At 46.4% G+C, this 238,842-nt stretch overlaps 3 protein-coding genes across 3 annotated transcripts; 1 reads left to right on the forward strand and 2 right to left on the reverse strand.

Annotated features, from left to right (window-relative positions):
• Positions 1-34,251: 34,251 nt before the first annotated feature.
• Positions 34,252-57,284, reverse strand: DCAKD (dephospho-CoA kinase domain containing). The gene is made up of 5 exons (XM_040330125.1): positions 57,181-57,284; positions 54,711-54,824; positions 52,445-52,648; positions 48,255-48,342; positions 34,252-34,759 (listed from the first exon to the last, which is right to left on the reverse strand). Exons 2-5 carry the CDS (start codon positions 54,820-54,822, stop codon positions 34,474-34,476), a joined length of 690 nt encoding a protein of 229 aa, XP_040186059.1. The 5' UTR covers positions 54,823-54,824; positions 57,181-57,284; the 3' UTR covers positions 34,252-34,473.
• Positions 57,285-61,202: 3,918 nt separating this feature from the next.
• On the forward strand, positions 61,203-95,510 carry NMT1 (N-myristoyltransferase 1). The gene is made up of 12 exons (XM_040331619.1): positions 61,203-61,346; positions 71,940-72,030; positions 75,145-75,289; positions 75,844-75,962; positions 83,068-83,159; positions 83,246-83,362; positions 84,763-84,933; positions 85,126-85,234; positions 87,614-87,784; positions 90,376-90,543; positions 92,746-92,883; positions 95,102-95,510. Exons 1-12 carry the CDS (start codon positions 61,231-61,233, stop codon positions 95,120-95,122), a joined length of 1,458 nt encoding a protein of 485 aa, XP_040187553.1. The 5' UTR covers positions 61,203-61,230; the 3' UTR covers positions 95,123-95,510.
• Positions 95,511-110,004: 14,494 nt separating this feature from the next.
• PLCD3 (phospholipase C delta 3) lies at positions 110,005-209,457 on the reverse strand. Its single transcript, XM_040331618.1, has 15 exons — positions 209,042-209,457; positions 172,280-172,438; positions 169,106-169,334; positions 165,716-165,845; positions 157,259-157,484; positions 144,047-144,248; positions 142,159-142,303; positions 133,826-133,978; positions 127,335-127,418; positions 125,443-125,572; positions 123,249-123,365; positions 122,045-122,211; positions 116,709-116,841; positions 114,847-114,996; positions 110,005-111,159 (listed from the first exon to the last, which is right to left on the reverse strand). Exons 1-15 carry the CDS (start codon positions 209,166-209,168, stop codon positions 111,071-111,073), a joined length of 2,241 nt encoding a protein of 746 aa, XP_040187552.1. The 5' UTR covers positions 209,169-209,457; the 3' UTR covers positions 110,005-111,070.
• Between the last annotated feature and the right edge of the window lie 29,385 nt (positions 209,458-238,842).

The following is a 238,842-nucleotide window of genomic DNA, read 5'->3' on the forward strand; positions in this document are numbered from 1 at the left end:
GTAAAAAAAGCACTTGTGGGTTTAACCAATCTTGTTTTTTTTTGTACAATTCTCCTTTAAGGGGGCGTGGCAAGGGGTGTGTCCTATGCCTGCATACTTTTGCTGATAGATGTCCCTCATTCCTATCTCAAAAAGTTGGGAGGTATGGCATTGCTCAAGAGTAACCTCTGGAGGAACCCTAGATGAAAAAGGCTGGTTTTGCGTGTTCAAGCTGAGAAGGAGCCCCTTTGTCACTGGGCAGTAGACATGTGCATTCGTTTTTGTCAGAATGCATTTTCGTCCGAATTTCTGGGATTTTGGACGTTGCCAGCCTCCAACAGGTCGTGCTGCCACTGGCAAGATTTCCAGGTAAGGAACTTTGCAACAGATTCACAACATATTATTTGCTTAAGAACTTTAACCACTTGCTGCCCGCCAATGACAAATTGACGTCGGCAAAGTGGTTGTAGAATCCTGAGTGGACGTCATATGACGTCCTCAGGATTTTGAGCCGCTGCGCCCCCCCGGGGGCGCGCATTGCGGCGATCGTTGTTGCAGGGTGTCAGTCTGACACCCCGCAACACCGATCAAGGTAAAGAGTCTCTCACAGAGACTCTTTACCACGTGATCAGCCGCGTCCAATCACAGCTGATCACGATGTAAACAGGAAAAGCCGGTAATCGGCTTTTCCTCACTCGCGTCTGTCAGGCGCGAATAGAGGAGAACCGATCGGCTGCTCCTGTAACAGGGGGGGTTTGTGCTGATCGATCATCAGCACAGCCCCCCGAGGATGCCCACTGGACCACCAGGGATGCCCACTGGACCACCAGGGATGCCCACTAGACCACCAGGGATGCAAAAAAAAAGTATGCCACCCTAGACCACCAGGGATGAGAAGGACACAAAAAATGGATGCCAATCAGTGCCGCAATGGATGCCAATCAGTGCCCACAATGGACATCACTGATTGGCAGGCATTGTTTGGCACTGATTGGCATCCATTAGTACAACACATACGATAGTGCCCATCTATGCCCATCCGTGCCACCTATCAGTGCCCATCCATGCCGCCTATCAGTGCCCATCCATGCCGCCTATCAGTGCCCATCCGTGCCGCCTATCCGTGCCCATCTGTGCCGCCTAATTATGCCGCCTATCAGTGCCCATCCATGCCGCCTATCAGTGCCCATCCATGCCGCCTATCAGTGCCTATCCATGCCGCCTATCAGTGCCCATCCGTGCCGCCTATCAGTGCCCATCCGTGCCGCCTATCAGTGCCCATCCGTGCCGACTATCAGTGCCCATCCGTGCCGCCTATCCGTGCCGCCTATCCATGTCCATCTGTGCCGCCTATCCGTGCCGCCTATCCATGTCCATCTGTGCCGCCTATCCGTGCCTATCCAAGCCCATCCATGCCATTCCGTGCCACCTATCAGTGCCCATCTGTGCCGCCCATCAGTGCCGCATATTAGTGCCCATCAATGCCACCACATCAGTGCCGCCTTATCAGTGCCAGTCAGTGCAATACCATCAGTGCCCATCAGTGAAGGAGAAAACATACTTATTTACAATGTTTTATAACAGAAACAAAAAAAAAACAATTTTTTTCTAAATTTTCGTCATTTTTTTATTTTTTTTGCAGAAAATAAATATCCCAGAGGTGATCAAATACCACCAAAAGAAAGCTCTATTTGTGGGTACAAAATGACAAAAATGTAGTTTGGGTACAGTGTAGCATGACCGCGCAATTGTCATTCAAAGTGCGACAGCGCTGAAAGCTGAAAATTGGTCTGGGCAGGAAGGTGTATAAGTGCCCTGTATGGAAGGGGTTAATTTCAAAGTCTGCATGGAGTATACCTTGAAGGTTCTCCCTGACCCTGAATGCCCATTCAGGAATAAATATGCCCTACATGTTCACGCACCAATCACACCATTATGTTCAAATCCCAAAAAGTAGAAAACAGCCAAAAGACAATAGAAGAGTTTTGAAGCATCACATATAAAGACATATAAGGCTGTGTGTACAGCGCAGATTACATAGACACCTGCTACAGAAAATGTATTTGTGTGACGGTTCTGGGTACTGAGACAGGAATAGGGATGGCAGACAGAAATAATGAGCTGGAGGAAGAGAGGAGGGAGCGTCAAAGTTGGAAGAAAAGAAAAGACTATAGCAGACGGTGTTTTCATAAGATCACAATATTTCAAAATCATTCCCGGGGACACTTTGCTGCTCTACCTTTATTAGCTGCTCACTAGACTGCCTCAGATGATGATCACACTACATTCCCATCATAGCTTGCTTCCTATCTGGATTATCTGATACTTTGTTTTTTAGATTCTTTTCTTTAACTATACAATGAAAAAATATCTACATGTGTCACGTGAAAAAAAAAAAACATTTCTGATTATTTTCTCCACCGTTTTATAGATTTGTTATAAAATGGGTACATTTTCTCCTTCATTGATGTACGCTGATGAGGCTGCACTAATGGGCAATGATAGGCTGCCATGAAGGGCACCGATGGGCTGCACTGATGGGCAGCGATAAGGCGGCACTGGTGGGCACTGATAGGCGGCACCGATGGGCACGAATAGGCGACACTGATGGGTGGCACTGAAGGGCATTGATAGGTGGCACTGGTGGGCACTGAGAATTGGCACTAATAGGGGTCACTGATAGGTGGCACTGATAGCTGGCAGTGATGGGCACTGATAGGTGGCAGTGATGGGCACTGATAGGTGGCAGTGATGGGCACTGATAGGTGGCAGTGATGGGCACTGATGGATGGCAATGATGGGTACTGATCAGCACTGGTAAGTGAGACTGATAGGCAGCACTGCTAGGTGGCACTGATGAGGCACTGACTGCCACCACTGGTGGGAATTGAAAGGTGGCACTCGTGGGCATTGATAGGTGGCACTTTATTGCACTGGTGGGCACTGGCAGGCGGTACTGGTGGGCACTAATGAGGCTGATGTGCCTCTTCCACTGGGGACCGATGTCCCTTACACAACAACCGGTGATCGACTTTTTTTCGCCTCACACTGACACCAACAGTGGGAAACTATTCCTCACACTATTACCAATAATGGGGCACAATTCCTTGCGCTGATACCAATGATAGGTCAGTATTTCTCCCACTAATGCCAATGATAGGGTACTATTCCTATCATGGAGATGGACACCAACAATGAGGTACTAGTCCTCCCACTGACATCAATGATGGGGTAGTCGTTCTTCAACTTTTACAAATGATGCGTCACTAATCCTCCTACTGTTACTAATGATGGGGCACTATTTCTTCCACTGACACCAACGACGGGGCACTATTCCTCCCACTAATACCAATGATGGGGCACTATTTCTTCCACTGACACCAACAACGGGGCACTATTCCTCCTACTAATACCAATGATGGGGCATTATTTCTTCCACTGACACCAACAACGGGGCACTATTCCTCCTACTAATACCAATGATGGGGCATTATTTCTTCCACTGACACCAACGACGGGGTACTACACTATTCCTCCCACTAATACCAATGAAGGGGCACTATTCCTCCTCCTACAGACCACAGGTGCTCTGTCATTTTTTTTACTCCCACTGACCACCAAGCCTGAGGCATTGTTTACTTCTACTGATGCCAGAGCATTTTCTACTCCCGTTGGCTGCAGTCTGGCCCTCCTAACGTCTGATGAACAGTAAAATGGCCCTTTCTTTGGAAAGTTTGGAGTCCCTTGATCTTGTAGAAGAATTCTAGGTTAGATTAGGCTATAGGTCCAGGAAGGGAGGACTAGTGAGTTTCGGTCTTAAAGTGAACTTATCCTTTCAAAGAAACTAAAAAAAACAACGCGTTTCAGCTTTGCAGCCTTAATCATAACTATAATCTATAGCTGGAAAGCACAATAGCTGTCTTGTGATTGTTAGATGCTGCTTATGTTCTATTCTAGGTTAGATAAGGCTATGGGTTTAGGAAGGGAGGACTAGTGAGTTTTGGTTTAAAAGTGAACTTATCCTTTCGAAGAAACCAAAAAAAAACTACACGTTTCAACTTTGCAGCCTTAATCATAACTATAATCTATAGCCGGAAAGCACGTTAGCTGTCTTGTGATTGTTAGATGCTGCTTATGTTCTATTCTAGGTTAGATTAGGCTATGGGTCCAGGAAGGGAGGACTAGTGAGTTTTGAGTTTAAAGGTGAACTTATCCTTTCAAAGAAACCAAAAAAAAAAAAGTGTTTCAGCTTTGCAGCCTTAATCATAACTATAATCTATAGCCGGAAAGCACGTTAGCTGTCTTGTGATTGTTAGATGCTGCTGATATTCTATTCTAGGTTAGATTAGGCTATGGGACCAGGAAGGGAGGACTAGTGAGTGTTGGTTTAAAAGTGAACTTATCCTTTCAAAGAAACCAAAAAAAAAACAACGTGTTTCACCTTTGCAGCCTTAATCATAACTAAAATCTATAGCCGGAAAGCACGTTAGCTGTCTTGCGATTGTTGGATGCTGCTGAATTTTAATCAATAAAGTTTGGAGAGGATCGTAGTTGGACTCCAGCATTTTTTCTTTTCTTTGAATGGATTTGTGGAGCAGACAGCAGCTCAGCTGTTGAGCCGACGCTCCGCAGGCTGCATTGGAGAGGTACAACTTCATTTTGTATGTTTTTTTCTTCAACCTAAAGACATTAGGCAACTAGCGCTTCAAAAGGTTGTCAGGGATGACAGCCCTTATAGTTTGCTGAGTGATGGTTTTCTTTCTGATTTTATCATAAGTCATTAGATTGCTTGTGGTTGTGCTGCAGCCAACCAAAGCTAGTCAGCCCCCCTCCCGTTCTTCCTGAGCATGCCATGCAGTGTGTAATATTCTATTGTTTTCTGTTCTCTGAGAGGATCGAGCTGTTTAGGTGTACACTCTGGAGGAAATAATAAGAGCATTTCATGTTGGAAGCAATCACTCTCACTTATGGATATTATCCAGTTTGTTAGATCTGGGCATTCTTCCCAAGAAAGAGAAAAGCAGGACAGCGAGGTGTTAAAGTGAACTTGACTGAGGCCTTCAAAGTGCCCAAGGTAACAGTAGTGCTGAAGACGTGCAGAGCCTTGTGGCGACTGTAATGCCGCGTACACACGATCGTTTTTCGGCATGAAAAAAAAAGCGACGTTTTTAAAAACGTAATTTAAAATGATCGGCTTTGTGTTGTTAAAAATGATCGTGTGTGGGCAAAAACGACGTTTTAAACCCGCGCATGCTCAGAAGCAAGTTATGAGACGGGAGCGCTCGTTCTGGTAAAACTAGCATTCATAATGGAGTAAGCACATTCATCACGCTGTAACAGACAAAAAAGCGTGAATCGTCTTTTACTAACAAGGAATCAGATAAAGCAGCCCAAAGGCGAATAGAACTTCCCCTTTAGAGTGCCGTTGTACGTCGCCGCGCTTTGTTCATCATTTTTCAAAAACTGATGGTGTGTGGGCAACATCGTTTTTAATGATGAAGTTGGAAAAACGTCGTTTTTTGGACATGCTGAAAAACGTGTTTTTTTTCTATGCCGAAAAACTATCGTATGTACGCAGCATCAGTCTTTGTTTTAGTCTTCAAATGAATCCCCTTGGTGTTGTGAACCCATTTGGATTCTGGACCTAGGCTATATACATGTATGGGGTTCTGGATTAAAATGAAAAATCTATATGTAGCGCCTGGTTACTTTTCAGAACCGGTGCTAGTGAAATCTAGAGGGGGTCAGAGAGTTAAGTGACTCTGACCATGTTAATTTAAATTTGAAGCTTCTGTCCCAGCTTGGCTGTGCTGTGTGCTCATGCTGTTGTTTCTGGGGTGCAGTTCTACCCCAGGTCGGCAGGTGGCAGCAGTGGAGTCAAGGACTGGATACTTTTTTCCAGCAGCCGATCAGGAGGAGGCTACCTCGCTGTGCATGCCGGGGAGCGGTATTTATGGGGCAGACGCCATCTTCCTGGGTCTTCTCGTGTGGCGCCCACCTTCAGGGTAGCCATTCCACGGCGCCCCGGCAAATGGCCTTCCGGGACGGGGTGCACGTGCTACGCAGAGATCCTGGCTTCGGGACCATGTTGGCCCGGAGCATCTGATCTATCGCTTGGGACTCAGTAATCGACTAGGTACCCCATTTAAAGAGGTCCTGGGCTGTCCGTCCTGTTGGAGGAAGCTGTTCGGTGGAAAGTCTGCCTGAGGAGTGCCAAGAGAGGCTGGTGTTCCAATAGGGGCCTGACCATCCATCGGGGACCAGGGGAACCGGACACTGAGAGGTTGGATGTTGGTCGCCTGTCAGTCGGTAAACTACCTGAAGGAGATCCAGGTGTTGAGTCCAGTCAAGAGGACTCTGGACCACCATTGGGAGGGTCTGTGGCAGAGACTTAACCCCAAGTTCGAGTGTCATTCTGGCTGCCAGGCTTGTGAGAGAGGCCTGTCCAGGTGCGCTATACCAATTCCGGCTGGAGTGGCGAAGTGAAAGTTTGTTGTTGGAAGCAGGACTGTTTTCCTTTTACATACACCTGAATATATGTTCTCCATCTTTGCTATTCCTCTATTCTTCACCAAGTTCAACTGTTTTACCTTGTTGGGTAAATAAAAGCACAAGAAAAAGATTCCATGACCACGGCTCTCATCAACTACTCTAGACGGCGGAGTCACAGAGGTAACATGCCACCCAAAACAAACCAGCAGCTCCTCCGGGGGTAGTGATACACATACAAGTATGTAAGTATGTAAACCAAGAGTATATATACAGAATATTCATATACAGTATGTACTGAATATATTAACCGCTTAACGACCGCCGCATGCATATGTAAGTCCACAGAATGGCACGTACAGGCATATGGGCGTACATGTACGTCCCTGCCTTTCCGCAGGTCGGGGGTCCGATCGGGATCCCCCGCTACATGCGGCGGTCGGAAACCCGCGGGGAGCGATCCGGGACGAGGGCGCGGCTATTGGTTTCTAGCCACCCCCTCGCGATCGCTCCCCGGAGCTGAAGAATGGGGAGAGCCGTATGTAAACACGTGCTTCACTGTGGCGGCTGCATCGATCGTGTCATCCCTTTTATAGGGAAGACACAATTGATGACGTCACACCTACAGCCACACCCCCCTACAGTTGTAAACACACACTAGGTGAAGCATAACTCCTTCAGCGCCCCCTGTGGTTAACTCCCAAACTGCAACTGTAATTTTCACAATAAACAATGCAATTTTAATGCATTTTTTGTTGTGAAAATGACAATGGTCCCAAAAATGTGTCAAAATTGTCCGAAGTGTCCGCCATAATGTCGCAGTCACAAAAAAATCGCTGATCGCCGCCATTAGTAGTAAAAAAAAAATAAAAAAATAAAATGCAATAAAACTATCCCCTATTTTGTAAACGCTATAAATTTTGCGCAAACCAATCGATAAACGCTTATTGCGATTTTTTTTTTACCAAATATAGGTAGAAGAATACGTATCGGCCTAAACTGAGGAAAAAAAAGTTATATATGTTTTTGGGGGATATTTATTATAGCAAAAAGTTAAAAATATTGAATTTTTTTCAAAATTGTCGCTCTATTTTTGTTATAAAAAATAAAAACCGCAGAGGTGATCAAATACCACCAAAAGAAAGCTCTATTTGTGGGAAAAAAAGGACGCCAATTTTGTTTGGGAGCCACGTCGCACGACGGCGCAATTGTCAATTAAAGCAAAGCAGTGCCGAATCGCAAAAACTGGCCTGGGCATTTAGCTGCCTAAAGGTCCGGGGCTTAAGTGGTTAAACAAGGAGAAACTGTTTTCTCACACAAGTTGCGCCATGCCCATGCGCCATTGGTACAAAACACACAATGAGCAGCGGGCACACTACGGGCTACTGAGTGTCCCATCTAATGAGGGAGCGATTTCTGCAGGATCCAATTAATCAGATTGAATGAATGACACAGAATCTGTCCCCAATGGGGCTCCACCCTGTGTCACACACAGATGCTTAGACATAATGATGAACTAATGAAGACATAGCAGACTTTCTATCATCCATTCCCCTATGGCAGGGGTCTCCAAACTTTGGAAACAAAGGGCCAGTTTATGGTCCTTCAGACATTAAGGGGGCTGGACTGTGATCACTGGGCGTAGGTCCTGATGTAAAAAAAAAAAAACAATGCCCTTTCTTTGGTGTCAGTGGAAGCAATTGTGCCCCTTTGTTGATGTCATTGGGAGGAATAGAGCTCCATCATTGGTGACATAGGAAAGAATTGGGCACCATCATTGGTGTCATCGGGCCCCATTGTTGGTGTCAATGATGGAAATTGGGCCCCATCGTTGGTGTCATTGGGAGGGATTATGCCCCACAGTTAGTATCAGTGGATGAAATGGTTCCCCAAGGGCCAGATAAATCCCGCGCCGCAGTTTGGAGACCACTGCTCTATGGGAACTCTCTTCATACACTAAACTCTTCCCTTCTCTTAATACTCAGTAGAGCTGCACGATTCTGGTCAAAATGAGAATCACAATTCTTTTGCTTAGACTAAAGATCACGATTCTCAAAAACGGAATGCCAGAAACCCCCCCCCCCCCCCAATAAATAAATAAACCTGTGATTTATCTGAAAATATGAATATATAAAAAACAGACCAGTGATATGTCTATAATGTTAAAGACCATATAACTGCTATGAAAAAAGCAGAATAAAACTTTGATTCTGCTTTTTTCATAGGAGTTATATGGTCTTTAACATTATAGACTTATCACTGGTCTCTTTTTTATACATCAGAAGCAGTACCGCCAGCAACCATTGGGTGGCGCATGGATACACACTGTTGTACAGAACTGTGAGAAAGATGAATACATCAGAAGTAGTACCGCCGGCAACCACTGGGTGGCGCATTGATACACACTACAGTTGTACAGATCTGCAAGAGAAGCCCAGGCATCCATCCAGCGGCGCAGGCTGCTGACGTCGGTTCCGATATCAGCGCCATTTGCGTTCGTGGAACCGGCCGTGAAACAGAAGAATCGCGGGTCATCCCGCGGGGAGATCGCGGGCGGGGAGAATCGAGATCGCGATTCTCTCCGCGATTAATCGTGCAGCTCTAATACGCAGCAGTCTTATTCCTAAAGAACTTTGGATACCTGTGGACCTATGTAGCAGTTGGATGGTCGTATAGAAGAGATTGGGAGTTTTTTTGAATAATGAAGCGCTGCTTGCTGCTAATGGCAGCCAGTGGCGGTGCGTCCATAGGGACGCAGGAGCGCCGCCCCCTCTGGCTCGCTCACAGACAGTAAAATATACAGATTCATACACTGTATGAATCTGTATATTTTCGCGCGCTGCCGTCCACTATACAGCTGGCCGGAAGTTGAGCGCCAATCAGCTGAATAGCGGCAGCTGACTGGCTGTGTGGAAGTGCCTATCAGGGCCAGCGGTGGTTGCGTTTTGATGGCACGGTGGCTGCGTTTTGATGGCATGGCACAGTGGCTGCGTTTTGATGGCACAGTGGTTGCGTTTTGATGGCACAGTGACTGCATTTGATGGCATGGCACAGTGGTGACAATTGATAGGTACAGTGAGGCTGCAATTGGGGGCACAGTGGCAACAATTGGGGGCACAGTGGCGACAATTGGGGGCTGTGTTTGATGGCATAGTGTTGACAATTGATGGCACAGTAGCTGCGTTTGATGGTATGGCACAGTGGCTGTGTTTTGATGGCATGGCACGGTGGCTGCGTTTTGATGGCATGGCACAGTGGCTGCGTTTTGATGGCATGGTACAGTGGCTGCGTTTTGATGGCATGGTACAGTGGCTGCTTTTGATGGCATGGTACAGTGGCTGCTTTTGATGGCATGGTACAGTGGCTGCGTTTTGATGGCACGGTGGCTGCGTTTTGATGGCACGGTGGCTGCGTTTTGATGGCATGGCACAGTGGTTGCGTTTTGATGGCATGGCACAGTGGCTGCGTTTTGATGGCACGGTGGCTGCGATTTGATGGCATGGCACAGTGGTTGCGTTTTGATGGCACGGTGGCTGCGTTTTGATGGCACGGTGGCTGCGTTTTGATGGCACAGTGGTTGCGTTTTGATGGCACAGTGGTTGCATTTGATGGCATGGCACAGTGGTGACAATTGATGGGTACAGTGAGGCTGCAATTGTTTTTTTTTTTTTTCGTTTGCGCCCCTACCCCAAAAATTTTGAGCACCAGCCGCCACTGATGGCAGCATAGAATATGGTGAGTGCTTTATTAGCACTGAGGACAAAGTTAGGATTCAAGGTGGACGGTTTTCTTTGGACACTGGAAGACATTCCCTTTTTTTTCTCATTGGTATACATTTTCTTCTCATTGGAATACGCTTTATTCTGGGACTTTTGATTCAATATATCGTCACAGTTAATGGGACTTTATTGCGTTATATATGATTTGTATACACATGTTGTTTTTTTGTATAGAGGTGCTGCACATTATTGTTTATGGCCCATGTATGATATGCCAACAATCACATCCGTGTACCTTAGGCTGGTGTCAGAGCTGGAAAGGATTCAGTGGACTGGAAAGTTGCATTCGATCTTGTGTTCCTTTCTAACAATATAGTTGAGAGGAGCCGAAATGACCCAGAGCAGCACTGTGTCATGATGAGCAGTAATGGGAAGATCACACTGCATGCAATGAACAGCCAAAGGTGCATACCAGGTTAGGGAAGGATAGATCAAACAATAAGGCAGGTCACTATGTATATGGCCAGCTTAAAGGGAGCCTGTAAGAATAAAGGGCCAGATTCACAAATGAGATACGACGGCGTTTCTCCTGATACGCCGTCGTAGCTCTGTTTCTATCTGAGCGACTGATTCATAGAATCAGTTACGCATAGATAGCCAGAAGATCCGACATGTGTAATTGTTTTACACTGTCGGATCTTAGGATGCAGTACCGCGGCCGCCGCTGGGGGGAGTTTGCGTCGTAAACCAGCGTCAGGTATGCAAATTAGGAGTTACGGCCGATCCACGACGGTTTTTCGCGTTCGATACGTCGCCGCTAGTATAGTTTCCCGTCGCTAAGTTACACTTTTTTTTTTGTGCCTTAACTTTAGTCATTGCTGTCTAAAGTATGGCCGTCGTTCCCGCGTCGAAATTTAAAAATCAACGTCGTTTGCGTAAGCCGTCCGGGAATACGGAAGTACGCTACGCGCGTCGCCGTTCAAAAAAATGACGTCACGGCGCGCAAAGCACGACGGGAGTTAGGAAACGGAGCATGCGCAGTAGGTCCGGCGCGGGAGCGCGCCTAATTTAAATGGCACACGCCCATTTGAATTGGCCCGCCTTGCGCCGGAGGCCGCGGGCGTAGGTTTTCATCGCAAGTGCTTGGTGAATCAGGCACTTGCGATGAAAAATTGCGGCGGTGTAACTTATCTAGGATAAGTTACGGCGCCACGATTCTACGTGAATCTGGCCCAAAATTACTGAAACGGCTCCTGGTGATCAGTCTTTAAAATGTTTTGGTTGAGAAAACTTTTACATTAAAGCGTAGGTCCACACCCTCCCCCCCTCCGGTGTCACATTTGGCACTTTTCAGGGGGGAGGGGGGTCCCGATACCTGTATAATATTTGCACCCACTTCCGGGAATAGACTCCCGCGGAGAGTCACGCCACCCCCCCCCCCCCCACACACACACACTGTCTTCTGTGAAACACACTGGTCCCAGGAGACAGCGGGGACCAGTGAGGACGGGCCGTGCCGCTCGCGCATGTGCAGTAGGGAACCGGGCAGTGAAGCCGCAACACTTCACTTCCTGATTCCCTCACGAGAATGGCGGCGGGGCAGCCGATAGCTGAGCAATTGCTCGGCTTCGGCTGCCGACATCGCGGGCGTGCTGGACAGGTAAGTGTCCATTTATAAAAAAGTAGCAGCTGCAGTATTTGTAGAACTGCTGGCTTTTAAAAAAATACAATTGGGTGGACCTCCGCTTTAAGCTTGGACCTACCGTATTTATCGGCGTATATCGCGCACTATTTTCCCCGTGGGAAAATCGTGGGTGCGCGATATACGCCGATAACCGCTTCCCGCGCTTAGTTTGAAATCCTGCGCCGACATATACCGAGTGCAGTACACTCGGGTACATTCGGCCAGGCTCGGCTTCGCTTCGCTTTTTAAATATAAATACCCCTGTAATACACAAGCTTAATGTATTCTAGTAAAGTTAGTCTGTAAACTAAGGTCCGTTTTGTTAGGTTGTTACAGCATTTAGACACTTTATAAAATAGAAATTGACTGGGGCCATCTTAAGTGTGGGCATCATGAAGTCAGACTGTATGACTTCCTGGATTTCAGCCTTGCAGATCTCGCACATGCTCAGTGCTGCACAAGCAGTGTAATAGGTTTCAGATCAGGTTTCAGCACCTGTACTGTCCAAGTCACATGATTCTTCGAGACTGGGGAGTGCACAGACTCCTGGAAAGTTACACCCACTACATTCCCAGGAGTCTGTGCGGTGTAGGTTAGGAAGCTTAAGCACCTAGGTGCAGGAAGAGGGAAGATTAACTATTCTGCCTAGCAACAACACTTTGAAGGCATCTAAAAAAAAAAAAAAAACATTTCTTAAAGGACTAATGACATTTTTTTAAAACTACTGATGTAATGTTATATTTATGGGTGGAACTCCACTTTAATAATAAATAAATGATTCCTATATTCCAACAAAATATATATAAGTGAACAAGTCCAAAAGATCCCAAGTGAGGATGTATAAATCCAGGAGCTTCTTCTCAAGGATAGAGGAACATCAAAGAACACACTTCCTTCCACCAAATAAAACACCCAAGTGTTTAGAGATATCGGCCCGGATTCAGAAAGCAGGTACGACGGCGTATCTCCAGATACGCCGTCGTAACTCTGAGTGCGGGCCGTAGCATCTCGGCGTCTGATTCATAGAATCAGATACGCCTCAATGTTGCCTAGATAGGAGCGGCGTAAGTCTCCTACGCCGTCGTATGTTAGGGTGCACTATTTACGCTGACCGCTAAGGGTGCTTCCCTAGACTTCCGCGTTGAATATGCAAATTAGGTAGATACGCCGATTCAGAAACGTACGTCCGCCCGGCGCTTTTATTTACGTCGTTTTCGTAAGGCTTTTTCCGGCGTAAAGTTACCCCTCATTAAACAGAGGTAAGTCATGTTAAGTATGGACGTCGGAAACGACCGAACAGCGTCGTATTTTACATCGTTTACGTAAGTCGTTCGCGAATAGGGCAGTACGTAAGTTACGTTCACGTCGAAAGCATTGACAGTTTGCGCCGTAATTTGGAGCATGCGCACTTGGAAACGTTCACGCCGTTCGTAAAAAAACGTCAAATACGTGGGGTCACAATTAATTTAAATAAAACACGCCCACATCATCCACATTTGAATTAGGCGGGCTTACGCCGGACCACATACGCTACGCCGCCGCAACTTAGGGCGCAAGTTCTTTATGAATACGGAACTTGCGCCCTAAGTTATAGCGGCGTAACGTATCTGAGATACGTTACGCCGGCGGATAGATACACATTTGTATCTGAATCCGGGCCATTGAGTTTCTGCCATATGATTGAAGGATTAGCAATTTGTGTTACCAAGCAATTGAACAGCTGTACCTAATAAAGTGGCCGGTGGGTGTATATACGGCACACAATTTGTTATTTCACATATCAGAGCCTGCGTTGTCTTGGAGAAGGCAGACGCAAGTTTCCCCCGATCGATGGTTGGAAAGTTTCAGAGTACGAGCGAGGGCACTTGATGGCCCCCTCCTCACACACACAGGTCCTGAGGTAATTACCCGGCCAGGGCGATTGAGCATGAATTCTCAGTATCTGAAGGAGAAAAGGCTAAGAAAAAAAAAAACACACAACATGGACAGGCACACACTGACCCACAAACACACTGCGTCCAGTCTACGTCTAACCATAGAGGTTCTACGTGACGATATAAAAAACTAACACAAGGAGTAAAGGGCACGTTGACAGCAACAACAGATATCTCCTCTCTTCATCAAGAATAATAAGAGGATTCTGAGTGGCTGCTTATTGCTCTTTTGCCTTATTAAAGCGTTTTTAAACCCCCGAAAAAATTTTTTTTAATATAACTAAGCTTACCAGTCCTTGGATGTGGTGGCTCCTTTCCTTTTCTGTGTTTCAAGCTTCATTTTGAACTGGTGATCCTACCAATAACACACTTATGCCTCCTCGTACACACTATAAGAAAATTGGGTGAACGATCGTATGATCGTTGTGAAGTACACAACTTTCCGAGCGAAAATTTCCGAAGGGAGAAACTCCCAAATTTTCTCATACGGGAATGATTTTCGTTTTAACCACTTAAGCCCCCCCTTTCTGAGATTTGGTGTTTACAAGTTAAAAACATAGGGCTAGATTCAGCAAGAATTTACGCCGGCGTATCTATTTCTGTATTCAGAAAGCAAGATACGCCGAAATTAGGCTAAGATCCGACTGGCGTAAGTCTCAAAAAAAAATCACCAATCTCACGCTTTCAGCCGCGATTGCGGCTTTGTTTACTTCTGGGTATCTGGGCATGACGTCATAACATTGCGCCCGGGCCTCCGACGGTCATAGAGATGACCGGAAACCATCTGGTCACCGGTCATCTCTATGCTCCTCATTCGGCGGCCGATTCGTTCTCCGGGCCTCCGATGGCACGGGAGAGCCCAGAGAAGCACCGGATGGCAGCGGGAGGGGGGATGTCCCCTCCCGCCACCTATAAGAACGATCACCGCTATGATCATTCTTATGGTGCGCAGAATCGCCGCCTCAAAAGAAGGATATCTGAATGATGCCTATAGCTGCAGGCATCATTCAGATATCCCCCACTGGAGTCCAGGACGTCATATACGGTACGCAAGTGGTTAAGCACTATGGGCGGAAGTGACGTTGTGATATGGAGATGGGTGGGGGCCATCTTTCCCTGACTCGTCTCCATACCCAACCAGGGGCAGGACCGGCTCCGGAAAGGGGGGGCCCTCTCCCGCCACCGATTAAAAGTGATCTTGCGGTGAATCCACCACAGAGACCACTTTTATCTTGAAGCGGACCGCCCGCTGAAGAAGAGGATACCGGAGTTATAGTAGCTAGTGTCAAATTCATTTATGTATAAATATCATGTGCTAAAAACTGTTCCAGATATAATCCAGCAACGAAAGTTCCCAGGAATCGATCCACATGTATAACAACCTCATTGTGCGTGGTAACGTCACAGACATGGACTCCGTCCTACGTGTTTTCGTCAGAGTTGATGTCAACGGGGCATATTTTCATTTTTTCTTAGGTCCACATCCTTTTTTTTTTTTATCTTGATTGATTTTACTTGATGCTCTGGAGGTTAGCCTGCTAGTACAAATCTTAATAAATGAACCTGTTGCTTTGTTTTGGATGGGCAAAGTTCAGGCTAACTTTAAAGTGGTTGTAAACCTCAGACATTGGCCCTTGTCAAAATATCTCAAATCCTTAGTGCCGTTTCACACTACAGCGACATGAAAGTCTGCACAACTTTGCGAGGCAACTTGAGGCAACTTCGAGGCAACTTTGCCAGTGGCCAATCACAGAATAATCAGCTCTGTGGGAGGGAGGGGTTTGCCTGAGAAAACTATTTTCTCTTCCTGTAAAGTTGCTTCAGTTAAGACAGTGATCCGACTTCGGAGGCGACTTCCATTGAAATCAATGGGTACAAATCGCCTTGAAGTAGTACAGGAACCTTTTTTGAAGTCGGATCGACTTCAGTAGTATACATTAGGACGGCTCTCATTCACTTTAATTTCTCATGTCGCGCGACTTGGGGCGACACAAGTCGGATCCCAAGTCGCGGTAGTGTGAACCAGCACTTACGCTTGCTCGTTTTTTCTGCTTTCAACACATCGACATCAGGGACAACTTGTTCACTTGCTGCCTAATATATCCCACTCACTTTCAGATGCCATTGTAACAAGATAACGTCACCTGTTGTCTTAACCACTTGTCATTCCGGCCATTGTAGAATGACGGCCACAAGGTGGCTCTACAATGCCGGGAGGTCGTCTATTGAGGTCCTCGGCTCCTCTCGGCCACTGGAAGGCGCGCGTACCCACCGCTTCACTCAGGTGCCGATGCGCGTGCCTCTCGGCCTCGATGTCCACCAGGTTCCCGCAATCGGCAGTTACAGAGCCAGGGATGTGGATCTCTGTGTGTAAACACAGAGATCCATGTCCTGTCAGGGAGAGGAGATCGATGGTGTGTCCCTTGTACATAGGGACACCGATTGGTCACCTCCCCCAGTCAGTCCCCTCCCCCCACAGTAAGAATCACTCCCAGGGAACATATTAACCCCTTGATCGCCCCCTAGTGTTAACCCCTTCCCTGCCAGTCACATTTATACAGTATTCAGTGCATATTTATAGCACTGTTCACTGTATAAATGTGAATGGTCCCAAAAATTTGTCAAAAGTGTCCGATGTGTCCGCTGTAATATCGCAGCCCTGACAAAAATGGCAGATCGCCGAGATTACTAGTAAAAAAAAAAAAAAAAAATGTCATAATTCTATCCCCTATTTTGTAGGCGCTATAACTTTTGCACAAACCAATCACTATTTTTTTACCAAAAATATGTAGAAGTATACATATCGGTCTAAACTGAGAATTTTTTTTTTTTTTAAATTGGGATATTTATTATAGCAAAAATTAAAAAATATTGTGGTTTTTTTTTTAAATTGTCACTCTTTTTTTGTTTATAGCGCAAAAAATAAAAACCGCAGAGATAATCAAATACCACCAAAAGAAAGCTCTATTTGTGGGAAAAAAAGGATGTAAATTTTGTTGGGGAGCAACGTCACACGACCGCACAATTGTCATTGAAAGCGTGACAGTGCTGAAAGCTGAAATTTTGCCTGGGCAGGAAGGGGGTATACAGTGCCTTGCGAAAGTATTCGCCCCCCTTGAACTTTGCGACCTTTTGCCACATTTCAGGCTTCAAACATAAAGATATAAAACTGTAATTTTTTTGGAAGAATCAACAACAAGTGGGATACAATCATGAAGTGGAATGAAATTTATTGGATGTTTCAAACTTTTTTAACAAATAAAAAACTGAAAAATTGGGCGTGCAAAATTATTCAGCCCCTTTACTTTCAGTGCAGCAAACTCTCTCCAGAAGTTCAGTGAGGATCTCTGAATGATCCAATGTTGACCTAAATGACTAATGATGATAAATAGAATCCACTTGTGTGTAATCAAGTCTCCGTATAAATGCACCTGCACTGTGATAGTCTCAGAGGTCCGTTTAAAGCGCAGAGAGCATCATGAAGAACAAGGAACACACCAGGCAGGTCCGAGATACTGTTGTGGAGAAGTTTAAAGCCGGATTTGGATACAAAAAGATTTCCCAAGCTTTAAACATCCCAAGGAGCAATGTGCAAGCGATAATATTGAAATGGAAGGAGCATCAGACCACTGCAAATCTACGAAGACCTGGCCGTCCCTCTAAACTTTCAGCTCATACAAGGAGAAGACTGATCAGAGATGCAGCCAAGAGGCCCATGATCACTCTGGATGAACTGCAGAGATCTACAGCTGAGGTGGGAGACTCTGTCCATAGGACAACAATCAGTCATATACTACACAAACCTGGCCTTTATGGAAGAGTGGCAAGAAGAAAGCCATTTCTTAAAAATATCCCCAAAAAGTGTTGTTTAAAGTTTGCCACAAGCCACCTGGGAGACACACCAAACATGTGGAAGAAGGTGCTCTAGTCAGATGAAACCAAAATCTGACTTTTTGGCAACAATGCAAAACGTTATGTTTGGCGTAAAAGCAACACAGCTCATCACCCTGAACACACCATCCCCACTGTGAAACATGGTGGTGGCAGCATCATGGTTTGGGCCTCCTTTACTGCAAAAGACCTGAGACTGGGACGAAGATTTGTCTTCCAACAAGACAATGATCCAAAACATAAAGCAAAATCTACAATGGAATGGTTCACAAATAAACATATCCGGGTGTTAGAATGGCCAAGTCAAAGTCCAGACCTCAATCCAATCGAGAATCTGTGGAAAGAACTGAAAACTGCTGTTCACAAACGCTCTCCATCCAACCTCACTGAGCTTGAGCTGTTTTGCAAGGAGGAATGGGCAAATATTTCAGTCTCTCGATGTGCAAAACTGATAGAGACATACCCCAAGCGACTTACAGCTGTAATCGCAGCAAAAGGTGGCGCTACAAAGTATTTACTTAAAGCGGTCCTCCACCCTAAAGTGGAGTCCCGCTGATCGGAACCCTCCCCCCCTCCGGTGTCACATTTGACACCTTTCAGGGGGGAGGGGGGTGCAGACACCTGTCTAAAGACAGGTATTTGCACCCACTTCCGGCCACACGCTACGGGCGAAAGACGGGCATTCCGTCACATCCCGTCTGTCGCCCGTTGTGTGCTGGGAACACTCGGCTCCCAGCACACAGCGTGTGAGCCAATCGGCGGGCGCAGCGCGACTCGCGCATGCGCCGTAGGGAACCGGGCAGTGAAGCCGCAGCGCTTCACTTCCTGGTTCCCTCACCGTGGATGGAGGGGGGAGCAGCAGGGTGACGAGCGATCGGCTCATCCTCTGCTGCGATCACCGCTGGACTCCAGGACAGGTAAGTGTCCTTATATTAAAAGTCAGCAGCTGCAGTATTTGTAGCTGCTAGCTTTTAATATATTGTTTTAGTGGCACATCCGCTTTAAGGGGGCTGAATCATTTTGCACGCCCAATTTTTCAGTTTTTTATTTGTTTAAAAAAATTGAAATATGCAATAAATTTCGTTCCACTTCATGATTGTGTCCCACTTGTTTTATATCTTTATGTTTGAAGCCTGAAATGTGGCAAAAGGTCGCAAAGTTCAAGGGGACCGAATACTTTCGCAAGGCACTGTATGTGCCCAGTAAGCAAGTGGTTAATATTCTAGTTGATCAGTGTAGGAGCTTAGTGTTTTTCCTGCTCATTTGTGCTATACGTAGAAGAAGCAACCAACTGTCAATACCTGCATGTACCTGGATTTTAGATACATGAGGATGTCATAAAATCATAAATCTTTTGCGCTGACAAAATTGTACCCATCCTAATACTATATTAGCGTAACCCCATGTGGTGACCTTCAATACAAACCATACTTCCCACGCAGTCAGTGCATCCCGCACGCACAGAAGGGACTCTCGGTGACACAAATGTAAATGGGGAAAATGCACGCAGAGCCTGAACGGCACACACCAGAGGCTAAACCGACACACACTGAATGGGAGGAAGCACCAAAAGAGAAACAAACGCACAAACACTGATGTAATGTGACATACTCAGTGACACTCAGCCATCCACGGATCTGCCAAAACACACTGATGTGTGCATGTCATAGGGACGTTCCCGGGTGACATCTAGAAAGTGACATTAACATGTACTATAAGCCATCACTGTGTGAAAATGACACAAATCTACAGTAAATATAGCCTGTTAATTTAAAGTTGGCTGTATCTTAAATGAAAGCAGATACACTCTCAGTGGGGACCATTTACACGGGTCCAGTGCGTTAACGTGCAGGATTTCATGCGTTACCGTGCATTGCTTTCCGTTAGTCCATCCGTTTTCATTTGGCTGAAAACAGACTGTAATTAATATTTGAAGGGCAATGCATTATCTTCAATACCAGGCACTTTCACCCCCTTCTTGCCCAGGACAATTTTCAGCTTTCAGCGCTGTCACACTTTAAATGACAATTGCGCGCTTCATTTTAAATACATAACAGCTTAATAGCTTCACAGCTTATGTATTTAAAATAAAGAATTATGTATGTGATATATGATCTTAAATCAACTGTTCATGTAATTATCATATGAATGTGTTTTTTCAATAGAAGGCTTGTACCTCTAATTGGACAGCAGCCCCTGAAGAAGCCCGGCATATGGGCGAAACATGTTGGGAACTACATTGTATAGTGCTGTATCCATAAAACCTTGTTGATTTGTACTTGCCAATTTGTTATGTTTAAAAAAAAAAAAAAATTGTCCTTTAACCACTTCCCTACCCGCCCATAGTCATATGACGTCCACAGATGGGATCTCCCATCTTGGGTGGACGTCATATGACATCCTGGGCTTCCCAGTCATCTAGGGGGTGTGCGGCATTGCTCGGGACCCGGTGAGTGTGCCCGGCGGCCGCGATGTCCGCCGGGCACCCGCGATTGCCCGCAATCACGGCAGGACCGTGGATCTGTGTGTGTAAACACACAGATCCACGTCCTGTCAGAGGTGAGGAGACCGATGTGTGTTCCCATACAGAGGAACACTAATCGGTCTCCTCCCCTTGTGAGTCTCCTCCCCCTACAGTTAGAATCACACACTAGGGAACATATTAACCCCTTCAGCGCCCCCTAGTGTTAACCCCCTTCCCTGCCAGTCACATTTACACAGTGCAGTTTTATAGCACCAATCGCTGTATAAATGTGAATGGTCCCAAAAATGTGTAAAAAGTGTCCGATATGTCTGTCGCAATGTCACGGTCACAATAAAAAATCGCAGATCGCCGCCATTACTAGTAAAAAAAAAATTAATTACCAAAAATAGGTAGAAGAATACGTATCGGCCTAAACTGAGGAAATTTTGGATCCGGGATCGTCATGGCGCGGGTTTCTTTGGCTGGGCGGTGGGGGGTAAGCTCACTTGCTGGTTGCTGCCTGGCTTACCATTGCCCATCAATTTTGAACACCAAACTCACCTACCTGACACACTGACCATTACACTAGCTACCTGACATACATACACCTATCTGACATACATACACTGACATACATACACCTACCTGACATACATACACCTACCTGACCTACACTCACCTACCTACCTGACATACATACACCTACCTGACTTTGCATTTACTTTACTGCCTGTTGCACCTAGTGGCCTTTTTACCTTGCTATCACCCGATCGCTCCTCCGCTGGCTTGATCTCTCCCGATTGATCCGAGAGCCGCCCGCCCGAGCTCCGAGTGGGAAACATCTCAGTAACGCCGCGGTATTGTAATTCCCGCCTTCTGGAGCTTTGGGCGCCTATGATGGACGTCAAACATCCGGCAGGTCCAGGCATTGGATCAGTGGGACGTCCATCATAGGCGATGGGCTCCAGAAGGAGGGACCAGCCTGCTATCGCACTTGGCAGGACTCGGCCACAATCGGCAGGACTCGGCGCGGTGGCACTCAGGATCAGAACGGTCCTGGTGCTCGCTGCTCTGGGCTAACAACGGCTAGATAAATGCCCGGTACTTCGGGCTTTACGGGGACCCATTCGGGGCTCCGGCCCCCTAAGCCTGGGCCTAACGACGCCCCTGCTCGCAGGGAAGCTTGGCTGACTTCCATCATCCAATCATGTGCAAGCAAAAAAATTTTATTTATTTTTCCTTGCATGTGATTGGGCATTCTTTGCAAAGGGAAGCTTTGTCTTCTTTACTAAGTTCTGAGCAACTGCACTTCCAAAGTGCACAGTTTGCCTTTAGTAAATCCACCCCAATAAATCCAATTCATCTGGCTGACTTCTAATGTTTTCCAGCGCGGCTAACACCTAGGTGGTCTTCACATTGAATAAACACGCACGCTCGGCCACAATGACTGTGCCCATTTATGGAAAGATCAGAAGGATATCTCAGTATCTAATGGCCCGGATTCTGAGAGAATTTACGCCGGCATATCCATAGATACGCCGTGTAAATTCAAATCTGCGCCGGCGTATCTTCTTTCTGTATTCAGAAAGCAAGATACGCCGACATTAGCCTAAGATACGACTGGCATAAGTCTTTTACGCGGTCGTATCTTGGGTGCATTCTCACGCTGGCCGCTAGGTGGCGCTCCCGTCGTTTTTGGCATAGAGTATGCAAATTACCTAGTTTACGCCGATTCACAAACGTACGTGCGCCCGGCGGTAGTTTTTTACGTCGTTTGCGTAAGTCGTTTTCGGCGTAACATTGCTCCTACTACTAGGAGGCGCAGCCAATGTTAAGTATGGACGTCGTTCCCGCTTCGAAATTTGAATTTTTTACGTCGTTTGCGTAAGTCGTTCGCGAATAGGGCTGGACGTAATTGAGAGCAATGCACACTGGGATATGTACACGGACGGCGCATGCGCCGTTCGTAAAACACGTCAATCACGTCAGGTCATAACACATTAGCATAAAACACGCCCCCCCTTCCACATTTGAATTACGCAGGCTTACGCCAGCCCCATTTACGCTACGCCGCCGCAACTTACGGAGCAAGTGCTTTGTGAATACTGCACTTTCTCCTGTAAGTTGCGTCGGAGTAGCGTAAATACAATACGCTGCGCTGCCGTAACATAAAGCGCAGCTACCTGAATCTACCCCATTGTTTTTTTTTGTAAAAGCAGATTTTATTTTATGTTTTTGATAAATACCACAAAGAACATGACGTGACTCATATAAAAAGCTTTCTAACCCGACGTGTTTTCTAATAAAGGTGGCTGGCACAACATCCCATCTATAAAAATGACACACGTCGCCAGCCAATAAATGTATTTCTATGCCTGGCATGGCAGTGTGTGTGGGCACCTTCTCCTGTCTGGCATAGCGTGTGACAGGTCTGGCATTGAGTAGGAGAAAACTGATGGAGATTTCTGGAGAGGTTGCACATAGGACTGGCATACAGCAAAGTGAAGAGGAAGATGTTCGTGGGACTCGGCTGGAGAGGCTTTGTGGATTCCCAGAGGAGTGACAAACCATCGCCTGATCATTAAACACTGAGGATAAAAAGGGGGCAAAGGGGACCCATTCCATTTCCACGTCTTGTGCTTGCTAGGGGTGACTTCACCAAAAAAAAAGATGTATACGAGGGAATTCTATTTATCATAAAGTACCCGTGGGCCAGTGCCAAGAGCCGCAGGGTCAGGGGTACCCAGGGGCGGACTGACCATTTGGGCACTCGGGCACTGCCCGAGAGCCCCATGCCACTAAGGGGCCCCATCAGGGTTGCCAGCCTCAGTAAAACCAGGGACAGTATTTAAAAATCTGTGTTTTTTTTTAAAAAATCCCAAGATTATAGCTGCCCTGCCTCTCCAGTACCTTTTTAGTGTGTGTGTGTGTATTCCGTGTGTGTGTATACTGTGTGTGTGTGTGTGTATATCGTGTGTGTATATCGTGTGTGTGTATATCGTGTGTGTATACTGTGTGTGTGTATATCGTGTGTGTATACTGTGTGTGTGTGTATACTGTGTGTGTGTATATCGTGTGTGTATACTGTGTGTGTGTATATCGTGTGTGTATACTGTGTGTGTGTATATCGTGCGTGTATACTGTGTGTGTGTATACTGTGTGTGTGTATATTGTGTGTGTATACTGTGTGTGTGTGTGTGTATACTGTGTGTGTGTGTATACTGTGTGTGTGTATACTGTGTGTGTATACTGTGTGTGTGTGTGTATACTGTGTGTGTGTATATCGTGTGTGTATACTGTGTGTGTATACTGTGTGTGTGTATATCGTGTGTGTATACTGTGTGTGTATACTGTGTATGTATAGTGTGTGTATACTGTGTGTGTGTGTATATTGTGTGTGTATACTGTGTGGCCCCATAATCTCCTGTTTCCGGGGGGCCTCCATAATCTCCTATTGCCCGGGGGCCCCAATTGCAGCACCGATGTCTACGGCAAATGCGCGGTAGACATTGGGCGCAGATGCAGTCAGCGTGCCGCTACTAATGGCATCATGCCATTAGTGGCGGCTCCCACGTGCATGCACAGGAGTGAAGTCACTCTGGGTATCATGGCGGCGTCGGAGGAGGCGAACCAGGGCCGCTGCGGGGGCTTCAATCTCAGCTAAGCAATTCATAATGAGCTAGTATGCTATGCATACTTGCTCATTATGCCTTTGTCTTGTAGGTTGTCGTTTTTTTTTTTTTTTTTACAAGAGGGTTTACTTCCCCTATAGCAGGGGTCTCAATCTGGAGGCCCTCCAGCTGTTGCAGAACTACAATTCCCGTGAGGCATTGCAAGGCAGACAGTTACAAGCATGACTCCCATAAGCAGAGGCATGATGGGACTTGTTAGTCTGCAACAGCTGGAGGGCCGCCAGTTTGAGACCCCTGCTCTATAGGGTTGGTAGCCAATAGGAGGAGGTGTATTCCCCCTATTAGTAGGAGGTATAGTATACCATCATTGGGATCGGTGGAAGATAATGGCCCGGATTCACAGACAGCGGCGCACATTTATGCCACCGTAGCGTATCTCCTGTACGCTACGCCGACGCAGCGCAGAGAGGCAAGCATTGAATTCACAAAGCCAATGCTCCCAAATCTGCGCAGAGGCGTAAGTTGGCGTAAGTGGAAGTGGGCGTGAGCCATGCAAATGAGGCGTGACCCCATGAAAATGATGGGCCGAGCGCCAGGCAGATACGTATAACGAACGGCGGAACAACTGCCTAAGATACGCCGGATCACTGCCTATGGCGTGAACGTAACCTACGCCTAGTCATATTTACGTCCAACGTAAACTACGTAAAATACGCCGGCTTGTGTTCCCTGGTGCAGACCTTTGCATGTCTGCTGCTGAGTTACACCTCCTTTATGGGGCATAACTTTACGCGCACTGCGTCGGGCGCACATACATTCGTGAATCGCCGTATCTCCCTCATTTGCATATTTGAATAGGAAAGCAATGGGACCGCCAAATGCGTCCAGCGTAAATATGCGCCCACTCTACGCCGGCGTAGGCAAGTTACGTCGGTGGAATGAAGCCTGTTTTTAGGCGTATCTTAGGTTGTGGGTCCCGTGCATAGATACGACGGCGCATATTTGCACTTACGCGGCGTATCTGGAGATACGTCGGCGCAAGTGCTTTGTGAATCCGGGCCATAGTGCCCCATTGTTGGTGTCAGTGCCTCATATCAGTGGGAGGAATTGTGCCCCAAGGGCCGGATAAAGACTAGCAAAGGGCCACATCTGGCCCTTGGGCAGCAGTTTGGAGACCCCTGCTTTAAGGGCTCGTTTTCTGGTTGTGCTGTAGTTTTACCACCCCCCAACCTCCCCCTTTAGCCACAGAGGCAGCAGCACGGGGGTGTACACATGCCACGGTCGCAATTCCTTGCGACCGTGGCATGCAGGAATTATACCCTTTTTTCGCTGCCGCATGCAAATTGCGGGTAAAGTGTATTGGGTAAAGCAGCTGGTGAGGATTCAACACCTCCTCCCTGACTGTCAAATGCTCTCTGAAGAGTGATCCGAATAGCGATAGCTGCTAGTGTGAACGAGCCCTAAAAGTAACTGTGATTATAGAACTGGCAGCACAAGGAACTCCGATGGGGAGGGTACCCAGTCTAGGATTACGGGTGGAAGGGGCTTAGTGCCAAGGCTGGGGCTTAGAGGGGAAGAAGGGTTTAATGCTCAGTGCTAATAGTATCAACAGCTCTGTATGAATTATGGAAGTGACATGGTTTGGGTAGAGTGACCCTTTAAATAAACATGTGTGTGCTTGGTGCCAAGCCATCTTGTGTTGGCATACATTGGGGCATTGTGTTCTTCTTTAGTGGTTTGCCCGTGTCCAGCAACGCCTGGGTTACACGCTCAGCACTCCGGTCACGTAACCGGAGAGAGATGTGCGGTGACGGCCATAGGACTGGGTGGTCTCCCTCCTTTCCGCTGATCCGTGTTTGATCAGGAAAAGAACAATCTGATAAAATCCGCCCCCTGCCCCTTCTCCTGGGTCGATAAACACCTCTCATCTTCACTAACAAGCAGAGAAAAGCAAACTGTGTCACACTGCCACCCACTGACCACTTTGGAGACTTTCATTCCCAGCAGCAGCCTCTGCACACAGTATACCTGACTCTTTATTCCCGATCACTAAGATCTCATACAAGTGTTAACATGCTAATGTCATTCAGCATTTTTTACATTTGCAGCTTTCATGCATGCCGAGAAAGGCCAGTCATCACCGGAGTGCATGCCGAGAAAGGCCAGTCATCACCGGAGTGCATGCTGAGCAGTGGCGTCACTAGGGTTGGTGTCACCAGGTGCGGTAAAACATGGGGTCACCCCCTTTCTGTCTAGGCTGCCCAGCACCAAGCAGGCAGCGCACGGGCACGGGGCACACCCAAAAACCAGCCCCTGTAAATGATAGTTTAGGGCAGTATAGTGGCAGGTTAGGGTAGTATAGAGTGGTATAGTGGCAGGTTGGTGTAGTGGGGTGGTATAGGACAGGTTAAGGTGGTATAGGGCATGTTGGGGTGATATAGGGTAGTTTGGGGAGGTATAGGGCAAGTTAGGGTTGCATAGGGCAGGTTGGGGTGGTATAGGGCAAGTTAGGGTGGTACAGGGCAGGTTGGGGTGGTATAGGGCAAGTTAGGGTGGCATAGGGCAAGTTGGGATGGCATGGAAAAGGTTGGGGTGGTACAGGGCAAGTTAGGGTGGCATTGGGCAGGTTTGGGTGGTATAGGGCAAGTTATGGTGGCATAGGGCAGATTGGGGTGGTACAGGGCAAGTTAGGGTGGCACAGGGCAAGTTGGGGTGGCATGGGAAAGTTTGGGGTGGTACAGGGCAGGCTGTGGTGGCACAGGGCAGGCTGGGGTGGTACAGGGCAGGCTGGGGTGGTACAGGGCTGTTTGGGGTGGTATAGGGCTGTTTGGGGTGGTACAGGGCAGGCTGGGGTGGCACAGGGCAGGCTGGGGTGGCACAGAGCAGGCTGGGTGGTACAGGGCAGGCTGGGCATGTCAGCTAAAAAAATAATAAAAAATAAATTTAAAAAAACGGGATGGTGTCACCCCTCTAGCGGGTGTCACCCGGTGCGGACTGCACCCCCGCACCCCCCTAGCAACGCCTCTGATGCTGAGAAAGGAAATGCGGTCATCGCCGGAGAGCGTGCTGAGAAAGGCCATGCAGCCAGAGGGAATGCTGAGAAAGGAAATGCGGTCATCGCCGGAGTGCATGCTGAGAAAGGAAATGCGGTCATCGCCGGAGTGCATGCTGAGAAACGCCATGCAGCCACCGCCGGAGGGAATGCCGAGAAAGGAAATGCGGTCATCGCCAGAGAGCGTGCTGAGAAAGGCCATGTGGACATCATCGGAGGGCATGCTGAGAAACGCCATGCAGCCATCACCAGAGGGCATGCTGAGAAACGCCATGCAGCCATCACCAGAGGGCATGCTGAAAAAACGCCATGCAGCCATCGCCGGAGGGCATGCTGAGAAAGGCCATGCAGTCACCACGGGAGGGAATGCTGAACAATGGCATACAGACATCACTTGAGTGCTTGCTGAGAACCGCCATGCAGCCATCACCAGAGGGCATTATGAGAAAGGCCATGCAGCCATCACCAGAGGGCATTCTGAGAATTGCCATGCAGCCATCGCCAGAGATGGCATTCTGAGAAGAGCCATCAACTCTGCACAGCTTTCTTTTCCCTGGTGATGAAAAGCATCTCCACAACATGATGCTGCCACCACCATGTTTCACAGTGGGGATGGTGTGTTCAGGGTGATGTGCAGTGTTAGTTTTCTGCCACACATAGCATTTTGCTTTTAGATCAAAAAGCTATATTTTGATCTCATCTAACCAGAGCACCTTCTTCCACATGTTTGCTGTGTCCCCCACATGGCTTCTCACAAACTGCAAACAGGACTTCTTATGGTTTTCTTTCAACAATGGCTTTCTTCTTCCATAAAGGGCAGATTTGTGGAGTACACGACTAATAGTTGTCCTGTGGACAGATTCTCCCACCTGAGCTGTGGATCTCTGCAGCTCCTCCAGAGTTACCATGGGCCTCTTGGCTGCTTCTCTGATTAATGCTCTCCCTGTCCGGCCTGTGAGTTTAGGTGGACGGCCATGTCTTGGTAGGTTTGCAGTTGTGCCATTCTCTTTCCATTTTCAGATGATGGATAGAACAGTGCTCCGTGAGAAGTTCAAAGCTTGGGATATTTTTTTATAACCTAACCCTGCTTTAACCACTTGCCGCCCGCCAATGACAGATTGACGTCGGCAAAGTGGTTGTAGAATCCTGACTGGATGTCATACGACGTCCTCAGGATTTTGAGCCGCTGTGCGCCCCCGGGGGCGCGCATCGCGGCGATCGTTGTTGCAGCGTGTCAGTCTGACACCCCGCAACACCGATCAAGGTAAAGAGTCTCTCACGGAGACTCTTTACCACGTGATCAGCCGGGTCCAACCACGGCTGATCACGATGTAAACAGGAAAAGACGGTAATCGGCTTTTCCTCACTCGCGTCTGTCAGACACGAGTAGAGGAGAGCCGATCGGCTGCTCCTGTGACAGGGGGGGTTTGTGCTGATCGATTATCAGCACAGCCCCCCTGAGGATGCCCACTGGACCACCAGGGATGCCCACTAGACCATCAGGCATACAAAAAAAAAAGTATGCCACCCTAGACCACCAGGGATGAGAAGGACACAAAAAATGGATGCCAATCAGTGCCGCAATGGATGCCAATCAGTGCCCACAATGGGCATTACTGATTGGCAGGCATTGTTTGGCACTGATTGGCATCCATTAGTACAACACATACGATAGTGCCCATCTATGCCCATCCGTGCCACCTATCAGTGCCCATCCATGCCGCCTATCCGTGCCCATCCATGCCGCCTATCCGTGCCGCCTATCTGTGCTCATCTGTGCCACCTATCCGTGACGCCTATCCAAGCCCATCCATGCCGCCCATCCGTGCCACATCAGTGCCACCTCATCTGTGCCCATCAGTGCCACCTTATCAGTGCCCGTCAGTGCAGTACCATCAGTGCCCATCAGTGAAGGAGAAAACATACTTATTTACAATGTTTTATAACAGAAACAAAAAAAAAGTTTTTTTTCAAAATTTTCGGTAATTTTTTAATTTTTTTGCAGAAAATAAATATCCCAGAGGTGATCAAATACCACCAAAAGAAAGCTCTATTTGTGGGTACAAAATGATAAAAATTTAGTTTGGGTACAGTGTTGTATGACCGCGCAATTGTCATTCAGCGCTGAAATCTAAAAATTGATCTGGGCGGGAAGGTGTATAAGTGCCCGGTATGGAAGTGGTTAAACTTCCCCACAACTTTATTCCTGACCTGTCTGGTGTGTTCCTTGGCCTTCATGATGCTGTTTGTTCACTAAGGTTCTCTAACAAACCTTTTTTTTTGTGCTAGAAACAAAAAAAGACCGAAAATTTGGAAAACAAAACAATATTTTCTACTTTCCGATATAAAACATATCCAGTAACATTTACAAAAAAAAAAAAATGTCTTCATAAATTTGGGGTAAAATGAATTCGGCTATATGTCGTTGATGAAAAATAAAAATCCCAGTAAGTGTATATTGATTGATTTGCGTGAAAATTATATTTGGGATATATCCTGGAATTTTTTTATTTTTTTTTATACTAGTAATGGCGATGGTTTTCAAAGTAATTTTGCAACAAAATATAGCATGGAGACATAGATGAGTGGTGGGGTTTGCTTTGAATTTAAAAAATGAAGCATTTTCAGTTTGTGGTTCTCACTACAGTGCAGTTCTGTTTTAATTTTCTGTACATTTTTGGAATTATCTAAGATGCCCTCCACAGAACTACCACTATACATACATAACATACAGATTGTCAAAAGTATTGGGACGCCTGCCTTTACACGCACATGAACTTTAACCACTTGGGATCCGCCTGCCGTCAATTGACGGCTACAGCGCGGATCCCAAAAGCCAACACGCCGTCAATTGACGTCCGCCCCTTTGGGCGCTCCAGAGCGCGCAGCGGGGAAAATCTGTGTTGGCCGTGTCCCTTGGACACAGCCAATTACAGATCGCCGCGAACGGCCAATCAGAGTGGCCGTTTGCGATCTGTGCGGCCAATGAGAGATGATCTCATATGTAAACATATGAGATCATCTCTCATTGCCGTTTTACACAGAGACAGCGGTGCTGTCTCTGGAGGGGAGACCGATCTGTGTTTCTTGTACATAGAGACACAGATCGGTCACCCCCCCAGTCACCCCCCCCTCCACCTACAGTTAGAACACTTCATAGGAAACATATTTAACCCCTTCCTCACCCCCTAGTGTTAACCCCTTCAATGCCAGTCACATTTATACTGTAATTAGTGCATATTTATAGCACTGATCGCAGTATAAATGTGAATGGCGCCAAAAATGTGTCCGATGTGTCCGCCATAACGTCGCAGTCCCAATAAAAATCGCAGATCGCCGCCATTTCTAGTAAAAAAAAAATAATAAAAAATAATAATTCTGTCCCCTATTTTGTAAGCGCTATAACTTTTGCGCAAACCAGTCGCTTATTGCGATTTATTTTTTTTCTACCAAAAATATGTAGAAGAATACGTATCGGCCTAAACTGAGAAAAAAAAATGTGTTTTTTTTTTTAAATTTGGATATTTGTTATAGCAAGAAGTAAAAAATATTGTATTTTTTTCAAAATTGTCGCACTTTTTTGTTTATAGCGCAAAAAATAAAAACCGCACAGGCGATCAAATACCACCAAAATAAAGCTCTACTTGTGGGGAAAAAAAGACGTAAATTTTGTTTGGGAGCCACGTCGCACGACCGCGCAATTGTTAGTTAAAGCGACGCAGTGCCGAAAGCTGAAATTTCACCTGGGCAGGAGGGGGGTTTATGTGCCCAGTAAGCAAGTGGTTAATGGCACCCCAAGTCTTACGCCCAGATTCTCGTAGATGGGCGTAAAACTGCGGCGGCGTAACGTATGTCATTTACGTTACGCCGCCGCAAGTTTTACAGGCAAGTGCTTTATTTACAAAGAACTTGCCTGTAAAGTTGCGGCGGCGTATCGTAAATCCCCCGGCGCAAGCCCGCCTAATTCAAATGAGCCGGGTAGGGGGCTTGGATCATTTAAATTAGACGCATTCCCGCGCCGAACATACTGCGCATGTGCCGTCCGAAGAATATCCCAGGGTGCATTGCTCCAAATGACGTCGCAAGGACGTCATTGTTTCGACGAGAACGTAAATGGCGTCTAGCCCTATTCACGGACGACTTGCGCAAACAACGTAAATTTTCAAATTTCGACGCGGGAACGACGGCCATACTTAACATTGACTGCGCCTCATATACCCAGGGGCAACTTTACGCGTCGCAAATCTAATGTAAACGTCGTAACTTCACTGCGTCGACCGCGCATACGTTCGGGAATTCGCATATTTTGCTCATTTGCATACTCGACGGGGAAAACGACGGAGGCGACACCTAGCGGCAAAAAAAGAAATTGCATTTAAGATCAGACAGCGTAAGAGCCTTACGCCTGTCGGATCTAATGCTTATCTATGCGTAACTGATTCTAAGAATCAGTCGCATAGATACGACGGGCGGACTCAGAGATACGACGGCGTATCTCTTCAGAATCCGGGCCTTAGTCTGTAGGGTTCAATATTGGGTTGGCCCATCCTTTGCCGCTATAACAGCTTCAACTCTTCTGGGAAGGCTGACCACAAGGTTTAGGAGTGTCTATGGGAATGTTTTCAAGAAGAGCATTTGTGAGGTCAGGCAGTGATGTTGGACGAGAAGGCCTGGCTCACAGTCTCCGCTCTAATTCATCCTAATGGTGTTCTATCAGGTTGAGGTCAGGACTCTGTGCAGGCCAGTCAAGTTCCTCCACCCCAAACTCGCTCATCCATGTCTTTATAGACCGTGTTTGTGCACTGGTGTGCAGTCATGTTGGAACAAAAATTTAGAATTTTTTAATTTTTCATTTTTGAATTTTTCATTTTCCATTTTCGAATTTTGGAATTTTCCCGAATTTAAGAATTTCAGAAAAAAGCAAAAAATAATTTTTCGATTTTCCAGAATTTCCAAAAAAAAACAAAAAAACGAATGAAACAAAAACGAGCAAAAAATTTTTTTTTAAAATTTACCGAATTTCCAAAAGAATTTAAAAAACAAAAATAACATAAACGAAAAAAACGATTTTTTTGGCAGTGCACATGTCTAGGGCCAGATTCTCAGAAGAAGTACGCCGGAGTATCTACTGATACTCCGGCGTACTTTCAAATTTGAAGCGTTGTTTCTTTAGTTTGAATCCTCAAACCAAGATACGACGGCTTTTGGCTTCGATCCGACAGGCGTACAGCTTCGTACGCCTTCGGATCGTAGGTGTAATACTTCGGCGCCCGCTGGGTGGAGTTTGCGTAGTTTTCCGCGTCGGGTATGCTAATTAGCTTTTTCCGGCGATTCACGAAGGTACGCGCGGGCGTCGCATTCTCTTACGTCGTCGCTAGTCGGCTTTTCCTGGCGTATAGTTAAAGCTGCTATTCTAAGGCGTATACTTGCCATGTTAAAGTATGGCCGTTGTTCCCGCGTCAAATAAAAAAAAAAAATTCCGTGTAAGTCAACCGTGAATAGGAAAGGACGTAACTCACATCGCCGTTCAAAAAATCACGTCGGTGCAACGTAATTACGCGCAAAGCACGGCGGAAAATTTCAAAACGGAGAATGCGCAGTACGTTCGGCGCGGGAACGTGCCTAATTTAAATGATCCACGCCCCATTTGAATTAGGCGGGCTTGCGCCGGAGGGATTTACGCTACGCCGCCGCAACTTTACAGGCAAGTGCTTTGTGAATCAAGCACTTGCCCGTAAAACTTGCGGCGGTGTAACGTAAATGCGATACGTTACGCCGCCGCTTTTGTACCTGAATCTGGCCCCTAGTGTCTACATGTGGACAGAGTTCTTTTCTAGAAGGTAGGTCTGCTTCAAGAACACAGCTTAGAACAAAGCGCAAGTTCATCTAATTATTTTATTGTTTTATTCCTTGAACCAGAGATTAAATATACTCCACTTTCCAAAATTTCTCTTTTAAAATCAAAATTGCACATAATAAAACGCATTAACAATCCTTGCTATATTTTAAAAAAAATCCATAAAAATTACTTGCCGCGCTGTCAGTTTAAAAAAAATAAGCGAATTGATCTGTGGAAGACTAACAAATATCAGCGCTTACCTTGTTTTCTGAATCCTATAAAATGTAAAGCTTTTTTTTTAGCTTTGAAAAGAAGTAATGGAGACTAAAGCTGGCCATACACTGATCGGAGTGGCTGGTTCAGCAGGGATCGGCCAAATTATGATCAGTGTGAGGCCACCCCTGCGCGTTTGAAGGGACATGCTGGAAAACTTCTCTCGGTCAGTGGCTGCAGCCTGTGATTTGTGTATTCTGACAGCAACGGGTCCCGGGTTATCCTGGTGGGTGGATTCCTCCATCTATGTCACTTGTATGGATGGAGGAACCTGGGAGGCTGAACAAAAAGAAAATGGCCAGCTTTAGGGGCTGATGTTTTTTTTAACAGCCATCCAGTAGAGGGAGCTATAAAGCATGAATTGATTCAAGATTAAAGGGGTTGTAAAGGAATTTTTTTTCCCTAAATAGCTTCCTTTACCTCAAAATGTAAAATATCGGCCTAATTTGGATAAAAATCGGCCGATTGAGATTTCTCCAAAACGGGCAAATATCGGCCAATATATCGGCCTGCCGATATACCGGTCGACCTGTAGTAAAAATGGTTAAAAGGGTTGTAAAGGTACATTTTTTTTTTTCTTAAATAGCTTCCTTTACCTTAGTGCAGTCCTCCTTCACTTACCTCATCCTTCCATTTTGCTTTTAAATGTCCTTATTTCTTTTGAGAAATCCTCACTTCCTGTTCTTCTGTCTGTAACTACACACAGTTATGCAAGGCTTTCTTTCTGGTGTGGAGTGTCGTGCTCGCCCCCTCCCTTGGACGCTCCACACCAGGGAGGACGCTCTCTACGTTGCAGATAGAGAAAGGAGCTGTGTGTTAGTGGGCGTCCTGACCAAGGGAGGGGGGCGAGCACGACACTCCACACCAGGGAGAAAGCCTCGCATTACTGTGTGGAGTTACAGACAGAAGAACAGGAAGTGAGGATTTCTCAGAAGAAATAAGGACATTTAACAGCAAAATGGAAGGATGAGGTAAGTGAAGGAGGACTGCACTAAGGTAAAGGAAGCTATTTAAGAAAAAAAAATTGTACCTTTACAACCCTTTTAACCATTTTTACTAGAGGTCGACCGATATATCGGCAGGCCGATATATTGGCCGATATTTGCCCGTTTTGGAAAAATCGGCATCGGCCGATTTTTATCCAAATTAGGCCAATTTTTTACATGGCCGTTAGCGGTGCCACGGATCCGGAGCTAGGCCGAAGCCGCAGCCTTTCCTGATGCTGTGACCGCGGCGGCAATCCGCGGATTTCCGCCGCGGTCACAGCATCAGGAAAGCCCGCGACTTCGGCCTAGCTCCGGAGCCGCGGCCATCTTGGTACACCCAGCGAGGATGTACGCCCACAGAGGAGGAGGGGCCCTCTAAGACTACCTGAGCTGAACACATGAATTTGGTAATCTTTGCCTTTCACCACATTTTAGGTTATCTGTTAAAAGCAGTTAAAATCCTTTTCAAGGCATGTACAAGAAAAAGAAATGGTCACAGTCATTAGGTCATGCTGCCCTTGCCTTGGCTCATTACTGCCATAATCGCCGGGCGAGGTGCCACATTAAAGCCACAAGCCCAGCAGTCATGGCCACTGCGGCAATCCGAGTGGGTAGGTAGCCTAAGGACGACTCCAGTTTAGCGTGGAGCTGTAGAACTTGTCGCCTCGTGCTGTCTCTGTCTCCGGAGTTGTCCATAACGTGGTCAGCAAGTGGAAGTTTGCTGTCAATTGGTAGCTGTGCTGCTAGACGGTTCTGGACCTCTTCCTTTGACAGGCCACTCCTCCGAATCAGCCGCTCCACCTGCGTCTGGGGATCACTGCCAAACACAAAAACAGGAACAATAAAGCTTGTGTGAAAAAACTGTATACTGTTCTCTGTGTCCCTATGGGGTGCCTTGATGCTATAGTCCTGGCTGTACATGGCCAAATCTGAGATTAAGCCTCGGCTATAGCTGGGCCTGCTGTACGGGGACCAGGCCCAATCTGTTTAACGGGGGGGTGGGGAGTCGGTAGACAAGCAGGGTTCCTGAACAGGGAGGTTAATTGGTTAGGCAGGAACTCAATTACTGAAGTAGCTATGTGTCCGCTTTTAGCCACACATGGGCATTGGTTCCTGTAATTGTGCCCCCCACCGAACCGGTCGCCCGCCCTGTCCAGAATCCTCTTAACTCTGCTTCCCGTGTGCCTCTGTCTCCCCAGCATGTCGGCTTTCCTCTCCCTCCCATCGGCTTTCAGCTGCTATAGAGGAAAACTACAGGGGATAGGTTCCAGTCAATGCAACCCCGTGGCACTCTTTGGCCTGGATTCACGTAGCACTTACGCCAACGTATCCCGAGATACACCGCGTAAGTGCACAGATGCGCCGTTGTATCTATGCGCCTGACTTTGAAAGCAAGATACGCCTGAAATTAGGCTTCATCCGACCGACGTAAGTTTCCTACGCCGTCAAATCGTGGGCGCATATTTACGCTGGCCGCAAGGGGTGCTCCCATTGATTTATGCTTCGAATATGCAAATGGGAACCGCAGCAATAGCGCCCGCAATGCGCCTCTGCAGAGGCGCATTGCGGGTGGTATTAACCCTTTATCAGCCGCTAGCGGGGTTGATACCGCACTGCTAGCGCCCGAATCCCGCGGCAATCCCGGCGGTATAGCGCCGCTATTTTTAGCGGCGCTATACCGCCACCGTGCCTCCCGCCCCAATGTGAAAGGGGCCTAAGAATGCACAAACAGGGAACACACTTAACCCTTTGATCATCCCTGATGTTAAAGCGGAGCTCCACCCTAAAGTGGAACTCGCGCTGATCGGAACCCGCCCCCCCCCTCCGGTGTCACATTTGACACCTTTCAGGGGGGAGGGGGGTGCAGATACCTGTCTAAAGACAGGTATTTGCACCAACTTTCGGCCACACGTCTCGGGCAAAAGACGGGTTTTTCCAGACTTCCCGTCTGTCCCCCGTTGTGTGCTGGGAACACTCAGCTCCCAGCACACAGCGTGTGAGCCAATCGGCGGGCGCAGCGCAACTCGCACATGCGCCGTAGGGAACTGGGTAGTGAAGCCGGAGCTCTTCACTTCCTGGTTCCCTCACTGAGGATGGCGGGGGGAGCAGCAGAGAGACGAGCGATCGCTCATCCTCTGCTGCGGACGGCACTGGACTCCAGGACAGGTAAGTGTCCTAATATTAAAAGTCAGCAGCTGCAGTATTTGTAGCTGCTGGCTTTTAATATATTTTTTTAATGGCACATTGGCTTTAACACCCCTTCCCTGCCAGTGTCATTTATACAGTGTCAGTGCATATTTTTAGCACTGAAAATTTTAATAATGTCACTGGTTCCCAAAAAAGTGTCAAAAGTGACAGGTGTCCGATTTGTCCGCCGCAATGTCACAGTCCCACCTGAGCATGTCTTAGGTTGCACCACAGATCAGCCCCATTGAGACTTCTATCCATCACAATATTTGATCCATTAGTGAGAAAAGAAAAACACCCTAATGAGCCAGACTACTTGAAATTCTTCTCTGCTGAAGTGGAATTTGTTAGGAGTATTAATTGGTTCTGATTCTTCAGACTTCTCTGTCCACAGACTCTTAATGAGCTGCTTTATCCTGACAAATCAATGCTCTTACTTCCCCTTTATATCTATTGTGGCCCTTAACTGAAGACGCAGAGCCGGGCTGGAGCACGTAGGCACTAGATCCGAAGTGTAAGCCCATCCGAATGCGACAACTCCGTGTTGGGTAGTCACTGGCACTTTAATCATAAAGTGGACATTCACCCTTTAATGACTCTGAACATGAAGCAGTCATATAACACGTGGGCTCTGGCGGGGCCGTCTTTAATGTTGATTGGACCCTGGGCAAACATTTTCTTGCCCCCCCATGCAATTTTGCTCTCCACCTTCTCTAAAACATACAATAAATATCAGCTAGACTTAAAATGTTTACTGCATCAGATCAGGCAGCAATTGCGATTGGTTGCCAGAGGTTACAGCATATCATTACCACTTACTGACTGGTTGCTAGAGGTTATATCACACATTGTTTACTGATTAGTTGCTAGAGATTACTGTACAGTAATACTGCTCACTGATTGGTTGTTAGAGGTTACAGCATATCACCTCCTCACTGCTGAGCGGCATGATATACACATGAATGCCGCCTTTATTTAGATATCAATGTCACCGGCAGCCACTATTTACATATGAATGACGGTTATTTGCATGTAAACACAGGGTATGCAGGTGAGTTATCTGTACACGACAATAGGGCAGAGCTGGGCAGCATTAGTAGCAGCACTTCACACTGAAATATCAGGACACAGCACAGGACTAAAACCTCAAGAAGGGACAAGGGAATTTAAACTGGTAAAAAAAAAAAAAACGCAATAAGCGTTTATTGATTGGTTTGCGCAAAAGTTAAAGCGTCTACAAATAGGGGGATAGTGTTATGGCATTTTTATTAATATTTTTTTTTTACTAATAATGGCAGCGATCAGCGATTTTTATCGTGACTGTGACATTATGGCGCACACATCGGACACTTTTGACACAATTTTTGCACTGATTACTGTAAAAATTACACTGGCAGTAAAGGTGTTGACCTGTAGGGGGCGCTGAAGGGGTTAAGCGTGTCCGAGGGAGTGATTCTAAGGCCCCGTATACACGACCGAACATGTCTGCTGATACTTGTCCGCGGACCAGTTTCAGCAGACATGTTCGGTCGTGTGTACGGCCGACCGGACAGGTTTCCAGCGGACATTTGTCCAGCCGACCATTTTTCAGCAGACAAATGTTTCTTAGCATGCTAAGAAACATGTCCGCTGGAAGCCTGTCCGTCAGACATGTTCGGTCGTCTGTACAGACTCACCGTACATGTCCGATCGGCCGCCATCCCTCGCATGCGTCAAAGTGATTTGACGCATGCGTGGAAGCATTGAACTTCCAGGGCCGTGGCCACGTCACCGCGTATCGTGTACGTGCGGATTTCTGTCTGATGGTGTGTACAACCATCAGACAGAAATCTCTGGGCGGACATGTCCGCTGAAAACGGTCCGGCGGACCGTTTTCAGCAGACAGTCCGTCCGTGTGTACGAGGCCTAACTGTTAGGGGTGTGGCTACGAGTGACACGTCACTGATCGCTGCTCCCGATGAGAGGGAACAGACGATCAGTGACCTGTCACTAGGAAGAACGGGGAGATGTTGTGTTTACACTGACATCTCCCTGTTCTTCAGCTCCGTGACTCGATGCCGGGACACCGGCGGACATCGAGTCCACGGGTCCCGCGAGCACGGTCACGGAGCTCGCGTCAGGGTCGCGAATGTTCACACGGTGGCAAATTCGCCGACTTGTTCATTCCCTGACTTAGTTGGGGTAAGCGGTACACTTAGAGGTGGGTCAGCCACGCCCCCATGACCTTTGACCTCTGGGAACCCGCCTTCTGACCTTTGACCTCTAGGGGAGGTCCCTGTTCTAGACTTATTCTTCAATGGAAAACCCTAGCCCTAGCCCTACCACAACCCTAACTGTCACAAAAGGAGATTCCTCAGTCCTGTCAATGTCAGGGGAATTCAGCCCCAGCGCGTGCGCATTGGCGCGCGTTTGCGCGCGCATGCGCGCGTTCGTGTGCGCGGCGCGCATGCACGCGTTCGTGTGCGCGGCGCGGGAGTGCGCGCGCCCGCTGACGGCGTTTGGCGCCAAGGAAACGCTATTTAAACTGGTCAGTCCCTCACCATCTTGCTGACCAGTCTACAGCGTTTACCTGAGAACCTGCATCTGCTACCTATTGATTCACCTGTTTACCTGACCCGGCTTTCCTTGACCTTCCTTGTCTGCAACCTGCCTTTGACCCCGGCTTCATCTGACTACGGCTTCTGCTCAATCCCTGGCTTGTCGCTGCCCGCCCGTGTTACCGACCCGGCTTGGACTACCACGATTCTCTGGACTTTCCTTGTACCTGAACCACTTACCGGTGAACCGACCGGCTTACTTACCTGCCCGATCCCTGTACCTGCAAGTGCCATACCCCCGTCTTGTCTGCTGCTTAAGTGCCCTGCCTGAACCAGCATACCTACCTGCTACCGTTCCTGGACCACTACTCAGCTTTACCACCAGGCACTTGTGTCCCTCCGGACCCTAGACCCTCTGTCCATTCTACCAGTAGGTCTTGGGTCGGAGGCTTACGAGAGGCCGCTCCCTGCACATTGGGCTCTATAACCAGGTACGTGACAGTACTGGTCAGCCATGACCGAGCCCACGCAGGGAGCGTCTCCTATGGAGGACTTATGCCGCCATCTGGATGGTCTTACTACGGCTGTAAGGAACCTACAAGAGGGTTATACCCGTCTGGAGGAGCGCGTCCAAACTTTGGCTACAACCGCTCCTGCGGCATCCGGAACTTCAGCCACCCCTTCTGTAGTGATGCTGCCACCGGAACCCCGTGTGCCCACGCCTGAAAGATTTGCTGGTGACCGCAGCAAATACAGAGCCTTCCGCAACGCCTGCGAACTTTTCTTTGCGCTACAACCTAGAACTTTCTCGCTCGAAGCTACAAAAGTGGGCTTCGTCATCTCGCTGTTATCCGGCGAACCCCAAACCTGGGCACATCGCCTGTTGGAACGCAAGGAAGAATGCCTTAACCATCTTGTTGCCTTTTTTCAAGCCATGGACCTTATTTATGAGGATACTCAGTTAGCGGCAACCGCTGAAGCAGCGTTATGTGTACTCCAACAGGGGCGCAGGGCGGTAGAGGACTATGTAGCTGAATTTAGACAGTGGAGTTCCGACACCAACTGGAACGATGCTGCCCTGCGTCACCAGTTCCGTGCGGGCCTCTCGGACTCATTAAAGGACGAACTGGCTCGAGTGGGCATTCCCGCAACGCTTGAAGCCCTCATCCTCCTCTCTGTGCAAATCGACAGACGTTTAAGGGAACGGCGTGCTGAACGTACGTCCGGTCCCGCACGACCCACATGGATGATGCCACGGGTACCAAGCTCTCCGTACCTACCTCCTCCAAATGCTATATCGACCTCTGCCGATGCCCCAGAGCCAATGCAACTAGGCCTACTGCGGCCCTCTCTAACACTGGAAGAGCGCCAGCGGCGCCGACGCAATAATCTCTGTCTGTATTGCGGAGGATCCGGGCACTATGTAAACACCTGCCCTGTCAAGTTCCGTAAGTGTTCAGTTCTGCCTTCTACCCTTTCATCCACTTTATGTAATAATGATACTCACCTGGTAATTTCAATCTCTCTGCAGCTCCCAGGAAGGGACGTCCAAGTACCCGTGATTATTGATTCTGGCGCTTGCAGCGGCTTCATGGATGCTTCCTTTGCCGCCCGACATGGAGTTCCTCTTCGACCTAGACGCTCGGAACTCACCGTTCATTTAGCCGACGGATCGGCCATCAGATCCGGCCCTGTCACACAGGAAACTGCCCCCTTATACACGCTCATTGCTAACAACCATCGGGAAGTTCTTTGTTTTGACATCATTGTGTCACCTATCTTTCCTGTTATCTTGGGAATGCCCTGGTTAAAGACTCATAATCCCCAGATTGACTGGGAGTCCGGGGAGATCAACTTCCCTTCCTCTTACTGCCGCCAACATTGCCTCCAGGAGTCTGCAGTTACCTCATCTCCCTTAATGTGTCTAGACTCTGAAGTTGGAAACCGTCAACTGGTTCCGGAGGCGTATCATGGTTTCCTGGATGTTTTTAGTAAAAAAGGGGCAGAAACCTTACCTCCACACAGGTCCTACGACTGCCCAATTGAACTTTTACCTGGTGCAGAAATCCCGTTCGGTAGGATATTCCCCTTGACAGAACTGGAATTGGGCACGTTAAGATCCTATATCGACGAAAACCTTGAAAAAGGCTTCATACGCCCTTCCACATCCCCCGCGGGAGCCGGCATAATCTTTGTGGAGAAGAAAGACCATTCTCTACGCCCCTGCGTAGACTATCGGGATTTGAACAAGATCACAATTAAAAACAGATATCCCCTTCCTCTTGTCCCCGAATTATTCCAGAGACTAGGAGCAGCCGTCATCTTTACCAAACTCGATCTCCGCGGGGCCTACAACCTTGTCCGTATTAGAGACGGAGACGAGTGGAAGACAGCGTTCCGCACCAGATTCGGGCACTTTGAATATTTAGTTATGCCCTTCGGGTTGTGCAACGCCCCAGCTACCTTCCAGCATTTCGTAAATGATATATTTAGAGACTACCTTGATCTATTCGTCATTATCTATCTGGACGACATCCTGGTCTTCTCTTCCTCCCTGCCAGATCATCGGAAGCATGTCCAAAGAGTTCTAGCTCGGCTCCGTCAACATAGCCTATACGCTAAAGCCGAGAAATGCGAGTTTGAACAAGAAAGTATTCAGTTTCTGGGTCTTATAATTTCAAATCGAAGGTGTCAGGATGGATCCTCAAAAGGTCACTGCTATCACAGAGTGGCCTGCTCCCACTGATAAAAAAGCAGTCCAACGCTTCGTGGGATTTGCGAATTTTTATCGTAAATTCATCAAGGGCTTCTCTTCAATAATCGCTCCTATCACAAGTTTAACCAAACAGGGCATCCGTTTTCAGTGGTCTCCCGAGGCACAAGCTGCTTTTGCCACCTTGAAGGATTTGTTTATTTCAGCCTCTATCCTGAAGCATCCTGATCCGGTCCTACCCTATACCTTGGAAGTAGATGCTTCTGAAGTGGCGGTCGGGGCAGTGCTCTCTCAGAGACAGGGGTCCAAATCTCTCCTACATCCAGTCGCTTTTTTTTCCCGCAAACTTTCAGAAGCCGAGAGGAATTATGATGTTGGGGACAGGGAGCTTTTGGCAATCAAAGCAGCCCTCGAAGAATGGCGCTACCTCCTGGAGGGTGCTGCACACCCTATTCTGATCTTCACGGATCATAAGAACTTAGAGTATTTAAAGGTTGCCAAAAGACTGAAGCCACGCCAGGCCAGGTGGGCATTGTTCTTCACCCGTTTTTCGTTCCATATAACCTACAGACCTGGATCAAAAAACACCAAGCCTGACGCTCTCTCCCGGATGTTCAGTGGTCTCGAAGTCCCTTCATCTTCAGACACCATCCTTACTCCTGGAAATTTTCTCATGTTACAAGGAGACCTTCTCTCTCAAATCAAGCAGGCTTCTTCAGGAAGTTCCTTAGCTCCAGATCCTACTCTACAGTTAAGGGACGACTTACTCTGGAACAAGGACAAGATTTTTGTCCCTCAACAGCTACGAGTAGCAGCTCTTAAGTCCTGCCATGACCATGAGCTAGCTGGTCATTTTGGGATACATAAGACGGCTGAGCTCCTCCAGCGCACCTTCTGGTGGCCCCAACTACTTCAGGACTGTAAAAATTACGTAGAATCCTGTATTACCTGTATTCAGCATAAGGGTATCAGAACCAAAGCTTGGGGTTTACTCAAACCACTGCCTGTTCCAGAGAAACCGTGGAGAAGGATTTCAATGGACTTCATTGTTGAGCTACCCCCTTCGGAAGAATATACCACTATCTTTGTGGTGGTGGATAGGCTCTCAAAGATGGCGCACTTCTTACCAATGCTGGGGACACCTTCTGCGGCTGAAACAGCAAAAATTTTCATAAGAGAGATTGTGAGACTTCATGGCATACCTGCTAATATTGTATCTGACCGCGGGGTGCAATTCACCTCAAGGTTTTGGAAGGCTCTGTGCGGGGCATTGAAGATTGATCTTTCCTTTTCTTCTGCGTACCACCCGCAGACCAATGGCCAAACGGAGCGCACCAATCAGACGCTCGAGCAATATCTGCGATGTTTCTCCAGTTTTTCACAGGACGATTGGGCCTCTCTATTGCCTCTTGCAGAGTTCGCCTACAACAACTCGGTCCATTCGGCCACCAACCAATCTCCATTTTTTGCTAATTATGGCTTCCACCCTCTCTTCCTATCCAACACTATCCCGGAATGCTCAGTACCAGCTGCCCAAGAAACCTTGGATTTTTTCGCCACTAATAACAAATTACTCCAAGAGACAATGGCAAAGGCCCAAGAACATAATAAAGAGGTGTTCGACAGGAGGAGAAGGGGGGAACTTGATCTGGCTCCAGGAGACCAAGTTTGGCTGTCCACTCTGAATCTAAAACTAGCCTGCCCGTCCAAGAAACTTGGTCCCAAGTTTGTGGGGCCTTTCCAGATTCTCAGGAGGATTAACGAAGTGGCCTACGAGTTAAAACTACCTGCTTCTTTCCGGATCCATCCAGTTTTCCATGTGGCACTACTCAAGCCTGCGATCCCGGATCCCTTCACCGACCGGAATGTCGGCCCCCCCGAGCCGGTACTTATCGACGGCGAGGAGGAATTTGAGGTGGAATCCATCCTAGATTGTCGGAAGAGACGTAACCAAGTACAATACCTAGTGAAGTGGAAGGGTTATGGTCCGGAAGAAAATTCCTGGGAACCAGAAGCCAACATTCATGCCCAGAGACTGATCCAAGCTTATAAAAGGGCACACCCAAGAAGATTGGCCCAGTTGGGCATCCGGAGGCTGCCCGTAGAGGGGGGGCAATGTCACGAAAGGAGATTCCTCAGTCCTGTCAATGTCAGGGGAATTCAGCCCCAGCGCGTGCGCATTGGCGCGTGCATGCGCGCGTTCGTGTGCGCGGCGCGCGGCGCGGGAGTGCGCGCGCCCGCTGACGGCGTTTGGCGCCAAGGAAACGCTATTTAAACTGGTCAGTCCCTCACCATCTTGCTGACCAGTCTACAGCGTTTACCTGAGAACCTGCATCTGCTACCTATTGATTCACCTGTTTACCTGACCCGGCTTTCCTTGACCTTCCTTGTCTGCAACCTGCCTTTGACCCCGGCTTCATCTGACTACGGCTTCTGCTCAATCCCTGGCTTGTCGCTGCCCGCCCGTGTTACCGACCCGGCTTGGACTACCACGATTCTCTGGACTTTCCTTGTACCTGAACCACTTACCGGTGAACCGACCGGCTTACTTACCTGCCCGATCCCTGTACCTGCAAGTGCCATACCCCCGTCTTGTCTGCTGCTTAAGTGCCCTGCCTGAACCAGCATACCTACCTGCTACCGTTCCTGGACCACTACTCAGCTTTACCACCAGGCACTTGTGTCCCTCCGGACCCTAGACCCTCTGTCCATTCTACCAGTAGGTCTTGGGTCGGAGGCTTACGAGAGGCCGCTCCCTGCACGTTGGGCTCTATAACCAGGTACGTGACACTAACCTAACCCCCCTACCCCAACCCACGGCTGGGCTCTTAAAGGGGACATACCTGAACGTCCTTTTGCCCAGTCGTGCCGCTCTGCTGACGTATATCGTCCTTTGGGGGTACCTTAAGCGGTTAAAAATGTAGCTTGTCTTGCAAAACGCTCTCAAAACAAGTTACTCTCAAACCAAGGTTTTACTGTATTTAATGATTAGTAGATCTTCTATAAAAGTTGCATTTGCACTTTGTGTTGATAGGCCCTTTAAATCTTAGCTTTAAGCCGCCATCTTTACCCTAGGTAGACAATTCCCTTTATATACCCCTATGCTTATTCTGACAGCATTTTATAAATCAGATACGGTAATTACATGGCCAGAAATTCAATGACAGGGTTGTTTTGATCTCTCGCAAATCCTATACTCTTACTTTATAAATTGTTTTTAAATGAAACGACAGAACGATCGTAGCAATCATCAGTCGAAGTAGAATATTGAAACGTGGAGGTAAACCCAACAGATAAAATCTTGTGTAATGGAAAGCTTGCCATTCCTCAGGGCAGAGAATCAATTAAGGTAATTAATGGATCTCATTGTAACCAGTGATCTGCACCAGACCTTGTTTTCTGTCTGTGATTAATGTCTCCAGCGAGAGGCAAGTACAAACTTCTCCTGCTCTGACTACACTGCCAATTATGTTAGAAAAGCAGCATTGTAGTTAAACATGAGCTCTGATTCATTTCAGCAGTCTAGCTGCAATGGCAAAGATTAGGAAAGCTGAACATCTGAAAAAACCTACTTGGTGAGAAGGAATCCGGATTCTGGGCTTCCTTTCCCTGGTCAATGCTGATCAATGCTCAGGCACTGCTTGTGTGATCCTGGGATCCTTGGGAGGCACAGCAGGCCAGTCAAGCATTCCTACTTGAACACAGTGGCGGCTGGTGCTCCAATTTTTGCGGGGCGCAAACCAAAAAAAAAAAAAAAACATCAAAAACAGCCACTGTGCCATCAAATGCAGTCACTGCACCCATAAAATGCAGCCACTGCGCCCATCAAACGCAGCCACTGCGCCCATCAAACGCAGCCACTGCGCCCATCAAACGCAGCCACTGTGCCATAAAAAAAAAACATCAAATGCAGCCACTGCGCCCATCAAATGCAGCCACTGCGCCCATCAAATGCAGCCACTGCGCCCATCAAACGCAGCCACTGCGCCCATCAAACGCAGCCACTGCGCCCATCAAACGCAGCCACTGTGCCCATCAAATGCAACTGTGCCCATCAAACACAGCCACTGTGCCCATCAAACGCAGCCACTGTGCCCATCAAACGCAGCCACTGCGCCCATCAAACGCAGCCACTGCGCCCATCAAACGCAGCCACTGTGCCATAAAAAAAAAAAAACATCAAATGCAGCCACTGCGCCCATCAAACGCAGCCACTGCGCCCATCAAATGCAGCCACTGTGCCATCAAATGCAGTCACTGCACCCTTCAAATGCAGCCACTGTGTCATCAAACGCAGCCACTGTACCCATCAATTGCTGGCAGTGTGTCCATCAATTGCTGCTACTGTGCCATCCAATGCTGCCACTGTACCCATAAATTGCAGGCAGTGTGTCCATTAATTGCTGCTACTGTGCCATCCAATGCTGCCACTGTACCCATAAATTGCCGCCACTGTGCCATCAATTGCTGCTACTGTGCCCCATCAAACGCAGCCACTGTGCCCATCAAATGCAGCCACTGTGCCCATCAAATGCAGCCACTGTGCCCATCAAATGCAGCCACTGTGCCCATCAAATGCAGCCACTGTGCCCATCAATTGCAGCCACTGTACCCATAAATTGCCGCCACTGTGCCCATCAATTGCTGGCAGTGTGTCCATCAATTGCCGCTACTGTGCCATCCAATGCTGCCACTGTACCCATAAATTGCTGGCAGTGTGCCCATAAATTGCTGCCACTGTGCCATCAATTGCTGCTACTGTGCCCCATCAAATGCAGCCACTGTGCCATCAAACGCAGCCACTGTGCCCATCAAACGCAGCCACTGTGCCCATCAAATGCAGCCACTGCGCCCATCAAACGCAGCCACTGTGCCCATCAAACGCAGCCACTGAGCCCATCAAACGCAGCCACTGAGCCCATCAAACGCAGCCACTGCGCCCATCAAACGCAGCCACTGCGCCCATCAAACGTAGCCACTGCGCCCATCAAACGCAGCCACTGTGCCCATCAAACGCAGCCACTGCGCCCATCAAACGCAGCCACTGCGCCCATCAAATGCAGCCACTGCGCCCATCAAATGCAGCCACTGTACCCATAAATTGCCGCCACTGTGCCCATCAAACGCAGCTACTGTACCCATCAATTGCTGGCAGTGTGTCCATCAATTGCTGCTACTGTGCCATCCAATGCTGCCACTGTACCCATAAATTGCTGGCAGTGTGTCCATCAATTGCTGCTACTGTGCCATCCAATGCTGCCACTGTACCCATAAATTGCCGCCACTGTGCCATCAATTGCTGCTACTGTGCCCCATCAAATGCTGCCAGTGTGCCCATCAAATGCTGCCAGTGTGTATCGCCCGGCACTTACCTGTCTCACAGCGGGTCAGCGGCGGTGTCCTGCACGTCCTCGGTGCCTTATTCCGTCATCTCTATCAGCTGTCCAATCACAGTGCCTGACGTTTCAGCCAAATCAGGTGACAGGCAACAGATCCGAGCACCCGATTGGCTGAGAGGCGGTTCAGTGTTAGCAAAGTGAATTCCTTCACTTTGCGAACACAACACTGAGTGAACAGCGAACGCAACCTCGAGGCAGATGGGCTACAACAGCAGAAGACCACACCGGGTGCCACTAATGTCAGCTAAGAACAGGAAACTGAGGCTACAATTGGCACAGGATCACCAAAATTGGACAACAGAAGGTTGGAAAAACGTTGCCTGGTCTGATGAGTCTCGATTTTGCTGCGACATTCAGATGGTTGGGTCAGAATTTGGTGTAAACATGAAAGTATGGATCCATCCTGCCTTGTATCACCGGTTCAGGCTGGTGGTGGTGTAATGGTGTGGGGGATATTTTCTTGGCACACTTTGGGCCCCTTAGTACCAATTGAGCATTGTTTAACCACTTAAGACCCGGACCTTTATGCAGGTAAAGGACCCGGCCAGTTTTTGCGATTCGGCACTGCGTCGCTTTAACTGAAAATTGCGCGGTTGTGCGACGTGGCTCCCAAACAAAATTGGCGTCCTTTCTTTCCCACAAATAGAGCTTTCTTTTGGTGGTATTTGATCACCTCTGCGGTTTATATTTTTTGCGCTATAAACAAAAATAGAGCGACAATTTTGAAAAAAATATCAATATTTTTTACTTGTTGCTATAATAAATATAGCCCAAAAATATATATAAAAAACATTTTTTTCCTCAGTTTAGGCCGATACGTATTCTTCTACCTATTTTTGGTAAAAAAAAATCGCAATAAGCGTTTATCGATTGGTTTGCGCAAAATTTATAGCGTTTACAAAATAGGAGATAGTTTTATTGCATTTTTATTAATATTTTTTTTTTACTACTAATGGCGGCGATCAGCGATTTTTTTCGTGACTGCGACATTATGGCGGACACATTGGACAATTTTGACACATTTTTGGGACAATTGTCATTATCGCATTATGCTATAAAAATGCATTGTTTACTGTGAAAATTACAATTGCAGTTTGGGAGTTAACCACTAGGGGGCACTGTAGGGGTTATGTGTGACCTCATATGTTTTTCTAACTGTAGGGGGGTGGGGCTGGACGTGTGACGTCATTGATCGTGTTTCCCTATATTAGGGAACACACGATCAATGAAGCTGCTACTGTGAAGAACGGGGAAGGTGTGTTTACAACCTGGTACTAGCAAGGTGTACCTAATAAAGTGTCCGGTGAGTGTATATGCCTAGGTTTTAATTGCCAAACGATTTGTAAATGAATCCAGTGATCATTGCTGTAGTAGAAAGTACCTTTTGTAGCGTTTTTATATTCTAGAACATGAATTCAGCAAAAGTGGACTTTTCCTTTTCTAATCCCGCCCCCACTCCCCGCTGTCATCACTTACCAGTAAACGAGTACAGTGAGCTTCATATAACGCATCAGGGTCCTTGTTTCAAACAACAACGGGATGTCAAGGATCACATATCGATATCCTGCAATGTAGGGGAAAATGATTAATAATCATAAATTGATACCCGAGTTCAGCATTGGGACTTTAAGTATAGGACTGGAGATACAACTAAAGCCTGGTACACACGATCAGATATTCCGCTAACAAAGCGTAGGACTTTTGTCCGAAGGGCGTTGGCCAAAAATGTGTTTTGCGTACAAACAGCACACAATTGTCGGCCAACAAACACAAAACGATGTGGTTTTTCAGCTCTTTAGCGCCACCCTTTGGTCACCTTCTGCTAATGTTGTGTTTGGTGAGCGTTGTTTCCGAGCATGTGTGTTTGTACTTTAGACATGTGTACACACGCTTCAGAAAATTCAACAACAGACCGTTGTTGGCGGAAACTTTTAACCACTTAAGCCCCGGAACCATTTTGTAGCTAAAAGGACCAGGCCCCTTTTTACGATTCGGCACTACGTCGCTTTAACTGAAACACTTTTAGGGTATACATCTCCTTTAATTTGAGTTAGTTAGAGAACACCCCTGATGGTGTCTGGGGTGGACAGAGCCCTAGAAGGTCCTTAACCCACCAGCAGGACCGGTATCTGCTCCTTTGTGCAAGGAGGAACAGGATGAGCACTGCCAGAGCCCTACAAAATGACCTCCAGCAGGCCACTGGTGTGAATGTCTCTGACCAAACAATCAGAAACAGACTTAACGGGGGTGGCCTGAGGACCCGACATCCTCTAGTGTGCTCTGTGCTCACTGCCGGACACTGTGGAGCTCGGTTGGCATTTTCCATTGAACACCAGAATTGGCAGGCCTGGGGTAATGTGTTAGGAATGAAAAGGATGGCACATCATTTGATGGAAAGTGGGCGTGACCCATGCAAATGATGGGCCAAGCACCAGACAGATACGTATTACGAACTGCGCATGCGCCGTGATGCGGACGCATCCCCCTGGGCCTGCTCACAACCACGTCGGAACAACTGCCTAAACTACGCCGGATCACTTCATACGGCATGAACGTAACCTACGCCCAGCCAGACACACGTCCAACGTAAAATACGCCGGCTTGTGTTCCATGGTGAAGACCTTTGCATGTCCGCCACTGGTGCCCCATGCTTTTCACAGATGAGAGCAGGTTCACCCTGAGCATATGTGACAGACGTGAAAGGGTCTGGAGAAACTGCAGAGAACTTAATGCTGCCGGTAAAATCGTTCAGCATGACCGGTTTGGTGGTGGGTCAGTGATGGTCTAGGGAGGCATATCCATGGAGGGACGCACAGACCTCTACAGGCTACACAAGGGCACCCTGACTGCCATTAGGTATCGGGATGAAATCCTTGGACCCATTGTCAGACCCTACGCTGGTGCAGTGGGTCCTGGGTTCCTCCAGGTGCACGACAATGCCCTTCCTCAAGTGGCGAGAGCATGCAGCCAGTTCCTAGAGGATGAAGAAACTGATACCATTGAATGGCCCCCACGCTCACCTGACCTTAATCCAAAAGAACACATCTGGGACATTATGTTTCGGTCCATCTGGTGCCACCAGGTTGCACCTCAGTCTGTTCATGAGCCCAGCAATGCTCCGGTCCAGATCTGGGAGGAAATACCCCAGGACACCATCCGTTGTCTCATTAGGAGCATGCCCTAGGCATGCAGACAAGCACTAGGGGGGCCATACAAACTACTGAGGACCATTTTGAGTTGTTGCAATGAAATTTCAGCAAAATGGACTAGCCTGCTGCATAATTTTTTCACTTTGATTTTCGGGGTGTCTTTGAATTCAGCCCCCTGTAGGTGGATAATTTTCATTTCCATCAAATGATGTGCCATCCTTTCATTCCTAACACATTACCCCGTCCATATCAGTATAGATATCCAGCATGAGATTTTTGCCTGTTGAGATCTGATGTGTTTTCAAAATGTTCCTTTCATTTTTTTGAGCAGTGTACTTACCGTATTTATCGGGGTATTGCGCGCTCCCGTGTATAGTGCGCACCCCTAAAGTTGCCCGAATTCCTGTGGAAAAAATATGTTTTGTACTTACAGTTTTGGTGTCTTGCGCGGCGGCTTCGTCAGGTCCGGCGTCCGTCTGCGGCTTCGGGTGTCCTCTTCGTCGGGTGCGGCGTCCTCGCGTCCTCCCCGCTCGTTTCCCACGCCGAGTTTGAATACTGCGCCGACATATACCGAGCGCAGTACACTCGTGTGTCGTCGGGCAGGCTCGGCAACTCTCGCGCTGACGTCCTGTACGCTCAGGACGTCAGCGCGAGAGGCGCAGAGACTGCCCGAAGATACACGAGTGTACTGCGCTCGGTATATGCCGGCGCAGTATTCAAACTCGTGGCGGGAAAGCGGGTATCGGCGTATACTGCGCACCCACGATTTTGCCCTGATTTTCAGGGCAAAATAGTGCGCGGTATACACCGATAAATACGGTATGTATTGTAGATGGTGAGCAGAAGCTATCAGCAAGCACTGTGTCTGCATAGTCTTTTATGGATGCGGGGTCTCAGCGGTGGTGAGTGTTTGTTAGTCAGCCAGCCTGAATTTAAATTTCAGCTGGTGTTCTAGGGATGATGGCAGTTAACAGGCAATGGTAGTGAATATAGACATGGAGATTTTTTCACCCACACTAGTTCTGAAAAATATCAGATAAAGCCGTCTCTGCTGACTTTCTTTATAGGATGTATAAAAATGCCACCAGAAAAACCAAGGGGCCCCTGGTGGCCCCTTCTCCTTTTATACAGGGCCCATATCAGAACAATGATATCCTCATGGTTCAGACATATCAACATTCATAAAGCTTTCCACGTCTGTAATCTCCCCTATATCCCCCTTTACAGTCACTTTGCAAACCACGCTCTCATAATGGAGGCTCTCTTATCAGCGCAGACTGAAATAACGTTCCTATAGTCGGCCTCGGGATCTGCAGGGAACAGGAGAAATATTCCGCTTTGCTTTGTTCACAAACTGATGCTATCAAATCCAGAAGAGAACGGAAGAACGAATTGTCACCTAATCCCTAAAGGTAGAGTGACATTTGTCACCCTCTGCACCAAAAAAAGCTATTTATACACGTAGTGAAATGTCTTGTGATACAAATAAAGACAAGTTTGACAAAGACACCATCAGGGGTGTTATCTAACTAACTCAAATTAAAGGAGATGTAAACCCTAAAAGCGTGACTTTAACTTGCTAAAACTTTGGCCCGGATTCACAGAGTGTGGGCGCACATTACGACGCCGTACGCCACACCGGCTTAGCGCGGAGAGGCAAGAATTTAATTCAGCAAGCCAGTGTTCCCAACGCTGCGCCAGCGTGGCTTAGGATTTGAAGGCGTAGGCCGGCGAAGGTGGAAGTGGGCGTGACCCATGCAAATGATGGGCCAAGCGCCAGACAGATACGTATTACGAACTGCGCATGCGCCGTGACGTGCACGCATCCCCCTGCGCCTGCTCACAACCACGTCGGAACAACTACCTAAACTACGCCGGATCACTTCGTACAGCGTGAACGTAACCTACGCCCAGCCAGACACATGTCCAACGTAAAATACGCCAGTTTGTGTTCCCCGGTGCAGACCTTTGCATGTCTGCTGCTGGGTTTGCGCCTCCTTTATGGGGAATAACTTTACGCCGGACGTACAACTTACTCGCACCTCGCGTAGCCTACGTCGGGCGCACATAGTTTCGTGAATCGCCGTATTTCCCTCATTTGCATGTTTGAATGGCTAATCAATGGAAGCGGCACCATGCACCCAGCCTAAATGTGCGCCCACCCTACGCCGGCGTAAGAAAGATACGTCAGCGGGGTGTAGCCTGGCTTTAGGCGCATATCTGTTTGTGGGTCTGGCGCACAAATACGACGGCGCACATTTGCACTTACGTTGGCGTAACTTGTTATACGTCGGCGTAAGTGCTTTGTGAATCCGGGCCATTGTGTACTATCAACAAATTTCTTAATAAAATACGTACACATCTAATTTATACAGGTTCTGTGGCTCAGTCACTTACCTGGATCTCATTAGTCATAGTACCTGTGGAATTCTAGAATTTTTACAACCTAAAAAGGATGAGTAGAAAACCCTGGACATGGCCCATGAGTATTAAACAGATCAGAGACATTTGGCTCACCTAGAACAAAGTACCAAAGCGTCTGCCTTAGCATTTCTCTGCGTATGGGAGGGTGGGTGATAGAGTTGAGTAGAGTTCTCTTCTCGGGACTGGAGAAGACAAGGGTTCCCAACTTCTCACGGTCCAACTCTCCATTTTTTAGCAAAATTTCTTCTCCAAAATGGCGCACGATCTGGTTGTAGGCAGGGGTCCCCAGCTGCACCACTGGAAGAGAAATACCAGGCATAAGCCAACAACTTATTCCAAATTATTACAACCAAATGTCTTACTGACCCTCTGAAGCAGGCAATATATAAAGACCACAACACCCCCCCCCCCCCCCCCCCCCCGAAAAAATAACCCCCAATCAACTATAAAACGCCTTCACTAAATGATGCCTATTGCCTATGTATATAGAAACACAATTCCTAACAAGAGGAGAAAAATTTATAATATTGAAAATTAGTATCACCCTCCAGCGTGGTATACACTGACCCACACCCCCTCCCTGCTGGAGTCCACCCTGGGTACACTGTGGTGCTGGCGAAATCCAGGAAGGAAGACATCACTGCTCCTCCCCATTTGACTGGCAAATGAGACTACAAGATGGAGATCACATGCTTCCCCATATCCAGAAGTACCTGATATTTCTCATCAATTACAGCAAAGGAAGGAGGGTTCTGATCAGTGGCGGCTGGTGCTCAAAATTTTTTGGGGGGGCGCAAACGGAAAAAAAAGAAAAGAAAAAAAATTGCAGCCTCACTGTGCCCATCAAACGCAGCCACTGTGCCATCAATTGTCACCACTGTGCCATGCCATCAAACGCAGCAACTGTGCCATGCCATCAAACGCAGCCACTGTGCCATCAATTGTCACCACTGTGCCATGCCATCAAACGCAGCCACTGTGCCATCAATTGTCACCACTGTGCCATGCCATCAAACGCAGACACTGTGCCATCAATTGTCACCACTGTGCCATGCCATCAAATGCAGTCACTGTGCCATGCCATCAAACGCAGTCACTGTGCCATGCCATCAAACGCAGCCACTGTGCCATGCCATCAAACGCAGTCACTGTGCCATGCCATCAAACGCAGCCACTGTGCCCCTCAATAGTCGCCACTGTGCCAATTGTCACCACTGTGCCCTTTAATTGTTGCCACTGTGCCCATTGTCACCACTGTGCCCTTTGTCGCCACTGTGCCCATTGATGCCACTGTGCCCTTTGTCACCACTGTGCCCATTGATGCCACTGTGCCCTTTGTCACCACTGTGCCCATTGATGCCACTGTGCCCTTTGTTGCCTCTGTGCCCTTTGTCGCCGCTGTGCCCTGTAAAATGCACTTACCTTACTCCTTCCACGCCCCTCGATGTCTTCTCCTGCCTTGGTGACGCTTCAGCCAATCAGGTTACCGATAACCAGAATCGGGGGAACCTGATTGGCTGAGATGGCCGTCAGTCTTATCCAAGGAACGCACCCCCCGTACGTTCCGAGCATAAGACATCCGGGAGCCGAGGGCTGTACTCGGAAAGCCTATTAGAGCCGCTGGCTCTGATAGGCACTTCCGCACAGCCAACCAGCTGCCGCTATTCAGGTGGCCGGCGCTCAAGTTCCGGCCATCTCTGAATAGACCAGCGGCAGCTGGCAACAATAACATACATTCATACAATGCATGAATGTATGTTATTAGACTCAGTGGCAGGCGAGAGCCAGAGGGGGCGGCGCTCCAGCGCCCTCTATGGACGAACCGCCACAGGTTCTGATGGAGCACAGGGGAAAGAAGGCGCATGAACAGTATAATTTGCAAAGGGGGTGGGCTACCACTGACACTGTCACTTTGTCCTGAAACAGACATTGAAGACTTAAGCCAGACATGGACGGAGCCATTTTCTTTCCTACAACCATCCCTCAATTTCCCCATCAACACAGTCAGCGCTGATGGGGGAATCCCTCCTATGGAGCCATTATGTTCTCCCAGCGGGGAGGCGGGGGAAGCCATCCCCACTGGGAGAACACAGTGATTACTTGATTGCATGTAAAATTTGACAGGCTGGTTGTACCCAAGCTGATCGATCAATCAACTTGGGTACATTCAGCCTGCCCATACATGGTTTAAATCTGGGACGGTCACTGCTGAACCAGCCAACATTCAAACTATCTATGGCCGGCTTTAGGGCTATATTTTGCCTTCACGACTGCCTGGAAGCTGGGCAGAATAGCTTCCACAGTCTTTCTGTGCACATTTCATTTAGTCTATGTCACAGGGTGACCATTATATACATACCCTGTCTGGCAATGACATCTGCGTCAATCACAGCACAGCCCAACTCTCGAAGAATTGATACAACAGTGCTTTTTCCCGATGCGATCCCCCCTGACAGGCCCACCAGGAACATTGCTGCAAAGAAAAAGCAGAACACAGAATAGAAATTTATTCAGTGGTACATTGCAATGTTCCATAGGTAATCACACAATTCCTCCCCAACCAACTCACCAGGTCCAACACCACACTCATGTCGCACCACTTCCTCAAATTCAATCTTTCTAAAACTGAGCTTGCAATATCTCCTCCGCCCCGATCGCCCTTCATGACTTTACCATTGAGATCAATGGCACAACCATTGGTCCCCTCCACACACACAGGCCCGGATTTCCCACAAGGCCACTGAGGCCAGGCCTTGGGGCGGCAGGGCTCCAAGGGGCGGCAGTGGCATGGAGTCCCCCGACGCCCGGAAGATACAGTTAAGGGCGGTAAGTTATGGGGGAATCCACTCGCTCGTTAACAAGTGATTGCGACAATGTCGCCGAAATCACTTGTAAAATGTGTGCTCCCATCCGTCCTCCCCTCAACCCCCCAACCCACATACCTCTCTCTGCTGGCTCTGTCTTCGGGACTCCGTCCTCCCACCGGCCACAGAGTCTGTCTCCTGTCCCTGCTGCCGATGTACACAGAGAGAGGGGGGAGCTGTGCTCTTCCCATCTCAGCTGTGACAGGAGTTCTAGCTCTAACCGGGCCACACATTCTCCGTTGATTTGGGGGGGGGTTCGGTTGGCGGGGAGGGGGTGCATTGTGGAACCTGCACAGATGTCACAGAAACCCGCACAGATGTCTCTGAAATCGCCCCTGAAATCGGGACTGACATGCGGAATTTGCGGAACATTTTCATTCACGCGGTCAAGTGACGCTTTTTTATGGACCAGTGACACTAATACAGTGATCAGTGCTAAATATATGCACTGTTATTGTTCCAATGACACTGGCTAGGAAGAGGTTAACATCAGGGGCGATCAAAGGGTTAAGTGTGGGGGGGTGCTTGTACTAGAGGAAGGCGTGGATCCATGTCCCGGTGTTCTAACAATATGGGTCCCCTATCAGATAATGCCCGGCCTGGACTGCCCATGCGCAATCGGAGATCACGGAAATCTCAGAGAATGAACACCTGTTCCATTAGCTGTAGTTGGAGCATGCGCAGTTAACACGCCGCTCGCTCCCGATGCTTATCCACGCCGCTCCCTCTATCAGATGGGGGACCCATCAAGATAGAACAGCGCTGCCTGCACTCACTCAATACAGCAAGGGCCGGATGTTTTTTTCTAACGGACGGGTGTATTATGCTTATCCATGCCGCCCGCTAATTGAGCGCGGCCAGCGCTGTTCACTCAATACAGCAAAGGGGCGGATGGTTTTATCAAAGGGGCGGATATGATTATAAGAGGCCGCGCTCACTGAATTCAAGAAATTTATGATGGACAGCCTCAAAGGGGCGGGTGCTTTTCTGAAATGCTTGGCCAACGCTGTTCTATCAGCGAGCGGCATGGCTAAGCATAATACACCCGCCCCTTAGAAAAAAACATCCACCCCTTGCTGTATTGAGTGAGCGCGGGCAGCACTGTTCTATCCTGATGGGTCCCCCATCTGATAGAGCGAGCGGCGTGGATAAGCATCGGGAGCGAGCGGCGTGATAACTGTGCATGCTCCAACTACAGCTGATGGAACAGATGTTCATTCTGTGAGATTTCCGTGATCTCCGATTGCACATGCGCAGTCAAGGCTGGGCACTATCTGACAGGGGACCCATATTGTTAGAACACCGGCTTTACAGAAACACAGGATCACTATCTTCCCTACTGCCAGAACGGTAGTCTGCCTTGTTTACATAAGCAGAACACTGGTCTGCTTGTTTCCTAAACGATCGGTGGGTCCTGGCCAACATCAAGGCCGCCAGACCCGCTGATTGGCTCCCAGTGTCCAATCACAACGGGGGTTGGTCGCCGGCGAGCGCGCCGCAGACCTAGAAGTGTTAGATTTTGTACTAGGTACATGATCCAGCGCAGGAGAGCTGCCTTGCAGCCGTGTGTGTGTATATATATATATATATATATATATATATATATATATATACACACAGTCGACAAGCGGTTAAAAAAAAAAAAAAACACAGTTTTGTCGTTAGATCACCTTTAATAAAATATATAAGCACATAATTTAAAAGAAAAGGGCAAGAGGCCAGGGTGAGCACATATTGCCATTGCTGATCTGCTGACTATCACTCCTATATAGCATAATATCAACTTCCCATAGAAGTAAACATCATCCTATCTCCTGCTGTAACGCTGTACAATATTGGTAACCATGACTACCACAGACTTGGAGGCGTACATCGTTGTTTACGCATTACCAGTATGACAAGCCCTCCCACCCTCACCCCCAGTGGTCTCCTAATTAAATCCACCCCATATCACCGACCACTTACCACCTGCCCTATGCCAGCCCTCTCTTCAGTCACCTCTCCTCAATGAGCGCTCCTATTGGTTGAAAGCGGAAAATCAACCAATAGCGGCTTTCCTTACTGGATATTACTACTGGCAAGACAGAATGGCCTTCCCGGTCTAAATCCCTTACTTCCGCCCACACTGCGTGACCGTCTACCCGTAGGAATTAACAGTTGCTAGGAAACGAGAAGCGCTTTGAATGCTGATAGGCGGGGGGATTTCAGGCAGTTGCCAGTCAGTAGATACTGTGAGAAAAGATCATGGGTGGGGCAGATAGAAGGTCAGGGAGCAAAGTCTGGCTGGCTAGGACAGTGTCATATAATAAGAGAGCTACACAGAGAGAAGAGAGTACAAATAGCTGTGGTGAATAATAGAGAAATATACAGTTTAAATTAACCCCTTCATTACCAGCCACTTTCACCCACTTCCTGCCCAGGACTATTTCAGCTTTCAGCGTTGTCACACTTTGAATGACAATTGCGCGGTCATGCAACGCTGTACCCAAACGAAATGTTTATCATTCTTTCCCCACAAATAGAGCTTTCTTTTGGTGGTATTTGATCACCTCTGCTGTTTTTATTTTTTGCTCAACAAACTAAAGAAAACAAAAACGTTTTTCTTTGTTTCTGTTATAAAATGTTGTTTTCTCTTTCACTGAAGGGCATTCTGTCGATATGTGCCCGCCATCGAAAAGTGCCCCCGCATGCACAGAACGGAAGGGCACTCCAGCTGATTTGCCAATCAGATGGAGTATAATCATTATAGCGCATGCGCACATTCTTTTTTTTCCGATGGGAGATACCGTTTCTCGGGCACAATTTAATGCTATGCAAACAGTGCAGGGACAATCTGACATCTACGGTGCCCCTCCGCTCTTTGCATAGCTTTCATTTGTGCCTGTAAAATGGTATCTCCCGTAGAAAAAACCCTCCTACGATGTGAGCATGCGCTATGGTGACGTCACTGCAACTGATCGGCAAATCAGCTGGAGTGCCCTTCCGTTCTGTGCATGCCGCACTCTTCGATGGAGGGCACAAATCAATACAACACACCTAATGAGGCAGCACTGATATGTAGAATTGATGGGCACTGATAGGCGACAATGAAATGCGGCACTGATAGGTGGCACTGACAGGCAGCACTGATGGGCACTGATAGACAGCATTGATTGGCACTGACGGACACTAATAGCTAGCACTGATGGGCAGTGCTGATGATGAGGTACTGACAGTTTTTTTTGATGGGCACTGTGGTGAGCACTGATTGGCACTGTTGTGGGCACTGACAAGGGTTTCTGATGGGGCACTGACTGGCAGCTGGTGGGCACTTATTGGCATGGTTTGTGGCACATTTGATGGGGCTGTGCTGATAATCAATGTGCTGATTATCAGCACAGACCCCCCCTCTAACAGGGAGGCCGACTCTCTAGTTGGGGAAAGAGGGGTGTGTATGAAAGCAATGGTCTGACTCTCCAGTGGGAGACGAGAAGTATGTGAGAGTGCAGCGGTCCAACTTTCCAGTGGGGGAATAGGAGTATGTGTGAGAGAGCAGCGGTCCGACTATCCCGTGGGGAAAGAGGAGTATGTGTGTGAGTGCAGTGGTCTGACTCTCCAGTGGGGGACAAGGAGTGTGTATGTGTGAAAGCAGCGGTCTGACTCTCCATTGGGGAAGAGGAGTATGTGAGAGAGCAGTGGTCTGACTCTCCAGTGGGGGACAAGAAGTGTGTATGTGTAAAAGCAGCGGTCTGACTCTCCAGTGGGAGACGAGAAGTATGTGAGAGAGCAGCGGTCCGACTTTCCAGTGGGGGACAAGGAGTGTGTATGTGTGAAAGCAGCGGTCTGACTCTCCAGTGGGGGAAAAGGAGTATGTGAGAGAGCAGCGGTCTGACTCTCCAGTGGGGGAAAAGGAGTATGTGAGAGAGCAGCGGAACAACTCTCCAGTGGGGAAGCGGAGTATGTGAGAGAGCAGTGGTCCGACTCTCCAGTGGGGGACAAGGAGTGTGTATGTGTGAAAGCAGTGGTCTGACTCTCCAGTGGGGGACAAGGAGTGTGTATGTGTGAAAGCAGCGGTCTGACTCTCCATTGGGGAAGAGGAGTATGTGAGAGAGCAGTGGTCTGACTCTCCAGTGGGGGACAAGGAGTGTGTATGTGTGAAAGCAGCGGTCTGACTCTCCAGTGGGGGAATAGGAGTATGTGAGAGAGCAGCGGTCCGACTTTCCAGTGGGGGACAAGGAGTGTGTATGTGTGAAAGCAGCGGTCTGACTCTCCAGTGGGGGAAAAGGAGTATGTGAGAGAGCAGCGGAACAACTCTCCAGTGGGGAAGCGGAGTATGTGAGAGAGCAGTGGTCCGACTCTCCAGTGGGGGACAAGGAGTGTGTATGTGTGAAAGCAGCGGTCTGACTCTCCAGTGGGGGAAGAGGAGTATGTGAGAGAGCAGCGGAACAACTCTCCAGTGGGGGAATAGGAGTATGTGAGAGAGCAGTGGTCCGACTCTCCAGTGGGGGACAAGGAGTGTGTATGTGTGAAAGCAGCGGTCTGACTCTCCAGTGGGGGAAGAGGAGTATGTGAGAGAGCAGCGGTCTGACTCTCCAGTGGGGGAAGAGGAGTATGTGAGAGAGCAGCGGTCTGACTCTCCAGTGGGGGAATAGGAGTATGTGAGAGAGCAGCGGTCCGACTCTCCAGTGGGGGAATAGGAGTATGTGAGAGAGCAGCGGTCCGACTCTCCAGTGGGGGAAGCGGAGTATGTGAGAGAGCAGCGGTCCGACTCTCCAGTGGGGGAAGCGGAGTATGTGAGAGAGCAGCGGTCCGACTCTCCAGTGGGCGAATAGGAGTATGTGAGAGAGCAGCGGTCCGACTCTCCAGTGGGGGAAGAGGAGTATGTGAGAGAGCAGCGGAACAACTCTCCAGTGGGGGAAGAGGAGTATGTGAGAGAGCAGCGGTCCGACTCTCCAGTGGGGGAAGAGGAGTATGTGAGAGAGCAGCGGAACAACTCTCCAGTGGGGGAAGAGGAGTATGTGAGAGAACAGCTGTCCGACTCTCCAGTGGGGGAAAGGGAGTATGTGAGAGAGCAGTGGAACAACTCTCCAGTGGGGGAAGAGGAGTATGTGAGAGAGCAGCGGAACAACTCTCCAGTGGGGGAAGAGGAGTATGTGAGAGAGCAGCGGTCTGACTCTCCAGTGGGGGAAAAGGAGTATGTGGGAGAGCAGCGGAACAACTCTCCAGTGGAGGAAGAGGAGTATGTGAGAGAGCAGCGGAACAACTCTCCAGTAGGGGAAGAGGAGTATGTGAGAAAGCAGCGGTCCGACTCTCCAGTGGGGGAATAGGAGTATGTGAGAGAGCAGCGGTCCGACTCTCCAGTGGGGGAAGAGGAGTATGTGAGAAAGCAGCGGTCTGACTCTCCAGTGGGGGAAAAGGAGTATGTGAGAGAGCAGCAGAACAACTCTCCAGTGGGGGAAGCGGAGTATGTGAGAGAGCAGCGGAACAACTCTCCAGTGGGGGAAGAGGAGTATGTGAGAGAGCAGCGGTCTGACTCTCCAGTGGGGGAAGCGGAGTATGTGTGAGAGAGCATCAGTAGCTGTTATTGTTATGTTGGTATTATTTACTGCTCATTTCCAATGGTTAACCTTCTGTTCATCTCCACAGTGTATTCTATTATTATTATTATTTTATTGACATTGTTATTATGGTCTTTATTATTTTTCATCTGTTCCTGTCCCTCACATAAAGACTATATCTATAATGGAAGGACATAATACACAGCTCTGTCTCCTCACATCCTGCTCATACAACAACAGACAGTAAGGGTAATAAAGCCGACCAATCAGAGTGCGCCCCTTGTTTGGGACTCTAACTCCCAGCATGCCCTTGGTGCCCCTCACGCCTGGCCTATACGGGACGCCGGGAATTGTAGTTCCCTCTAGTGGTCTGTAAAACGGTACACAGCGTCCTTCAACTACAACCCCCGGCGTGCTTTGCGGCGGCCAGCCAATAGCCGCCGCTGCACCCTCCTTGTAACCCGGCTTGGGATTAAAGATGGCGGACCAGAGTGAGACAGCAGCGGGCGAGCGGCCGGGGGAGGAGGAGAATGGTCACGGACACGGACACTGCAGCGACTGCGAGAATGAGGAGACGCACGGCTCGAACCGGGGGTAATATGCACCGCCACACCGGGGCCTTTAGGGGGGCGCTCTACTCTGTCATTGTCACATGCCGTGCCCTGCTGCGCCTAATGTCCCGCCTCTCTCGCTGTCTGATTGGCCGGACCGGCGGGAATACCCTGTGCTGATTGGCTGTTGGTGCTGCCTTTCAGGGATCGGTGTTTAAATCAAAATTAAAAAGCTGAATGTTATGATCGGGCTGTAAATGTATTTAAGGATTACGGTGATAGACCGGGCACACATAGGGCGAAGGCAATGCTGGCGGCCTATCACCATCTTAGGGGGATTAGGTGCTTAATACCTGTCCTCATTATGGCTGGCATGTGATTATGTCGCTCGCCTTCTGTCCTCCTGTCATTGTTCTCTGCTGACAACAGTTCTGGATTAGCAGGGACAGTCCCAGGTCTGCAGAGTGCTTGTGTACAGGGTATGTGATCTCCAATTTACAGAAAAATCCCTTTTATGATAGATATATAATATATTTTAACATACGAGTGGGTGGAGCTGGGTCTTTGTCCCTATTAGGGGTGGGCTTGGGTTCAGGCCTGAAATTGGTTATAAGCTGTCATTGTTGGAGATTTCCTGCCCTACAGCTGCATGTAGATGAAGGCGTGGGGGAGATTGTGACATCATTGACCTAATACGATCATGGGACCCTAGAAGGTCGATGGCATGGACCCAGTATGGCCGCAGGGCCCTAGAAGGTCGATGGCATGGACCCAGTATGGCCGCGGGACCCTAGAAGGTCGATGGCATGGACCCAGTATGGCCGCAGGGCCCTAGGAGGTCAATGGCATGGACCCCGTATGGCCACAGGGCCCTAGAATGTCAATGGTATGGACCCAGTATGGCCGCAGGGGTATAGAAGGTCCATGGCATTGCTGCAGGGCCCTAGAAGGTCAATTGCATGGACCCAGTATGGCCGCAGGGCCCTAGAAGGTCAATTGCATGGACCCAGTATGGCCGCAGGGCCCTAGAAGGTCAATTGCATGGACCCAGTATGGCCACAGGGTCCTAGAAGGTCAATGGCATGGACCCAGTATGGCCGCAGGGCCCTAGAAGGTCAATGGCATGGACCCAGTATGGCTGCAGGGCCCTAGAAGGTCCATGGCATTGCTGCAGGGCTCTAGAAGGTCAATGGCAAGGACCCAGTATGTCCGCAGGGCCCTAGAAGGTCAATGGCATGGATTAAATTATCCATGCCATTGTACTTCTAGAGCCCTGCGGCAATGCTATTGGCCTTCTAGGGCCCTGCTGGGTCAATGCCAAGGATGAGCTCAGCCAGGGAGACATTTCCCGATCTCTGCCGCTGAGCATCGGGACAATGTCTCCCTGGCTGTGATCAGCGCAGGGCTCTAGAAGTACAATGGCATGGTCCGCATGGATACAGTAGGGCCTCAGGGCTCTAGAAGGTCAATGGCAATGCCGCAGGGCCCTAGAACAGGGGTGGCCTGCGACCTCCCGATTTGGAATGGTGGGTTGGCAAGCCCAGATCACAGGTTGTCGACCCGCCATATTACAGCATCAGTGTTGTGAATGAAGCTGGTGGTAGAGAAAGAGAAAACGGCAGCAGAGTAGAGCCCCATAAGCTGATGCTTCCTGTACAGCGCCGGCTTTTGCTAAAGGGCGGAGTCTATGGCAAAGTTCAGCTAGACACAGGCGCACTACGCTGCACCCGCGATGTGGGTAAACCACAGCACATCATTTTGAAAGCAGTTTTAGGCCCTTTTTACACGATTGGCCCTACCCAATCAGACCCTCAATTCATCTCTACAGAGCGGCAGATGTAAACAGACTGTTGTACGTTTACGCTCGCCTACCTCCAATCTGACCCTCTAAAAAATTCATCCCCTTCCAGCTGGGTGGATTGGATCGGAGGGCCTATAGAGTAGCCGTGACCTGTCGTCCGCCTGCTCAGCTCATTGTGGCCCGTGACTGGTTACCAAGTTGCTTAAAGCGGGGGTTCACCCTTAGAGGGCACTTTTCCCCCTTAGATTCCTGCTCGTTTTTACTAGGGGAATCGGCTATTTGTTTTAAAATATGTGCAGTACTTACCCGTTTACGAGATGCATCCTCTCCGTCGCTTCCGGGTATGGGCTGCGGGAATGGGCGTTCCTTCTTGATTGACAGTCTTCCGAGAGGCTTCCGACGGTCGCATCCATCGCGTCACGATTTTCCGAAAGAAGCCGAACGTCGGTGCGCAGGCGCAGTATAGAGCCGCACCGACGTTCGGCTTCTTTCGGCTACGAGTGACGCGATGGATGCGACCGTCGGAAGCCTCTCGGAAGGCTGTCAATCAAGAAGGAACGCCCGCTCCCGAAGACCCATACCCGGAAGCGACGGAAGAAGATGCAGCTCGAAAACGGGTAAGTACGGATCATATTTTAATACAAATAACCGATTCCCCTAGACCGAACGAGCAGGAAGCTAAGGGGAGAAAAAAAAAATGTATAAATGGGTGAACTCCCGCTTTAAGTGGCCCTCGCTCGTCAAAAGTTTGGGCACCCCTGCCCTAGAAGGTCAGTGGCATGGACACAGTATGGCCGCAGGGCCCTAGAAGGTCAATGGCATGGACGCAGTATGGCCACAGGGCATTAGGCTGGCATGGACGCAGTATGGCCACAGGGCCTTAGGCTGGCATGGACACAGTATGGCCACAGGGCCTTAGGCTGGCATGGACGCAGTATGGCCACAGGGCCTTAGGCTGGCATGGACGCAGTATGGCCACAGAGCCTTAGGCTGGCATGGACGCAGTATGGCCACAGAGCCTTAGGCTGGCATGGACGCAGTATGGCCACAGAGCCTTAGGCTGGCATGGACGCAGTATGGCCACAGGGCCTTAGGCTGGCATGGACGCAGTATGGCCACAGAGCCTTAGGCTGGCATGGACGCAGTATGGCCACAGGGCCTTAGGCTGGCATGGACGCAGTATGGCCACAGGGCCTTAGGCTGGCATGGACGCAGTATGGCCACAGGGCCTTAGGCTGGCATGGACGCAGTATGGCCACAGGGCCCTAGGTCAATGGCTTGAACCCCCTCCCCACAGCGTCCCCGGTTCTCTCTCACCTACTTGGCCCAGCTCTCTTCCTATGTTGGCGGCCTTGCAGGGAGATCGTTCTCTCTGATTCTGGAGATCTGTCTGCGCTATGAGTGCATGCAGAGATCTGTTCGTTCCAGGAGTCACTGAGAGCAAGAGCTGGAGGTGGTGGAATGGAGTTCTGTCAGGTTGTGGCTGCAAAACTGGGTGCAGGGGGGCACATGACAAGGCCTGGGGGGCCGGATTCAGCCCGTGGGCCTTGTGTTTGACATATGTGCCCTAGAAGGTCAATGGCATTGACCCAGTATGGCCACAGGATCTTAGAATGGAAAGAACCCAGTATGGCCACAAGGCCCCAGAAGTTCAGTGGCATGGACCTAGCTTAAGCATTTTTTTTACTAGGAGGAGTTCACTATATGCTGTGACAGAGTATGGACAGGTGCCAAGTGGTGTATTCTTTGATGTATCTGAAGAGCCAGACTCAACCAGCGCCTGAAAATACTGGCTATTCGGCTGTGATATTAGATTGGGGCATTCAAGTGTTATCCATTTTATTTGGTTTATGGACGCTACATGGCCATGTGGTTCTAAAAGGTCAATAACATGGACCCGATATGGCCATGTGGCTCTAGAAGGTCAATAACATGGACCCGATATGGCCATGTGGCTCTAGAAGGTCAATAACATGGACCCGATATGGCCATGTGGCTCTAGAAGGTCAATAACATGGACCCGATATGGCCATGTGGCTCTAGAAGGTCAATAACATGGACCCGATATGGCCATGTGGCTCTAGAAGGTCAATAACATGGACCCGATATGGCCATGTGGCTCTAGAAGGTCAATAACATGGACCCGATATGGCCATGTGGCTCTAGAAGGTCAATAACATGGACCCAATATGGCCATGTGGCTCTAGAAGGTCAATAACATGGACCCAAAATGGCCATGTGGCTCTAGAAGGTCAATAACATGGACCCAATATAATATGTGCCCATATTAGGTCAATGATGTCATAAGTATCCATACCCCTTTTGTTTACATCAGTGGGAGGGAATCTCCTGCGGCTTACTTCCCAGTTTGGAGGAACTTGGGTTGGGACCAAACCAGAGCTCATCACTAGCTCTCATGTATGACAACAGATGCAGATCATTGATGGGACAATCTAGGACCCGGTGGATCTCCAGGGTAGTAAAGAGGAACTTCACTCGGCTTTCTCTCTACCTCATCCCACATTACCTGCAATGCTGGGTCTTCAAAAAGCAAACTCCATTGCCCATTGGGTCCAGCATTGTCCTGCAGTGATTTGCCATTCAGGGTCGGCCTGTCTCTCGTACCACCATCTTGGTCACCTCAACCAGCTGCCAGGCTCCCTATGACATAATGCAGCGCCACCCCTACTAAAATGATTGCCCCGCCCCTTGACTTCATAGACACTCATGTTAGGCATAGCTTACACTTTAAGCTAGGGGGGGTGAATTTTAAAAACTGGCACTTGAGAAGCCCCCCCCTCCTCAGGCTACAGTGTCATGGCACAGCAAAAATGATTCTTTCCACCGCTCAGTAAAGCTCCAAAACATGATTCATTCAAGTGGGGGTGCGCCACAACTGTGTGCAGCAGTATTAAAAACTTCAAACCCTCAATAGAATGCCTCAGAAAAGTGATCTACTGCAGATCGCCTTTAAGAGTGCAACATCTCTTCCTTTGCATCGGTCAGCAAACACCTGCTGCTGTAATTCTGCGCACCCGGCTCATTATGTATTCATTACAGTAGCAGGTGTTGTAAAGGGAAGCAGGCTGCACAGGTGCTCTGCCAATGTGGAAGTCTCTAGTCCCTTCCCCCCCTTCGGATAGTGAGATTACAGAACTTCCCAATACTTTGTCTTGTGTGGTTATAAAAGGGATTTCCAGCAGTTTACCACTTCCCTCTTGTATGGGCCGGGCCGGGTCAGGGGACACACGGCATACATCTGACTATAGCTCACCCATCAGTCTGTTCTAGTGTCCGCATACATGAGCCGTGCTTTCTGGTATCTGTTTGCATTGCCTTAACCCTTTCATACTGCCAGGGGTATTTTTTTTTATCCTGTAATTCTGCTTGCATAGTTTTTTTTTTTTTTTTTTTTTTTTTTTTTTTTATTGCTTTATTTAAAAAAAAAAAAAAAAAAAAAAATCATAATAGACATTTGTCATAGATACAATGGCGTATGAAACTCACTTAACTACATGGAGTAAGAAAGTATAAAACTATATATATATAATTATTTTTCTTTTATTGAAGTACAAAGGTGTACTTCTGTCCCAACCTCGCCGCGGACCTGTAATTTCCTCTTCCGCCTTGAGCCCTTCTCCGCTGCCTTCTGGGACCTGTGTGTCCCAGAAGATGATGGGGCCATTCAGAAAGCGCCGCACAGTAGGATTTTTTTTTTTTTCCTCATCTCAAAAAACCTAGGGTGGGGAGGAGATAATTGTTTAGGGTGGAGAGGTGGGGTGCAGCCTGTCAGTGCCCACCAGTGCAGCCCATCGGTGCCACCTCATTAGTGCCCACCAGTGCCACTTCATCAGTGCAGCCCATCAGTGCCACCTCATCAATGCACCAGTGCATCCCATCATTGCCCACCAGCGCATATCACCAGTGCGTCGCCTCATTGCCAACCAGTCATCGCCTCATCAGTGCCCACCAGTACAGCCCAATGTCATTCACTCATCAATGCCCACCAGCCTAGCACAAGACTCTATTCGTCCCTGGCCCTGATGTGCCGCTGCCCCGCCTCTGCCTACAATCCCCAGAATGCAGAGCTGGCCGGTAACAGCCAATCGGCGGCCGCCACTGCCGACATCATCCACTGTAAAGAAAACGTCCCCTGACTGCTGCACGCCCTGCCTCTGCCTACAAACCCCAGAATGCAGCGCGGGCTGGCAGTTACCGGCCCGCGCTGCATTCTGGGACTTGTAGGCAGAGGCAGGGCGCGCAGCAGTCAGGGGACGTTTTTTTTTCCCCAGAGTGGAGGATGTCAGCAGCGGCGGCCGCCGATTGGCGGTTACAGGCCCGCTGCCGACTTCCTAAAACTAAAAAAATAAAAAGTCAGCAGATAGCAGCGAGCGGGCTCCTCCTCTGGGTGTAAACAGAGGGGAGGGCCGCCACGCTGGGTGTACCAAGATGGCCGCGGCTCCGGAGATAGGCCGAAGCCGCGGCCTTTCCTGATGCTGTGACCGCTGCGGCAATCCGGCCTAATTTGGATGAAAATCGGCCGATGCCGATTTCTTCAAAACGTCCAAATATCGGCCGATATATCGGTCGACCTCTAGTCATGGGACTTTAAATGAGGTAGTCACTCAAACAATATTCTAATACATAAGGTATGAATAATTCCTGAATCTCAACTGTGGGCACTCGGCTGTGGCTTCACAGCCAGGTGTCCACTGCACATGCACTCCTGAATGGTCTGGCAGTCTTCTGGGACCTGTGATGTATTCCAGATGACTACAGAGAGGGGAACTTCCGCTCAGATGGCCTAGGCCAGTGATGGAGAACGGTGGCACCCCAGATGTTTTGGAACTACATTTCCTATGATGCTCATGCACTCTGCAGTGAAGTTGAGCATCATGGGAAATGTAGTTCCAAAACATCTGGGGTGCCAAGGTTCATCACTGGCCTAGGCAATCCGAGCAGAAGTGGGAGCAGGTACCCGTCAAAACTAGGTAACCCCCTAATATTTTGTGGCAGTTGCAGCAGGGGGCGTTATAAAGCGAAGCACAGCTTGGACACAGCATGGCCTTTAAAGTGGTTGTAAACCCTTTACAGACTACTTTAACCTACAGGTAAGCCTAGATTAAGGCTTACCTGTAGGTTTAAGAGATTTTTTAAAATCACGAGCGCTGATAACGGCGATCGTGCCGTGACTGGCGGCTACTGCTCGCTTGTGCGGGAGTGATTTCATCGCTGCTCCGGCCAATCACAGCGCCGGAGCCGCGATTCCCGGAAGCAACCCCCGGGAAAGATGTCGGCCGCCCGAGCGGTGTATGAGGACTGCTGCGGGGGCTTCGATCCCAGGTGAGTATTACATAATGAGCTAGTATGCTATGCATACTAGCTCATTATGCCTTTGTCTTGCAGGTTTTTTCTTTTTCCTTTACTTCCTCTTTAAAGTGGATGTAAAGTCAGAAGTTTTTTTTATCTTGATGCATTAAGATAAAAAGCCTTCTGTGTGCTGAAGTCCCCCTAATCCTTACCTGAGGTCTCGCTCTGTCCAGCGATGTCCACGAGTGTCTCAGCCATCCAAGATTCTCCCTCCTGATTGGCTGAGACACAGACACAAGCTGCTTGCTGTGGGGGCATTGCACAGGAGGGAGGGGCCAGGAGCACAGAAGAGGGACCTGAGAAGAGGCGGATTTGGGCTGCTCTGTGCAAATCCACTACACAGAGCAGGTAAGTAGAACTTGTTTGTTATTTTTATATAGGAAATTGAGACTTTACAATCACTTTAAAGAGACGCTGTTGCTTGCCATAAGTGAGCTAGGTGGCGGGTCTCTTTAAGAAAAGAAATATATTTATTTTAAATACTATATTGGTTTTCTAAAATCCCCTGCCGAGCCGGATTACAATGAGATTAGGAGAGGGAAGGGCAGCACTCTGAGCTAATCAGACTGGGCCGGATTCAAAGAGATTTGCGCATTATTTACGGAGGAGCAGGGCAACGTTTTTGCCCTGCGCCCCCGCAAATTTGCTCCGCTGCCCTTGATTCATGGAGCAGAAGCTCCGTAAATTGCGCGGGCGCGCCGGCAAAATGCCCGGCGCAAGAGCACGCAATTTAAATGATCCCGTAGGGGGCGGGAATCATTTAAATTAGGCGCGTTCCCGCGCCGATCGTAGAGCGCATGCTCCGTCGGGAAACTTTCCCGACGTGCATTGCGGCAAATGACGTCGCAAGGACGTCATTTGCTTCAAAGTGAACGTGAATGGCGTCCAGCGCCATTCACGATTCACTTACGCAAATTACGTAAAATTCAAATTTCGCGACGCGGGAACGACAGGTATACGTACTAATAGGGGCAGCCTTGCGCGAAAACCGCCGTACGTAAACAACGTAAATTGCGTACGCAGGGCTCGCGTAACGTTGTGAATCGGCGTTGGTATGCAATTTGCATACTATACACTGAGCACAACGGGAACGCCACCTAGCGGCCACCGCAAGAATGCAGCCTAAGATATGCGGGCATAAGAGCCTTATGCCACGCAGATCTTGGGCTGCAGTCGGCGTAACGAGGTTCCTGAATCAGGAGCACTCGTTACGCCGGGGCAAGTAAGCAATTGCGCTGTGTAACCTATGGTTACACAGGCGCAATTGCTTCTTGAATCCGGCCCACTGTGTATTTCTTTGCACGGTGTGAACATGCCCCCAACAGGGTATGGCCTCATCAGTCTAGGTATGCCCCTTTACCCAATTGGCAGCCTGTGGAGGGTCAGCTAATGCTGCTTAACTGCAAAGTGAGGTAACGAGCTTGCCTGTGCTCTTCGGCAAGGGTCTGGATCACAAAACTGGCTGAACAGAATTCCAAATACTGTGTCCTCTTACAGTGGTTGTTGTGTAGACACCTCGCTGGCTCTTCTATAGAAACAATTGGCTCTTGCAGCATGTTCTCCACCCCTGGCTCATCCATATTTTTCCAGAGTAGTTGAACTAACCAGTTTTTCGGTCAGGCCCCTGTGGAGACACGTGGTCATCAGGCAGACAGCAGCTGACTCTGTCCTGTGTGTCTGGCACCATCTCGCTGTGCATATGTCACATGAAATAGGGGTTTAAATAGGGCTCCGTTCCACATGGCCGACTCAGGCACCGTAATAGGATTAACAGGTATGTTTCTCCAAGCGTGTGGAATTCTTGCATCTGCCAGGTTTGCGGATCTGTCATTTTTATTTCTCTTGACGGTGTCAACGCAATGAATTGCAAATCTTTAGTCTCTGACCGATGATCTGTTGTAGTTTATATCTCGGGGGTATGCTGGGAAAGCTACACACTTGCTGCGTAAAGAGGAACTTTGGTTCCTTTTTAGGAAATAAAAAGTCAGCAGCTACAAATACTGTAGCTGCTGACTTTTAACAAAGACACTTATTTGTCCCGTACTGTCTTCATCTGGGCCGGTTCTTCACCAGGCTTCGGGTCGCCAGTGCCGCCATCTTGGATGTGGGAGCTGACTGTGATTTCCTGCTGGCTCCCCACTGCTTATGCCCAGGATTGCGCTATGTTTTCACATTGGTCTTGCAGCCTCCTAGTACAGGTGACTTGTGCCTAGGCGTGAAGTACGGAAGTAAAGGCAAGTAAAATATTGTTACAGTGAGGAGGGGGTGTTTAGATTGAAGTGTAGCCTTAAACCAGGGGTTGACAAATTTGCTTGGAATCTAGGAACCAGCTAAAAAAGTTAGGAGCCAGAAAACGCACCCCGTCCTGACGAGCTTGCGGGCAGAAGCAAACATATACGTGAGCAACGCAATTTTGAAGCGTTGACATGTTGGGTATGAATTTACTCGGCGTAACATTATCTTTCATGATATTAAAAAAAATGGGGATAACTTTACTGTTGTCTTATTTTTTAATTAAAAAAAGTGTCATTTTTTCCCAAAAAAGTGCGCTTGTAAGACCGCTGCGCAAATACGGCGTAACAGAAAGTATTGCAACGATCGCCATTTTATTCTCTAGGGTGTTAGGATAAAAAATGTATATAATGTTTGGGGGTTCTAATTAGAGGCAAGAAGATGGCAGTGAAAAATGACATTAGAATTGCTGTTTAACTTGTAATGCTTAACTTGTAATACCAACGGCTCACCACAGGATGGCACCAGCTCACAAAAAAAAAAAAAATATTTTTTTATTTTTTGCCCACCTTCCAAGCAAAGTCGCCAGGACACTATTTCTAGTCGCCATGGCAACCTGGCGCCCGGGATTTGTCGATCCCTGCCTTAAACCCTGCCCTATAAAACTCCACATTTATAGAGTAACACACAGTCCTCTCTGCTCAGCATCTCTATACATGATAAAGATATTAGGGAACTGTGGTCCAGATACTGACCTAGGTATCTCTTTGAGTGCTTGGTAGTAGAAAGGCCTGTCTTTACTATAACCACTTGCATTCTAATGCCGCATACACACGACCGTATTTCATGGCGAGAAAAATTCAATTTTTTTAATTGGTCGTGTGTAGGCTCCAGAGCATTTTTTCTCGACGAGAAAAATGGCCGTTAAAAATTTAGAACCTGCTCTAGTTTTTTTTTTTCTCGTTGTTTTTCACGTCCTGAAAAACGGACATGTGTACGCTTTAACGTGTGCCGTCGTACTCTCCTTTATAGTGCCGTTGGACGTCACCGCGTTTTGCTCGTGCATTTTTTTCATGATCGTGTGCATGCAAGAGCAATCACGTCGGAAAAAAACGTTGGTCTTTAATTGGGTGATTAGTCTTCACCATCTGTTATACTGATACACGTAATGAATTGGCTTTTAGACACTGACTTTTTTTTTTTTTTTTAGTAATTGGCTTTATTCTTTTTCAGCGGGGTGGACAACACTGGAGTTAAGAAAAAGAAGAAACAGAAACGCAAGAAAGACAAAGGAGGGGACAAGTTGGAAACGACTGAAGCTCCGGTAACCATTACAGATGCTTCTTCTCCAAAGAGGGCCTGTTTGTGTTTATAATATATAGACGGTGTAGAGGAATTTGTACCTTTGTTGGAAGGGAAGACCTGGCCCACAATCGGCATTCCAATTCGGCCTTCAATAGGTTGGGGGTCAGTGTTCTGGGCAGGTCGCTTGAGTTCCTCCACACCTTGTTTTTATGGAGCTGGCTTTGTGCAGGGGGGGGCACAGATCTGCTGGAAAAACAAAGAGCCACATGATTGTCCTTTTGTAGGTTGTTACATTACCAGTACCCTTCATTGGAAACCCCTGAACTCCAGTATCATGAAGGTGTGCCCACTTTTGGTCACATAGTGTACAAGCAACACTATTTAACCACTTAAGGAACGGACCAATATGCTGCTACACGACCCAAGGGGTTTTTACAATTCGGCACTGTGTCGCTTTAACAGACAATTGCGCAGTCATGCGACGTGGCTCCCAAACAAAATTGGCGTCCTTTTTTCCCCACAAATAAAGCTTTCTTTTGGTGGTATTTGATCACCTCTGCGGTTTTTATTTTTTGCGCTATAAACAAAAATAGAGCGACAATTTTGAAAAAAATTCAATATTTTTTTACTTTTTGCTATACTAAATATCCCCCAAAAACATATATAAAAAAAATATTTTTTCTCAGTTTAGGCCGATACGTATTCTTCTACCTATTTTTGGTTAAAAAAATCGCAATAAGTGTTTATCGATTGGTTTGCGCAAAATTTATAGCGTTTACAAAATAGGGGATAGTTTTATTGCATTTTTATTAATAATTTTTTTTTTTTTTACTACTGTCGGCGATCAGCGATTTATTTTTTTTTTTTTTTTTTTTTTTTTTTTTTTTTTCTCGTGACTGCGACATTATGGCGGACACTTCGGACAATTTTGACACATTTTTGGGACCATTGTCATTTTCACAGCAAAAAATGCATTTACATTGCATTGTTTATTGTGAAAATGACAGTTGCAGTTTGGGAATTAACCACAGGGGGCGCTGTAGGATTTAGTGTTCACCTAGTGTGTGTTTACAACTGTAGGGGGGTGTGGCTGTAGGACTGACGTCATCGATCGAGTCTCCCTATAAAAGGGATGACTCGGTCGATGCAGCGCCATAGTGAAGCACGGGGGGCGATCGCGACGGAGCGGCTATAAACGAATAGCCGCGCCGTCGTCCCGGATCGCTCCCCGAGGGAATCCGACCACCGCATGTAGCGGGGGGGGCCCCGATCGGACCCCCTACCCACGTCTAGGCAGGGACGTACAGGTACGCCAATGTGCCTGTACGTGCCATTCTGCCGACGTATATCTACATGCGGCGGTCGGGAAGCGGTTAATGTCCTAACTACGCTGAAGATTTTTATTTTGGCTTACAAATTCCTCCTACAGTTAACGACTTGTCAACCGTATAACTTATACGGCAGCAAGGTGGCACTGCTGCGCTGGATCTAGGGCCGAAACAACTAATCGATTATGAAATTAATCGATTACAATTTTCATAATCGATTAATCGGCCAGTAACATAATGGGGTTAAAAAAACTAAAATTGGCCCTTTATAGTACAAAAAAGAAAATCGCTACTGTAAATATTACTTTCACTGTCCCACAGTAAAAAAAAAATGAACCCCTTACAGTAGCCATTATTTACTCTTTGTACTTTTTTTAACCCCATTATGTTACTAAACATCTCAGGCCTGGGGTCACACCTCTGTGTTTTTTGGTGCTTTTTGCAGAAACACACTACAGTTCATTTACATGTTTCCCCATGGGACACGTTCACATCCATGATTTTTTTTTTTTTAGCTGCTGTGTATTTGGAAAGGGCAAGGACTTTTTAATGCAAAACGGTGCTATTTTTTATTTATTTTTTGGTTCAGTATACTTCAATGGAGAAGCTGCAGAAAACCATGTACAGTAATGTATTTTTGCAGCAATTTGTGTTTTGTAATCTTCCCAACAACAAATTGGCCCCAAAAAAATTGAAAATGCTATTTTTTTTTTTTTTAAGGCTATTATCCGATTAATCGAAATAATAATCGGCCAATTAATCGATTATGAAAATAATCATTAGTTGCAGCCCTAGCTGGATCACTTACCTGGTAAGTGACCTGACCTTTCCAGGTAGGGGGGGCGCCCTCTCGCGCTGTTATTAAACACAGGGAGAGCTGATCCGCAGGTACATCGATCTCCGTGTCCGCTGACACCTGTCGATCGTTCGGCAGATCGCCGTTCTGGCTCTCTACCCATGTAAAAAACGGCGGATCACTGTTCTGACAGGAGGGAAGGTAGGTGTCTCTAGACATAGATCAGTGTCTTCACCTAGTAAAAACCTCCCATACGACACTAAAACACTAGCTAGGAACACAGTTAACCCTTTGATTGCCCCTGATGTTTAATCCCCTTTCCAGACAGTGTCATTAGTACAGTGACATGCATATTTTTAGTACAGGTCCCCAAAAGTGTCAGTGTCTGACTTTTCGCTGCGATATCGCAGTCCCACCAGACGTCTCTGATCTCCGCCATTACTAGTAAAATAAGTAATAATAAAAAAAAACATTCCTCCTTGTTTTTAATGGGTGTTATTTTTCTGCTATACAAATAAATTATATATATATATATATATATATATATATATATATATATATATATATATATATATATATATAAATTTCTCATTGATTTTTATCCACCCTGTTCTGGTGAGTGATGAACCTGTAAAAAAGGGACAAGTGACCCAAAAAGTAACCGTGTGTTCGTTTTTGATATGTTTTCTATTCATTTCAATGGGGAAAGTGCACTTTTGGGGTGTGTTTTGTGTTTTTTTTTTTTTTTTTTTTTTTTCGGCACCAAGCTTTATGCAGGACTTTTAAAAATGCAACTGACTGGTGTGAAGATTTCTGTAGGATTTAATGGCCATGCATTTTTCTTCCACTTTTGGTAAGGCAAAAACGGAAGAAAAACTGATCAGTGTGAAATGGGCTCTTACAATTTTTTTTTTTTGTATATAGCCAAACTTTCTGAAAAGCTAAGTTGTTCATCTTGGGATTATGGAAAAATATAATTGGGACCCGCTGCCTGACCTCTTTCATCTAGGTGAACACTCTACCCGCTGAGAAGATACAAGAGATCCAGAAGGCCATTGAACTGTTTTCTGTGGGCCAAGGGCCAGCTAAGACCATGGAGGAGGCCACCAAGAGAAGCTACCAGTTCTGGGACACGCAGCCTGTTCCTAAGTTAGGTAGGAGCCACATTTCAATATCCTGCAGGTAGCTGCTTGGGGATAGTATGGTCCTTGTGTGTAAAGTGTGTGGGTCTTTTTTTTTTTTTTTAAATCCAATCCAATATGAATCCACTTTTTTTTTTTATCTGCACCAAGAAAGCGACTGCTAAAATCTGATGGCTGTGGATGGTACAGATTTTTCTAACACATACTTTTAATATATGATATAACCAGACAGGTTATGGTGAGCTCGGATGAAAGGAACCAAAAAGTTCTTCATTAAATCAGTGCAAACCGCAGTAGAGCCTTCAAAGCCATCTGCATGTCTCGCTTCCATCACAAATCCCCAAAATAAGGGGCTTCTTCTAGTATAGTGGGGGAAGCCGTGTAAATCAATTTTTTATTGTTCTGGTCCAAATGTGCATGCAGATCTGTGCGTTTACAGCCTAGTATTATACAGCGATTTATTCCAAACTGTATACATGAATGATCTTATTCCAAATCAGAGCGCTTATTTTTATCCTTTCTTTGTTATATATTGCCCCGCTTAGCCTGATGTACCTCTTTTATAGGTGAAGTGATCAACACATATGGCCCTATCGAGCCAGACAAGGATAATATCCGCAAGGAGCCATACAGCCTGCCGCATGGTTTCACCTGGGATGCTCTGGATTTGAGTGACAGATCAGTGGTAAGTAAGGCTGAGGCTTGCATTGACTGACACCTTACCCCCGTCCAACTCCAGCAGAACTTGTGTCATTTGTATAAAGCGAAGAAGGTTCACGCTGCGATTATTTGATATCCTACAGGTTGTAAATTTACTTTTCTTTATCGTACATCACGGGACACAGAGCGGCATTCATTACTATATGGGTTATATGGAGTACCTTCAGGTGTAGACACTGGCAATCTCAAACAGGAAATGCCCCTCCCTATATAACCCCCTCCCATAGGAGGAGTACCTCAGTTTTTCCGCCAGTGTCTTAGGTGTTAGTCATGGTTTAGCTTGCCTCCACATCCTTGGGATTAGGTGAGCTAACCGGTTCTGTCCAAAAAAGCCTCAGCGCTAAAGTGGTCAGTAACCGGACCCCAAACCCTTGGGGTATAGCCCATAATGCTTTTCTTTTTAGAGAGCTGGACCCTGGGCCCAGAACTTAGAAACCTTTGGGTGCCTAATGTTTCTGTTGCCAGAGTGCTATATGGGCCCAGGACAGTGGATCCTTCATAGGAACCCAGGGCCTGAAGGTCTAGACATCCCCACCGAGATGGGGGAAGATTGGGCCTCTTGCTTGGCAAAGTCCTGCGGCATGGAGCAGGTAAGTGAGGGGAAAACTTGCGGAACTTGGTTCTTAGCAGGTTTTTTCTGGGGGGTCACAGGGGACATGCCTAAAGTTATGCACTGCATCTGGCAAACTAGTCACATATCATAAAGATAGGATGGCTCTATATGTATTATTCCCCATAAGATGTGACCTCCCTTGTAGTGTTGGAAAAGCATTGAGTGGGGCCTGTGTTATATAAAAATATATGTGTGTGTCAGAGAGCTGTGCTTACCTGCAAGCCTCCAGGCGATGCTCCATTCAGTCTTCCTCCTCACGGCCTGCAAAGCAGGCAAAACGCTGACCTCCTCATGGCTGCAGTTTGCTGGAGCAGAGAGGTCCCTTCCTCCCAACCCCACCCCCCCCCTGTCGGGAGGGGCATTTCCTGTTTGAGATTGCTGGGGGGGGAAGGGCGGGTCAGTGGCTTAAGGAAGGGGCGGCCCTTCCTTGTTTGTTCCATATAGCTCATTCAATACTTTGGAACTGAGGAGGAAAGACCAGAACGGCAAGCACGGGGCGCCGAGGACACACAGTGGCCAGAAAGAATATTGCAGTCTTCAGAAAGACTGTTTTCAAGCCTAGGAATAGGCTGTTTCTTTTCCATCTCATAGTTTTTCTTGCAATACTACTCAGGGGGACAGAATGTTTTTTCTTTCCTAGATTTGAAAAAAAAAAAAAAAAAAAAAAAAAGAGAAGTGTCATCTAGGGGAGAGGAAGCATTTTTTATCCCCCAAACAGGTGTTTGGGCATTTAACTATTTATAAGTCCCAGGTACCAATAAGTAGCAGGTGTACCTCGGTATTGTACCATGGCATCAAAAAACAAGGGTACAAGAGGTGGGGATTCCCCCAGAGAGTCTGAGGTCTCGGACAATGCTATGCCGCTGCTTTCCCCACAGGGAGCCTTGGGGCCATCGGGATCTGGGGCTGGAGCTGACGCGGGTCAGTCCAACCCTAAGATGGTCACGGAGGAGGTATTACTCACCTCTTTAAAAGAGATGCAGAAAAGCATGGGTAAAATGATAGCCGCAGCTATGCGGGGCAGTAAGCGGAATAGATCTCCGTCGCCCGAGCGCGGACCCTCAGGAGAGGAGGTCCTTTCCTCAGGGGAATTGGACGACCTCTTGGACAAGGACCAAGTAGGTTCAGGGATCGAAGATCCGGATACAGAGGAGTCTGGGGCAGTCTCCCTGAGGGAGAGCTGGTGGATTCAAGGATTGTCGGACTTGGTCCATAGGGCATTCAACTTGCCAGTACCAGATCTCCAGGTATCGACGGTTTCAGCTTTGGGTTCACTGAGGGCGCCTCAAAGCAATGCTGTGTTTCCGATCCATCCTCTATTAGAGGGAGTTTTGTTCCAAGATTGGAACAAGCCAGATAAGATCTTCTTACCACCTAAGAAGTTCTCTGTCCTATATCCTATGGAAGAAAAATTTTCCAAAAGATGGGCTACTCCTGCAGTGGACGCAGCCATCTCATGTGTTAACAAATCGTTAACATGCCCTGTAGAAAACATACAGGTGTTCAAGGATCCAGTTGATAAGCGCTTGGAAGCACTACTTAAGAACTCCTTCACTACTGCAGGGGCAGTAGTACAGCCAGCTGTGGCTGCGATTGGGGTCGCTCAAGCATTATCGGATCAATTTAAGCAGATGCTTAAACTTATTCCTGCCCAGCAGGCAGAAGAATTTTCGGATGTCCCTAAGGCCATATGTTTTACGGTAGACGCAATCAAGGATTCTATCCAGCAAGCGTCACGTTTATCGTTATCCCTTATCCATATGAGAAGACTCTTATGGTTAAAAAGCTGGGAGGCTGAGCCCCCATGCAAGAAGCTCCTGGTAGGGTTCCCCTTCCATGGAGGACGACTCTTCGGAGAAGACCTAGATAAATACATTCAGACCATTTCAAACGGCAAGAGTACTCTCTTGCCAACTAAGAAGAAGGTTCAGGGGCCTGCGTTTAAACGACAGTATTCCCCTGGGCAGGGGCCCTCTAATGCCAAGCAGTATCGACGGCCTCCTGCAAAAGCAAACTTCGGCTTCAACAGCAAATCACAAGGACAGGCTGTTAGAGGCAAAAGGCAGTGGTTTCGCAAACCAGCAAAACCAGCCCCCAAGCCAACCTTATGAAGGGGCGCCCCCACCCACGAAGGTGGGGGGAAGGCTGCGACTCTTTTCAGAGATTTGGGAAGCCAGCATTCCCGACGAGTGGGTACGGTCTTCCGTGGCCACAGGCTACAAATTAGATTTCCTAAGGTTTCCTCCTCCTCATTTCCAGGAGTCGAGGATTCCAAACGATCCGCCTCGGATTCCGGCCAGCCTGGAACAGGGGCTGGGTTTCTACTCCAACCTATTCATCATCCCCAATGGAGATGTCAGGCCAATTTTGGACCTAAAGATGGTAAATGCATATCTAAAGATCCGCTCATTTCGGATGGAATCCGTGCGGTCAGCAGCTGCCACACTCCAGAAGGACGACTTCATGGCGTCCATAGACATAAAGGATGCCTACCTTCATGTTCCAATTTATCAGCCACATCAAAGATATCTACGCTTCATGGTGGCTTCGCGTCACTTCCAATTCGTGGCGCTTCCCTTCGGGTTGGCTACGGCCCCCCGGGTGTTCACGAAGGTCCTAGCTCCGATCCTAGCCAAGCTAAGGATCCAAGGGGTCACGATCCTAGCATACCTGGACGACCTCCTAGTCATAGACCACTCGTCTCCCGGCTTGGAGCGAGCAGTGGCCCCCACGGTCCAATACCTCGAGAGGTTCGGCTGGGTCCTAAATCGAGAAAAGTCAGCTTTCCAGCCCACAAGGCAGTTGGAATATCTCGGCATGAGATTAGACACAGAACAACAAGGAGTGTTCCTACCTCTGAGGAAGGTAAAAGCCATCAAGGAATTAATCCTACTGGTTCTAAGCAAGAAAGAACCGACTATTCGCCTATGTATGAGGTTACTAGGCAAGATGGTGGCCACATTCGAGGCGGTACCATACGCCCAGAGCCACACTCGCATCCTACAGGCAGCCATCCTGTCAGCATGGAGCAGAAGGCCACAGGCCTTGGATATCCCGTTGCCGCTCTCATCAAGAGTCCGACAAAGTCTGTGTTGGTGGTTAGACCCTCAGAATCTACTGAAAGGGAAGTCTTTCAGCCCAGTGGCTTGGAAGATAGTGACCACAGACGCCAGCCTGACGGGCTGGGGAGCAATTTTGGATGGTTGCACTCGCCAAGGTACTTGGGCAAAGCCAGAGAAGCAGTTGCCCATCAACATCTTGGAGCTCAGAGCTGCTCGACTAGCCCTCAGGGCTTGGACGTCAAAATTGCAGGGGTTCCCGGTGAGAATTCAATCAGACAATGCCACGGCCGTGGCATACATAAATCACCAAGGGGGAACCAGGAGTCAAGCCGCTCAGAGAGAGGTGAGCTTGATTCTCCTATGGGCAGAGGCTCATGTGCCCTGCATATCGGCAATATTCATTCCAGGAGTGGACAACTTTCAGGCGGACTTCTTAAGCCGCCAGACTCTATGGCCGGGGGAATGGTCTCTGCATCCACAAGTCTTTCAAGCACTCTGCCAAAGATGGGGAGTGCCGGACGTGGATATCATGGCATCGAGACTCAACAAGAAACTAGACAGGTTCATATCCCGCTCAAGGGATCCGATGGCCTGCGGAATCGATGCGTTGGTTTGCCCTTGGCATCAGTTCAAACTTCTTTATGCGTTTCCCCCGCTCCAGTTACTACCCCGCCTGCTGCGCAGGATCCGGGTGGAGCACATACCAGTCATCCTGGTAGCTCCAGCATGGCCCAGAAGGGCATGGTACTCACTAATCTTAAGGATGGTAGTGGGAGACCCTTGGACTCTTCCTCTACGGCCAGACCTGCTATCGCAAGGTCCGATCCTCCACCCTGCCTTACGGCATCTAAATTTGACGGCCTGGAAGCTGAATCCCTGATTCTCAGGGGTAGAGGTCTGTCTCAGAAAGTAATCTCTACCCTAATCAGAGCCAGGAAACCGGTCTCTAGGGTGATTTATTACAGGGTCTGGAAGGCCTATGTAGGCTGGTGTGAGTCCAAGCGATGGCTTTCTCGCAAATTTACCATCGATAGAGTATTAAGTTTTCTCCAGCTAGGAGTGGATAAAGGATTGGCATTAAGCACAATCAAAGGACAGATTTCTGCTCTGTCAGTGTGGTTTCAGCGGCCGCTGGCCACCCACTCGCTGGTTAAGACCTTCCTTCAAGGGGTCTTACGTATTAGACCTCCAGTTAAATCCCCGCTTTGTCCGTGGGATTTAAATCTTGTTCTGTCAAGTTTACAGAAACAACCGTTTGAGCCGTTGGCTGATATTCCTTTGGTTCTACTGACAAGGAAGTTAGTATTTTTGGTTGCCATAGTTTCCGCAAGAAGAGTTTCGGAGCTGGCGGCCTTATCCTGTAAGGAACCATATCTTGTTTTTCATAAGGACAGGGTCGTTCTCCGCCCTCATCCTTCCTTCCTACCGAAGGTCATATCCAGTTTTCATTTGAACCAGGATTTGGTATTACCATCCTTCTTCCCTAAACCTACTTCCAGAAAGGAAGGGTTGCTGCATACCTTGGATATTGTCAGGGCCATGAAGGCCTATCTTAAAGCTACAAAGAAGATCCGGAAAACAGATGTGCTGTTCATTCTACCGGATGGGCCCAAGAAGGGGCAGGCAGCTGCAAAGTCCACCATTTCTAGGTGGATTAAGCAATTAATCACTCAGGCCTACGGCTTGAAAGGGTTGCCTCCTCCAGTATCATTAAAGGCTCATTCTACTAGAGCCATGGGCGCCTCCTGGGCAGCACACCACCAGATCTCTATGGCTCAAGTTTGCAAGGCGGCAACCTGGTCTTCTGTCCACACGTTTACAAAATTCTACAAGTTGGACGTAAGAAGGAATACTGATACTGCCTTCGGGCAGGCAGTGCTGCAGGCTGCAGTTTGAGACCCTCGGATTCCGGGGGCTCCTCTTTTTTGAGTTAAATTTAAAATTTAAAATTATTTTTCTCAACTAAGTTGGATTTATTATGATTTGAGTATATCTCTAAATTAAATCCTTTTGTCTTGGAGATGTTCTCCCTCCCCTCATTGTAAGCATTGCTTTGGGACATCCCATATAGTAATGAATGCCGCTCTGTGTCCCGTGATGTACGATAAAGAAAAAGAGATTTTTAATACAGCTTACCTGTAAAATCTTTTTCTTGGAGTACATCACGGGACACAGAGCTCCCACCCCTCTTTTTTGAGGACCATTTTGGGAGGCATACTGCTTGCTACAAAACTGAGGTACTCCTCCTATGGGAGGGGGTTATATAGGGAGGGGCATTTCCTGTTTGAGATTGCCAGTGTCTACACCTGAAGGTACTCCATATAACCCATATAGTAATGAATGCCGCTCTGTGTCCCGTGATGTACTCCAAGAAAAAGATTTTACAGGTAAGCTGTATTAAAAATCTATTTTTTTGAACAGAAAATTCTACATGTATGTTTTATAAACTTGGGGATCAAATTCAAAGAATTTAGAGAACACAGCACTACATACCATATATACTTGAGTATAAGCTGAGTTTTTCAGAATCTATGAACTACCACAGCGCTGTGGTAGTTCATTTGGAACCACAAGTCGACAGCCGCAAAGGATGTTGGGGCTTGTAGTTCATTCTCGCACAGAGCTATGAGAATGGGTGACACGGCTGTGTGGGTGACGTTTGTTTCCTATTGCGGCGCAGTGTCATGGAGGAGTATAAGCTGCTTAAAATTTTACTAAACCCAGGACTCTGAATTCACTACATTTGGTCTCCCACAGAACAAGGAAATGCTACCGTTTTAGTAAATCTGATAAATACCTTTTTTTTTTTTTTTTTTTTTTTTTTTTTTTTTTTTTGGTTAAAGCTTGTAGGAGGCGTTTTTTCATTCTGCTCTGACTGTCCTGTAAGACCCCTTACCCTCTGTCTGGACAGTGCTGATTGGCTCTGTGCTGATCACATGCACTCTCCCAAGAAAAAAAAAAAACTAACAATACACACCAAACTGAGCATGTGCAGCTTGTCCCCCTAGCTTCTGTTCTATCAGGAGATGGTTTGAGGACTGTGGAAGAAGGGGAGGATCAGAGAAGACAGGATCAAACAGCCTTTTTACACAATGCAGAGGATTAACCTTTTAGGTTCCACAATGAGTATAACAAGCATGCTTTACTGCATATACAGACTGATTTTATTGTGAGTTTAGTAATGTTAAGAAGGCTATGTTAAAGCAAATCTTTTTTTTTTTAAGCTTTTAGAAGCTTTTCAATTTTTTGGGAAATAAAAAAAATGTGGCTTTTTTAGATATAAAAAGTGCTTGGTGGAATTCTTCTCTAATCTCCCAGCAATCTGTCTCTGTTCAGTATTACGGCACATAGCCTTTATCTCCATCAATTGTTGACTATAATCTTCTTATCTACAGCTAAAGGAACTGTACACTTTGCTAAATGAAAACTATGTAGAAGATGATGATAACATGTTCCGTTTTGACTACTCGTCGGACTTCCTAATATGGTGAGTTTAGCAGACCGTCTTGGTGTTTTGTCTTCTGTCATAAGGAACTGTCTCTGAAGATGACACTGTTGTGTCTTCCTTCCTAGGGCACTGAGACCTCCTGGGTGGCTGCCACAGTGGCACTGCGGTGTGAGGGTCACCAATAGCAAGAAGCTTGTGGGGTTTATCAGCGCTATTCCAGCTACCATGAAAATCTACGACTCGTAAGTATTTTGTCACAAGGAGTGGATTCGAATCGTTCCCTTCATTCTATAGAAGAGTGATGTGATTGTAGGAGATTGGCCTTCAGCTATTTTCTCAACATGTCATCCTGCATTTTAGGGCCATATCCAGACAATTGTTAAAAACAAAATCTATATATGCATTTATTTCTTGATTGTAATATTTATACTCCCTTTCTGCTGTGTCTGACATCTATCAAATGGGAAGTATCCCTAAAGGGGACACAGTGGGGGAGATATACTAAAACGGGTGCACACAACCTACAAAAAACACCTCGTACCATTGGGGACCACGTTACCCTGGCAGAGGACTCCACACTTAATCTGATGCCCCCTGAGGGTGAGGTGCTTCTTTGCTGTACCACTTCCTGCCTCTAACCCCAAATCCCCCTCCCCCCATAACTTTTATCTTTTTCTTCTCTTTTTCCAACCCCCCCCCCCCCCTCCTTTTATTTACCACTAACTTCCTCTTCTTAACCATTCAATACAAACATTAAAGGGGTTGTAAAGGTAAATGTTTTTTCACCTTAATTTATCCTATGCCTGAATCGCCTTTGTCACTCCATTTTAAATTAAAATAAATAAATTGAGGATTGGGCTTTAATGCCACTGGAATACAAAAGATTCACACCCAGAAGCTGTCTGTTGATGCAGCCTGCTTTTGAAGGGGTACCTTTCAGCCAATCTCCATACCGTGTTTCCCCGAAAATAAGCACGGGCCTTTTATTAATTTTGGCAACCAAAAACACAGTAGGGCTTAATTTCGGGCTAGGGCTTGTTATTTATTGTGCAGTCTTCTTAACCCCTCTCCCTTGCTGCCTGACGGGAATCCCCTTTGTGAAGTAAAGTAAAATGTATTGTGTGAGGTACCTTTATTATAGCGCCGCTCTGGGATTCCATAGCCCGCATGGTTTGCTTCCACAAGCTAAGCATTGCAGAGGGAGTGGGGCCGAGATCCCCCACTGACAGGCAGGAGAAGGAGATCTGAGTGCCGCTCTGGGCTTCCATAGCCCACCTGGGTGCTCTTCCACAAGCCAAGTATGGGGGGGGTGTCGAGACCCCCTGCTTGACAGGCAGGTGAGGGGGGGGACTACTTCAAACCGGGTCTTTATTTTCGGGGTAGGGCTTATATTTCAGCCCTCCTGGAAAACCAAGGTAGGTCTTATTTTCAGAGTAGGTCGTACTTTCGGGGAAACACGGTAGGTACAGGACTGCATTGCCAGTAAACTTCCTAGATAAGTTTACGTACTTTGGTCAGTGAACAATGAATTTGGGGAGTGGTCTTTACTTTACGTACAAAAGATTCAATACCAATGGGCATGGAAGTGGTTTTCATATTCCAATTCGCTGTAACTAATTTCTGTTCTCTTTACTCAAAACAGCATCAAGAGGATGGTAGAGATCAATTTCCTCTGTGTACACAAGAAGATGCGTGCCAAGCGGGTGGCACCAGTCCTGATCCGTGAGATCACACGCAGAGTTAACATGGAGGGGATCTTCCAGGCGGTCTATACTGCTGGAGTAGTACTGCCCAAGCCAGTGGCCACATGCAGGTGCCTAGTGGAGTTTTTTTTTTTTTTTTTTTTTTTTTTTCTAGTCTGCTCTCAAGCATACAGCTTAGTAGAGTGGTCATTCAGCATTGTCTTGCTTTATCCAGATTACAGTGCAAATTTAATCTTTTGCATCAGCATCTCTGTAACAAGCTCTTCTGCTAGTAAGCACCATCTCTCTTGTCTGTTAACCAGGTACTGGCATAGATCACTAAACCCTCGGAAGTTGATAGAGGTGAAATTCTCTCATCTTAGCCGAAACATGACAATGCAGAGGACTATGAAACTGTACCGGCTTCCGGAGGTAAGTCCATCGTGTCCAGGTGGCTAACAGCAGTCTAATGCAGCAATCCACTTAAGTGGCCATTGCTCTTCAAAGGGTTGGGCATCTTCTAGGATGGGGGTCTCCAAACATTCTAAACAAAGGGCCGGTTTATTGTGCTCCAGACTTTGGACAGGGGGATGACTCCCAAACATCCCCCCCCAACGTCAGAACACTTCGGCTGGCGTTGATCAGGAGCTCGATGGCTGCTGGTTTTCCAGCATGCTCTTCCAACAGAAGCCGGATTCCGGCTGCCACACACACAAACTGAATGACAGACGTTTTTTATTAAACTGGCTGATGTCTCCCAACATTTGGCCCGTGTTTACTAGGCATTGGGCTTCTCTAAATTAGCATTATGTAGATTAAAGGGTTAGTTCACCTTTAAAAAAAATTATATATAAAATACTCTTATGCAGTCTATGAACATTATTCTGTAATTCTAAACTATTTTGAATTTTAAAATGTCCATTTATGTTCTTTCCATACCTGTAGGCCAATTGTGCATGCAGCGAAGCCTGCGCCAAACACCTTTTCTTAAATATTTTTTTTTTCACAGCTCCGTCCTGTAATCTCTCTAGGATGGACCAGTTGTTAAAGCGGTTGTAAACCCACAGATTTATTTATTTATTTTCTTTAAACCTGTAAGGGAAAAGGCATAATGAGGTAGTTTGCACCGCATACTAGCTCATTATGAAATACTTACTTTAGAACGAGGCGTTGGCAGGTGATCCCAGCCCACGCCGAGGGAGCGGACATTTTCCCCTCGACGTGTCTTCCGGGTATCGTGGCTCCGGCGCTGTGAGTGGAGCCGCTGGAGACTTCTTTCTGACAGCGTCTGCGGGACCTTCAGCTGGGCATTCAGAGCACATGTGCCGCTGACGTCATCGGCTGCATGCAAAGGGAATATCTCCTAAACTGTATAGACCTACAGCGATTATCGCTTGTCGTCGCAGATGACCTCAGCGGTTGCACTGTGCTCTCCTCCGTCACAGCCGCTGAGCATGTGCGGGGCTCAGAAGCACTCGGCACAAAACTACGGCACAGCATTAAAACTGAGTTGTGCTGCTTGCAGCTCCTGGCAACAGGCTAAGGGTGTGAATAATGTTCAAGAGGGAAGGATTTCGTTGTAAAACTTAGTGATGATATTAAAGTGTCATTTCTTTATAAAAAAAAAACAAAAAGGGGAAAAAAAAAATGTCGTCATATAAACAAAATGTCATACCTGCTCTGTGGCAGCGGTTTTGCATAGAGCAGCCCAGATCCTCCTCTTCTCGGGTCCCTCGCCGGTGCTCTTGGCCCCTTCCTCCAGTCGAATGCCCACAGAACAAGTAGCTTGCAATGGAGGCACCCAAGCAGGCTCACTCCCGAGCTGTGGCTCTGCGTGTCCATTCGCACACAGAGCTGTGGTTTGTTCCCCGTGCCTTCTCTCTCCTGATTGGCTCAGTAGCTCCCGCTGCTATCTCGGCCAATAAGGAGGAAGTGTCCCCGGAGAGCTGAGGCGCGTTGCTGGATCGCTATGGGGCACAGGTAAGTATTAGGGGGCTGGAATGCTGTACCGAAAAGGCTTTTTACACATGAAGGTAAAAATCTTGACCCTTTACAACCACTTTAGGACAAGAACACCAGGGGCATGGCCTCCAACTATCAGGACGAATGTTCCAAAGGTATGTTGGACAGCCTAATATTTACCAAAAGAGTATAAATAAGTCTATGTAAAATGATTGCAAAAAATAGGGGTCAATCCTCAGCCAAAAATGTTGAGGGGGAAAAAATGGGCATGCAGAATTTGAACCTCCTTTTTATCATATCGCTCTTCTATTTTTGTATAATCGACTCGAGCAACTTGACCAATAGCATGCAAGAATTGATGGAATAAAAATTTAAGTTGAACTGCATCACATAAAACTTTATTTTTTTAGTTAGCAACAGATTGAATAAATCTGCAGGGAACCAAAACAACTTTGAATTTTAAAAGTGTATTTACTTTTATATTACTGGAATGAAAAAGAGAAAAAGATGACGTAGGATTTGGTTGGGATCCTCATTATCTGTGTGTGTGTTTTTTGTAAAGCATATACAAGGTTTATTACAGGTAGAACCAGGTTGTTGGGGGCATCAAATATAGTGTGGTGTGTGGGTTTTTTTTTTTTTTTTCTTCTCTCTCCTCTGGTGTGTACAGATTGGGTCATTGTCTGTCTGGGATTCTACTAGTAGATGCCTTGGGAATGTGAGATTGTGTTACCATGCTGAAGGGAGAATTGCAATTTCCCTTTACTAGTAGATGCTAAAATGTAAAGTCGGGGTGGAAGAAGATCTTCTCTGCCTATGTAATAAAAACCTTCTTTGTGATCTCTGCAGACTGCTAAAACCCCAGGCCTGAAAGCAATGGAGCTACGACACGTCCCCGGTGTACACCGGCTCCTGAACCAGTACTTGTCTCAGTTCAACCTGTCCCCGTTCATGAGTGAGGAAGAGGTGCAACACTGGCTGCTGCCCCAGGAGAACATCATAGACACCTTTGTGGTGGAGGTAAGGAGGAACTGGCATCACATTTGGCATTTGATCTTCTGCTTCAGTAGTATCCTGTTTTAACACAATATCCATTATATTCTATAGCTCCAGTCCACTTTACTCCAGGGCAGGGGTCTCCAAACTTACTAAACAAAGGGGCCGGTTTAGTGTCCTTCAGACTTTGGAGGGGCCGGATTCTGGCCATTCGGAGAAGAGTACATAAGACCCAGTCTTGGGTATTAAGGGGAGAAATAGTTCCCCATTGTTGGGGTCAATGAGAGGTATATTGCCCCATCATTGGTATCAGTCGGAGAAATAAAGGTCCATTGTTGGGGGGGGGGGGGGGGGGGATCGTGCCTTGAGCCGCAGTTTGGAGACCACTGCTCTAGGGTGTGACTCATTTTAAATATGCATTTAAAGCCAAATTTCTATTTTTACATTTTGGATAGCATATAATTATTATTTTTTTTCTTAAAGAGGAGTTTCACCTAAAAATGGAACTTCCTCTTAACCCACTCCTCGCCCCCTTACATGCCACATTTGGCATGTAAATTTTTGGGGGGGGGGGGGGGTGGGGGGCTTCAGGAGAAGGACTGCCTGTCCCACTTCCTCCTTCCGCCGAGGGGCTGGAAAGGCGATTAGCTTAATCGCCTTTTCACAGCCCCTCCCTGTAGGCGAGCGCCTGTCCAATCGGACGGCGCCGCTCGCGCATGCGCACTGCTGCTCGCGCATGCGCAGTGGGTGCCCGGCCGTGAAGCTGAAAGCTGTCACTGCCGGGTGCCCACACTAAGAATGAAGACGCCGGCCGGCGAGAAGCGGAGCCCCGGCCGGCGCGTCGCTGGAGCCGTGGAGCAGGTAAGTGTCAGTTTATTAAAAGCCAGCAGCTACACTTTTTGTAGCTGCTGACTTTTAATAAACTTAAAAAAAAAAGGTGGAAAAGCCCTTAACTTCTTTGCCTTGAGATTTTTCCTTCGCTTTATGCAAGCAATAGGAAGTCTCTGAAAAGTAAGAGAACGTCCCCTCTTAGTTATTACTGGTATGGGTGTCCCCATTAGAAGATTTCCCCCAGTCTCCTGTTCCAGTGACATCTGCAAAATGTCAGATTTTTCATCACTTTCATTCTTGCTGGCAGAGGTCACTAGGACAAATGGAGAGGTCAAATCACCGGCGCAGTGACACAGGCGGCAATAAAAACCTGATGGGGGATCTTATTCTTCCCTAGCCTATACAATACATAAAGTTTTATTTTGGCTACAAGTTAAGTGCGCTTCTTGTGTTTACGTTAAGGTTCGGTTCACACTGCTGCGACTTGGAATCCAACTTGTGATACCCCAAGTCGCATGAGATGTGAAATCCCATTGTAGTCAATGAGAGCTGTCTTAATTAGCAGTACTGAAGTTGACTCCGACTTTAGAAAGGTTCCTTTATTACTTCAAGGTGACTTCTATCCAACTTGTGCCCGTAGATTTTAATGGAAGTCGCCTTCAAGTCGGATTCTCCTTCTATATTGATGTGATTTGGATCCGACATTACAGGAAGATTACCCAGGCATTCCATGTGGTGTAGCCCCTACCTCGCTTCAAAGTGGCATCAAAGTAGTACCCAAGTCACCAGTAAATCGCCAGGCAAAGTCGCACCACTTTCAGGTCGCAGTTGTGTGAACCGAGCCTCAACGTGTACCAAAGTGTAACTTCCCTCTCCCAATCAACATTGATTATTTTTTAATTCTAATGCTGTTAGCATTAGTAAATAGAGTACAGTGGAACCTCGGATTACGAGCATAATCCGTTCCAGGAGAATGCTCGTAATCCAAAGTACTCGCATATCAAAGTGAGTTTCCCCATTGAAGTCAATGGAAACGAAAATAATTAATTCCACATTGACTTCAATGGCATGCAATACCACATGCAGCCAGAGACGGGGGGTGGGTGCCGGAGAGCCTCGGAAAAGGCCCGAGGACACCTCAGAAAGACTTTGTTCCTGAGGTCAGCCGAGCTGTCCTCTGGCCTTTTCGTGCATTTACAAACAACTCTGACGCCCCCCACCTCAGGCCAAATGCGGTACTGCACACCGCTTTGCCCTGATTTGTGCTCGTTTTGCGAGACAACACTCTCAAACAAAGTAACGATTTTAAAAAATACAGCGCTCGTATTGCGAAGCGCTCATTAACCGCGTTACTCGCAATCCGAGGTTCCACTGTATTTTTTTTTTCTTCAGTTACTTCCTGGTTTCTTGTCTAGGAAAATGACACGCATCTCAGGAGTCTTCAGGAGGGGAGGAGGTGTTTTATCATCTAAGCACTCTCCTGCATAAGGGCAGATGGATTGCAGGAAGTAAATCGTTTACCCTTAATCATGATGGCCATGGCCAGAAAAGCTAGAGGAGGGGTGTATTTCAAAGTGATTTCTCATCTAAATAAAGCATGAAGGCATGGATGAATAGGGGAGTTTGCTTTGAATATTAAAAAAAGAATTCAATAGTGTTTTTGATTTGTGGTGCTCAGATACAATGAAGATCCGTTTTTAATGTTTTCCCTGATGTGTCCCGGAGGTACAGGCATTGCTGGAATGGGTTTACCAAAAATTGACTAATGTTCTTCTTCTTTTCAGACTCCTGAGGGAGAGATAACGGACTTTGTGAGCTTCTGCACGCTCCCCTCGACCATCATGAACCACCCCACACACAAGAGCCTAAAGGCTGCGTATTCTTTCTACAATGTGCACACCAAAACGCCTCTGGTCGAACTTATGAATGATGCCCTCATCGTGGCAAAATCTGTGAGTAGTCCAGATCGTGACAAGCTGGGCGTAACCTGAAGCAGCGATTGTCAACCTCGGTCCTCAAGTACTTCCCTTAGATAAATTGGCTCTTATCAATATCATGTCATTGATATTGATTTAAAGCCGCTGTGCAAAGTAAAGGAAAATGTGGCCCGTTGGGGGTACTTGAGGACAGGGCCGTTTGAAAGTATTTGGGGGCCCCAAGCAAAATGGACATGGAGGCCCCCGCACGTATGCAAAGCCCCCCTCCCAATGTTTTTTTTTACTCCCATACCGGCCCCTCCCTACCAGGTTTGTACCGCGCGGCAGGAGATTCAGTTTCCTGTTCCCGGCAGACTGAAAGAAAGTGAGCACTCAGTGTGCACTTCCTGTCAGTCAAGCCGGGAACAGGAAACTGAATCTCCTGTACCACATGGTACCCAGACTGACAGGAGGAAGGAAGAGGAGCTCGGCCACGCTACAGAGAAGGGGAAGTGACGACTCGAGGCAGCAGTGCTGCAGGCTGTCTATAGAGCGCTCAGGCGGCTGCAGCATATAGGAAGCTTAGCACGGCAGGGGCCCTGCTTGGGGCCCCAGGCCAGCTTGGGGCCCCGAGCAATTGCTTGGTTTGCCTGCCTTGTAGCGACAGGCCTGCTTGAGGACTGAGATCCACTGACCTAGAGGGTTTGAAATCCAGGTCTGCTTTGTGGTTGGTAGGACGAGTGATGGTTATGGGTAGGTTAAAAGTGACATAGGAGGTTGGAATTCCAGTTTTTCAGCAGAATATGATTCCTGTGCAATGGAGACGTGTGGAGGGGTAAGGCTTTGTCTCCTTTCTAGATCACCTTATTCTGTTTTGGAGATTTGCGACCTGGTTCTTTGTTAAAAGTTCATTCTCACACACAAGCATAAAATATGTTGCTTTGTGATCTAAACTGCATACAGATCTAAATGTAGCGGACATTTTGAGTGCATCTTGCATAGTATGCATGTAAAGCATTAAGATGCTTACTGACATAGCCGTATGCACCACTACCTAGTAAATTCAAGGTGTAAATGACTGAAAGCGGATGTCATTCTGCGCCACTGTCTATGCATTGTTGATGCTTGCATCTCTCCCCTGGCCCTGAATGAGTTGTTCACTAGCCAACAGCATGGGCTCAGAAAGACCTGTGCCTATGCCACACAGGACTAGAGGAGTTGTAAACGGTGTACAGCTTCTCTGATAAAATATCAGGGGTTTAAATAGACTGCTGATGTCTCGCTTTTGAGAATGAGGACAGAGAGATTCTCCATTCCCTCTGCAGCCTCAGCTGCACTGGACAGTGAATAGATGAAAAGTGCTCTGTGCTGAGCTGCTTCCTGTTCATTCACAAGCTGAAGCATAGGAAATAGTAGAAATAGCTGCAGTTATGGAGGAACAAGGACAGGAGGGGTGGCATTTACTAGTACTGATCCCCCTTTCCTCTAATGCTAGTTCTTTGACCCTGAAATTGTGCTAATAAATAGCATAGCAGGACTCCTAACTCCCAAGTACAGAATATTTGTGTCCTAAGCTCTCTAGGCCTTTCTCTATAGGATAATGTACTACTAGAAATTTTGGTTGAAAATATCTATTCAGCCTGTTCATGCTGAGAATGGAGAGATCTGTCCCTTTTAAAGAGGAAGTAAACCTCGACGGGGTTTACTCAGTGCAAATGAAAAGCATAATGGGCTAGTATGCATCGCATACTAGCTTATGTGACCCTTGCCTGCAAACGAAACCCACACCACCCCCTGTGAACTTTGCGTCAATTTCGCATCCATTTTCGCCTCTCTTCCTTCCGGAGCCACGGATGCGCGCGTGGAGCCGTCTGTAACGGCACATGCTAGGGAAGAAACGGCACGGAGGTTCGTTTCTTCCCAGCGCATGCGCCGGTTACAAGTGAAAGTGCAAGGTATTTTTTCACCTTGATGCATTAAGGTGAAAAAACACAAAGCTTTACAACTACTATAAGGCTGAGCAGGGGGATGTATTGTTGTTCCACTCCACCCTAAACAGTAAAAATGTTGTATTTTATTTAGATTTGACTGGAGAAGCCAAGTCACCCAAGTCCCATTGGCATGATAAGGTGGATGATATTTGGGTACAAACGGGGGTCTTGTACTGCCTGTAAACTCTTCTACACATGTCACACAGGTCACTATATTTATTTATTTATTTATTTATTTTATTTGCAGAAAGGATTTGATGTCTTCAACGCCCTGGACCTCATGGAAAACAAAACGTTTCTGGAGAAACTGAAGTTTGGAATAGGAGACGGCAATCTGCAGTATTACCTGTATAATTGGAAGTGTCCCAGCATGGGACCTGAGAAGGTAAAGGCATATTGGTCTGCACAACAGTAGATCCACAATTGGGTAGAAAAGGGTGTATTTATTTTGCTTGCTTTCAGGAGTCGGCATGTTTAGTCAGCCCTTGGCATGTCATGGGGTCCAGTGATGAGAAAGGCACAGCCATAGATAGCATGGATATACTAACTTTTTTTTATTTTTTTTTACCTGTAAATGGGTGCTCACTGCTACCTCTTTTGTTTTCGGTGGCAGGGGGCGGGTATTGTTCTGGGACTGAGCTGTGCTCATGGAATGACATGTGAGCTTCACTCTATCCTGGTGTGCAGTGAGCCCAGCCTGCATGATTGCACGCCTCCCGGGGACAGATTGAGCTTACAGGCAATGGACACCGCCAGTTTTTGACCATAGAGGAAACTGGGGACAGTGCTCAGAGCATTGAAAGGGTAGCTTGGACTTTTTTTTTTTTTTTTTTTAAACGAGGGTGAGGAGACTTGAATGGTTATAGGACCATAGGTACTTGGCGTTGAATTGGGTCTGTATGGCAGCCCCTCCTTAGAAGCTCGGGAACCAGGCGAGTCTATAAATATGCAGGCACCAAAGTTAGCCCCAGTGCGCTCCAGTAATTTAGAACTAGCGATAGACCTACTCTAACTGGGTAACCTGTAAAGGCATTACAGGGTGCGCAGTGGTTGCCCATGGAGATTTTTAAGAACCGTAGTTTGTGACCTTTCCATAAGGCTGCATTCACACCTAGGCGTAGGCGATTTGCGGCGTTTTTTACCGCGACAAATTGCGGCGTGATTTGCCGCGACAAAACGCTGCGTTTTTTACCGCGATTTTCGCTGGAGGGGTGATTACACATTGTGTAATATGGCCGAACGCCGAAGACGCCTGGAAAAAAAGGTTCAGGGACTTGTTCTGAGCTTCAGGCGTTTCGGCGTGGAGATGTGAACCATCTCCATAGCCGACAATGTTAAATCACCCCTCCAGCGTATTGCAGGCTGCAATAGCGGCGGGCGTCGGGAATGAAAACGCCTAGGTGTGAATGGAGCCTAAGCGTGCGCAATTTTAAAGAGGAACATGTTTGGTATCTATTTACTCAGTGTAACATCTTTTACATTCTCCCAAAAAAGAAAGGGTGTTTGTTTGTTTTTTTGTTTTGAATACAAAAAAAAAAAGTGTTTTCCCTAAAAAAAAAAAAAAAAAAAAAAAAAAAAAATGCATTTGCAAATACCATGTGACATAAAAAATTGCAACATTCACCATATTATTCCCTAGAGTCTCTGCTAAAAAAAAAAAGTATAAGGCTTGGGAGTTGTAAGTAATTTTCTAGTAAAAAAATGCTGATTTCAACTTGTAAACAAAGTGCCAGAAAAAATGCTGGTTGGCCAGAGATCCCACAGGGACGGGGGGGGGGGTGTGTCTCATGGTAATCGGCACGGTAGGAAATTGGTGCAGGCACCTCACCAGTACAGATATGAGACTTTTCAGGTGGTTTAACTCTCCTGTATCTACCAAATAAAACATCAGACGAGCTTAAAGCGGGAGTTCACCCATTTATTTAATCGTTGCCCTTTTCCCCTTAGATGGATGCTCGTTTTGTCTAGGGGAATCGGCTATTTGTTTTAAAATATGATCCGTACTTACCGTTTTCGAGATGCATCTTCTCCGCCGCTTCCGGGTATGGGTCTTCGGGAGCGGGCGTTCCTTCTTGATTGACAGTCTTCCGAGAGGCTTCCGACGGTCGCATCCATCGCGTCACTCGTAGCCGAAAGAAGCCGAACGTCGGTGCGGCTCTATACTGCGCCTGCGCACCGACGTTCGGCTTCTTTCGGAAAATCGTGACGCGATGGATGCGACTGTCGGAAGCCTCTCGGAAGACTGTCAATCAAGAAGGAACGCCCATTCCCGCAGCCCATACCCGGAAGCGACGGAGAGGATGCATCTCGTAAACGGGTAAGTACGGATCATATTTTAAAACCAATAGCCGATTCCCCTAGACAAAACGAGCATCCATCTATGGGGAAAATGTGCTCTCTAACGGTGAACCTCTGCTTTAACAAAGGGAAGAAAAAAAAAGGGGGATGGAACCACGAGAATTTCTAACACAGAAGAGGGACAAATGTCATAGCGCTGCCCTCAAACAATAGGGAAGATGCTTGTATTTATATTGCATTTAACAATGAAAGCTCACACAGCGATGGCCTTCAGCTTTGATCGGTGTCTCTTGTTCTGTTTACAGGTCGGGCTGGTTTTACAGTAGCCCCCACATCTGAAGGGGACAGGGTGTGACGTGGCCAACAGCTGCTCAACATGCCAGAGATTGGATACCCGAGAGAGCAGCCCGAAGACGAAGTGCAGGATACGCGGGCATTGCTCTAAAAGACATCCTACTGATGTGCATGGGAGGGAGGTTTTGGGATTACGGAAGTGCAAAGCAGGGAGCTTCCGCCAACCTGGCTTGAATTTAAGGATTTTTCAGGGTCTTTTTTTTTTTTTTTGTCCCTCCCCCCCTTCCTGCTGTGAGTAAAAAAATAAAAGAAAAAAAAAATTGCAATGACTTCCCTCCCTGCTGCCATCCAAACTGAACCGGAGTTGTGGCTAAATATTAAAGTATATATTATATATAAATATATAATATAAATCTGTAATGTGCCGTCTGTGCTTCACTTTGCTTGGATAGCTGCTGTTGGTGATGAATGTGTTGTGCTGGGTTTACACAAGATTGATGGTGCTGGGCTCACATGAGATTACAGTGAAATAGAGGCTGTCGGAGGAAACTTTTCTAGAAAATGGGGACAAAACAGGACTCGGTCCATTGATCTTTATTGTTTTATTAAGCGACATTAAAGCTTCATTTAAAAAAATAAAAGTTTTCATTAAAATGTTACTTACCTGCTGTGTGTAATGGGTTTGCACAGAGAAGCCACAATACTCTTCTTCTGGGGTCCCCACCTAGGCTCCTCCTCTTTGGCAAGTGCCATCCTGGAAAGCCGCTTTCCATATTGAAACCTGTGCATGCTCGCTCCCAAGCTACGCTTGTCTGCGTCTGTTGCCCCCTTCCCCGTGCTCGCTCGGCACAGCATTTGATAGCTGCGGGAGCCAATGGCTATCAAGCTGCCGAGGGAGGAGGGAGACGGCGGTGGGAGCCGCTGCTTTCGTGCACATTGCTGGATCAGATCTGGCTCAAGTATAGGGGTGGGAGGTGCTGGGGGGATTTTGAAGCACAGGTGGTTTTTCGTCTTTAATGCATTAGGGTAAAAAAACAACTTAGTGGTTATAAAGGTGTGTGTGTGTGTGTTTGTGTGTGTGTGTGTGTGTGTGTGTGTGTGTTTTTTTTAATCTTAAAGGGGTTGTAAAGGTTTTGTTTTTCATTTTCTAAATAGGTTCCTTTAACCACTTAACCCCCCGACCATATTGCTGGTCAAAGACCAGGCCACTTTTTGCGATTCGGCACTGCGTCGCTTTAACTGACAATTGCGCGACGTGGCTCCTTAAATTAAATTGGCGTCATTTTTTCCCCACAAATAGAGCTTTCTTTTGGTGGTATTTGATCACCTCTGCGGTTTTTAGTTTTTGCGCTATAAACAAAAATAGAGCAACAATTTTGAAAAAAAATAATATTTTACTTTTTGCTGTAATAAATATCCCCCAAAAATATATTAAACAATTATTTTTTTTTCCCCCCTCAGTTTAGACCGATACGTATTCTTCTACCTATTTTTCGTTAAAAAAAATATCGCAATAAGCGTTAGTTTGATTTGTGCAAAAATTATAGCGTTTACAAAATAGAGGATAGTTTTATGATATTTTTATTAATATATTTTTTTTTTCCTTTTTTTTTTTTTTTTTTTTACTAGTAATGACGGCGATAACGTAATTTTATTTTTTTATCGGTACTGCGACATTATGGCAGACACTTTTGACACATATTTGGGACCATTGGCATTTTTATAGCGATCAGTGCTATAAAAATGCATTTTTTACTATAAAAATGCCACTGACAGTGAAGGGGTTAACACTAGGGGGGCGAGGAAGGGGTTAATCATGTTCCCTGGGTGTGTTCTAACTGAAGGGGGGGCGGTGGTGGGACTCACTAGGGGAAATGCCAAATCGCTGTTCATACATTGTGTGAACAGATGATAGGTCACTTCCCCCCCCCCCCCCCCCCCCCTGACAGGACCGGCAGCTGTGTGTTTACACACACAGCTCCCGGTTCTTGCTCTGTAACGAGCGATCGCGGCCGCCTGGCACGCTCGTCGACGTCAGGGGCGAGCGCGGGGCATATAGCTACGTGATCTCTCCCAGCAGAACTGACCTGCCGCATAACAGTTATACGGTGGCTGGTCGGCAAGCAGTTAAGCTAGTGCATTGTTGGTTCACTTACCTTTCCTTCGATTTCCCTTTGAATTTTTTTTCCTTTGTCTGAATTTCTCACTTCCTGTTCCTCCTCAGTAAGCTTGCCCCCCCCATCATCCTAGCTGTTCAATCGGCATGCTTGCCCACTCCCCCTGGGACTACATCCCTGCGGGAAGATGGATGTAGTCCCAAAGGAGGGGGCGAGCATGCTGACTAACCCCCAGCCAGAACGACTCGGATGATGGGGGTGCAAGCTTACTGAGGAGGAACAGGAAGTGAGAAATTCAGACAAAGGAAAAAAACATTTAGAAGAGAAATGGAAGGAAAAGGTAAGTGAACCAACAATGCACTAGCTTAAAGGAACCTATTTAGAAAACAAAAAATTAACCTTTACAACCCCTTTAATGCATTCTATGCATTAAGATTAAAAAAAAAAAAAAACTTCTGTGTGCAGCAGCCCCCTAATATTTACCTGAGAAACAAAAGGGGTCATTTGCTCAACGTAATGCCATTCGCAGAACACATTGTATTTCTTGGGGGAGGGAGAGAATGGGCACGGTTTTCAATGAATGGCTCCTGTGCCCAGAGAGTGGCACCAGGTAGTGTCAATGCAGCAAGTCCTCCGCTTGTCATGGGATTGGAAGATAGCGGGGATCACTATAGTAGGGGAGACTATTACAGCTTCCACATGTATATAGAGGGGTTGCTCCTGTAGTTGTTGGTAGACCATAACAATAGTGTTACACAAAAGGATTATATCACAATGGAGAAATAATGTCTGTCACCACGGAGTCTCCTGCAGCCCCTAGAAATGACATCGCCACTTTTTCTGGTAAATAATCATTTGTAATATTTTATTGATATTGTGGTTATATTATGTACAGAACAGTACAGGTTAATGGATTTAGGAAATCTATAGACCAAAGAACAGCAGCCAGGATGTTTATAGATGCGATAATACAAAGGTGCCTTTTAGAGCTTAGATATGGGCACTTTATTGGAACAATGGCCGCTGTACATAAGAAATGTAGGCTTCATCCACTTACAGGGAATCCGTCCTAAAAGCAAAATGCCTATGTGAGGAGCCTTTGATGGAAGCTGGCTTTGTATTTTTTTTTTTGTGTCTAAGCATACTAGGGAAGGTTTACTAAATCTGGTGTGCATGGGAGCCAATCGGCTTCTAACTTCAGCTTGTTCAATTAAGCTTTGGCCATAAAACCTGGAAGCTGATTGGTTTCTGTGCACAGCTGTGCCAGATTTTATATGCTCCAGTTTTAGTAAATCTCCCCCACTGTGTCCAAGACAGTGACCCTGTATGTAATTGGCATTGCTGCCCCAGAAAAAAAAAAAAGCTGAAGTGTCCCTATCGGCCTTAGGCCTGCCACACACAAGCCAAGCACTCTCAGGCATAAATAAGGAAACTTGATTGAGCTGAGCGTTCATGTTTCTGCCTGTGCAGAGAGAGACTGGTAGTGCAAATGCTTCCACAGACATTAAGACCAACCTGATTTCTCTTCCGTTCATGGATGGACACAGCAGCCTTTGACCTTAGGGTTATATCCGCTTCCTTCCAGGAGAGTTTCTCCTGGAAGGAAATGGATATAATACCCTAAGGTCAAAGGCTGCTGTGTCCGTCCATGAACTCGGAGAAATGGATTTTACGGTAATAAATACAAAATTCCTATTTTTCTTTTTTTTTTTTTTTGTGACTATGAGCACCTTAAAGTATAAATGTTCTTTTATAGTCCTTTATGACCCCTATAGGACTTACCAGTCCTCTGGACAGCCACCTCTGTGGAATCCTCAAGCCAGGCTCTCATAGAGGAAACTGAATTACTTTCTATGGAGAGGCCATCCACCATTGAACCACATACAGCAGGGATATGCAATTAGCGGACCTCCAGCTGTTGTAGAACTACAATTCCCATGAGGCTTAGCAAGACTCTGACAGCCACAAGCATGACACCCAGAGACAGAGGCATGATGGGACTTGTAGTTTTGTAACAGCTGGAGGTCCGCTAATTGCATATCCCTGACATACAGTGAGGGTAAAAAAAAAAAGTATTTGATCCCCTGCTGATTTTGTCTGTTTGTTCACTGACAAAGAAACGGTCAGTCTATAATTTTAATGGTAGGTTTATTTTAATAGCGAGAGACAGAATAACAACAAAAATATCCAGAAAACGCATTTAAAAAAAAAAGTTATAAACTGATTTGCGTGAAATAAGTATTTGATCCCCTATCAATCAGCAAGATTTCTGGCACCCAGGTGTCTTCTATAGAGGTAATGAGCTGAGATTAGGAGCACTCGTTTAAAGGGAGTGCTCCTAATCTCAGCTTGTTACCTGTATAGAAGACACCTGTCCACAGAAGCAATCAGATTCCAATCTCTCCACCATGGCCAAGACCAAAGAGCCACCCAAGGATGTCAGGGACAAGATTGTAGACCTACACAAGGCTGGAATGGGCTGCAAGCCCATCGCCAAGCATCTTGGTGAGAGGGTGACAACAGTTGTTGGGATTATTCGCAAATGGAATCAAGCTCTTTGGCATCAACTGGAGGAGGAGGAGGAATGCTGCCTATGACCCCAAGAACACCATCCCCACCATCAATCATGGAGGTGGAAACATGCTTCGGGGGGTTTTCTGCTAAGGGGACAGGACAACTTCACTGCATCAGATGTTGGAAGTGAGAAGAATGGACTTTATAGGCACCAATTATATATAAAGTCCATTCTTCTCACTTCCAACATCTGATCTAACATATTTTTAGGACGTGGCACTGCGCTACTTCAGGCACCCACAGTCCATCCTGTGTTGGTCGGACCAATTTTTTTGATCCAACTTCACCGCATCAGATGGACGAGGGTGAGAACCTCCTTTTCTCAGCCAGGGCACTGAAAATGGGTTGTGGATGGGTATTCCAGCATGTCAATGACCCAAAACACACAGCCAAGGCAACAAAGCAGTGGCTCAAGAAGAAGCGCATTAAGGTCCTGGAGTGGCCTAGCCAGTCTTCAGACCTTAATCCCATAGAAAATACGTGGAGGGAGCTGAAGGTTCGAGTTACCAAATGTCAGCCTCCAAACCTAAACGACTAGAAGAGGATCTGCACATAAGGGTGGGGGAAAAAATCCCTCCTGAGATGTGTGCAAACCTGGTGGCCAACTACAAGAAACGTCTGACCTCTGTGATTGCCAACATGGCTTTTGGCACCAAGTACTAAGTCATGTTTTTTGAAGGGGTCAAATACTTATTTCACTCATTAAAATACAAATCAATTTATAACTATATGGATATTTTTGTTGTTATTCTGTCTCTCACTAATAAATCTACCATTAAAATGATAGACTGATCGCTTTTTTGTCAGTGGGTAAACATACAAAATCAGCAGAGGATCCAATCCTACCGCCCCCCGCCCCCCCTCACTGTAACAGATTGTGAATTGAGACTGCTGAAGGGCCTATGAGGCTCCTAACAGGCCAATGGGTGAGTATCTTAGGCCTGCTTTACAGGGGCTTCAGCTTGTAAAGAAGCTGTGTGAATAGCAAGCTTTTACAAAGTATTAGCAGAGCTTTCGGCAACCTTTTGGTGAAGCTTTTAAAGTGCCTTTCAGGTCCAGTTTGTAAATGTTGAACAAAGAGCCTACTGGGAGTGCTGATTGTCACTTTGACCCATTTGCTGGCAGGTCCATACGTTGTACGGACCTGACAGTGGGAGGTTTCACACACAAGTCTGGTGGAAGCATTTGGGCGGCTGCGTTGCCGCTCGACTGCTTCCACACACCCCAGCCATGTATTCCGGGCTCCGCTTGCCCATCTGCAGGCCCAGGACCAACATGACGAGTGGAGGGAGGATACTCGTCTGCTTTCCTCCCCCTCTTGCTGTGTCCCGAAAAAGCGACGTGTATGGCGTTACTTTCGGGTCTCAGTCACTTTCCCTGGCTAACACAGCGATTTGCATTGCGATACATTCAGTAGAGCCCAGAGGAGACATGGGGTGGGCTTTTAGACCCTACATGTCTCATTAACCACTTCCCGCCCGGTCAATGGACAATTGACGTCCGGGAAGTGGTTGTGAAATCCTGACTGGACGTCTATTGACGTCCTGCAGAATTTCATGCCGGCGCACGCCCGTGGTGATGCGGGGTGTCAGTCTGACACCCTGCATCTCCGGCTCACCGCCCCCAGTCACCCCCCTCCACACACAGTAAGAACAAAGGCTAGGATACACATTTAACCCCTTCCTCGCCCCCTAGTGTTAACCCCTTCCCTGCCAGTCACATTTATACAGTAATCAATGCATTTTTATAGCACTGATCGCTGTATAAATGTGAATGGTCCCAAAAATGTTTTCGATGTGTCCACTGCAATATCGCAGTCCTGAAAAAATGTGCAGATCGCCGTATTACTAGTAAAAAAAATAAAAAAATGTCAGAATTCTATCCCCTATTTTGTAGTCACTATAACCAATCACTATACGCTTATTGCTTTTTTTTTTTTTACCAAAAATACGTATCGGCCTAAACTGAGAAAAAAAATCGTTTTTTTAAAAAAAAATTGGATATTTATTATAGCAAAAAGTAAAAAATAGTGTTTTTTTTTTCAAAATTGTCGCTCTTTTTTTGTTTATAGCGCAACAAATAAAAACCGCAGAGGTGATCAAATAGCACCAAAAGAAAAGCTCTATTTGTGGGAAAAAAAGGACATCAATTTTGTTTGGGAGGCACGTCGCACGACCGCGCAATTTTAATTTAAAGCATCGCAGTGCTGAAAGCTGAAATTTCACCTGGGCAGGAAGGGGGTATATGTGCCCAGTAAGCAAGTGGTTAAAGAAATGCATTCTATGCATTTAAGCTAAAAAAAACCTCCTGTGATGCACCCAGTCTTTCCAGCAATGGGGACAAGCACACCAGCTCCAGCCAGTGTATCAGGTCCTGATTGGATAGATTGATAACAATGCAGCTATTGTCTCTCGCTGTCAATCAAATACAATGACGTGGGTGGGCGGGGCCAAGTCCTGCTGTCTGTGTCAATGGTTGCAGCAGCAGGACATGGGATCGCGCCCCCGCACGAGTTCCCCCGAGGGAGATCGGCTCTCAGCGCTACTTGAAGCGTGTTGAAAGAATGCTGAAATTGTTGTTTAACCACTTAAGCCCCGGACCATTTTGTTGCTAAATGACCGGGCCACTTTTTGCGATTCGGCACTGTGTCGCTTTAACTGACAATTGTGCGATGTGGCTCCCAAACAAAATTGATGTCCTTTTTTTGCCACAAATAGAGCTTTCTTTTGGTGGTATTTGATCACCTCTGCGGTTTTTATTTTTTGCACTATAAACAAAAATAGAGCGATAGTTTTGTTAAAATAAATATCCCCAAGATATAAAAAAAACTATTTTTTTCCTCAGTTTAGGCCGATACGTATTCTTCTGCATATTTTATTGATTGGTTTGCGCAAAAGTTATAGCGTCTACAAAATAGGGGATAGTTTTATAGCATTTTCATTAATATATATTTTTTTTTTTTTACTAGTAATGGCGGCGATCAGCGTTTTTTTTTTTTTTTATCGTGACTGCAACATTATGGTGCACACATCGGATACTTTTGACACATTTTTGGGGCCATTGTCATGTTTATGCTGATTACTGTGAAAATGACACTGACGGTAAAGGGGTTAACCACTAGGTGGCGCTGTAGGGGTTAAGTGTTCCCTAAGGAGTGATTCTTACTGTAGGGGGGCGTGGCTTGCTGTAACATGTCACTGATCGTGTTCCCGATGACAGGGAACACGATCAGTGACAGTGTCACTAGGCAGAACGGGGAGATGTTGTGTTTACACTAACATCTCCCCGTTCTATCTCTCCGTGAGATGATCACGGGTATGCCCGCGGGACCCGCTGGCGAGCTCACAGTGATCGCGGCGTGCGCCCGCCCGCAACAACCGCTTCTTAAAGGGGACGTATATATACGTTCTTTTGCCTGCCCGTGCCATGCTGCAGACGTGTATCTGCGGGCGGCAAGCGGTTAAAGCGACAATCAGCTCTCCTAGTAAGATCTTCATATAACATTTCTAAACAAGACCAGTGGGGCACTTTAAAGGCTTAGACCCCTTTCACATTGGGGCGCTTTGCAGGCGCTATAATGATAAAAATAAAGCGCCCTAAAACAGCGCTGCGGTCTCTCCAGTGTGAAAGCCCTCAGCGTGCTAGCAGGTCGGTAAAAAAAGTCCTGCTAGCAGCATCTTTGGAGCGGTGTGTTTACCGCTCCTGCCCATTGAAATCAATGGGCAACGTGGTTATACTGCCGGCAAAGTGCCTCTGCAGAGGTTTTAAGCCTTTCTCGGCCGCTAGTGGGGGGGGTAAAAGCGCCCCGCTATCAGCCGAATATCGCCGCGAAATTGACAGTAAAGCGCCGCTAAAAATAGCGGCGCATTTAACGCCGACGCACCCACCACTCCAGTGTGAAAGGAGCCTTAGAAAAACCTACTTCAAGCTTGCTGAAAGTTTTATAACTTTATAAAGTTTTATAATAACAAAACTGTGTTAAACAGGCCTTCAGCGAACAAAGACAGGTAAGCATAAAACTTAATGGGGGGGGGGGGTTGGGGCTATAGAAAGGATAACAGCACTGAAAGTAGAATTGGAAGTGACCCAGCAGCAGGCTGGCACTGATCCTCCTCTATGGTACCAGCATAATATGACTAAACAGCATTTAAGTTCAGTGACACAGTAGTAATACAATATATTGCAGACTATAATTAGTCAAATGTCTCTATTCAATTTCATTGATAAAAAGTAAAATCCAGCCTCTGCACATACACAAATTATTTTAGGCCACTACTATAATCACCAAAAGTAACAATAGTATTGCCCAACTCTTGAGCACCAGCTATTTAATAAATGCATGCTGTGTAATAAGATACAGCAACAATAGTCTTTCCAAACAAAATGAAAAAAGTAAATATATATATATATATATATATATATATATATATATATATATATATATAAGGGAGAAAGCAAAGAAAGTATGCACAGTACTTTTTCACATTTTGTTATTCCAAAATTGATTAAATTCATTGTTTTACCTAAAAAAAAAATCAAACAATACCCCATAATGACAACGTAGAAGACGTTTGAAATCTTTGCAAATTTATAAAAAAAAAAAAATCCTATGTACATAAGTATTCACAGCCTTTGCCCCATGACACTCAGGTGCATCCTGTTTTCACTGATCGTCCTTAAAGTGCTTGAGTGACAGGTTATTTACATATATCGTGCAATAGATTACAGATATGCACAGCTTCTGTGAAGTGCACAATTCACATCCCCTCCCCTCTCCTCCTCTCCCGTCCAGCTCTCCCAGGATTGGCTGTCTTTCCTGTGTTTTTCATTAAATGTTTTCAAAATATGGGGTGATCCGCAGTTCAGTGTAAACAGCCATCAGAATATACATAGACAAGAAGCTGTGCATGGCTGCAAGCTAGTGCACAAGATATGTAAATAACCTGTCACTCAAGCAAGGACTTTGGTCTTTATCTGGAAGTCTGTTTTATTTCACTGAAGAATAAAAAGAGGATTGCTCAGCGCTGGATTAACTCTGTGTGGCAAGACTGGGCACAGATGATAGGAAATCTTATTCTCTACATTGCGACATCAAAAAATTGGGGTTTTCATCCACTTTAAGATGTTTCTACAACTTGATTGGAGTCCACCTGTGGTAAATTCAGTTGATTGGACATAATTTGGAAAGGCACACACCTGTCTATATAAGGTCCCACAGTTCACTGTGCATGTCAGAGCACAAACCAAGCCATGAAAACCAAGGAATTGTTTGTAGACCTCAGAGACAGCATTATATCAGAGCACAGATCTGGGAAGGGTACAGAAAAATGTCTGCAGCATTGAAGATCCCAATGAGCACAGTGGCCTCCATCATCCATAAATGGAAGAAGTTAAAAACCACCAGGACTCTATCTTGAGTGGCCCACCTGGCCAAACTGAATGATCGGGGGGAGAAGGGCCTTAGTCAGGGAGGTGACCAAGAACCTGATAGTCACTTTGACAGAGCTCCAGCATTTCTCTGTGGAGACAGGAGAGCCTTCCAGAAGAACAACCATCTCTGCAGCACTCCACCAATCAGGTCTGTATGGTAGAGTGGACAGTTGGAAGCCACTCTTCAGTAAAAGTCACATGACAGCCCGCCTGGAGTTTGCCTAAAGGCACCTGAGGGACTCAGACCATGAGAAACAAAATTCTCTGGTCTGATGAAACAAAGATTAAACTCTTCAGCCTGAATGGCAAATGTCATGAAACCAGGCACCGCTCATCACCTGGCCAATACCATCCCTACAGTGAAGCATGGTGGTGGCAGCATTATGCTGTGGGAATGTTTTTCAGTGGCAGGAACTGGGAGACTAGTCAGGATCGAGAGAAAGATGAATGCAACAATGTACAGAGACATCCTTAATGAAAACCTGCTCCAGAGAGCTCTGGACCTCAGACTGGGGCGAGGGTTCATCTTAAAACAGGATAACAACCCTAAGCACACAGCCAAGATAACAAAGGAGTGGCTACGGGACAACTCTGTGAATGTCCTTGAGTGGCCCAGACTTGAACCCGATTGAACATCTCTGAGATCTGAAAATGGCTATGCACCGACGCTCCCCATCCAACCTGATGGGGCTTGAGAGGTCCTGCAAAGAAGAATGGGAGAAACTGCCCATAAAATAGGTGTGCCAAGCTTATAGCATCATATTCAGAAAGACTCGAGGCTGTAATTGGTGCCAAAGTATTGAGCAAGGGCTGTGAATACTGTATTTATCGGCGTATACCGCGCACTTTTCGTGGGTGCGCGGTATACGCCGATACCCACTTTCCCGCGCCGAGTTTTGAATACTGCGCCGACATATACCGAGCGCAGTACACTCGGGTATAGTCGGCCAGTCTCGGCTCCTTCCGCGCTCACGTCCTGGACGTACAGGACGTAAGCGCGAGTGTTGTCGAGCCTGCCCGACAATACACGAGTGTACTGTGCTCTGTATATGTCGGTGCAGTATTCAAACTCGGCGCGGGAAACGAGCGGGGAGGACGCCGCAGAAGGACGCCGGACCCGACGAAGAGGACACCCGAAGCCCGCAGACGGACCCCGGACCCGACGAAGAGGACACCCGAAGCCGCAGAAGGACGCCGGACCCGACGAAGAGGACACCCGAAGCCGCAGACGGACGCCGGACCCGACATGGACGCCGCGCAAGACACCAAAACTGTAAGTACAAAAAAAACTTTTTTTCCACAGGATTGGGGGCCACTTTAGGGGTGCGCGGTATACGCGGGAGCGCGTTATACCGCAATAAATACGGTATTTATGTACATGGGATTTTTTTCATTTGTTATTTTAAATAAATTTGGAAAGATTTCAAACAAACGTCTATCATGTTGTCATTATGGGGTATTGTTTGAAGAATTTTGAGGAAAATAATTAATTTAATCCATTTTGGAAGAGGGCTGTAATATAACAAAATGTGGAAAAAGTAAAGCGCTGTGAATACTTTCCGGATGCACTGTACCCCCTCACAAAGATTTTAAAGACTCTGACAACTCGCACAGTGAAAGGCTGCAGCAGGGGGCTGATCTGTGTGAAACAATAAGGGGTAGGTTTACTAAAACTGGTGCACTCGGAATTTGGTGAAGCTATGCATGGTAACCAATCAGCTTCTAACTTCAGCTTTTTCCAGTTAAGCTTTGACAATAAAACCTGGAAGCTAATTGGTTTCTATGCAGAGCTGCACCAGATTTTGCACTCTCTAATTTTAGTAAATCTACCCCCCTGTACTCACAGAATCAAATTAAGTCTAGCTTCACATGTATGCGGTTGCGGTCGATGTGTTTTTAAGGCACGTTTTGCGTTTTTAAACCCGCGTTTTTGCATGCATTTTGCGTGATTTTATTTATGTCCCTTTACAAACACTGGCCCGGATTCAGATAGGAGTTACGACAGTGTATCTCCGGATACGCCGTATGTCGTATCTATGCGCCTGATTCGTAGAATCAGTTACGCATAGATTTACCTAAGATCCGACCGGCGTAAGTCTCTTACACCGTCGTATCTTAGGCTGCATATTTACGCTGGCCGCTAGGTGGCGCTTCCGTAGATTTACGCAAGGAATATGCAACTTAGGTAGATACGCCGATTCAGAAACGTACGTCCGCCCGGCGCATTTTTTTACATCGTTTACGTTAGGCTTTTTCCGGCGTAAAGTTACTCCTGCTATATGAGGCGTATCCTATGTTAAGTATGGACGTCGGGCCAGCGTCAAATTTTACGTCGATTACGTCGTTTGCGAATAGGGCTGGGCGTAATTTACGTTCACGTCGAAAGCATTGGCTTGTTAATTTGGCGCATGCGCACTGGGATACGTTCACGGACGGCGCATGCGCTGTTAGCCAAAAACGTAATTTACGTGGGGTCAGCCTTCATTACCATGCAACACGCCCACTGCATGGAGAATTTGAATTCCGTGGGCTTACGCTGGACCACATACGCTACGCCGCCTAAACTTAGGGCGCAAGTTCTTTCTGAATACGGAACTTGCGCCCTAAGTTACGGCATAAGGTATCTGAGATACGTTACGCCCGCCGATAGATACACAATTGTATCTGAATCCGGGCCACTGTATATAACTGGTTGCTAAGGAGCGGGCCGGGAAGCTGGCTGCTGCATCCTTAAAAACCAATGATTCATCAACAGTGGTACCTGCTGATAGCTAAATGTAAAAAAAAAAAAAAGAAACAAATTACCGGCTAAATAATTCAAGAAAAAATACGACATGGGGTCTTCCCCAAATTCATTCCAGGATTTAGAGGGAACCCCATGCCCAAAAAAAGGGGGGTAGGGGCCCCCCAACTTTGTATCAGACCCTTATCCGAGCATGCAGCCCGGAAGGTAAGGGAGGGGATGAGCTAGCTCCTCCTTTTGGTGCTTTTGGGCAGGGCGGGCTCTGCCCCACCCCAAAGCACCTTGTTCCCATGTGGTGACAAGGGCCTCTTCCCCACAACCTTGGCCGGAGATTGTGGGGGTCTGCGGGCAGGGGACTTATCGGAATCTTGAATCCCCCTTTAAAAAAGGCCCCCAGATCCCATCCCCCTCCCCCAATGTGAATGAGTATGGGATACCCATACCCATTTGCCAAAAAAGGAACAAAAAAAACACATGGGTGTGAACATAGGGTGAGGCACCAGGATTTATGTCTGAGCCAGCATCTCAGTTCAGGAAGTAGATGCCAACCATAGATGACTGCCGAACAAAGATATCTCCGTTCCTAGTAGACAAAAGCAAATGAAGCCATTGTCGGAGAGAAGTACTGGAATCTCTGTGAGAGGGAATAAATACTTGAAAGTTTTACACATACACATTATGTAGCATTCATGCACTTTACATGAAAATATATATCTGAGGCTAGTCTGCCTCTACTGCAGGCAAAATATTTTTTTCACTTGTATATATACATAAATCGATCAGCCATAACTCTATGACCATTGACAGGTAACGTGAATAACATTGATTATCTTCATACAATGGTATCTGAAAGTGGGTGGGATATAATAGGCAGCAAGTGAACATGTTGTCCCAGAATTTGATGTGTTGCAAGCAGAAAAAAAAATGGGCAAGTGTATGGATTTGAGCGGCTTTTACAAAGGGCCAAATACTGGCTAGACGACTGGGTCAGAGCAACTACAGCTTTAGTGGGATGCTCCTGGACTACAGTGGTCAGGACCTACCACAAGTGGTCCGAGGAGGGAAAGCTGAAGAACCAAGCGGCCAAGGCTCATTGATGTACAGTGGAACCTCGGATTACGAGCATTATCCGTTCCAGGGAAATGCTCGTAATCCAAAGTATTCGCATATCAAAGCGAGTTTCCCCATCGAAGTCAGTGTAAACAAAAATTATTTGTTCTGCATTGACTTCAATGGCATGCAATACCGCATGAGGCCAGAGGTGGGGGGGTGCCGGAGAGCCTCAGAAACAGCGGGAAAGGCCTGAGGACAGCTCGGCTGACCTCGGAAACTTGAGGCTCGGGAACGGAGTATTTCTGTGTCTTTCCGAGCATCTCTGAACGGCGCAGATCGGCTCCGGGCCCCCCCCCACCTCAGGCCAAACATGGTACTGCACACCGCTTTGGCCTGAATCCTGCTCTTTTTGCGAGACAACACTCGCAAACCAAGTTTTTTAAAAATACAGTGCTCATGTTGCGAAACACTCGTTAACCACGTTTCTCGCAATCCAAGGTTCCACTGTACGTGGGAAAAGGCCGAACCATGTAGTCTGATCCAATATAAGACATACTGTAGCTCGAATTGCTGAAAAACGTCATGGTGGTTCATATAGAAAGGTGTCAGGAGACACAGTGCATCGCAGTTTGTTGCGTATGGGACTACATAGCCACAGACCACAGCACCCCTTCCTTTTTAAGACCCGTCCTGTCATTTTCATGGGATGAGGACAGGGGGACAGGGTGGGATGAGCACAGGGGGACAGGGTGGGATGAGCACAGGGGGACAGGGTGGGATGAGGACAGGGGGACAGGGTGGGATGAGCACAGGGGGACAGGGTGGGATGAGCACAGGGGGATAGGGTGGGATGAGCACAGGGGGATAGGGTGGGATGAGCACAGGGGGACAGGGTGGGATGAGCACAGGGGGACGGGGTGGGCTTTTTCACCGCCCCCCGCAAAGTGCCGCCCTAGGCCTGGGCCTTGTCGGCCTAGGCCATAATACATCTCTGGTGCCCATGCTGACCCGTGTCCACAGCCACAAGAACTTACAATAGGCATGTGAGCATCAGAATTGGACCGTGGAGTAATGGAAGGAGGTGGCCTGGTCTGATGAATTCAAGAAGGGGTGTTGGCTTGCCCACCAAATTCTCCAGATCACAATCCAATTGAGCATTTTTAGGATGTGTTGGAAAAAACATACCCAATCCATGGAGGCTCCATCTCCCAACTTACAGGACTTAAAGGATCTGCTATTGAGGGCTTGGTGGTAGATACCACCACAGCATAGCTTGAGAGGTCTAGTGGAGTCCATACCTCGATGAGTCGTAGTGGGTGGTCATAATGCTATGATTGATCTGTGTATATCTGACCTCTGTTCCGCATGCGATTATCATTAGTGCAAGGTCTGTGTATCAGAACAGAAATAAGGACCTGAGTGTTTCTAAGAAGCCATATAGCAAAGACTTCATATTCGGCCAACATCAATCTGGACCATACAAGATTTGTTTGAAAAAAGGAGTCCAGCAAGTTCGGGTGGACAGTGGTGGATTCTCCAAATCAGAACCTCTGCGTTTTCCTTCTGGTGTAAAAAAAAATGAAATCCTAATGGGGCAAGCAAGACTCCTTTCTCAATGGCAACATCACCACTACTGGGACAGAGAAGTGGCACCCAATGGATGATTCCAAAATATTTCCTGTACTGACTTTAACTTCAGTCAAATTTTTTATAGACAGCTAAATAATGACGTTGTGTATCAAATACGCGTCCTTTTAAAACGAGGCTTGTAGAATAATACTGATTTGATTGAAACCTCCTGCTTGGTTTTAGAGCTTGTGTAAGACCCTGTATCATGGCTTCTGGAATGCCGGTGACATCACTAAGGATAAGGCACAGGGAGGACCTGGCTGGCACAGCACCTTAGAGAAAGGGGCACCATCTTGTACGTGGAGATCTGAAGCCAGGATGTGGACCCCTGAGGGTTCTGAAGGTCACTTTGTTCTAGAACATCTCGACAATAAGGACTAAGATGGAGCACAGTTATTGCTTTAGCCACTAGGCTATGAGTTGGATCCAGACCCTCAAGGGTCTTCGATGTGCAGGTGTACAAACAGTGTAGCTGGAGACAAGGAGGCTCCATCCTTAGAAAGCATGTGGACATGGCGGTATCCTGGGGGAACAAAAGATTTGTACAAGTCAATTACCTACTTCTATACACAGGATAAGCATAGGTGTGCGCAGCCCGAGCTCAAACACACATGCATGTATATGGCACACACTTATAAATAAATGTAAACAAACATGTTCAAATATTCTAAAACATGAGCAGTGGATACGTGTTCCCCCGAAAGTAAGACCTACTCCGAAAATAAGACCTAGCATTATTTTCCAGGAGGGCTGCAATATAAGCCCTACCCTGAAAATAAGCCCTAGTTTACAATGCTTGTAAAATCCTATAATCCTCTCTATTACAGTAGTATATGTGTGTGTTTCTGTAATATAATTGTGGGGAAGAGAGCTCCGGCGGGTCACAGAAGCGCAGAGCGGCGCTATAACGAAGGTATTTGGCACAATTATATTACAGAAACACACACATTGTATATTACCGTATTTATCGGCGTATACGGCGCACTATTTTGCCCTGAAAATCAGGGCAAAATCGTGGGTGCGCGGTATACGCCGATACCCGCTTTCCCGCGCTGAATTTGAATACTGCGCCGGCATATACCGAGCGCAGTACACTCGTGTATCTTCGGGCAGTTTCGGCGCCTCTCGCGCTGACGTCCTAGACGTACAGGACGTCACCACGAGAGTAGCCGAGCCTGCCCGATGATACACGAGTGTACTGCGCTCGGTATATGCCGGCGCAGTATTCAAACTCGGCGCGGGGAGGACGCCGGACCCGACGAAGAGGACATCCGAAGCCGCAGACGGACGCCGGACCCGACGAGGCCGCAGATGGACGCCGCGGAAGACACCAAAACTGTAAGTACAAAAAATCTTTTTTTCACAGGAATCCGGGTCAAGTTTAGGGGTGCGCGCTATACGCGGGAGCGCGCTTTCCCCCGGTAAATACGGTATATAATACTGTAATAGCGTGGATTATAGGATTTTACAAGCATTTAACTCAGTTCACACTGGGGATTCCTGACAGGCAGGGAGAGAGAGAGAGGGGGAGAGAAGACAGCACATTACATGGTAAGACCTACCCCGAAAATAAGCCCTACTGTGTCTTTTGTTGCCAAAATTAATATAAGACCCAGGCTTATTTTTGGGGAAACACGATACGTCACTAAGGCAGAGGTTGGTGTTAGTCATTAGAGCAGTGGACGGTGTCAGTAGGGCAGAGATTAGTGTCAGTAGTTTTTTATTTTTATTAATTTTAACAATATTATTATTATTATTTTTAGGATCCCTGTTGGGGGGCTTTGGTAAAATACCAGGAGTCTGAACAGACCCCTGATGTCTCACTTTTGAGACAAAGATTCCCCAGTCCCTTTCTCTGCAGCCTCAGCTGCACTGGGCAGTGAATGAATGGGAAGTCCTCTATGCTGAGCCGCTTCCCATTCATTCACAAACCGAAGCATAGTAAACAGTTCATAATGCTTCAGTTATGAATGACACAGCTAGTGATCGGTACAGATCATTTTCTGTGTTCATTCAGAAAAGGAAGGGGGCTGGTAAATTACAAATTTACCAGCCCCTGTTCCTGCTCTCCATCCTGAAATATCCCCCATGTGTGCTTGCAGCAGCTAGTAGGAGAGAAGAGGAGGGAAACCGGAAGCAGGCGGAATATGCGTTGCTCAAGGTGATTACAGGGTGGCAAGGCACACTCAGTACATCCCATGCACACGCCTATGATGAGCCCCGCGTGTCTATGCCACATCTAATAAAATAATTTACTTAGAAGAATCTGGTTGTTACTGGCATCATAGACTGTTCTCTTTCAGACACATTGGATATGACATGGAAGTGTTGACCACAGCAATCATATTTTGACTTTCGTATTTCCTATTTAGATAAGAAAGTCAAGGCTGAACTCAAGCGAACAGCTAAATACACCATTGACATAGAAACATACCAACTGATTTACCCGCAAATTGTTTTGTAATTTTAATTATCTGTTCTCGATGTGCAGAGAGAACAGCCAGGTCTTAGATCTCTGTACAGACTACATTCCAATTGAGCAGTACAACCTGGTCTAGGACCCGCCCTCAGCCTGTGATTGGACCATGAAGGTTTGGTACACTGAGCGAGTCATCATTCTTCCCTCCAGCACTCTGAAGTCCTGGTTGGCTCAGAGCGCGGCCTCTCATTGTTCCAGCACTGTCTCAGCTGCAGCACCGCTCTGCTTACTTCCTGGTCTCACAGGACACACCGAAAGCAGTTCCTTCTGCTTTCCGTCAAACTCCTGTGGAGAAGGAGCAGGGGGTAGCTTAATGGCAGTGTGTGTGTCTATGGATGCACAAAGCCTGGCTCGGAAGGATCTGTGCAGTGGCGGTGCGTCCATAGGGACGCAGGAGCGCCGTCCCCTCTGGCTCGCTCACAGCCAGTAAAATATACAGATTCATACACTGTATGAATCTGTATATTTTCGCCGCTGCCATCCACTATTCAGCTGGCCGGAAGTTGAGCGCCGGTCAGCTGAATAGCGGCAGCTGACTGGCTGTGTGGAAGTGCCTATCAGGGCCCTGAGGCTGTAGTCGGCTTCCTGAAGCTCATCCTTGGGGCGTACCGGCCGTACGTCCGAGGATAAGACTGACAGGCGTCTCAGCCAATCAGGTAACCTGATTGGCTGAAGCGTCATCGAGGGCGGGACGAGGGACATCGAGGGACGTAGAAGCCACAAAGGTAAGGGGGCATAGTGGCTACAAGTGTGGGCACAGTGGCGACAATTGGGGGCACAGTGGCGACAATTGGGGGCTGTGTTTGATGGCATAGTGGTGACAATTGATGGCACAGTAGCTGCGTTTGATGGTATGGCACAGTGGCTGTGTTTAGATGGCATGGCACGGTGGCTGCGTTTTGATGGCATGGCACAGTGGCTGCGTTTTGATGGCACGGTGGCTGCGTTTTGATGGCATGGCACAGTGGCTGCGTTTTGATGGCATGGCACAGTGGCTGCATTATGATAGCAGGGTTGCTGCGTTTTGATGGCATGGCACAGTGGCTGCATTTTGATAGCACGGTGGCTGCGTTTTGATGGCATGGCACAGTGGTTGCGTTTTGATGGCATGGCACAGTGGTTGCGTTTTGATGGCATGGCACAGTGGCTGCGTTTTGATGGCACGGTGGCTGCGTTTAGATGGCATGGCACAGTGGCTGCGTTTTGATGGCACAGTGGTTGCGTTTTGATGGCACAGTGACTGCATTTGATGGCATGGCACAGTGGTGACAATTGATAGGTACAGTGAGGCTGCAATTGTTTTTTTTTTTCTTTCGTTTGCGCCCCCCAAAAATTTTGAGCTCCAGCCGCCACTGGATCTGTGCATGGGTGCCCCTTAGCACCCAGCTTGCTAAGGGGGCACCCAGAGGAAGGAGGACCGGACAGCGGCGATAGGGGACTTCCAGAAGAGGAGGTAAGGAACAGCTCTGTGCAATATCATTGCACAGAGCAGGTAAGCATAACATCTTTTTTTTGTTTTAAGCCCCAAAAAATGTATCCTTTGCTATCACTTTAATATATATATAGTAAATGGATAAACAGGAATAAATAATTCATATTTGGCTTGAGTTCAGCTTTGATGCATATGACTAGTTATTTTGGATATTGACACAATAAGAGTTATTATAATAGCCTCGGTGCCCACTGTTCGGCTATTACGTCTATCAAGCTACCCTCCTATTACCCTCTTACCTTGCTTCAGGCTGAGGAATGGCACTGTGTACTGTCCCACAAAGTCATTACTGGATGTCTTGTCGTAATCTTCCACCACAAATCTGACCAGCGCCAGGTCTGGGCAGAGGACTTCCAGTCGAAGGGACTCGTTCCATGTGGGGTTAAATCCTGGGAAGAATCGAGGTGTTAATATTTACTTATTATTACTATTCCTTCCTATTTTTTCACATAGTTACATAGTAGGTGAGGTTGAAAAAAGACACAAGTCCAACCTATGTGTGTGATTATATGTCAGTATTACATTGTATTTACTTGTAAGTTGCAGTCCTTCAGGTGCTTATCTAATAGTTTTTTGAAACTATCGATACTCCCCGCTGAGAACACCACCTGTGGAAGGGAATTCCACATCCTTACCACTCTTACAGTAAAGAACCCTCTACTCAGTTTAAAATTAGAAAAAAAAACGGTTTAAACTTAATGAGTGGCCACGTGTCTTATTGAACTCCCTTCAACAGAAAAGTGTTATCCCTATTGTGGGGTCACCAGTACGGTATTTGTAGATTGAAATCATATCCCCTCTCAAGCGTCTCTTCTCCAGAGAGAATAAGTTCAGTGCTTGCATTATGGGAAACTGTGTCAAATGCTTTCGCAAAATCCAGGTACACCACATCTAGGGGCCTTCCTTTATCTAGATGGCAACTCGCCTCCTCATAGAAGGTTAATAGATTGGTTTGGTAAGAACGATTCTTCATGAATCCATGCTGATTACTGCTAATGATACCTTCTTGTTACTAAAATCCTGTCTATAGTCCTTTATCATCCCCTCCAAGAGCTTGCATACTGTTGATGTTAGGCTAACTGGTCTGTAATTCCCAGGGATGTATTTTGGCCCTTTTTTAAATCCAGCTGCTACATTGGCTTTTCTCCAATCAGCTGGTACCATGCCAGTCAGTAAACTGTCAGTAACAAAAACTGACGCTGTAGTGACTGGCATTGTCTAGGCTTGGATAACAAAACCAATTAAAGGACATGCTCGTATGATATGATTCGAGGGGCTTTTGCACACAAACTCTACTTTTCGGGTGGATACTTCCCCAGCATGGAGTGTAGCTCTGCTATTATTAAAGAGCCAATCACATTGATTGTTCACCAGTCAATCATGTCCAAATGATCAGCTGTGGATATTACTTTAAAAAAAATGCTTAATACTGTTTTAGCCGCCTTTGGTATGCAGCCTTTTCTTATCCAGAATTTCTAACAACTCTTCTCAGTGTCTAATGAGTATAAAATCTAGTGAATCTACCGTATTTATCGGCATATACCGCGCACTTTTTTTTCCCTGAAATTCAGGGCAAAATCGTGGGTGCGCGATATACACCGATACCCGCTTCCTGCGCTTTGTTTGAATCACTGCGCCGACATATACCGAGCGCAGTACACTCGGGTATAGTCGGCCAGCTCGGCTACTCTCGCGGTCACGTCGTGTGCGTCCTGTATGTCGTTTACGCAAGGATTTGAGCCCGCCCGACTATACCCAAGTGTACTCCGCTCGGTATATGTCGGCGCAGTGGTTCGAACACAGTGCGGGAAGCGGGGATCGAGCGGGGATGGACGTCGGACCGGACGAGGCCGCCGATGGACGCGCTGGACGACGGGCAGGACGCGATGGACAACGGGCAAGACACCGACGAGGACATTCAAACTGTAAGTATTATTTTTTTTTTGCAGGAATCTTCCTTCAATTTCGGGGGTGCGCGCTATACGCCGGGGCACGTTATAGCCCGATAAATACGGTATTTAATAATATCAAATAACCAACTTTGAATCATTACAGCATACAAATAAACTGTAAACCCCCCACTGGAGGTAAAAAAACACACCGTTGTTGAGGATGTAGGTCGTCTCCTGCTCCCTCTTCCTCCCCAGACTGTGAATCTCAACTCGGATAAATGGATCAACTATTGAATTCGGATTTTCCTGGTTTAGTTTTGGAAGTTGCTGAGCTGAAATGATCTAAGGAAAGAAGATAAACTTTGAATAGTATATTGAATCACACCTTCAGGCATTATACAAGAAAAAAGTATTAGTATAATAAGATAAAAAATAGGGATTTGCCTGGGGAAAAATAAAAATGGGGGTTTCACAAGACATGTTTACCACAATTGTGTGATCAAGTATACATCAATAAAAAACTATCACCTTTACTTTATTTCACTTTTCTATTACAAAGTAACTTGCAGTGCTGTGAAAAAGTATTTGCCCCCTTCCCTGATTGTTTATAATCTTTTGAATACTTGTCACACGTAAAGTGGTTCTAAAGGTTAGTTTTATTTCATAAAAATAAGAAACATGCTTATACTTACCTGCTCTGATCAGCTTCTTCTAGGGTTTCCCCGCCGGCACTCCAGGCCCTTCCTCTTCATCCGAAAGCCGATTTCCATGGGGGCACCCATGCGTGCTCACCCCCGAGTCCTGCTGCTGCATGCATTGACACAGACAGCGGGATTCAGCCCTGCCCCCTCGTGCACTGGATTTGATTGACAGCAGCGGGAGCCAATGGTTCCTGCTGCGATCAATCTGTCCAGTGAGGAGAGAGACAGCAGCTGGAGCCACTGTGCTTGTGCACATTGCTGGATCAGATAGGCTTAGATAAGGAATTTGCACCCACTTCCGGCCACACAGTCTCGGGCAGACTGCAGGCATGACGTCACCTCCAGTCCCCCCCCCTTGTGTTCTGGGAACACTCGGCTCCCAGTACACAGCGGGAGCCAATCGGCGTAGGGAACCGAGCAGTGAAGACGGAGCGCTTCACTTCCTGGTTCCCTCACCGAGGATAGCGGGGGGGGGGGGGCAGCAGAGTGACAAGCGATTGCTCGTCCTCTGCTGCGGACGGCGCTGGGACTCCAGGACAGGTAAGTGTCCTAATATTAAAAGTCAGCAGCTGCAGTATTTTTAGCTGCTGGTTTTTAATATTTTTTTTTCAGCGGAGATCCGCTTTAATGCCCGACCTTGCTAAATCATGAATGTACTGTGATTAACCAAATTTTTTGGAGAGCTGAGTTAAATTTCACTTGCTACATCCAGGCCTGATTACCGACAGACCTGTTGATTCAAGAAATCACTTAAATAGAAGCTGTCTGACAACGTGAAGCGCGCTAAAAAATCTCAAAAAGCAACAAATAATGCCGTGATCTAAAGAAATTCAAGAACAGATGAGAAACAAAAGTGATTGACATGTATTAGTCTGGAAAGGGTTACAAAGATATTTCTAAGGCGAACCATGGTGTGAGAGCCATTATCCACAAATGGAGAAAACCTGGAACAGTGGTGAACCTTCCCAGGAGTGGCAGGCCTACTAAAATAACGACTCACTGGCATCGGGTAATATCAGTGTTCATGATTCAACTAAAAGAACTGGGCAAAAATGGCATCCATGGAAGAGTCCCAAGGCAAAAGCCATTGCTGACCAAAAGGCTCGTTTCACATTTGCCAAAAAACATCTTGATTATCCCTAAAGACTTTTGGGCAAATATTCTGTGAACTTTTTGGATGGTGTGCGTTCTGTTACATCTGGCGTAAAACTAACACAGCATGTCATAAAAACAACATCATACCAACATTCACACATGGTGATGGTCTGGGGCTGCTTTGCAGCTTCAGGACCTGGACGACCTGCCATAATTGATGGAACCATGAATTCTGAGCTCTACCAGAAAATCCTGAAGGAGAATGTCCGGCCATCAGTTTGTGACCTCAAGCTCAAGAGCACTTGGGTTATGCAGCAGGACAATGATCCGAAACACACCAGCAAGTCTACCTCTAAATGGCTCAAAAAACAAAATAAAGGATTTGGTGTTCGTCCCATAACAGGCCTAAACGTCTTCTCCAAGGTAATGGAGAAAGTAGTGGTACAACAGCTGCAACAGCATTTAGACACCCATGAGTTGCTCGATCCATTTTTAATCGGGTTTCCGTCCCAGGCACGGGACAGAAACAGCACTGCTCAAAATATGGGATGATGTTCTCGAGGCCGCAGACGAAGGAGAATCTTGTCTTCTGGTACTGTTGGACCTACTGTTGGCTTTTGACACGGTAGACCACAAACGATTACGGACTCGGCTAGCTGAAGTAGCCAGAGTCGCGGAATGTGACTTATCCTGGTTCTCCTCCTTTTTGGAAAGCCGATCACAAATAGTGAAATTGGGACCTTTCATTTCTGAAAAACGCACGGTGTCATGAAGAGTCCCTCAGTGATCCCCTCTGTCGCCGGTGCTGTTCAATATCTATCTCCGCCCCCTCTTTAAAATCATCAGTAGCCAAAAGCTACTTTATCACTCATATGCAGATGACACACAATTGTACTTTCGCATCTGCAACAAAAAGGATCATCATCTCGGTCTAGAGAAATGCCTCTCTTTGATAGAAAACTGTATGACAAAGAGTTATCTTAAACTCAACGGTTCAAAAACAGAACTTCTCCTGTTTCACGCCAATCGAAAGAATCAACTTGCAACAACTTGGATACCCCCGCCCATTCTGGGCAAAATCATCACCCCTAGCACCAAAGTCAAAAGTCTCGGAGTCATCTTCGACACCTTCAAGACAATGGACGCACAAATAGGGTCAGTAGTCAGCGGATTGCACCATCTGCTGCGCCTACTACGCAGACTTATTCTATTTATTCCTAAAGAAGACATATCAGTGGTGGTGGGAACAATTGTTAACTCCAGACTTGACTATGCAAATGCCCTTTACCTCGGATTCCCAAAGTACCAAATCACTCGTCTGCAAGTCGTTTGTTTTTTTATCTTTTTTGTAATGTTAAAATTTGTTTGATGATCTGAATCATTTAAAGTGGTAAAGGTTAATTTCTATTTTTTTTTTAAATAACAAACATGTAATACTTACCTCCACTGTGCAGTTCGTTTTGCACAGAGTGGCCCCGATCCTCCTCTTCTGGGGGCCCACGGCGGCTCTCTTGGCTCCTCCCCGCAATAGCTAACGCACTCTGGGAAGCTCTCTCCAGAGGGGGTTACGTTGCGGGCACCCTCCCGTCTTATACATTGGCGTTCATAGACACAGAGTGTATGACTCAGTCCCGCCCCCCCGGTGGCCAATCATTGTATTTGATTGACAGTAGCGGGAGCCGATGGCTGCGCTGCTATCAATCTATCCAATCAACGCCGAGACTCTGTGGAGAAGAGGACACCGGGGACAAGCCGAACAGGTAAAAGGACTCAGGTAGGTAAAACTGGGGGGGGGGGCTGTCATTGCCAGGTGTTTTTTCACCTTAATGCATAGGATGCATTAAGGTGAAAAACACGAACCTTTACAACCCCCTTAAAGCGGTGGTTCACCCTCCTTAACAACAGTCTAGCATTAAATTCGGCATAGTAGCGCGAGCTACAGTATGCCTGTCTGTATTTTTTTATCCCCGTACTCACAGTGCAATTGTATATTGAAGATTCCGACTCCCGCGGGGAATGGGCGTGCCTATGGAGAGGGAGGATGATTGACGGCCGGCTCTGGCACGTCACGCTCCCCGAAGACAGCCGGAGTAGGTCTCGGCTCTTCACGGCGCCTGCGCACAGGCTATGCGCAGGCGCCGTGAAGAGCCAAGCCTATTTCGGCTATTTCCGGAGAAGCGTGACGTGCCAGGGCCGGCCGTCAATCACCTTCCCTCTCCATAGGAGCGCCCATTCCCCGGAATCTTCAATATACAATTGCACAGTGAGTACGGGGATAAAAAAATACAGACAGGCATACTGTAGCTCGCGCTACTATGCCGAATTTAATGCTAGAGGAAAAAAAAAAAAAAAAAATTTTTATATAGGGTGAACCCCCGCTTTAAGTGTGAAAAAAAAAATCAGGATACTTTTTTACAGCACTGTATGTACTTTTCAGTTACATCTCGATTTACAAAACAGATCTGAGCCATGCTCCAGAGATTCAAACAATGGATAATGACCTCTTGGTAGGTTAATTGGCTACTCTCTTAAATTGGTCCTCCTATGATATTCTAATGAGAGTGCCCAAGATGGCTGCCTCACCAACAGCAGATAAAGCACTTTGAGTCCCCAGGTAGAAATTCAGTATAGAAATAAAAATTTATAAGAATACCCTCAAGAGTCTTTCCAGCTCTAATACCACTGCTAAGTAAATTTGTTTGATTTACCAAAAGCATATAGATTGTTCATTGGTAAGGAAAGTTGCACTTTGCAAGGGAACTGTCCCCAGAGCTTTGTGAATAGGGTGAAGATCTGCTGACTTCTATCATCCAATTATACGCAGGCAAAAATGCTGTTTTTTCCTTAGACGTGTGTAGCACTACCACCGAAGGAGCTGCTGGTTTGTTTAGGGTGGCATGTTACCTCTATTCCTTCGCCGTCTAGGATACTTGATGAGAGCTGAAAGAAAGTTTAATGTCCACACGTTGCGTTTCTTTTTCTCTGCTTTATTTAGCAAACGTGGTAAAAGAACAAACATAGAGGCTGAATAGGTGGAAGGGTATAGGCAGTAGGTTCAGGTGTAGAACTTTAGTCGGAAATACTGGGTGGCCTGGTAGATCACAGCTACGGACCAACATGGTCCCGGAGCCAGGAACGCTTGAACACGCACCCCCGGCCAGGAGGGCCACTCACGGGGGGTGGTGGGACGACAGACCAGGGACGGACGACGACCCAGAACTAGTGATGTCTGTCCTTCAAATACTCTCCCCCAGCATGCACAGCGAGGCGATCAACCCCCACTGATTGGCTGCCGCCGAAAAATACCCAACAAGCCTTGACCTGACTGCTGCCACCCTCGGCCTGGGGTGGAACCAACACCCCAGACAACGATAGTGGTCACTCACAGTACAGCCATGGCTGGAACAGAGGCCCAAATTTGGCAAAACAATACAGTCAGAGGTAGTTAAATCTCTGACTACCCTCTAAATTTAAAGCAGGGCCAGCTAATAAAAGTAGCAGGCCGCTACACGTGATTGGGTATTCTTTCCAAAATTGTATTTCAACACATTCACTAAGCGTCTGGGGAAATTTCCTTGCAATGCACAACTTCTCTTGCAAAGTAAACAGTCTATTTATCGTTCGTAAATCAACCCAATAGACTCCCTAAAGGACAACCAACAGATGTCATCTTGCCCTTCCAAGTTCCGACACTCATCAAACAGATCTGGAAATATTTGCTCCCTTTTCATCCAATAAACGCCTCTCACCTTGATATTCAGAATCTTCATCTTGCTGCTGAGGTCTTCTGGGTTAAAGCATGTATCTTCTCTCCGGAGGAACTCTGGTTTCAGCACGTATCCACACCAACCATTGTCCTGAAATCGGCCTTGGTTCAGATCCATCTTGTGCCCCGGGGTCTGAAAATTCAGTGCCACTGTAGATGAAGAAACATAAAGCTGTTAATTACATTAATATTTAGAATACAATATTCCTATACTTCCCTTTTCCTAATGAACAAAATAAAAAAATATCCCAGAGTTCCAAATTGTAAAACATGTAAGAATCTCCAAAAGCACAGCTGCCCAACCATTCTAATTTTGATCATACTGGGCTGGATTCACGTAGATCGGCGCATTTTTATGGCGACGTAGCGTATCGTATTTACGCTACGCCGCCTTAAGTCAGAGAGGCAAGTGCTGTATTCACAAAGCACTTGCCTCCTAACTTACGGCGGCGTAGCGTAAATGGGGCTGGCGTAAGCGCGCCTAATTCAAATGAGGATGAGGGGGGCGTGTTTTATGTAAATGATTGGTGACCCGACGTGATTGACGTTTTTTACGAACGGCGCATGCGCCGTCCGTGTACATATCCCAGTGTGCATTGCTCCAAAGTACGCCGCAAGGACGTATTGGTTTCGACGTGAACGTAAATTACGTCCAGCCCCATTCACGGACGACTTACGCAAACAACGTAAAATTTTCAAATTTCGATGCGGGAACGACGGCCATACTTAACATTGGCTACGCCATCTAGGGGGCAGCTTTATCTTTACGCCAGCGTACCTATTACGGAAACGGCGTATCTTTACTGCGACGGGCAAGCGTACGTTCGTGAATCGGCGTATCTAGTCATTTATATATTCTACGCCAAAATCAACGGAAGCGCCACCTATCGGCCAGCGGAAAAATTGCACAGGCCGTCGTATCTTAGCTAGGTTTAAGTGTATCTCAGTTTGAGCATACACTTAAACTTACGACGGCTTAGATTCCGAGTTAAGTCGGCGTATCTACTGATACGCCGGCGTAACTCTTTGTGAATCCAGCCCACAATCTTTGTTTTCGGGGCCCTGATGGTTGCTGATTCATAAACTGGGATAGGTTTTTAACTAACGTGAGGGTCTTTGAGCTGATCACTTAGGATTTAGTGCCAGGGTTTATGTAAGTCATACCGATAATGAGAATGTGTACTTACCAAGCTGGCAGCCAGCATTCCACATTTCCTGAGGGCTGTAGTTGGAAGAGCCGGCTCGCAATGCGTCAGGGTAAATACGACTAAGCTGCCGGGTATTGTAGCGAACCAATTGATTTCCTGAAAACCATGAAGAATGTAGTTATAGAGTGCTAATGACACAACGTGCAATTACATCTGTGTCTTCATTTGATCATTTTCACTTAAAGCAGTTCTTTAATTAAATACAACCTCACCAAGCCACTCATCCAACGTGCAACCAAAAAGCTCTCAAAGGTAACTGTATAGCCTCATACACACGATCTGACTTTTCCGTGGATTTTGCTCTGAAGGGGCGTTGGCCGTGAACTTGTTCTGCATACACACGGCAGGACTTAAGGCAACTTTCACCAAATCACGTGATTTTTCAGCTCTTTACCACCACCCTTTGGGCAACTTCTGCTATTGTTGTCTGATCTTTAGCATTGGTTCTGAGCATGCATGTTTGTACTTTGGACTTTAGTCCAATGGACTTGTGTACACAGGCATTTGTTCTCGAAAAGTTTGAGAGCATTCACAGCAAACATTTGTGCGATGAAAAAGCAAAAACAATTGTCCGATGGAGCTTACACACGGTCGGATTGTCCGATCAAACAGGTCCATCGGACATGTGTTGTCAAAAAGTCTGATCGTGTGTATGGGCCTTAACTCTGAAATGCTTTAAACCCTACGTAATTTGCTAATCCAACAATAGCTGATTACATGATTATAAGGCTCAACCAATTTGACATCTGACCTCCCTTATGCAGAAGGTATATGACCAGATACTTAGGCATGATGGGATCCTAAAACAAATTTATGCTGCATTTCAAGGCTACTGGTCCACAGACATTTGGTAGGATAGGAAAAACGTAATGAGATATCTGCTCTAATGGTACTGGTGACCTGAATTACATCTACTGAAATAGCGACTTTGTACGCAACGATAACCATAGCTATCAGCCTGTGGTCTTACGACTGAGGTAACTTTAAGTCAAACAGTCTAAGTGCTGGTTCACACTACCGCGACTTGGGATCTGACTTGTGTCGCCCCAAGTCGCGCGACATGAGAAATTACATTAAAGTGAATAAGAGCCGTCTTAATGTACACTACTGAAGTCGCTCCGACTTCAGAAAAGCTTCCTGTACTATTTTAAGGCGACTTCTAGGCGGATTAGTGTCTTAGCTGAAGCAACATTACAGGAAGAGAAAATAGTTTGCTCAGGCAAACCCTTCCCTCCCACAGAGCTGATTATTGTTTGATTGGCCACTGGCAAAGTTGCCTGTCCTGGAGGCGAATTGAAGTTGCCTCAAAGTTGCCTTAAGTTGCCTCACAAAGTCGTGCCGACTTTAATGTCGCTGTAGTGTGAACCGGCACTTAGAAGAACCGTTCCACAAACATTCCTTAATTGAATGTCACAACAAAATCTTTCTTTGGAGATAAAACAGAAATCGTAATGATGGACAGTAATCCTTGATTACCAAAAATATTTCAGAGTGTAGAGCCATTAAAACAATGGAATAATGCCCTATGGTTGGTGTCAGTGGAAGGAATAATGCCCTATGGTTGGTGTCAGTGGAAGGAATAATGCCCTATGGTTGGTGTCAGTGGGAGGAAAGTTGCTCTACTGTTGGGTGTGTCAGGAATGGTGTCTCACTGTTGGTATCAATGAGAGGAATAGTTGTAGTGATATAAATGTATAGTGCAGTCCGGTTAGATAATTGATATTTAGGTATTAGTATGTAGACTATAAGTTAAGTCCCGCAGCAATACCCCAGGCTCTCCAGAGAGTGCATTTATTTGATTTCCAATACAGAACAAGAACTAGGTAGTCTTGCATAAGATTAACACATCAAAGGGTCTTCAGCTGTCCCTTTGATATGTTAGAATTCAGCTGGCTTGGACAGTTCAACTGAATTCCTGGTCAATATGGTAATGCAATACAATATATTGTGCCATACATACCTACACATTATATTAATATTACAACAATAGTGCCTCTCATCAGTGGGAGGAACAGTCCCTCAAGGGCTGGATAAAGGCAAGTGAAGAGCTGCATCCGGCCCACAGTTTGAAGACCATTGGTTTCGACATATTTCTACGTGTTTCTCAGGCTGCGCAACTAGAGGGAGTGTGTTGGTTGCACATGGATTCTTGTTAACCAGGTTCTATACTTACCAGACTCCTTCATCAGTCGGCGCACTTTGTCCTCGCTGAACGAGCTCATCTCACACACACTGCCCGGCTGATCCCGATACTCCACACTCTGGCAGTATATTACCAAGTCAGAAAGTTCCTGAGCCGTGTCCTGTATAGAGGGGAGGCAACATTTATCTTACTTACATCTCATCAATGAAACCCGCTAATTGCTGGATACAGCTTCAAACATACATTCACAATAAACTGGATTACAATTATTTTTTAACTGTCTGAAATGTTTTAAGGGCAAATATTTATGCCAAAGGATGGCCAGATAGACAACGAATGGAAACGATATCCTCATGAAAGAACTATCTTCCAGTCTGAAACATATAGGCTTAAATTCCAAGATTCCTAGTTGCTATTTTAAAAGGGAACCTGTCTCCCTAGTGCTGTTTTTTTTTACATGGCACCTCCTTGCCATGTCCACCTGTATGCCCTGGTCTTCTGAGTGTCAGTCCCCATACACACCATAGAATCTATCCGCAGATAAATCCCATCAAATGGGTTTCTGCGGATAGATTCTATGGTGTGTACACTCCGTCGGATATGTATCCGCAGATAAATCTCCCCTGGGATGGATTTCCAGCAGATGGATATTTGCTGACATGCTCAACAAATCCATCTGCTGGAATCCATTCCAACGGATGGATCCGCTCGTCTGTACAGACTTACCGGATCCATCCGTCCAAAGGGATTCCCCGCAAGCGTCGTAATGATTTGACGCATGCGTGGAATTCCTTATATGACAGCGTCGCGCCCGTCGCCGCGTCATAATAGCGGCGACGGCGCGACACGTCATCGGCAGAGGATTTCAGCGGGGATTTCAATGCGATGGTGTGTACACGCCATCGCATAGAAATCTTCTGAAATCCTCGAGAGGATTTATCCGCGGATACGGTCCGCTGGACCGTATCTGCGGATAAATCCTCTCGTGTGTATGGGGCCTTACTTGAAAGCCTTGATTAAAACAGAGTATGCAGGAGCCAATCCCATTGGCCACTGTTGCTGTGCAGGCTTACTGTTAATTAACTCACTGCATTTCTATTGTTTTTTAAGCTTGTGGGTTGGCCAAGGACTAAAGTTATGTACAGTTAGGATAGAGTTATTGCCCCATACACACGATCAGATTTTCTGTCTGAAAAACCTTGGATGTTTTTTGTCGACGGAATTTCGCTCAAGCTTGGCTTGCATACACACGGTCATACAAAAGTTATCTGAACTTTTGACCGTCAGGAACGCGTGCCGTACAACACTACGACGAGCCGAGAAAATTAAGTTCATTACTTCTGAGCATGCGTCAAATTGAGTGAATTGAGAATATGAGTGTTGTATAATCACAGCAATAGGTATCTCAAATACTTGGAGTCCAATCCTCTCAAGCCAAAGCTCACATATAAGGGAAAAGATGAACAATGGCACATAGCAAAATTCTGTTTGATTTTTTAATGTTAAAATGCCAAAAGATTGAAAATGCACTTACAATCTTTACATTTAAAACAGGCAATACATCACATTAGTGGCTCATCACGGTCTCAGATCATGGGCTATCAGGACGGCGTCCACCGCTTCCCTCAGTTTGTAAACTCCAACACACTAGCATACGCCAGTGACGATCGGCGTGATGACGTCACTTGATCGACAGTCGCTCTATCCAACCCAGACGCGTTTCGTCATTTGCTTGACATTATCTGTGGGCCTCAGATGATGTCAAGCAAATGACGAAACGTGTCTGGGTTCGATAGAGCGACCATCTGTACATTATAGCTACATAATGAAGATCTGGCCTGTCTTCTTTGAATGCTGAGGCTGGTAGTAAATTCACCCATAGTCCGACATATACCAAACATCACCATATTGTCTCCACTCACCATCCGAGCCTTTCCTTCTTCATCCTCTGCTAATCTACGCTCACTCAGCTTCTTGCCTTTCACCAAGATCTTCCCCTTCATTGCCTACAGGAAATAAGATACAGTAATATAGTAGATGGTAAAACACACATCATGTTTACCCCAGATTTAAATAGTGTATAAAATAGTGCAGCGCAAATAAAATCTAAGACAATATAATAATAATTTAAATATTGAAGAAAGTCCATATAGTGCACAAGTGAAAAATCCAAATAGTGCTCCAATGTAAAGTGATTGAGTGCAGTAAATCAGAAATTCTGTGATCCACAGGTAAAGAATCCTCCACCGATTAACTAAATAGATAGTTGGCCTCTCACCTCAGCCATTCGACCATGGCTAGGTCACAAAGCGTTTTACACCTCCCAGGTGTGAGCAAGAAACCTTTAAATCCCAATAGGCAGGCAGCTACCAGCAACTCAGCTCAGCCAATATCCAGGTCAGCAGGAGGGTATATGTGAATGAGAGAGGAAACAGACTAGTGCTCTCTGTCTGATAGAACTAGATATTTATTGAAAAACAGGTAACAACTTACAATTAGTGGCACTCAAAGCCGAGTGTGAAGCATCAATAGCGTGTATCAGAGCTGCAGGCTTCCGATTCTATGATCTGTTCACACACCAGCATGTGAGACGGCGAGCGCGGGTGACGTCACGTAGCTCCTCCCCCTTTCGTACGTTACGTCCCAATAGGCGGGACTTCATCAGCATAGGGTGGGGAGATCAACGTGTGCGTCCCGCTGCGTGTTATATAGTATGCTGTTGCCTCGGCAACCTAGCACAACAAATAAAGACCTGCCAACAGCGCCATCTTGTGTCTATATAATAGAAGACGGTCAAACTTAACAGATTGCCAAGCAGACTGAAAACAACTCTATGCTCAACATAAAGTGGAAAGATGGGGGCAGATACGATATTCTTAAAAAATTAATACTAATTAATAAATATAATCAGATTTAAGTGACATCAGCCACGGTCGCCTTCTCACTAACAAACAAATATTATGAATGACACCAAGGACATTCATTTACTGCATAACATAGCAAAATTTGCCATATCATGCAGCACGGAACAGATTACCAATAAAAGATAATATCTCAATCCGTCGATACCAGCATATTAAAACAGTATAATATACAGTATATAAATAGAATTAAATTAAAATTCATATAAAATTCATATGTAATCCATACAGAATCATATATAAAAACAAAGCTTCTATCATATATAAAAAAATTATTTCATAAATGATTCATATAAAATTCATGTAACATTCCCCAATACACAATCAAGATACAAAATTACTTAAAAATATTAAAATAGAATTATAATTTTAAAAAATTATTAAAAGATTACTTAGCGATTGGAAATAAAACAATTAAGATCAAACTCCACGTTAAGGCCGGCCGGGGAGGAAACTTTAGTTTCATATATCCAGAATGATTCTCGTCGGCTAAGTTGCCGGATATAGTGTCCCCCTCTCCAATGCTTAGCAACTTTCTCGATGCCCCAAAATTTGAGACCTTTAGGGTCCCTATTGTGGCATTCTCTAAAGTGCTTTGATACACTGTGGTTTCGAATACCCCGTCGTATATTGCTAACATGTTCTCCCACTCTCACGTGTAACTCACGAGAGGTGCGCCCTACATATTGCAACCCGCATTGGCATTCGAGCATATACACCACACCTACAGTCGAGCACGTGATCAAATCTTTAATAGGATATTCTGTCCCAGTGACAGTAGCAACAAAGGACTTGCGCTTTTTGATATTAGATTTAGCATGTTTGCAAGTTGCACATCTGCCACACGCGTAAAAGCCTGACAAGAAATTAAAGAGTTTTGGCCGAGGGATAACTGGCGGGTCTATCACTCCTGGGGCCAGGCGATCTCTAAGACAGGGGGCCTTCTTGTACACAAAAGCAGGACGCTCAGGGAGAACAGGGCCAAGTACCATATCTCCCTTTAATACAGGCCAATGTTTGGCCACTATTTTCTCAAACTTTTTGTGTTGTATGTTGTAATCCAATAGCATTTTATAGTTGGCTACTTCTGAATCAACATCAGGCGGTCTATCTTTTATGATCAAACTCCTGTCAGTATTTCTAACTTTTTCTATTTCCTCCTTGATCACAGGCATAGAGTAGCCTTTTGCCACAAATCTAGCAGCCAATTCCTGAGATTGCACTGTGAAATCAGATTCTAATGTGCAATTCCTATGCAGCCTAACAAACTGGCCTCGAGGAATATTGCACAACCACAATCGATGGTGGCAACTGGTTAATGGGATATATCCATTTCTATCTACAGTTTTGAAATGATTTCTGGTGACTAATCTGGACCCAGATTTGAATATTTCAAGATCCAGGAAGGTCACCTGTTCACAAGAGACCGTCCACGTTAAGACAATCCCCTGATCATTGGAATTGAGTTTGTTCATAAACAACTCCAATGCAGGCAGGTCTCCCTCCCAAATCATCACCAAATCGTCAATATACCTGCGATAGCAGAGTAATTGTGGTGGCATGTCCAGGAAGACCACGTCTCGCTCCCAGCGGGCCATAAACAAATTGGCCACACTGGGAGCGAAACGGGCTCCCATCGCAACACCGCACCGCTGGAGAAAAAACTCCTTGTTAAACCAAAAGTAATTACTCTCCAAGCAAAATCTCAAACTGTCCAAAAGAAAACATACATGCTCTGGCTTTAGGTCAGCAGCCTCCAGAGCCCATGCAACTGATGCCAAAGCAGCATCATGACCAATTATTGTATACAAAGATCCCACATCTGCGGTCACCAGTATAGTATTAGCTGTACATGGGATAGAGTTCAAAATTTGAATAATCTGCTTGGTATCCCGCAAGTAGGCGGGGACTTTACACACTAATGGCTGTAAAAAAACGTCCAGGTACTGCCCCAGCCGCGATGTAACGGAATCGATTCCATTTACTATCGGACGTCCCGGAGGTCTTTCTGCATCTTTGTGCAATTTGGGCAGAAAATATATTATCGGGGTCCGACAGTGGTAGGGATCTAGATATGCAGCCTCCTTTTTGTTAAGGACACCTGATTCCTTGCCCTCTTCTATTAACACATGGAGTTTATTTTTAAGCGTAACCATTGGGTCACCCCTAAGAGGTGAGCTCTGATACACGCTATTGATGCTTCACACTCGGCTTTGAGTGCCACTAATTGTAAGTTGTTACCTGTTTTTCAATAAATATCTAGTTCTATCAGACAGAGAGCACTAGTCTGTTTCCTCTCTCATTCACATATACCCTCCTGCTGACCTGGATATTGGCTGAGCTGAGTTGCTGGTAGCTGCCTGCCTATTGGGATTTAAAGGTTTCTTGCTCACACCTGGGAGGTGTAAAACGCTTTGTGACCTAGCCATGGTCGAATGGCTGAGGTGAGAGGCCAACTATCTATTTAGTTAATCGGTGGAGGATTCTTTACCTGTGGATCACAGAATTTCTGATTTACTGCACTCAATCACTTTACATTGGAGCACTATTTGGATTTTTCACTTGTGCACTATATGGACTTTCTTCAATATTTAAATTATTATTATATTGTCTTAGATTTTATTTGCGCTGCACTATTTTATACACTATTTGACTCTGGGACTTTTTATTTGAATTTATCCTGAGTGCTGGCTTGCAATCTTTTGTTTTTTGTGTTTATTATTCCAGCGCTGAATTTTTCTTTATATTACCCCAGATTTATACATGGAATAATAATAACGTGACCACAAAATGGATCTCTATCTCTCAAGCATCAGTGCCCCAAAGTCAGACTGATGAACCCAAAAGTGATATTCGAGTTTAGCTATAGCGTGGTAGGCTGAGTGGTTGGTTGGATACTTATATTTCTTGGAGACTCCACCTATAAGATCTTCCCACCATAGTTTCTTGGTATGTTCCTGACCACCAGGCACTCCCTTCTCTCCAGTCACCCCTTGTCTCTACCCCCTACCCACCTGTCACTTTTCTACAGCCCCTACCCACGCTCAGTACTACCTACCAGGGCCGCCATCAGGGGGTACAGGCAGTACACCTGTAAGGGGCCGGAGGTCCCCAGGGCCCCGGATGGTAATCCCCCCTTTTTTTATTTATTTTTTATAAGAAAAATATATATTTTTTTAATATATATATATATTTTTTTTAAAGGGCCCAGAGGTCCCCAGGAGCCCGGAGGTCCCCAGGGCCCCAGATGACAACCCCCCCCCCCCCTTTTTTTATAAAAAAATATATTTTTTTATATATTTTTTTTCATTTCTTTTATATATATATATATATATATATATATATATATATATATATATATATATATATATATATATATATATATACATATACACATATATATATATATATATACATATATCTTTTTTTTATTAAAGGGCCCAGAGGTCCCCAGAGCCCCAGATGGCAACCCCCCTTTTTATATATATATATATATATATATATATATATATATATATATATTTCTATCTCTCTCTCTATATATATATATATATATATATTTTTTTTTTATTATTAAAGGGCTCAGAGGGGCCCAGATGTGTGGCAACACCCCTTTTTTATATCAAAAAATTTCATTTTTTTAATATTTTTTTTTCTTTCTTTTTTTTATATATGTATTTTTTTTATTAAAGGGCCCAGAGGTCCCCAGGACCCCGGATGGCAACTCCCATTTTTTTATTTATTTTTTATAAATTTCATTTTTTTATTTTTTTTTTATTAAAGGACCCAGGGGTTTCTTTTTATTATTGCATACACACGGTCACAGAAATGTTGTCGGAAATTGAGAACGTCAAGAACGCGGTGACGTACAACACTACGATGAGCCGAGAAAAATTCAATGATTTCGAACATGTGTCGAATTGTTTTCGAGCATGTGTAGAATTTTTGTGCGTTGAATTGTGTACACACAATCGGAAATTCCAACAACAACTTTTGTTGTCGGAAAATTTGAGAACCAGCTCTCAAATTTTTGTTGTCGGAAACTCCGACAGCAAATGTCCGATGGAGCCTACACACGGTCGGATTTTCCGACAACAAGCTCACATCGAATATTTGTTATCGGAAATTCCGTCCGTGTGTACGCGGCATTAGAGTTTTGGGTGTTCCTAACCTCCTTGAGGTGTTCCTACTCTTCATGTTGCAGTCTGCATCATATAAAATAAATTCAAGCTCCAACAGGGTAACAGAGCCGGTTTAATGGACATGGCATTCAGGACACATGTGCCAACTTGTACCGCCATTTGATATTTAATTTAAAACCATTTTCAACATTAAATAAAAAAGTGATAGCCAGCGCCCCCTATGGCTTGAAATGGGCCCCAATAAAAAAAAAGGTATAATTGTTTTTATTTTTATTTCATATAGCGCTGTCAATTTTCACAGCACTTTACACATATATTATACATTCACATCAGTCCCTGCCCTCAAGCAGCTTACAACCTATGTTCCCCAACTCACATTCATACATACACATACTAGGGACAAATTAGACGTATAGGCCCAGATTCACGTAGGAGATACGACGGCGTATCTCCAGATACGCCGTCGTATCTCTGAGTCTGAGGCGTCGTATCTTGGCGCCTGATTCAAAGAATCATATACGCCAGAATTTGTCTAAGATACGACCAGCATAAGTCGCCTACGCCGTCGTATCTTAACTGCATATTTACGCTGGCCGCTAGGGGCGTGTACGCTGATTTACGCCTAGAATATGTAAATCAGCTAGATACGCCAATTCACGAACGTACGCCCGGCCGTCGCAGTACAGATACGCCGTTTACGTTAGGCTTTTTCCGGCGTAAAGTTACCCCTGCTATATGAGGCGCAGCCAATGTTAAGTATGGACGTCGGGCCAGCGTCGAATTTTCCGTCGATTACGTTGTTTGCGTAAGTCCTTCGCGAATAGGGCTGTGCATCATTTACGTTCACGTCGAAAGCATTGTCTTTTTGCGGGTTAATTTGGAGCATGCGCACTGGGATACTTTCACGGACGGCGCATGCGCCGTTCGTAAAAAGCATCATTTACGCGGGGTCACAATAAATTAACATAAAACACGCCCACATGTTTCACATTTGAATTAGGCGGGCTTACGCCGGCCTATTTACGCTACGCCGCCGCAACTTTGCTTTGTGAATACTGCACTTGCCTGTCAAAGTTGCGGAGGTGTAGCGTAAATAGGATACGTTACGCCCGCTCACAAATACGCACTCCCTACGTGAATCTGGGCCATAATGGTTCTTTTTGATCATAGATTTTCAATAATGTTCATTGTAGACTTATTTGTTTTATGACTACATAATAACACAATCAAAATCGTTTTTTTCATGCTTTACATGAAGTCCCACACATTGTAAGTGCCAATGTAAGGACCCTGATTGGCCACCATGACACTGATGACCATACCACCATTGCTATGTGTTTTGTTTCTCACCTCGGGGGATGGGAGCTGTGAAGGGTCCAAATCACCTAATGGTTGGGTTAGTAATGTGTCCCCGAGGATGGTACGAAGATGATGAGCCATCGTCATTTGCTGCTCCAGCCCACAGTGATTCTCAATGGACAAAATGACTGGATATGGGGAATACTGGAAGACAGAATAGAGATATTAGTGTAATGTTAGTCACCCTGTCCTGCAGTTTGGCAGATGGACCACCTTTCTTCTACAACTTACATAGTCCCCCAACAAAAGACCTAATAATAGGTGGAGGGTAATTTGAGCAACAGTGCTGGAAAATGATAAATTTTATTGAGGCTCCCCGATAGTTTCCTCCTCTCTCTGCCTATTACCTGTATGCTGTTTTAAATACCGTATTTATCGGCGTATACCGCGCACTTTTTTGCCCTGAAAATCAGGGCAAAATTGTGGGTGCGCGGTATACGCCGATACCCGCTTTCCCGCGCAGAGTTTGAATACTGCGCCGACATATACCGAGCGCAGTACACTCGTGTATTGTCGGGCAGTCTCGGCTCCTCCCGCGCTGACGTCCTGGACGTACAGGACGTCAGCGCGGGTAGCCGAGCATTGCCGACAATACACGAGTGTACTGCGCTCTGTATATGTCGGCGCAGTATTCAAACTCGGCGCGGGAAACGAGCGGGGAGGACGCGAGGACGCCGCAGAAGGACGCCGGACCCGACGAAGAGGACACCCGAAGCCGCAGAAGGACGCCGGACCCGACGAAGAGGACACCCGAAGCCGCAGAAGGACGCTGGACCCGACGAAGAGGACACCCGAAGCCGCAGAAGGGCGCCGGACCCGACGAAGAGGACACCCGAAGCCGCAGAAGGCCCCCGGACCCGACGAAGAGGACACCCGAAGCCGCAGAAGGACACCGGACCCGACTAAGAGGACACCCGAAGCCGCAGAAGGACGCCGGACCCGACGAAGAGGACACCCGAAGCCGCAGAAGGACGCCGGACCCGACGAAGAGGACACCCGAAGCCGCAGACGGACCCGACGAGGCCGCCGCGCAAGACACCAAAACTGTAAGTACAAAAAAAACTTTTTTTCCACAGGATTCGGGGCAACTTTAGGGGTGCGCGGTATACGGGGGAGCGCGTTATAACGCGATAAATACGGTATGTAGGGCACAAAATGGAAGTGTACATAAATGAAAAAACAAAACACAAAATAGCTTGTCAGTCCTTGGAGAGAGGATGAACTTGACAAGAATTCTCCCATCCTTGACAATTTTAGCCATATTGTATTTTCTTACAGTGGTTTCCTACCGTGTTTCCCCGAAAATAAGACCTACCCCGAAAGTAAGACCTAGTGCTATTTTCCAGGAGGGATGCAAATCTAAGCCCTACCCCGAAAATAAGCCCTAGTTTGAGGTGCATGTGTACTCCTATAATCCACTCTGATACGGCAGTGTGCTGTGGCTGTGTATGTGTCTCTTTGATCTACGGTAGCAGTGTCAGGTGCCTTTGTTACAAAGCGGTGCTCAGCTCATCTCCCTGCTGGTCTCCTCCTCCTTCTCCCAGCTGTCGGCGAGGGATCTCGGGGCCCCTCCTTCCTCTGCAGTCACGGAAGGTACAGTCATCTCAGTGCAGAGGCTCAGCACTAAATCAACATGTCACACTGTGTGCATAACGATACTCCTGTCTCCAGGAGTCTTCCTGACAGGCAAGGAGGGAGAGAAACAGCACGTTATAAGACCTACCCCGAAAATAAGCCCTACTGGGTCTTTTGTGGTCAAAATTAATATAAGACCCGGGCTTATTTTCGGGGAAACACGGTATGTAATTCAGCTCCATCTTGTGGCCATAGTGCATAATTGCGGTATTCTCTGTGACCAATCAATAAGCACACAAATTTTTATCAAACTTTATCCCAACGATCACTCCATCCTCTTATCAGCAAAAAAATCAGTCCCAAAAAACACGCTAAACATAGTTAAAGTATAACTGAATTGAAGGCAATGTCTCTTTTAGTTTTGGAAAGGGATTAGAATACATGTCAGGTTTTTATAGTTGTCTGCACCCTGGGACTCTGAGAGGAGAGACGCTGTGTTTTCACACACAGCATCTCTGCTCTCTCCTCTGCTGCCCATTTACAGGACCCCTTTGTAATTTGTGAATGAGTTCAGAAAATACAAAGGCTTCTGTGAATGGGCAGCAGAGGGGAGGGACAGGCATACAGACAGCCAAGCACAACTGATTCAAGTGAATGGGGCTCTGCTTCGACCATCCTGCAATCATGCACAACAATAAAGTTACCACCTCATCCCTTTGAAACCAAACACATATTAATTTCACAGGTTCTGTGGCTGATTAAGGTGATAATTAAACTCACTTAGTGCATAATGTGCATTATATTAGCCTCAGAACCTGTGTAATTAATATGTGTTTGGTTTTAAAAGGACTGAAGTGGCAACCATACACAATGCGTGTGGTTGCGTTGTTGGCTGTCTAGTGTTTAGGGGGTAAAACAGGCAGTGAGGAGGCAATACAATACCCCCTCACCATCTGTCAAATGCTCTCTGAAGAGCGATCCAAATGCAAATTTAGTGTCAAACACTTAAGCTCGCCGCTGTCACCTGTTGCCCACCCGAGACAAGGTAAGTCCTGGGCAGATGAGGGGCACAGTGGCAGCACTTGGGGAACAGTGGCAGCACTTGGGGCACAGTGGCAGCATTTGGGGCACAGTGGCAGTGTTTGATGGGCACAGTGGCAGCATTTGGGGCACAGTGGCAATGTTTGATGGGCAAAGTGGCTGTGTTTGATGGGCAAAGTGGCTGCGTTTAATGGGCAAAGTGGCTGCATTTAATGGGCAAAGTGGCTGTGTTTGATGGCACAGTGGCTGCGTTTGATAGGCACAGTGGCTGCGTTTGATGGGCACAGTGGCAGCGTTTGATGGGCACAGTGGCAGTGTTTGGTACAGTGGCTGCGTTTGATGGGCACAGTGGCAGTGTTTGATGGCCACAGTGGCAGTGTTTGGTACAGTGGCAGGGTTTAATGGGCCCAGTGGTAGCGTTTGATGGTACAGTGGCTGCGTTTGGTACAGTGGCTGCGTTTGATGGGCACAGTGAGGCTGCACGCAAATATGCAGCCTTTCGGCAGCTGGGCCTTGGCACCGAGCGGCCGCATATTTGTGTGCAATAGCGCCGATAGAGCTGTGCCAAGAGCTAGCGGAAAGTTCCTGTTTGCTGCTGCGATCAGGAGCTTTCCGATCATGTGATCGCCATGACAGCCAATCACTGCAGTCACATGACCATAAGACCCACCCCGCCTCCCAGAATTGTAAAGCCCTTAGAGGGCCGGCAGGCTTCTAACTGGTTAAGCTGGTGCCAAGATCACTGCCCCAGATATCCTGTTTCGGGGTGGTTCCTTTTTCCTTGAGTCATCCTATGCAGTCACCCTCGCATGCAGAGACTAGAGTTGCATTTACCTAAACTATGTGCATCAACAGAAACACACAGCCCTATAGCCTAGGATGGCAAGGCACTCCCATCTCTCTTCTCCAAGCTAACAGGCGGATTTGAGACGAAAAAAAAACAAAAAACTGAGGGTTTAAAGGGGTTGTAAAGCTTTGTGTTTTTTCACCTTAATGCAGCCAATGCATTAAGGTGAAAAAACACCTTGCAGTGTCCGGCCCCCCCGTTTTACTTACCTGAGCCCCGAATTTCCGTAGGCGCGATCCCACGTCACTCTCTCCGCGGCTTCTTGGCTCTTCATTGGATAGATTGATAGCAGCGCAGCCATTGGCTCCCACTGCTGTCAATAAAATCCAATGACGCGGCCGCCCGGGGGGGCGGAGCCGATTCATACACTCGGCGTCTATGTGACCGTGCCTGCAGGACCCGTGGACTCGATGTCTGCCGGTGTTCTGCGATCACGTCACGGAGCTGCAGAACAGGGAGATGCCTATGTAAACAAGGCATTTTCCTGTTCTGCTTTGTGACAGGACACTGATCTACTGCTCCCTGTCATCGGGAGCAGTGATCAATGTCATGTCACTGTTAGCCCAGCCCCCACACAGTTAGGATCACTCCCTAGGACACACAATTAGCCCCTTCCTCGACCCCTAGTAGTTAACCTCTTCCCTGCCAGTGTCATTTACACAGTTATCAGTGGCCCAGATTCACGTAGAACCGGGCAAATCTGCGGCGGCGTAACGTATGACATTTACATTACGCCGCTGCAAGTTTTACGGGCAAGTGCTTGATTCACGAAGCACTTGCCTGTAAAGTTGCGGCGGCGTAGCGTAAATCCCCCGGCGCAAGCCCGCCTAATTCAAATGATCCGGGTAGGGGGCGTGGATCATTTAAATTAGGCGCATTCCCGCGCCGAACGTACTGCGCATGCGCCGTCCCTAAAATTTCCCAAACCAATTTCCGAAACCAATGACGTCGCAAGGACGTCATTGGTTTCGACGTGAACGTAAATGGCATCCAGCCCCATTCACGGACGAGTTACGCAAACAACGTAAAAATTTCAAATTTCGCCGCGGGACATCGTCCATACTTAACATTGGCTGCGCCTCCTAATAGCAGGAGCAACGTTACGACGAAAATGACTTACGCAAACGACGTAAAAAACTACCGCCGGGCGCACGTACGTTTGTGAATCGGCGTAAGTAGGTAATTTGCCTACTCTACGCTGAAAACTACGGGAGCGCCACCTAGCGGCCAGCGTGAGAATGCACCCTAAGATACGACGGCGTAAGAGACTTATGCCAGACGTATCTTAGGCTAATGTCGGCGTATCTAGCTTTCTGAATACAGAAAGTAGATACGCCGGCGCAGCTTGGCAATTACGCGGCGTATCTATGGATACGCCGGCGTAATTGTTCTCTGAATCTACCCCAGTGCATTTTTATAGCACTGATCGCTGTATAAATGACAATGGTCAAAAATAGCGTCAAAAGTGTACGAAGTGTCTGCCATAATGTCGCAGTCACAATAAAAATCGCAGATCGCCGCCATTACTAGTAAAATTTTGGCTTCATTTTATTTAATACAGCGATGTCCTATGAAAATCTCCATCTAGTAGCAATCTACTGTCATAAATTGTAGCAATTTATAGATTATACAATCACTGTACTGTATTGTGAATGATTGGCAGAATACATGACATTGTGTTAGTAATGATTATACGATGTATTCGTATAATATGCGGCATGATGGGAAAATGATGATGTGTAAGCACAGCTCGTGGCACATGAATACTTCTGTAATAAAGTGATGTATTGGACGTCGTAATTAGAATGCTATTGTAATTATCTGATCTAGCCTCACATCTCACATGGCACCGTATCTATAATTTTATTACTGTCATGTGACATAACTAACAAATGTCTCACAAGACAAGCTAATCCTTGTTGCCGGAAAGGCAGCATCTTTCATTACATAACAATACATTCCGGGTTTAATTAGTGCTGATATTGATATTGAGTCATCATGTGATGCTGTCACATGTGCAAGAAACACCAGTGGGTGCCTTTTAATTGTCATAGGTAACATGGAAAATGAATGCCGAGCTGTACACAAGCCTAACCAACATCAGGTTCATAAGAAACTAGATATGTGCATTCCCGTTCGTACGAATGTTATTTTCGTACGAAAATGTTAATTTTCGTACCCGCAGAATAATGTGTACATACGAAAAAATGTAAGCACCAAAATACGAAAACGACGGGATTACGAATGCGCTGCATAACGAACAACCGCAAATACGAACGAACGATCCGACGAAAATACGACAAAACGAAAACGGCAAAAGAACGAATATGACATCTATAACAAAAGACTTGCATTCTGTATTTTGTTTGAATCCTTGTTCTGTTCGTATTTTGATTTTCAGTCGTATGTTCATATGACATCTAACAAAAGATTTTCATTCTGTATTTTGTTTGAATCCTTTTTCTGTTTGTATGTTCATATGACATCTATAACAAAAGATTTTCATTCTGTATTTTGTTTGAATCCTTGTTCTGTTCGTATTTTGATTTTCAGTCGTATGTTCATTGTTCATATGACATCTAACAAAAGATTTTCATTCTGTATTTTGTTTGAATCCTTTCTCTGTTTGTATGTTCATATGACATCTATAACAAAAGATTTTCATTCTGTATTCTGAATTCCTTTTTTCTGTTCGTAATTTGGTTTCAAAATACAGAATGCAAATCTTTTGTTATAGATGTCATTTTAGTTTTTTTAAATGGGCAGTGAGTGTAGTTAGTTAGTGAAGCAGCTTCTCTTTTGTGCTGAGTACAGTAGTACAGTAAAGCCAAATAAACTTTTCTGTGGATTTTCGTCTGAAGGGAGATCAGTTGGCCAGACTTTTGAACCTGGAACCCAAAAATGGTTTTCTGATGGAGTTTAAAAACGAACGTTCGGTAAAACGATCGTTTTTATGTTTGTTGTTAAAAAAGTCTGACCAAGTGTATGGGGCTTAACAATAGTTAATATGGATGAACCGCGTGTTGAAAGTGCCGCGAATCCCGCGATATATTTACGAAAGTACAAAATGACGAAAATTCACGAAAATTATTGTCTAACAAGTAACGAACATGAATTAAACAGAATAACGAACCATCCCGCATGTACGAAAATAAAACGGTAACCAAAATACGAAACGATCGGAATACGAAAAAATCGCGTCATACGAAAAACGAACGTGAACGAACAGGAAAACGGGCGTCTTACGAAAAACGAACGGAAACAAACCTACGGAACGATACGAAACGGAACAAAAAAACTAAAAAAATATTCTGTGCACATGTCTATAAGAAACTTGGCTTGACTAGTATTGGTATTGATGTCCTGAAATGTGGAGGGTGTGATGGATATATATATATACATGAGTATAAGCCGACCCGAATATAAGCCAAGGAACCTTATTTTAACACATAAATATGGGAAAACTTATTGACTCGAGTATAAGCCTAGGGTAGAAAATGCAGCAGCTACTGTAAGTGGAAAAGAGGGTCAACAATACCCATCTGCAGCCTCACTGTGCCCATTTGCCGCCTCATTGTGCCTCACTGTGCCCATCTACAACCTCACTGTGCCTATTTGCATCCTTGTTGTGCCTCACTGTGCCCCTTTGCAGCTTTACTGTGCCCATTTGCAGCTTCACTGTGCCCATCTGCAGCCTCAATGTGCCCATCTACAACCTCACTGTGCCTATTTGCAGTCTCAAATGTTAGCTGCTTTGCAGTGTTATCTGTCACCTGATTTGCTGAAACGACAGACGCTGTGATTGGATGCCTATCAGGCGTCCAATCATATCAGAGGACGAGAGGAGGAGCGGGCGGGAGAAGACATCGGGGTCCAGGAAGAAATGGAGGACACCGGACAGCGCTCGCCGCTGTCACCCGCTGCCCACCCGAGACAAGGTAAGTGCCGGGCAGATGAGGGGCACAGTGGCAGCACTTGAGGAACAGTGGCAGCACTTGGGGCACAGTGGCAACATCTGGGGCACAGTGGCAGCATTTCAGGGCACAGTGACAGCATTTCAGGGCAGTGGCAACATTTGGGGCACAGTGGCAGTGTTTGATGGGCACAGTGGCAGTGTTTGATGGGCACAGTGGCAGTATTTGGGGCACAGTGGCAATGTTTGATGGGCAAAGTGGCTGTGTTTAATGGACAAAGTGGCTGCATTTAATGAGCAAAGTGTCTGCGTTTGATAGGCACAGTGTCTGCGTTTGATAGGCACAATGGCTGCGTTTGATGGGCAGAGTGGTTGCGTTTGATGGGCACAGTGGCTGCGTTTGATGGGCACAGTGGCAGCTTTTGATGGGCACAGTGGCAGTGTTTAGTACAGTGGCTACGTTTGATGGTCACAGTGGCAGCGCCAGCGTTTGATGGGCACAGTGGCAGCGTTTGATAGGCACAGTGGCAGTGTTTGGTACAGTGGCAGCATTTAATGGGCCCAGTGGCAGCGTTTGATGGTACAGTGGCTTTGTTTGATGGTACAGTGGCTGCGTTTGATGGTACAGTGGCTGCATTTGATGGGCACAGTGAGGCTGCAATTGAAAAAAAAATTTGGAGCACCAGCTGCCACTGATGGAGACAGACTCAAGATCTGAAAAGCCGAACTAGCCAGGAAGCTGAAGGCATTGTGTTTACATTGTTCGGGAGCTAATCAGATTTGTACTTCTGTTTTCTAAAAAAGTGACAGCTGGAATTTGATTGGCTGATTTCAAGAAAGACCTCTATAGTATTTCAGTACTCCTTAGACCAAGTATCTTTTTGGTTCTCCATTGCTGGTCCCAGGAAAGATAAAGCAAGCTGCTTAGAAGTAGACGAGGCTGCTTACTTTGAATGCGTAGTGTTTAATGGTGGCTATGACATCTTTGAAGAGGATCTTCGAGGTGAATGTGTGTCCATGGTAAATGACTGGCTCCCCATTGGTCCCCTCCCAACAGTCAAGCTCTACACAGCGGCAGCCATCCATAAACGCCCTACACGTAGGAATAAAAGAAGAAAAGAAAATTGTCAGTCTTGGTATAATTGTCACTATGTTTAAAGAGGAAGTAAAGCCTCCAGGAAAAAATAAATAAAAATACACCCTGAAAGACAAAGGTATAATGAGCTAGTATGCATAGCATACTGGCCCATTATGAATTACTTACCTGAGATCGAAGCCCCTGCAGCGGTCCTCGTTCCCCTCCTCCGTCGCTGCCATCTCTCCACGAGTGACTTCCTGGGTATCGCGGCTTCGGCGCTGGGAATGGCCGGAGCGGCGGTCCCGTTAGTGGCGGCATGAGCGTGGAAGCCGCCACTAACGGCGCGATCGCTGTTAGAAGCGCCACGCTCAGTGCGCCTGCGCGCCATTGTCTACAGCGGCGCCTGTCTTTTGCAAATATCTCCTTAACCGTGTAGGTTTAGGAGATATTTCTTGTTCCTACAGGTAAGCCTTAATCTTGGCTTACCTGTAGGTAAAAGTGGTCTGTAAGGGTTTATGAAACACAAGGCAGAATGCTCAACCAGGAAGGGGTGTCCATGATGAAAAAGTTCTATAAGGGTTGAATTAAAGTCTTACTAAACCCAGGACCCGGTATTCACTATATCTGGTCTCACACAGTGCACAAAACATGGAAATGCAATCATTTTAATAAATATAAACTGATAAATATCTTTTCTCATCAGCAGTATATAGCAGTCTTGTAACTTCTATCAGTGTCCTGTCGAGCACTGGTTAGAGCTTGTAGGAGGAGTTTTGATTCTCCCATGATTGTCCTATGAGGCTGCAGGACCCATGACCCTCTGTCTGGACAGCGCTGATTGGCCCTGTGCCGATCACATGCCCCCTCCCAAAATATGCCTCACTTCCTGTTTTGTCTGCCAACAGGAAGCGAGAAGTACTCTTTCGCAGCAATATAAAAGGACAGAGGTTTTAACCCTTTCCCACTCAATTGAAAACCTTAAAGGGGAGTTCAAGGCATTTTCAATGTTTATTAAAGCGGATGTCTGCTGAAAAAAAAATATTAAAAGCCAGCAGCTACAAATACTGCAGCTGCTGACTTTTAATGTTAGGACACTAACCTTTCCTGGAGTCCAGCTCCATCCGCAGCAGAAGACGAGCGATCGCTCGTCACTCTGCTGCTCCCCCCGCCATCCTCGGTGAGGGAACCAGGAAGTGAAGCTCTCCGGCTTCACTGCCCGGTTCCCTACGGCGCATGTGCGAGTCGCGTTACGCCTGCCGATTGGCTCCCGCTGTGTACTGGGAGCCGAGTGTTCCCAGAACACAACGGGGGGACGGGGGACGGGAGGTGATGTCAAGCCCGCAGTCTGCCCGAGACTGTGTGGCCGGAAGTGGATGCAAATACCTGTCTTTAGACAGTTATCTGCACACCCCTCCCCCCTGAAAGGTGTCAAATGTGACACCGGAGGGGGGGAGGGTTCCGATCAGTTCGACTTTAGGCTGGAGCTCCGCTTTAAAAGTCAGCAGCTACAAAAAGTGTAGCTGCTGGCTTTTAATAAACATACACTCACCTGCTCCACGTTCCAGTGACGCGCCGGCCGGAGCTCCGCTCCTCTCCCCCCCCCCTCTCCAGCCGGCGTCCTCATTGTTACTGTGGGCACCCGGCCGTGACAGCTTTCGGCTTCACAGCCGGGCACTCACTGCGCATGCGCGAGCGGCGCTGCGCTCTCTGATTGGACAGGCGATCGCATTCCTGACTTTTTTCAGCAATTGTCCTCACCTGATATAGGATTCGGTGCTGCTGGTTCCCACCAGCTGGTGGTTGGTTAGGTAGGTGTTATGGGAGCTGGAGATGAAGTAATGGCTTAGGGGTTGATTCATATCCTGATAGACTTTCCTGTGTTTTTCACTAAAGATGTCTCCCTCTGTGGACAGCAGGTACATCATGAAGCCCTCCTGCATCATCAGGTCATGCTGCTTGGCTGGGGGCAGAAAACACAAAAATCACATCCAATGACAAATCCTGAGGCTGCCGTGTGGGGAGAAATCATGAAATATGATGCTGACTGAGGCCAGATGAACCAATGGCAGCACCAAATAAACGTCCAAGAATAGATTCATGGCAAAATGGTATAAATTAATTATATCATTAAATTACCGTGGTCCTTTGTTTGGCGCTCTCATTGATTTATATGTATTTTATTATTATTATTATGATTATTATAGGATTTATATAGCCCCAACAGTTTACGCAGAGCTTTACAACTTGAAGGGGTTGTAAAGCTTCGTGTTTTTTCACCTTAAGGCCCATTTCACACTGGGGCGTTTTTAGAGCGTTATTCAAGCGTTATTCAAGCGTTTTTCGAGCGTTATTCGAGCGTTATTCAAGTGTTTTTCGAGCGTTTTTCGAGCGTTATATAAGCGTTATTCGAGTGTTTTTCGAGGGTTATTCGAGCGTTATTCAATCGTTATTCAAGTGTTATTCAAGTGTTATTGGAGCAGTATTCGAGCGTTATTCGAGCGTTATTCAAGCGTTTTTCGAGCATTATTCAAGCGTTATTCAAGCGTTTTTCGAGCTTAATTCAAGCGTTATTCAAGCGTTATTCGAACAAAGCCTCATCTGCAATCCCAATGTGCTGGTAAAGCATCGCTAAGACCCCAACGTTTTAGGGCGTTTTTGCAGTGCCTCAGTGTGAAAGGGTAAGGCATTTTTACAGCGCTTTTTAACCAGGTAACAAACAGCCCTATAGACGAAATACGTCTACAAGGCGGTTGCTTAACTCTGGGAGGACGTCCATGGACGTCCTCCCAGAATCGCGCTCCCGCGCGCCCTCTGGGGCGCGCAAACGGGAATGTCCGTGATCGCTGGGTCCTCCGGACCCGGCGGATCACGGAGCACGGTAAATCGCCGCTGATAACGGTGGTTTACCACGTGATCGCTCCGTCCAATGACGGAGCGATCACTTGTAAACAAACCGGCGTCATGTGATGACGCCGGTTCCTCCCTCCCCTCTCTGTACCGAACGGTACAGTGTGAGAGAGGAGAGTGGGGAGAGCGGAAGCAGCAGCAGCTGCTGTGGGCTGGATCTGTGACAAATGCAGTCACAGATCCAGCCATCCATCCCTCCCTGTGCAATACTCTGCAATAACATAAATACTCTGCAATACCCCCCATACTCTGCAATACCCCAAAATACTCTGCAATACCCCAAAATACTCTGCAATACCCCCCCACACTCTGCAACGTCGCCTATGGGGATTTTTAAGTAGCAAAGTTTGGAGGGTGACATGTTGGGTATCTATTTACTCGGCGTAACTTCATCTTTCACATTTATGCAAAAAAATTAAGAAAAAATACTAAATTTGCTAAATTTTATAACAGAAACAAAGAAAAATTCTTTTTTTTTTACAGTCTTTTTTCTCTTATAGCGCAAAAAATAAAAAACCCAACGGTGATTAAATACCACCAAAAGAAAGCTCTATTTGTGTGAAAAAAAGGACGAAAATTTCATTTGGGTACAATGTTGTATGACTGAGTAATTGTCATTCAAATTGTGAGAGCACCGAAAGCTGAAAATTGGTCTGGTTATTAAGTGGGTTTATGTGCCCAGTGGTCAAGTGGTTAATTCATTTCAATGTAGAGGGGCGTTTTTGGAGCGTTTTTTTTCAGCGCCCAAAAGCTGCTCCAAAGATGCTGCTTGCAAGACTCAGTGTAAAAGGGTCCATTGAGATGCATGGAGAGCGTTTTTGGAGCGTTTTAATAGTGCTATTTTTAACGCTAAAACACTGTAAAAACGCTTCAGTGTGAAAGGGGTCTAATGCAGGGGTCAAGTCCTGGGGAAAAAAGTGTGGGAACTCCCACCCAGATCCACTCCCCCACCAAAAAAAAATAAAAAATGATACGCTCTTATGCATAATTACTAAACCGCATGTTTTTTTTCCGATCCACTGTACCTTAGTAATCCTTTATGTTACTTTAAGCAAGTTCTTTCTAAATCCTGTGATAACTCGCGGCAGATCTCCGCAAAGTCTCCTGGGAACAATGACAAAAGCTCTCAGGAGACATTGCGGCATCAAGGATTACTAAGGTTCGCCTGCCTCTGACAGTGACACGAGCTGGGCATCGCCGCTTAGTGAAGGATTGGCTCAGGTGGCTTGACTGCTCGAGGCTGCTCTAGTCCTGCAAAGGGAACTGCGTTCCTGCTGTGAAAAAAGTGCAGGGACTCCGTTCCCACGCGTTCCCGCAGGACTTGAGCCCTGGTCTAATCCAACCCATGCATTAAGGCAGGGGTGTCAAATTCAATTTCATTGTGGGCCGCATCAGCATTATGATTGCCCTCAAAAGGGTCGGTTGTATCTGTAAGATTAGATGTCCTGCGCATTCCCTCCCCTTTACATTAGATGTCAAGAGCCACCCCCGCTTAAGAATTTGAGTCCCCCACTCTCCCTTACATCACAGTGCATCCCTTTTCCTTATGCTGCTGCTGGGAAGAAGCTGGAGGCATTGCTTGAAAACAGAAAGTAAGGGTCTGGAGGAGGGTTGGAGCTCTCCTGCAGCTGCAGGAGAGGTGCGAGGGCCTGGAGGGCCGGATTTGGCCCACGGGCCTTGTGTTTGACACCTGTGCATTAAGGTGAAAAAAACCCGGGCCCGCAATGGTTTTCCCCAGCTTGAGGCGGCTTTTCATTGGAGCTGATAGCAGCGCAGCCGTTGGCTCCCGCTGCTGTCAATCAAATCAATGACGGGCAAGGCCGAGAGATACAGTCAGCGGCTATGGCTATGGAGTGCGCCCGCAAGCTAAGCCCCTTGGGAAAGCCCTTCCCAGAACGGGGGTTAGCTGTTGCGGGGAGGAGCCGAGACAGCCGCCGTCGTACGAGAATTTTCGTATGGAGAGTAACCAAGAGACTAGCAAGCAACAAAAAAACGTTCATCTGAAAATCTGATCGTGTGTAAGAGGCTTTAGTGATTAATGAGCAGGGGCGGGGTTTGCGGTGAGCTCCTGAGATAGAATCTCGTAAACTGGAAGATCAAGGAGAACAAGTTTCTTGCATGGAGGCCTACAAATGTCACCACACCCACCCATAACACCTACATAATACAAACATATACAATCCACCAGTGTGTCACTAGATCATAGACGCCAAGGGAACGTCTAACGTCTATAACAAATCACATCTCACTGCTGAGGGCTGATCACAGGACATCATGAAAGGATATCTAATCCAAAAAGACAAAACAAAATTGTAATATATCACATACACTATATTGTCAAAAGTATTGGGACGCCTGCCTTTACATGCACTTTAACCGCCTCAATACAGGGCTTTAAAACCCACCTCCATACCAGGCCTATTCTGGCACTTCTCTCCTACATGTACAAATCATCATTCTTTTGCTAGAAAAATTACTCAGAACCCCCAAACATTATATATGTTTTTTTAGCAGACACCCTAGGGAATAAAATGGCGGTCATTGCAACTTTTTTTCTCGCACAGTATTTGCCTAGAAATTTTCGGCTGTGTAACTTAAATCCGTCCGGCGCAAGGCGTTCCTATTTTCATGGGGCGAGTCCCATTTAAATTAGGCGCGCTCCCGCGCCGGACGTACTGCGCCGCCGGGCACCCGCAATTGCTCGTTACAGACCGGGGACCGGGAGCTGTGTGTGTAAACACACAGCTCCCTGTCCTGTCACCGGGGGAAACGCTGATCTTCTGTTCATACAATGTATGAACAGAGGATCAGTGATTTCCCCTAGTGAGGCCACCCCCCCCCACAGTAAGAACACACCCAGGGACATACTTAACCCCTTCCCCGCCCCCTAGTGTTAACCCCTTCACTGCCAGTGGCATTTTTATAGTAATCCAATGCATTTTTATAGCACTGATCGCTATAAAAATGCCAATGGTCCCAAAAATGTGTCAAAAGTGCCTGAAGTGTCCGCCATAATGTCGCAGTAACGAAAAAAAATCGCTGATCGCCGCCATTACTAGTAAAAAAAATATATTAATAAAAATGCCATAAAAATACCCCCTATTTTGCAAACGCTATAACTTTTGCGCAAACCAATCAATAAACGCTTATTGCGATTTTTTTTAACAAAAAATATGTAGAAGAATACGTATCGGCTTAAACTGAGGGAAAAAAATCATTTTTTTATATATTTTTGGGGGATATTTATTATAGCAAAAAGTAAAAAATATTAATTTTTCTCAAAATTGTCGCTCCATTTTTGTTTATAGCGCAAAAAATAAAAACCGCAGAGGTGATCGAATACCACCCAAAGAAAGCTCTATTTGTGGCGAAAAAAGGACGCCAATTTTGTTTGGGAGCCACGTCGCACGACCGCGCAATTGTCAGTTAAAGCGGCGCAGTCCCGGATCGCAAAAAGTGCTCTGGTCTTTGGGCAGCAATATGGTCCAGGGGTTAAGTGGTTAAGCGTATTCTGGAAACCAGATACGCTTAAATTAGGCTAAGATACGAGCGGCGTAAGTCTCCTACGCCATCGTATCTTAGGGTACATATTTACGCTGGCTGTTGTTTTCCGCGTTGAATGTGTAAATGAGCAAGATACGCCGATTCACGAACGTACGTACGTACGCCCGTCGCATTTACGCCGTTTACGTAAGACATACGCCGGCGTAAAGATAAAGCTGGTCTCTAGGTGGCGCAGCCCATGCAAAGTATGGACGTCGGAAAAAGCGTATCTTTTTACGTCGTTTGCGTAAGTCGTACGCGAATAGGGCTGTGCGTAAGTTACGTTCTCGTCGTAGGCAGTGTTCGACGTATCTTAGGCATTCTATCCGACGCATGTGCACTGGGATACGTCCACGGACGGCGCATGCGCTGTACGATCAAAACGTCAATTACGTGGGGTCATGCCTTATTAACATAAAACACACATACCTCTTCCCAATTTGAATTAGCCGCGCTTACGCCGGCACATTTACACTACGCCGCCGTGACTTAGGACGCAAGTGCTATGTGAATACAGCACTTGCCTCTCTAACTTGCGGCGGCGTAGCGTAAATGACCTGCGCTACGCCGGAACAAAGAAGTGCCGCTCTACCTGAATCCGGCTAATAGTTGGGAGCATGAAATAGTCCAGAATGTCTAGATATTCTGATGCCTTAAGAGCTCCCTTCACTGGAACTAAGGGGCCAACCCAACCCCCCAAAAAAACAACCCCACACCATAACCCCCCCTCCACCAAATGATTTGGACCAGTGCACAAAGCAAGGCCCATAAAGACATGGATGAGCGAGTTTGGGGTGGAGGAACTTAACTGGCCTGCACAGAGTCCTGACCTCAACCCGATAGAACACCTTTGGGATGAATTAGAGCGGAGACTGGGAGCCAGGCCTTCTCATCCAACATCAGTGCCTGATATCACAAATGCGCTTCTGGAAGAATGGTCAAACATTCCCACAGACACTCCTAAACCTTGTGGACAGCCTTCCCAGAAGAGTTGAAGCTGTTCTAGCTACTAAGGGTGGGCCAACTCCATATGGAACCCCACAGACTAATGCCCCGTACACACGATCAGACATTCCGACAACAAAACCGTGGATTTTTTTCCGACGGATGTTGGCTCAAACTTGTCTTGCATGCACACGGTCACACAAATGTTGTCGGAAATTGCGAACGTCAAGAACGCGGTGACGTATAACACTATGACGAGCCGAGAAAAATTAAGTTCAGTGATTCCGAGCATGCGTTGAATTGATTCCGAGCATGCGTAGAATTTTTGTGCTTTGAATTGTGTACACTCCCCTTGTCAATTCACAAAATGCCTTGTATTATGTTCACAATACAGTACACAGCAAAAAATAGAATATATATATATATTTTTTTATGGAGTTCCACTTTACACCTGACTGTGGTGGTGCCTACACTGGCTGCTGATATGAAAGAAGAGGCAAAGAGCAAGAGTGAGTTTTCACTTCAGCCCCTAAACTAAAACTGGCTTTACACCATGACTAAGCTCCTAGGGGGTGGGGTGAAATGTATTGGGGGCGTGGCCAGGCTGAGGTTGCCACTTTCACACTGATTCTAGGGGCTACTCAGATGCGCGGCTACAGGGATCCTACCCTTCTGTACAAGCCTTACTCCTATAGATGTCTTCTATCTAACCAATTCCTCTATCCACGCTACGCAGTGCTGACAGAGGAATCTCCAGCCACTGGTTTCACATTTTGACAGCTGGCCCCGCCCGAATAGTGCCTGCATCTGATTGGATGGAGGCGTTGTTTGGCTGACAATTGTCTACCTGGCTCTAATTTTTAATCGGGGAATCCTGAGCAGGAGGTGGGCAACTGAGCAAATTTTGGCCAGTTCCTGTGCCAGTAAGTGGCCCTGTTGACCATCCCCCGCCCGATATCCCTCGATTAGCTTGTGTATGGCCAGGTTAACGCTGGCGGGCCAAAGCTCTAACATGTTCAAGCCTGGAGGATGTATTTATAAACTACATTAAGTTCAGACGTGTTCAGAGACCACAGAAGGAATTCACTGACCACAGAAGAAATTACAGACTCTAAAAAAAATCAAGAACACGTCTACAGATCGTGCCTACATTTGTTTGGGCCATGGGTACCCATATGGCCAGATGTTTCTGAAAACCTGAACGTCACCACTTTGCGCTTGTTGGACATCTTTCCAAAACCCAGTCCTTTAACTGCTTGCCGATCGTATAACTTGGCGATCCTGCACTTTCCTCTGTGAGGCGCGTGCCGCCGCTGGTCCACTACAGCTGTGACCAGGGGCAGACTGACAACTCAAGATGGCCCCCGGGCAATAGGAGATTATGGGGCCCCACAGGCAATAGATTATGGGCCCATACAGTATACATACACAGTATACACACACACATGAAGTATACACACACATACAGTACACACATACATACAGTACACACATACAGTATACATACACAGTATACACACACACATAAAGTATACATACACAGTATACACACATAGAGTATACATACACAGTATACACACAAAGAGTATACATACACAATATACACACACAGTATACACACACACACATACAGTATACATACACAGTATTCGCAGTATCCAACGATTCGCGCTAAATCCCGAGATATTATCCCGAGTTTTTGCTTCCCACCGCGATTACTGTGATTCACGCTAAATCCCGCTATTCGCGGTAAAAGCTGCTGTCCCGCGATTTGCGTCAAACCCCCCCCCCCCCCCGCTCAACAGCTCCGATCCAGGGAGCCCCGCCCCGCTCATCAACTTACATCTGCGCCCCCGATCCCCGGAATCCCACCCCCCCACTCAACAACTCTTTGTTTCGCGATCCAGCCACCCCCCCCCCCCCGCTCAACAACTTCGTTTGGGGGGTATGCTCATTTGTCCCTCATTCTGAAGTTGAAAAGTTGGGAGGTATGATACAGTATACATACACAGTATACACACACGGTATACACACACATACAGTATACTTACACAGTATACACACACAGATACAGTATACACACACAGTATACACACACACACACATACAGTATACATACACAGTATACACACACATACAGTATACATACACAGTATACACACATACAGTATACATACACAGTATACACACACAGATACAGTATGCACACACAGTATACACACATACAGTATACATACACAGTATACACACACAGATACAGTATGCACACACAGTATACACACATACAGTATACATACACAGTATACACACACAGTATACACATACAGTATACATACACAGTATACACACACAGATACAGTATACACACATACAGTATACACACATACAGTATACACACATACAGTATACATACACAGTATACACACACAGATACAGTATGCACACACAGTATACACACATACAGTATACATACACAGTATACACACACAGTATACACATACAGTATACATACACAGTATACACACACAGATACAGTATACACACATACAGTATACATACACAGTATACACACATACAGTATACATACACAGTATACACACACAGTATACACATACAGTATACATACACAGTATACACACACAGATACAGTATACACACATACAGTATACATACACAGTATACACACACACAGTACACACACATACAATTTACATACACAGTATACACACACACACACACATACAGTATACATACACAGTATACACACACACAGACACACAATATACACACACAGTATACACACACAGTGTACATACACACAGAATACACATACACACACTGAAAAGGTCAGTCCGCCCCTGGCTGTTATTATACACATCGGGAGCTGATCGGTGGGTACGACAGACCCGATGTCCGCTGGCACCCGCCGATGCTTCAGTACAGAGGCAGAATGGTGATCTGCCTATGTAAACAAGGCAGATCGCTGTTCTGTCAGTAGGGAAGACATTGATCCAGTGTCTCTGCAAAACAGGATCATGGATCAATGCCTTCACATAGTAAAAGCACCTCCCCCACAGTGAGAAAGCACAGGCTAGGCACACAGTTAACCCTTTGATCGCCCCTGATGTTAACCCCTTTCCCAGCCAGTGTCATTAGTACAGTGACAGTGCATATTTTTTAGCGCTGATCACTGTATTAGTATTACTGGTTCCCAAAAAGTGTCAAAAGTAAATGTTAGTTAGCATCCGATCTGTCCGCCTATTGGATACCTAGGAGGAGGGGAGGGGACGCATGGCGGAAGCGAGGTGGAGAAGAGCCGCTGGCCGATGTCTGGATGCCCGATGTTAGTGTCATCGGTTCCCGCAAAGTGTCAAAAGTATAAAAAGGCTATAATTCGCTGATCGCTGCAATTACTAGTGAAAAGTAAAAAAATATCCCATAGTTTGGAGACACTATAACTTTTGCACAAACCAATCAATAGGAGCTTATTGGAGTTTATTTTACCAAAAATATGTAGCAGAATACATATTGGCCTAAATGTATGAAGAAATTAGATTTTTTTTAATATGTTTTATAACAGAAAGTAAAAATATTTTTTTTTTTTTTCAAATTTGTTGGTCTTTTTTTGTTTGTAGCGCCGTTAAAAAGAAACGTCATTTACGTGGGGTCAAGCTGCATTAACGTAAAACACGCCCACATCTTAGTCATTTGAATTCCGCGCCCTTACGCCGACACATTTACACTACGCCGCCGTAACTTACGGCGCAAATTCTTTCAGGATACGGAAAATACGCTGTAAGTTACGGCGGCGTAGTGTATCTGAGATACGCTACGCCGGCCTTAAAAATGCGCCGAGGTACGTGGATCTGGCCCTACATCTCCATATTAGTTCAAATTTATATTTCTATATATATTTTTTTTTTTATATAGATATATATTCTTTACACTATTGTACAGACATTTATTTGTAGAGAACCCTCGATAGATTGTATCTATATTTTCTACTTTTTCAATAATTATATAACTGAATAACCTTTATATGGTAATTTTACTGTAATTGAAACCTCTTATTGTACCACAATGTAACCTCAATAAAAAAAAGTTTTTAAACAAAAAAAAAAAGCTTTATTTGCGGGCAAAAAAAGGACGTACATTTTATTTGGGTACAGCGTCGCACGACCGCGCAATTGTCAGTTGAAATAACGCAGTGTCGTATCGCAAAAAATGGCCTGGTCTTAAAGGGGGGTAAATCTTCCGGGCGTTAATTTGGATTTGGATAGCAAATCTCGGTAACAGCGGCTAGAAATTACGTGACATCAGTGTGTGAGAATTGTCTGCAAGGTGATAAATGGGCGTTGTGTACAGCGAATGCTTCTCATGAAGCTGTGTGTGTTGGTGACACTTCGCCCGTAATGTCTCTTTTTTCCCATTTAGAAATCATTACCGGTTTAACCAGTTTTTGGTCCTTTGTTCTTATCATTACCAAGTCACACCGGTGATGATAATATTCCAGCACTGAGTACCTTAATGTTTGGTCCTTTTGTATTTATAGTCCCAGAAAGGTGACACAACGGCACTCCCAGGCAGGGCCGCCATCAGGGGGGTACAGGAAGTACACCTGTAAGGGGCCCGGAGGTCCCCAGAGGCCCGGATGGCAACCCCCTTTTAAAAAAAAAGGTGTCCGGAGGTCCCAGGGAGCCGGAAAGCCCCCAGGGCCCTGGATGGCAACCCCCCTTTTTTTATTTATTTTTTTATAAAAAAAAAAATTATATATTTTTTAATTTTTATTTATATATATTTTTTATTATTATTATTAAAGGTCACAGAGGTCCCCAGGGCCCCGGATGGCAACTCCCCCCCTTTTTTTTATAAAAAAAGTTTTACATTTTTTATATATATATATATATATATATATATATATATATATATATATATATATATATATATATATTTTTTTTTTTATATAAATTTGTGGCAACCCCCCTTTTTTTTTATAAATGTTTATTTTTTTATGTTTATTTATATATATATATATATTTTAATTAACAGGCTCAGAGGTCCCCAGGGCCCCGGATGGCAAACCCCCCCCCCCCTTTTTTTTATAAAAAAATGTTTTACATTTTTATATATATATATATATATATATATATATATATATATATATATATATATATATATATATATATATACATATTTTTTATTTTTTATATATAAATTTGTGGCAACCCCCCCTTTTTTTATAGATGTTTATTTTTTTATGTTTATTTATATATATATTTTTTTTTAAATTAAAAGGCTCAGAGGTCCCCAGGTTATACACACATATATATATATATATATATATTTTTTTTATATAAATTTGTGGCAACCCCCCCCTTTTTTTTTATAAATGTTTATTTTTTTTATGTTTATTTATATATATATATATATATTTTTAATTTAAAAGTCTCAGAGGTCCCCAGGGACCCGGATGGCAACCCCCCTCTTTTTTTTTATAAAAAATGTTTTACTTTTTTATATATATATATATATATATATATATATATATATATATATATATATATATATATATATATATATATATTATTTTTTTTTATATAAATTTGTGGCAACCCCCCCTTTTTTATAAAAGTTTATTTTTTTATGTTTATTTATATATATATATAAACATAAAAAAATAAACTTTTATAAAAAAAGGGGGGGGGGGTTGCCACAAATGTATATAAAAAAAAATATATATATATATAGAAAAATGTAAAACATTTTTTATAAAAAAAAAGGGGGGGTTGCCATCCGGGGCCCTGGGGACCTCTGAGCCTTTTAATTTAAAAAAAAAAAAATATATATATATATAAATAAACATAAAAAAATAAACATTTATAAAAAAAAGGGGGGGGGGGTTGCCACAAATTTATCTAAAAAAAAATATATATATATATATAAAATGTAAAACATTTTGTAGAGAGCAGAGTGCAGGCGAACTTTCAGCGTCTGTAGAGAGGGGAAGAATGCGACCTAGCCGTCTTGTGCCCAACAGGCAGGTGTCCAGAGAAGTGCATACCCCACGCTTTCCCTCCTTGTCAGGAACCTTCCCTGCCATTAGTACTGTCCCAACCAAATAGGGTACATGTCCCTACTCTACCAACTTGCAAATGCACCATACCTGAGAAGCAAGGCCTTAAATAGGCTCTGCCTGACCCAAGATGGCTGCCAGAGTCACATGGGACAGCAGCATCAAATCAGATGCTCCTCAGAGATCCAGGAAACCATAGAGGAGCTGTGTTCCTCCTGACTTCCTTTCTAACTGCCGTGCTGCTGTGGTAGAGCGCCACCTGCGGTGGAGAAAGTAGACTGCACCTGCTTATCAAACATGAATTGTGGCCAAACAACACAGAACTACTGCCGCAAAAGTCCCATTAGTACTTAGGCCCAGATTCTGAAAGGGCTTACGACAGCGCAACGTCATGTGCGCCGTCGTAAGTCCTAATCTGGGCCGTCGTATCTATGCGACTGATTCTTAGAATCAGTTACGCATAGATAACCATTAGATCCGACAGGCGTAAGGCTCTTACACTGTCGGATCTTAAATGCATTTTTTTTTTCGCCGCTAGGTGTCGCCTCCGTCGTTTTCCCGATCGAGTATGCAAATTAGCAAAATACGCGAATTCCCGAACGTACGCGCGGTCGACGCAGTGAAGATACGATGTTTACGTTAGATTTGCGACGCGTAAAGTTGCCTCTGCTATATGAGGGGCAACCAATGTTAAGTATGGCCGTCGTTCCCGCGTCGAAATTTAAAAACTTACGTCGTTTGCGTAAGTCGTCCGTGAATGGCGCTGGACGCCATTTACGTTAACGTCGAAACCAATGACGTCCTTGCGACGTCATTTAGCGCAATGCACGTCGGGAAATTTTAGGGACGGCGCATGCGCAGTACGATCGGCGCGGGAACATGCCTAATTTAAATGATCCACGCCCCCTACCCGGATCATTTGAATTAGGCGGGCTTGCGCCGGAGGATTTACGCTACGCCGCCGCAACTTTACAGGCAAGTTCTTTGTGAATAAAGCACTTGCCTGTAAAACTTGCGGCGGCGTAACGTAAATGAGATACGTAACGCCCGCGGAGATTTACGTCGAGATACGAGAATCTGGGCCACAGTGTCCACCTTGAAGGCCCTTCTTCCACAAAAATAATACTCAGACACAGAGGCGGCTTTAGGCTTTGTGAGGCCTTAAGCAAATCTTAGACACGGTGGCCCCACTCGTGCTCATAATGGGTAAAAAAATTCAAGCAAATAAAAATGGCAGCAGAAAGTTACACGGATCTAGCACACAGTGAGTGAGCAGAGGCAAATTAGGTGGCCGCAGGGCCCCCTGTGAGTGCGAGGCCTTAGGCGACCACCAAAGTTGCCTAATTAAAGAGCCGCCTCTGCTCAGACACCGTTGTAAAACCCATAGCTATTAAGGAACTAAAACAATTCAGTTATGAATTATCCTTTACTCACAAAGTATATCAGAAAGGAACAATAGACAATGGTTGACAACTAATAATTGATACCTCACCCGACCTTACCTTTCTCATTCAGCTCATACTTGTGAATAATCTCCCGCGCCCTTTCTAAGGTGGCTTCTTCCCCCTGGTGGTGCAGGAACTCCTGTAACTCCTCTGCAGAGAGGACCCGATCCTCACCGGAATACTGGTGAAATATTTCTTCCAGCTCGGGCCGGTACATGAGCTGAGTACAGAACTCTTCGATTTCATGGTCCTCCAGCCTGTCGGTGTTGGAGCGGTCACATTTCTGTACAAAGGGATACAAAACCATCCAAAAGAATTAGGATCGCCTCTGGTGGGTATTAAAACTTAATCCTATGCATTAAGGTGAAAAAACACCTTGCAGTGTCCGGCACGCCCGAGCCCCCGCTTTACTTACCCGAGTCCTGAATTTCCGAGGGCGCGATCCCGCATCGCTCTCTCTACGGCTTCTTGGCTCTTCATTGGATAGATTGATAGCAGCGCAGCCATTGGCTCCCGCTGCTGTCAATCAAATTTAATGACGCGGCCGCCTGGGGGGGGCGGGGCCGAGTCATACATTTGGCGGCTGTGGACGCCGAATGAATAACACGGGAGCGCGCCTGCAAGGTAACCCCCTTGGGAGAGAGCTTCCCAGAGGGGGTTAGATTTTGCGGGGAGGAGCCGAGAGATCTGCCGAGGGACCCCAGAAGAGGAGGATCGGGGCCACTCTGTGCAAAATGAACTGCACAGTGGAGGTAAGTATGACATGTTTTTTTTTTTTTTTTAACTGAACCTTTACAACCACTTTAACCACTTAAGGACCGCCTTCTGCATATTTACGTCGGGAGAATGGCACGGCTGGGCACATGCACGTACATGTACGTACTGTGCTATTGTGCTTCGCCCGCGACCCGGTCCGAAGCTCCGGGACCGCGGGACCCGCGGACCCGATCGGCGCTGGAGTCCCGCGGTCGGTCCCCGGCGCTGAAGGACGGGGAGAGCCGTGTGTAAACACGGCTTCCCCGTTCTTCACTGTGGCGGCGTCATCGATCGTGTGATCCCTTTTATAGGGATACACAATTGATGATGTCACACCTACAGCCACACCCCCCTACAGTTGTAAACACACTTCAGGTCACACATAACCCCATCAGCGCCCCCTTGTGGTTAACTCCCAAACTGCAACTGTCATTTTCACAGTAAACAATGCATTTTAAATGCATTTTTTGCCGTGAAAATTACAATGGTCCCAAAAATGTGTCAAAATTGTCCGATGTGTCCGCCATAATGTCGCAGTCATGAAAAAAAACGCTGATCGCCACCATAAGTAGTAAAAAAATGTTTTTTATAAAAATGCAATAAAACTATCCCCTATTTTGTAAACGCTATCAATTTTGCGCAAACCAACCGATAAACGCTTATTGTGATTTTTTTTACCAAAAATAGGTAGAAGAATACGTATCGGCCTAAACTGAGGAAAATAATTTTTTTTATATATATTTTTGGGGGATATTTATTATAGCAAAAAGTTAAAAATATTGCATTTTTTTCAAAATTGACGCTCTGTTTTTGTTTATAGCGCAAAAAATAAAAACCGCAGAGGTGATCAAATACCACCAAAAGAAAGCTCTATTTGTGGGAAAAAAAGGACGTCAATTTTGTTTGGGAGCCACGTCGCACGACCGCGCAATTGTCAGTTAAAGCGACGCAGTGCCGAATCGCAAAACCTGGCCGGGTCCTTTAGCTGCATTTTGGTCCGGGTCTTAAGTGGTTAAGAAAGCAGAATCTGGATATCTGTCCTTGACTGACCAGGTGTGCAGCATAGTGACCATCTATTGGGGGAAGCTTGGATTTTCAAATCGTAACTAAATCCATCGATTTAATAGTTTAAAAAACAGTTACATTCCTGGCACGTGCTGTGAATGTAACTGTTAGGGCTCATTTACACTTTCTTCAGCTTCAACACACATTAACGGATAGTTTACACTTGCTTCAAAACAAAGCTTTGGACAGGCTTTGTTAAAGCTCTTTGAACGCCAGTCAAAGCTCCTGTCACTAAATAAAATGGTTAGCTTACAGTTCTGTTTTTTTTTTCCTCCACTTCGCTTTAAAAAAATTATACCCCATGTAGTTTAGTGGTGCTTCAAAGCGTCTTCAAAGCCTCCATAGAAGTCTATGGCAAAGCTCCCTTGAAGACACCAAAGCCTCATCGAAGCCCCACAAAGCCTCACCAAAGGCTCATCGAAGCTCCACCAAAGCTTCACCAAAGCTCCACCAAAGCTTCATGGAAGCTCCACCAAAGCCTCATCGAAGCTTCACCAAAGCCTCATCGAAGCTCCACCAAAGCCTCATCGAAGCTTCACCAAAGCCTCATCGAAGCCCCATCGAAGCTCTACCAAAGCCTCATCGAAGCCCCATCGAAGCTCCACCAAAGCCTCATCGAAGCCCCACTGAAGCCTCATCGAAAAACACACAGAGCAAAAGCAAGGTGTAAACAGGACTGTAAGCTAACCATTTTATTTAGTGACAGGGGCTTTGACTGGCGTTCAGAGAGCGTTAACAAAGCCTGTCCGAAACCATGTTTTGAAACAAGTGTAAGCTAGCCCTAATGTGTGTTAAAGCCGAAGCAAGTGTTAATGAGCCCTTACATTGTGCTCTCAACCAAACTGTCAAACCATCAAATGGTTGGTGTCATACCTGATCACATGTGCACTGTACAGCATCATGGGAGTTCAAGATCAAAAAGAAACCAAGATGGCAGCTTCATTGACTGAGAACAATAGGAGAGTTTGGTTCCGCTTTAACAAAGTAAAAAATTGTTTACGCCCAAAAGAGCTTAAACGATTGGATCCTGCAATAAAAGACTATGCTGGCATGCGGTAAGTTTGCCATGTTCAAGTGATAGAGCCTCCAGCGAAGTCTTGGGCCGGGATTCAGAAAGGGGATACGACGGCGTATCTCCGGATACACCGTCGTAACTCTAAGTGTGCAGGGTCGTATCTATGCGCCTGATTCGTAGAATCAGTTACGCATAGATTTCCCCAAGATCCGACCGGCGTAAGTCTCTTACACCGTCGTATCTTAGGCTGCATATTTACGTTGGCCGCTAGGTGGCGCTTCCGTATATTTACGCAAGGAATATGCAAATTAGGTAGATACGCCGATTCAGAAACGTACGTCCGCCCGGCGCATTTTTTTACGTCGTTTACGTTAGGCTTTTTCCGGCGTAAAGTTACCCCTGCTATATGAGGCGTATCCTATGTTAAGTATGGACGTCGATTATGTCGTTTGCGTAGGTCGTTCGCGAATAGGGCTGGGCGTAATTTACGTTCAAGTCGAAAGCATTGGCTTTTTGCGGGTTAATTTGGAGAATGCGCACTGGGATACGTTCACGGACGGCGCATGCGCCGTTAGCCAAAAACGTCATTTACGTGGGGTCAGCCTTCATTACCATACAACACGCCCACTGCATGGAGAATTTGAATTCCGCGGGCTTACGCCGGACCACATACGCTACGCCGCCTTAACTTAGGGCGCAAGTTCTTTCTGAATATGGAACTTGCGCCCTAAGTTACGGCGGCGTAACGTATCTGAGATACGTTACGCCCGCTGACAGATACGCAATTGTATCTGAATCCGGGCATTGATCTTTAACACACTTAATGGTGTGATGGATGCTTGATCCCCCCTCTACGCGCAATGGTTCCTTCCACTGGCCCCTGTGTGACTAGTGTAGTGACGTAAGGACTGGATGAATGAACAACAAGTGCGGGGGGGACACAGGTATTCAACACACCAGGAAGTGTATCAGACGTGAGGACTAAAGGCTCTATCACTCGAGTATGGTGGACTCACTGCCCATTACAGATGTAAATATTCACCAATCTTCTATTATAGGGACTTTTCAATGGGGTTTTGTTTTGGGGAAGTCGTTTTAAGGCTGGTTGCAATCCTCGCTGTGCGCCTTTTTATATGTTTTCACGTGCGTTATCAACAATTATTTGTTTTCATGTGCTATGCCAATAACCTGTAGCACATAAAAAAAAAAGGCATAAACTTTCCAGCAGGGTCAAAGGCTCTGTAACCAACAATGGCCCGGATTCAGGTAGATTTGCCCCTTATTTACGGAGGCGCAGGGCAGCGTTTTTGCCCTGCGCCCCCGCAAATTTACTGCGCTACCCGCGATTCACGGAGCAGTAGCTCCGTAAATTGCGTGTGCGCTGTGTAAACTTGCCCTGCGTAAGGGCGCCTAATGTAAATGATCCCGTAGGGGGCGGGAATCATTTAAATTAGGCGCGTTCCCGCGCTGAGCGTAGAGCGCATGCTCCGTCTGGAAACTTTCCCGACGTGCATTGCGGCAAGTGACGTCGCAAGGACGTCATTTGCTTCAAAGTGAACGTGAATGGCGTCCAGCGCCATTCACGAATCACTTACGCAAATTACGTAAAATTTGAACGTCGCAACGCGGGAACGACGGGTATACTTTAGCATTGGCTGCCCCTGCTATTAGAAGGGGCAGCCTTACGCTAAACACGCCATACGGAAACAACGTAAATTGCGTACGCAGGGCTCGCGCAACATTGTGAATCGGTGTTAGTATGCAATTTGCATACTATACACTGACCACAATGGGAACGCCCCCTAGCGGTCATTTCAAGAATGCAGCCTAGATATGCGTGGCATAAGAGCCTTATGCCACGCAGATTTTAGGCTGAAGTCGGCGTTACGATGTTCCTGAATCAGGATCATTCGTAACGCCGGGGCAAATAAGCAATTGGGCTGTGTAACCTATGGTTACACAGGCGCAATTGCTACTTGAATCTGGGCCAATGATCTTGTGCAGTAACCCATAACAACCAATCAGATTTCACTTACTGTAGACAGAGGAGTAGCAAAAAAAAAAAGTTTGATTGGCTACTATGGATGAGGGAACGTAGCTTTTTATTTTCCTTACTGAATAATCCCGAGGTTTGTATTTCAGCTGCCTCTGGCAGGGGCTCAAGTATTGCACAGTGGATGGGTGTGTGCCACTCGCTGAATCTAATTTTAGTCATCCATTTTTGCCAAAACAACCACAGGACAAGGCAGATACAGAGTATAATTCTACAGCGGAGGGCAAGAGAGGCCCAGCAATTGCTAACCCTGAAATAAGACAAAGTGAGAGACCCATAATGGAGAAAGGGTGGGCACCACCCAGCATGGGTCTAATAATATGTTATTACACGGCGGGAGCTCAGGAATGCATTAGCTGTGCCAACCTACACTGAAAATGTATCTCATGTTTTTATTGCTTGTTGTCACATAAGATCTGCTTATCTGTTACCAGTGGGACATATTATATATTTTATGGCATTTTTGGAGCAGAAACAGGGTAGAGATGGTGGAATTTACACTGCAAGGGTCAGTGTCAGCTCAGGTTTCCTCTGCAAGCTAACACAGTACAAAATTCTGTACAATGGTCAGAGAATGATGATGTCATATCCATATACTATAACTTATATCTGGAAAGTGATGATGTCATATCCATATACTATAAGTTATATCTGGAGAGGGGTGATGTCATATCCATACACTATAACTTATATCTGGAGAGTGGTGATGTCATATCCATACACTATAACTTATATCTGGAGAGCGGTGATGTCATATCCCTACACTATAAGTTATATCTGGAGAGTGGTGATGTCATATCCCTACACTATAAGTTATATCTGGAGAGTGGTGATGTCATATCCATACACTATAACTTATATCTGGAGAGCGGTGATGTCATATCCCTACACTATAAGTTATATCTGGAGAGCGGTAATGTCATATCCCTACACTATAACTTATATCTGGAGAGTGGTGATGTCATATCCATATACTATAAGTTATATCTGGAGAGGGGTGATGTCATATCCATATACTATAACTTATATCTGGAGAGTGGTGATGTCATATCCATACACTATAACTTATATCTGGAGAGCGGTGATGTCATATCCCTACACTATAACTTATATCTGGAGAGTGGTGATGTCATATCCATATACTATAACTTATATCTGGAAAGTGATGATGTCATATCCACATACTATAACTTATATCTGGAGAGCGGTGATGTCATATCCATATACTATAACTTATATCTGGAGAGTGGTGATGTCATATCCATATACTATAACTTATATCTGGAGAGCGGTGATGTCATATCCCTACACTATAATTTATATCTGGAGAGTGGTGATGTCATATCCATATACTATAACTTATATCTGGAGAGCGATGATGTCATATCCATATACTATAACTTATATCTGGAGAGCGGTGATGTCATATCCATACACTATAACTTATATCTGGAGAGCGGTGATGTCATATCCATACACTATAACTTATATCTGGAGAGCGATGATGTCATATCCATATACTATAACTTATATCTGGAGAGCGGTGATGTCATATCCATACACTATAACTTATATCTGGAGAGCGATGATGTCATATCCATATACTATAACTTATATCTGGAGAGCGGTGATGTCATATCCACATACTATTAATTATATCTCGAGAGTGGTGATGTCATATTCATACACTATGGGCCAGATCCACAAAGAACTTGCGGCGTATCTTTTGATACGCTGCGTAAGTTCTACGATGCGCAGTCGTATCTTTGTTTTGTATCCACAAAACAAGATACGTCTGAATGTGGGCTAGATCCGACTGACGTACGTCTTAGTACGCCGTCGGATCTAAGGTGCATATTTACGCTAGCCGCTAGGTGGCGCTTCCGCGTCGAGTATGCAAATTAGCTGGATACGCCGATTCTCAAACGTCCGTCCGCCCGGCGCATTTTTTTACGTCGTTTACGTAAGGCTTTTTTCGGCGTAACGTTACCCCTGCCTATGAGGCGTACGCAATGTTAAGTATGGACGTCAGAACAGCGTCAAATTTTCCGTCGTTTACGTAAATCGTTCGCGAATAGCGCTTTGCGTAAGTTACGTTCACGTCGAAAGCATTGACTATTTGCGACGTGATTTTGTGCATGTGCACTGGGATACCCCACGGACGGCGCATGCGCCGTTCGTTCAAAACGTCAATCATGTCGGGTCACGATTTATTAGCATAAAACACGCCCTCCTCTTCACAATTTGAATTAGGCGTGCTTACGCCGCCACATTTACGCTACGCCGCAACTTAGGACGCAAGTGCTTTTAAAACACAGCACTTGCCTCTCTAAGTTGCGGCGGCGTAGCGTAAATGAGATGCGCTACGCCGGCCTATATATGCGCGGATGTACGTAGATCTGGGCCTATAACTTATATCTGGAGAACAGTGATGACATATCCATACACTATAACCTAAATCTAGAGTTATATCATATCCATACACTATAACTTATATCTGGAGAGTGGTGATTTCATATCCATATACTATAACTTATATCTGGAAAGTGGTGATGACGTATCAATATCTCTGGAGAGAAGTGATGTCATATCAATACACTAAAACTTATATATGGAAAGCCGTGATGTCATATCGATACACCAATTATATCTGGAGAGTAGTGATGTCACGCCCATACACTATAACATATATCTGGAGAGTGGTAATGACATATCCATGCATTATAAATTATATACGGAGAGCAGTGATGTCACACCCATACATCATAATTTATATACGGAGAGCAGTGATGTCACACCCATACATCATAATTTATATACGGAGAGCAGTGATGTCACACCCATACATCAAAATTTATATTTGGAGAGCAGTGATGTCACGCCCATACATCATAATTTATATTTGGAGAGCAGTGATGTCACGCCCATACATCATAATTTATATTTGGAGAGCAGTGATGTCACGCCCATACATCATAATTTATATTTGGAGAGCAGTGATGTCACGCCCATACACCATAATTTATATTTGGAGAGCAGTGATGTCACGCCCATACACCATAACTGTTATCTGGAGTAGGATGATGTCACACCATACACTATCATTTGTTTCTGGAGAGCATTGGTGTCACATCCATAAACTATCATTTATATCTGGACAGTGGTGATGTCACACCCATACATCATAATTTATATTTGGAAAGTTGTGATGTCACACCCATACACTATCAATTATAGCTGGGGATTGGTGATGCTATATCCAAACTCCATATATTTGGACAGTGCCACCCCCATACACCATATATTACTGTAAATCCAGAGAGTGGTGATTATACATCCAAACACTATCATTTATATATCGGGGATATGCAATTAGCGGACCTCCAGCTGTTGCAGAACTACGATTCCCATGACACATAGCAAGACTCTGACAGCCAAAAGCATGACACCTAGAGTCAGAGGCATGATGGGACTTGTAGTTTTGCAACAGCCGGAGGTCCGCTAATTGCATATCCCTGTTATATCTGGACAGTGATGATGTCACCCCATACACTATAACCTATATTTAGAGAGCGGTGATGTCACAACTATAAACCATAACAATTAAAGGAGGACACTTTGTCACCTTAAAGAGTGTGTAGGCGTAGATGTCATTCATATCAATGTTGATCATCCTCAGCATGTCCTTCACTTCTTGAAAACTCATCTTCTCATCTCCGTCTCTGTCCGCCTGATGCAGATAATCTCGGATCCAAATATAGTTCAGTCAAGGAACACAATGCAGAGAGAATGGAAGGAAACATGGACAGACATTCATTCAGGACAGGGGTGCCCAACCAGTGGCCCGGGAGCCACATGTGGCCTACGACCTCCTGCTCTGGGATGGAATAGAATATTGTTATAAAAGGTCACTTTATTACTAAAATCGCACTGTATATATGCGCATATGTGTTCTGCAGTGGTTACTGGGCTGCTTTCAAACTGATCCGCAGATGCAGAGCAGAGCACCTGTGGGTTATCGGCACTGAGCCATAGACTTCTGTTATTACCTGCGAGTTTAGTGAGCTTTCTGAAAGTGCATCAAAAAGAAGCTGTCAGGGACTTTCTATATGTTCCAAAACCGCACAGGAACCACGGCTCTGGGAGACATTTCTGTCTATCAAAGATAATTGGAGTCTGGGGAGATCAATGCACATTGATCGTGTGGTGATCAATCATCCAGACAAGAAAAGCCAAGCATGGTTCAGCAGTATTCAGGGTCCTGATGGAAGAATGATCCGAATACATTGTAAACATGTGATGATGAGGCATGAGCTTTGAGTTCGAGTCGAACTCATGTTCGACTCAAAACATTGCCTGTTCGCCGACCAGCGAACAATTTGGGGTGTTCACGGCAAGTTTGTGTGAACTTTAGAACCCAGTTAAAGTCTATGGGACTCGAATGTTTGAAATCTAAAGTGCTAATTTTAAAGGCTAATATGCAAGTTATTGTCATAAAAAGTGTTTGGGGACCTGGGTCCTGCCCCAGGGGACATGTATCAATGCAAAAAAATGTTTTATAAAATGAATTTTTTTTGGGAGCAGTGTTTTTAATAATGCTTAAAGTGAAACAATAAAAGTGAAATATTCCTTTAAATTTAGTACCTAGGGGGGTGTATAGTATGCCTGTAAAGTATCGCTTGTTTCCCGTGCTTAGAACTGTCCCTGCACAAAGTGTAATTTCTGAAGGAAAAAAAGTCATTTAAAACCAATCACGGCTATAATGAATTGTCGGCTCCCGGCAATACAGAGAAAAGTCGTTCATAAAAAAAAAATGTGTGGGGGTCCCCCCAAATTCAATTATCAGGCCTTTCAGGTCTGGTATGGATATTAAGGGGAACCCCGCGTCAAATAAAAAAAAAAAAAGATGTGGGGTTCCCCCCAAATATCAATTCCAGACCCTTCAGGCATTTTTAAAATCACTGCTCCCGAAAAAACGTCAGTTTTTAAAACTTTTTTTTGCATTGATACATGTTCCCTGAGGCAGGACCCGGGTCCCCAAATACTATTTAGGACAATAACTTGCATATTAGCCTTTAAAATTATCACTTTAGATTTCAAATGTTCGAGTCCCATAGACTTTAACAGGGTTCTAAAGTTCACACAAACTTTTGCTCTGTTCGCAGGTTCTGGTGTGAACCAAACGGGGGGATGTTTTCAGCTCATCCCTAGTGATGATACTATACTTGTAACATAGTTAGTTAGGGTGTTTGGCCATTTTACCCCACCAATCAATTTATGTTTGGCGGGGGGTGCACCAACAAAGTGCACATGGTGGAGCTCTCCTTTAAATGTGTATATATCAGGGCTCAAGTCCTGCGGGAACGCGTGGGAACGGAGTCCCTGCACTTTTTTCACAGCAGGAACGCAGTTCCCTTTGCAGGACTAAAGCAGACGAGCCACCCGAGCCAATCCTTCACTAAGTGGCGATGCCCAGCTCGAGTCATTGTCAGGGGCAGGCAAACCTTAGTAATCCTTTATGTTACTGGCTGCTTCCTGTATATGGATTCATCTGGTAGTGTGCGGGTATTCCGTCACTTCCTCGATGCCGCAATGTCTCCTGGGAGCTTTTGTCATTGTTCCCAGGAGACATTGCGGAGGTCTGCCGCGAGTTATCGCGGGATTTAGAAAGAACCTGCTTAAAAAAAAAAACATGCGCTTTAGTAATTATGCATATGAGCGTATCATTTTTTTTTTTTGGTGGTGGAGTGGATCTTGGGTGGGAGTTCCCACACTTTTTTCCCCAGGACTTGACCCCTGGTATATATTATTTCACGCTAATTTATTGTACATATTGGCCACATATGGGGTATGCCGCGTGGCCTTGTTCATTTATTAATTCCCTGTTCCCCTTTTCCATGTTTGTGGCATACTACTTTTACATTTTTGTACAACTACCCAAAGCCACTGAGGACATGGCTTGTTTTTGGCATGGGCTCGATGTAGCATCTTCCTAGGTAGGTGCTGGAGAGTGCATCATTTTGGGTCTGACAGGCAAATGTAGGTGCAAATGTAGGTGCTCTCTGCCTAACAGGGAGCAGTGATCAATTGTTAACTTAAAAGCCCAGTCCTATCCAAGTCAATTATATACAGGAAAATACGGAATTCTGTATATTAAGAGTGGAAAAAAGTAAGTAGATGCACAACCTGTGTAAAAAAAAAAAGATATTAATCAATAACAATCACAGTGAGAAGCATAGGTGTGGGCAGCCTATTGCATTTGGGTGTGCACCCCAAAGCCCAAACACACACTACCGATCACTCACGATGTTCATTCAGAAAGGGAAGGGGCCGGTAAATTACATATTTACTGACCCCTTCCCCACTCCTAAAACATCCCAGCAGCAACAGCCCATAGGAGAGGAGGGAAGCTGGCAGCGATGCGGGGGGGAAAGATGGGAGCCAGGGCAGTAGGGGGAATCTGTGCTGCACAAGGTGATTAGGGTGTGCCTGGGCACACCTGGCACACCCTGTGCGCACGCCTATGGTGAGAAGCTCTGCTGCACCAACATGGCTTAAAGTGAACCTATCACAAGGAAGCTACCATTTCGTAAATGTTTATAACTTAGCTGTCATGCTGACCTACTCAACTAAGTTCCTGTCCTGGGATAAGTAAGCAGATCAGGAAAGATAGAAGTATTTCTATACCCATTCTGGATCAGAATGAATCCAGAGGGTCACCATGGGACCCAGAAAACAATTATTTTCATAAAGAGGGGTCAGCAATAGTAGCTTTGACCTCTGTCTCCTATGACAATGTTTTTTTTTATAGCTGAAGATACAAAGATAGAAGTCCCTAAAAGCATTTCTATACTTATTCTGGATCAGATGGCCAAGGTACCGAATCCAGAGGATCAGCATGGGACCCGGGAAACTAGTATTTTCAGAAAGAGGGGTCAGCAATAGTAGCTTCTACCTACTTCTCCTATGACAGTGTTTTTTTTTTTATGGTTTCCATTAATTTCTTTAAGGATATTGGACTAACTTCTCCCGCTGGCTCATGGCTATGGCTCTTTCCATGAGTTTCTGCAGCCCATGGATCCAACTTTGGGCTTCTTGTTCACTACTGGCGGCCAGGTCCAGGTTTTTTCTCCTCCCCATAAAGGAAATACTGAAGCAGCAACTCTCTGGGAAGCGGCGGCCATTTCTTCGTAGCCCTTCTGACTGACGCCCTTCGCGAACAGACTCGATGTGTAAGATGGAGACTGTGGAATAGGAGAGAGGAGTAAGGAGATGAGAACATTAAACATTAAGTTACAAATGATGTCCCCCCCCCCCATCCCCTCCCAGGCTGCAGATGAGCATCAATCAGGCTGCACTGATGGCAATGCTGAGGCTGCATTCATGGCAATGGAGAGGCTGCATTCATGGCAATGGTGAGGCTGCATTCATGGCAATGGTGAGGCTGCAGATGGGCACTGATTAGGCTGCATTGATGTGCACTCATTTTGCTTCACAGTTCTTTATTTAAAATGTATATTTTTCCCTGAAATTTCCCTTCTGAAGGTGCAGATAAATACAGTATATCCAAATAACACGCCCAAGCTCATCCTTAGTCCTAAGCGGCGCTCAGGGATTCGTTGGGGCCACAAATGATATATACCGTATTTTCCGGCGTAAAAGACGACTTTTTAACACATGAAATTCTTCTTAAAAGTCGGGGGTCGTCTTATACGCCGGTACCTAACATGCAGACTCTCAGTCAGACCGTGGCCGTCCATTTTTCAAAAGCCTCCTCCTCGTGCTGTCCCGTGATAGGCGGAACACTCAGCTTCCCAGCAGAGCCTCTGTTCAGTGTTCTGCCTATCACGGATGCCCTCTCGTCCTCGGTCTCGGACGAGAGGGCATCCGTGATAGGCGGAACACTGAACACAGTGTCTGCTGGGAAGCTGAGTGTTCCGCCTATCAAGAAACAGCACGAGGAGGAGGTGTAGCTTTTGAAAAATGGATGCCCGCGGTCTGACTGAGATTCTGCATGTCAGGGATAAGGTAAGGGATCGTTGAGGAATGCAGTGGCACAGTGAGGCATGTAATGGTGGCACAGTGAGGAATGTAATGGTGGCACAGTCTGGCATGTAATGGTGGCACAGTGAGGCATCTAATGGTGGCACAGTCTGGCATGTAATGGTGGCATAGTGAGGCATCTATTGGTGGCACAGTCTGGCATGTAATGGTGGCACAGTGAGGCATGTAATGGTGGCACAGTCTGGCATGTAATGGTGGCACAGTGAGGCATGTAATGGTGGCACAGTGAGGCATGTAATGGCACAGTGAGATGAGGTGAGGCATGACTAGTAGGAAGTCGTCTTATACGGCGAGTATATCCCAAAACCAACATTTTAGCTGGAAAATTAGGGGGTCGTCTTATACGCCCAGTTGCCTTATACGCCGGCAAAAACTGTATATATCCAAATAACACGTCCAAACTCATCTCTTCACCATACACAGCCACAAAGGCAAGACAATTCTTGTTGGGCAGTGTAGTAGTGCTCAGACTCTAAGGCCCCGTACACACGATAGAATCCATCCGCTGAAAAATCCCAGCGAATGGGTTTCAGCGGATAGATCCTATGGTGTGTACACTCCAGCGGATCTGTTTCCGCGGATATTTCTCCCCTGGGATGGATTCCAGCAGATCGAATATTTGCTGACATGCTAAACAAATCTATCCGCTGGAATCCATCCCAACGAATGGATCCGCTGGTCTGTATAGACTCACCGGATCCATCCGTCCGAAGGGATCCCCTGCATGCGTCGTAATGATTTGACGCATGCGTGGAATTCCTTATATGACAGCGTCGCGCACGTCGCCGCGTCATAATCGCGGCGACGGCGCGACACGTCATCGCCAGAGGATTTCGCCGCGGTTTTCAATGCGATGGTGAGTACACTCCATCGCATGGAAATCCGCACAAATCCTCGAGAGGATTTATCCGCGGAAACGGTCCGCTGGACCGTATTCGCGGATAAATCCTCTCGTGTGTATGGGGCCATACACTTAGACCGACTTTTATTGGTCCAAAGAATGTGAGGCAAAATAGTCGGCCCTCACGCATTTTCACTTCATTAAATCTGGCCCTCTTTAAAAAAAGTTTGGATACCCCTGATATAAGGGATATCACGTATCTTCTCTGTTTCAGGTACACTATTTGACAAAATGTTTGTAAGCACCTGACCATCACAACTGCACTATATAGCTAAATCTTTGGTGTGAAGGAACTCGAGTGTCCTCCACAAAGCCCTAACCTCAACCCTACTGAATACCTTTGGGATGAACTTTAATGCTTATTTTAAGTCAGGTCTTCACAATACCCAACATCAAAAATGTTCTTTTTGCTAATAGGGGAAAGAATTTGCACAATCATACTCCAAAATCTTGTGGAAACACTTCTCCAAACTGTAGCCTGGGGCCAGATGTGACCCTTTTCTTGCTTTTATCCAGCTCTTCAGGCACTATTTCATCTACTGATACCAATAATGGGGCACAATTCCTCCCAATGACACCAACAGTTGGGCAAAATGACACCATTAATGGGGCACAATTCCTCTCACTGACACAAACAATGGGGCACAACTCCTCCCACCGACACCAACGAAGAAGCACAATTCCTCCTAATGACACTAACAATTGGGCCCAATGACATCAACAATGGGGAACAATTCCTCCCAGTGGCACCAACAATTGGGCCCATTGATACTAATGATCAGGCAACAATTTCTCCCAAAGACACCAAGGATGGGGCACAATTCCTCCCACTGACACCAACAATGGGGCACAATTCCTACCACTGACACCAAAAATGCATTGTTTACTCCCACTGACGTCGGGACCTTTTCTTCTCCCAATGACCATAATCCAGCCCCCCTAAAACCAAAGGGACAATAAACTGGCCCTTGTTTAGAAAGTTTGGGGACTCCTGCTCTATAATCTTAGCAAATTGGCTAATTGAATAAAAAAGTTACCCAAAGCAGCCAATCGGAAGTTATCATTTTTGAACCTGCAAGAGAAAAAGTGACAGCTGCAATCTGACTGGTTGTCATGGGCACACCTCCTATCTGTCATGCCCTACCCATGAGGAACACATATTGGGATAATCAGAACACATGATACAGAACTGATTAAATATTGCCTTTGTCAACAGGTACTCACAGATCTGCTTGGAGCGAGCCTTTTTCGCCCGGCTCTGGTACCAGATGGTCATACCATCAGACTCAAGCCGGTAAAGTCTTTGCTGTTGCCATCCTGGCTTTATTTTCCATAGCTGGGTGCCATTATGCATGATTTTCACATCTTCGTCATCAGACAAGGCTGAAAAGAAGAGTAGAAGATATTACTTGTAGAACAAGGCTTCCATGCCTTTACATCTAATTTACCGTTTGTCGGATTCTACAATTTCAGTTCGAAATACAACTCCCAGAATGCTTTGAGCCGAATTAGTACAGAACAGAGAAGGAACTGCTGTTTAAGGAGAATGGACAGAGGCGGCTCTAGGCTTTGTGAGGCCTTAGGCAGAACTTGACATGGGGCCCCACTCTCACCCATGATGGGAAAAATAATTCAAGGACAAGAGCCTCTTCCCCACAACCCTGGCCGGTGGTTGTGGAGGTCTGTGGGCAGGGGGCTTATCGGAATCTGGAAGCCCCCTTTAACAAGGCTGCCCCCAGATCCTGCTTTTTAATAACTAAGGGGTGGGGGGACACCCAGTGATGTCACCTGGTGAACCCGCCCCCTTGTGACGTCATTGACAGAGGGCATGCTGGGTCCATGATGTCACAACTGTTACCAATATTCACTGGTTGCTCTGAGCACAGCAGCGTTAAGGTCCCTGTCCCTCAAAACTGGGGTAATGTATTGGGCAAGTTAGGCGGCCGCGAGTCCCCTATGAGTGCGAGGCCTTCGGCGACCGCCTAATTAAAGAGCCGCCTCTGAGAATGGATATGGGCTATGGGCATCCATCAAGGCATTTTCATATTTTCATAACTCCTCCCAAGAGCCAGCCCACTTTACTCTGAGGGCTCTCGAGAGAAGTACTGAAGCATGTTGTGGTGATGTTTTCAGAAAGCTAGGTAGAGCACCCTGCCAGCCCATACCATCTGCCATGATCTGTCTGCATTGCATAGAGAAGCACTATAAGGTATGTAATGAAAATGGAAAAGTTTTATTCAAACCAATTAAGTGGCATGTTGATAAGAGCGAGATGTGGGGGAAAAAACTGAGGACAAAATATATATTTCAGCTGTAAGAAACACTTAAAGCGGGGGTTCACCCTAAAACTACTTTCTAGTATTACAATGTCCCGACACATTACAATACAATTATGCCTATTTTTTTATTTTTTTATGCTGTACATACCTCGGTACAGCTAGTTCACCCGCGGCTTCCGGGTTGCGAATCCCGCGGGAGTGGGCGTTCCTAACTTGCTGGTGATTGACGTGATGACCAAAAACAAGCTCCCCTCGTCGCATAAGCTGCGTCACGATTGCCGAAAGAAGCCGAATGGCGAGTCGGCGCTATACTGCGCCTGCGCACCGCCAGTCGGCTCCTTTCGGCAATCGTGATGCAGCTTACGCGACGGGGGTGCGCATACTAGCTCATTATGCCTTTGTTTTGCAGCATGTATTTTTATTTATTTTTTACCGAGAGGGTTTACTTTAACCGCCTCTCTGTCCTAGGCTACGGAGCTGTCAAATACACAGGACCAGATGGGCAGTAATAAAAATTCATTGGCAGGTAAAATATACTGTATGTAAGTAACCTCTGTACAGTGGAACCTCGGATTACGAGCATAATCCGTTCCAGGAGAATGCTCGTAATCCAAAGTACTCGTATATCAAAGCGAGTTTCCCCAATTGAAGTCAATGGAAACGAAAATAATTATTTCTGCATTAAAGTGGGAGTTCACCCCCAAATCAACTTTCTGACATTAGTTCCAGTATACTGCTAACATCTGCAGTATGCTGTTTTTTTTTTTTTTCCGCTACTTATCGTTTTATGAGCCCTTGTTATCCGGCTCCAAGCGGGGATCGCTTCCGGGTATAGGCGTTCCTAAGCGAAGAGGAGTTGATTGACGGTCGGCTAAAGCGCGTCACGGCTTCCGAAAATACCCGAAGTGACACTCAGGTGTTTACGGCGACTGCGCAGTCAGCTCTTCACGGCAGGCGCAGGCGCCGTTTAGCGCCGTAAACACCCGAGTGTCACTTCGGGTATTTTCGGAAGCCGTGACGCACTTTAGCAGCCCGTCAATCAACTCCTCTTCGCTTAGGGACGCCTAATCCCCGCAGGATTCCCCGCTCGGAGCCGGATAACAAGGGCTCATAAAACGATAAGTAGCGGAAAAAAAAAAAACAGCATACTGCAGATGTTAGCAGTATGCTGGAACTAATGTCAGAAAGTTGATTTGGGGGTGAACTGCCGCTTTAACTTCAATGGCATGCAATACCACATGCAGCCTTTTGGGTGGAGAGCCTTGGAAATGGCCGAAAAGGCCCGAGGATGCCAAACACAGTACCCCACACCGCTTTGGCCTGAATTGTGCTAGTTTTGTGAGACAACACTCACAGAGTTAAGATTTTTTAAAAACACAGTGCTCGTATTGCAAAAAAACGCTCGTTAACCGCGTTTCTCGTAATCCGAGGTTCCACTGTATTTAGCTCTTTGCTCTGAGTTCTCATTAATAACAGAGATGATGCATTTACTAAAAATGTATAACAGCTGCCAATAAAATGGTGCTGACTATATCAGTCCACCTTACCTCTCCTACTGGACAAGCTGTGACTCAGATCTGTATGTTTGGTTAAAGATTTCTCTCAGACCACAAAGCGTCTAATTCACTACAAACAGTTTACAGAGTGATAACGCAAATGGATATGAGAGCCACCTGGGAAACCACACAAGCCTGGAGAAAGCAAGGATATGAAAACACAAACACATTAATGGAGAGTGTTCACAAAGAGAGGGATGGCGTGACTGATCAGATTTGTGATGATTTTGGCCCAAAGGGCAGGTTGGGGGCCCCTTATAGTGAACACAAGAGATGTGCAAGGCCAGAAACATGGTGCAGAGCTCTCGACAATAGAGTCCTCAAGAGATATAAGAAGTTCCCAGGAGATTGCTGAAATGTTATTATATGGATGGCAGGGCTAAGTTCTGGCCTGGCTGGCTGGCTGGGCTGAGTTCTGGCCTGCCTTGCTGGGTTGAGTCCTGGCCTGGCTGGCTGGCTGGGCTGAGTTCTGGCCTGCCTTGCTGGGTTGAGTCCTGGCCTGGCTGGGTTAAGTATTGGCCTGGCTGAGGATTGCCTCTGAAGAAGTCACGTGACGTGACGACACGCGTCAGGAATCCCCACGTGACCGGAAGTGACGTTAGTCCGTCCCCCAGTCCGTTTGGATGTTATTTTCCCTGTTGGTTTTTATTACATACATGTAAGCGCATATATTATTTTATTAAATACGTTTTTATCAGAACGTACTTCACTATGGGCATTTCTCCTCTTTATTCTGATCTGGCCTGTAAAATACTGATCTGTCCGGGAGTCTCCATCTTTTTGAAGCCTATCACAGCCTGCAGTTGAAATCTCCACACAGCAGTCACGATCTACCTGAGAGGCTGGCATTCAGCCATTTAAAGCTGTCTTAACCCTGCTTCAAGGTAAGCGCTCTGTGAGCCCATCCACCAGGAAGATTTGCATTTTGAAACCTCTTACCTTTTGGAATTCTAGCTGTATACTATGGACTGTTTCATGATACTCCTTCATTGATTGTCATTTGAAGTTCATCAACAGCCAGTGATCTGGATCAGTTTATGTGCACTATTTCACATTTATCTATATATTTATTGGTCACAGTCATTGTTTTATTCTGTATTAGTTGTATTATCAATTTATTCATTTTTTACTATTTTTATTGTGTGACACAGTGATAGACTTCACCATTGTTAACACACATTTAAAGGCACACACACAGCCTCACAGAAATTATAGGACACAACAGGTGTAATTGCGATTGCGCTCATCAACCCTAGTTTTCTTTACCAAATGTATTACTACTACTTGTTCTGGTTCTGCTTCTTGTGATCCTTCACGCTCCTGTGTCACATACAGGCTGCTGTAATAGACGCAAGAGGAGGATCACAGGGAGCAGTAGGGTTGCCACCTTTTCTTCAAGCCAAAATCAAACACTTTAGCGCCGCGCAGGAAAAAATTGTTTAAGGCTGCATTCACACCTGAACGCGGCGTATTGTACCGCGATTTGCCGCGACAAATTGCGGCGTTTTGTCCCGCGTTTTGCCGCGACAAAACACGTCGTTTTTTAGCCTACAATACACCGGAGGGGTGATTTAACATTGTTGGCTATGCCGAACGCTGAAAGCCGCCTGAAAAAAAGGGTCCGGGACTTGTTTTGAGCTTCAGGCGTATGGCGTTTCGGCGTTCGGCGTGGAGATGTGAACCATCTCCATAGCCGACAATGTTAAATCACCCCTCCAGCGTATTTCAGGCTGCAATAGCGTCGGGCGTTGGGCGTAAAAACGCCTAGGTGTGAATGCAGCCTAAGGGGGAATGCCGTGGACTCTGATGTAAAGGGGTTTCTGCTCACCAATCCCCCCACTTACATTAGAGTTTCCAGAATACTCCCTAATATTAGGGTTTGTGGCTACCTAAATGTGTACCATTCCAACAAAACATGGACAATTTTCTGTCTTTGCCTGGATATATACTTTAAATAGATAGGGAAAAACAAAGTAAGGTTTTGGTAAAAATGAGCCTTGTTGGATAGTCCAAGCAAGTATAGTAAAAGTCATCACATACTGTAAATTGGTAACCATTTGACTTATGTTAATACCCACCCCTGAAATACGTATGTAGCACTCACCCCCGGAGGAGCTGCTGGATTTTTGGGCGGCATATTACCTCATGGCTCCTCCGAAAGTCCTAGGGGTGAAGGTTGCATATTGCATATAGTAGAAGTAAAGGAATGTCCACAACAGGTGCTCTTTAAAAACAGTAAACTTATGGTGAGGAAAGTAAAGTTGAAGAAGAATGGAGAATAGCAGATTCAGGCGTGATAATAGGAAACAGTCCTGCTCCCAAACGTAACTCTTCTATGCGCCACTCCCGCCGGAGTGGGCTTAGTGTACCCAGACAGGCCTCTCTCACTGAGCTGGCAGCCGGAGTATCACTCGGACAATTGTAGGATAAAGTCTCTGCCACAGACCCTCCTTGGTGAACTTGAACTTGAGAAAGAGCCTCTGCCACAGACCCTCCTCGGCGAGCCTCAGAAAGACACCTCTGCCACAGACCCTCCTTGGTGAACTTGAGAAAGAGTCTCTGCCACAGACCCTCCTCGGTGAACTTGAGAAAGAGTCTCTGCCACAGACCCTCCTCGGTGATCCTCAGAAAGACACCTCTGCCACAGGTCCTCTCTGGATTGGATTCTTGGAGATAATCCTCCTTAGATGAGTTACGCCTGGATCTCCTTCAACTTGTCGCCCAGGTACCGACTGACAGGTGGTTAATCCCTCAGTGTCCGGCTACCTCGATCCCCGGTGGTTTGTCCAGGCCCTTTTGGACCGCCAGCCTCTCAATGGCGCTCCTCAGACGAACTCCCCACCGAACAGCAGTACAGGTTAGGATCCTCAAAGGTGGGAACCCAGTCACTCACTGGGCCCCCGTCGCTGTTCAGATGCTCCGGGCCAGCATGGTCCCGGAACCAGGAACACCGCATGGCACGCACGCCCTGACCAGGTAGGCCATAGCGCCGGGGCACTGTGGTGTGGCCACCCTAAGGTGGGTGCCACACTGGACGAAGAAGACCCAGACCCAATGGCTTCTGCCTCATAAATACCCCTCCCCAGCATGCACAGCGAGGACAAACCCTCCTGATTGGCTGCTGGGAAAGAGCACCCAAACCTTGACTCCACTGCTGCCACCTGCAGCACTGGGGCTGGAAGAACACCCCAGTACAACAGAATGAGCCCACAGCACAGTCAAGCTGAGACAGATACCGTTTTGCATTTAACAATCTGGATCTAACTACACTCTGATCTACCCTTAAATTTAACTAGCACCAGTACTGTAAAGTACATAGGGCCAGATTCACAAAAGAGATACGACGGCGTATCTCCTAAAACGCCGTCGTATCACTGTGATCCACCCATCCTAACAATGCGGGTGATTCATAGAATCGGTTCCGCATAGATAGCCCTAAGATCCGACAGGTGTAATTGACTTACACCGTCGGATCTTAGGATGCAATTCTAGGCCGGCCGCTAGGTGGCGAGGCCATTGCGGTCGGCGTAGAATATGCAAATGACTAGTTACGGCGATTCACGAACGTCCGCGATGCCCGTCGATCTAAATTTACGTTGTTTCCGTAGCGATACACGTCGTAAAGTTAAGGCTGCCTCCTAGGTGGTCTAAGCAATGTTAAGTATGGCCGTCGTTCCCGCGTCGAAATTTAAAAAATCACGTTGTTTGCGTAAGTCGTCCGTGAATGGTGCTGGACGCCATTTACGTTAACGTCAAACCAATGACGTCCTTGCGACGTCATTTAGCGCAATGCACGTCGGGCAATTTTCCCGACGGAGCATGCGCAGTACGTTCGGCGCAGGAACGCGCCTAATTTAAATGGTGCCAGCCCCATTTGAATTAGGCGGGCTTGCGCCGAGCGGATTTACGTTACACCGCCGCAAGTTTACAGGTAAGAGCTTTGTGAATCAGGCACTTACGCTGTAAACTTGCGGCGGTGTAACGTAAATCAGATACGTTACGCTGCCGCGGAGCAACGTAAATGTACCTGAATCTGGCCCATAGGCGCTACACGTAGGTCTAAATATCCCATGGTCAGGATGTTCGTGAAAGCTGAACGGGATTATCCTAATATATATTCAGCAATTCTTGTAGGGACTACTCGATACAACTTCAATAGTAGTTTATAATTAGGTTCAGGAGCATACGTATTAATAGACCTCTTGCATGTGGTTTTCTGGATCTGCTTCCACTTTCAAACCAGTACCCAAATCAGATTTCTATTTTAAATTGTAATCTAACCAAGTGCCAGGTAAACTAATGCAGGAAGTAACTGGGAAATCAGACCAGAAGCATGAGGGTCATTTAGACAAGTATATGCAAAACTTGTGTTTCTATATTGTCTTATATTGCAGAGTTTCCATGTATAGCAATGCAGGGCTTACAGGTATTGGGGAGCACTTAACTTCCCTATGTGACAGTGCTTTGGCCCAAGTGGATAATTGCTGGGCTTTACCACTGTCACATGGAGGGTCACATGCATGTGCACGGGAGTCAGAATCACGGCACAGTGCTCCCTGCAATCAAAGCACGGACAATGTGTTCCAATGCAGAGGTAACTGCGCTTGTATGAGTGACATCATCGGCTGGAGCCAACGACTAAACAGCACTTTCAGGGAAGACAAATTTCAAGCTTTAAAGTGGTTGTAAACCCTGAGAAAAAAAAATAACCCTGTAAGAAAAATTCATATTGAGCTAGTATGCATAGCATACTAGCTCATTATGAATTATTTACCTTAGATCAAAGCCCCCGCTGCGGTCCTCGTTCCCCCTGCCGGCAGCAACATCTCTCCCGGGGGTTACTTCCGGGTATCGCGGCTCCGGCGCTGTGATTGGCCGGAGCCACTGGTAGCGGCACACAGACTGAAACAACGGCACAGTTGCCATTGCTTCAGTTTGCCCAAGTGCGCATGTGCCGATGACATCATCACATGCAGGGGACAGGGGTTATCTCCTAAACTGTGCAGGTTTAGGAGATATCCTAGGTAGCTACTTACCTGCAGTGTTGCTCATCTTACTTTAAAAAAGTAATTAGTTACAGTTACAAATTACTTCTCCGAAAAAGTAATTGAGTTAGTGACTCAGTTACTACATTGAAAAAGTAATTAGTTACTCATCAAAGTAACTGTGAGTAACTCAGGGCAGACACCCCTCTCCATAAGCATAGATCCCCCTCAGTGCAGACCCCCAACTCCATAAGCATAGATCCCCTCAGGGCAGACCCCCCTCCATAAACATAGATCCCCCTCAGGGCAGACCCCCCTGTCCATAAGCATGGACCCCCCTCAATGCAGGCCCCCTCTCCATAAGCATTGTAGATCCCCCTCAGGGCAGACCCCCTGTACAAAAAAACACATCCCACTCAGTGCAAACCCCCCCTCTCCCTAAGCATAGTAGACCCCCTCTCAGGGCAGACCCCCTCTACATAAGCATAGATCTCCCTCAGGGCAGACCCCCTCTACATAAACATAGATCCCCCTCGGGGCAGACCCCCCTCTCCATAAGCAGAGATCCCCCTCAGTGCAGAACCCCCTCTCACCTCCCATAGCACCCCCAGGCTATATATATATATATAGAGAGAGAGAGAGAGAGAGAGAGAGAGAGAGAGAGAGAGAGAGAGAGAGAGAGAGAGAGAGAGAGAGAGCTATGTGTAGGGGTTTACAACCACTTTAATATAGGGGAATATGCAAAAGTTGTTCTAATGCCGCGTACACACGACCGTTTTTCATAACAAGAAAAATGAAATTTTTTAAATTGTTCATTAAAAACGACCGTGTGTAGGCTCCAGAGCATTTTTCGGAAAAACGGTCATGTGTAGGCTTTAACGACGGGAAAAAAACATGCATGCTCAGAAAGCAAGTTATGAGACGGGAGCACTCGGTCTGGTAAAACTAGCGATTGTAATGGAGATAGCGCATTCGTCATGCTGTAACAGACTAAAAAGCACGAAGACTGAAAAGCGCAAATCGTCTCTCACCAAACTTTTACTAACACGAAATTAGCAAAAGCAGCCCAAAGGGTGGTGCCATCCAAATGGAACTTCCCCTTTATAGTGCCGTTGTACGTGTTGTACGTCACCGCGCTTTGTTCAAGCATTTTTTTTTTTTACGATCGTGTGTATGCAAGGCAGGCTTGACAAGAATCACGTAGAGAAAAATGTTGTTTTTTCTAGGACATTAAAAATGGTCGTGTGTATGCGGCATAATAATGATTTAAGCGCTTTCCTGATTTAAGCTCTCTAAACAAGCTTTCCTTAGCTCCACAGTTGAAAAAAAGCATGCTTGTAGAGCTTACTAGCACAAGCTAAAACACCCATGAACAAGTTAAAGCAGTGACTTCACCCCTTGCTTCCTCCTCCCTTTAGGTTGTTCCCTCAGACATGACAGTCTAACACTCCATCATCCAGCTCACCCAGCTGACAATTTCCCCCCAGCAGGCTGACCATGGGTATATGTAGGAGGTCTGCTCCCTGCCAATCATAGTTGGGGATTGGTCAGGACTCCCACATGTACCCCATGTCACTCCAGCTCTTTGACGTTTTTCCCAATGTAATTCCTCTCAAGCCTGCCTTGCATACACACGTTCAGGTCAAATACCGCCCGTCCAAATCGCGGTGACGTACATCAGGTACGACAGGACTATAAAGGGGAAGTTCCATTCAAACGTCGCCACCTTTTGGACTGCTTTTGCTGATCCTCGTGTTAGTAAAAGTTTGGTGAGAGACGATTTGCGCTTTTCAGTTTTCGTGCTTTTCAGTCCGTTACAGCGTGATGTGCTATCTCCATTCCGAACGCTAGTTTTACCAGAACGAACGCTCCCGTCTCATACTTGATTCTGAGCATGCACGTTTTTTTCCCCTCGGGAAAGCATACACAGGGCCGGTTTTCCCGACGGGAAAAAGTCTGCTGAGAATCGCGGCGGGAAAAAAGAAAACATGTTCTCTCTTTTTTTTTGCATTTTTCTCGTCGGGAAAACTGTGATGGAGCATACACGCGGCTGGTTTTCCTGGCCAAAAGCTGTCATGGCAGTTTTCCCCGATGGGAAAACCGGTCGTATGTACGAGGCAAAGGTACTTCCAAACTGAGGTGAAATCCCACCCAGTTTTAACCAGTACTGGAGTTACCAATTGACAACTGTAACATTCTTAGCTAGATTCAGAGAGAGTTAGGCCGGCGTATCAGTAGATACGTCGACCTAACTCGGAATCTGCGCCGTCCTAAGTTTAAGTGTATTCTCAAACTGAGATACACTTAAACCTAGCTAAGATACGACAGCCTGCGCCGTCGTATCTTAGGGTGCAATATTTAGGCTGGCCGCTAGGTGGCGCTTCCGTTGAGTTCGGCGTAGAATATGTAAATGACTAGATACGCCTATTCACGAACGTACGTGCGCCTGTCGCAGTAAAGATACGCCGTTTACGTAAGGCGTTTTCCGGCGTAAAGTTATTCCATCAAATAGCTGGCCTAGTCAATGTTACGTATGGCCGTCGTTCCCGCGTCGAAATTTGAAAATGTTTACGTCGTTTGCGTGAGTCGTCCGTGAATAGGGCTGGACGTAATTTACGTCCACGTCGAAACCAATATGTCCTTGCGGCGTACTTTGGAGCAAGGCACACTGGGATATGTACACGGAAGGCGCATGTGCCGTTCGTAAAAAACGTCAATCACGTCGGGTCACCCTCCATTAACATAAAACACGCCCCCTCATCCTAATTTGAATTAGGCGCACTTACGCCGGCCTCATTTACGCTACGCCGCTGTAAGTTAGGAGGCAAGTACTTTGTGAATACAGTACTTGCCTCTCTGACTTAAGGTGGCATAGCGTAAATACGATACACTACGCCGCATTAAAGTTGCGGCGCTCTCTCTGAATCTGGTTATCTGTCTGTCTTATTTGACCATTGTCACCAGGACAATACAGCACAGTGGTGGTGCCACTGCTACTTTTTACAAGGTTTTAACTGAGTTAGCAAAATAATTTTTTAACACAAAGTGGATTTATATTCTTTGTAGCTAGGAATATATTTAAATTCTTTTTTTTTTTTGTGTGTTTGGTGTTCAGTTTTAACTATGCATTTGCTGGCGCTGGCAAAGACGGGGTTAAAGGTATGTCCTGAGCGCTGCACGCACAGCGATTGCTAGAAAGAATTTACATGGGAAAAGGATGGATCTGCTCTTATTACCTCCTTTGTTAATTAAACATCGGCTGACTAAAGAGAATGTAATTTTGCTAAGTGGAACGTCTAATTAAACATTCTCAAGTACTTTGTTTTTTTGTTTAGAGCGTGCGGTAACGTGGGCAGGAAGCTGGATTACACGAAAGGAAAAGTAGTTGTCTAAACTAACAGTATATAAAATATCTACAGATGGGACATGTTCAGTGATAATCTGAATCACCCCAGGCTACAGACACCCCAACTGATTCATAGAGTGGGTGTCTGCAGCAATTTCGATTTCCCTGGCTGATCTGGAGTACTGGAGGCTGTAGTATCTAAACAATACTCAAACATGCAAGCTTAGAATCTATTCACAATGATGCATGGCGTGGAATAATTTGTGATAAAATGTGCGTTTTACCATCAAATACCACCACATGCAATAACACACAAAGCTAAGCGCAGTGCCATTCATTTTGACCATTGGGGTTGCAACGATACCACTTTTTTAAGACCGAGTACAAGTACCGGTACTTTTTTACCGATACCGATTACTGATACTTTTTAATGTCATGTGACGGCAGCACTAATATGCAGCACTGATGGGCATTGATAGGTGGTACTGGTGGCACTGATGAGGCGTGGACTGTAAGTAGTTTATTTATTTATTTTATTACATTTATTTTTTACAGTGGTTCTTGGAGGGATGGGGGTGGTTTTGCATTTTTTTTATTTAATATTTTATTATTTTTTAATTTTTACTTTTAAATATTCATTAAAATGTTTGCCTTTTTTTTAACGACCCTGTTGGGGGGGGGGGCTTTGCTGAGATATCAGATATCTAAATACCCCTGACATCTCCCCTTTGAAACAAAGGGACTAAGGACAAAGATTCTGCAGTTTCTTTCTCTGAAGCCTCAGCTGCACTGAAGATGAATGAACAGGAGACAGCGGCTCCTCTCCATTCATAAACTGAAGCATCGTAAACATAGTGATCACTGACTCTGTGTATTTGGAAAAGGAAGGAGCCAGTAAATGACAAATTTACTGGCTCCTTCCCCCACTTTCTATCCTGACACATGTGGGGCAGGGGAGAGCGGAGTAGGACACGGAAGGGGGAGTGGAGGAAGACACGGAGGGGGAGCGGAGGAGGACACGGAGGGAGAGTGGAGGAGGACACGGAGGGGGAGCAGAGGACAGAGGGGGACTGGAGAGGACATGGCGGGGGACCTTAGGAGAATGAAGGAGGACACAGGAGACAGTCAGGGGTGATCGGTGCGGCGGTGGGGGCCATTACAAGCCCCGATCTCGCTGTATAGATTTCAATAAATCAGCTGAAAGCCGCGGGAGGGAGTGGAGGAGAAGCGGCTGTCAGTTGCTTTTTTGATATCTATACAGGGAGATCGGTGCTTGTAACGTCCCCCACCGCCACACCAATCATTCTTTCATGCAAATGCTCGGTATCGGTGCAACCCTAGCACCAATGTACCCAAGCAATGCACCACTATGCTTTTGAGTTTCAGAACACCATGACACAAAGCTGTGAGTACCTGGGCTGAAAAATATTACATTCACTCTACAAAGTGAACGATTTCTGGTAAATAAACCTCATATTTCTCTGATGGGCCCGGAGACTGCAAGAAAAGCACAGTTTCTTAAGAGTAGCAAATCCATCAGGATTTTATTCCTCTCTGTCTTTCTATCCCAGTGACGCCTGGTCCTCATTTTGGCCTTGGTGTCAATGGGACAGGATGTGGGCGAGATCCTCCCAGTAGGGATAAGGACAGCAAAAAAAGGTTTAAAATGGTTGTAAACCCCATTTATGAAATCTGACCTAAGCACATATATCTGTAGTGTTTACTTATCTCTCTCCAAAGCTCTAAGTGTGGTTTCTCTCTGGTTCTCTGTTCCTCTGTTATCACTTCTGACAAGTTCCCTGACACATGAGATAACAGTAGCTGAAAATTTGTGTCAGAATACAATGACACAGCGGGGAGGATTCCTCCATCCATTTTGATTGTGTGGATAGCGGAACTAGCTAGGGCTGAACGAAAAAAAACTGAGCTATGTATGGCCAGCTTTCCTCATTTTACTCAAAATTTAGTTGTTTCTTCAACAAAAAAAGGGGAGTTGATTTGTTCTGCCTTGTTAAGGAATCAAAAGGAACCAAAACATAAAATCAGGCATGATAAAGAACACAATAAAGTAGTTTATGCTTTTACTTCTACCTGCTGAGTTCAATAGATTTGTATACTGAGAAAGAAATCAATTTGTATCTCATGACAAAATAAATCTCCACAGGCAGAAATTTGAATAAAATAGGGGTAGGGAGGTACAATGGCTATAAAAGGCTACAATCAAGCTACAATATTGTTGTATAATTAAATCAGAGGACCGAAGAGCCTAGAAATCGTTTTATATTACAACATGTGTTAATACTCAAATCTGTTTATCATGAACACAAGGAATGGGCAGAAATTAGCAATCTCGTTCTGCGAGATCAGTCCCTACGCAGATACATTTATTCTGTCATTCAGTAACCAAAAATAATTTTGCATGCTCAGCCTACAGCTAAAATAGCTAACATCAGAAGCAAGCAGGAGAGGGGTCGGGCAAATAGAGCAATTGCCCCACGGGCCAGTATTGAGTTAGCAAATTAGGTCAGAAGTAGTTCAAGGACAGGTCCTTGTTCCACACGGGATGTAGGTCCCAAAGTGGATGAGAATGATTGAGATATATGAATGAAAAATTACCAGGGGTGTGCGATGCAAGGATGAAAATGGAATGATCAAGAGTGTGTAGCAAGTATAAGGTGTGTGTGTGTGTGTAGGAGGAATGATCAGGGGAGTGTGTTAAAAGAATGACAAGGGGAATGGTAAAGAAGAGTTAATGTGAGTTTGAAGGAAGGAACAAGGCCGTGTTAAAAGAAGGATCAGGGATTTGTACGAAGAATGACCTGGAGAGTGTACTAAGAATGACCGGGGTGTGTAGGAAGAATGACCAGGAGTGTACGAAGGATGACCAGGGTGTGTGTAAAGAATGACCAGTAGGGTGTATAAAGAATGTCTAGGGTGTGTATGAAGAATGACCAGGAGAGTGTAGGAAGGTTAACTGGGGTGTAAAGGAAGAATGACCAGAAGAGTGTACAAAAGATGACCTAGGCGTGTAGGAAGAATAACCAGGAATTTGTCGAAGGATCGAAAGTGTACGAAGGATGACCGGAGTGTGCAGGATGAATGACTAGGAATGTGCAGTAAGCCTTCATGTACACTAGCCTACATTTACCATGTTCGTGGGAAAATGCTGCCAAATCTCTGCGTTTTTGCCACATTTTGCATTTTCCTGCGACCCGCGATCAAAGTGTTCCTTTCCTATTTTCATGTTCAGGAGAGGGAGGTTGAAGCTCACCTAAATGCAGCAGCTCCTAAATTCTGCTAAAAGCCGATATGTACATTGACACATAGGCTTTTAGGGAGTTGAGTTCCTGGAGCTTTGGCTAAAAAATGCCAAAAGCTCCTAAACTCAAGTTTAGGAGCTGCCAGTGTAGGCTAGTGTGCATGAAGTCTTTAGAACGACTGGGAGTGCGTGAAAAATAATGATTGTGCTACATAGGAATGACCAAGAGAATGTATAGAAGGGATGATTGGAGCTATATACAAAGTAGAATGACCACCACCGGGAGAGTAGAGGTAGAATGACTAGAAAAGGGTGTAAAAGGAATGACCAGGGTAGTGTGTAGGAAGAATGGCCAGTATGTGTATGAAGAATGACCAGGATAGTGTGTAAAAGGAATGACCAGGGTAGTGTGTAGGAGGAATGACCAGGGTAGTGTGTAAAAGGAATGACCAGGGTAGTGTGTAGGAGGAATGACCAGAGTAGTGTGTAGAAGGAATGACCAGGGTAGTGTGTAGGAGGAATGACCAGGGTAGTGTGTAGGAGGAATGAGCAGGGTAGTGTATAGGAGGAATGACCAGGGTAGTGTGTAGGGGGAATGACCAGGATAGTGTGTAGGAGGAATGACCAGGGTAGTGTGTAGGAGGAATGACCAGGGTAGTGTGTAGGAGGAATTACCAGGGTAGTGTGTAGAAGGAATGACCAGGGTAGTGTGTAGGAGGAATGACCAGGGTAGTGTGTAGGAGGAATGACCAGGGTAGTGTATAGGAGGAATGACCGGGGTAGTGTGTAGGGGGAATGACCAGGATAGTGTGTAGGAGGAATGACCAGGGTAGTGTGTAGGAGGAATGACCAGGGTAGTGTGTAGGAGGAATGACCAGGGTAGTGTGTAGGAGGAATTACCAGGGTAGTGTGTAGGAGGAATGACCAGGGTAGTGCGTAGGAAGAATGACCAGGATGTGTATGAAGAATGACCAGGGTAGTGTATAGGAGGAATTACCAGGGTAGTGCGTAGGAACGATTACCAAATGTGTGTAGGAAGAATGGCCAAAGAGTGTGTATAAATAAAGACCATGGGAATGTGTAGGAAAAATGACCAGGAGCATGTAGAAAAAATAACCATGTCTGATGAAGTGTTTAGTGAGAAGTCAACAATGGCCACCCAAGATATACAATGACCTGTAAGGCCTCGTACACACGACCGAACATGTCTGCTGAAACTGGTCCGACCGGACAATTGTCAGACAGGTTTCCAACGGACAAATGTTTCTTAGCATGCTAAGAAACATGTCCGCTGGAAGCCTGTCCGCCGGACATGTTCGGTCGTCTGTACGACTTACCGGACATGTCCGATCGGCCGAAAGCCCTAGCATGCATCGAAGTGATTCGACGCATGCGTGGAAGCATTGACCTTCCAGGGTCGAGCACGGCGACGGCACGGCCACGTTACCGCGTATCCTGTCCGTGGGGATTTTGGTTTGATGGTGTGTACAACCATCAGACCAAAATCCGGCAGCGGACATGTCCGATGAAAACGGTCCGGCGGAACGTTTTCATCGGACAGTCCGTCCGTGTGTACGAGGCCTAAGTGATTCAATCTTTGGGCGGAAGTAAACCCATCCATAAAAAAGGCACGGAAATGTAACACTACCATTGGTTGTGCTCTCAACCAAACTGTCAAGCCATCCAATGGCTGGTGTCATAGCTGATCACATGTGCAGTATCATGGCAGTTGTAGAATAAACAGAGGCAAAGATGGCAGCTTCCTTGGCTGAAAACGATAGGAGGGTTTACTTACACTTTAATACTGAAATAGCGTTGCATGGAATAACCCTTATGCCGCGTACACACAATCATTTTTCAGGTTGTAAAAAAAACAACGTTTTTCAGGCTCAAAAAAAAACAACGTTTTTCAACTTGATCATTAAAACGGCCTTGCCCACACACGATCGTGAAAAAAAAAATGCTCTAGCAAAGCGCGGTGACGTACAACACGTACGACGGCACTATAAAGGGGAAGTTCCATTCGGATGACGCCACCCTTTGGGCTGCTTTAGCTGATTTTGTGTTAGTAATAGAAGATTCACGCTTTTCTGTCTGTTACAGCGTGATGAATGTGCTTACTCCATTACGAACGCTAGTTTTTTTCCCAGAACGAGCGATCCCGTCTCATAACTTACTTCTGAGCATGCGTGGATTTTTCAGGTCGTTAAAGCCCACACACGACCATTTTTTACAACCCGAAAAACGACAACATTAAAAACGCTGTGAAAAAATAGAGCATATTCGAAAAAAAAATTGCCAGTTTTTCAGAACCCGAAAAATGCTCTGAAGCCCACACACGGTCGTTTTTAATGGCATTAAAAAAAAGTCATTTTTTAGAACCCGAAAAACGGTCGTGTGTACGCGGCATTAGAATGACTCCGGTAATTTTACTTTCAAATAATGGTCAGGTACAAAGCATAAATTAAAAGCACAAAACACAGATTGTCCGATAAGCCAGAGACTTTATACAAAGTTAAGTGTTAGAATTGTGTCCCCGGGTCTTATTAGACCCAAGTCAGTGCTTTTGCTGAATGCAAACGGCTTCAGCCAATTTTACGTGTATATAAAGAGCTTGTTATTGAACAAAGTGATACACCATCTGAATTACAATTGGTACAATGGCCCCTTTACAGGGATCAGAAGTCCATGATTTAAAGAGAATTTACGGTGCTTTTGTAAATGTTTATTTATTATACTGGCTATTTTAGTCAGTTAAATATACAGTACCTTTGTTATATTTGTTATAAAATATGTGTTGATTCTGCCAGAAATTCTGCTGGCTCTGCCTCCTACTCCCCGGGTGCTGCCAGTAAAATATTATTTAGAGCCCTGAAATACTTACCTGTTTACCAATGGAGGCAACCTCCCAGTCCAACTGTCTGTGACGCCTTTGACACTTTTTCATTGTGACCCTGATTTTGAGCAATGTCCCTCTGTCCCTCTTTCCCCCTCATTTGTCCCTCATTTTGGTCTGATCTATATAGGGTAAAATGGAAAGGTAGGGGGCGCTACAGATACCCTGTTTCCCCAAAAATAAGACCTACCCCGAAAATAAGACCTAGCATTATTTTCCAGGAGGGCTGCAATATAAGCCCTACCCCTAAAATAAGCCCTAGTTAAAAATGCTTGTAAAATCCTATAATCTACTATATTAAAGTAGTTTATAATGTACAATGTGTGTGTTTCTGTAATATAATTGCAGGGAAGAGAGCTCCGGCGGGTAACAGAAGTGCAGAGCGGCATTATAACAAATGTATTTGGCACAATTATATTACAGAAACGCACACATTGTACATTATATACTACTGTAATAGAGTGTATTATAGGATTGTACAAGCATTTTAACTCGGTTTACACTGGGGATTCCTGACAGGCAGGGAGGGAGAGGGGGAGAAAAGACATCACATTACATGGTAAGACCTACCCCGAAAATAAGCCCTACTGTGTCTTTTGTTGGCATAATTAATATAAGACCCGGGCTTATTTTCGGGGAAACACGGTAGTGAAATAACTTGATAATCATAAGTAAATAATAATTAATAATAATAATGTCCAGCATTAGAAAACCAGTGAAAAATCATAAATGATTGTAATAATAATAGTAGTAATAATGTCCAACATAGTGCATAACTCCCCATTGGGAGATATGTTGATAAATCTAAATCAATACTGTGCAGAAAAGTCCATAAATTTAGTGTATGTTGGTAATAAACTTGTGCTCGGAGGATGATTCCATTCCACCAATAGAAGTTTCCACCTCCACAGAAAAGAGAAGCAATCACCGCAAATGTGCTCAAGGATGGCACCTTACCACAAGATGTTGACCTATTTAATTAAAAAGAGGTCAATAAAGGCATATGGCAAAAGCCATGGATTCCATACGCAGCTATTGTTCACTTGATTCCACCAGACTCCATAACACATGAAGTAAACCAGAAGAAAAATAAAACCGCCATAGAGTAATAACGTTTTTAATAAAAATTATAAAATCAGACAGCGCCAAGTGGCCCCTTACTTTGGTTGGTGCCTTTCCCCGTCACTGAGGCTAATCGGCGTTGAAAGTTTTAGTGGAGAGACGGTTCCACGCTCAGGACGCTTGCAAAGATAGCGTGCGTTCCACCTCTCGGATCCAGAGAGCCATCGCGACCGGAAGTGCGTTGATTTTGCGTGACCAGGCGCCTCGACGTACGTTTCGTGTTACCACGTCGTCAGGAAACCTGATCTATATAGTTGTATATAAAGTGCATTTTTTATCTTTCAAAAAGTGTTTCCCCATCCAAATTCTAAATTGCTGCATTTGTCAATTTGAAAAGCCAATATAGGGATAGTAGTGGTAAAAAAAGCCCTTGTGGATTTAATTAACTTTTTTTGGGTTAATTCTCCTTTAAGGGGTGAGAGGGGCAAAATGTGGCCTGGCCGTTTCATGCCCAATTGGGAGGATGACCAGAACGATGCAACCCTAAGCTTTCCCTCCTCATCAGAAACCTTTCCCTATCGCTAGTACTGTCCGTAGCAGACGTGGGTATGATTCCTTACACTATCCACTCACAAAAAATGCACCAAATCAGGGGGCCATGGCCTTAAATAGGCTCTGGCTGATCCAAGATGACTGCCAGTGTCACATGGGGCAACAGCATCCAACTTCAGTTCACTTCATCTAACCAAGTTCCTCCTGCCCTCCTCTCCAGTTACAGAACCACTGCGGTTGAGCGCCACCTGCAGTGGAGAAAATAAACTGCACCTGGCTACACACTTTTGCCACCAAAACAGCCCTGAACCATCAAGACAGGGACTCCACTAGCAGGGCCGCCATCAGGGGGGTACAGGCAGTGCACCTGTAAGGGGCCCAGAAAAAAAATTATATTATTTTATTTCTTTTTTTTTTCTTTTTAGTTATTTTATATATATATATATATATATATATATATATATATATATATATATATATATATATATATATATATATATATATATATATTTATTATTAAAGGGCCCAGAGGTTTCTCTTTTTTTATTAAAGAGCCCAGTGTTCCCGGGTGGCTACCCCCCTTTTTTTATATATATTTTTCTTTATTTCTTCTTTCTCAATTCTTCTCAATTCGCGGCAGCACCCCCCCAGGCCCATGCCTGAAGCTGTGTAAGGGGCCCCATAATTCCTGATGGCGGCCCTGTCCACTAGACCTCTGAAGGTATGATGTGGTATCTGGCACCAAGCCGTCAGTAGCAGATCCTTTAAGTTTTAAGCTGGGGCCTCCATCGATCGGACATGTTTTGCATGCTGCTTAACCACTTCAATACCAGGCACCTTCCTGCCCAGGCCAATTTTCAGCTTTCAGCTCTGTCGTCATTTGAATGACAATTCATGCTACACTGTACCCAAACACATTTTTTATCATTTTTTTCCCCACAAATAGAGCTTTATTTTGGTGGCAAAATAAAAAAAGAAGACCGAAAAGTTTTTCTTTGTTTCTGTTATTTGTTTTGTAAATAAGTATGTTTTGTTCTTCAATGACGGGCACTGATATGCCTGCACTGATGGGCACTGAGGTAGCGATGAGGTGGTACCAATGAGGTGGCACTGATGGGCACTCATAGGCGATACTGATGGGCACTCATAGGCGACACTGATGGGTACTTATGGGTGGCACTGATAGGTGGCACAGGTGGGCACTGATGGTCACTGATAGGTGGGCACTGAGGGACACTGATGGGTGGCACTGATTATGCTGGTGGGTGGCATTGCTGGGCATCACTGATTTTATTAGTTCTATAATGGTGCCAGTCAGTGCCCATTTGTGGGCACTGATTGGCATATGTTGGGCAAAAGTTGGCACATGTGGATAGCCATGGGGGATGTACCTGGCCATCCACATGTTAGGGGCTTCCCTGGAGGTCCAGTGTGGGCATCCGAGGGGGGGCTGCGCTGATAAACAATCAGTGCAAACCCCCCCTGTCAGGAGAGCCACCGATCGGCTCTCCTTTACTCGCGTCTGTCAGACGCTAGTAAGGAAAAGCCGATCGACGGCTCTTCCTGTTTACATCGTGATCAGCCGTGATTGGACACGGCTGATCACATGGTAAAGAGCCTGGTGCTGACACACTGCACCACCGATCGCCGCGATGCGCGCCCCCCACGGGTGCGAGGCGGCTGGTATCCTGCTGGACGTCATCTGATATCATTTTGCTATAGGCCGGGCGTGAACTGGTTAATATATACCATGCCCTTTCAGATGCCATTGTAACAAGATAATTAATGTTATTCACTTGACTGAGGAAGTGCTTCCTGCTGCCGGCAGCGGTCTGATGTCACCATCCCAACCTAGGCAAAGGCACTCGAACGGAGGTCAAGCTTTGCTTTTTAGTGATCAGAGGTGGGGCTGATATTTTGACCTGTCAGGAATGGAATCAAATGCAATATTACAATCTGTAAAAAATAATGTATTTTCTTTCAGAGCTCATTTTTAGATGCATAGTCATTCCTACAAGAAAAACCAGTCTGCAAGGGAACTGTCCCCGGCAATCCGGGACAGATGCCAACATTTCCTATTCTACACATATCTTCTGCCGGGGACTGGTGTCATGGTACAGGACTTTCTACATATGCATCTGATACTTGATATTTCCGTCCTGCATCTCTGCTCCATGTGGCATCTGTCTGCACTTTATTTATTTACCGTAGTAGCTGCATGAGTCAGGCCTATAATTGACATGACACAGCTCCTCAGCAGTTTTCTGCTCAGCCTTCTCCTTTCTCCTGTAGGCCTATCCGAGCACATAGAGGACAGCATAGGCATGTGGCCTGATCAGCGCCAACGGGCGGGCGCTCAAAGATTTTCCTGTTATTGTTGTGGTCCTAGAATAAGGTGACCAGATTTATAAAATGAAGTCCGCGAACAAAAAATTTTTTGTTGGCAAATGGTAAATGATTTTATACACATATTTTCCTCAAATTACATATATAGTGTCAGTGGGTTGTCAGCGCCCAGGACAAGGCAAGAAATTTGCACCCCCGCCAGACTTTTAGCATTCCCTTACACTAGTACAGTAGTACTGACCAACTTGATTCCTACACTGACATACCTGACCATTGCACTAACCTATCTAATTCCTACACTGGCCACTACACTGACCTACCTGATTCCTACACTGGCCACTACACTGACCTACCTGATTCCTACACTGGCCACTACACTGACCTACCTGATTCCTAAACTGGCCACTACACTGACCTACCTGATTCCTACACTGGCCACTACACTGACCTACCTGATTCCTAAACTGGCCACTACACTGACCTACCTGATTCCTACACTGGCCACTACACTGACCTACCTGATTCCTAAACTGGCCACTACACTGACCTAACTGATTCCTACACTGGCCACTACACTGACATACCTGATTCCTACACTGGCCACTACACTGACCTACCTGATTCCTACACTGACCAATCTGATTCTTACACTGACCACTACACTGACCTACCTGATTCCTACACTGACCATTACACTGACCTACCTGATTCCTACACTGACCACTACACTGACCTACCTGATTCCTACACTGGCCACTACACTGACCTACCTGATTCTTACACTGACCATTGCACTAACCTATCTGATTCCTATACTGACCACTACACTGACCTACCTGATTCCTACACTGACCACTACACTGACCTACCTGATTCCTATACTGACCATTACACTGACCTACCTGATTCTTACACTGACCACTACACTGACCTACCTGATTCCTATACTGACCATTACACTGACCTACCTGATTCCTACACTGACCACTACACTGACCTACCTGATTCCTACACTGACCTACCTGATTCCTATACTGACCACTACACTGACCTACCTGATTCTTACACTGACCACTACACTGACCTACCTGATTCCTACACTGACCACTACACTGACCTACCTGATTCCTACACTGACCACTACACTGACCTACCTGATTCCTACACTGACCTACCTGATTCCTATACTGACCACTACACTGACCTACCTGATTCTTACACTGACCACTACACTGACCTACCTGATTCCTATACTGACCATTACACTGACCTACCTGATTCCTACACTGACCACTACACTGACCTACCTGATTCCTACACTGACCTACCTGATTCCTACACTGACCACTACACTGACCTACCTGATTCTTACACTGACCACTACACTGACCTACCTGATTCCTACACTGACCACTACACTGACCTACCTGATTCTTACACCGACCACTACACTGACATACCTGATTCCTAGTAGTATTATAGGAATCGTAGTATTTCCGAGTCTTTCCGAACGGCGCCGTTCGCCTCCGGCGCCCCCACCTCAGGCCAAACGCTGTACTGCACATCGCTTTGGCCTGAATCCTGCTCATTTTGCGAGACAACACTCGCAAACCGAGTTAGGATTTTTCAAAATACAGTGCTCGGATTGCGACATGCTCGTTAACCGCGTTACTCGCAATTCAAGGTTCCACTGTATATATATATATATATATAAAAATATATTCTGCTTGTATCGCAATTTTAATTCTGATCACGCTAAATTACCAGCCTATAGAGATATACAATAGTGAATTCTGCTGTGTATGCAGTAGCTGATCAACTGGAATAAATTAAACAAGACACGCAGCCTGCGTTGCCATTTTTAATTGCCAGGCATCCGTTATGCCTTCCGTATTAATCAGATCACAGTGATTGAGGCTTCGCTCATAGACAAGTGAGATTTTCATTGCCTGCTTAGATCAGATGTATAGCTGGTTGCTTCCAGCACTGCTTCCGACTTCATTAGCAGCAAAGGATTTCAAATGTAACAAATGTTGCTACATTGACAACACAGTAGTCCTCTGGCTTTGCGCTGGATCATGGTGCTGTGGGGATAAATACTGCATGTTGTGTTTTTGGGGAGCCCCAGAGAGAACGGCTGCGCATCGCCTCATAGCGGCAAGCAGGAACCGTGCCCAATCATCTGGACCCTGAAGCTCTCACAACCAGCCCTTACAAATTTTCACCAACATGTCATTTTTAAGAGAATCCTGGCCTAGAAGGGCTATAATTTCTCCCTCTGAAAATGCTAACTGCATGGCTGCCCCACAGACCGGGGACAATCATGCAGCTAGGGAAGTCAAAGAAAATCAAGAACTCCTTGGCCCGGATTCAGATACAATGGTGTATCTATCGGCGGGCATAACGTATCTCAGATACGTTACGCCGCCGTAACTTTGGGCACAAGTTCCGTATGCAGAAAGAACTTGCGCTCTTAGTTACGGCGGCGTAACGTATGTGTGGCGGCGTAAGCCCACCTAATTCAAATGGGCATGTTGTGGGCGTGTTTTATTTAAATTTCACTTGACCCTGCGTATTTTACATTTTTTGTGAACGGCGCATGCGCCGTTCGTGAAAGAATCCCAGTGCGCATGCTCGAAATTACGCCGCAAAGCCTCATTGGTTTCGACGTGAATGTAACTTACGCAAAGCCCTATTCGCGAACGACTTACGCAAACGACGTAACATTTTCAAAACTCGGCGCGGGAACGACGTCCATACTTAAAGCGGGGGTTCACCCTTAGAGGGCACTTTTCCCCCTTCGCTTCCTGCTCGTTATTACTAGGGGAATCGGCTATTTATTTTAAAATATGTGCAGTACTTACCCGTTTACGAGACGCATCCTCTCCGTCGCTTCCGGGTATGGGCTTCGGGAATGGGCGTTCCTTCTTGATTGACAGGTTTCCGAGAGGCTTCCGACGGTCGCATCCATCGCGTCACGATTTTCCGAAAGAAGCCGAACGTCGGTGCGCAGGCGCAGTATAGAGCCGCACCGACGTTCGGCTTCTTTCGGCTACGAGTGACGCGATGGATGCGACCATCGGAAGCCTCTCGGAAGAATGTCAATCAAGAAGGAACGCCCGCTCCCGAAGACCATACCCGGAAGCGACGGAAGAAGATGCAGCTCGAAAACGGGTAAGTACTGCACCTATTTTAATACAAATAGCCGATTCCCCTAGACCGAACGAGCAGGAATCTAAGGGGAGAAAAAAAAAAATTTAGAAATGGGTGAACTCCCGCTTTAACATTAGCTACGCCTCATATAGCAGGGGTAACTTTACGCCGGAAAAAGCCTACCGTAAACGACGTAAAAAAATGTGCCGGCGGGACGTACGTTTCTGAATCGGAGTAAATACCTAATTAGCATATTCCTTGCGGAACTATACAGAAGCGCCACATAGCGGCCAGCGTAAATATGCAGCCTAAGACACTTACGCCGGTCGGATCTTAGGGAAATCTATGCGTAACTGATTCTCTGAATCAGGCGCATAGATACGACGGCCCGCACTCAGAGATACAACGGCGTATCTGGAGATACGCCGTCGTATCTCGTATCTGAATCGGGCCCCTTATCTGCATACTTGTTTTGAGTCAATAACTTGAGAAAGTAATTACTTGCAATCAACAGCCGGACAATCAGCATTATAGAAAAATAAGTTCAGAGGGTTTTTTTCAGTATAGATGTCGTTTAAAGCAGTTGTCTCCAAACTGCGGCCCTGGGGCCGGATGCGGCCCTTTGTTTGCTTTTATCCGGCCGTTGGGGCACTATTTTATCCACAGATCCCAACAATGGGGCATAATTCAATGACCCCCCAATAAAGGGGGACAATTCCTCCCAATGACACCAATTATAGGGCACAATTCATCCCACTGACACCAAAGATGGGGCATTGTTTTTTCCATTGACATCAAGACCTTATCTACTCCCAATGGCCATAGTCAGGCCCCACAAAAGTCATATGCCGCGTACACACAATCATTTTTCGGCATGAAAAAAAAAAAACGTTGTTTTTTAGCATGTCCAAAAAACAAAGTTTTTCCAACTTCATCATTAAAAACCACGTTGCCCACACACCATCGTTTTAAAAAAATGATGAAAAAAGCGCGGTGACGTACAACACGTACGATGGAACTCTAAAGGGCTGCTTCCGTGTTAGTAAAAGACGATTCGCGCTTTTCTGTCTGTTACAGCGTGATGAATGTGCGTACTCCATTATGAACGGTAGTTTTACCTGAACGAGCACTCCCGTCTCATAAATTGCTTCTGAGCATGCACGGGTTTAAAACGTCGTTTTAGCCCACACACGATCATTTTTTACCACCCCGAAAAACGAGATTTTTTAAAACGACGTTAAAAATTCAGCATGTTCGAATTTTTTTTTTTTTTGTCGTTTTTCAGAAGCCAAAAAACGATGTGAAGCCCACACACTATAATTTTAAATGACGTTTTTAAAAATGTTGTTTATTTTATGCCGAAAAATGATCGTGTGTACGCGGCATAAAAGTGGTTGTTAAGCCTCTCTAACCTGTATACACCATCAGCACTGCCTCCTATTGTAGTGTCCCCCTCTGTGTATGATTTATAAAAATACATTTAAAAGAGGGGGTGTAATGGCGCTTGCTAATAAAAACAATAAAATAATAATCATATAATACAAATAAAACGAAAATATAGCTAACAATTCCTGTGAGTCAGATAATGTGTTCCACTCCTAAGTGTGATAAGTGATAATAAATGGGAGGGTATTGGCGCTTGATGAAACCCAAAGTGCAAGATAATAAATCCGATAATCTCAATATGTCAGAAAAAATGTGTCAGGAAATAAATAATGTTTCACTCCTGATCGATAATAACCCGTTTTATTTGTATTATATGATTATTATTTTATTGTTTTTATTAGCAAGCGCCATTACACCCCCTCTTTTAAAACTTGTTATCAGTGTGTAAGCACTATTTAGTCGTGGCTGCTGCTTAGTTGTTTTACTCGTTTTTTATTATATACCTGTAGTTCTCATTGCCCTGGTTAGTGCGGTTTTGCGCATTAGTTTCCCATATTTACTTATAAAAATAAATGCTGCAAATACCTAATTTCACTGCCGAGATTGTGATCACATGACCAGCCAGCTTTCTCCTTTCCTCCTCTGAGAGATGCAGCAGGCGGGGTTGAGATTTCCCTGCTGAAGTCAGTCTGGAGGGGAGGAGGAGAGGAGGAGAGAGCTGGCTGGTCATGTGATCCCAATCTCGGCTCCTAAATGAGGTATTTACAGCATTTATATTTATAAATCTTTCACAGAGGGGGACAATGCAATAGGAGGAAGTGCTTATGGTGTATACAGGTTAGTGTTATGAGAGCAGCAGGAGGGGGAGGAGGACACAGGGGTAGAGAGGAGAGCACATAGCAGGCTGCTGATGATGAAAGTATGTAAACTGACTACGGTGTCATGTCTCAGCAGCCATGATACACCGTGGTCAGTTTACAGAGGGATGGGGAGAAACTGGCAGGATCAGCCAGGTTTTTTAGTTGTTACAGGGGGCCAAATAACACAGGACAAGCACTATGCCATATAACATGCTTTAAAGGAGCAGGATCCATTTTTTTGGGGGTTAACAAATGTTTAAAGTGGTTGTTAACCCATTACAACCACTTTTACCTACAGGTAATCCTAGATTAAGGTTTACCTGTAGGTGCTCAAAATACCCCCTAAACCTCCACGGTTTAGGAGATATTTACAGAAATGATGGGCGCCAATGTCTACGGAGCATGCGCCATAGAAAACAGCGCAGGCGCACTTTAGAAACAGCGATCATGCCGTTCCTAAAGGAGCCCGTGCCGTGACTGGCGGCTCCCGTGAATACTAGCACATTATGTGAAACTTACCTGAAAACGTAGCCTTCCAGAGATGCAATGCTGGCGACAGCTTCCATCTTCACCCGTCTTGCTTCCGGGCTCGTAGACTCCGGCTCTGTGATTGGCCAGAGCCGCAATGATATAACTCTCGCTCGTGCGCGCAGGAGCCGCAGGTCACGACACAGGGCTCTGAAGGATAGGCACGGGTGCCTGCCCCTTTAGAGCGCATGTGCCAGTGATGTCCCTGGCTGCATGTAAATTAAATACCTTCTGGTAAACGTTTAGGAGATATTTACACTCCCTATAGGCAGTGGCGTAGCGTGGGTTGTCAGCGCCTGGGGCGAAGCAAGTAATTTGCGCCCCCTGACCCATGGACTTACCTATTTTTAGTTAGTCCCAGTCTGGTCACATGATCCACTGTGTGAGAAAGCTGTGACGGTAGGGAAGAGGAAAGCGTGCTTAATAATGACTGGTAAAGCCTGGAGTGGTGACATCATGCATATGTTCCTATGTCCCATCTGTTGTTGGCACTCCCTCCTCTCCACACTTGTGACAGCGCCCCTCTAAATTTTGCGCCCGGGGCGGTGGTCCCCTTGCACCCCCCACGCCACGCCACTGCCTATAGGTAAGACTTATTATAGGCTAACCTGTAGGTAAAAGTAAAAAATGGGCGTTTACTTCCTCTTTAATCTCCTCTTATCAAGAGAGAATAAATTCAGTTCCTCTAATCTTTCCTCATATGTACACGTACCTCGGTGCCCCAATGTTTACACCCTCCTGCAAAATCTTCTGTGCACTAGTTAAATCTCTGCTCAATTCCCATAGACTTCTATGGGATCAATTACTGAGATGGGATCAGCTGCACAAGATAGATGGAGCCATTGGGGAATTGAACACAGCGACAGGAAAGCCACAGGACAGTAGTATTCATCTGGGGTGGGGTACATCAGGCCGGGTGGAGATAACTACACATTCTATTTAAAAAGCACTAAATGTGACGTTCACCAAACATTCTCTGGTGGAGAATCAATTTCTGAATGCCAGATTCACTGCTTTATAAATCTGCAAATTATTATTATTATGTTAGACACAATTCAGCCCTTGTCTGACATCAGGCTGACTCCTTGTTGACAGTCACCTCAACAGAAATGATTGGATCACAACAGAGTTATTTTCACACATTTACAGCAATTAAAAGCTCACGTGTGGTTGAGCTATTATTCATTTGTCCCTAATTAATATTTCTATAAAATATATACTATATAATTAAAATATGATTAAAATTAAAATATGAAGATATCTCAGCTTCCATGACTCAGAAAAGTTTAGGATTACTGGACCTAGATATCTTCATATTTTAATGGCCATCTATTCTGGCAAACCTGGTGGAATATGTTAACAGAAATGCTAATAAAGCTACAGCAATACATATACCGAGCGCAGTACACTCGTGTATCGTCGGGCAGGCCCGGCTACTATCGCGCTGACGTCCTGTACGCCCAGGACGTCAGCGCGAGAGGCGTGCACAGCGTGCACAGCATGCACATGCACGAGCATGCACAGCGAGGCCAAACCCTCCTGATTGGCTGCTGGGGAAGAGCACCCAAACCTTGACTCCACTGCTGCCACCTACTGCACAGGGGTTGGAAGAACACCCCAGCACAACAGAATAAGCCCACAGCACAGCCAAGCTGAGACAGAGACCCTGTTTTGCACATAACAATTTGGATCAGAGTTTAACTACACTCTGGGAGGGGTATTTATGGGGCAGACGCCATTGGTTCTGGTTCTACTTCGTCCAGTGTGGCACCCACCTTTAGGGTGGCCACATCACGGCGCCCCGGGCATTATGGCCTACCTGGCCGGGGCATGCGTGCCACATGGTGTTCCTGGTTCCGGGACCATGTTGGCCTTGAACATTTGCGCAGCGACGGGGACACAGTAAGCGACTGGGTTCCCACCTTTGAGGATCCCAATCGGTAGTGCTGTTTGGTGGGGAGTCCGTCTGAGGTGCGCCATTGAGAGGCTGGCGATCCAAAAGGGCCTCGACAAACCACCGGGGATCAAGTTAGACGGACACTGAGGAATTGATCACCTGTCAGTCGGTACCTGGGCGACAAGCTGAAGGAGACCCAGGCGTAATTCACCTAAGGAGGATCTCCTCCGTAACTGCATACAGAGAGGGCCTGTGGCAGAGGTGTCCCCCTGACGTTCACCAAGGAAGGTCTGTGGCAGAGACTTTTCCTCAAGTTCAAGTTCACTAAGGAGGGTCTGTGGCAGAGACTTTTCCTCAAGTTCACTAAGGAGGGTCTGTGGCAGAGACTTTTCCTCAAGTTCACTAAGGAGGGTCTGTGGCAGAGACTTTTCCTCAAGTTCAAGTTCACTAAGGAGGGTCTGTGGCAGAGACTTTTCCTCAAGTTCACAAAGGAAGGTCTGTGGCAGAGACTTTTCCTCAAGTTCACTAAGGAGGGTCTGTGGCAGAGACTTTTCCTCAAGTTCACTAAGGAGGGTCTGTGGCAGAGACTTTTCCTCAAGTTCACTAAGGAGGGTCTGTGGCAGAGACTTTTCCTCAAGTTCAAGTTCACTAAAGAGGGTCTGTGACAGAGACTTTTCCTCAAGTTCACTAAGGAGGGTCTGTGGTAGAGACTTTTCCTCAAGTTCACAAAGGAGGGTCTGTGGCAGAGACTTTTCCTCAAGTTCACTAAGGAGGGTCTGTGGCAGAGACTTTTCCTCAAGTTCAAGTTCACTAAGGAGGGTCTGTGGCAGAGACTTTTCCTCAAGTTTACAAAGGAGGGTCTGTGGCAGAGACTTTTCCTCAAGTTCACAAAGGAGGGTCTGTGGCAGAGACTTTTCCTCAAGTTCAAGTTCACTAAGGAGGGTCTGTGGCAGAGACTTTTCCTCAAGTTCACTAAGGAGGGTCTGTGGCAGAGACTTTTCCTCAAGTTCACTAAGGAGGGTCTGTGGCAGAGACTTTTCCTCAAGTTCACTAAGGAGGGTCTGTGGCAGAGACTTTTCCTCAAGTTCACTAAGGAGCGTCTGTGGCAGAGACTTTTCCTCAAGTTCACTAAGGAGCGTCTGTGGCAGAGACTTTTCCTCAAGTTCAAAAAGGAGGGTCTGTGGCAGAGACTTTTCCTCAAGTTCAAGTTCACTAAGAAGGGTCTGTAACAGGGACTTTATCCCACAAATGTTCGAGTGATACTCTGGCTGCCAGGTCGGTGAGAGAGGCCTGTCTGGGTACGCTAATCCCACTCTGGCAGGAGTGGCGCAGAGAAGTGTTACGCTTGGGAGCAGGACTGTTTCCCTATCATTACGCCTGAATTTTCTATTCTCCATTCTTCTTCAACTTTACTTTCCTCACCACAAGTTTATTGATGGGTAATAAAGAGCACAGCAAAGAGCACCTGTTGCGGACATTCCTTTACTTCTACTAAATGCACCATGCACCCCTAGGAATTGGGAAGAGCCACGAGGTAATCGTGCCACCCCAAACAACCAGCAGCTCCTCCGGGGGTAGTGCTACACTACTAAAACCACGTTTTTACAGTCGCTTTTTCCTGGCGTTGGTAGTGGCTTTGCAGCTTGTTTTTTTTCTAACGCCCTGTGTGCACGGGGCCTTATATTTAGGACTATAGCCATGCCCAAATTCATAATTATTTTACAACTTTTATGTAACTTTGTAGAAAGGGAATTTTCGTTGTATTCCCCGAGCATTACTCGTTGTTATTCTAACAAAGATAACAAAGCAGGAAAGCAGCAATCCATGAGATTATTACAAGGTGATAATGACTGCTTTATGATTTACTTGTGTGTCTAATTAAGAGGCAGAAAATCCAACGTGCTAATTAGTGTTGAACATAGCCTTGGAAATCTTTCCGTTTTTAAAATGCAACTAATAGGGAAAATGGGTGGAAAAAGATCCCCGGACTTGGAAATAAGAGGAAAAGGCTAGTTTATTGAGGATGGGGAGGGGGGAGGGGGTCTGTATAGCTTATAAATGTCCCTTTTTAGAGGGACTGAGCCTGTTTGAACACCAAATTCCTCTGTCTATCCTAAAGCCTCATACACACGATCAGACTTCCATCGCACAAATCCGTGGAAGGGCATTATCCGTCAACTTGTTCTGCATGCACACGGCAGAACATTTTCAGCCAACATACACCAAACCACATGTTTTTTCAGCTCTTTACCGCCACCCTTTGGGCAAGCGTGCCCATGCGAAAAGACTTCCCTGAGATACCGTAGTTCACAATTATTTTACCAAATCAGAACACTGCCCCCATCTCATTTGGTTTCCCTTTGACCAAAACTTGGGAATATTAGATTAGATTAGATTTGTGTGCTGGCCCAGCCAATGTATGCACTGACATGAAGGCTTGATGATCCATCTCAGCTTTCCAGGGGGACATTGTGGCATTTTCACCTTGAGTGTCCCAGGACTAGGGATGAGCTTCGTATTTGAGTCAAACTCATGTTCAACTCGAACATCGTATGTTCGATCGTTCGTCGAATTACTAACGTTTTGGGTCGTTCGCGCCAAATTTGAGTTACGTTTCACAGACCATAATTCACTGCGGCATCGCTGGCTGATGATTCGCCAAGCATGCACTATGACCCGCATGCTTGGCCAATCACAGCTTGTAAAAAACGGAGAGCCATAATTGGCCAAGGCCAGGGTGGCTTTGGCCAATTATGGCTCAGGGGGTTTAGTACACGCCCAACACTATAAAAGGCCGCCTGCAGGTCGGCCTTGTGTAGTGTGTTGCGGTGGTTAAGAGAGGACAGAGAGAGTGTCATTTTTTGCAGGTAGATAGAGCAGGCAGGCTAGTCAGTTAATGTTACAGTGTGTAGAGGATATATATACATCCCAGGTGTTGTACATATATTTATACACTGTATAGTTTAGCTAGTTCAGTTCTTCCTAATTTACTGGCAGGCAGGTGAGTGTGCTAGCTGCAGTATTCTTACGTGGTTTATTGCCTGTGTCCTTTGTAGTTTGCACCTAAAGCTACTTGGTGTGTACTGGCCGTGTGCTCTATAATTTGCACCTAAAGCTACTTGTTGTGAACTGGCCGTGTGCTCTGTAGTTTGCACCTAAAGCTACGTGGTGTGTGTACTGTCTGTGTCTGTGCTATTTTTCGCAATGATTTTCATCCATATTGCAGGGACCAGACATTATATTAAAGCCGCAAGCAGTTTTAAATGACTTTTCTCTTATAGTAATCTCATTTTGTGCAGGGACAGTTCTAAACACGTGCCACTTCACAGGCATACTATAGACACACAGCAGGTACAATATTTAAAGGAATTTTTTTTTTTGTTTTTTATTTAAGCATTATTAAAATCACTGCTCCGAGAAGTGATTTTAGTGATGCTTAAATAAAAAAAGAAAAAAAAAAAAAATCCTTTAAATATTGTACCTGCTGGGTGTCTATAGTATGCCTGTGAAAACGTCTTTAAGAAACCGGGTCTTGCCCCAGGGAACATGTATCAATGGAAAAAAGTTTTAAAAACTATCGTTTTTTTCAGGAGCCCTGAAAAAAACGACCGTTTTTAAAACTTTTTTTCCATTGATACATGTTCCCTGGGGCAAGACCCGGGTTCTCAAAGACGTTTTACGACAATAACTTGCATATTAGGCTTTAAAATGAGCACTTTTGAATTCTAACGTTCGAGTCCCATAGACGTCAATGGGGTTCTAAATGTTCGTGCGAACGTTCGGTCCGTTCGAAGGTTCTGGTGCGAACCGAACGGGGGGGGGGTGTTCGGCTCATCCCTACCCAGGATCTTGTCCCAGCACTGGTTGCAGTGGTCACGTAAGAGCAGATGGTTTTTGTCTGTCATAATTGTGGGGGGGGGGGTAATGTGATGATGTATAAATCAATTATTGTCTCAGTGAATTTGATCAATCCCCTGAACAATGGCTTATGCATGTAGCTGCTTAATGGGACAACTGTCTCGGTGACACATATGAGCACATAAGTAAAACCTCACAAGATGGTGGCTATTGTGTATTGTTTTGGAGGCTTTATTTACTAGTATAACTTCTGGTGTAAACGCACAGCTGCTGTCCCAGATTGAACCTTCCTTGTTACTACAGTCAATGATCCAGAGCCATCTGCTCCTCTTACTTCTTCTTATCTGCTGCTCTGTAGCTTCTTCTTCACTGGGCTGGATTCAGAAAGAAGATACGACGGCGTATCTCTGAGTCCGGCCGTCGTATCTATGCGCCTGACGAACGACCGCCCGGCGTTTTTTTTTTATGTTGTTTGCGTTCGGCTTTTTCCGGCGGAAAGTTACCCCTGCTATAGCGCGAACGGCGCAAGCGCACTGGGAGTGCCGCTTTTGCTAATGGCATTAATTGGGTTAATGCCGTATTTCCACGCAGATTGGGAGACTGCCATCCAATATCTTTGGGTACCTTAAAGTGGACCTCCCCCCCCCCCCAAACCTAAAAATCTTAGGTGCATGCATCTCTGTGTGCTGATCTTTAATCATCCTTGAGTCAAATACACAAACAATTATTTATTTGTTTTCTTATGTGTGTATTTAGTACTTCCTGGTTTTCCTGGGGCACTGGTGATGTAGCCCTGGCCTCACCTGGGTAGGCCACATCACCAGTGCCTTCCAATTAGATCTTGTTTCTTCCCCCCTAGATCTTGTTGTTAAAAGGATTTTCTTATTATTTAACAGATGCGTGTAATGTGGTATAGCACATGCATCAACTGAGGCGGCGTGATATCATGCACCTAATCTGGTGCATGTGTCATCTCAGATTACATTCATCTATTGGTAAAAAAACGTTCCTCCTGAGATCTCATGAGTAGGGGGGGGGGGGGGGGGGCGGGAGTCTTTTTTTCAACAGATCATTGTAATATGTTTTGCCGCAAATGTCATCGATGGGCCGGTGTTCTATCGAATAGTGCCCTGCGCCGAAAAGTGCGCACGCATGCGCAGTACGGAAGGGCACTCCAGCTGATTTCCCAATCAGCTGGCGTTACGTCACCATGCGCACATGGTAGGAGGCATTTTTCGACGGGAGATAACATGTTGGGCCACAATTGAAAGCTTGGCAAACAGCGGAGGGAGACCGTAGTTGTCACTTTTCGACGGCAGGCATTATTCGATAGAACACCGGCAGAGAAGACAGAAAATGAAGCCTGCCACTGATGGCTGTTTTTTTTTTTTTTTTAGAGCGGTGAGATTGGGGAAACAGTGCATGAAGGAGGCAGACGACTAACTTTAATCTTTATAACTAGAATGACTGCATTCATAGGGGGCTAAGTCCCAATTTACGACACTTTGTCTACAATCATAAACAAACAGAGGGCGCACCAGCCTAGTGCATTATCCTTATTGATAAAATCAAGAAATGTATATAGACTCACAAACCAACCCATGTACAAGCTCATCAGAACAAATCCAGGCACAGACAGCTAAAGTTCCTGTATTTCCCTACAACACATAACATGTTTCGAGAGACTTGCCTTCTTCTTCAGAGCCAACCTGAGGAAGAGGGCAAGTCGCAGTTGAAACGCTTTATCTTTGCCGCAGCCAGGGCTATTATACACAGACATTGGAATTCTAGTGTCATTCCCGGTATAAATGAATGAGTGTCTGAACTAAATGATATTATGCATATGGAGGAATTGATAGCTAGCCTACAGAGGAAATACCCATAATTCATAGCTAAATGGGGGGCTTGGAAAGACTTCAGACCTCAGATATCTTGAGACTGTACCTGTGACCTAGCTTCTCACTACATATGAATATAAGAAACCGTGAAGGAAGCCCTTAGGGCTTCTTTTTTTTTTTATCTCTTCTTTCTATTTTCTCTTTTTTGATCTTTGCTATTTATTTTAATGGTTGAGAGTATGGGGATGCAAAGGTCTATGCACAAATATAATATTGAATGGCAAACAAGATGAAGCCAAATGAGAATTTGTGACGTTATATTCTAATATGTGTCTAATGCCGCGTACACACCACCGTTATTGCCTACCTACCTCTTGCCCAGGCCCTGGTGATAGGTGTACCATAATCCCGCCAACACCTGCATACTATACTGGATTTAAAATGATATAATTTAATCATAATATAATATTCCTTTCCTAAGTAACAACTTTAAATTGGCAGCATGCTATAAACAGAAGTGGACAAAATATTCTATAAATATGGATTTCATCTGAGAATGTCCCTATACAATGTCCCTATACAATGTTCCTATACAATGTCCCTATACAATGTCCCTATACAATGTCCCTATATAATGTCCCTTTATACTGTCCATATACAATGTCCCTATACAATGTCCCTATACAATGTCCCTATACAATGTCCCTATACAATGTTCCTATACAATGTCCCTATATACTGTCCCTATACAATGTCCCTATACAATGTTCCTATATACTGTCCCTATATACTGTCCCTATATAATGTCCCTATATAATGTCCCTATATAATGTCCCTATACAATGTCCCTATACATTGGGGACAGCTAACAACTGCGTATACCTATCATTAAGATTTTTGTCTTCCAAGAAGGCATTTTTAGGTAAGACTGCTTGCTAAGCCTTTCCCCTTGGCAACCTCTACCAGCTCTGACAACCAGACGACAAATATATCAAAAGCCCACCGGTTAGGAAGCCCACGGGTTAGGAAGACCACAGGTTAGGAAGCCTACGGGTTAGGAAGCCCACAGGTTGCCCATCGGTTAGGAAGTCCATCGGTTAGGAAGCCCACGGGTTACGAAGCCCACGGGTTAGGAAGTCCACAGGTTAGGAAGCCTACAGGTTGCCCACCGGTTAGGAAGTCCATCGGTTAGGAAGCCCACGGGTTAGGAAGCCCACGGGTTAGGTATCTTACAGGTTAGGAAGCCCACCGGTTAGGAAGCCCACCGTTTAGGAAGCCCACCGTTTAGGAAGCCCACAAGTTGCCCACTGGTTAGGAAGTCCATCGGTTAGGAAGCCCACCGGTTAGGAAGTCCACAGGTTAGGAAGTCCACAGGTTAGGAAGCCCACAGGTTGCCCACCGGTTAGGAAGCCCACAGTTAAGGAAGCCCACAGGTTAGGAAGCCCACCGGTTAGGTATCCTACAGGTTAGGAAGCCCACCGTTTAGGAAGCCCACAGGTTAGGAAGCCCACAGGTTGCCCACCATTTAGGAAGCCCACAGGTAAGGAAGCCCACGGGTTAGGTATCCTACAGTTTAGGAAGCCCACAGGTTAGGAAGCCCACCGTTTAGGAAGCCCACAGGTTAGGAAGCCCACAGGTTGCCCACCGGTTAGGAAGCCCACAGGTAAGGAAGCCCACAGGTTAGGAAGTCCACAGGTTAGGAAGCCCACAGGTTAGGAAGCCCACCGGTTAGGAAGCCCACAGGTTAGGAAGCCCACAGGTTAGGAAGCCCACAGGTTAGGAAGCCCACAGGTTGCCCACCGGTTAAGAAGTCCATCGGTTAGGAAGCCCACGGGTTAGGAAGCCCATGGGTTAGGAAGCCCACAGGTTAGGAAGCCCACAGGTTAGGAAGCCCACAGGTTGCCCACCGGTTAGGAAGTCCATCGGTTAGGAAGCCCACCGGTTAGGAAGCCCACAGGTTAGGAAGCCCACAGGTTAGGAAGCCCATAGGTTAGGAAGCCCACGGGTTAGATAGCCCACCGGTTAGGAAGTCCATCGGTTAGGAAACCCACTGCTTAGGAAGCCCACAGGTTAGGAATACTACCGGTTAGGAAGCCCACAGGTTAGGAATACTACCGGTTAGAAAGCCCACAGGTTAGGAATACTACCAGTTAAGAAGCCCACCCTGTCCCTGCACAAGACTTACCCATTTTCTTGAAGGTTGTGAGAGGCTCGTGGCTCTTGGTGCATTGAACCTGTTCAGCCACCACTTCAGGTTCCTCCTGATACTTCTTCTTCTTCCCCCCGCATATCGTGCTCCAGAAGCCGGGCATTTCATGCCTTTTCGCTGTGCCCTCCTTGGTTGCCCACCTCCTGCCCCTCTGTGCCACCAAGAATTCTCTCCGTCTTCCTTCCACTTAGGTCCCTAGCACTCTGCTGTCCCTCCTATGACATTCAGCTCTCTCACTAACTTGAGTGTGTACATATCCCAGCGTCTACCTCTGGGTTTCTCCCTGTCTGTCTCTGGAGCCTTTGTGTGTGATCAGCCTCAGTCCTGCCTCCTTCCCTTGCTCCTCCTCAGCACTGATTTCCAGTCTTTGGCTGGCTCAGGCTTACTCCCCTGGAGTCGCATTTCACCATCACAGTCACTCTCTATGCGTACAATCTCAGCAGGCTGGGGATCCATCTACAACGTCTCAAGATCCACCGCAAACATGCGCATAAGATTATAGGGTGACTACGTCAACCCTAACCGAATGACGTTTCCTATGCTAAAGCACTGTGTATTATAAACAATTGCCTTGATTTTTCATAAATCCTTTAGATTGTAAGCTCTCATGGGCAGGGTCCTCCTAACTAGGGATCGACCGATATCGTTTTTTTCAGTGCCAATGCGATTACGATATTTCGGCCCCCGTGATTGTCTGCCGATATGTTGTACATTTAAAAAACAAAATTACACACATTTTTTTTAACACTGTTATTGCTGTGAGAAGGAATGTAAACATCCCTTGTAACAGTAATAGGCAGTGACAGGTACTCTTTATGGAGGGATTGGGTTTTTTTAACCACTTGCTTTCTGGACACTTAAACCCCCCTCCTGCCCAGACCAATTTTCAGTGCTGTCACTCTTTGAGCCTAGGTTCACACTGCTGCGAATTCAAAATCGCGGTAAAATGCGCAATTTTACCGCGATTTCGCGGCTGCGATTTTGGCCGCAATTTAATGTAAATCGCGGCCCGAAATCGCAAAAAGTAGTACAGAAACTACTTTTTGAAATCGCAGATGTGGCGTCGCACTGATTAGGACAGTGCCATTGCCGACAATTGCCGCCGATTTGAGATGCGATTTGACATGTCAAATCGCATCTCAAATCGTTCCAAATCGTACCCAGTGTGAACCAGGGCTGAATGACAATTGCGCGGTCATACAACGCTGAACCCATATGACATTTTTATCATTTTTTTCCCCACAAATAGAGCTTTCTTGTGATGGTATTTGATCACCTCTGTGGTTTTTATTTTTTGTTAACAAAATTAAAAAAGACAGAATAAAAAATAAATAAAGAATACAAAACCGTTTTATATTTTGTTATAAAATTCTGCAAGAGGGTAATTTTTCTCCTTCATTGATGTACACTGATGAGGCTGCACTGATGAGCATTGATTGGCTGCACTGATGAGCATTGATTGGCTGCACTGGTGAGCACTAATAGGCGGCACTGGTGGGCACTGAGAGACGGCACTGGTGGGCACTGATGGGTGGCACTCAAGGGCATTGATAGGTGGCACTGGTGAGCACAGAGAATAGGCACTAATAGGTGTCACTGATAGATGTTACTGATAGCTGGCAGTGATGGACACTGATAGGTGGCAGTGATGGGCGGCAATGATGGGCACTGATCAGCGCTGGTAGGTGAGATTGATAGGCAGCACTGCTAGGTGGCACTGATGAGGCACTGACTGGCACCACTGGTGGGAATTGATAGGTGGCACTCGTGGGCATTGATAGGTGGCATTTATTGCACTGGTGGTCATTGTGGGCACTGGCAGGGGGCACTGGCAGGCGGTACTGGTGGGCACTAATGAGGCTGATGTGCCTCTTCCACTGGGGACTGATGTAAGGGGATTTAGACATGCTTGGGGCAGACTCCGACCAAGGCCAGATCAAGGGGGTGCTGGGGTGGGCTCTAGCTCACCTATGAACAATGTTTATAAACAATGCTACTTTATATCTCTCTAGCTCACCTATGTATAATGCTTATAAACAATTAAAATTTGTATCTCTATATCTCCCATCTTAAAGGAGTTGTAAAGGAAAAAAATTGTTTGCCTAAAATTAATGGGCCAGATTCAGAAAAGAGATACGACGGCGTATCTCCTGATACGCTGTCGTATCTCTGAGTGCGGGAGGTCGTATCTATGCGCCTGATTCAGAGAATCAGTTACGCATAGATATCCCTAAGATCCGACAGGTGTAAGTGTCTTACACCGTCGTATCTTAGGCTGCATACTATCGCTGGCCGCTAGGTGGCACTTCAGTATAGTTACGCGAGGAATATGCAAATTAGTATTTATGCCGATTCAGAAACGAACGACCGCCCGGCGCTTTTTTTTACGTTGTTTGCATTAGGCTTTTTCCGGCGTAAAGTTACCCCTGCTATATGAGGGGTATGTGCGGCGTATCCTATGTTAAGTATGACCGTCGTTCCCGCGTCTAATTTTGAACATTTTACGTCGTTTGCGTAAGTCGTTCGCGAATAGAGCTGGACATCATTTACGTTCACGTCAATTCCAATACGTCCTTGCGGCGTACTTTGGCGCAATGCACACTGGGATATTTTACGGACGGCGCATGCACCGTTCAAAAAAAACGCGGGGTCAAGTCAAATTTAAATAAAACACGCCCCCAACATCCACATTTGAATTAGGCGGCCTTACGCCACAACACATACGTTACGCCGCCATAACTAAGGGCGCAAGTTCTTTCTGAATACAGAACTTGCGCCCAAAGTTACAGCGGCATAACGCATCTGAGATACGTTACGCCGGGCGGATAGATACACCATTGTATCTGAATCCAGCCCAATGTCTGCAAGGTAGACAGACAGAATAGTGTAACGATTCTGTTAAAAAACAAGTAAATACCTATTAAATTCCTTCATCTATATCACCTCCGGCGTTCTAGTTTCTGTTCTCTCATTCACTTCCTGGTTTGCGGCGCTCGTTCATGTAAGAACTACATTTCCCAGTATGCATTGCGGCACGCCCAGTAATTCACACCTCCTTGAAGTCTCTAACACGTAGAGAGCATCCTGCCGCACAGATGTAGTTCCCAGGAGGGGGCGAGCACGTCACTGACCACCGCAGTAAAGCCTCCCTTCACGGTGGTCAGTAACAATCAGACAAGCAGGAAGTGAACAGAACAGAGAAGAAATAGAGCAACTTCTGAGCAAAAACGAACAATGAGGAATGTCTGCAGGTAAAGGATGCTTATTATGAAAACATTTTTTTTCCTTTACAACCCCTTTTCCAACTTCATTATGAAAACGACGTTGCCCACCCACGATCGTTTAAAAAAAATGCTCTAGCAAAGCGCGGTGACGTACAACACGTACGACGACACTATAAAGGGGAAGTTCCATGCGGATGACGCCACTTTTGGGGCTGCTTTAGCTGATTCCGTGTTAGTAAAAGACGATTTGCGCTTTTCTGTCTGTTACAGCGTGATGAATGTGCTTACTCCATTATGAACGGTAGTTTTACCATCTCATAACTTGCTTCTGAGCATGCGTGGGTTTTTAACGTCGTTTTAGCCCACACACGACCATTTTTTACAACCCGAAAAACGACATTGTTTAAAACGTTGTTAAAAAATGCAGCATGCTCGGAAAAAAAATTGTTTGTTTTTCAGAACCTGAAAAATGATGTGAAGCCCACACACCATCATTTTAAATTACATTTTTTTAAAACAAAGGGGCAGATCCACAAAAGGATTACGCCGGCGTATCTATCGATACGCCGGCGTAATTTAAAATTTCCCGCGTCGTATCTTTGTTTTGTATCCACAAAACAAGATACGATGGCATCTGGGATCGATCCGACAGGTACGCCGTCGGATCTTAGATGCAATTTTTCGGCGGCCGCTAGGTGGCGTTTCTGTCGAAATCCGCGTTGAGTATGCAAATTAGCTATTTATGGCGATCCACGAACGTACGTCCGGCCGGCGCATTTTTTTTTACGTCATTTTCGTTCTGCTTTTTCCGGCGTATAGTTAAAGGTGCTATATGGTGGCGTACTCAATGTTAAGTATGGCCGTCGTTCCCGCGTACAATTTTTAATTTTTTACGTCGTTTGCGTAAGTCGTTCGCGAATAGGAATTTGCGTAGAATGACGTCACCGTCGTAAGCATTGGCTTCTTCCGGTCAAATTTCGAGCATGCGCACTGGGATACCCCTAGGGACAGCACATGCGCAGTTAAAAAAAACGTTGTTTACGTCGGGTCACGTGTGTGACATATGTACCGGCCTCTTCCCCACTATCCATCCTGAAACAATGGGGGGGGGGGGGCAAGGGGGATCCGGGTAGCAGAAAGAAGATGAACAGAGACAGGTAGGGTTGCGGCGGTGGCATATATTGGTACCGTACCCTGTGTTTTGTTCCTGTAGCAGTTGAATGTTGGGGAGAGGGAGAGGAGGAGAAGCCTACTTTCAGCTGCTACAGGAGGAAAATACAGATCGGTTCCACTATATCCCCAGCCCTGCTGCCCTTCCTGTCCAGATTCTGGGGGTCGGCAAGGAAGGATTGCGGTTTACTTGTCACCTACCCACGATCGTCAGGTAGATCCTGATTGACGGGTTGCCAACCTCAGGATTAGGGTGTGCCCGGGCACACCCCTTGCACACGCCTATGAAGAGGACCAAGATGGTTGGTAGAGCAGGACACATGAACACCAGATCGCAGCAGGACAACACTGGATTCAACAAGCAGGTGAGTATCTGAATCAAGGTCAATCCAGAATAACAGGTAAGGTAGGGAGAGGGTAAAAAAAAACAAAAAAAAAAAAAAAACTAGAAGTTCCTCTTTATGGCAACCGAACGAAAATTCTGCATTCCAGATAAAAGTTTCCTGGAAGCGAGACGAGCCGATTCTACTTCTTAACCATATTTACAAACCTCCGGGCTTTTCTTCAAGAGGTCAGCAGGAAATAAAATCCATTTGCTTTGTTTTTCAGATGCTCCGCTCCAGTCTTCCCACTGTTAAACAACCCTGCCTCTCCCTGCGAAGGGTCTACTCACAGATGTACAGCATATCGGGAGGTTTCATCACACCCTGCATGCCGCACACAGTCAGATAAATTACTGAGCAAGGATCGGCTATAAACAGGAATTCGGACGCTGTGTATTATACAAAAAGGAGATGATAAGTGACCTTGTACACAAACATGTACATATGCTAACAATCAAAAGATTGCATGTATCTAACAATCACCTAAAGTTTAAACATAAGTTGCCCTTTAAAAAAATACCTCAACCTCCCTGAGTGAAGCCCACCTGGGATAACACTTAAAGTGGATGTAAACCCCAATTTTTTTTTTTTTTTTTTTGATGTCACAATGTAGAGTATAAGATTTCCTATCATCTGTGCCCAGTCTTGCCACACAGAGTTAATCCAGCGCTGAGCAATCCTCTTTTAATGTTCAGTGAAAATTAACAGAATTCCAGATAAAAACTTGCCAAATTATAAAGTCCGTTTCTCTGTTCTTGCTTTGTGTTACAGGTTATTTACATATCCTGGTAATATACAATGAACTTTGGATTACCTCATATTATGATAAACATAACATAACATATGATAAACATGTCCAAGCTCTAGATATGTAAATAACCTGTAACACAAAGCAAGAACAGAGAAACGGACTTTATAATTTGGCAAGTTTTTATCTGGAATTCTGTTAATTTTCACTGAACATTAAAAGAGGATTGCTCAGAGCTGGATTAACTCTGTGTGGCAAGACTGGGCACAGATGATAGGGAATCTTATACTCTACATTGTGACATCCACTTTAACCTTTCTCTATATTTGATCCAGCTATCTTTCATCCAACAAGTTCCTGGCTGGTTCTTCTATGTACTGCAGATACAGGCTCATTCATTTCAATGGTTAAGCTGTACCGACAAAGGGCCGGATTCACGTAGCTCGGCGCATCTTTGTGCCGGCGTAGCGCATCTCATATGCGCTACGCCGACATAACTTTGAGAGGCAAGAGCAGTATTCACAAAGCACTCGCCCCCTACGTTGCGCCAGCGTAACGTAAATTGGCCGGCGTAAGCCCGCCTAATTCAAAGTAGGGAGGTAGTGGGCGTGATCTATTAAAATGAAGCGTGACCCTATGTAAATGAAGGGCCGAACGAGCGGCGCATGCTCAGAATCACGTCGAATTTACTCCCTAAGATACGCCGGCTCAATGGCAACGACGTGAACGTAACCTTACGCCCAGCCCCATTCACGTACCACTTACGTAAACGACGTAAAATACGACGGCTGTTCTGTCGTCCATACCCTAACATGACTTACACCTGCTTTAGGTGGAATAACTATACGCCGGACGTACGCCTTACGTAAACGGCGTATACTCATGCGACGGGCACAAGTACGTTCGTGAATCGGCGTATCTTGGTCATCAATGGAAGCGACCCTTTGCGGCCAGCGTAAATATGCGCCCAAGATACGACGGTGTAGGAGACTTACGTCGGTCGGATGGAGCCGAAATTCAGGTGTATCTTATTTTAAGCATCAGGCGCATAGATACGACGGCGCATCAGTGCACTTACGCGGCGTATCAGAAGATACGTCAAGGTAAGTGCTTTCTGAATCCGCCCGATGAATATAGTTGAAGAATCAAGGTGCAAAAGAAACATCATCCAGTTGGAATAAGTCTTATTTGTTCATTAAGTCCACTTGCACCATCCAGTTGGAACAAGTCCTAGTTGTTCATTAAAGGGGTACTAAAGGTTCGCAGATTATTTAAAAATACTTACCTCCACTGTGCAGTTCATTTTGTGGCCCCCGATCCTCGTCTTCTGGGGTCCCACGGCGGCTCTCGCGGCTCCTCCCCGCAAGAGCTAACCCCATCTGGGAAGCGCTCTCCCAAGGGGGTTAGCTTGGGGGCGCGCTCCCGTGCCATACAATTGGTGTCCATAGACGCCAATTGTATGACTCGGCCCCGCCCCCGGCGACTGCGTCATTGGATGTGATTGACAGTAGCGGGAGCCAATGGCTGCACTGCTATCAATCATCAAATGAATAGCCGACAAGACCTGTTGATGGGAACAAGGACCTCTTCCCGACAACTCTGGCCGTTGGTTGTCGGGGTTTGCGGGCGGGGAGCTTATAGGAATCCGGGAGCCCCCTTTAATAAGGGGGCCCCCAGATCCCGACCCCCCACCCCATGTGATTGAGTATGGGGTACATCGTATTCCTACCCATTCACCTGGAGGAAAAAAGTGTAAAAAAAAACACACTACACAGGTTTTTAAAGTAATTTATTAGGCAGGTCCGGGGGTCTTCTTCCGACTTCGGGGGTCTTTTTCTGACTTCGGGGGTCTCCTCGTCTGCTCTCAGTTGCCTTCTTCCTTCTGCCGGGCTGCTCCGCTATCTTCTTGCAGCTCTTTTACTAGCGGCGGCCCAGTCTTCTGCGTCGTCTTCTCCCCTCTTCTCCGGTGTCCTTCTGCCGGGCTGCTCCACTATCTTCTTGCAGCTCTTTTACTAGCGGCGGCCCGGTCTTCTGCATCATCTTCCTCCCGCTGTAATGCCAGGTGCGCTGTGCGCAGCGATTTATATAGGCCTCTTATGATGTCACAGTCCCATCATGCCTTGGGTGGTGACGACATAAGGGGCGGGGTCGCCGGGTGATATCACCCAGTGACCACGCCCCATGCCGAAATAAATTGTTGCGCACCGTGCACCCGGCATTACAGCGGGAGGAAGCGTTGTGTCAACATCGAAGAAGGAAGAGGGAGGAAGACGACGCAGAAGACCGGGCCGCCGCTAGTAAAAGAGCTGCAAGAAGATAGCGGAGCAGCTGGGCAGAAGGACACCGGAGAATAGGGGAGAAGACGACGAAGAAGACCGGGCCTCCGCTAGTAAAAGAGCTGTAAGAAGATGGCGGAGGAACCCGGCAGAAGGAAGAAGGCACCGGAGAGCAGAAGAAGAGACCACCGAAGTCGGAAGAAGACCCCCGGAGCCAGGGCCGGACTGGCCAACCGGGATAGCGGGAAAAATCCCGGTGGGCCGGCTGCCTGGCTGTTCCTGGAGGCCGCTGTGAGGGCAGCGGCGCCTGAAAGAAATATGGCTGCGGCCGGGCCGACCTACATGCAACTGCGCATGCGCCAGCGGCTCAGCGCCGTTCCGAAGCTAGCCGTGCACGAGAAAGCTCGTACAGGCTCGGCAAGTTTCGGGAATGCGGGCGCATGCGCAGTGACACGACGGCGCCGAGCGGCGCCATTTTTAAAATGCGCGTCGCTCACTGAGGTGAGGTCTTGCACACGCCTGTGCCTCTGAGTCTTCCTACATTCCCTCCCTGCAGGCTGCAGGCAGTGTCTGAACTCCTTCCCCCCCTCCGACCTCCTGACCGCCCATACAGCGTCTAAACTCCTCCCCTCCGACCGCCCATGCAGCCTCTGACCTCCTGTTCCCCCCTCCACAGCATCTGACCTCCTGCCCCCCCTGCAGCCTCTGACCTCCTGCCCCCCCCCCCCCTCTGCATCCTATGACCTGTCCCCTCCCCACAGCCTCTGACCTCCTGCCCCCCTCTGCAGCCTCTGACCTCCTGTTCCCCCCCTGCAGCCTCTGACCTCCTGTCCCCCCCTCTGCAGCCTATGACCTGTCCCCTCTCCACAGCCTCTGACCTCCTGTTCCCCCTCTGCACAGCATCTGACCTCCTGCCCCCCCTGCAGCCTATGACCTGTTCCCTCTCCATAGCCTCTGACCTCCTGTTCCCCCCCTCTGCAGCCTATGACCTGTCCCCTCCCCACAGCCTCTGACCTCCTGCCCCCCTCTGCAGCCTCTGACCTCCTGTCCCCCCCTCTGCAGCCTATGACATGTCCCCTCCCCACAGCCTCTGACCTCCTGTTCCCCCTCTGCAGCCTCTGACCTCTTGTCCCCCCCTCAACAGCCTCTGACCTCCTGTCCCCCCCTCTGCAGCCTATGACCTGTTCTCTCCCCACAGCCTCTGACCTCCTGCCCCCCCTCTGCAGCCTCTGACCTCCTGTCCCCCCCTCTGCAGCCTATGACCTGTCCCCTCCCCACAGCCTCTGACCTCCTGTTCCCCCTCTGCAGCCTCTGACCTCCTGTTCCCCCCCCCCTGCAGCCTCTGACCTCCTGTCCCCCCCTCTGCAGCCTATGACCTGTCCCCTCTCCACAGCCTCTGACCTCCTGTTCCCCCTCTGCACAGCATCTGACCTCCTGCCTCCCCTGCAGCCTATGACCTGTCCCCTCTCCATAGCCTCTGACCTCCTGTTCCCCCCTCCACAGCATTCTGACCTCCTGCCCCCCTCTCCGCAGCCTCTGACCTCCTGTCCCCCTCCGCAGTCTCTGACCTCCTGTCCCCCTCCGCAGTCTCTGACCTCCTGCCCCCCCTGCAGCCTCTGACCTCCTGTCCCCCCCCTCTGCAGCCTATGACCTGTCCCCTCCCCACAGCCTCTGACCTCCTGCCCCCCCTCTGCAGCCTCTGACCTCCTGTCCCCCCCTCTGCAGCCTATGACCTGTCCCCTCCCCACAGCCTCTGACCTCCTGTTCCCCCTCTGCAGCCTCTGACCTCCTGTTCCCCCCCTGCAGCCTCTGACCTCCTGTCCCCCCCTCTGCAGCCTATGACCTGTCCCCTCTCCACAGCCTCTGACCTCCTGTTCCCCCTCTGCACAGCATCTGACCTCCTGCCCCCCCTGCAGCCTATGACCTGTTCCCTCTCCATAGCCTCTGACCTCCTGTTCCCCCTGCAGCCTATGACCTGTTCCCTCTCCATAGCCTCTGACCTCCTGTTCCCCCTGCAGCCTATGACCTGTTCCCTCTCCATAGCCTCTGACCTCCTGTTCCCCCCTCCACAGCCTCTGACCTCCTGTCCCCCCTCCGCAGCCTCTGACCTCCTGTCCCCCTCCGCAGCCTCTGACCTCCTGTCCCCCTCCGCAGTCTCTGACCTCCTGTCCCCCCCTCTGCAGCCTATGACCTGTCCCCTCCCCACAGCCTCTGACCTCCTGCCCCCCCTCTGCAGCCTCTGACCTCCTGTCCCCCCTCTGCAACCTATGACCTGTCCCCTCCCCACAGCCTCTGACCTCCTGTTCCCCCTCTGCAGCCTCTGACCTCCTGTTCCCCCCCTGCAGCCTCTGACCTCCTGTCCCCCCCTCTGCAGCCTATGACCTGTCCCCTCTCCACAGCCTCTGACCTCCTGTCCCCCTCCGCAGCCTCTGACCTCCTGTCCCCCTCCGCAGTCTCTGACCTCCTGTCCCTCTCCGCAGTCTCTGACCTCCTGTCCCCCTCCGCAGTCTCTGACCTCCTGTCCCCCTCCGCAGTCTCTGACCTCCTGTCCCCCTCCGCAGTCTCTGACCTCCTGTCCCCCTCCGCAGCCTCTGACCTCCTGTCCCCCTCCGCAGTCTCTGACCTCCTGTCCCCCTCCACAGTCTCTGACCTCCTGTCCCCCTCCGCAGTCTCTGACCTCCTGTCCCCCTCCGCAGTCTCTGACCTCCTGTCCCCCTCCGCAGTCTCTGACCTCCTGTCCCCCTCCGCAGCCTCTGACCTCCTGTCCCCCCCTATGCAGCTTTTGATTTCCCCTGTACCATCCGCAGCCTCTGACCATCTCTTGTCTTATATCAGATCTGAAGAGGAGTCGAGAGTGGGAGTGCTGCCAGGATGGGGGTTCACGGGAAAGTCAGACATGTATGGACTGTGGAGAGGAAACTATGGGACCAAGCTGGAGCCGAGTTATTGAGCCCCGCATGGTGCACCTGAAAGGAGGTCAGTGACAGCACCGCCAGGCCAGTCTGAGGAGGGGGGGGGGGGGTGTCAATACAATATTGTAAGGGGGCACTGATCTAAAGGTTCCCCCCTTATATCAGTAAACCCCCTTACCTTAGTGTTCACTTTCTGCGTTAGGTGGTCTCTGGTCACCAGAGTCCTCTCCACATTCCCAGAGTTTCACTTTACAACATAGTCTGCAGGATTCAACCTTACAGTGCAAGGGGGCACTCTTATGTAAAGGGGAATGCAGTGGACTCTGATATAAGTGTGGTCTCTGGTCACCCGTGCCCACCTTTATATTAGAGTTTGACCCCTTTCACACTGAGACGCTTTGCAGGTGCTATAACACTAAAGATAGCGCCTGCAAAGGGCCCTGAAAGAGCCGCTTCTGCCCATTGAAATAAATAGGCTCCGCAGATATACCGCCGGCAAAGCGCATGATGTTGGGCTGGTATAATGCTATGGGGCTGGTATGAAATAATTTCCAGGGCTGGTTTTTATTCCCAGTCCGGCCCTGCCCGGAGCTGCCTAATAAATGACTTTAAAAACCTGTGTAGTGTGTTTTTTTGACACTTTTTTCCTCCAGGTGAATGGGTAGGAGTACGATGTACCCCATACTCAATCACATAGGGTGGGGGGTCGGGATCTGGGGGCCTCCTTATTAAAGGGGGCTCCCGGATTCCTATAAGCTCCCCGTGAGCTTTTGGTCGGATATTCCGACTGTGTGTAAGCTCCATTCCGACAACAAATGTTTGAGAGCTGGTTCTCAATTTTTCCGACAACAAAAGTTCTTGGCGGAAATTCCGATCGTCTGTATGCAATTCCCGACGCGCAAAAGTCCTACGCATGCTCGGAATCAATTCGGCGCATGCTCGGAATCATTGAACTTAATTTTTCTCGGCTCGTCGTAGTGTTGTACGTGACCGCGTTCTTGACGTTCGGAATTTCCGACAACATTTGTGTGACTGTGTGTATGCAACACAAGTTTGAGCCATCATTCCGTCGGAAAAAAATCCACGGTTTTGTTGTCTGTAATTTTGATCGTGTGTACGCGGCATAATTCTAGTTATGTGCCATTGAGTGAGCAGAAACATTGAGGGTTCAAATCTCGGGCCGGTTCCTGCTAAACCGGCCGACATTCGAACTGTGTATGGCTGGCCCAAAGAACTTTCTACTAAAGTATATTATTGTTCGTTTTTTTGGCCTTGTCGTTCTAATCTGTGCACAGACTTTACAACCAGTATCATTATGCAATTGGTATCTATTAGTGCAGGATTCCTATTGGTATTCATATGTCCCCAGGACCCATGCTGAGTTTTTGCCTTCTGGCCTTCCCAACGTCCTAGGAAAGCATTCACATGCAAGAAGCTAAGGATGGAGATGGCTATTGTGCTCTATGGCTAGATCTAGTCAAACACGTTATTTCATAGGACACTGGGAGCTCCATAGGATATAAACACTCATCAGTCCTGGGTGGGCGAGGCAGTAATGACACCACCTTACACCAGTCTGTGATATGTACGTTATGTTGGGAACTGGAGGAGGGGGAGGTAGCAGAAGCTGCATTTCTGCAGTAAAAATACACTCATCTTTTCAGTGGCATACGCTATGGGACTCACAGCTTCCTGAATTACATTTTCATAAAGACAAGGGGCCGGATTCAAAGAGAATTGCGAATTATTTTTGTTATTGCCCTGCGCCCCCGCAAATTTGCTCCGCTGCCCTTGATTCACGGAGCATAAGCTCCGTAAATTGTGCGGGCGCGCCGGCACAATGCCCGGCGCAAGAGCGCGTAATTTAAATGATCCCGTAGGGGGCGGGAATCATTTAAATTAGCCGCGTTCCCGCGCCGATCGTAGAGCGCATGCTCCGTCGGGAAACTTTCCCGACGTGCATTGCGGCAAATGACGTCGCAAGGACGTCATTTGCTTCAAAGTGAACGTGAAAGGCGTCCAGCGCCATTCACGATTCACTTACGCAAACTACGTAAAATTCAAATTTCGCGACACGGGAACGACGGGTATACGTAACATGGGCTGCCCCTGCTAATAGCAGGGGCAGCCTTGCGCGAAAACCGCCGTACGTAAACGACGTAAATTGCGTACGCAGGGCTCGCGCAACGTTGTGAATCATTGTGTTAGTATGCAATTTGTATACTATACACTGAGCACAACGGGAACGCCACCTAGTGGCCACCGCAAGAATGCAGCCTAAGATATACGGGCATAAGAGCCTTATGCCGCGCAGATCTTGGGCTGCAGTCGGCGTAACGAGGTTCTTGAATCAGGAGCACTCGTTACGCCGGGGCAAGTAAGCAATTGCTCTGTGTAACCTATGGTTACACAGGCGCAATTGCTTCTTGAATCTACCCCAAGGCTTAAAAGCTATGCATCCTCCAGCACTCCCAGGGTACCCAAGAAGGTCATCATTCTGTATGGTTGGACCTGCCACATGCAGATGATTTCTCAGGATGCTCAGATCATCAGAAGACAACACACCACTCTGGTCCCGGGAACACCAAAGTGAATTACTGCCACCAACAATGGGGCATAATTCCTGCCACTGCCACCAACAATGGGGCATAATTCCTGCCACTGCCACCATGCCGCCCCCGCCTGCGCAGTACAGGGCGGACATTATCTGCCTGGGGACTTATTCGGCAGGACACTGAGAAGCGGGGGAAGTTGCTGCCAAAAATGACATTGAGCATTGGGGGGTGCTGCTGCCAAAAATGACAAAATTACATTGAGAAGGAGTGGGGTTGCTGCTGCCAAGAACTATCTCACCTCCTCTTCCCTCTGTTTTTTCTCCTCTCACCATCCTCATGACAGGGGGGAACTCCCGATATGAAAGTGAACATGTCCTCTCCTCTCAGCCGCAGTGCTGCCCCTGCACCCACTGCCGCCCCGAGGCCTGGCCTCGTCTGGAATCCGGCCCTGCACACACGTGCCTTTCTCTGCAGCCTCAGCTGCACTGGACAGTGAATGAAAGGGAAGTGTTCTGTGCTGAGCGGCTTCCCGTTCATTAACGAACTGAAGCATATAAACACAATTTACTATACTTTAGTTATAAATGAACACAGTGAATGAGTGTGTTCACTGTGTTATTTTAGAAAAGGAAGAGGCCGGTAAATTACATATTGACTTACCCTTTGCCCCGCTCTCTATCGTGAAAATCCCCCGCAGCAGCCGAGAGGAGAGGAGGGAAACCAGCAGCAGCACTGCGATGGGGGAGGGAGGGGAGCTTGGGCAGTAGGGGGAATCGGCACCGCCCAGAGTGGTAAGGGACCTGGAACACCCCCTGCGCATGCCTATGATCATGTATCAGCTACATCAAGCCCGCTTTGCAGCCATACTGCAAGTGAAGTGCTTGGCAAGCTGTTTCACAAATACAGTAAAACCTTGGTTTGCGAGCATAATTCGTTCCAGAAACATGCTTGTAATCCAAAGCACTTGTATATCAAAGCATTTTTTTTACAGGGTATAAAAGAGAAAAGAGGCGCCTCTAAGTGTAGCGATAAGTTGCTAAATGTTGTACCTTCATTAACCACTTCCCTACCGCGTCATTGTGAAATGACGGCGGCAGGAACCCCTCCTCGATCCGGGAGGACGTCATATGACGTCCTGGGCTTTGCGGGTGGATATCTGAATGATGCCTGCAGCTAGAGGCATCATTCAGATATCCTTCTCTTGTGCCGGCGATTCTGCACAACGTAAGAATGATCATAGCGGCGGTTCCGCCGCTAGATCGTTCTTACAGGCGGTGGGAGGGGACACCCCTCCCGCCGCCATCCGGTGCTTCTCCGGGCTCTCCCGTGCCATCGGGGGCCCGGAGAACGAATCGTCCGGCGCTGGCAGGAAGCATAGAGATGACTGGTGACCAGATGGTCACCAGTCATCTCTATGACCGTCGGAGGACCCGGGCGCGATGTGATGACGTCACGCCCGGGTCCCCGTAAGTAAACAAAGCCGCAATTGCGGCTGCTAAGCAACGGTAATCATGAGATCGGTGAATTTTTTTTCACCGATTTCATGCTTTCCAGCCTGGAGGAGAGATGTGGGGTCTTATTGACCCCGCATCTCTCCATAAAGAGTACCTGTCACACACATTCCTATTACAAGGAATGTTTACATTCCTTGTAATAGGAATAAAAGTGATAATAAAAAAAATAAAATAAAAAAAAAAGTGTAAAAAAATAAATAAATATGTAAAAAAAACAAAAAGGAAATAAAAAAAAATGTTTAACGCCCCTGTCCCCAGTAGCTCGCGCGCAGAAGCGAACGCACAAGCAAGTCCCGCCAACATATGTAAATGCCGTTTAAACCACATATGTGAGGTATCGCCGCGTGCGTTAGAGTGCCAGCAACAATTCTAGCACTAGATCTCCTCTGTAAATCTAAACTGGTAACCTGTAAAAAAATACAAAGCGTTGCCTATGGAGATTTTTAAGTACCGAAGTTTGGCGCCATTCCATGAGTGTGCGCAATTTTAAAGCGTGACATGTTGGGTATCTATTTACTCGGTGTAACATCATATTTCATATTTTACAAAAAAATTGGGCTAACTTTACTGTTTTGTTATTTTTTTAATTCATGAAACAATTTTTTTTCCAAAAAAAAGGCGTTTGAAAAATTATTGCGCAAATAGCGTGCAAGATAAAACGTTTCAATGACCGTTGTTTTATTCCCTAGGGTGTCTGCTAAAAAAACATATATAATGTTTGGGGGTTCTGTGTAATTTTCTAGCAAAAAAAAATATGATTTGTACATGTAGGAGAGAAGTGCCAGAATAGGCCCAGTATGGATGTGTGTATAACAGCCCGGTATGGAAGCGGTTAAATGTAACCATATTGCTACACTTAGAGGATCCTCTCTTCTATTTTATACTCAGTTGTGACATGACGCTACTCTTATATCAAGACATCGCTTGTATATCAAGGCAACATTTATTAAAACATTTTGCTTTCTTGCAAAACGCTCTCAAACCAAGTTACTCTCAAAATAAGGTTTTATTGTATTAAAATCATATATAGCCCCATACCCAATGTTTAAAAAGTAGAGTTTACAAGTATTTTTCAATTTCAACGTGTACATGTCAGCTCAACGTGTTTCAAATGCTTTAGACATCCTCATCAGTTGTTCCCTCCTGGAATTGAGAATCCTTACTCCAGCAAATCGTACACTTCTTGATTTTATACTGTTGGGTTCTTAAAGGGTACTGAGGTATTTTATTGAGTTTGGTTCTCAATATCTGCTTTTATGTTAGTTATAGCATTCATGTTCAAATGTTACATTTGTAGATACTGTTCACATGTGCTCCTGAGGAAGATGTCTAAAGCATTTGAAACGCGTTGAGATGACATGTGGGTGTTGAAATGAAAAAAGGACCTGTGAACTCTACTTTGTAAAAATTGGATATGATGCTATACTGTATATGATTTATATCTCTGAATAATACATTTTGGCCCAGATTCTCATACAATTACGTTGCTCCTGGGCAGCGTAACGTATGTGATTTACGTTACACCGCCGCAGGTTTACAGCGTTAGTGCCTGATTCTCAGAACACTTACCTGTAAACTTGCGGCGGTGTATCGTAAAAGTGCTTGGCGCAAGCCCGCCCAATTCAAATGGGGCGGGCACCATTTAAATTAGGCGCGCTCCCGCGCCGAGCGTACTGCGCATGCTCCGTCGGGTAGATTACCCGACGTGCATTGCCCTAAATGACGTCGCCCCGACGCCATTTGCTTAGACGTTAACGTAAATGGCGTCCAGCGCCATTTACGGACGTCTTACGCAAACGACGTAATTTTTTTTAATTTTGACGCGGGAACGACGGCCATACTTAACATTGGTTGCCCCTCATAATAGCAGGGGCAACTTAACGCGTCGCTTAAGCTACGGAAACGACGTAAATTCTCTGCGTCGACCGCGCGTATGTTCGGGAATCTCGCGTAATTCCCTAATTTGCATAGACGACGGGAAAAACGACGATGCGACACCTAGCGGCGGGAAAAAAAATTGCATTTAAGATCTGACAGCGTAAGAGCCTTACGCCTGTCAGATCTAATGGGTATCTATGCGTAACTGATTCTAAGAAAGCCCGGGGCCAGATTAGGACTTACGACGGCGCAAATGGTGTTGCGCCGTCGTAACGCCATTGAGAATCTGGGCCTTTGTGTTTTTTTTTTTATTATTTATTTTGTGGTGCGATTTACTATATGCTCAGAGAAAAATCCATTGATATAAAAAAGTTTTTGCTCTATATGCCTTTTCGAATGTGGGCATATAGGACAGAGAACATTAATCCAATTTGTATGTACTAAGATTGTTGCATAGCTATACTAAAAACATTTATATCATAAAACAACCTTTGTCAGCCCCTTTAATACGTGACTAGCTCAATAAAAAGAAAATAAACCTCACCTTGCTGTGTGACAGTGACCAAGGCTGAATAAGTGAATGAGAAGGACCAATTTCCATTTGGAATGCTGCAAAACACACAGAAGTGCAATATATATAAAAAGAATAGGCAGTAGGTTATACACATTTATTGCCCATGGCCCACCCTTTTCATTACCCTTTAAAACACAGCTACAAACCAGACTTCCTGTATTTTGTAAATTAATCTGTGGAATAGTGTTAAAAAAAAATTTAAAATCACAAACCTAATAATGTAAAAACCTCTGCCCAATAAAAAAAAAAAAATATGCTACATTGATTACATATACAGTAATTTAATTACTGAGGAACTTTCCGGTGCTTTTTCCTGCAGTATCTCCCCTTAACCACTAGATGTCCTCAGTCTTGCAGGTTGAAGGATACTTGCAATCATTCAACTCGGAAGACTGAGGACATACTGTGAGTGCAGGGCAGTGTTGCCAACCTGCCAAGTTTTTACTGGCATTTCCAAAATTTTAATTTTAAGTACAAATTTCAGTATTTAGGCTACAAATAAGTACAACGTGCAATTAGAAATGTGATTTAAGGTAGATATTAAGGCAAAAAATGTAATTCTTATTTTATTTTTGATATAGTAAGTAAGTAGCTCAGGGACACGACTCAGAAAGGGAAAGAAATTAGAATGGGCGGCACACACACACATGAAATGTACTCTCACAGTGACACTGATAGCAGTGTGCAGCAGCAAAGATCACCCTCCTGAGTGACAGTCTCTCTCCACACCAGGTGGTCCCTCCACTCCAAACAGCACTAACAGTCCTGCTTCTGGCTTGCCTTGCTCCCGTCAATCCCGAGGCTCAGGCCGCTCCACTTGGCTCCCTTGTATGACACTCTCATGCATCACCTCCACCAGTCCCATCCCCTGCCGACCAGGGCCGTCTTAATAGCATCATGGGCCCCTGGGCAAAGTAATGCTCTGGGGCCCCTACAATGATGACAGTGCAGGTAAACAGACATCAAGTGGGTAGGAGGCAGATTGCCTCCCCTGTGTATCTGTCACTCTCAATGCCATCATGGGCCCCCCAATTTCGTGGGCAGCGTGGGCTCAAAGACCAACTGCTTTGGGGAAAGTGCAGGGGCCCCTCATGCAGCTGGGGCCCCTGGGCAGTGCCCAGGTGTGCCCTCTTATTAAGACAGCCCTGCTGCCGACACCTGCTAAACACACTGTGGCAGGCTCTTGAATTGTCTCAGCAGCCTCCGGATCCAAACTGCTCATGCGAATGTCACAGCCATATTTTTTACTGGCAACTTTTTCCTCTTATTGGCATTTACTGGCAGAAGAATAGTGCCCATTTTTTACTGGCTGCTAGTAAAAATACTGACGGTTGGCAACACTGGTGCAGGGCATAAAGGACCCACCTTCTGAGTGCAAGGGTGCAGAGAGTGGCAGTGACGATTTCATCGCTGACGTCAGTGCTGTTGTCTGCATCATTGAGGACCGTTCACCGCCAAGAAAAGACCAGCCTGAAGATTTAGGAAAAAAGGTAAACATAAAAAAATCTAAGTTTTTCCGGCTTTTCAGGCTCCAGGGGGCGCATCTTATGCCGGGTACAGACGAGAGGATTGATCCGCGGATACGGTCCGCCGGACCGTATCCGCGGATAAATCCTCTCGAGGATTTCCGCGGATTTGGATCCGATGGAGTGTACTCACCATCGGATCGAAATCCGCGCCGAAATCCCATCGCGATGACGCGCCGCGCCGTCGCCGCGATGATGACGCGGCGACGTGCGCGCCGCTGTCATATAAGGAATTCCACGCATGCTTCGAATCATTACGACGCATGCGAGGGAGGGAATCGGACGGATCGATCCGGTGAGTCTGTACAGACCACCGGATCGATCCGCTGAAGCCGATTCCAGCGGATAGATTTCTTAGCATGCTAAGAAATTTTTATCTGCTGGAAATCGGTCGGCCCGAAAAAAATCCGCGGAAAAAGATCCGCTGGGTTGTACACACCAGCGGATCTATCCGCTGGAACTGATCCGCAGATCAATTCCAGCGGATAGATCCTCTCGTGTGTACGGGGCCTTAGTGTTATACAGATGTTTTATGACACCCATGGATCCACCCACAGGCCCAGGCCGGCCCCCGGCTCAGCCTATCAGAGAGCCTGCTGCTCCTACATTGGGGGGGGGGGGAGCAGAGCAGAGAGACAGTGACTGACGGAGCTCTAAGACCCCGTACACACGACTGAACATGTTTGCTGAAAATGGTCCGCGGACCAGTTTCAGCAGACATGTTCGGTCGTCTGTACAGCCAGGATTCCAGCGTACATTTGCCCGCCAGACCGTTTTCGAGCCGACAAATGTTTCTAAACATGTTTAGAAACATGCCCGCTGGAATCCTGTCCTTCGGACATGTTCGGTCGTCTGTACAGACTTACCGTACATGTCCGAGCGGCCGCCATCCCTCGCATGCGCCGAATGACTTTGACGCATGCGTGGAAGCATTGAACTTCCAGGGCCGCGCACGTCGCGGCGTATCGTGTACGCGCGGATTTCTGTATGATGGTGTGTACAGCCATCATACAGAAATCTCCGGGCGGGCATGACCGCTGAAAACGGTCCGGCGGACCGTTTTCATCGTACATGTTTGCCCGTCTGTACGAGGCCTAAGGCCCCGTACACACGACCAGTTTCCTCGGCAGAATTCAGCTTCCGACCGAGTTTCTGGCTGAATTCTGCCGAGGAAACTGGTCGTGTGTACACTTTCGGCCGAGGAAGCCGACGAGGAGCTCGACGAGGAAATAGAGAACATGTTCTCTATTTCCTCGTTGTTCTATGGGAGAACTCGTCCCGCCGAGCTCCTCGGCGGCTTCAGTGCTGAACTGGCCGAGGAACTCGATGTGTTTGGCACGTCGAGTTCCTCGGCCGTGTGTACGAGGCTTAAGAACCAAGCTATTGGCAGTGTTTGATCACTCGGTTCCCAGCCTAGAGCTTGCAGGGGACAGATGCAGCATTGGACCAATGCTGCATCCACGTAGGTAAATATGATTAAAAAAATATATATATTTCCATACTTCTCTTTTAATTACCGGTAATGTTGCCAGCTCAAATAGATAGTAACTGTAAGGTTTAGTTTAAAGACTTTCAGCAGAAAGTCCATGCTTAGGTTACAACCATATGGTAGCTTTTTTATCCTATTTTTTAACGTGTAATCAGTCAATCATTTTTTTTCCCCATGCATTATGGTACTGCCTGAGGGCCCCTTGTCACTAGGGGGCCCCATCAGGGTTGTCAGCCTCAGTAAAACCAGAGACAGTATGTAAAAATCTGTGTTTTTTTTAAAAATCCCAAGAATCTCCAGTACCTTTTAAGTGTGTGTATGTGTAGTCTGTGTGTATGTATACTGTGGCCCAGATTCTCGTATGGAGTGCGTATTTGTGTGCGGGCGTAGCGTATCGTATTTACGCTACGCCTCCGCAACTTTGACAGGCAAGTGCAGTATTCACAAAGCACTTGCTCCGTAAGTTGCGGCGGCGTAGCGTAAATTGGCCGGTGTAAGCCCGCCTAATTCAAATGTGGAAGATGTGGGCGTGTTTTATGTAAATTTATTGTGACCCCACGTAAATGACGCTTTTATCGAACGGTGCATGCACGCGCATGCTCAGTATCACGTCGAATTTTCAAATTAAATTGCATCCCCCTCAATGCCTAGTCCACGTGAACGTAACGTACGTCCAGCCCCATTCACGGACGACTTACGCAAACTACGTAAAATGTGAAAAATTCTACGCTGTTCCGGCGTCCATACCTAACATTGGTACGCCTCATCTACGCCTCATAGAGCAGGGGTAACTTTACGCCCAAAAAAGCCTTACGTAAATGACGTAAAAAAATGCGCCGGGCGCACGTACGTTTGAGAATCGGCGTATCTAGCTCATTACCATATTCGACACTTAGATACAACGGCGTAAGAGACTTACGCCGGTCGGATCTATGACAAATTTATGCGTAACTGATTCTAAGAATCAGTCGCATAGATACGACGCCTCCAACTCAGAGTTACGACGGCGTATCTGGAGATACGCCGGCGTAACTCCTACGAGAATCTGGCCCTGTGTGTGTGTATAATGTGTGTCTGTGTGTGTATACTGTGTATGTATACTGTGTGTGTGTGTGTGTGTGTGTATGTATAATGTGTGTCTGTGTGTATGTATACTGTGTATGTATACTGTGTGTGTATAATGTGTGTCTGTGTGTGTATACTGTGTATGTATACTGTGTGTGTATAATGTGTGTCTGTGTGTGTATACTGTGTATGTATACTGTGTGTGTGTGTGTGTGTGTGTGTATGTATAATGTGTGTCTGTGTGTATGTATGCTGTGTATGTATACTGTGTGTGTATAATGTGTGTCTGTGTGTGTATACTGTGTATGTATACTGTGTGTGTATAATGTGTGTCTGTGTGTGTATACTGTGTATGTATACTGTGTGTGTGTGTGTGTGTGTGTGTGTATGTATAATGTGTGTCTGTGTGTATGTATGCTGTGTATGTATACTGTGTGTGTATAATGTGTGTCTGTGTGTGTGTATACTGTGTGTGTATAATGTGTGTCTGTATACTGTGTGTGTATAATGTGTGTCTGTGTATGTATACTGTGTGTGTATACTGTGTGTGTATAATGTGTGTCTTTGTGTGTATACTGTGTGGCCCCATAATCTCCTATTGCCCGGGGGCCCCATAATTTTCCTATTGCCCGGGTGCCCCATGAGTTGTCAGTCCACCCCTGTACATAGTTATACTGTATAGTTACGTAGTAGGTGAGGTTGAGAAAAGACACAAGTCCATCAAGTCCAACCTATGTGTACAACTTTCTTTTCTAGACAATTAATTACATGTAGTAAATTTAAAAAATAAATCACTGAAATAACAGTAAGAATTGCCTGTATGCAATTAATTGCTGATCCAGTTCAAAAGACAGTAAAAAAAAAAAAAAAAATTGTGTGGCTGTCGGAATTCACTCCCATGAGTAAAAACAATGTTCTCCAAAGTATGTGATTGCCCATAGACTATGTCAGGTGTGTAACTAAAAATCACCTGTAAGTGAAGGGTCAGTACTGAACTGGTATAGGTTCTACTGATTTTCCATATAATATGGTTCAGGCATTTTGCTGCTACGGCACGACCGCAACCCCTGGGTCAACCAGCCTGTCTGGATCCTCCAAGTTTAATGTGAGTTGGTAGAAAGTTTAATGCATGAGTAAATCTATAATACACAGTGACAATACATACATAAGCAATCGTTTTTTTGCACCCCACCTTGTAGTTTTGCGCCTTCTCCACCACCAAAGTCGACTCTTCTGCCCCTTCTCCATACTTGTTTGCAGTCAGAGTTGTGTCCTGGCCAGGGAATGAAAAGGAGGTCTCGGGGGGGATTTACACATAGGCTGTAGGGAATGTGCTGACATAACAATTCCGCTGGGAATAGAGGAATACTATTATCCTCCAGCAGTGCCAGGGACACACAAGAGTGAATATCTCTTTTTCATTGTAAGGATACAAAAAAAAAAAACATAATGGGATGGCCAGGGCTGATAAAATTGTGCTGTGTCTGGACAATTCTCCCCCACTCTTTATTTCAAAGGCACCTGAAGCTGCCATTGCATATCTGCCCACACCGCCACCTGTAGGTGAAACCTGGTAAACAGGAAGCTATAGTGCGGTGATGGCGAACCTTGGCACCCCAGATGTTTTGGAACTACATTTCCCATGATTCTCGACTACACTGCAGAGTGCATGAGTATCATGGGAAATATAGTTCCAAAAAATCTGGGGTGCCAAGGTTCGCCATCACTGCTATAGTGCATTTGCAGTGAAATTTGACATAGTACACTAGATTACCAAAAGTATTAGGACACCTGCCTTAACATGTACATGAACTTTAATTGCATCCCAGTCTTAGTCCGTAGGGTTCAATATTGCGTTGGCCCACCCTTTGCAGCTATAACAGATTCAACTCTTCTAGGAAGGCTGTCCTCAAGGTTTAGGAGTGTGTCTATGGGAATGTTTGACCATTCTTCTAGAAGCGCATTTGTGAAGTCCGACACTGATGTTTGAGCAAAGGCCTGGCTCACAGTCTCCGCTCTAATTCATCACAAAGGTGTTCTATCGGGTTGAGGTCGGGACTCTGTGTAGGCCAGTCAAGTTCCTTCACCCAAAACTTGCTCATCCATGTTTTTATGGACCTTGTTTTGTGCACTGGTCCTAATCATTTGGTGGAGGGGGGATTATGATGCAGGGTTGTTTTTTATAGGTTGGGCTTGGCCTCTTAGTTCCAGTGAAGGGAACTCTTAAAGCGGAGTTCCACCCAAAAGTGGAACTTCCACTTTAAGCACTCGTCGCCCCCTTACATGACACATTTGGCATGTAATTTATTTTGCTGTGGGGGGGGAGTGGGGTCTTCGTTTTGAGTGGGACTTCCTGTCCCACTTCCTCATTCCACCGCCTAGACAACTCCACCTCTCCACATTTAGACGGCCCCTCCCTCTCGCCGATCTTCTGGGACATGTGACAGGTCCCAGAAGATTGTCCACTGGGAGAGCACAGTGCGACTCAAGCCGCAAGCTGTCACGGCCGGGTGCTCACAGTGTCAATGGAGGCGCCAGCGGAGAGGAGGGGGAGAGGAGCAATGCTTCGGGCGGCCGCATCGCTGGACCGTGGAACAAGAAAGTCTCTGTTTATTAAAAAGTCAGCAGCTACACTTTTTGTAGCTGCTGACTTTCAATAAACGTAAAAAGCCTGGAACTCCGCTATGTCTCGTGCCAGCATACCGAGACATTTTGGACAATTTTTTGCTCCCAATGGGGATGGGGATGGCCCCTTCCTGTACCAACATGTCTGCGCACCAGTGCACAAAGCAAGATCCATAAAGACATGGATGAGCACATTTGGGGTGGAGGAACTTGACTGGCCTGCACAGAGTCCTAACCTCAACCTGATAGAACACCTTTGGGATGAATTGGAGCAGAGACTGTGAGCCAGGCCTTCTTGTCCATATCAGTGCCTGACCTCACAAATGCACTTCTGGAAGAATGGTCAAACATTGTCATAGATGTTCCTAAACCTTGCGGCTAGCCTTCCCAGAATTTAAGCTGTTATAGCTGCAGAGGGTGGGCCAACTCAATATTGAACCCTATGGACTGAAGCCTCATACACACGGTCGGTTTTCTCGGCAACAACCAGCAAAAAAAATGCTGGCAGAGCTTTCTTGCCGAGTAAACCGAGCGTGTACACGAGGCTTCCAGGTTTCTTGTCAAGAAAACTGCCCAGAATCTCGATGAGAAAAATGGAGAACCTGCTCTCTATTTTCTCGTCGTGATTCTCTGCAGTGTTTTCCTGCCGAGAAACCCGAGAGTGTGTATACTTACCTGTCGCCGTGGAAACCCGTGCATGCTCAAAATGACTTTGACGCATGCGTGGTAGCTTCGCAGCCATAGATAGGGTATAGCAAGATGGACGCGACGGCATCAAATGTGACAAGTGCATGCTCGTCGTAGTCGATGACGTCACCGCGTTCGTGCCATTCAAAAGAACGCTGGTTCTTTTGAATGGCGTGTCTGTACACTCGGCCGGCAAGAGATTCTTGCCAAGAATCTCGTCAGGAAAAATAACGTTTTTTTCCTGACGAGATTCTGGGCCGTGTGTACAGGGCTTAAGACTGGGATACCATTAAAGTTCATGTGTGTAACGTCAGGTGTCCCAATACTTTTGGTAATATAGTGTAAATTTAGAGAACATGTTGTAAATGTACCTGATTGGAAAATGTGATTTTAAAATATTCTCCTTACCATATTTTTTCCATGTAAAATATCTGTATTTAGAATTATGCTCTGGGATTTCAGGAGGCCAGATGCTGATCTGGTGAACCTACGATACATGCTGGGCCCCAACAGGTGACAGTCTGATCATAACATGCAATGTCTTCCACAGCTGTGTCATCACTGGCTACTAACCTCCTGTAAAGGAAAACAAACAAGAGATATAAGAGGAAAGATGAGAGAGAGAACATGGGGCCCAACAAACAACACAAAGGGGAAAGTGCCAAGACCTAGGGGCTTTAACCCCATAGCAGCCAATGAGAAATTACTTTACTGACAAGCTAGTAAAACATGGATTTAGTTCAGCTTCTATGGGTGCTTCACTCTGCCCCTTGCATTGTTTATTGAATAAAGAATAAAAAAGAGAGGGGCAGACATCATAATGTAATTAGAGAGTAAGAAGTAAAAGAGAGAATTAAGAGGAAGGTTAAAAAGAGAGAAGGGAAGATGGAAGGCAAGGGAGCAAGAAGAGAAAAGCAGAGACAGGGAAGACAGAGAAGATAGAAAGAGAAGTGAGAGAGAAAAAAAAAAGTGAGAAAGACAAAGGGGTTGATTTACTAAAACTGGAGAGTGCAAAATCTGGTGCAACTGTGCATGATAGCCAATCAGCTTCTAACTTCAGCTTGCTCATTTAAATCAGAGTTTCCGGGCCACAATTGGCACCTTTCGGGGGAAGGGGGGAGAGGATACCTGTCTTTATTAAAAGACAGCAGCGGCAGTATGTGTAGCTGCTAGCTTTTAATTTTTTTGTTTTTTTTTGGGTGGACCTCTGTGTAGCACTACCCCCGGAGGAGCTGCTGGTTGTTTTGAGTGGCACATTTACCTCGTGGCTCTTCCGAATTCCTAGGGGTGCATGGTGCATTTAGTAGAAGTAAAGGAATGTCTGCAACAGGTGCTCTTTGCTGTGCTCTTTATCACCCAGCCGGGTAAAAACAATAAAACTTGTGGTGAGGAAAGTAAAGTTGAAGGAAGAAAGGAGAATAGCAAATTCAGGCATATCAATAGGGAAACAGTCCTGCTCCCAAGCGTAACACTTCTCTGCGCCACTCCTGCCAGAGTGGGATTAGCGTACCCGGACAGGCCTCTCTCACTGACCTGGCAGCCGGAGTATCACTCGGACATTTGTAGTATAAAGTCTCTGCCACAGACCCTCCTTGGTGAACGTCAGGGAGACACCTCTGCCATAGGCCCTCTCTGTATGCAGTTACGGAGGAGATCCTCCTTAGGTGAATTACGCCTGGGTCTCCTTCAACTTGTCGCCCAGGTACCGACTGACAGGTGATCAATCCCTCAGTGTCCGGCTACCTCGATTCCTGGTGGTTTGTCCAGGCCCTTTTGGACCGCCAGCCTCTTAATGGCGCTCCTCAGACTGACTCCCCACCGAACACCAATACCGCTTGGGATCCTCAAAGGTGGGAACCCAGTCGCTCACTGGGTCCCCGTCACTGCTCAAATGTTCCGGGCCAACATGGCCCCGGAACCAGGAACACCACGTTGCACGCATGCCCTGGCCAGGTAGGCCATAACGCTGGGGTGCCGTGATGTGGCCACCCTAAAGGTGGGTGCCACCCTGGACGAAGAAGAACCCAGAACCAATGGCGTCTGCCCCATAAATACCCTCCACCAGCATGCACAGCAAGGCTAAAACCCTCCTGATTGGCTGATGGGGAAGAGCACCCAAACCTTGACTCCACTGCTGCCACCTACTGCACAGGGGTTGGAAGAACACCCCAGCACAACAGAATAAGCCCACAGTAAAGCCAAGCTGAGACAGAGACCCTACTTTGCGCATAACAATTTGAATCAGAGTTTAACTACACTCTGAACACCCTCTAAATTTAAACAGCACCGGTACTCCAAAGTAACCAGGCGCTACATCTGCTTTAAGTGTTGACAAAGAAAAACTGAAAGCTGATAAGTTAATATGCAGTATTAGTAAATCAACCCCAAAGTGAGATAGAGGAAAAGCAAGAGATGGGGGGGAAACGGGAGAAAAGAGGAAGGTAAGGAAAGTGAGAAAGAAAAGAGAGAGGAGATGAAGGGAAGTAGAAAGAGAAAAAAGATAAAGGGGGGAGGAGAGGAAGGGAAGAAAGGAGAGAATAAAAAAAGACAGAAGACAGGGAGGGAAAGAGAGGGATAAAGAAAGGAAGAAGAGAGAGCGAGAAAAGAAGAGAAGGAAGGAAAGAGAAAGAAGAGAGAGAGAGAGAGAATGGTAAGTAGAAGGGAAAGGAAAAGAGAGAGGAGAGGAAGGGAAGGAAAGAGAGAAGGAAAGGAGAGAGGAGAGGAAGGAAAGGAGAGAGGAAAGGAAGGAAAGAGAGACAGAAAGGAGAGAGAGAGAGGTGAGGAAGGGAAAGAGATGGATAAATAAAAGGAGAGAGGGGAAAAGAAGAGGTGCGAGAAAAAGAAAAGAGAGGGGAAAAGAAGAGGAGGGAGAGATAGAAAAAAGAAAATAGAAAGAGGAAAATAAGAGATAGAGAAAAAAGAAAATATACATAGAGAGAGAGGGGAAAAGGGAAAGGGAAGGAGGGGAGAAAGAAGAGCAGAGGGGGAGAGAGAGAGAGAGAGAGAGAGAGAGAGAGAGAGAGAGAGAGGAGAGAAATGGATAACAAGAGAGAAAGAAAAGAGAGAGAGAGAGAGAGCTCAAAAGAGGAAGGGAAGGAATGGAGAAAGAAAGGCAGAGGGGAAGAGAGGAGAGAAAGGGATAAAAAGAGAGAAAAAAATGAGAGAGAGAGCTCAAAAGAGGAAGGGAGAAAGAAGAGCAGAGGGGGAGAGAGAGAGAGGAGAGAAAGGGATAAAAAGAGAGAAAGAAAAGAGAGAGAGCTCAAAAGAGGAAGGGAAGGAAGGGAGAAAGAAGATCAGAGGGAGAGAGAGAGAGAGAGGAGAGAAAGGGATAACAAGAGAGAAAGAAAAGAGAGAGAGAGAGAGAGCTCAAAAGAGGAAGGGAGAAAGAAGAGCAGAGGGGGAGAGAGGAGAGAAATGGATAAAAAGAGAGAAAGAAAAGAGATAGAGCTCAAAAGAGGAAGGGAAGGAATGGAGAAAGAGGGGGAGAGAGAGAGAGAGTAGAGAAAGGGATAAAAAAGAGAGAAAGAAAAGAGAGAGAGAGAGAGGGGCAGTGGAGATAGAGGGGAAAAAAGGAGAACGAAAGAAAAGAGAGAGAGGAAAAAAGGAGAGAGAGAGAGAGAGAAAGGAGAGGGAGGAAAATGAGAAATAGAGAGAGGAAAGAAGATGAAGGGAAGGGAGAAAGAAGGACTGAGAGGGAGAAGTAAAGGAAAGAAAGGGAAGGAAAGAGAGAAAGAAAAGACAGAGAGGGGGAGAAAGGTCGGAAAAGAGAAAGTAAAGTGAGGGATAGAAAGAGGGGGAGATAGAGAGAAAAGGAAAGTGGAGGAAGGAAAAAGAGAAGAAAAGTCTCTCTCTCTCTCTCTCTCTCTCTCTCTCTCTCTCTCTCTCTCTCTATATATATATATATATATATATATATATATATATATATATATCTCAATGTTTTTACCCAAGATTTCTCATGAATCTTATGTGAAAAATATGAAATCTTGGAAGATCACTCTGTAATTTTTGGGTGAAAACATTATTAATGGACTACAGATATAGAGGAGAGAGAGAAAAAAGGAGAGGGGAGAAAGAGAGAAGATGGAGAAATGGTTTCTAGCAGCATCTTTTTGAGCAAATTATAGTAGCTTTTAGAAGCAAATCGTGTTTTCCTCTGTGTCCATGCACACTGATTTAGGCTAGACGGGTTCTTGAATGCCCCTAACTGCTGATAAAAGCTGGCACAAAAACACCAGATGGGAGAGAAATAGAGAGAACTAGAGAAAGAAGAGAGAGCACATAGAGAGATGACAAGGAAAACAAACATGGGCATCCCAGGGTAATCAAGTATGAACAAATGGCTCCTTCTGAAGCTGCTGAGAAACTAGAATTCTCAGGTCTATTTCTGAAACAACTAAAGCATCCAGTAAATACTGACTTGGGTATTATAACAATCCAGTGTGACCCACCACTGCATCTCATAAATGCAATGTATATTAAAGCAAGTCAGCAGAACAATTCATGTGATTTGTTAGAGTCCAGGAACACAGCTATGGGGTTGTCAGTCTGATAAACTGTTTACTGTCACAGGAAATGACTGTATACACCTCATTGAGCCCATTCATACATAATAGTTCATGAATAGTGAAATGTTAAAGGGAAGAATGGAAGCGCAGTGCCCTCTAGTGTTCACATTGTCATACTAACAGTATTCAAGAAAATATACCCAGAAAAGGGGAATTTAGGCCCGGATTCTAAAGAGATACGCCGGCGTATCTCCAGATACGCCGTCGTATCTCTGAGTCTGGCCGTTGTATCTATGCGCCTGATTCATAGAATCAATTACGCATAGATAAGCATTAGATCCGTCAGGCGTAAGGCTCTTACGCCGTCGGATCTTAAATGCATTTATTTTTTTGGCCGCTAGGTGTCGTCGACGTCGTTTTTCCCCGTTGAGTATGCAAATTAGCGAGATACGCGAATTCCCGAACGTACGCACGGCCGACGCAGTGAAGTTATGACGTTTACGTTAGGATTGTCCCGGCGTAAAGTTGCCCCTGGGTATATGAGGCGCAGTCAATGTTAAGTATGGCCGTCGTTCCCACGTCGAAATTTGAAAATTTACGTCGTTTGCGTAAGTTGTACGTGAATAGGGCTGGACGCCATTTA

Source organism: Rana temporaria, chromosome 12, assembly GCF_905171775.1.
Source record: "Rana temporaria chromosome 12, aRanTem1.1, whole genome shotgun sequence".
In the NCBI taxonomy this organism is placed as follows: domain Eukaryota; kingdom Metazoa; phylum Chordata; class Amphibia; order Anura; family Ranidae; genus Rana; species Rana temporaria.

What these genes read in the sequence shown, in the direction of transcription:
- DCAKD (XM_040330125.1), bottom strand. Translation starts at nt 54,822, where the DNA reads ATGTTCCTGGTGGGCCTGTCAGGGGGGATCGCATCGGGAAAAAGCACT. An exon ending in AGATGTCATTGCCAGACAGG is followed by an intron (nt 52,649 to 54,710) that starts GTATGTATATAA and finishes TTTCTCTTCCAG; the next exon opens with TGGTGCAGCTGGGGACCCCT. An exon ending in GCTTTGGTACTTTGTTCTAG is followed by an intron (nt 48,343 to 52,444) that starts GTGAGCCAAATG and finishes CCTACATTGCAG; the next exon opens with GATATCGATATGTGATCCTT.
- NMT1 (XM_040331619.1), top strand. Translation starts at nt 61,231, where the DNA reads ATGGCGGACCAGAGTGAGACAGCAGCGGGCGAGCGGCCGGGGGAGGAG. An exon ending in ACGCACGGCTCGAACCGGGG is followed by an intron (nt 61,347 to 71,939) that starts GTAATATGCACC and finishes ATTCTTTTTCAG; the next exon opens with CGGGGTGGACAACACTGGAG. An exon ending in GCAGCCTGTTCCTAAGTTAG is followed by an intron (nt 75,290 to 75,843) that starts GTAGGAGCCACA and finishes CCTCTTTTATAG; the next exon opens with GTGAAGTGATCAACACATAT.
- PLCD3 (XM_040331618.1), bottom strand. Translation starts at nt 209,168, where the DNA reads ATGCCCGGCTTCTGGAGCACGATATGCGGGGGGAAGAAGAAGAAGTAT. An exon ending in CAGCGGGAGAAGTTAGTCCA is followed by an intron (nt 165,846 to 169,105) that starts ATATCCTTAAAG and finishes ACTGAACTATAT; the next exon opens with TTGGATCCGAGATTATCTGC. An exon ending in AGCACCGAATCCTATATCAG is followed by an intron (nt 142,304 to 144,046) that starts GTGAGGACAATT and finishes TCCTACGTGTAG; the next exon opens with GGCGTTTATGGATGGCTGCC.